The 288358-nt window shown below is 44.6% G+C and overlaps 2 protein-coding genes and 1 pseudogene across 2 annotated transcripts; all 3 read right to left on the minus strand.

Annotated features, from left to right (window-relative positions):
* Positions 1-22894: 22894 nt before the first annotated feature.
* SPTLC3 (serine palmitoyltransferase long chain base subunit 3) lies at positions 22895-141096 on the minus strand. The gene is made up of 12 exons (XM_075925654.2): positions 140700-141096; positions 99254-99445; positions 95683-95837; positions 91397-91545; positions 79283-79407; positions 77134-77227; positions 63511-63616; positions 49612-49831; positions 48596-48722; positions 29763-29898; positions 27813-27942; positions 22895-24706 (listed from the first exon to the last, which is right to left on the minus strand). The coding sequence occupies exons 1-12, from the start codon at positions 140808-140810 to the stop codon at positions 24593-24595; spliced, it is 1659 nt and encodes a 552-aa protein (XP_075781769.1). The 5' UTR covers positions 140811-141096; the 3' UTR covers positions 22895-24592.
* Positions 141097-149963: 8867 nt separating this feature from the next.
* Positions 149964-150595, minus strand: LOC149525200 (uncharacterized; annotated as a pseudogene).
* A 25496-nt stretch (positions 150596-176091) lies between these two features.
* LOC149525201 (uncharacterized) lies at positions 176092-203874 on the minus strand. Its single transcript, XM_089777183.1, has 3 exons — positions 202950-203874; positions 201518-201930; positions 176092-176238 (listed from the first exon to the last, which is right to left on the minus strand). The coding sequence occupies exons 1-3, from the start codon at positions 203470-203472 to the stop codon at positions 176092-176094; spliced, it is 1083 nt and encodes a 360-aa protein (XP_089633309.1). The 5' UTR covers positions 203473-203874.
* Between the last annotated feature and the right edge of the window lie 84484 nt (positions 203875-288358).

The following is a 288358-nucleotide window of genomic DNA, read 5'->3' on the forward strand; positions in this document are numbered from 1 at the left end:
GCGGAAAAGTGCATCTAGATTGGCACGGACACTTTTCCGCAAAAAGTGCTTTTGCAGAAAAGCGTTGCCAATCTAGACGCTCTGTTCCGAAAATGCTTTTAATGGAAAACTTTTCCGTTAAAAGCATTTCCGGAAAATCATGCCAATCTAGACGCAGCCTTGGTGTTTTCAGCTTTCAAGACTATTATCCTATCCCCTCTGAATCCTGGCTTAGCTGCTTCTTTAGACTTCAAGGTAGCCTGCTTACACCTTGACTGAATGCTGGCATGTGCAATTCAGTATTCTTCAGCAGCTGCTGCTTCCTCTTGGCTTTGTCTGTTGGTGGAAAATAACTCTGCTTAAAGCCGACATCTGAAGAGGGGTAATGACAGTTGTCCTCACATAGTAAGGCTATGTCTACACAGCAGCGTTATTTTGGAATAACTAATGTTATTCCGAAATTACATAGTTCACATCTAGACTACAAGCAGTTATTTTGAAATGTCGAAATAATGTTGAGCTGGAGGACTTCTTCCTCCGACTCTGACAAGTAAGGGAAGTTGGAGGAAGAATGCTTTACCTCAGACTTCCTGCTCTGTAGACAGCGCCAAAAGCCAAAAAAAGCAATTTCGACTTTAGCAACACTTATTTTGGCTTTGGCTCTGCTGTGTAGATGTGTCTTAAGTGTCCCTCTGGAAAGGGAATGTCAAAACTGATAGTCAAAGCGGAAAGCATCAGTTCTGGGTCCAAAACTCGGACTGGGCAAGCAACTCTCATCTGTGCCTAATTCCACAGCTCCTGGTGTTTCTAGTCAACATGGATTCCCCTCCTCTAGTACCAGCCACAGTCAGAGATTGGAATGTATGGGTATGGTGGGGTGGCTGCTTGGTGTCTGTGGAACAAAGGAGAGTTCCCAGTGTGGCTCTGATGGAAGAATTCAGAGAGCATGAGATGATAAGAAAACACAACACAGGAAAAGGAAGAAGGGAAATGAAGAGCGTTGAAAGGGAAAAGAAGAGAAGATGGGGCAACAGACATTGAATGTGACGGAGGAAAAGGGGAACCCATGTACAGCAGCAAAGGAATGAAACAGTAAAGAAATTAGAAAAGCCTAACAAAAAAGACAGAAGATGCCTTAAAACTGATTACCCTGAAATTTGTCAAGATGTTACTATTAAGTATTTAAGAATCTCTGTGATTGGATTCCCCTTCATGGGTATGTCTACACTACCCTCCTAGTTCGAACTAGCGGGGTAATGTATGCATACCGCACTTGCAAATGAAGCCCGGGATTTGAATTTCCCGGGCTTCATTTGCATAAGCGGGGAGCCGCCATTTTTAAAACCCCGCTGGTTCGAACCCCGTGCAGCGCGGCTACATGGGGCTCGAACCAGCGGGGTTTTAAAAATGGCGGCTCCCCGCTTATGCAAATGAAGCCCGGGACTAGGTAGGAATCCTAGTCCGAACTACCTAGTTCGAGCCCCGTGTAGCCGCGCTGCACGGGGTTCGAACCAGCGGGGTTTTAAAAATGGCGGCTCCCCGCTTATGCAAATGAAGCCCGGGAAATTCAAATCCCGGGCTTCATTTGCAAGTGCGGTATGCCTACATTACCCTGCTAGTTCGAACTAGCGGGGTAGTGTAGACATACCCATGAAGAATAACAAATTTGCCCCTTTGGAATACATCAGGGCTGTGTCTACACTGGGCCACTTATTCCGGAAAATCAGCCGCTTTTCCGGAATAAGCTGCGAGCTGTCTACACTGGCCCTTGAATTTCCGGAAAAGCAACGACGCTCTACTGTACAAAATCAGCTGCTATTCCGGAAAAGCTACGCTGCTCCCGCTCAGGCATAAGTCCTTATTCCGGAACACTGTTCTGGAAAAGGGCCGGTGTAGACAGCCCAGTAGTCTTTTCCGGAAAAAAGCTCCGATCACGAAAATGACGATTGGGGCTTTTTTCCAGAAAAGCGCGTCTACATTGGCCACAGACGCTTTTCCGAAAAAAGGGCTTTTCCGGAAAAGCATCTGTGGCCAATGTAGACGCTCTTTTCCAGAAATTCTTATAACGAAAACTATTCTGTTTTAAGCATTTCCGGAAATTCATGCCAGTGTAGACACAGCCCAGATGTCCCTAAATAGCAGGCATGTGATGTTTGCTTTGTTTGGTGCCTCAACCCAACGGGATTCCTTCACTTCTGTCCATTCATTAAATGTTTTGTCACCTGCTCAGAGATATGAACTGGGTTGTTTGGATCAGCCCTGTTAGACAACAGACTGAATGCGTAGGTGAGGGAAGATGGGGAGGGAATGCTAAAAGATCAGGTGAACTGCTGTAACATTTTTCATAGGGGAGATAGTAACAGTAACATTATTTAGACACAAAATACGTTGTTTTTACTAAGCAAAGTGGTGGAACAACTGAAAGGGATAGGCCTAATTTCATGCAGTGGACAACTTTTGAAATATTTAGGCTGTTGCGGTTTTCTTTAAAACCAAGTTTATGGCTGGAAAAAGTGAAATTTCCCCTTCAGGCAAGAGCAAAACTCTGCTTCATCAAAGGCTTTTTGGATAGCTATAAACTACTAAAAGCTGGGGGGCTAGAAAGGAAACTGGTACACAACCATATAACTAGAGTGATGGTTGCCAAGGCTGCCACAATAAGCAGCAAACTGGGATAAGATTATAAAAGCACATAAATGATTGGGAAGCCTATATTCATTCCCAAAAGTGAGTTAGGCATGTAGCGCCAGATCCACAAATGTACTTTAGGTGCCTCTCTAATCCAGAAGACTCCTGCTTTCATTTGTAGGCACCTACACTTTCTCATGCAGTAAAAGTTCCCTAGGGGTACGTCTAGACTACAGGCTTCTGTCGACAGAAGTTTTGTCAACAGATACTGTCGACAAAACTTCTGTCGACAAAGAGCGTCTAGACTACATTGAGTTCTGTCGACAAAGCAAGCTGCTTTGTCGACATGGTAGTGTAGACGCAAAGGACAGTTTACATGCAATAACACCTTCTGTCGACAGAAACTCTGTCGACAGAAGGCGTTATGCCTCGTAAAATGAGGTTTACCAGCGTCGACAAAACTGCTGAGTTCTGTCGATGTTATGTCGACAGAACTCAGCGGTAGTGTGGACGCAGGTATAGTTTTGTTGACAAAAGTCCACTTTTGTCGACAAAACCCTGTAGTCTAGACACACCCTAGGTGCTATGTTCTTGCCTCTGGGCATGCACACTACAGTCTCCCTCTAGGCATCTGGACAACTCTCTCTTCCCTGAGCCTCTAAGTGCGATTCCTAAACTAGGGGAAGATAGGTGCTGATCTGCTTCTGTTGTGTGCGTGGCCTGATCAGATGGGTGTGCTCAGAGCCACCTAATTCCACACAAAATAGCCCGGAAGGAGTGGGGGTGAGGAGGAGCCCCTCGTAATCATCAGCCTAGCTGTTAACAGCACTCCCCAAGGAGGTAGAAAACCACTTGGTCAAGTCCCACTCCCACAACCTGCCTCAGGAGAAGGGATTTGAACAGGACTCTGTGCCACCTCGGAGGTGATGGCCCTAACTAATGGGCTATAGATTCTTTCTCTGTCCCAACTAATATGTAGTTCATGCTAGCTTTGTGGATCCCATCCATTGTACAGAGAGCTGAAATGCCTAACTCAAGTTTTGTGGGTCACAATGAAGTTCCAGTTACCTTTTCAGGTACCTAAAAGTTAGACACTGCAGCATTCAGCATTGCCATGCCTCAATTCCTTTGTGGCTCTGGCTCTTAGAGTGGGACTCGAGGTCTCTCGTCCTCTAATGGAATTCCTTACTGTGAGTCTCCTAATACGATGCCTTGGTAGGTTTAGGCCACTGGTGCCTAAGGCTTACATCTACACTATTGCAGGGATCCACACTCTGAGATCGATCCACTGGCGGTCAATTTAGTAGGTCTAGTGAAGACCTGCCGAATCGACTGTAGAGCGATCTGCAGTTGACCCCTGTACTTCACCCCTGATGAAAAGAGTAAGGTAAGCTAATGGAAGAGCTTCTCCCTTCGACCCCCCGTGGTGTAGATCCCACAGTAACCTGACCTAAGGTACTTTGACTCCAGTTACATTATTCATGTAGCTGAGGTTGCATGCCTTAGGTCAGTGGTCTCCAACCTTTTTAAGCACAAGATGAGTTTTTAAATTTAAGTCCATCTAGGATCTATCTCAAACCCATATACCTCTGCCTCACCCTTTCACCAAGGCCCCGCCCTCCTCACTCTGTGAAGATAGGTTACAGGGGAACGGAACAGAGTGACATCAGTGCCCCCCTGCCTCTGTCTCCCCCACCCTACACAGCAAGCGGGAGGTTCCCAGGGGGCAGCTCTGAGCAGGAGAAGCAGGGCAGTAGGGGGAGGGGCAGATGAAGTGACTCCCAGCCAAATCTGTCAGAGGATCCAGGATCTACCCCGACTGGTTGGTGACCACTGCCTTAGGTCGACTTTCTGTAGTAGCGTAGACAAACAAAATTCTTGATTTAGGAACCTAACTGCCATGCTAGGCGCCCGGGATACAGTTCACAAGGAGCTGTTAGGTGGTTAAGTCCTGCTGACACCTTGAGACTTATGCTCCGAAGTACCTAAGATTTTGAAAAATGGAACTTAGGCTCCTAAGTCACTTAGGCACTTCTGCAGATTACACCTCTGGTTTCTTACTTCCTGGGTCAGAGAGGAATGAGTACTTTGCCCTCCAGCAGGGCTCAGTACTGATGGGTTCCAGAGGTCATTCCATCCAGCCCTACTTAGCCAGGAGAATGTGGATTCCTGCATGGGCGACCTGGGGGCCAGTTTGCAGAGGAGTTGTGCCACAGAAGGACTCTCCACAAACACATAGGCCCCAAACTAGGTGCTTGTCAGCTGTTGAGTCACTGGCTTATCCACTGAAGATAAATTGTAGCAGTTAGTAACCTGACCACCTGCGAGCAGAAAGCATGCATCTATAAGCTCCACCTAGGGGAACTTCATAGCAAGGTAAAGCAGTGGGGTACTAAAAACAGGAGGCCTGATTTCTCTTGACTTGGACTAGATTCACACTGCTGACCCTGAGATATGAGACTCCATCTTTTAACATTATGAACTACCCCGTTCTCTTAGCTGCTCTTTCAAAAAGTGAAAGCCCACTAGAGACTTTGCTCGTATCCCCACTTGTAGCATGAGACCAGCTGGATGTACATGATGATGTAAATAAATGAAACCATGAAGTGCTTTTCATAAGGACTTACACCTGAGAGCATAAAAAGCCATGAATATTCATGTTTCATATGGGCAACTGGAGTAGTGCTAATATTTCAAATCTTGATTGCTTCACTTTCTCCCGCACCTAGAATGTGTCTCTGTTTCTGTCCATACATATATGTTCAATGCAGCAGTGAGTGGCAATGCCATTTATATGGGGTATTGGAAAATAAGGATCTTTTCTTAACTGTTATGCTCCAGGAAGGAATAATAATAATAAAGAAAACCAGATGAACATCTGAGAATCCACTTTCTATTAAAAAAAAAAAATCACCATTAACATTAGGCTAATGGTACCAAAATCACCATTGGAGTAACTCTGCTAACATTAAAGGGGTTGCTCTGGGAACTAATTTGTCAAAGGGATGTAAATGAAGGTATCACAATAACCTTCTTATACAGTGCAGAGAAACTAAACATACTGTGGTCTGTGCATTAACTATGCAACACACATGTACAATGAGTAAATGTATTGGCCAAAACATTAGCTGGTGTAAAGTGGTGTAACTCCATTGATATCAAGAAAGCAACTGCAATTAGATCACCTGAATATTTGGCCAGCTACCTGTTCCACGCCAAATGGGAGATCACAGAGTAAACTGTATTTAGCATCAGCCTGATGCTCTACCACACCCCAGTGGTGTGAGTCCTTTGCTAATAAAGACAGAGAGAAAGCAGAAAGCCAGGACCATCCCTCCAAGCCTCACCCCCATCCCCTGGTCAAGCTGCAGGCCTGAGCCAGCCCAAGCAACTCTGGTCTCCCAGGAGGAGCTGCCACGCAGAGATTGCAGCTCCAGGCCAGCAGGAGGAGCTGCCAGCTGGAGAGCACATCCCTGCACCCCTTTCTCTCTCAGGATGAGCTGCAGCCACAGCAGTGCCCCCCTAACTGGCCCTGGGAGGCTCCCCCTGAAGCCTCCTGGCTCTCTGCCCTGAGTCCTGCAACTCCCACTCCCGAACCCCCACCCCGGCTGCGTCTAGACTGGCAAGTTTTTCCGCAAAAGGAGCTGCTTTTGCAGAAAAACTTGCCAGCTGTCTACACTGGCTGCTTGAATTTCTGCAAGAACGCTGATGATCTCATGTAAGATTGTCAGTGTTCTTGCGGAAATGCTATGCTGCTCCCGTTCAGGCAAAAGCCCTCTTGCGCAAATGTTTTAGCCTTAGTTATGTTCATTTTGAAGACTATAGTGATTTGGTGATTGTCTTTTTTCGGTTTGGTTTTATGAAAAGCAATTCCATTCCAGGCATATCCCATTTTCCTGGCACAACCAAACCCTTAGGTTGCTTAAAATTATGATAAGAAGAAGCTTTATACCTAATGTGTTGATCCTAGCTCTTACCGTTTAGGGGGAGTCCTTGATCAAAAAGACAAATAGACAAACTCTCTAAAATATATAGCAGATTATTGTTTTTCCCTCAAATTTAGATTTTTCTGTGTTTTCCCTCCCCCGCACTGGCAATACCTTTGTCTTTGGATATTATGCAAACATTTGAGGAGTAATAGTTTATTTTCCACTTTTGCCACCAACATTATTTTGTTTTACATTGTAACTGCTAGTCCATAGCTTGGCTCTCTTGCTCTGTCCTTCACAATGTTTCCTATCATCTCTACCTCCTTGAATAGGCTTCTGTGATCCTCATTACTTTGTGTTTTATGTCTTAGAACTCATCCTGCTGTCCTTACTCTGTGATTTCAATGGGAATTTAGTCAGAAAAGGGATAAGATTTGCCTCTTAATTTTATGTAATGACTCTTGTGGATTTACCTTTGATTTTTAATGTAGACTCAACTGGCTTGGTGCTAGACAGACAAGATCTCTGGAAATATTCTGTCCCTTTTTAATAACACTGTAATGAAGGAAAGAATTTTTATTTCCCGAGCAAATAGGGCAATTGTGAAAGATCTTTGGTTGGTGTGACCCATTTTAGTTCTATTGCTAATACACCAATTTATACTGCCTCAGAATTAGCTTCATGAACTCAAGTACTTTGATTATTTGAAAGCCAAAGTTCTTCCTGCCCTAAAATGAGTTACTTGGAACTGTATGTACTCATGTCAGCTCATTTGTGGCATTAAAGCTTGGGGGACTTGATGAATTTCTGAGTATTCTCTACTCCGACCGAAGCATTAGCTTTCTTTCCTTTAGAAAGCTGAGAAGAATATAAAGATGATAGACTGTCTATATATGACAATATACTCCATGTCGATCTATGTTGCACAGAGGAGTGCATTGTAGAGAACATAAATAAAAATGTCACAGAGCAATACAAATATTTCTCCTTCAAGGACTTGAGGGCTGGAGGGAATTTAAGTCAATTTGCATCCACTTGGGGTATTTAGAAGGATATTTGTAATTCACCGTATGGCCAGCCATACTGGTAACCTTTGAGATCATTTGTGGCAATGTACATGACATTAGATAGATGGTTGCTGAAGTGAGAAGAAAACTCAACCTTCCTTTTAAATGCTAATGGTTCCATATGGATGGGAACTAAACTTCTTTTCTGTTGCTGACAGTAACTGATAGTGTTGATAGAAGGAAAAGAAATTGTGAAGGAAAGAAATTGTGTACCTTGTTGTCAACTCAGACTCTATTTCAGTAATGCCTGCTTGTTGAAAGAGGCTTAATTTTGTAAGTAACAAATCTGACAGAAAAGATTTTCAAGATCAAAAAGCTTTGATTGGGTTACAAACACCAGGAAAATGGTGAGGGATTATTCTAGCCTGGCATGCCAGATAATGATTTATCATTTAAAATGAAATTGTCATAAAAGGGTAAGAGAAATCTACTTATTCATACGATCAGCTGTGGAAAAACACGAAGAGCTTGTATATGTGTGGACACTTGAGAAAATCTATGACAATTTAAGTAATCAACTTTGAATTCAGATCTTTAATAATTCAGATTAATTTCTGTGTAGACACATCCTGATAGTAAACAACTGTTTTATGATTTGACTGCCAAGCTTCTTCGGAGAAAGGAGTAGTACTGCAGAAAGGGATCTAAGGGCCATAGTGGACCAAAAGCTAAATATGAGTCACAGTGTAACACTGTTGCTAAAAGAACAAACATGATTCTGGGATGCATTAACAGGAGTGTTGTGAGCAAGACACAAGAAGTTATTCTACCTCTATACTCTGCACTGATTAGGCCTCAGCTGGAGTATTGTGTCCTGTTCTGGGCACCACATTTCAAGAAAGATGTGGAGAAATTGGAGAGGGTCCAGAGAAGAGCAACAAAAATGATTAAAGGTCTAGAAAACATAACTTATGAAGGAAAACTGGGAGAACTGGGCTTCGTTAGTTTGGGAAAGAGAAGATTGAGAGGGGACATGATAGCTGTTTTCAAGTATCTAAAAGGTGGAGGGAGAAAAATTGTTCTCGTTGGCATTTGATGCTAGGACAAGAAGCAATGGGCTTAAACTGCAGCAAGGGAAGTTTAGGTTGGACATTAGGAAAAACTTCCTAACTGTCAGGGTGCTTAAACACTGGAATAAATTGCCTAGGGAGGTTGTGGAATCTCCATCACTGGAGATATTTAAGAGCAGGTTAGATAGACATCTATCAGGTATTATCTAGACTGTGCTTTGTCCTGCCGTGAGGGCAGGGGACTGGACTTCATGATCTCTCAAGGTCCCTAAAAAAATTAAAAAAAAATGTTCTGAGCTCTTGTCTACACCAGGAAATTAGGTCAGTATAATATGTTGCTCAGGAATGTGAAAAAATCTACACCCCTTAAACCAACCTAACCCCTGGTGTGGACATCCTCCCATCAATTGAGCTACTGCCTCCAGGAGAAGTGAATTATCTGTGTAGATGGGAGAAGACCTCCTGTTGACCAAAGTAGTGTCTTCACAGAAGTGCTACAGCATTTTAAGTGTAGAAAAGCCCTGGGATTGTGATGTAGGGTTCCAAACTAATACATGTCAGGCTTATATGCACATATTGTTTTCCTCCAGTAAGTTTTCTGCACAAATGGACACCCCTATTGGCTGCATAGCATTTACCTGAAGGTTATTGGAAACATGATGCTCATGCAGCAGAAAAGAAGAACTTTGAGTCAAAATACATTCCAATTCGCATCATATTCATTTGAACAGCCCCACTGGGCTGCTGTGGGTAGCCTATGAGACATTTTTACAGTTGCCTGTGTGCAGGGTTCCCAGATTCTGCTGGTTTCATCTGGTTTCTGTCGGCAGAAGGATGCAGATTAGGCAGGTCGACATTGCAAACGAGGCAGGGATTTAAATATCCCGTGCCTAATTTGCATAAAAATGGGCACCACGTTTTGCCGACTCAGTACGTTATCGGCAAAAAGCGGTAGTCTAGAGGGGGAATCTGTTGAGAAAGAAAACCTTTTTCGACAGATCTTGTAAACCTCCTTGCAGGAGGCATCGTAATTCAAGCACAAAATTACGGACCTAGGAAATTGAGCTCTTTCATCTGGTTCATTCCTTTCTTTTTCAGACATTAGGCACGTCCTCCAGCACACATACACAGGGGTGACCGAAGCTCCCTAAAAGTACGTGTGGACCACTGGCACCTGAATCATGACACCACACTCATCCTGCCCCTTCTCGCTCCTCTCTGCAAAGGCATAGCCCTCCCTATTTTAAAATGGTCCAATCTGTTCCAGTGTCTCTGCATATACACAAAGGCTACGTCTAGACTGGCATGATTTTCCGGAAATGCTTTTAACGGAAAAGCATCTAGATTGGCACGGATGCTTTTCCACAAAAGCACTTTTTTGCGGAAAAGCGTCCGGGGCCAATCTAGATGCGCTTTTCCGCAAAAAAGCCCCGATTGCCATTTTTGCGATCGGGGCTTTTTTGCAGAAAACAAATCTCAGCTGTCTACACTGGCCCTTTTGCGCAAAAGCTTTGCGCAAAAGGGACTTTTGCCTGAAAGGGAGCAGAATAGTATTTCCGCAAGAAGCACTGATTTCTTACAGTAGGAAGTCAGTGCTTTTGCGGAAACTCAAGCAGCCAGTGTAGACAGCTGGCAAGTTTTTCCAGAAAAGCGGCTAATTTTCTGGAAAAACTGGCCAGTCTAGACACAGCCAAAGGTTCTTTACCATTGGTTCTCTGTCAGTTCTAGGAGAGAGAACACAGACTCCACATACGTCAAGACTGGGGTTTGTAAAGAAGTCTAATAGAGTTGGCTATTGAAATTCCATGGGAGTTGGTTACCTAGATTTACAGTATGGAATCCATCTTGGTCAGGAACAAAATTAGGCATCTGGGCTGATGCATAGGCTATTGTCACATGCTGTTAAGCAATGACATGATAAGCACAGTTGTAGGTGGGTATTTTATTGATTTTTATGTTAAATTCTAGGTGGCAATGTGCAAAAAAGCTGACCTGTCAGGTTCAGATTTAATTTGCCTATTTCTACTTAAACAGTGATATTATTTGAATACCACTGTTTCAGAATCCTGGCTAAAGAGTAAAAGCATCTGACCTGCTCCACTCTGGTTTGAATTAACTTTGAAGACTGTGCGCTATTAAAATCTTGAACACCACATTAATAAACAGACATTTAACAAATTGGAAAAAAGGTTGGTTCCAAAATTTTTAAAAGTTAAATTTACGTTGAAAAAAATTGAATCTGACTAGCATTAAGTAGTAAGAAACATACAAAGATTAACTTTTAGCCAATGTAGAAGAAAGAGAACTTTTAAAGTCAGTAAGCCAACAATTTTTACACAATGTTTATAATTAATTCCAGTTATTGTACTAGTTTTTGGGTTTGGTTTGCAGAAACAAAGCTCTCTTCTTTAACAGGAATAATGCACCAGTTCTGGGATCTATAAACACAAAGTCCAATTTAGATAATACAGGCAGTCCCCGAGTTACGCGGATCCGACTTATGTCGGATCCGTAGTTACGAACGGGGATTTCTCGCCCCGGAGAACTAGAGCAGCGGGACGCCTGGTCCCGCTGCCCGCCTTCTCCGGGGCGAGAAAAGCTGCTCCCCGTCTCCCTGGTCTGCTGGCGGAGCCAGCAGACCAGGGAGACGGGAGCAAAGCGGCGGAGTACCGGGGGCCGGATCCGCAGCCGCTTCCAGATCAGCTGGAAGCGGCGCGGGTCCTGCCGGGTGCTCCGCCGCTCTGTGCAGCGTCTCCCTGGTCTGCAGACCAGGGAGTCGCTGAACAAAGCGGCGGAGCACCCGGGGCCGGACCCGCGCCGCTTCTAGCTGATCTGGAAGTGGCGCGGGTCCAGCCGCTCTGTTCAGCGTCTCCCTGGTCTGCAGACCAGGGAGATGCTGCACAGAGCCCCGGAGGACCCGGGCCGGACCGCGGCGCTGATCTGGAAGCGCCACGGTTCGGCCCGGATCCTCCGCAGCTTTGCTCCACGTCTCCCTGGTCTGCTGGGGGGGACGCAGCTAGTGCCCCCCCAGCAGACCAGGGAGCCATGGAGCAAAGCCGGGGGCCTGTGGTAGAGCAGGTGGGGCATTGCCGGTTGGTCCCGCAGCACCGCTTGTTGGCGCTACTGGACCAACCCGGCAGCACCCCAGCTGCTCTGCCCCAGGCGTCCTGATTCAGCTGCTGATCAGTTTCAGCAGTGGCTGAATCAGGATGCCTGGGGCAGAGCAGCTGGGGTGCTGCTGGGTTGGTCCAGTAGCTCCGAGGAGCAGCCGCGCTACTGGACCAGCCAGCAGCACCCGAGCTGCTCTGCCCCAGGCGTGCCAAAGTCAGCCGCTGCTGAAACTGATCAGCAGCTGACTACAGGAAGCCCAAGGCAGAGTTGCTCTGCCCTGGGCTTCCTGGAATCAGCTGCTGATCAGTTTCAGCAGCAGCTCACTTGGGGACGCCTGGTGTTCTTATCTTGAATCTGTATGTAAGTGGAACTGGTGTCCAGATTCAGCGGCTGTTGAAACTGATCAGTTTCAGCAGCGGCTGATGCCAGTTCCGACTTACATACAGATTCAACTTAAGAACAAACCTACAGTCCCTATCTTGTACGTAACCCGGGGACTGCCTGTAATACCAAACTCTAACTAAGGATATGTCTACACTACCACCCTAGTTCGAACTAGGGTGGTAATGTAGGCAACCGGAGTTGCAAATGAAGCCCGGGATTTGAATTTCCTGGGCTTCATTTGCATATTGCCGGGCGCCACCATTTTTAAATGTCCGCTAGTGCGGACTCCGTGCCGCACGGCCACACGCGGCACGGACTAGGTAGTTCGTACTAGGCTTCCTATTCTACAAGGAGTAACGGTAGTTCGGAATAGGAAGCCTAATCTGAACTACCTAGTCCGTGCCGCATGTAGCCGCGTGGCACGGACTAGGTAGTACAGATTAGGCTTCCTATTCCGAACTACCGTTACTCCTCGTAGAATAGGAAGCCTAGTCCGAACGACCTAGTCCGTGCCGCGTGTGGCCGCGCGGCATGGTGTCCGCACTAGCGGACATTTAAAAACGGCGGCGCCCGGCAATATGCAAATGAAGCCCAGGAAATTCAAATCCCGGGCTTCATTTACAACTCCGGTTGCCTACATTACCACCCTAGTTCGAACTAGGGTGGTAGTGTAGACATACCCATAGTGCTTTTCACACATAGACCTCAGAGCACTTTACAAGGAGGTCAGTAGCATAGTCCCCAGTTTATAGATGGGGAACAAGACCACAGCAAGGCACAGTGACTTTCCAGCAGTGCCAGGAAAAGAACCTACTAATACTGAATCCTCGGGTATATCTACATGTAACATGCTTCAGTTGCCAAGTGACAACATTGCACTGATTGCTAACGCATCAATGTAGAATCACCTATGCTAACAGGCAGAAAGGGTTATTTATCAGGCACATATTTCTTTTTTAATTAAGATTTTATGAAAAGATTTATCACTGGTCCAAGTATATATTTCACATTCTATTCTGCTTCGGATCCAAACTCATCCTCAGGGGCTGTGTGTCTAGTTGGGACCCAGAACCAAAAGAAGGGATTTTTCTGAGAGATGTAGCAGTGCCAGAGGAAGTTCCCAGTGTAAACCACCAGCCCCTCATCTGGTGCTCTAACCACTACACAACATCACTGTGAAGAGATTACAGAAGATTTTCAGGAGTGGCTGCTGGAGTGTGCAATAGGAATTTGAGTGCTGTGAATGTTGGGAATTTTCAGCACTGAGTGAGTTTGCCTCTGTTTGATTTGCCCCAGCTCTAATGAGCTGCACCCTCAGGTATGTCTACACTGCAATGCTATTTATCCCGAAATAGCTATTCTGCGTCTTTTGAGCATGCCCATTATTTTGAAATATAACAGGCTTGCTATTCCAATGTCCCTGTAAACCTCATTCCACAAGGAGTATGGGACGATTTGGAACAGCAGGTTATTTTAAAATAAGTGCTGTGTAGACAGCGCCAAATTTTGAAGTCAGCTATTTCGAAATACCAAAATAAGATACACAATTTGCGTAGCTCAAATTGCGTAACTTATTTTGACCTACAGTGCAGTGTAGACGCACTCTCAGTCTTAGAGAGTATCAAAAGTCAGCTTCCCCATGAGATTAGAGCATCCAACTACTATGGTACTCACCGACATGCAAAAGAGTGCTTGCACAGCTCTTGGCTACTGGTAGCCAGGAGGCCTATTTGGTGACCAGGAGGTAATGGTAAAATGGATATTGATCAAGGATGTTGCCTTCAGAATGTATGTACTCGTCTCAGTGGTCAGATGCCAGCTCAGCATAGCTGCTGGAGAGGGATTGTAGAGAAGGAATTTGTGTCAGACTAGGGGCTATCATAGCATACCTCAACTGTCACGCGACATCAGGCACCAGCCTATTTTCATGGACAAGTTCAGTCAGAGGGCCTATTTCTGTGGGAGTCGATGAGAAAGCAGGCCCACTGCCCAGATATGACACCACTACACATCCTAATCCCTCAACCCTAAGCTTGCACATGCCAGAGCTCAATGGCCAAGATTTTCACAGTTATTGCTTGCGGCTGAGTTACCTGTGAACCTTCATCACCAGAGAGCAGCTGCTGCAATAGGGTGGAATTGGAGAAATAGGGGCAGAACCCCTCCCCCCAAGCCTCCTGCCCTCCTCTTCATGAACACACAGGGTTAGGGTTAGGGTTAGGGTTAGGGTTGTTACATCTGGTGCCTCTGACTAGGACATGAAGGGATCTTCATACCCCCCAACACATAGAAACCTCCAAGGCTAGGTCTACACTCACGGCGTCTTGCGTGAGAAATATGCAAATGAGGCGAAGCATGAAATATCGCCGAGCCTCATTTGCATACCTAATGAGACACCATTTTTGCAGAAGAGGCTCTTGTGCCCGAAGGAGCTGTCTACACTGCCCCTTCTTGCGCAAGAAAAAGCCCTCTTGCACAATGCAGTTATGCCGATTATTTTCAGGAACAATGGCATTGCGCAAGAGGGTTTTTCTTGCGCAAGAAGGGGCAGTGTAGACAGCTCCTTCAGGCGCAAGAGCCTCTTCTGCAAAAATGGTGGCTCATTAGGTATGCAAATGAGGCTCGGTGATATTTCATGCTTCACCTCATTTGCATATTTCTCGCGTAAGACGCTGCGAATGTAGACATAGCCCAAATCAGCTCTTTGGATGATCCATAGACTGGCACCATCGTGGTACCTCAGGGAACAGTCTGCATCCATAGAATTACACAGTTCAGTCGCTTTGGCACAGCTCACCAAGAAAACTGTGGGCACTTTGTCCCTGACTGGTCACACCTGGATACTGGCTGGGGTTCCTAGCTCCGCCACTTCTGTCTTAGTCCTTCAGTCAGGGCATTCCAGGCCCCCTGGTACCAATGCAACGAGCGCAACAGGAATAATGTTCACCTTCCGGGGGAGCCGATTGCACCACCAAAGCGGATGCAGACACCAGGCTCTGGCAGGTGAAAGAGAAAGGAGCCCTTCTTGACAGGGCAGCAAGGTAAAAATCCAGGCTGCGTGAAAGGGAACGGATTGACTGATGCTAGCAGTGTCCCTCATGACTCTAGGTGACAGGGCTCAGTACCAGCCTGCCTGAGGAGATAGTGAACCTGAGAGGAACTGAAGGGCTGTGTCCATAGCTCGTGTTTCAGTTTATTACATCCTGCAGGTGCCTGGAAGCTTTCAGGTTAATCCCGGCCCTATCACTGCATTACCTGCATGCTGGAGAGGTCCTTGCATGGCTTACAGACTCTCCCTGCAGGGGACAGACCCCTCCTGTGCATGATGCTGAGGCAGGGCAAATCTTGCCTGGCTCCTCCTCTATTTCTCTCATCTCAGGCCCGGGTGTTGTGCTTCTATGGCCCCTTCCCCTGAAATGCCAAACAATATTGAACCTCCCTCAGATCCTACTCCAGCCACCAACTCGCTGTCCTGTCTCTTGCCTTGTGCTGTTCCTCTTGCCTACCTCCAGGCCCAAATGACTCCGAACAACTGCTGTTACTCACTCCCCCTCATTTGCACGTACATGAAGGAAACAGTACTTTATATGCCAATGCAGTTTGTGTTCGCAAATACAGTCCTGCACACCCAATATTTGAGATGTGGCATTTGGAATGGCATCTACAATTTTTTGAATCGGTATATTGGAAAATATGGACCTTGATTTCTACTTTCACTAGCAGAAAAATAAAATGTAATGAATGAATAAAATCAACATGTTTTAAATAATGTTTGCATTTAGGCAGTTAGAGGTTTGTTTGTGACAGCACACTATCAGATGAAAGAAAATAATTTGCCACCATTAAATTAACAAACATTTTGGCCCTTTCTCTACAATTTAGCAATGCTTTGTGTGAAATGTTTTAAATAATGTTTGCATTCCTTTCACCAAAGGACAGACTGGAAAAAAAAATAAAGAAAGTGATGGTACTGTATCTAAATGCTTCACAGAACTTCTAAATTCCAACCAGAATACCTAGGGGTACGTCTACACTACAGCGCTAATTTGAACTAACTTAGTTCGAATTAGTTAATTCGAACTAAGCTAATTCGAACTAACGCATCTAGAACTAAAAACTAGTTTGAATTAGCGTTTTGCTAATTCGAACTAGCACGTCCACACTGATTGGATGCAGGGGCGCATTTAAGGGCGGCTGAAACCGGTTTTGGCAGGGCATCAGGTCAGTAGTTGCTTTGTGTGGCTGCTGTCTGAGGCTATCTGAGGCTCGTGCTTAAAGGGACCCCCCCCGGACAGCCGGTTCTCAGCTTTTCCTGCGTGCTTGCCAACCTCGCCGAGGGACAGCAAAGCATTGGTCTCTGCGCCCGTCTGTGTCGGTGCTTCCCTTCGGGGCCGCCGCCGCAGGTGGCAACATGGAGCCAGAGCTCGCCCTGCACCTTCTGGTGCACTTTCTGGACTTGCTGCTGAAAGCCTGCCAGCAATGGCTCGAGGCTGCCTGGCACCACCTGGTGCACGTCAGCCCCCTGCCTCTCCGCCTGGCAGCCCTGGGGGCCGTGGAGGAGCCACGGTGGCGCCCCGGCACCGGCGTGCCCCACCGCATCTGGCATCTGGACACCAGCAGCGACTGGTGGGACCGCATCATCCTGGAGCGCTGGGAAGACCGACAGTGGACCCAGAACTTCAGGATGAGGAGGGACACCTTCCTGGAGCTCTGCGAGTGGCTCGCCCCTGCTCTGCGCAGAAGGGACACTCGCATAAGGCCCGCCATCCCCCTCCAGAAGCGGGTGGCCATCGCCCTCTGGAAGCTCTCCACGCTGGACAGCTACCGATCTGTCGGGAACCAGTTCGGCGCGGGGAGATCCACCCTCGGAGCAGTGCTCATGCAGGTATGGCACTCGTCGGCCACTGCGCCGGGGGGAATGGGGGCTGCAAGGAGGGGATGGGCAGCCTCAGGGACAAAGGGGGGGGGAGGGAGGAGGCGAAAGCGCCCCTTACCGGAGGGGTCGGTCTGTCCCGGGCGTACTACACGCCGCCAGGGGGGTTGCTTCTGGGAGTGGGGCGCGGGGCACTGCCAGGACACGCACGCTCCCAGCCACCCAGGCGCCCCACTGATTGGCACTTTGCTGTGTCTCTTTCCGCAGGTGGTCAAGGCCATCAACCGGGTGCTGCTCCGCAGGGTGGTCCGCCTCGCCGACCCGGACGCCGTCATCCAGGGATTCGGCGCCCTTGGCTTTGCCAACTGCGGGGGGAGGAGGGGCATCGACGGGACGCACATCCCCATCCGTGCCCCGGAACACCAGGCGTCCCGGTACGTCAACCGCAAGGGGTACTTCTCCATCCTCCTGCAGGCCTTGTGTGACCACCGGGGACAGTTCACGGACATTAATGTGGGCTGGTCCGGCAAAGCACATGACGCCCGGGTGTACTGCAACTCCTCTGTGTGCCAGCGGCTGCAGGACGGGACCTTCTTCCCCGACTGCCACATCAGGGTCGGGGACGTGGACATGCCCATGTGCCTGGTGGGGGATGCCGCCTACCCACTGCAGCCGTGGCTGATGAAGCCCCACACGGGGCACCTCAATCCCTCCCGCCAGGCCTTCAATGCCAGGCTGACCAGGGCCCGCATCGTGGTGGAGGGGGCTTTTGGGCGACTGAAAGCCCGCTTCCGATGCTTCCTCACCCGTCTGGACCTGGCCGAGTACAACATCCCTCCCGTGGTGGCAGCATGTTGTGTGCTCCACAATTTATGTGAGAGAAAGGGGGAGGCTTTCCTGCCAGCCTGGATGGCTGAGGCTGACTGCATGGCTGGCCACTACGGTCAGCCCCGCACCGCCGCCATCCGGGAAGCCCAGCGGGGGGCCGTCCGGATCCGGGAAGCCCTGCGGGAGAGCTTCCTGGTGGAGGAGGAGGACTGACCTCTCCCTGCATGCCCCACTGGGGCCTTCTTCCACCCTACCCCCTTCCCCTCCCTACCTACTGTCAAATAAAGACACCTGTTTTTCAAACAAAAACATCTTTTTATTTTACATAACTGGGGTGGGTGGAGGGAGGGAGGTAGGAGGGCGCGAGAGGGGAGGGGGAAACCTGGGACGAGGGAGCTGGAAGGGGAGGGAAGGGAGGAAGGGAAAGGAAAGCTCAGGGGTGGGGGTCCGGCTGCCTCTCCCGTCTCGCAACACTGCGGGTCCGGGGGCGTTGGTGGGGAATGGTTGTGGAGGGTGGGGCAGGAGGGACGGGGGGTGTGGAGGAAGCAGGAGCAGGAGCTGGAGGGGGAGCAGGGGTAGCAGGGGGAGGAGCAGGGGGAGCAGGAGGGGGAGCAGGGGGAGCAGGAGGAATTGGGAAGCGGTCGAGCAGGCTCTGGAGGTGGCCTCGCAGAGCACGGCCCTGCTCCTCCAGTGCCTCCAAGCTCCTCCGGCGCAGCCTCAGGTCCTCCTGGACCCAGTGGTCCTGGATACGGATCTGTTGCTCCAGGAACCGGAGGTGCCGCCTCTAGTACTCCTCCTGGTTCCTGGCTCTCCTGCTTGCCTGGGCGCGGGCGGCTGCTGCAGGCGGGGTGGTGCGCCCTGCAGGCCCAGGTGCTGCGGCTGTGGTGAAACAAGAACAGCGGTCAATTACCCCAGGGCCCCAGGTGTGTGAAACCCAGCTCCCCTCTGCAAGGCCAGGGCCCCTGCAGGATCCCCAGCTGCTGCTCCGTGGTGGGCAAGGCCCAGGCGCACGGTCCCGGGGCTCCCTCTCGCCCCAGCCCCCCGTACACATAAGGGGAGCATGATGGTACTCACAGGTGGACACCTCCCCGGCCTCGGACGACACAGGTGAGCGGCTCTGTGGGGTGCCTCGGGGGTCCCGGGTCCTGGGCAGGCTGGCAGCAGGCTCCTGGCTCTCGGAGCCCTCCTCCTCCTCCTCCGTCTCCTGGAGCGGTCCCTCTGCCCGGGGTCTATCACGTCCCGGGGGGCAGGGACGGCATGAGCCCCCAGGAGGCGGTCCAGAGCCTGGAAGTGGGGGCAGGCCTCCGGGTCGGCCCCTGGCAGGCAGGCCTGGGAGTAGGACTGCTGCAGGTCCTTTATTTTGCAGCGCACCTGCTCCCGGCTGCGCTGGTGGCCCCTGGCGGCCAGGCTGGCAGCCATGCGGCCGTAGACTGCCGCGTTCCTGTGGCTAGTGCGGAGATCATGGACATTGGAGGCTTCCCCCCAAATCTCGATGAGGTCCACGATCTCCGCACTAGACCACGCGGGCGCACGCCTCTTGCGGCCCCGGGCAGGGTCCTGGGAGCCGCCAGGCTGGTCCTGGGAATAGGGGGAGGGCTGGGTGTCATCGGGTGGCTGGCTCATGGGTGTCAGCTGCTGGGTGTGCTGGCACGGGTGCTGGCAGCCTTGCAACTGGCACAAACTGTGTAGCCAGCCCATGGCCCTTTAAGGGCTCCGGGGCCGGGAGGGGGGCAGTAGAGTTTGCCTGGTGTTGGCCAGAGTGGCCACCAGGGCAAGCTGGGAAGGGCTAGCCTCCCACTAGTTCGAATTAAGGGTCTACACAGCCCTTAATTCGAACTAGTAAATTCGAACTAGGCTTAATCCTCGTGGAATGAGGATTACCAAGTTCGAACTAAGCGCTCCGTTAGTTCGATTTAAATTCGAACTAACGGAGTGCTAGTGTAGCGCCTATGAAAGTTAGTTCGAACTAACGAACGTTAGGTCGAACTAACTTTGTAGTGTAGACATACCCTAGATGTTTCTGGTACTGATCAGGTGTTGCATAGTCCAGATACAAAACTCCCATCATTAGGCTTCAGAGTTAACAGTGCAGTGACATAAATGTGGGAAGTTCATGCCACACTTAGATCCTCTGGGCACAATTCTGTACTCATTTACATCCACTGCAGCTCTGTTGACTTCAGGGTAGAAGTCAGTCCTGTTGTACACTAGCATGGGTGACCAGTGAGCCAGGCTCACTGGCTGAAAGCTCAGACAACCCTGCATTGGTTCCAATGTGTAAGGTTAGTATTGTAACAAGGAACTTCGGAAAAATGAAAGGTTAGAATGAGCAGAAACTAATGGGGCCACAAAAAAGCATTGGCACAGCCTGTTGGTACCTGTGCTGACAATTCACCCTCCTCCCCAGATTTTAAACCCGGATGTTCTGATGCTACATAGGTTCTCTTGGTTATAGCAAACCAACAGCACAGGAACAAAAACACACACAGGAGTGGATGTAAACATGATAGGAGGGGAAAGGAGGAAAAACATCTTGTCAAGCAAGACAGGAAAAGGAAAATCATAAAATATAGGTGGAGCACGAAGGAAGAAGAAAGAGAACAGTTAGTTCTACAGCTTTGTCACAGAGACCTCTTACATCAGAGGTGGGGATCTACCAGCCCGGGGGTCAGATCCAGTACACCACATTGCTGTATTTACCTGCGCCTGGGTAACCCTGGTGAACCATTGCCATTCATTGCCCACCCCATCTTAGGTCTTACCAAAAGGGAAATCAGCATTTTAGCTCACACGGCTGGTAGAACCAGCTGTTTTTACACAGGGTTATTTAGCTCACTAACATGAAGACTTGTGTTAGGATGGGTCATAGGACATCATGAACACTCTTTAGTGATTATCCAAAAATCTTAGGAAGAGCTATTAACAGCATAAAATAAACCCACTAGAAATCTCCAGTTCTGCAGCCAGAGAAATGAATCTCCCACAAATACACACTCCTTAAAATGGGATATATGTTATCAATCATTCACCAAAAATCTGTTATCACTATACTGGATATGTTAATTCCCCCATAAATAATCTATCACGGGATGATTTTTTTTAAAACGAAGTGAAGTGCCTTCATTACCAACGGCTGGCCAAGTTCAGAGCTGATGTAAGGCATTAATAATTCCACCGAGGTCACATTGGTAGAAAACTAGCGTGAGAAATTAGGATCCTATGGGAAATTCTGACTCTGGTGAAGTTAATGGTAATGTTGCTGTTGATAGCCATGGGGCTAGGATTTCACCCCAAATGTTCAAAGCTGAATATGCTTCCTTCGTACTTTTTTCTGATATGCAAGAGAGGAAGGAATCAAAGGAAAGTATATAATATTTATATATAAACTGACAACTCTGAAAAATTGAGGTCCTGTCTCCTTAATAGGAGAGTGAGAGGGAGCAGAGAGTAATTTTTGAGGGCAGGAGGAATTCTGTTTTAGACAGACCCCTGTCCGCAATCGGATGAAAAGTGATCAGTCTCTAGCTTAATGAAACTCAGGCCTTGCTGAGAGAAATATAGCACGAGTTGTTCCCGCACGTGTAATGCTGTTTTCTGAAGTATCGACTGTGACCACATATGCTGAGCTGAGAGGTCAGAAGTCAGCTATGCCGATTTACACTAGCGGTGGAATTGGCCACAGATGTGCAGGAGTGGAGAGCAAAACTCAATATATCAGCTCAGTACTTTTTCACTGAAGGACAGCACTCCAAGGCTATGTCTAGACTGGCATGATTTTCCGCAAATGCTTTTAACGGAAAAGTTTTTCCGTTAAAAGCATTTGCGGAAAAGAGCATCTAGATTGGCACGGACGCTTTTCCGCAAAAGCACTTTTTGCAGAAAAGCGTCCGTGGCCAATCTAGACGCGGTTTTGCACAAGAACGCCCCGATCGCCATTTTTGCGATTGGGGCTTTTTGGCGCAAAACAATACCACGTTGTTTACACTGGCCCTCTTGTGCAAAAGCATTTACGCAAGAGGGCTTTTGCCCGAACGGGAGCAGCATAGCATTTCCGCAAGAACACTGACAATCTTACATGAGATCGTCAATGTTCTTGTGGAAATTCAAGCGGCCAGTGTAGACAGCTGGCAAATTTTTCCTCAAAAGCAGCTGCTTTTGTGGAAAAACTTGCCAGTCTAGATGGAGCCCAAGGCTGCAGAGCTTCCCCACCCTCACAGAGTAACAACCACCAGGCTCGCCAATGGGAGGAGGGGCCAAGGGAGTCACTGCCCCAGGGCCCGGCAATTCTAAAGAGCCAGGGCTTTGGCTGCCACCACTGCTAATATCACATTAGTGATGCCCAGAGCTCCGGGTGGCTCTCAGGGATGGAGGAGGGTGGCACATGATGGCCTAGGTCAGGGGCGGGGAAGATGCGGCCAGGGGGGTGGATCAGGCCCGCCTAACACTTTAATTCAGCTCAGACTGCATCTGGCCACCTCCTATGTCTATCCTGCTGCTCATGCCACCCGATTTCTAGGCAGTGGCTCAGGCAGCAGGATCCTATTTAAATGGCTCCCAGTCGGCACTACCCCAGCAGGAACTGGAGCCGTGAGCCCTTTACATAGCCACGCCAATCCCAGGAGGCTGCCGAGCAATGTGGTAATGGCGGGGCCAGGAGCCATGAGCCCTTTGCTGTGTTTTTAATTTAAAGCCTCCAGCCCCAGACAACTCTGAGAGGAGACGAGTCCCTGGCCCTGCCCCTTCCACCTCAGACTCCGACTGGGGCATGGTGAGCTGACCCATGATCATGTACCAACATCCATTAGGTGGCCCCCTAAAAAATTATTGCCTACCACTGGTCTAGGTGGTGCTGAGGGTAGCTGCCCCCAGCCCTGCCTCTTCTGCGAGCATGGAACCTCCACCCTCCACCTAGACCAGGGGCCCCACATAGCTGTTGGCTCCTCTGTTAACAAGGAGTCCAGTGGCACCTTAAAGATAGGACTCCTTGTTGTTTTTGCTGAAACAGACTAACCTGGCTGCCTCTCTGAAACCTGTCACAAAGCAGGGTTAAGCTTATACTCGTCCGACATGCAATTCTTAAAGTTATAGCACCATTGGATTTTATTAACTTGCACAACAACAGCAGCAGCAACAACAAAAACTCTAACAAAACCCAGGACCTCATAACTGATCAGCTTTGTTTTATCCTCAAAGCTGTTTTAACAAGCAGGGAGTAATATACTGCCATTGGTATGCCACAATTTAATTGTTCTGTTCCTAAATCTAATATTGCAGCTGTGGGTTAAGTTTACAGCAGAGCTTTCAAGAATTTGAAAGTGTGGTACATCTGTGCAACAGAAAGCTAAACATCTCTTGATCTGATGTGTTTACAATGACATTTGATATTGTGGAATGGTTGGGATTTTGTTAAAGCGACAGAACAATTTTTAACTGGTATCATACAAAAATTATGGTCTCCAGAAATCTTCTTGTAAACTACTCAGCCTGAACAAGTTCATTGATGTCAGCTAAGAAAAGCTGAAGATGATAATGTTTTTTTCCCTCTGTAGATTAGTTTGATACAATGAAAACGGAACTCTGACCATATCTTCTTTTTCCAACTATGAGCCATATTCTGTACTATTTCAGTCAACCACTGGAAAAATGAACACTATTTAAATAAAAAGACCGGAATAAACCATAATAACATAAGGAGAGAACACAATATTTCAATGAGTGATACTTAAATCAACTGGGGGAATTTAGTACATTCAGAAACCATAGAGAGTCTTCAAGTTAACAGGTGGCAGAGTTGTGAATGGTACTCTGGACTTTATATTCTGCGTAACAAGCAGCGTCACTGTTATTTACTTGTAAGTGCATTTATTAAGCTCATGAGTAGTTCAAAAAAAACTTGGAAATGGGCTCATAAATGTCAACTGCAGTTTGTGAACTGCAAGTATCTGAGTGTTTTGATCAGTGCTTTATAGGAAATATAAAGGGTTATTAAAATTGTTTACTACTGCTACATGAAAAGGGAACAAGCCAGCCAAGTAACTTCAGTGGCAATAAGATGCATATAAGGCTGTAGATTGAGTATTAGAGCAGAAAAGAGTTTCCACCATTAACAAAAAGATTCAATTCGCATGCAACATTGGTGTCCGCACACTACGAAGCCTTTCGTGTATTCTTTCTTCACAAACTATACAATCTTAGAGTGAGTTGGCTTTGTTTGCAACATCAAGTGGCCAAGAACACAGGTTTCTGTCAGAAATATTTAATATGAGTAGATTTCTGTTATGAACGCTTGCTCATATGCTAGTCTGTCCTCCTAACAGCTGCTGTCCTTTGAGAACGCAAAATGTGGAGATTAGGTAAGAAGATCCTTATCTGCCATTTCCTCGGGGGCAGTCCACATTGATGCATTAGGTACTATCCAGCCTGATGGTTGAAATTCATGCAAGCTAACATACTACACTGGAATCCATTCAGGTTTCAAATTTATTGTTTCAACCAGACCTAAGAACTACCCAAAGCCTCTTCATAAAGAGGCACCAAGGGTGCACAGTAGAAACTTGACCAATGGGACAGTCTGCTTGCATAAAAAATACATTAAAAAAGCATGTAACTCCATAGGGGTAGTTCTGTAGCAACAGTCTCTTGCACATGGAAATTTGATACAGTAAAATGCAACAACAGTGCCTCCCCTCGGTTCAATTAATTGAGAAATGCATTCACATTTCTTAGGCGTTTTCCCTCTTTTTTTTTGGTAACATCTTAATGTTCTCTTCACGGGTGGGAAACTTAATCTTCAAGTTCAAAGCTTGTTTCATCGTATAGTTCAGGACGAGATGACCTGGAATGCCGTGAATATTTCAGTTGTAGAAAATCTCCCAATTCATCAAGGGCATTCAGGACCTGCAAGATCATTACATGGTATCAGTTATCTTAAAAGGATTTAAAGCTGTTCGCACTTCTGCTTTACATCTGAACAGCAAGTGACACAAAAACATATGTGGTTTTCACAGTTTAAAATCAAGGAAAAAGGAATAAAGCCGAAGGAGTGAATTTTGTTTTCAGCTACACTGGTGAATGTCAGCGAAATCAAGTGACTGACACTGTATTTACACTAACATCACTGAGAACAGAATCTGTTTCTATGGTAGGCTATGTTGTATTAGCCAATTGCAATATTTATTAGCTAGCTGATGGTAAAGTGTGTGTATTTCTCAGACAGGTAGGGGGCATGTACATAACAAAGCAACATTGCTGTACGTGCATACATATTCCAAAGGCCAGTTTCACTGCTGTGTAACTCCAGTGGTGGACCTGGCCCAGATGTGTATTATTATGAATATCTTGAATAGGATTATGCGGTTTGATAGCACACTTTCCACTTTGCCTTGGACTGCGATCACAGCTGGCCTGATCCTATAATGTAAGTAGCTGCTGCGCATCCACCTCTCCTGCTGGATTCAGTAGCAAGCAAGGACAACCAGAATTCCTGGAGAAGACTGAAACCCTCCAATATCAAATCCATGCTGAAGAGCAGCCAGGAGATTGAGATCAACTAAAAGTATAGCGTCTGTGTGTCCAGTGCTGTTTCTGGTTATGCCGTGATATATGCTCAAGAACGGAAACGAGATTTTTCTCCCTGATTTCAGAATGTGTTAAAATGAGCTATATAAAGGAGGACCTGCAAGGTGGTTCAAAAAATGACCATCCTTGGAAAATTTCCCGTTTTATGGGTCTTTCTCCTTCTATATTTCTGCCAGCAGTTTAAGCCCAGGCTTGCAGAGGTGAGAAATGGCACAAGGGCTGTGCGTATTTGTATCTTACACTGGATTGATAGCGCATTCATGCAGTGGTTATGCTTGAAAACGTTTCATTTGCCTTCAGAGGTGAGAGTGAGGTGGTGTGCCAGCAAGAGCTGGCAGGGGCGCCCTGCTGAGAGCTGGCTGGAATGCTCTACTGCCTCCTAGCTGGGCTCCCGGAACTCCTGCTGCAGTGGCGGCTGTGCACACGTAGCCAGGTGAGGCAGGCAGGAGTGTCAGGGGACGGCTAGGGGTGCCCTGGAAGAGGTGTGCACACTCCCAGCCGGTCTCCTGAGTGTCCGCACTTGTGCTGCTCTCCCCCTCTGGCTGGATGCCAGGCAGCGCACGTGCACCCCTGGAGGAAGCTGGGGGAGGGAGTGGCAGGCCAGGGGGTCTCACACCGCCCAGCAGCAGGGCCCCCACACAGTCTGCCCACAGCTCCGTTGTGGCAGCACAACGAGCAGAAGCAGCAAGGCTGGGAGCCATCCACTAGCCAGGTAAGATAGCTCAGCAGTGATTAGGACTGCCCTAGCCCCAGTTCCCCCCCTCCCCGTTACACACAAACCCAAGCCTCTGTCCTGAGCCTCTCCCCCATACTTCTAGCTCCCTGGCCTGACTCCTGCACCCCTCACACATACACCCAGCCCCCTGCTCTGAGCCTTCCCCAAGGGAGGTTGCGATAGGGCATTACCTATAAGAAATGTAAGTTACTTCCCCCCCCCCCCCCCCGGCTTGCTGCCTGAGGTAACTAAACACTACCCAGAGTGTTTCCCATCCCCCACATAAGATACAGGGAAATTTAGATAGTGTTGCAAATACTATGGCAATGCTACCTATCTGCAAAGGCAAAACTGGAAATTGTAAAGGTGACTGCCGGAGGGCAGCATTCAAAGCCCCAGTTTGCATACTGCTGTGAAGTTCGGTACTTGAAAACTGTACCTTTAATGTGTTTAATGCTGCTGTCAGAAGGAAAGAAAACCTAAGCAAAATAAAAAGATTAAGCTCCTAATTGCCAAGCTGATTTCACTGTGCATTACTGCAGTTGTATAATCAAAAGCTTATGCAGCTCTGGGAAAACATAGTGAAATAACAGCCTACCTAACTAGACCTCAGTAACTAAGCATACACACACACCACATTTAATTTTAAGTTCATGTTGAGTATTCCATTGTTCCATAGTGTAGCCTTAAGATTAGCTGGAATTTCCTACCGCAAACTAGATTTTTCAGTTTTGTTTCTAAAATGGTCTAAATTGGCCTGGAAGCCAGTCTTGAGTTTATGGAAAGAGCCCTGATCCTGCTTATTGCTCCCATCCACACTTTCCTAACTCAAAAATGGGTGAACACATTTCATCCAAACTTGTTCCTGCCTTTGGAGGACCATGGGGGGTGTGAAATCACTTTGGATGGAGAAGAAGATGGAAAATGTCAGTCTTAAACATACTATTGTTAGAAAGTTATGAATAGATGGGAACGGAAGTTTATAATGGAAGTCTTCATCAATATTCGCTCTAATCTTTTCCATCCATGTGTGGAATAATTGTATATGTACTGAGGCATGTATGAATGTGCACCGCCTGTAGAACCAAAAACCCAACTGTGGGCACTCAGTTAATCAGCTGGGTGGCATTAGTAGCTGCACAAGCTCACAGCTTACAAGGAACACTGGTCAACATAAGTTACTGTACTACACTTCTGGAAGCAGGTAAAGATACAGGGATGAAACTGGTCATATTGCACCTTTTAGTCCTTTCGTTAGATAAAAACAATTCCAGACACTGGCTTGAAAGTTCCATGTGTATCATGACAAACTGAAGATAGTGCCATATTTTGCGGTGGCAAAGTAACTAGCGTACATGTGAAATGAAAATAAGGGTATAGAAACCCTCATATGCAATTATTTCCACATCATTTAGGGTTTCCTGCTCTAGCAGTTTTGCCCTAGCAGTTAACATTAGTTTTGGTGTAGGTCTTTATTAGTTATGACAGATTTAGTCACAATTGGAAACAGAGAAAGAGTGTAGTTAAGTGTTATGTAATTTAATGTTTTAAATAAAATATGTAATCAGAAATGCTTTCAAGATCAAGTGACAAATATCAAGAAAAACAAAGGCAAAAAGAATTACTGAGATTCAAAGTAACAAACTTGTAACTTCTCCCAGCCACTCTAGCATATGATGTTAATTTCACCAGGACATCTGCTGTGCTTACCGTGTCTAACATCTCCCGTGTATGTGAAGCCGACACACAAAACCGAGCCCTCGATTCTGTGATAGGAGTAGCTGGAAATCCAACTACAACCACCCCAATATTTTTGTCTAACATGTGCCTGGAAAATGCCCTGAGAGGAGGGAAAGAAGAAAGCAAAAGAGAGTTATCACCAATAAACTGACCACAAAGAGAAAACACTCAAGTGTGAAAAACAATGATTAAAAAATCCTGGCCCTATTGAAGCCAAAAGGGAGTTTTATCATCAGCTCTGCATCGCCTTGCAGCTTGTGTAATCATTTTAATCTCTGCAAAGTGACTGTAAAATATTCTCATTAGGAGCAATTTACTACCATTAAGCACAGGTGAAAATGTCTGCGTAAACTGCAAGACAGCAAGAAGCAGACCCTATATCAGGCAAAGACTTAGATTAATAAATGGTGATGAATAAAAATTAATGCAATTTATATACAATTTCATTGACTGAGATGCTGAACATAAGGTAGGATGGTCTTGTGGGTGCAGAGACAGGGATTGGGACTTGGGAGGTTTGGATTTAATTCCTGGCTCTGTCCTTGAATGGGCAGGTCATTGAACCTCTGTGTCTCATTTCCCCACCTGTAAATTAGGGAGAACAGCTATCTGCTCAGTGACCTGAGGACAAAATTGCTCATATTTGTGAGGTAAGCAATGCAGAGGGATGCGGATAGATTCATACTTCTATGGACTAAGGGCCTCAACGGCAGCCCATTCTCCCAATCTGTGCAAATTGGTCGAGGAGACGATCATCACAAATACACCGATCCAAAGAAGAAGCAGATGTGAGCTGAGGGGACAGTTATGGAGGGACTCTGACAAACAACTGCATGAGGGAGTTCTAGAGATGGGGTTCCCAGACTGAGAAATCTGTGTTCCTTGGCCTGTCCACATTGAATCTCAGGATGGTAAGTGGAAATATCATGGTTGATTGGAAATGACTTATGAGGGGAAACAAGATGATTCTGCAACTAAGAATCTCTCCCTTTTTCCCTACCACCAAGTCCAGCTATTTTAGCTATGTTTTGGGCTGAGTATTTTCGTCAGCTCCTGATTATAAGACCTGCTTTCTGCCTGTCAGACCATCCTAGCCAGAGGGTTTGAGACATAGTTAAACTTCAGACTCAAAGGATCCTGGTGTAACTGGGGGACAGGGGAGGCAGGCTGCTTGCCTGTCCTGGTATCACAGACAGCACTGTGCCCTAGAAACGGCTGGCAGCAGGCCTGGATCCTAAGCAGGGAGTATGGAGGAAAGCACACAGGATTCCATGCACTGCTGCTGCCCTGACCATTAGCTCTGCACTCCCACTGGCTGGGAACCTGATGCCGGCTGCTTCTGGGGTGCAGCAGGGGCTACAGTGCCAGGAGAGGCAAGAAGCTGCCATAGCACCCCTGCTCAGGAGCCGCTCAAAGTAAGCCCCTCCTGTCAACCCCCAAAGCTAGAGCCCCCTCCTATACCCGAAAGCTCTCATCTTCGGCCCCATTCTGGAGCCCACACCCTAGTCAAATTATATAAGGTCACGGGCATCACCAATTTTCTTCAACTGGGTCATGAGAAAAAGAAATTGAAAATCATTGGTCTAGACATGTCGTATCTTAGCTGGAGAACAACAAAATACTTTTAAAATAATTAGACAATGCCAGGTTTTAAAATGATCACAGCTTTTGCAAGCAGAAAGAGAAGGAAGCATTTTGACATATATTTTAATTCTGTGCTCTCACTTGGTGTATGGAAAAGCTGGCTCAAAATTAAAGTCAAGATTCAATGTAAAGCTACCCATGGCAAGTTCACTGAAAGGAAGAAATTTCTCCCTTGCAACATTTACAAGTGGCCAGATTTCATAGTTTAAAACATACCCCCCCCCCCATATAATAGAATGTGCTTTGTTAGCCTAGGAGGCACATTTCAGTACTTACCCTATTTTACCAGGCATATAAAGGAGCAAGGGAACAACAGGGGAATCATCATTTCCATAAATAATGAAACCCATTTCGTGCAGTCTCCGCCTGAAGTATCTTGTATTTTCTCCTAGCTGGCGCACTCTCTGAAGCCCTGAAATGAGACAGTCGTGAAATCAGCCAGCACACAGATCCCAATGGAGCTCCTCTCCAGAAAAAAAAGAAACCAAAACAGGGACAGATCAGTTTCAGAAACGCTAAGCTAGCCATGAGATCTTTATGTAGCTATTTGATCTATAAGAAAAATATTTAGTGACTGACACTGTACAAGCCACATGAATGCAGAGCCACATATGGAACCTATGTAACTATAGTGTAACTCCACTGACTTCTGCTGAATTATGCCTGACCTATAATAGCATGAAGGGAGATTCAAGTCTATTGTATTTAGACATGCAGGCCTACAGACGGGAATATTCTCTGTGTCCTGCTGGACACAGATTAGGGAACAGTTGTCTATAGAGCATATAGTTAAAAAGGACATGCTGGAGGAAATATATTTATTGGTAGCAGTGGTGGTTTGGTTCAACAGAGCTGTAACACTGACAGGTGGAATTGAACCTGGGATCTCTGGAGCTTAGTGCATGAACCTCTGCCAAATGAGCTAAAAGCCAGCTGGCTATAAGGCTATAAGTAGACTCATTCTCTCTGTAAGTGGTCTTGGGGCCACTATATGGTACAGTTACATCTTTCCAGTTCTGTTATTGTTCTTCCCTGATTAATAAACTCCTACTAGATATCGGTGCTGGCAAGATGTGCATATTGCATTCAAAAGAGACGCAGAGATTTTTCTATCATCATAACCTATTTTCACAGGCTCTCGTTCAAGAAAATCTGTTTCCACATGTCCGAGTGGCACCGCAGACACGGAATTCTGGTTCTCATGGGTTGGTACACATACACATGGGTTGGCCAAGAACAGAAGCGTAACTAGTAGCCATGGAAAAATGAAAGAGTTTATCTTACTGCATTTGAGCACTATCCCTCCTGGAAGATGTGTCCAAAGGTAGATGCTGCCCACTGCCTACTTCTATATCACCTTCCCTTACTAGTCCAGAGCTAGTGAACAGTTTCTGGCTAGAGCAAGCAAAGACCAATGAAAGAGAGGCTTGAAAGTCAGCTTTGTATTTTTTTCAACTTTAAAAGAATGGGGAACAGTACTTTTTAAAAATAATACTGAAGTAACCATCCCCCCCACATGAATCTTGATGTTTTCATCCTCCCAGCTCACAATTAAGTGTAGATATTTGTATGACTAGACAAATAAAAATGGTTTCCAACAGAAAAGATAGAGATTGGTAAAGGGAAAGTGTTTTTTAAAAAGGGCTTCCACATCTTTACTTTGGAATACAGCAAATAAGTCCCACATGGATGCAGTCCCACATGCTTTGTAAGCAAAAAGACTAAAGGAATGCCTGATAGGAAACTGCCGACAAAAGAGCTTAACATGAAACCATTCCAAAAATGTCCCTGTCAGTGGCTAATAGGAATGCAGGAACTGCCAGCCTGGATCAGTTCTTTAAGGTCCATCTAGTTCAGTGTCCTGTCTCCGACAGTGGCCAGCACTATATGCGTTAGAGCCATGTTTCCCATCCAGTGTGCTCCAAGGCCCAAAGAGGAGTTCTGCAGATTTTTTTTTGAACTACAAGTGAGAACAAGGGGTGGGAAAGAGCCACTTTCTGATTAGCCATCTGACTTGTTGCCCCGCCTCCTCCAAGAGTGGAACAACCAATCAGAGCTCAATCTCTCTCCCTTCCCCCCCCGTATGAGCTACAAATCAGCTACTCTGTGCCCCTCTTCTTCCCTCCTGCAGCAACTGCTGACTAGGGAAGTGCCCCTGGAGCTGGAGGAGTGTCTTGGCACGGGAAGAGAAAAGGTTGGGAGCCACTGCTTTAGACAAAGTTGTATGAACTGTGCAGTAGGCAGATGTGGGTTAATCTGTCTCCCATGTAAGATAGGAGTCTAGTTTCTAATAGTTAGAGATTGGCTTTTGCACCAGTTTTACTATCCCTTCCACAATTTGCTGCTAGTAATTCTGATCACTCTGGATATTTTGAGACCCACATAAATGTCTAATCCCTTTTTGGATCAACTTCTTGGCCTCTGCAATGTTTGCTTCTGTGAAATGATCCAGGCAGGCTCCAAAGAGAAAGAGCCAGTTCCCTGGCACACTTCCTCCTTTCTCTCCACCCTATGAGAGCACCACAGTGAGTGGATCACTAGCCTGGAAGGGGTAGGCAGGCTTGGAAGCCAGCTGTGCTCAACAGCAATCTCCCCCATTCACAAAGCCACAGGGGAAAGCAACACAAGCTATAGCCGACAGAGACTGTCTTCTGTGCCGCCACTGGGAGAGAAGAGAATTACAGGGCGAGAGGCTGCTTGCCCAAGACAGTTACATAGGCTTACGAGATACGGTCAGAATTCAAGGATGATTTTTGATCACTGTAGATAATATGAAATGATTAAAGGCCCTAAACAATATTTAAGCTATGTTAACTTTCCTCAGTGACATCCAGGGATGTTTGTATTAAAAGAAATTGCATTCATATAAAGCACTTTTACTTGTATCAGTGCGTTGCACAGAAAGCAGCAATACAGATCAAACAAGAGTTTTGTAAGTAATCCATATATTTGAAACATTACTGTGTTGCTTTTATTTAATCTCATGTAGTATAGTCTATTGAAAATGATTTTCTCCTCCTACTGTTTTGATGGCAGCTTGATGCTGAGTGGATTTATAAATAAACCTTGTGAGTAGGTCAAACACAATGGCTACGTCTAGACTGGCATGATTTTCTGCAAATGCTTTTGCGGAAAAGTGTCCGTGCCAATCTAGACGCGGTTTTGCGCAAGAAAGCCCAGATCTCCATTTTCGCCATCGGGGCTTTTTTGCGCAAAACAGTACCATGTTGTCTACACTGGCCCTCTTGCGCAAAAGTATTTGTGCAAGAGGGCTTTTGCCCAAACGGGAGCAGCATAGCATTTCCGCAAGAACACTGACAATCTTACATTAGATCGTCAGTGTTCTTCCAGAAATTCAAGTGGCCAGTGTAGACAGCTGGCAAGTTTTTCCGCAAAAGCAGCTGCTTTTCCGGAAAAACTTGCCAGTCTAGACGCAGCCAACATGTAATGCAAGTGTAAGTTACACTAAAGATGTAAGCAATTCCATCCAATTCTAGAATGGCAATACAAGTCACAGAATTATGCATATTGTCCATATCAATTTGGAAAGTAGAATCAGTTCACACCCTGAAGCAAGGGAATTGATAGACCTTGACATTTTTTTAAGCTTAGGCAATGTAACAGATGCTCTTCCAATTTATATAATTGTGTGATCCTCTGCATGCTTCTAAACTACCTTTTTTGTCCCAATCATATCCTGTGGCACTGATTATTCTGAGATAATTATATGCTGAATCAGAAAGTATGTTCTAGTATCTGTTCTAAATCGGTTGCCTTTCAACTAGGAATGTCCATTTGATTTTGTGGAAAGGGGTAAATAGTGTTTAACTTGCCTTTACTATACTATGCTATGCTGTCCATAATTTTACAAATCTCCACCTCATGCTCTCATTTTTATTCTTTCCAAACTAAATAATCCCCCCCCTTTTTTTTACACTCACCTTTATGCATCTCTGAGAAATATCCAATCTTTCTGGCTGCTACTTACAAGACCATGGAGCTGACTGGGAGGAGTAGTCTGTACCATTAAATAAATGGTATAGCTGTGTGCTCAGGTACAGTCCTTCCAGAGCTCCCCATGGAACAGTGCATTACCATATCACCCTCAACAGAGACCAGTGGCTTAATGACACATCCCAGCCCCTAATCCTTTCCCACTGTAAATTGTTCATGTTTTAATTCCTACATCTTAACCAGTTTGTAGTGCACAATGTCATTTTTCTTCTTTCCAAACTAAATACAGTAAAACCTGTGTTATCCGGTACGCTCGGAGATTAGGGCGTTCTGGTTATCTAAAAATTCCGGTTATCTGAGGGTCCCATCAACCTAGGAAAAACCAATGGACAATAATAGTAAAACTCAAGTTTTTAATACTGGTACTTTTGTAGTGTGAGGCAGTTGGTCTCATTCCTATTTTGAGTTAAAGATGATTAGTACTTCTTAAATAAAAAATTGTTAAGCCGATCATGGTAAACCAAGCCAGGCCTGTGTGCCTGAAGTTGTGACAGTATTGTGGCTGGGAGCAATGACAGTTAACTAAGTTGCTGGTTAACAGAGTTCCGGATAACAAAGGTTTCACTGTAATCCCAGTCTTTTTACACTCTTCTTTAAGCATCTCCTGGTAATACCTCTGATCTGAACCTCATCTCGGAACCAATGTTTCCTCAATTGTACTGCATAAAAGACTTTCAATAACAACTTCTGGAATGTGTAAACAAGTTATGTCCACGAGTTCCTTTGCTGTTTGCAATGTGGTTGTAGCCATGTCGGTCCCAGGATGTGAGAGCAAAGACAAGGTGGGGGTGGATGAGGTTTTGTTTTTTTTTAAAGGTAGAGATTACCTCATCCACTTTGTCTCTCTGTGAATGCCTTTCTTGATATTTTGTGGGTGTTTTTAGAGAATATATTTACCAAAACAATGCTGATTTCTCCCCATCAATTTATGCTCTGCTAAATTCTATATTTACCATTTTCTCATCAAGAAATCCCAGAATGCCTGGGTTCATCCTTTCTATTTAAATTAAAAATAGGTACCATAATTGGCCATCCTCTATCCCTTTGCTTTTATAGTAGGCTAGCTGTTCTACCTTTCAGTTATTTTAGGACTTTGATGAGTCCTGGAGATTTATTGCCATCTAATCAGCTTTTTCATTTTGTATACCTTTATCTCCAACAGTGTGAGGATAATCACAAATACACATTTCCCACCTTCCCCCATTCCTGTCATCCTAGTGGGGTTGCAAAAAAATGCAAAAAAATCCCACTGGCTAACTTCTTGTTTCCTCCTTTATATCTAGCTACCCCTAGCTTCTCAATTCTGAGGTATTTCATAGTTGTGTTTGGGTCAACAGCTTTAACCATTTGTTACTTCTAATTTCTTCAGAGTCACAATTTTGTATTTCCTTTAGTAGCATCACTTGATTTGAATTTGCATTATGAAGAGGATTCTTTTTTTGCCTGAATGAACTTTTAAAAACCTGTAGCTGAACTAGGGCATCCCATTCACAGGAAGGTACAATTTATTGTAAACACAGGGCCTAAACAAAGTTTAGGCACCACTGCAGTTCATGTACTCCTATAACCAATCTGAGTGACTTCACTGGGACTAATTGCATAGGCAAATGCTCACCAACGTAAGTAGAATTTCCATAGTTGGGCTCTTTTCATTCAACTGTTGCTCCACGCTTCCCTTCTTTTTGTTCTAAGGAATGCAGACTTTGTGATTCTAATCAGATAATTCCTTAGCAATCTCCATTCGGATTCTATGGATTTTCATTTCCTAATTTTCCCCCTTCAGGCTGTATCTAAACTTCCTCTTTAAAAAGAAAATAAGAATCCTCTTTTTCTTTCAAAAGTACCATCACAAAACTATCTCCTGGCATAGTCCCCTGCTGAGAAAGAATAAACTCCATCTCTCTCTCACACTTATTCTTTATGTGGCCCTGTTACCATTTTATTATTCCATGTTGATAAAATTTAGTGACATAGAACCTAGACGAGTATAATCAGATTGAGACAAAAGAGCTTTAAACAGTTTGAATAAAAATCTCTTCCCCCATCGGTCAGCTTGTAGTCTCTACTAATGTGATATCCTCTCTTTCTCCAAAGAGTCCTCCAGCAAAAGCCAGGAAGTAGAAAAAAAAATCAATATTTCTAATGCTAAAAAAGAAACAGTGAAAAATCACGTACATATGTTTGAAAAACTTTTCAGTCCGTCTTTCTGCATTGCAAGGAAGCAGATTTCTAGCAGATTTTGTTGTTTCCCATCTCTTTAACAGCTTGATCGCAAAGCCATGTTTCCAATAAGAAGCCCATATCACACTCTTCATTCTTTCATTTCTTTCTATGTAGCATAGATTATAAAGTAAACCCAGCTCTTCCCCATCTCAAATTTTTATTCAGATAGTCTAGGAATTCCTTGTGGTTAGTATTATTGCTCCATTGCTGCAAGTGAACCTGTTTTGAATTTCCCCCCAGTAAATACCAGAACCCAGAGATTATTCTTACATCACTAATACTTCAGAAATTCTTACATCTCCCAATACAAAGTATTTCAACTTCTCTCTTTTGTTTGTGAAGTGTACAGTATTGGTACTTGCTCTGTACAAATATTTACAGCTTTTACTCTGCATACCTATTTTTATTTACTTCTTTCTGCTGACATCATCCAGTTACTGGATTGTAGCTCCATGGTCCCCCATTCTCCTCCCTGGTCCAGCTGTGATGATTGTGCCAGCTTCCTAATACTAGGTAGGCATTGATTAGATCAGCGGTTTTCAAACTTGTTTACTCTAAAGTTCTGCAGCCATGGAGCCTTGCAGCTCCCATTGGCTGTGGTTTGCCATTTCCAGCCAATGGGAACTGCGAGAAGCGGCGCAGACAGGGAGCTGCTTTCTGCAGCTCCCCTTGGCTGGAAACGGCAAACTACAACCACTGGGAGCGTGTGGCTCCGTGGCTGTAGAGCATTAGAGTAAACAAGTGGGCACACCAGGGGTTTTCCTTGGTGAGTCCGCAACCCAAGTTTGAAAATCCCTGGATTAAATTGCATTCTCAAACTACACTGCTCCCCAGCACCTGTTATCTTCCACTCTAGCCCCATTTGGTTAATGTGGGGATCACCACATCTATATAACCTCTCTTCCTCTAATCACTTCCTAGTGCTTAATAAATTTTAGGTTCAACTAGGGCAGTGGTGAGCAAGAAAATGGTGGCAATTTGCCAGAGTTAGGCCCTGGCAGGCTGCCACCTCTATATTTACCCGAGCCTTCACTGATACCAGTTATTGCAGCTCCCATTGGCTGTGGATTATTGTTCTCGGTCTATGGGAGCTGCGGGAAGCGGCGCGGATCGGGATATCACTTCCTGCAGCTCTAATTGGCCAGGAATGGCAATCCACAGCCAAGAGGAGCTGAAATCGCCCATACCTGCAGATGCACAGGTAAATATAGTGGTAGTGACCCACCAGAGATTAACCCTGGTGGACTGGATCCGGTACAAGTGCTGGTATTGGCCCACAACTGAACAAGGGTCTTATCTATGCTTATTTGGAGATCAGAATTCTGGAGATCGATCTTTTGGGATTCAATTTAGTGGGTCTAGTGAGGACCCAATAAATCGACCTCTGATGGCCCCTCCCCTCCTGCATCGAGCCTGATATTCCACAGGGTTGTGAGAAAGATCTGCTGCTTCATCCCTTTTGTATTTCATCTAGTGAAGGAACACTTCAGACGAGCTTCTGGCTGGGAAATTTATGGGGAAACTGGGACTTGCTCTATAGTCATCAGTGTTTTGCTGAACATATTAAAAGATCCCATAAAAACCACTGCATTAGTAACTTCATGTACAAAACTGCCCATGCAGACAAGTTGTTAGTTACAGTTTCTGCCATTCAATTTAAAACTTTCTGCATAAGAAATCTTCTGGGTTAGTAGAGGCCACAAATAGTTTAACCATCTCTCTAGTGCTGCTAAAACAAAAACAGCTGTGCCAGAGCAAGGAAAACAAATGAAACACACAAGCATCCTACTACAAAGTTTTCCAGTCTCTAATAAAAACAATAGTCTGTGGTATTTCCAAAAATATTTTTTGGTGTAGTAGCTTTCAAAAGAGCCAGGAGGAACTATGGGGAGAGGGGGAACACCCCAGAACAGCTTGACCAAAATTTACAGAATTAAAGTTTTCTCTCCATTTGATTATTAAATGTGTTGTTAGCGCCTCATAATGCATGGATTAGAAAAAACTGTTTGTGTTTGTGTCTTAAAAAATAATTGTAATATTTTAACGCTACTGAACTTAGTTGCTTAAATGCTCAGTCTGCAGCATTTGAAACTATTGGCTTTTCTATTAGGGAAAGTTTTAATAGATGCAGATGCTGTTGGTGGATATAATTTAATATTTCTCCTTTCTAGTCAGCTATTTACCACAATGCTGGAAAGAGATTCTCCGCCATTCAAAATTCCAGGCTTTTCAATATTCATCAAACCATCTGATTGTTGCACAGAACTGACAAATAAGAAATATGTAACAATTTAACATGCAAGTAATAGTTGTTCCCTAATAGGGGGAAATTCCTATTCTTCATACAGACAAATTGCTAGTGTAGACCAATCTCAGACAAGCTAATCAAAACAGAACTCTCTGTCCCTCTCTCTTTGTTTTTGGTGCATGCCCCACAGGGCTCAATTCAGGACATTCAAATGTTGATGTAGGAATGCCTTTTAAAACGAGGATCCCATACAATGTGACATCCCAGAACATTAAACTCTAGATATTAACACCATTTTGCTGGGGGGTGGAAAAAGATCAGAAAACATGTGAATTCTGAATGGTAAAGTGATAACTGAGGGAGAGAATACTTTAAGAGGAGAGTGACCATTTGTTTACCATGCCTCAGCACTTTCCTTTCTGATGTGAATGAAGTTTTTTGGTTGAAGACCACCTACTTGTCTCATATATTGGCATACGAGGTAGTACTGCTCCAGTACTTCCATATACAATTATTTATCTTGTATGCTCCAGTGGGTAGGTTCAGGAGAAAAACCTCAAGTTTGCAATTACACCTTTTATTTTTAGCTTCATGCATCTCTTCAAAACTAGATTTAAGGACAATTCTGGATAAAACACAGGCTTCCATCTGCAGGGCCTAATTCACTTCCCACATACGCCAGGTTATATCAGTGTAATCATTATGTAGTTTTTGGTTAAGAATCAGATGTTCAAAATCCTACTATGGCACATTTAACATGTTTTTTCTGTGATGCTGTAGAGCCAAATCCTGTAAACCTTTCCTCCTGTTAACTCTTTAAGAGCCTGAGCCCATAAACCTTTCTTCCTGTTACAAATTCTTCTTCATGTGATGAAGGGCTTAAGATCAGGCCCTTGGGCCAAAGTTTGACAACTGTTTTCTGGCTGACTCAAGAGTCTGATTTCAAGATCACAGCTTGAGGGTTAGTCTTCACTAGAAGCTACACCAATGTAACCACACTGCTGTAACATGTCTGGTGAAGATGCCAAATGCCAGGAGTGGGCAATAAAATGGCGGCAGTTCAGTAGGGTTAGCCACTGGTTGGCTGCTGCCACTATATTTACCTGTACCTCCGCAGGTATGGGCAAGTGCAGCTCCCACTGGCCAGGAATGGTGATCTGCAGCCAATGAGAGCTGTGATTTCTGTACCCATGGAGGCCCAGCAGGTGCTAACTTTGTCTGACCGGATCCAGCCTTTACGCCAGTATTTGCACACTCCTGTTCTATGCTGACTGGAGAGAGATCCTGCCTGTTGCCATAAAACCACCTTTGCAAGAAGCAGCCACTAAGCCAAGTAGGGTTGGCAGATGGTTTCAACAAAAATACCAGACACACTTGACATTACATCACAATCTATATTACATCTTATTTAGAAAATACCGGACATTTATATTTTCTCAATTTGTTTCCCAAATAGAAAGCTCAAATACTAGACTGAAAACTGGATACCTGGCAACTCTAATGCCAAGACAGTGCTGGTCACATTGGCCTTTAGGTCAGTGAAACTTAAATCGCTCGGGCTGTGTGTGACTTATTCGCAACCCCGAATGACATAAATTATAGCAACATAACCTGCAGATGAGACAAGCCCTTATATTGTAAATATATGAGTTTAAATATTCTTAGAGTTATAAAACTCTGAGTATTAGCAGCCTCTTCAAACTATGCAAGTGCCATATGAAAGAGTATGCATAAAGGGCTGGATAGCTCAACTTTTTACTAAGTAGTTAAACAAGAATAGTTAAAATCCCAGAGTTGAAAGCTGAAGCTGAGTATAAATTCTCCATGCTTTGATTAACTAAATGATGCTGAAAGGAGAGAGAAAGAGAGTGCTGAGGGGTAAAGAAAATATTTTTAACATTTCATAAATATTCTTTACAGTGTAAAATATAAAATTATTTTTGATAATCTGTTAATTAGGGTCTTATTATATAAAAGATAACACCCGGATTTTATAACACAATATGGACTGACTGCATTTGCAAATTACCTACTACTGCCAACTTTAGTATTTACATGTCCTATGCTTTTTTAAAAAGAACTGATTTTCATTGCAGAGTTTTGAGATCCTGGCACTTCTGGTAAAATGAGGATTATGTTTTTATTTGATGTACAGTATTGTATATTGCAAGTTTTTGCTTATTGATTAAAAAAAAATCTTTCCCACAATGAATATTTTAGTTTAAGGACAAAATTAAGGAAATATAATGACAAGAAAGAAAAGAGAAGAGGATGATAAAAGAGAGATGGGTTTCCTTTTAATCTCTTAGGAATAAAATAACTACTAATGATGGGTCTTGTTAGAGAAAAGAAACTGCCCCCCCCCAGTAAAAAAGTTTGGCCAGGCCGCTCTTGTTCTGCAGTACTCCTTGAGAGAAACCGGCCGCACCCTTCCTGCATACCATTGCCTTTAGAAAAAGGAAAGGTGTGAAAAGGGGAAAATAGCCTCAGACTCTCCCACCCGTCACCTTGGGGTGAAAACCGCGGGGCTTACCTGGTCGCATGAAACCTGCACAGTTTCAGCCCAACCCCTGGGACACAGACCCCACCACTTGGTGACCATTGGGCCATATATGGTAATATGCAAGCACGGGAAAGCGATGTGCAGATTTGGGCATAAATACCCATGGCACAGTTTGCTCTAGGAGGTCTTTGCAACACACGTACCACCGTGCGTGTGCCTTCTCGTATACTTCAAAGCACTGCCGGCCTGATCAACCGACCAGCCACCTCCCCCGACTCTCGGGCGTAACCAAGGCCTTCGCAACCGAACCGATATCTGTGAAATGTTCCGTGTGCTGTGTAAGTTGGTATGTATGATTTGATTTTTTTTTGTTGTATAAGCTTAGTGTTGTAGTTGTTTGTGGGTAGTACATAAGAGTTTGTAGTTATCACTGTTATTTTATTACTGAAGCTGGATATTTTAAGATTAGAGACTATTCCCCTTGCCATTCCCATCCCTATATCTCTGACATGTTTTACTAGAAACCATAGAATAAATATAATAAATACTGTAAATTCATTATTAACACGGTCTATTAAAATCTTAGAATAAATACTATAAATTCACCACTGTCATAAATAAATATTTTTTATTTGATAAAACTGTCCACCTGGTGCTGTCCTTCCCCCCTTGGGTATTCATTATTGGACCTGTGATTCTCGCGACAGGCCTAACTACAGTTTGACTGTAAGCCCTAAGTCAGGAGCAGCAACCTGTTCTAGGAGCAAACTAGGAAACACAATCATTCCTGGTCCTTTTCTTGCTGTGAGGATTTGTCTCCGCTTATTGGAAGATCAACACTATGGAGATAGATCTCCCTGGGTTTGATTTAGCGGGTCTAGTAAGGACTCATTAAATCAACTGCTGATCATGCCCCCATCGACTTTGGTACTCCACTGGGTTGAGAGGAGTAAAGGAAATCAAAGGGAGAGTTTCTCCGTTTGACCTCCCACGGTGGGGACATCAAAGAAATTCAACCTAAGGCTCCGTTGACTCCAGTTACGCGATTCACGTAGCTGGAGTTGTATACCTTAAGTCAACTTTCTCTCCAAGTGTAGACCTGACCTGAGAGGGGAGTAGTTTTCATCAGCTGCTGGCTATACCTGAACCCAATTACTTCCCCAGACTTGCTGGCTGACCAAATTATGGCACAAAGCCTACACTTTGCCCATATCTATTGATTCCCCTCATGTGGCAGGGGCTGTGGAGGCTGCCACCCAACCTGCATTGTCCCCTAGAATGGGAGTAGTCAGTGCAAAGTGGCAGGGAGTGCCTTACCCTCTCACTGGCTTGAGTGAGCATGTAAGGCAGCTCACAGGTAAGCATGATGGATACAAATCAGTTTTCGTGGGAGTCTCTCTCTCAATGTTTGTGTTGAATTCAAGTCTGAGGCTCAGATTCTTAGTTGGTGTAAATCAGTGACTTCAGTGGAGGTAGGCTGATTCACATAAATAACGGATGTTACCCTGACTGCAAAACCATCATCCCTCTCAAACTAAGTTTCTTTTATACTTCCAAAGACATTTGCTTTTCTCTTCTGAAAGCTTTTAACCAGCAAAGAATGTAGATGCATCCAGCTTCTGCACATTTTCCTTTTGAACACCACCTGAAGCTTTTCAACTTTGGATTTTTCTTTACCTCAACATATTGAAAACAGGAAAAGCAACCTGTAGCTTAATGTCTATATCTCAGGTACATATTCACTGAAGGAGGGTTATTTTTCCTGAACCTGTTCTAGAAAGGATAATCCCACACTTTGTACTTTTCCTTGGCATACAGGCAAGACACAAATCCACCTGTTTTAATCTTTTCCAGATGCTTTTTTCATGGGGACTTTTTAGATCATTAGTTATCCAATCAAACTTCTACATACCAGTGTTAGAATGACTCTTCAATCTATGTTCCTGGGATACAGCACTTTACTTCCCTGCCTTCCTCGAGTAACAAGTAGATAGTAAAAAAGAAAACTTTAATAGGCTGCAAAATTGTTCTGGAAAACAATAGCTGTTCTTCTCCCCTAAACAGTTACAGATGGACTGATTTTCTTTCCTTCTCTGGTTCCACTATAGAAGTAACACATATGTACCTCCATGTGCACTAAATCACAAATAGAACACTGTAAAACCAGGGTGCCTAAAGGGAAATGAACTCCAAGATAATGGTTCGGTATGAAAACAACTTTGTCAGTATAGATGTGACTGAACTGCTGTAAAACACTTCCCAGAGAAAAAGCAATGCTCATTTCAGATAAAGGAGAGAGTAGCGGCAGAACTGTACAAAATGCTGTGGATTTTGTATGGGCTAGGTATGTGCAGGCACTTGCTGCATTATCGATATTTGTGTATATCATGTAAACTAAGAGCACCTTGCATGAAAACAGGGAGAGAGCCACAAGCCCTTGCTGTGCATATTTACTACCAAACACAGGTGATTAATCACAAAGCATGTCAGTCCCTCAGCTGAAAGCCGGCCAGCACACATTGCACTACATCTGTAACCTATTAGGCATTACTGAAATGCCAAGGATGTAAATGCATTTAGGAAAGGCAAGTCTCTCTCTTGTGTTTCTTAGACTCATTGCCCACTGCCAGTTGGATGACATGATAGCAGCAAACTTACTCTGGAACTGCCTCAGCCTCAAATGCTCTGCTGGCTCTAGAATGAAGAAGGTGCCATTTGTGGCCATGCCATGGAACTGGTTGTTATTGCCTATTGTAAAAATGTGATTTTGCTGCCTGAAAGCCACGTTGTGAACCCCTTGCTCACACTGACTTCTTTGACTTCAGTCTCACTACCTGAGGGAACAATTGCACACCAGTGTGTGCAAAAGAGTCAAGGATCTAGCTTCAGAATAACGGTATGATTTCTTTGTCAGTCTGTGACTCTCTTCTGTCCCCTCGTCCCCCTTTTCCTCTAATGCTTAGCTTGAGCATAAGGGGAGATCATTATTATGTATCAAAAGCACCCAGCACCGCCTCTATCAAGAGGTGGAGTGAAGGAGGGGCGGGGAAGAGGGGAGGGAGGGGAAGGAAGCAGGTAGCCATTAGGTGGCGCCCTTTCAGGCATGGAGCATGAGCTCCCACGACGCACACAGCGGTGGTGCATGTCCCATGGAGCTAGGCCCAACCATCCAACATGATGCAAGAGGTGGCGCAGTGCCCAAACCTAAGCAGTGCCATGACTCTGTCATGTTGTCAGCCGCTGAGAAAACGGCAGCCACTAAGGCCCTGATCCAGCCAAGCACTTAAGCACATCACAGAGAGATATTTAATGAGAATACTCCCAGGCTTTAAATGAAGCATGTCCTTAAGTGTTCTGCTGGATCAAGACCTAAGAGAAGTTATTGTAGTTCATTAAAAAAACAAAAAAACAAAAGACAGGAAGAAAATTTGAGGGAGCAAAAAAGGAAAGTTCCACAATCATTAGAAACAAGTACAGGCAGTCCCCGGGTTACGTACAAGATAGGGACTGTAGGTTTGTTCTTAAGTTGAATTTGTATGTAAGTCGGAACTGGTACATATTGTAGGGGAAACTCTAGCGAAACATTTCTCCAGAGCTCAGTTTTATTCTCCCACACCTCACTTCCCTCAGTCCTTTATTCTCAAGCTGAGGAGTCTGCTGAGAAAAGCCGCTCTGCGTCTCCCTGGTCTGCTGGGGGGGGGGGGAGGCTAGGGTGCTAGCTTTACGTCTCTCTTGTCTGCTGGGGGGAGCAGCTAGTGCGGGGTTGCCTCACCCCATTTGTAAGTAGGGATCTGATGTAAGTCGGATCCATGTAACCCGGGGACTGCCTGTATAGCTCATTATGGCTCCAATCCTGAAAGCTACTGTGAGAGGGTGTTGGGGCCTGCCCACACAAAGCAGATTGCTGTATTAAGGCCTTAGATTTTGACCAGCAATGCTGACAACCATATTTAATTTTTACAAAACGTGAAAAGCCAGATTTTTCAAAAGAGTGCTCGGTTCCCATTTAGTCCTGGAAGCTCAGTTGTCAGGTGCTGAGCTATTTTGAAAATCCGGTGCCAACTGTGGGAGCATTTTTGAAGACATGGTCCTAAATATTTACAAAATCTAAGACAAAGGTAAATGCTTCCAGGAATTCACCTTCAATTTCAGTGGAAAGCAATTTTATAAAAAACTTTAAAAACAAAACATATTCCCCTGCAGGTTTTGTAATCCAAACATGCCAGTATCGACCTAGTATATGAGAACGCAATTCTGACTTCAAACTAGGAGACCATTTTCATTTTCTAAGCAGCGAGAGAAATTGTGATTCAAAATTAAATAGCATAAATAGCAAAAATCATTTGCATTTTAAAAACATCTTATCGGTTTTAATAATCTCAGTTATTGTTTTGTAATATGCATGAGGACAGCAGCTCCTTAATATATTTTAAAATTTGACAGAGTCCCATAAAAGCATACAAAAAGGAATGCTATTTTGTTGTTAATGATTTACCAGCTATTAAAAAATATGGCTTTTAAAATGCTTTAATTTGCAAGTTACATCACTACAATTTATTCTTTGTCGGTATGAATGTAGCTTTTGTTTGTTAGTGGTGGTTAGTGTTTTTTTTTTAAACTCAAACCTATCAGATTTAAGTGTAAAAGTATGCTTGTGGTATTCTTAATAAAAAAAAAAGGTGTCCAAGGTCACAGCTGGAAGGGGCTAGCATGGCTCTCAGACCTAATCGTAGTCAAGAAGCGCTTTCAGTACCTTACAGGCAGGTACGTATAGTATATGCAATTATTCAAAATCAGAGTCCAAGTTTTCTGAGCCAAGTGCAGGCTCATTGCAGGGATAAAACTGCTAAGGCTGCTGTTGCGTTTCCTCCTGTGGTGGAAGGAGAAGCCATGAAGAGGAGGTACAAAGAATATATATTGCAAACTATAAAGTGAATGCCATGGGCATTTCTGCTTACCATAGCTCATGTGAATGAAGAAGGGTATAGTTGAGATTAAAAGGCAATGTAAGTTTAAAAAGGAGAAAATGACTTAAAATAATCCTGCCAACTAACTTATAGAACTCCTTGCTGCATGGCATTGGTGAGGAAATTATAGCTGTGTGGAAGGTTCACATAGGGATTACATACTTCTGTTTTATTAACAGCTATCTTATATGAACTATATTTGCAGCCAGTTACTCTACCTAGGATAAAAATTGCAAGTGCTGTTAGTTCTCAAACTTTAGTACCTGAACTGGACATATGGGCTCAGAGAGAGATTTCATACTCTTTTAACTAAGAATGCTACTACTGCACAAACAGGGCTGTAACAAAATTGACAAGCCTGTGGACAAGCTGGAGGGGGGCAGCTCTTGGCCCCAGAAGTGGTGGAGCCTTGGGTTGGAGGGGTTGGTCTGGGTGGCTAGCCTCTCATAGCAAGCCTTTCATCACTTCCCCGCTTGGGCTGCCTGGGGTTTATGCTGCTGCTGCAGTAGTAGCAGCAGCTGGGAGACCCAAGTGTTTTTATATCAGCAGGTCCTGTGGCACCTGCCCCATTTGCTGCCCTCCTTCCTCCCGGTGTCAGCGGCCCTATGCAGAAACAGCCACATGCCTCAGGGAATTTTTCACCATTTTCAGAATGCTCTGGCATAAGCCATTGTGGAGGCAGAATATAGAACTAGATGGACCAACTCAGTGCGTCACTAAACTACATTGCTGCTGACAGGATTTGTTCTGAACCCCTAATCCTCCAAAGCACCTAGGGTGGACAGCTTTAAAGGCTCTCCCTTAAACCCAGCTCTGCCACCAAAGTGTCCTACACAACCCTGTATACAGAATCATGCTAGCCCAAAGTCATTTCTAAGCAGCTCTGAAAGGCTGCGATTGCAAGAGCTTACAGAAAGACTGCTTTACATGCCAGATTTCTTAGGCACTAAAGACATGACTTTTGAAAAGGGTTAGTACAATATTGCCCTCTGTTGGTAAGCATTTTTATAAAACTGATGCAGAGAATTCTACTGTATCAGGAGCACTTGAATGTACAGTAGGGAAGATGCAAAGTGTACACCAGAGCTAGTCTCTTCTATCAGATGCTACACAGATGTTACTATCCCCAACCCTTCACCTTTCAAACAGGAGAGTATAACAGCAACTTCCTTAATCCAATTTGGATGATTTGCCTAAATGACTAAAATGTCATTTCCCCAGCCTACAGGCATCACAATGGAGTGTTTCTAGATTCCAAATAACCCTAATTTTCACTAGTGCACTAAAATGAATTTTGGTATTTTGGGACAGATTCTCCCATTCCTCCTTTTCTGCATTAGCACTTTGCAAATGCTGGCCTAGGCCAGCGGACACATTAGTCCCTGGTGCAAACCTAAGTAGCACCAGGACTGCTATAATTGTACTGGTTTGCAATAGCATTGCATCAGTATGAAAGAGTTGGAGAGCAGTCTGATGTGGCCAGGCCTACTCTGGTACTTCATCTTTCTCCATCCCCATTCATGCCTCCCACCCCAGGACTATCAGAGATGGCCAGCACAAAGTCATTGAGTAGCTCTCACTAGGCAAGGGACCCCTAGAAGATTCTACCTCCTGAGGGTTGCTGAATCAGCATAGATGAGTTGCAGCTGAGGACACAGTCTGGCTCTGCCAGTATTATGTTATACTAAAATTGCAATATCCACATCATTCTCCCTTGGGAAAATTAAAATGCACTGGTATGGCACATCAACTATTAACCCAGGGTTAGGACAAATTTAAGTCCCAAGAGCTTGGATAGAACATCCTTAACATACTACAGTATTAGCAGAGCATTGCATAACACAGCTGTTGTACCCTTTATATAGTGTACATTATATAGAGACTCTGATCCTTGGCTACATTGAAGTAGATCACCGATCACAGGAGAAATACAAATAGAAGTTCGCCTCCATAAATGACATGGTTATGTCTTTATTGCAGTTTCGCCAGAGCTTGGGGGAGGGACAAAGCATGTTTGGAAACAAAATAACTTCAGGACCAAGCAATCTTGTCACAAACTGAAGTGCGACATTAATTTTAATAGTACCATCATGTACAATAACACACGTTGGGAGACAGCCTACAGCATGCTTTCAACTGAGTTTCAAACTGCAGGAGTGGTCTTCAAGTAGTATTTGTATTGCAATAACACAGCAAGGTTAATGAGCGATCTCTTGCTTTAATTCTGAACTCATGATGTGAAGACAGTCATAAGATTTAAAGAGTTTATATATTTTTCTTTTATGTTTTTGGGAAGCTATGTGGGCTAGTGGCTAGAAGAGACAATTGAGAGCAAGGACTCCAGAGGGGCACTTCCATTTCTGCCACTGTGACCTTTAACAAGTCACCCTCCCACACCCACCAAAAAAAAAAAAAAGCAATGTATGCCTCAGTTTACCAAACAGCAAAATAGACATCTCGCAGGCGTTTTGTGAAGCTTAGTTTGATAATGGAATATACAAACATACCATAAGAACGGCCATACTGGGTCAGACCAAAGTTCTGTCTAGCCCAGTATCCTGTCTTTTGACAGTGGCCAACTTCATGTGCCCCAGATGGAGTGAATGGAAGAGGTAATCATCAAGCGATCCCACCCCTGTCATCCATTCCCATCCTCTGAAAAACAGAGGCTAGGGACACCATTGCTATTCCATCCTGGCTAATAGCCATTGATGGACCTATCCTCCATGAATTTATATAGCACTTTTTTGAACTCTGTTCAAGTCCTGGTCTTCACAACATCTTCTGGCAAGGAGTTCCACAGGTTGGCTGTGCATCAGGTGAAGAAGTACTTCCTTTCGTTTTGTTTTAAACCTGCCACCTATTCATTTCATTTGGTGACCCCCTAGTTCTTGCGTTATGGGAACAAGTAAATAATTAACAATGTGGTCTGATATTATGGATGAAACTGTGGATAAATGTGTAGAATCAGGATTAAAAACACCGAAGGCATGCAAGGGTGACTATGATAGTACATTGTGAATTACTGAATACTGCAGTTTCCCCTATACTTTTGTATTGCCTTAGGGGCCCCTTTTTTTGGAGGTATTTTTTTGCTTTTTCCATACATGCTATTATAAAATAAAACAAGCACATTTAACAAAAGGTGATTTACCTTGTGTTGTTCCATCCAGTCCCATGACACATTTCATTGCCCTAATGATTTGCTCTGCTACAGGTGGACACATAGATGTGGCATACACTGCACTGTGGGAGTGAGTGCGTAAGAAATCCACAAGTTCCTTAAAAAAGTGAAACAAAATTTGAATGTACATCGAATGGTTGGGAGAGCAAAACTTCTTCATGGCTACTGACATAGGCGAGAACAGAGACCAAGGCAATTTGACCAAGACATTTCATGACTGATTTATTTTCTTAATTGTTATTAAAAATCCATGGTCTGAAAAAAACCCTCAGGTGATACTTGGCAAATGTAAATTCTTTAAATTGAAAGGTGGACACCCAAGGCTGAAAGAAAGCTACAAACTAGGATGCTGCTTTGCTTACATAATGAGAATCTTTACAAACCGGAGGGGACGGGGGACAGCAGGAGTTTGGATCCTGGCCTCACTGAGGGACCAATCGACAGCTACATTTAAAATTTGGAGTTGTCCCACCTTCAGCCTTCTGAAAGGTGATGTGTGAATGGCAAACAATAGTGCATTCTCTCCCATTGGCTTTAGCAGAAGAAAAGAAAACTTACTGTATTCAACTTCACTATTGTCCAAGAGTGGGCAAGATATAGTCCCCGGGCCATTTCATCTGGCCCCCCTTGCCATCCTCCCAGCCCCTAGGCCAATGGGACCTGGGGGTGGGGGAGTGCGCGAAGTCTCCTCCCTCCACCATGAGCGTGCGGCTCCAGAGGGAACCATCCGTTGTTCAAAACAATTGGCAGTTCCCTCTAGATGTCGCGCTGTGGCAGGGCGGGGGGTAGAGAAGGGATCTCTCATGCTCTACCCCACGGGGGAGTATGCACGAAGTCTCCTCTCCTCCTTCTGGCTGAGGCCCCAGCCCTTCCGCCTATAACAACACCATATAGCAGATTATATAGAACAGCAGCCATATATGCCATATACAGACAGGCTGCCATGTGGCTTAGTGTCAAACAGACATAAGAAGTTTTCTATTTACCTTCTTGCCAGCAATGTATCCTCCAGCTGCTCCAAAGCTTTTGGTGAATGTACCCATCAATACATCAACATCTTCAGGGTTCATCCCAAAATATTCCACGATGCCCCGGCCGGTCGGTCCCACAGCGCCAATGCTGTGGGCTTCATCCAAATAGAGGTATGCTTTGTATCTCTTCTTCAAGGCAACTATCTCTGGCAGGCGGACAATGGAACCTTCCATGCTAGAGAACAAGAATTGCGAATGAATCTTTTAATCCTCTGCTGTGCCCTTTAACTCTTAGCACTGTGGTACACAATATGGCAGACAGGGTTACCCTGACACCACAAAAAGGCCTTTGTAAGGGGTGTCTTTATGCCCATTGCTGAGCAGGTAGGCAGTCTCATGAGCCGTCCCTGGGACTTCCTTGGTCTTTTGCAAATTCTCAGCCCTATTTCTGCATGCAGAAGAGAGAAGGGAAGGATTGAAACGAAATGTTTATTCAGATTAGTGTATATAATTCACTACAGCCCTCTTCCCCGCAGTCTAGCAGGTCTTTGCAACTCTGGATCACATTCTGGCCCCAGTGGTGAAAGTAAGTAAAATTTCTTACAGGTACTGTCCTACTGCAACCTGGGTCCCTGCCAGTTCTTTCAATAGCTCCCTGCTGGCTTTTGCTGCAACTCAGTCAGCTCTTGCCGGGGCTGTGCACCAGGGTGCACCCGCTTCCTTTCACCTTTGTCTGGCTCCCGCTTATGTTCCATGTGCCACTCTGACAACATTTACATGTTGTAAAGGCAAGAGATGCAGGCAGAATTCCCCCAGTGCAGGAGAAGTCTGATGAGGTTCAACAAGGACAAATGCAGAGTCCTGTACTTGGGATGGAAGAATCCCAAGCATTGTTACAGGCTGGGGACTGACTGGCTAAGTAGCAGTTTGGCAGAAAAGGACCTGGGGATTATGATGGATGAGAAGCTGGATATAAAGTCAACAGGGTGCCCTTGTAGCCAAGAAGGCTAATGGCATATTAGGGTGCAATAAGAGGAACATTGCCAGCAGATCTAGAGAAGTGACTATTCTCCTTTATTTGGCACTGGTGATGCCACATCTGGAGTATTGCATCCAATTCTGCCCTCCCCCACCCCCATTACAGAAAGGATGTGGATGCATTGGAGAGGATCCAGCAGAGGGCAACAAAATGATTAGGGGGCTGAAGCACATGACCTATGAGGAGAGGATGAGGGATTTGGGCTTGTTTAGTCTGCAGAAGAGAAGAGTGAGGGGGGATTTGATAGCAGCTTTTAACTACCTGAAGGGAGGTTCCAAAGAGGATGGAGAAAGGCTGTTCTCAGTTGTGACAGATGCAGAACAAGGAGCAATGGCCTCAAGTTGCAGTGGGGGAGGTCTTGGTTGGATATTAGGAAACATTATTTCCCTAGGAGGGTGAAGCACTGGAATGGGTTCCTAGGGAGGTGGTGGAATCTCCATCCATAGTGGTTTTTTAGTCCCAGCTTGAAAAGCCCTGGCTGGGATGATTTAGTTGGGGTTGGTCCTGCTTTGGGCAGGGACCTGGAGTCAATGACCTCTTGAGATCTCTTCCAGCTCTAGAATTCTATGATTCTAAGTCTAAGGTAGGTTAGGTGGGAGCTAGGGACAGAAAAATGTCTATAGATGAACTTCAGAGCAGCCTTCAGGCAGGTGTGGGGACGCCCACTAGGCTTAGCTATTAGAGTAGGACCAACCTGGGAGGCACAAAGGTGGCTTAAAGTCATTTTTGACCTTTGTGCCCCTGGTTTGTGTCTTTCAGGGCACGCCACACACAATCTTTCACTGCACGGGAAAAGATCCTTAATGTTTTATGTTTTTCCCCCCTGTGCACAAGAGCAGGATTCAATAGGTTGGATTAACAGCATCTTGACACTCCCATGGAAAAAAGGATAAGAAACCCAGCACACTGTGGGTGGTTACCTCAATAGGGTAGGTGAACAGCAAGGAACTAACCTGTGAGAGGAACTCCCCAGAAAGCAAATTAGAAATGCACTTGAATGCGAGGCAGTTTAATTCTTTGTACCTTTGATGCAGACACTATTATGCCTTGAAAACCTGGGTGAGATTACTAAGGAAGCCTGCCACCCGATACCGTCAGATGTATTCAATAGTTTATTTTTACAGCGAGCTAAACTTGTTCTCTTGCACTAACTGTGGTGAGGGAAAAAACATCTGAACACGCTCCCATATTTCATACCAAAAGCAAGGTGCTGGGTGCCAAGCAAAACCTACATTCTGTGGGGAGGCCCCAGCTCAGGTGGGTCAAATTGGAAATCTCAAGCCAGCGCCAGCTAAAATTGAAAAATGGAGCCTGTTCCTGAATTAAATGTGCAAATGAGTAATACAGTCAGTACAGCCTCCTGGCGTTATTTTTCTTTGCATCAGTTTCAAACATTATATGGTGCCCTCACAGATTATAGTATTTGCACCATATAGCTAGCTGCACTGTACAAGTGGAGGTTTGGCAGTCAGACAGGGGACAACAGGCTTTTGGCACAGGGAAAGGTTTTTTTTTTTTTAAATTTATTTTGGCCTCTTTTCTTTCCTTCACTCTCATGGGCAGAGTTGTAGGCAATTTGAATGTTTTGGGAAGGCTTGAACCTCTGCTTCCTAAATCTCATTAATTCTTGCCTACAAGAAGCCTTCACACTGTCCCCCTCCCAATACCGGACACTACAGTGAATACAAAATAATACAATGGACTTTAGAGTCTGTATCTTTTTAAAATGAAAGATGTTGTAATCTCTCTTCCAATTCTGTGGAGTTATATTCAGTAGCACGTAGGAGAAAAAAATATAATCCAGGCTCTGTAAACCAAGGACCATCAAGACGAAAATCTTAACTGCAGCATTTTGGCCTAAATGACCATGCGGCACATTCCACTTTGTAAAGCTTACGAAAATTACACAGCTAGAATCTGAACAGCAGACAAAAGAAAGAGGCAGAAAGATGGGGAATATTTAGACGTTTCTTATCACGTTATTTGTTCTCATTTTCAGGAGACTCCTAGCAAGTCAAAGTCTTTAGTCCAAAAAGAATGCAGCTAAAACAATCAGCAATCTAAGAGCATTTTCACAGAGCCCTTGTTGATCAATGGAGGCAAATTGTACCCCCATCTGAGCTATTGTTTCAGGGTGTCTGCAGAACCAGGCAAACACTCTGCATTTGTTTACATTTGGATGTCCATTTTCACAGCTACAAGGACTAAAGGCTTAATTTAGAGGTAGAAAAATGTAGCTTTCACTGCATAATTCTCCAGCACCTTATGTGATTACCGCAAAGTGGTTAAATTCCCTCTCCTGATATATGATTGCCAGGAGGTTTTAAATGTGAAGAGAATTTGATGGAATTGCTTTCATACAGTATGACCTCATGATGTAAGTAGGAGTTAATTTTTTTAGTCTACACAGGTTAGTAAAACAAAGAACAGGTTAGCGTTCTTGGAAGAAGCGGTCTTATTTTAATCCTAGGACAGTGGCCAGAGCCCACCAGAACAACAAAAAAGCCCACAATAGCCAGAACGCAGGCATCTTTACTGAAGGCTTTCCTGAATGCTGCTCTGCTAGTGTGCTTGAACCCTCCCTTGGGGTGATCATCTCTAGAGACACAGGACCAATTTGTTTTCTGTGCCCATTCAGTCTTTGGTTACTCTGATGACCTTTGGTGACTGCGGAAGAATCACCTCTTGTGATGTGAACTCCCCTCTACTTAGTACTAGACTGAGTCTGAATTCCTTTGACGTAGGCCACTGAGCAACACAAGTGGAAGGTAAAACATTGCATTGAATGTTAGTTACCCTGTGCTGGAGTTCAACCAGGGACCTAGAGTTGAAACTCAATGGGTCTGTTTGTCTCATTTTGGTAGTGTCCCTCTTGCAAAATGCTCAGGGGATTTCATAGCGCTGGAAGTTCAAAAGGAGGGAGTTTACTGAAGTGTTAGCTTCTTTTTGGACGGTGGAGAGCTAAATTGGGTCATTGTGGCCTGACTGAGGGGTAGCATAAAGCTGTGGCATCGACTGAGGACGTCAGGGAGGGATTATGTCCCCTAAAGAGCCCAGTGTGCATGAGGCCTGTGGAGAGGACAACATTCGTTTAGGATGGTGAAGGCTGAACCTCTTCACTTGGTTAGTCTTGTCCTCTGTGAGGTGATGCAGAGGGAGTGGGCAAGGCCTTGGTTGTGCTTCCTTCCTGTTCCTTTGGGGACACCGTGAGCCTCAGGACAGCCCAGGGACTGCAACAGTGACAGGCCCTCACTTAAGCTGTGCAATGTAGCTGGGGAAGCAATTTGGGAACCCTAGTTTCCTGCATCTCTCTCAGGGGGTATGTCTACACTACAGCACTAATTCGAACTACTTAATTCGAACTAGGCGTTAGTCCTCGTAGAATGAGGTTTACCTAGTTCAAATTAAGCGCTCCACTAGTTCAAATTAAGTTCGAACTAGTGGTTTGCCTGTGTAGCGCCTATTAAAGTGAATTTGAACTAACAGCTGACAGTTCGAATTAACTTTGTAGTGTAGACATACCCAGGGAGTACCCAGCAGAACTGAGCCCCAAATTAATCCGCTGATCTGAGCCACGTGTGTATGCTGTCAATGTCAGGTAAACCGGACGGGATAGAGAAGCCCGACATTGCGTATTAGTGCCACAAATCCAGCCTAACTGGAATTTGTCAGAGTTCAGACCTGTCATGGTGGTGTTTCAGCCTACAACTTCTGATGGCATTTTCCCCTCACACAGTGCTCAGTTCAGAAGCCCTCCACTGTGCACTGTAGGGCCAGTCTTCAGCCTCAAAACAACCCTGACCTGTTCACAACACTGATGTCCCCTGACCCAGTTACAACTGTTCGGCTCTGTGCTACAGACAGGATCTTAACTGTGTTCTACCAGGCTAGGTCTACACTAGAGGATAAGCTTGAATTAAGACACAGAACTCCAGCTACGTTCACAATCTTCTCTGTAGTGGAGACATGGCCCTAAAAGGATAAAGCTTCAGTTACATACAAGGAATTAGCACAGCTATACAACTTGGTCACAGCATGATTACGTCTCAGTTGCTTTACAATTCTAATGAAGTTTTAACCAGGCCACGAGACAAACGTGTTGGAAGAGGTCCCCTAGCAAGGTCTGTACAGGAAGGCACAATGTAGTTTCTGAATCAGTGAGTGTAGGTCCAGATTCAAATTCCATCATAGCTAATGGGATTCTTTCCATTGGCTTTCATGAGCTTTGGAACCAGGCCTTGGAGATGGAAGACACATATTACTATAGATTAACTAATCCTCTCTCTCTGCAAATGCAGGTTTACTCTATTCAGCACACTGACAGCATTTTATCCAATTTCATTTTAGAAGTCTCTGACAACTGGGCTTCTATCATTTTTCTTGGTAGAACGAGGCATTTTCCATAGCCTCATTCATTCACCAGTGAAGAAGATTGATATTACTGATATTCAGACAACCATTTCCCCTTATTAATTTCATCACACAACCCCTAAATATGCCAGCATGTAATACTCTTCCAATCTCTGCAGACTTCTAACCCATGCAATATTTGAAGACTTATCATATCCTTTTCCACAGCCACTGCTCAGATTACATATAAATCTTTCCTTAAAAGTTAATCTTTTTGGTCCCTTCATCATGTCTGTCATGGGTCTTTAAACTCCTTCCCTCTGATCTGACATACAACTAGATACATACAGTGTATTCATGTTGATCTTGTTCTTCCAAAATACACACATTCTATCTTAATCTTTGCTTTGAGCATTATTTTCTTTGGTAAGCTTTGTCACAGTGTAGCATTTAGGCTACTTGACACAGGTTTCTCTATTTTGTGGTTTATAGCAAGAGTTTAAAAAGTCAAATGAATTACCGGATTTTGAAATGCTAGGAAGCAGCCATTCACTGATTAACCCCTTTGTGTTGGTCTCTGGCCAGTGACTCAAAATGTTAGCTCTTTGTACTACGGGGCTGGCAATCACCTAATAGCAGGATATAAAAAATTGGCCCAATAAGCAGCCTAGAGTACTGGCACTGAACTGCAAAAAAACCTCAAGTATACATGAAAATGTGTCCAACCAATCAGAGAAACATGGCTAAATCAAATTAAAGGGAAAATGAAAAAAATGATGAAAAACCATTGGTTTTAAGCACTGTATGTTGCCCCTCAATTGTTGCCTTGGGCCTTAGCCCATCTGACTCGTATGTAAATATGTTTCTAGGTAGCACAAATCTACCAGAAACTGAGCAAGAATGCAGTAATTGACTGATCCTGAATCGAAGACAGTAGAAGCCAAAGAAAACACTGACTAGAATTTAAATAATAGAGACATGATTTAGCAAGTCAGTTTAATTTCTGCCATGGACTCTGCCAAAACTTGTTCATGCTTTTGTACTGAGATTGATGGCCATGTGGTCTCTCTCAGCTTGGACTGAATATGGAATACATTTACTCTCAAACTAGTCCAAGTTAAAAGCCAGCTTTTTTTAATAGTTACATTTACCTGTCCTGAGCTTTCTTTCCTTGGATGTTAAATAAATTTTAAAAACTGAAATGTTTTCTCCCTGTTTTATTTGACAACCAGCGTGGGTCCCTTATAAGCTGTGGGCCAAATTCTGCCTTCACTTATCCCCATGCAAACTCAGCGGGCTATGATTTCGAAACACCAGTCTGGTTTTTCAATACTATGTTGGCTCACAATAGTTCTTTTCAACTTTTGCCAGTTTGGTAAATCAAGGTTCACATGCAGTGCTGCTGAATAGGATACCTCTTTTTACATACCCTTAACATACCAGTGAGTTTGCAGGACTGAAAATGAAGGCAGAATTTTTCCCTTAATGTCATATATTGCCATCATAAATAAATAAATAAATGGAAAGTTCCATCCATGGAAAAAGATGCCCACTCAAACTTGTAGATCAAGATAACTTGTAGATCAAGATACTTTAACTTGCATTTTAGATCTGGCCAAATTTTTTAATTCTATACAATAGTTTTTACCAAATGTCAAAACTAAAAAGAACTAACTCTAGCTAACCCAGGTAGTGGAAAATCTTACTGATACTTCAAAATCAGCGTCCAAGAAAGGAAGAGATCAGGAGGAGAGAAAACAGTTGCTCTAGTACATATAAAATGAAGGAATTCCAGTATGCCTTTTCTCACTATTCCTTTTATGTTTAAAATGTTATTACCAAAATACTGGATTGGTTTTGCTCTTCTATGCTGTGCCTAGCAATGCTGAACAGATGCAGGTTATTTACCTGTTACTGTAGGTTCTTTGAGATGTGTGATCTCTTTCTGTATTCCATGTGTGGGTACACATGCACACAAGTGTGAATCCGAAGGTTTTTAAGTAAGCGGTATGTGTTGGTCAGCACAAGCAAAATTGTTCTCCTCACGCTCTAAATTGATGCCACAAAGGGCTGTGGAGGCCAATACCTATCCAATTGCTATATTACCATTAATCTGTTCAAGATCTGCAGCAGAGAAAACGGAAGGCAGAGGGAGAAAGAGAGATAGGGACCATATCTCTCAAACAACCTCCAGTTACAGGTAAGAAACTTCTGTTTTTTCTTTGAGTAATGGTCCCTATGTGTAATGATGCCACTTGATATCTAGCACCGACTTGTCTATTATCATCATCCTCCATTGTGAGTAAGTGGGTAAGGCAGCTAATGGCTTTTTGGAGGACAATAAGGAATGGCATCAACATTGGCATGCATTCCTTCCACCTACCATCCAAAGAACCCCTTGGATGGTGTGGGAGGCTGAGCAGCTGTTGTGGAGGCAGAAGAAGCTGCGTAACTGGGTCTTTGCATACTGCCTTGCGTGTGAGGGTTCATAAGCGCACTGTTGTTAGAATACTTGGGATGTAGGTCTGGTCTGGTAGGTTTGCTTCTGATGTTTCCTCTTCAAGGCTGGAGTGTAAATGGTAAGTGAGTGGAGGGTTTTGTCCTGGAGTACTTAAGAGAGTGTAGAAATGGTGTTTTAATTGAAGAGGTTAGACTAAGATCCTTAATGGTTTTGTGGTCTCCCCTGGAGAACCTCAAACATTGCAGCCAGGATTCATACCCCATGACTATTACTGTGGCAATGGATCGAGAAAGGCAGTGTCTCTTGCATGGAATGATGTCTTGGCCATCATCAATGAGATCTTGGAATCGGGCCCTGTCTTCCCAAGGAAATTTGCCCTTTAAGATTAGAAATTTTGAATAATTCAAGAAATCATATTTTGTTAACAGCACCTAGTTGTTAACAAATCTGAATTGGAGACTAGACAATGCAAATATTTTCCTCACCAAAAGGTGCAAGCATTAGGTGTCCTTGACAATTGGGGTAGTCATAGGGTTCTGTGTCCTGGACCTTTCTGTAGCCACTTATGCCATGAAAGATTTGGGTGCTAGATGAATGAATAAAAACTCTGCCCCTTTAGATGGCAGAACATACAATGTATCTACCCTCTTGAAGGAAGGGATCTGGCAGGGTTCAGAATGACCTGATTGATTGGCCTTTCTTGGGGGACCCATCCAGAGGGCTGGACGACGCTCAATAGACCATGTGGGGGGGTCTCTTGAACCTACTTAACAGGTAACTGGAGCTCGTCAGCTACCCTCTGTAACAGCTTTTGTTCATCGGGCCAGGCAGGGGATGTTGGAGCCACTGCCTCCTCAGGTGAAAAGAACGACACACCCATCTGAACTGGTATAACCAGTGGATCCAGCTCAGATTCTTCCTCCACAGACTCACATGGAGCTGGTTGTTACTGGCTGGGAAAGGAGGGTTGATGTGATTCTTCCACAGACCCCTTAAGTCTGTTATACGGATCCCATAGGGCCCCATTAGGCCAGTAAGAAGGATCAAATGAAGGGAAAGCTCAAGACATAGGAGACTGTTGGTTCTCTGAGCGGCCATATCCTGAAGGAACAAAATGGCTCCAATACCTCCTGTGGATTATGTCTGGGATTATTTTCTTTGGCGATAGTGGAGCAAGGGGAGACTCATCTGGAGTCTTAGATTTTCATGACAAAATATAGATTCCTGCTCTACTGGCAGTGCCATCTGTACTGATCATAGGATGCTCCAACTTGTGGACTCACTAGGAAGGGGTCCTGTTCTCCTCAAAGTGATGTTTTTGGGCACAGGGATGTCTCTATGGAAGACTGGGCCAGACACCAGAGAAGGAAGCGACTAGGAACATTCTCCTGTCAGGTAAAGATTTTGGTTCTGTTTAGCATTTGGGGAGCTCCTGAGGAGAGGTCTGTCCGAATTGGGGCATGCAATGGAGTGTTTGGAACCACTGACTGGCATCCAAGTGCAAAGTCAGAGCCTTCTTCCTTTGTGCTCTGCCTTCTTGAATGGCAGGTTTAGGTGAGGACTCACACGACTTGGACCAAGATAGGTAGAGAATCTAAGATCCTTTTTCTTACAGGCGGAGCTGAATGGGATCTGTCCTTATGCCCATGGCCATGTCCCTAACTCTCATGACAGGGTTTCCTTATGCTTAATAGTGTTAGCTCCTGCTCCAGAGTTCATGCTTGGATAAGTGTTGCTCGCAGTCTGCGGGGGTCTCCCCAGACTGGATACAAATGAGTCCTCATGGCCTAGTCTTTCACTAGTTTGGAGGGGTGATAATGCCTTTGGTGAGGCAATAAAGACAGTTCTGGTGTTTTTTGCTGATGGAGAAGGAACACGGGCAGGAGACAGAGTTCTTGTACCATGGGACTCTTGGTATAATCCCTCTGTACAGGGAAAAGCTTCTTGGGGCATGCAGAACTAAGCTCCTAATTATAAAACAACACTACACTATTAAGTCTAAACCAAAACAATTATTAAAATTGCTGTTACAGATATTAAAATAGAAAAATTGAAGCAAACACTTGTTGCTTAGGCGATGAGGCAGCAAGAAGAAACTCAAGAGATGTTGGTTTGCCCTGTCCTTTATACCTTCAGTTCGGAGCACGAGGACAACTCCTCTGCATGTGCAGACCAATGGACCCAGCCTATTAAAAATCTCCAGATGCAGGCACATTGTACACATGTGTATAATGTACATAGGGACCATCACTTGAGAAGAACCTGTGCTTTATGGACAGGTCAGCACTCTTCCAATATTGCATCTAGCCACATTGTGGTGGCAATGCAGTAGGTCTTCCTTCTTAACCCAGTACAGAACTACATGAACTAGCATGAGCTTCGATATCTTATTTGCCTACCTTGCAGGTATATAATAAAGATTTTAAAACTAACTAATATTTGGAGTGGTCTCGAATGAGGTGCTATAAGAACTTGTCTATAATTATGAGAAGATTGAAGCTCCAGAGATCGATCTTTTGGGGTTTGATTTAGCAGGTCTAGTAAGGACCTGTTAAATCAAGCTCTGGTGGCGTCCCTGTCGACCCCGGTACTCCATGGGGTTGCGAGGAGTAAGGGAAGTTGATGGGGGAGTTTCTCCCGTTGACCTCCCACAGCAAGATACACCAGAGAAATTCCATTTAAGGTAGTTGACTCCAGCTACACAATTCTCGTAGCTGCTGTTGCTTATCTTAAATTGAATTTATTGCATAGTGTAGACCTGGCCTTTGTGTCTAAGCATTTTGCTTGCACAGACACAAAGGCTACTAATGGAAATAAAATGGTCCCCAGCTTAAACAAAACAAAACACTACAGGCAGTCCCCGACTTACGCGGATCCGACTTATGTCGGATCCGCACTTACGAACGGGGCTTTCTCGCCCCGGAGGTCGAGGTGGCGGATTGCTACCTGCGAGCTCCGGGGCGAGAAAGTCCCGTTCGTAAGCTGCTCCGGTGCCCCTGGTCTGCTGGAGACCGGCTCCAGCAGACCAGGGGCACCGGGCGGGTTCCTGCGCTTCTGAGGCTTTGCCAGAGCAAAGCCTCAGAAGCGCGGGAATCCGCCGCGGCTGCGGCTTCAGTCCCGGTGCCTGTGGTCTGCTGGGGATGGTCCCCAGCAGACCACAGGCACCGGGACTGAAGCCGCAGCCGCGGCGGGGTCCCGCACCTCTGAGACTTTGCCAGAGCAAAGCCTCAGAGGCGCGGCACCCCGCTGCCGCTGCGGCTCTGCTCCCCGTGTCCCTGGTCTGCTGGGGGGGGGGGGGCGCAGCTAGTGTGCCCCCCCCCAGCAGACCAAGCTTTCGTTTTGGACCCTGGGGCAGAGCAGCTGGGGCGCTGCCGATTGGTCCTGCAGCGCTGCTCTGGGCACTACTGGACCAACCCGGCAGCACCCCAGCTGCTCTGCCCCAGGTCCTGATTCCGCCGCTGCTGGTCAGTTTCAGCAGTGGCTGAATCAGGACGCCTGGGGCAGAGCAGCTGGGGTGCTGCTGGGTTGGTCCAGTAGCGCTGAGGAGCGATGCTACTGGAGCAACCCAGCAGCACCCCAGCTGTTCTGCCCCAGGCGTCCCCAAGTCAACCGCTGCTGAAACTGACCAGCGCTGAGTACAGGAAGCCCGAGGCAGAGTTGCTCTGCCCCAGGCCTCTTGGAATCAGCCGCTGATCAGTTTCAGCAGCAGCTGACTTGGGGAACCTTGGGGTTCTTAAGTTGAATCTGTATGTAAGTCAGAACTGGCGGTCAGTTTCAGCAGCGGCTCAATCTGGACGCCAGTTCCGACTTACATACAGATTCAACTTAAGAACAAACCTACAGTCCCTATCTTGTACGTAACCCGGGGACTGCCTGTATAAGAAATCCCAGATACTGGGACCTCCTACGCTGACGTTGACAATCACCTAGCAGGTGGCACACTGTGGTTGGGATTTTTAATGGAGACTAAGGCAGGTAAGTGCTCAAATCCCACTGAAAGTCAATGGCTGTTGGGTGTCTAACTCTTATAGGTGCCTTTGAAAATCCACCCCTGCAAAAAATCATTGGAGCCTTTGAATCAAACTCTCTGAAGTTTTACATGCTGTTATTTTGCAAAACAAGAGAAAGACACGTGGCTCTTCTGCTTTCTTCAAAAAGAAAATCCTCTTTGAGTATTAGCTGGAGATCTAAGGAAAACTAATGCTCAGTGTCCTATAAAACTGGAGATTGATGAAGTGACAAATGCCAGAGCAAACTGACACTGTGGGTCTATGCAACTGCTCACTGTAACCAATGCATCCATGTCACAAATCTATCTTTACCCTTGCTGATACACATCCAAGGCAAGGGATTTAAAAACTGAACAAAGTGCAGCCGCTGCAGGATTTTCTTTAGACCATGTGACTGGCAGGAGAATTTGTCATTAAAATGTTGGTGGTCCACTTAATTTCTGTGTGATCAAAGTCCTTAAAACTTAACTTTCTTGTAAGGACTTTGATCACGCAGAATCATGTGCTGAGCTATGTTTATTTGCAGCTTTGTGCTGTTTATTCTGGCGAAAGGGAGATATTCAGCCTGCTTTGGATCAGCTGGTCTGCTAGTAAACTGTTCTAGTCCTGTGTGACTGGTGTTTAGATGAGGGCTGACTTGTTCTCTGTGGCAGCTGGTGCACGTTATGCAAAAGGAAAGTGCTGATGACTATGAAATTATGACGACATGAAAAAAAAGGCACCATTATTAGAACTGGGCAAGCTGTGGACCAGTTGTGCTTAGTTTTAGTTTGTTTTGGTTTTAGTTTTGTTTTGTTTGCTTATGACAACAAAAATCATTTTGGGTCAACTTGAAACTGAATTTTTTCAGAAGTTCTGGCAAACGGAAAAGTAAAGAAAAAAATTAGTTCTATAGTGTTTTGGCATTCTAACTCTTTTTCTAATTTTTCCCACCCAAAATAAAAGCAAATGTAAGTCCCTTGTAAACGTAGCTGGAAAAATCAAAACTTCTCATTTCAGAAATGGCATAATAACCATTTTAATATTTTAAATGTTTTCTTTTTACCTCTTAAACAATTTGCCAAAAATGACTCAAACCCTCCCCCTCCCGCATCTGCATTTTTCGGTGAAAAGTTTTTGGTCAAAAAACTGTGCCCTATCTTTTACCCTGATTAAAAGAATCATGCTCAGGATGACTAGCATTAATTATTCAAATGATATAAACTGCTGCCACCCAATGTGCCCGTATTTCAGTGATGGACAATGTGATCCTCGTGTGCAGCTTTCAATATTGGATTGTACATAACTTGGCATCCTTTGGGCCAAAAGGACGCTATAGAATATACACTGCTATACAGTCGCAAGGGATTGTTACTATGCATCAGACTAGACAAACTCCCAAAGCTGCCTCTATTATACATTGCCCTCTTATACTGGAGTATGGATACCACTACTGTATAATTCTTTACATCCCAATTTTGTACCCACAATGTGCAACAATTACGAGATGACTGGAGATGTATTAGTTTCACTAAGGCTGAATTTGATCCTAAATGTTTATACTCTACTATTGGGGTATAAAATGGGCATGCACAGTGCATACAGTAGCAGTACTTGTACTTTATTCAATTTATCCACGCAGAGTACACAGTTCCAGAAAGCTGTCCTGTATAATCCCCTGAGAGCAGATTCTCAGCTGCTGGAAACAGTCACAGCTCCACTGTCCTAAGTGAAGTTACAATTACACCAGCTGAAGATCTTTTCCATTTATAGCGCATGTCCCACCTCAAAGAAAAGTGCTTTGCAAACCAATATTCAAAATTACACACAAGGATCATACTGGAATAGTTTCTATTTACACTAGAGCTCAGATTGACCTTGAGGATTTAAAACACTTTACTACCTCATTACTGTTAATATTACAGACCAACCATTTTTAATAAGACCATGGAAGATTCTACTTGAGCTGTGAAGCAATTAAAAGCATATATTGGATTACTCAGGCGATTCTGTGTTATGCCTATTAAATGCCCTTATAATACAAAGTACTCACACATTTGTAAATGCCTGCTTACCTGTAAATGCCCTCTACTAGGATGAGAATTTTTTTCCATGCTCTGTGACTTCGAGGCTGCCCACATGCTATTGCATCCCTCAGTAATTTCTCTAGACTCTGCATGTCTTTATTTAAAAATAATAAAAAAGGAAGAAAACAAAGTATTAAGATCAGGGGCTTTAAAAAGAAGCTTTAATATTTTTTTTCCTGGACACTATTTTTTATACAAAATTGACAGCTAAGGGAAACGTCTCCTGAACACAAACATCTGTTGTATGAATGCTACAAGTATAATAATTGACTTACTTTGCCTGAATTTAATCTTGTGACAATGCAACCAGAAGAGCTTTCTGCAACTGTGCACCTTAACTGGGGAAAACTTTACCTTTAACTATTAAAAACGCTCAGCTTCTTTTTTTTAAAAAAAAGTAAACCTGGAACACTTGTTATCTCCTGATGACAGTTGTCTGTAACTCTTTATTTGGATTGAAGAAATTCACAGCATCCTGAAGCTTTTGTATAGTGAGTTTTCTAGGGGAAGATTTTCCAACGAGTCTAAGGGATTTAAAGCATTAGTCCCACTGACAGTCTAGGGCACTGGTGCTCCTACATCTCTTGGGAATTTGAAAAATGCCCCCTCCACGTGCAAGCTTGTTATAATAAAATCTATGAGCCAGATCCTTAATTAGCATAAATAGTCTTAACTTCCTTGACTTCTGTGGAGGACACCAAGGTTAGGTCCACACAGCAGTGTTATTTCAGACATAGTGCGCATCTACACGACAAGCCTTTATTTCAAAATAATGATGAGCTGGAGGACTACTTACTCCGACTCCTGTAACCCTCATTTCATAAGGACTAAGGAAGTCAAAGGAAGAGTGCTCTTCCTTCGACTTCCTGCTGTGCACACAGCACTAAAAGCTGAAATAGTTCAACTTCAGCTATGCAATTGACGTTGCTGTAGTTGTGTAGCTTAATTCGACTTTAGCCCTGTTGTGTAGATGTACCCTCAGTGACACAAACTGGGGATCTAGCCCAACATTTTAATGTTTATTACAACTATGTGACAAAAGAAGAAATTAGGTAGACAAACAGATTATAGTTTGTATGTATTTTGCTTCCCTCCACCACCACCTTCCCCTTTCATTAAGGGTATATGGTGAAAATGCCCTATGCCAATGGAAGAAATCTCTTTGTTGGCATAAAAAACACCCACATGAATAAATAGCAGAAGCTATGTCGGCAGTAGTTTTCCAGCCAACACAGCACTGTGCACATTAGCACTTATGCCAGTGTTATTTATGTCATGGGGGGGGGGGGGGGGGGGGAAGGGGAGAGTTAAATATTCACATCCCTGTGTAACTTAAATTTTGCTGTCATAAGTGTTAGTGTAGATATAGCCTTAGGCTCCAAATGCAAGGAGTTGAATTAATTACATAATTTTAAGACATAAAAGTCATCACAATGGCAAATACTTGTAACAAAAAAAAAAGTTAAGAGCATTATATACAATAATTCAACCTAAAAGATTGTGACGATAAATAAGTTTGAGTAAAAGTAAGATTGTGCTCGTATATCTGCCACATTTAAAACAGTCACTAAAAACAGACATTTAATTGCTAAAGAAACAGAATAGCTGAGAAGATCTTTATGATCAAAACAGGCAAATGCCTTAGAACATTGTTTATTTCATTTGAAATTAATTTAGTAGAATTGAGACTTGTTAAGCTGGCTTCAGTCAAGTAGTTTTGGGTTGGATCCATGCGTAATACCAGCAGATGTTTGGATCTTGATGCATTAAGCATAGCAAGAAGAGGAATCTTGTTCTTTACAGGAAAGACGGGGAGTGGAAAAAGATAAATGAGAGAGAGAGAGAGAGAGAGAGAGAGAGAGAGAGAATGTGTAAATTGGTACAAGAGCACTGAAGAGACTCTCTGCTTCTTAGCCAAAAAGACAACGTTTGGCATCAATGTGGCTTTCCTTTGAAAGAAACCTGTCGTCGTGTTAGAAACCTTGCTGCTGGTTATGGACAATACAATGCCAATCAGATATGTTTTTTAAAAGAGGAATGACAGATGCCCACGCACAAAAGAAAAAGAAATTTTTTTTACAAAGATTAGGTCAGTACTAACATTTGGCTCCTAATAGATAGCTGACTGAAAACTGACCAGTATTTGGGTTTGGTTGAAGCCTCTTTGAAGTTGATTACTTCCTGCAGCTTGAAGGAATCTGGAAGAACACATTCCAAAATGTCTCAAGATAGCACCCTGTATGACAGGCGGGGATGGGCAGTAAATTTCCAGACTGCGGCCAGAACTAGGATCGAATTGGTGGTAGAGACAACATGAAGGTGGTAGAGACAACATGAAGGATGGTGGAACCCTTTCCTCTACCACTCTACTGCAGTTACAAGAGGGCCCATATTTCCGGATCAGATTAGCTCTAAGTTTGGGTGGGAGATTCAATTTCGAATTGTGAACGGGGATCTGATCTGAATTTCAGTGTTCGATCTGAGTGAGAATTAACGGAGGCAATAGACCATGAGGGCCTTGCACTTTCCATTAAAGTGATTTGATAATCATTCAGCCTGTGCCTCTTTGTTTGCATGAAGGTGCCTGGCTGAGAGGAGACAATGACACCTTACAAAGACTGCCAGCATGTTTTATATTAACTAACTCCACACTTTCAGCCATACATCTTGAATGCAGCAATTCTTTTAGCATTATGGCATCCAATGTTCCTCTTTCTATTTCTAAGAAAATACAACCCTTTTACTTTGTGAAGACTCACCTCAGGCGATATTAATACCACTACGTTTGTGCACTTTTGTCCATACACAGGGTTAGACTGTGACTACTCAGTAGTAACTTGTTCCACAAGTAGTCCTATTGACTTAATAGTGTAAGGTATTATCCAGCATCATTAAACATGTCCCTCTGGAGCCCTTAGCAATAAGGGCAATAAATGGCCCATGGGTCAGCTGCGGTTTACTAGGGTTAGCCCCTAGTGGGCCGCTGAGACTTTATTTACCCACACATCCATGGGTATAGCTGTTTGTAGTTCCTGTTGGCTATGGATTGCCATTTCCTGCCAATGGAAGCAGTGGGAAGTGGTGTCCTGGTCTGCATCTCTTCCCACAGCTCCCACTGGCTGGGAATGGTGAGCATTGGCCAATAGAAGCTATGAGCAGCAGTACCTGCTGACACAGAGGTTTAAAAAAAGCACCAGCGGCCCACCAGGCGCTAACCCTGGTGAACTGCATCTGGCCCACAGGCCGCTTACTACCTACCCCTACCTTAGCAATACATAGGAGCTTCATCATGAACTCTTCTGTAAGGTACCGAGCTGAGCGTGGTTTGTCAATGTATAAGGCATGAGATATTTATTAGAAGCAGCAACTTTTTATTTGGCACTTCAGGAGAAGTGGGAGAAAACCAAACTGCATTCTGAATGCAGCTGTATCATTAGTAGCCTCTTTGGCTACTGGAAGAGATCTCTGCGCATCCCCTCAATGTAGCCTATCACTGGCTATATTTGCTGCCCTGTTTGTGGAGGTTAGTAGATAAATAACACAAGGTTTCTCGAGAGACAGAGCAAGACACAGGAGGAGAAGGCGTTGGAGGGACCTCAGAGAAGATTATTCATGCTACTCTTTTTCTAGCCTCAAAGACAGGGGAGCTAACAGCTTTGCCGGGCCCCTGGACAAGGTGTGGGGGCCCCAGCTCTGTGCTACTGGAAGGGGCGGGGCCCCAGGCAGAAGGGGTGAGGCCAGATGCAGCCAGTTCTCAGAGCCACTCAGAACGCAACCCTACCCTCCAAGACCTTAAAGCTGCCTAGAGTGTACTTCCCTGAGCTCCAGCAGTGACTTAAAGGCCCGGAGTATCTGTTCCTAAGGACCATTCCTGTCCTTCCACTTTGAACCACTACCTGGTCCCACCAGGGCCTCTCTTTGGACAGAGCCCACCTGCTACTGCAAATATTAAAGGAAGAAATGAGCCTGTTTCCCTTCATAGATTTGTGGCCCACTGCTCTGCTCCGGGCACTGGTAATTCCACTCCCATGTCTCCCATAGGACCAGTCCCTCCCTCCCTACTTTCTAGCATGATCACAATACAGCACTGCTCCACCAAGATGGATGGCAGAGTCTCTCTGGATGGAATAGATTTTCATAGAATCACAAGACTGGGAGGGACCTCGAGAGGTCATCTAGCCTAGTCCTCTGCACTCAGAGCAAGATTAAGTCTTATCTAGACCCTCCCTGGCAGGTGTTTGTCTAACCCATTCTTAAAAATATTCCCTGGCTTGCATTCTAAAACAGCAAAACCGTATTATCTTGAGGCTTGCCTTAAAGCCAATACATGGGGGTAATTGCTCACTCTCTCGGCTGAGTTCTGAAATTGTGACAGTAATTCCTCATTTAACACGTGCCTGCTTAACATGTTTTCGTGATAGCACGGTTTTTTTTAAGGGAACATTTTTTGAATTACACGACCGTCCCGAGAATAACAGGATTTCCACAGCCGGCCTGTTGCCGACGGCTGCGCAGGGCTTCCCTGCCTCCCTGCAAAGCGGTGGAGGGTTCGCCGTTCCCCACTGACTCCCCCTCACCGGACGTCTTGCCCCCTCTCCTTCACCCCTGCTTGCAGGCTGGCGGCTGGGTTTCCCCAGCTGGCCCATCGCCGGTGGCTGCACGGGGCTTCCTTCGCCTCCCTGCAAAGCGGTGGAGGGTTCGTTGCTTGCTGTGTCATTCCCTGCTGACTCCTTCTCGCCGGACACAGTGCGGGTCCCAGCAGACCCGTCACAGGAGCATACTCCCAACCCAATCCTCCTCCCTTCTCCTTCCACAGAGCCAAACACCTCCTCTACCTGCTGTAACACAGTCCTCTTTCTCCCCAAGCCTTCTGTCCCGGTCCCAACAGACATCACCGCTTGAAATGCAACTCCCACTTTTTCCAATATTTTCAATGGGAAAATTGACCCCGCATAACACGTTTTCACTTAACACGATCATTTTTCTGAAAGATAGCTATAGTGTTAAATGAGGAATTCCTGTAATGCACTGTGGACAGTACAGTTGTCCACTAGATGGCAGTCAAGTAAATAAATTCTCCAGGTGCTTTGGAACTGAATAATTGAGCAGCTGTTTAGAGCACTTATTTGTAGCCCCACTAGGAGTCAGTCCCATATTTAGTAAGCGGCAGTTCTTCTTTCAATCCGCCTTATCCTATAACTATTCAAACCAAACCATTCAAAACATTGAGCTGCAGGAAAGCAGAGCCTCTCTCAAGGCTGGTGTTCTGTACTACAGGGGTGGACAAATACCAGCTCACAGGCTAGATCCGGTTCCCCAGGGTTAGCCCCTGGGGGGGGGGGGGGCACTGTTGCTATATTTACCTGCACCTCCCATTGGTCACGGATCACTGTTCCCAACCAATGGGAACTGTGGAAAGCAGCATACACTTGGACACCACTTCCTGCAGCTCCCATTGGCCAGGAATGGCAATCTGTGGCCAATGGGAGCTGCAAATGCTGGTACCTGCACAGGTACAGGTAAATATAGTGCCAGCTGCCTGCTGGGATAACCCTGGTGAATTGCCACTGTTTTATTGCCCACCCCTGTGCTGCTACCATTAGCATTTGTGAGGAACAAGGACATCAAGAGGGACTACAGAATATATTACAGGCTGCTTGGCCTCATTCTAACAAGGGGAGAGTTTTAAGATACTAAAGGAAATAGACACCTAGTTCTCAAAGTAAACCTGCCGGGGTTTGCTTGATGCCTTTTTTGTGCCTTTGGAGATCTCTCCCAGAGTACACAGGTTCTTTTGGCTTAGGAGCCCTGGCTGTTCAACCAGATTAGTGATGGAATCTGTCTTGGGAAAAGGCTGTTTGCCCAACCTCCTGAGTGGGGAGTTAAGATTGGAAAGTCTGGTGTCTTTACACATGGAGGGGAGGGGGAGGGTAGAAAAGATGTCTAGCAATCCCTTGGGTGTGTTAGCTCCTCTGCTAAAACTAGGGAAGAGGTCGATCGCAGAGTTAGGGGAGACTCTTTCTAAAGCCTTAATCCTCCCAACATTCACATCTGGGTGGCATTCACTCCCCTTTACACACATAAGAAATCCTGCTGAAGTGCTAGCATAATTGCTTGCAGAACCAGGGTTTAATCTATGTATCCCACCCCTGGCAGGGAGGCTGTAAGACTATTTCATAGCATGGGAAACAGTGTGGCAGGGAGCGGGGTGTATTATTAATTGCCCTGTATTTTAGAATGTTTATTTATTGCATTAGAGCAGGGCCACATGATGACTTTCGTGGGCCCTAGGCACTTTTGCCTTTGTGGGCCCCTCCCACCATAATAATATCAATATTAAAAATTAGTTTTGATATAACTTTAAATACTTCAACATTTTATTTTTTTCTGTTTTAGGCAAAATTTAATAGATTTTCGTGGGCCCTAAAAGTTTCATTTTTTTCTGATGTGAGAAAAAAATTAAAACATTTTCTTTGACCCTAAAAGTTCATTTTTTTTCTTCTGCTTTTAAAAGAAATTAAAACATTTTCGTGGGCCCCTAAAAGTATCATGGGCCCTAAGCACTATGCCTACTGTGCCTAATGGGTAAGTTGGCCCTGCATTAGCGAACTAAAGGAATTTGTGGTTTAATCTTCTTACACCTGCAAGTCTTTAGCCCCTCAAGGTGTTAAGTGTGCAAATGAACTTAATTTCCCCCTTTCCCTCCTTCTCCTGCATCTGTTTATGACACGGTGATCCAGAAGGGGGAGAAGTCTGATACTGCCACCTTCAAAACCAGAACAGTTGCCACACTGACTGTAGTTCCCCACCTCGATCCATGCTAAAGTTGGTAGGTCTTTGGGTGCATGAGACTGGAACTTTCTAGAGAGCGCCAGGGCCCTTTGGGGGCACATTTCCCCCCCCATATCCTCACCTATGGCTGTATAAAATGATGCAGTCCCAACTGCCATTTGGTTCCTGCTGTTAAGGCTAACCGAGGGTTAGAATGTGAGACGGTGGGGAAAGGAGGAGGTGAGTCAGGTGGGTCCGTGCAGGCAATCAGAACCCACAGTTACCGTGGCAAATAACCGTTTTCTCTTATCTGAGTACAGTTTGCGAGAATCCCCCCAGCAGCAGTTAACAAGCAGTCCCCAAGCTTTGAGGAGGTGATTGGATGAGCCTTCTGGCTTGTCTACACATGGTGATAGTCCAGAAAAGATAAGGGGGAATTAAACTAAATACTTTTATTGCAGCTTTACACATAGCCATGTTGGAGACTTTTCAGGGTTAAAATATTGTCAGTTCCTATCTAGCTGGGCTGAAACTTGGAATTCAATGTCAGTCAAATCCAGGTACATTTTATAAATAACCCCAACGCCTTCCAACCACAAAGACAGAGGCAGTTTTGCTTTGTGTTCTCTACCTCCTCCACAATAATTTCTCCTATTTTCCTTCCCTCCAAGTTCTCCCTCTCTGCCTCATGCACACTTTGTGACCTTCAAATTTATTCTCTTGAAATTTTCCTCTCTCTCTCTCTTCCTTCTGCTTTCCTCTATCCCACGCACATCTGTACACATAAAGCTTGGAAATTTTACCAGTCACCTACTAGCCAACAGTCTCCAGAAGCTTTTGAGAAAAGGAGGTGCTCTATTTTTTTGGACCAGGCTCTAACTAATAGGTGTGTGATAAATACAAAATCTCCCCCAGACTATATCTGGCTCCTGCAAGGAGAAATAGTATCTCATTTCTCATGTTCGCCTGTGGAGAAGTTGTACATTTTCTGCAGCTTTCTTCACCTTGCCGGCCTCGAAGGAGTGTCTCTTCTGCCTATACTGTCCTGTTCCAGACTATTCATGAATCAATAAGTCTAGTGCCTATCTTTGCTTCTGCTTGTAGCTCCCCAAAGCAGAATCAAGGAGAAAACTAGCTGCCAGATGTGTGTCAATTTAACTACTGCTTGTAGGTTCTGAATAGCAGTTTTCACTCTGCCGAAAGCTGCGAACTCTGGGACTGCTTTAAGTTGCAAAGTCCTTGATGACTATCTGCAGTCAGCACTGCATTACTTACCTTTGATTGGAACTTGGAATGTTCATTTGCAACTAATATTCTCTCTAATCTTTTCCATACACGTGCAGATTTTTTTCCATCAGTGTGCGGGATAATTTTTTTATGTGCACCAAGGCATGTACCAATGTGCACCACTAATAGAAACACAAAACCTAGGTGTGGGCACCTTGCTAATCAGCTGGGTAGCATTGGATTTTCTCCTGAGTGGCTGCAGTTTACAGGGAATACTGCTTACAACCTTTAGGGCTAGCAACCCCCCCCCATAAAATCATGGATTCTGTGAAAGTTTAAGGGTGCTCACCCACGAACACTTCCCGCTCACACTTGGCAAGTCACATATGGATTTTTCAAGCGGGTGACTGCAGACACAGCATAGCAGAAAGAAGATACATGAGATCATCACCACAATCCTCTCTCTGTGACAATGTTTGCATGTGTCATAAGTTAATTGGAATTACCAAACTGGACCAGATCCATGGTCCGCTTAGCCCAGTATCCTGTCTCTCTTACAGTGGACAGTACCAGATGCTCCAAAGAAGGTTCAAGAAACACACAATAGGTTGATATGGGAGTAACATGCCGTGACATGACACAGTCATCCTGATCTCTAACAGTTATGAGACTGGCTTATACCCAGAAGCATCAAGTTTAATATCCCTTCCAAAACTTCTGTTATTATCAACTATTATAACTTTGGATGTTCTTATTATCCACTGTAATAGAATCACGTCCCTCTCAACTTTTCATTGCCTTATTGCTGCTACGTAGGGGGCTACTACTGGTGGGCTAGAAGATCTGGTAAGAACCCAGATAAAGACAAGACTCCATCCAACAGTTTCTGGTGTTTTTAACAATATATTACTTGAACTTGCTGTGAGGCAGAGGGACCAGAGGAAATTTCCCAATTGCCTAGGATAGACACAAGTTTTTACCTAGGGAGGTGGTGGAATCTCCATCCCTAGAGGTTTTTAAGTCTCTGCTTGACAAAGCCCTGGCTGGGTTGGTTTAGTTGGGATTGGTCCTGCCTTGAGCAGGGGTCTGGACTTGATGACCTCCTGAGGTCTCTTCCAGCTCTATGATACTATGTGCATATATCAGTCAATAAATCTGTAAATGAAAATGTAATATAATATTGAATATTAAATAAAATGTAATATAATATTGAAGCAGAAGTTAGAATTAGCCAAAAGTTTGCAAGTTGTCCACTTGTGTCCTGTAAAGCATTTAAATCCAGTTACATTGGGGCTGTGTCTAGACTGCATCCCTTTACCGTAAAAGGGATGCAAATTAGACACATTGCAAATGAAGCGGGATTTAAATCCCCCCCACTTCATTTGCATAAACATGGCTGCCATTTTTTTCCGGCTCGACGCTTTGCCAGTCTAGACGGGGATCTTTCGGGAAAAAAAGCCTTTTCCGAAAGATCCCTTATTCCTCTTAAAATAAGGAATAAGGGATCTTTCGGAAAAGGCTTTATTTTCTGAAAGATCCCCGTCTAGTCTGGCGCTTTTTTCCGGCAAAGCTCCGAGCCGGAAAAAAGCGACAGCCATGTTTATGCAAATGAAGCAGGCGGGGATTTAAATCCCCACTTCATTTGCAATTGCGATGTGTCTAATTTGCATCCCTTTTACGGAAAAGGGATGCAGTCTAGACACAGCCTAGGAGTCTCTCTTCCCCTCCACTCTAGGAGTATTTAGATTTCTCTTTCCCAGAATGACTCCATCTCAATTTTGAAAGCAGTTTCTACTTCTTTAATTGTGGAATTAGAGGGGAAACATGGATTTGTCAAGATACAGGATCTTTTGGTGGCCTCCCACTATTTTATTTGGGGGGGGGAGAAGGATGTATGTCCTCGCTTGCTGCACTGTGTGTACAATGCTAATCTTAATGGATGGGGCGAGTACTGAACACACCTTGCACATGTTTTCCTTATAGTAATTCAGGAAGTATGTGGACTAGAAAACTTTCCGTGGATTCATGACAGTATTCCCCCACATATCGATAGCCATTTTCAGCAGGCAACAAAACCATAAAAGCAACAGCCTCTTCACACCTTACTCTTCCGTTCAATGACTCTTCTTTACACATGCAACCAGAGAAGCCAGAGGGAAAGTAAACGTGATCTGAACAGTTTAATTCAGGATCTTACGCTCCCTGTAAAAGGGAGCTAGGCAGTGAAAAGCAGTGACTTCCCCCACCCATTAACACTACCTTCCTCTTTGACAGGGATGCATGCTTTGAAAATGTCATTGACAAGCCTGCCAACCAGTCTCGATTTGTGCTGGCAATCAACGGAATAGAAAGGATGTTTTCGTCTGTAGTTGAGTATTATGTAGCACAAAGGTCTTTGACTTTTCATGCTATGTTTACAATGCTATAATACCGGGTGAAACTCGATGCTGGTATACACTGGCACAGCTCCAGTGGAATGGTGACAATGTACATTAGCTGATAATTTGACTCCATTTACGTGTTTAATAAGTGACTTTTTTAGAGAGCCCTAGATACCCGTTGCTGTTTGTCTTCCTGGCGGACCTTATCTTTAGGGCTCTCGCAGCTTCATAGCTGGCTCCAATTCTCTCCTTTGCAGCATGGTTTCCAGGGATGGAGAAGAAGGTCTTTGACGTGGGCCCTGGGGATTTTGACATCCTCCAACAGAGGGCAACTCACAAACCCCTTTCAGAAGGGTGTTTGCTCCCTTCATCAGCCAAGACAGAAACCAGTCCCCATTCTTTGCAGCAACATCTGCCCCAGGTGAGGTTGTGATAGAGTGATTTTTTTTTTTTACAAAGACAAAAGCACTTTACAATTTTAGTCAGGTTAATGTTCATTAGAGGCTCTGAACAGGCTATATGGGATGCAGAGTTTTCTATTTATGCACAGAGCTGATACAGCACAGAGAAGCTTCCCCCCTACAGCCAGCAATGTGACTTGGACGGGTTGGCCTATTTCCACCAAATGTGCGAATGAAAGCAAAAGGTCTAACATTTAGCTTGCATGTGGCCAATTACCTTAGCAGTTCAAACATCAAGGCTCTGTCCCAGCAAAGCCCTTAAGCCTGTGCATAACTGTAAATAAATGAATAGTCTTATTAAAGTCAATTGTACTTTCCATATACTTAAAGCCATGCACAGGCTTAACTGCATTGCAGTTTTGGAGCTGATACAGCTAGTCAAACTGGGACAATAGGTTCAAATACCTGCAGAAGACTAAGTTTCTGAGGCAGTTAAATGAAGAACCATTTATATAACTAAAAGCTTGTCTATGCTAAAAATATTATTTACCACTGTCTACGCAGTGTGGATTTTTTACACTCCTGAGAGACGCAACTAAACTTATGTAAATTCTTAGTGTAGAATAATATAGCATGATTTTTTTGGGCAAGGCATTCTCTGTATACATATTATGAATGTAACGATGCGGGAGTAGCTGCTACAATGCTACTGTTCTCTGACTCAATTGATTTTGCAAAGTCGACAGCACATATTTTTAAATTGATGCCAAATCCCTGGACATACTGTTTTAAAAAAAATCACTTAAGTTCCGTTTACAAAGCAAACCATACTTTTGCTTTGTGCTGCAAGACAACTACAGATTGGACCTCCCTGGTCTGGCACTTTTGGGACCTGACGGGTCCCGGATGAGGGATTTTGCCAGATCAGGGGAGGTCATTTTTGGCCCCCCTTCTGCCAAGCCACCCTCTAATCCTTCTGCCCCACTGGGTGTCCTGGCTCCTTTGGGTTGGGATAAAGTAGTAACTGTTTACACCAAGAGTGGGCAAATACTGGCCCACAAGCTAGATCCGGTCCACCAGGGATAGCCCTCGATGCCCCCCCACTGCCATATTTACCTGTGCCTCCACAGGTATGGGGGAATCACAGCTCCCATTGTCTGCAGATTGCTGTTCCTGGTCAATGGGAGCTGCGATCACCCATTCCTGAAGAGGTGCAGATAAATATAGTAGCTGCAGCCCACTAGGGGCTAGCCCAGGTGAACAACCACCACTGTTTTATTGCCTACACGGTACATGACACAATACAGAACAGAATTTAGGTAAACATTATGCAGTGACTATGCTATACTCTTTATACTAGTAGTTTGCAGGTAGAGGGAGCACTGCAAATGCCACAGCAGCATTAAGTAAAAGGCGATGTTGTAAACATTTTAAAAGACCAAGTAACAGAATAACGGGCCCTTTAAGGGGAGATGGGTCCAGCCCCATGTGTGGTGCAGAAAACACACCTCCCCAGGTGGAGAAAATGAGCAAAGACACCTGACAGGCAGGTGAGGTAGCGACCTCAGGCTTTCTGAGGGCAGAAGTAAAACAGAAGACTATGGACAGAGAGAGAGACAGACAGACAGACAGACACGCAGGCAGAAAACTTTGGGAGTTGACGCTCAACGAAAATCAGGGAGAGGTTCAAATGAGCAGAAAGGCTACATGAACTGCTCCACAGAGCAAGACTCTCCTTAGCTCTCACAGAAAAGGCCTGGGGTGCAGACCAACAGCGAGCTGAAGCTAGCTAGGGAAGCTGGGGTGTGGAGGGAGGTCAAGTCTGCTAGAACAAAATCTCAGCAGAGCCAGGACTAAGAACCCTACACCCAGGGCTGTGAGCCAGCATGGGCGTTCTTATGTCTCTTTGTGAACTTTATTAATAAACCTATTTTTAGGCACAAGTGGGGGTGTTACTTGACACTTGAAAAACTATGTTGAAGTTAATGGGGAGCGGCTCGCCTGAAGCCACACTGGTAGGTGGTGCTGCTACAGACCACTACGCAACAACAGAATCAGAGTGCAGCATTAGTATCCGTCTTGCCCCAAGAGCCTATTCTGGTGAAGTCAGTATGAGGTCAGATGCTTAAATCTCAGTTCTCTGGATACTTGAAAAAACACGCCAGAAATTTAGGTTGCTAACAGAGTTAGACTAGCGCTGGGCATGTTTGAAACACCCTAGTCATTTGTACAGATTTTCTTTTGTAATTATAAATCTATGTCTCCAGCACAATATGGAATCTCAGCCATGTGCCAAACCAGAAGAACGGTTAGGGTGAGCACCAGTGCTTTTTTTGTGATGGTATGCCCCAGGACAACGTACTGGCACCTATTTTCCCATCATACTGTAATTGAATGGGATTCCCCTGTGGTGTACCGGCACCTATTTCCTAGGGCAGCTTGGCTTTTGCCGGAAGTCCACTTGGGACACGCAGCTCTTAAAGGGACCGTGACTGCATTTCGACCCCAGCACGTTTTTTTCCCGCCCCCCAACAACTTTGAGACTGGAGTACCGACACCTTTTTTCTTACAAAAAAAGCACTGGTGAGAACTATTTTTGAAAATTAAGCTCCAACATGGATAAACAGGTCATGGTCTTTTGTTAATGGCAAACTGTTATCATATGCATTTCATTTTCCTCCATCCAAAACCAGAAATCCTTTATAACATGGAGGGGCTGATCTCCTGCCCTTTATAAAATATTTTCAGATTAAGTGATGGCAAAATGTGTATAAGCAGTTCTGTCTGGTTGGAATATCTCTCAACCAAACATCTCCAGCATCAATACTCACTGTTGTGTTTGAAGACTCGAATGGTAGCACCAGAAAGCCTTGCGCCAAGAACAAGAGAAGTGTGGTTCAGCTCATCACTTAAAATGAGGCAACCCTGTGGAGAAGAATCACAATAAGTATCCACATAAACCTTTATAACATTGACAAGTTCATGCACGTGTATAGATGACCAACCACATTGCAAAGTTTAAATGTGAATTGGAAACGTTCTTAGTCTGGGGATATTTGGACCCAATATTCTGTTTCAGGGACAGATATAAACGTTGGAGACAGATTCTTCTCAGCTCTAACAAATTACCTCACTTGAACAGAGATCAGAGCACAGCTATCCCAGATTTCATATCAGAGCTGATATTCAAGTCCATCAAGATCTGATCTAGCAGCCTAGTGAATGGGTATGTAGCAGTCAGGACAACATTGGCCAGTAGGGGCTAAAATGATGAGACTCATCTGGTCTCATCTTTCTTTGGTGATCACTCTGGGATTGTTGGGAAGGTGTAAAAGAAACCTTGGATTCATTGTAGAAAGGAGACATCTGGTAAGGATCCTGGATTCATGTTTCCCTTGGAATAAAAGTTTGGGCACTGAGCAATGCTTTGGGTTGTGAATAAATCTCTCAGGGTATGTCTACACTGCCACCCTAGTTCGAACTAAGGTGGCTAATGTAAGCATTTGAAGTTGCAAATGAAGCCCGGGATTTAAATATCCCGGGCTTCATTTGCATCTTGCCGGGCACCGCCATTTTTAAATCCCTGTTAGTGCGGACTCCGTGCCCACGACTACACGCGGCACGGAGTAGGTAGTTCGAATTAGGCTCTCTAATTCAAACTACCGGTACACCTCGTTCCACGAGGAGTAACGGTAGTTCGAATTAGAGAGCCTAATTCGAACTACCTACTCCGTGCCGCGTGTAGCCGTGGGCACGGAGTCCGCACTAACGGGGATTTAAAAATGGCGGTGCCCGGCAAGATGCAAATGAAGCCCGGGATATTTAAATCCCGGACTTCATTTGCAACTTCGAATGCCTACATTAGCCACCCTAGTTCGAACTAGGGTGGCAGTGTAGACATACCCTCAGTGATGTGCTACATTGGAGAAATACTGATTTGATGGTGGGTCTCATTTCTTTCCAGTTCATGCCAGATTCCAGTTCATAACAATTGGTCTGGCAGAAGATTCCAAGCTCATGCATGGAGCGCATACATACCTATGGTGGGATCCATACAGTTGTACACTTGAACAAGAATACTAGAGATTCTGCTCCTTCTTTCCCTATAGTACCTCTAAGTATCCCAAGACTGACCCATAAAGCTCAGATTCTACAAATGAGGAATATCATTATCCCATCAGTGTGTCCCTCCACTGTCACTCATATTTCCCTCCATTAGACTATCGGAGAAAGTTTTTTTTAACGTAATAGCAATTTCAATGACATATGTATTTTTCACAAATATGACTTTGTAGTTCTCTCTCTTCTCAAGCCTCCAGGCACTTTGCTTTCAACCTCAGGCTTCACAAGGTCCTGAACATAAAAGTTTGAGCAGTCACTACTCTGGGATATCAGCAATCAGCTCGAAGAATGACTCAATGTTGTTCCATAATCATCTCTAACTCAAGTGAGGTTACAAATTCCCCTTACTAGCAGCCTGAACATGTTGTGGGTCATAAGGCCGTTACCAGATCAGCCTTCTGTAAGATAGCCTAGATTTTGTGCTTGTACTTATGGACAGCTTTTCTTTACAACAACAAATAGTCTGGTAGCACTTGAAAGACTTACAAAACATGTAGACGGTATCATGAGCTTTTGTGGATGCCCACTTCTTCAGATGACCGGAGCTTTCAAAAGTGAAAGTAATCAAGACACGTTTTTTCTGGCAAGCCCTCCCTTTTTCGAAAAGCCACATAAACCTCATTTTTTGAGGAATAGTGGCTTTCTGAAAAAGGGGGGTTTTGCCAGAAAAAACCTGCATCTTGATGACTTTCACTTTCGAAAGCTCTGTTTTCAAAAGTGAGATCGGAAGAAGATATGCAAATTCCCGCGGAATTTGCATATCCTCTTTCGACTCTTCCGCATAGTCTAAATAAACCCCAAGTGCACAAAGTAGAATAACTGTAGGCAAAACAATTAGCAGGTAATAGTCATACTCACCTTCCCAACCAGTGCTGGAATATTCATAGAGTTAGTAGCAAAGCCCATGCCAAACACCATAGCAGCTTCTACATCAAGAAACCGGGCCACCAGGTTTTCTAGTTCTACGTGTTTGTCAAGATTACCTGAATTAAGAGTTACAAGGCATTTTAGCATCTCATTACAATATAAAAGTGTAGGTAATAGAAAAAAGAAAAAAAAGGAAGTCTGGAAATATGCTTCAGATGGACAAAGATTTTCCTTGCACACCTGAGACATCTGCAAGTCTGACAAAGATTTTTATCTTGTACATCTGAGACAAAATGCAAAACAGGAATCAGATGAATTATAATTAGGCCAAGGAAGAGACCTATATCCATTGTTAAAGTAGCATAACATTTTCCTCAACAGCCTCCTATTTTCATATACTAATATTTTTCTGAAATGTTCACCTCTTAGCCTTTATAGTTTACATGCTTTTTTGAAAATCACCTTCAGAAATAAAGTTATTTTGGTAAAATGAGAAACAAATGAATAACCTCTTTTCCCACTATGAAAAAATGTGTATGGGGTGAAATCATAACAATACTTTGACACAGAGGGATAAAGAAGAATGATTATCCTGTGCTTTTTCCATTTTGAAAACTAAACGATCAAGAAATACTGCCACCCCTAATATGTGACTGAAGAGCAGAGAACTCACACCTTCACAATGAGGTGCGAAAGATCTGGTGCAAGATAAGAGTCTTTGTTATTATTTCATAATGGGAGCATCTCACAATCAAATATTAGGGCCTGACTGTGCTAGGTCATGTACAAGCTACCATTTTTATTTGTTCCTGCTCCAGACAAATCATGTTCTTAGGATGACATCAAAAGCAATAGGGAACAGACAAAAAAGTGTGGAAGTGGGGACTGGTAAGATGGGATAGGAAGCAATTTTTCATAAAAAAAATAGCAGTCTCAGCTTGCTATCTGCTTAGCCATGAGTGTGGTAGTGTTCTGTAGTCGTCATGGGAAAGAGAAGTCTTAAGGAGCAATTTCAGGGAGGAAAAAAGGTATTTTATGGGTTTGACAGTGTTTGCCCATGAATATGGTTATGGAGCATAGGATCAAGTGCAACAATTCTCAGGGAACAAGTGTGTGCTAATGGCTTGTGCCACTTTGCAGAGCAGAGGTGGGGCTGATGTCCTGACAGACTGCATGAGTGGTAGGTGAGACAAAGCTAAATGGTGAAAGGAACGGAAAACAAGAAGCTTGTGTTTGGTCTGGTGGAGACAGGAAAACAAATGGAGGAACAATAAGGGTGTGTCTTCACAGCAAAGTTATTTCGAAATAACAGCCGAAATAACTATGTGAGCGTCTACACAGCAATTCTGTTATTTTGAAGCAATTTTGAAATAATAGACGGCTTAATCCAACTTCTGTAAACCTCATTCTATAAAGAATAATGCCTATTCTGAAATAGCTATTTCGAAATAAGGCATATGTAGATACTCCACTTCTGCTATTTTGAAATAGTCCCTGACCAGGGCCATTCTAAATTATTCCTTCTGGGGCTTTAAATCAAGATAGCATCTCTACATTAGGGAAGCCAGCCTTGGACTCATTTTAAGGCTTTCCTGCAGTGTAGATGTGCAATTTCAAAATAAGCTGTTTTGGAATAACTATTCCAGAATAGCTTATTCCAAAATAACTGTGCAATGTAGACGTAACCGGAGAGCAGTGAGCCGGAAAGGTGGTTGTAGTGGTCACAATTAAAAACCAACCATAAAATGCCCTCACTATGGGTCCAGCAGCAACTGCAACTCAGCTGGTTGTACTAAGGTAGAGTATTCTATTGCTGTTTTTCTGTTCACCTATATACAGTATCTTAAAGAATTATCAACGTAAAACACGAACATATTCTGCTGAAAATAAATGGCATGTCCATCTTTCTCATTCTTGTCCTACCAGTAGTTCTTAAATGGTATGTTTTTGTCACTCTCAGATGGGATAGAAAAGAGCAGAATCACCTGCCTTTCTTGACATTGCAAGGATGGTCAACTGAACAATTTGAGATCTACCCTCCGCTCTCTGTGAATTACAAATCCCAGCAGTGGAAACAAGAGGCCAGTAAAATGTAGTCACTCGGTATTACCACAGGATATTAATCCCACACTGCAAACTAGAACCACTCCTGGATTTGGTGGGTGATGCTTTGCAAAACCCAAACCTGATTGACAAGGATTTGCAATACCAGCCCTGGCTTTGCACATCTCTAATTATGTTGGAGCTACCGTAGGTGGTGGGAGAGGTGTTACAGAAGACGTATGATGCATAGGCCAGATCTTATCAATGAAAGGCTAGTGACAAAATCATACAGGGTGGGACGAACAGAGCTGATTCAGCCTACACATGTACATTTCTCAGGTTTTAAAGGGAGAGGATATTAAATGTATTAAAACACAGTCATTTTAGTATGAGTCATACAAGAGGATTCCCCCGGCATTGGAAGGACCCCAGCTATGTACAGCTACCTGAGTTATACCTACCCTCTCCCGCTCAGCAATTGTGTCCAATAGAATGGAGTTTGGCCAAATCACTAGTGTCCTGGCAATCCCCAGCTAGTGGAACTGCTCCTTCAGAACCGCTACCAGTAGGTGCAAATTAGAGCAACCCTATGACTGTTCTGTTTTGCTGGGTGTGACGGGGACGCCTGGGCACCCCACACGCCAGCTGCACCATCCCTGGCATTCTGGGGAGAAGTGGCGGTGCCGGCACAGACCCGGCTCTGCTGTGCATACTCCGCAGTGGCCAGCAACCATTGGGAGGATGTTCCGCCATCCTGCACGCCAAGCACACCATCCCCAGTGGGCGAGGGAGAAGTGACGGTGGCGCTCTTAGCTGGCGCTGGACGTGCGAGCGCCCTGGTGGCTGGGGATGCCAGCTGGCACCAGCACGCCAAGGAGCTGGAAGGGGGAGGAGCCAAGCGCGACGGTACGGCCCTCCCAATGTCGGACACATCATCGGCAGGATGCTTAAAAGAAGCGCTCCTGCCACTGGAATGAGGTCGCGAGACGGAGCAGTGGGAGGCGACCGTGAGAGGAGGAGGAAGGTAGGAAGCGGCCCAGGGCACGGCTTTGGAAGCCCGTGGGTTGGTGCATTATGGGTCTCAACCCCACCAACCGGACCCGTGAACCGAATCCTGGTCCTTAGGACCCCTGGGCTGGGGCTCAGAGAGAGAGTGGGCCCAAGCCCCACTACATTCCACAGCCGCCAGCTGGCCTAGAAGGCCTTCGACACACTGGACCGTTGCGAGAGACTGCCGCCGGGTTAGATTCGTCCAATGGATCGGTCTCCTCACAGTCAGTGAGGACACTGAGGCATGCTGGGGAGGGCGTTGGGACAGTGGGTAGAGAAAGGATCTCCCCACAGGGGCCACGCCCGCTTGGTTGCACTGTGGTTAGACTGATTCCATGATCACAGCAGCACCAAGTCATCTTGGTATTCCACTTCCCTCACCTCCTACCAGACTGCAGCTCAGTCTGACCTGAGAACTATGGCCAGAGTAGCATAAATAAGGCAGGTGGCTGAAGCTTATTATTTCTTCAATAATAAAAGAAGAAAAATAGCTGTCAGGAAATTTGAAAGGAAAACCCAAACAATTCCCTCACCTCCCTGTTCCCAGCTGTGAAGCAGTTCCAGGTCAGGGTGGGCACGCCCTGTTGGTGTTTGAAAAAGGCAAAAGCTTTATAGAAAATTCTGATAAGATTGTTATAGCAATTGTGACTTTCAAATTTTTAGCCTCCCACACTCTCCCAAACTAGGTCACCTTTAGAGAATCTGTCATTTCTCAGCACACCTGCGTGTAGGGAATGTGAGGTGTACTCTCTTACTGCAGGTTGCCAGGCTGACAAAATCCAGGCCTGGGGATTAAGTCATTGACAGCTTATTAAATATTTAAGTAACACAGTTAAAAGTCTGATTCACTTTCCATTATGGGCGCTAACCCAATGTTGTAATGTCTGAGTTGAAAATATGGGTAGGCAATATTTAATCTATTTTTTAAAATAAAATTCTTTCCGCTGGATTTTTTTAAAAAAAAGGATGGAAAATATTGTTACCCTTGGATTTAATAAAAGCTGATTATGAAAACAAACAAATCACTTAAATCTTGGGCCAAAATTGAACTGACAGAGAATCCCAATTATTCTGATATCCCAGTGCAAGTCACAGGCCTCAATGTTCAAAAGACAATGGGAACTGAGAGTCACAGGAAATGGTCTTGCTTTTAAGAGTTACCCACTCTCTGAAAATCAGTCCCTTTTTAAAGGTGGACACCTAAAAATGGGGATACCCTAAATCAGCAGTCACATCTGAAACTTCAGGTCAGAAATACTGCAGTCGATTCTAAGGGTACAACTAAGTTCACATTTGCTTTTGTTTCTTATCACTGTCACCCTCAAGGCAGAGATTGTTTCTTCTTGTGTGTCTGGATACCTGGGGCAATAGGATTGTATTCTGCTGAGGATGTTGGGACACCATTTTAATATAAACATAAAGTAAAATAATGTAAAATAGTAACACAAGCACCACTTCCCGCCAGAACATGCTGCTAAAATGTCACATGCAGCCTTAAAGCCTGAAAAAAGAAAAGGGCTATTGTAATGTAAATCTGGACATGGAAATATAGAATTTCCCCTGATTAAAAGACCAATCAAATTATTATTAATTATTATTATGAATAACCATCACCACAACTGATTTTGGGATGAGCACCAAAATATATACTCTCCCCCTAGCACCTTCTGATACAACGCACACCCAAATTATTCTGTTTGGGCTAAATCTAGTTTTTCGCTCCTAGACTGACAGCATTTCCAGGCCCCAGGGCAGAATTTCAAAAGGGTCTAGGGAAGAAATCGTGCATGGCTGCTACAGAGTCCTAACAACATTGCAGACCCTGCTGCTTCTGGGTGCCTGCTCCATTGGGGACAATGGCCCATAGATCCATACAGCTTTAGAACCTGCCAAGAGTGTAACAGTAGCCTCCCCACAGAGCTAAGCTTTGTAAAGTGCAGATTCACATTTCCAAAATAAAAGGAGAGTTCGCTTTCAGATTGGAAACCCCAAAGCTCTCCCACAGATCCCAAGGTTGGAAGAGATCATTCAGATGGTCTAGTCTTACATCCTAGGTAACACAGGCTAGAGAACTTCTCCAAGATAATTTTAAGAGCAGGTCTCTTAGAAAAACATCCAATCTTGATCTAAAGGTTGTCAGTGATGGAGAATTCACCACAACCCTTGGTAAAGTAGTCCAATGGCTAGTTATGCTTACTGTTAAAATGTAGGCCTCATTTCCAGTCTGAATGTGTAGCTTCAACTCCTACCCATTAGATATCATTCTGCCTTTCTCTGCTAGATTGAAGAGTCTATTTTGAAATATTTGTTTCCATATTGGTACTTATGGACTGAAATCAATCACCCCCTTAATCTTTCCATTGTTAAGATAAACGGATTTTGCCCCTTGAGTCCCAATTGTTTAGACATTCTCATGGGCTCTTCTCTAAACCCTCCCCGATTTATCAATATTCTTCTTCAACTGTGGGCACCCGCACTGGAGGCAGCAGTGCAGGAATGGTTGCATCTGTGCAAAATACAGAGGTAAAATCATCTTTACTTCTACTTGAGAGCCCTCTGAGGGTCCAGTCCAGGATTGCATCCACCCGTTTGGCCTCAGTGTCAAACAGGAAACTTGTGTTCAGCTGAGGGCCTCACATCTTTTCAGAGGTAAAGTTTCCCATCCTGTGAGCCTGGCTTCTGTTCTTTGTTCCTAGAGACCGTGATCCAGTGCTTTTTTGGTGCGGAACTGCCTGGTACACAGTACCAGCACCTCCAGACACAGTACCGGCACTTCCAGTCAGAGTTCAACAACTTTTACCCTGGAGTACCAGCACCATTTCTTTTTTAAATAAAAAAAAGCAATACTACATCTATGTATTGGTACCAAATACTGTTTCTAAGATACAGTGAAAGAGTATCTTGGGGGAAGGAGGGAAAGAAGATTAAAAAACCCTCACGTGATTGGCTTGTCTCACTTACTGACGAGACTCTGCATACACCATTCTCTCTTTTTATTAGGTCACTATGCTTCTGTATCATGTCAGTCTGGATCTGCAAAAGCGACAGGGAGTCCTGTGGCACCTTACAGACTAACAGATTTATTGGAGCATAAGCTTTTGTGGGCAAAGATCCACTTCATCAGATGCACGTAGTGGAAAAACTACATGCATCTGATGAAGTGGGTCTTTGCCCACGAAAGCTTATGCTCCAATAAATCTGTTAGTCTGTAAGGTGCCACAGGACTCCTCGTATGCTTCTGTAGTGACAAGTTGCATATTAAAGTGACATGCAAATGACTGGCTACGTGAAAGACAGCATGGGCAGGCTTTTGCTTTTCTCATTGTCATTGTCATGTTTTTTAATCATGTTCACTCAGACTGCAATCATTCCTCCTAAAATACTGAATAATTAAGGACTCATCTACACAATCAGGCCAGGAGCTCTCACCCTTCACTGCACTGCAAGTGGGGATGTAAGAGGTTAACCCGTTAGCCCAGTGGCTCCCAAACTTTTTGGCATCACGCCCCCCTTTTGATTTTTGAGAAACCCCCACGCCAAAAAATAGCAGCAAAACTTGGGGTGGGATTGACAGATGTGTGTATGGCTGGGTCGCCTCACCCCCCCCCCCAGAATTTCTTCATGCCCTCCTAGGGGAGCACACCCCCCAGTTTGGGAACCCATGCGTTAACCAGTTACCAGGTAACCAGGTGGCTTATTGGCCTGCTTACAAAGTAACTCGTTAACCAGCCCTGACAGCTAGACCCTGCCCGTGGCACAGCAGGCTGGAACAGCCCACATGCACAGTGGGGCCAGGGCTGGAGCAGCCCCTGCTGCCCGTGGGCTGGTAGTTAACCTGTTAAACAAATTGTTTAACTGGCTAACTATTATAGGCCATTTTTACATCCCTAACTGCAACCCTTTTCTGCCAACAGAAGTTAGTACACAACCCCAGGAGCCTCCAACCCCTTCACCCCAAGTAAAGGGCCAAAGTCGTGGGCCAGACCCACTTCCTCAGATCAATTTGTGGAAGAAAATTGGCATGACCACATAGACCAAAGAATGCAATCAAAAAAATGAACACATATGAAAAGGACAAATCAAATTTCAGAACAGAAGGGAGATGGGGGGGGGGGGGGGGAGGAGGAAGGTAAATGTCTGTAAGCTAATGATATTAGAGGTGATAATTGGGGAAGCTATCTTTGTAAGGTAATTAGAGTCTTTGTTAAGACCTAGGTGTAAAGTGTCAAATTTAAGCATGAATGACAGTTCAGAGGATTCTCTTTCAAGTCTGGTGTTAAAAGGTCTTTGAAGCAGGATGCGTTTAACACCAGACTTGAAACACCAGATATTTACCTCCCTACCTCATCCTCCTTCTGTTCTAAAATTTGATTTGTCCTTTTCATATGTGTTCATTTTTTTGATTGAGGGTATATATGGTCGTGCCAATTTTCTTCCACAAATTGATCTGAGGAAGTGGGTCTGGCCCACGAAAGCTCATCACCTAATAAACCATCTTGTTAGTCTTTAAAGTGCTACATAGTCCTGTTTTTTTGTTTCAGCTAGACCAGACTAACATGGCTACATAACTATTACTATTCATTAAGAGTTTGTGAGAGTGCTTTGATCTCCTCCTCTGACACCCCACTCACTCAGAGCTCATTAACAAACTGTTAACGCCTGTCAACAGGGTGCACAGAGACAGTCACACTGCAGTAGGCTAGTGTAGGACAGATTCACCCCCTAGCTTGCCAGCTGTGCCCAGAAAAGCTCATGATACCATCTACATGTTTTGTTAGTCTATAACATGCTACCAGACCATTTGTTGTTTTTTTCTGTAACAGACTAACTTGGCTACCCCCTGAAGCACTAATTGTGGAGATGGCTATGGTCTTCGGCAATATTCTGCCTTGATTACAATCTATTTTGTAAAATGCAGACCAATCTTCCGTATATACAGGCAGTCCCCGGGTTACATGGATCCGACTTACATCGGATCCCTACTTACAAACGGGGTGAGGCAACCCCGCACTAGCTGCTTCCCTCCAGCAGACCAGGGAGACGCGAAGCTAGCACCCCCCCCCCCCCAGCAGACCAGGGAGACGCGGAGCGGCTTTTCTCAACAGACACCTCAGCTTGAGAATAAAGGACTGAGGGAAGTGAGGTGTGGGAGAATAAAACTGAGCTCTGGAGAAATGTTTGGCTAGAGTTCCCCTACAATATGTACCAGTTCCGACTTACATACAAATTCAACTTAAGAACAAACCTACAGTCCCTATCTTGTACGTAACCCGGGGACTGCCTGTACACAGAAAAATTAAAATGCCCATGTTAATCTATTTCCAAAGACAAGCGCCTGAAAAATACTCCCATTCTGATTCAGTAGCATCTTTCATCAGCCATGCACTCTTCCTCATGCAAGGCCACACAGGGTCAGGCCCAAGTTTTTATTATATTATAGATCTTTATTTGGCTTTTTTTGTTTTTAAAGTAACTACTGTCATTGCTGGTGGGGTATCAGAGGCAGGAAAAGGCAATGGCTTCCCAAACTGCCTGGCTGCACCCCCCCCCCCACACACACACTCTGTTCCAGAGGGGCCAGGCAGTCCAAGTGCGCCAGAGGAGCCTCGCTGACCTGGGGAGGCTGGGGAAGGTTATGGGGCGGAGGCACAGGTTTCCTGAGCTCGGAGGGGAGTCTGCCTCTACAGTGGGATGCTTGGCTCTCATGGGGGCCATGGGTGGCAGGGGCAGGGTCTTGAATAGAAGGGATCATGCCAGGGGCTTGTCTCACCCAGCCTTAGGCTCACCAGCCACCCATGATTGCAGTAACTGATTTACTTCTTCAGTCTCCTCTCTCTCCATTACACTTCTCCAAGAAATGAAATATTCTTTTCATACATAGGCCTATCATTGCTTAGAAAGTGAAGGGTTTTGGAGAAAAACACCATTTTGAGGCAACTGAATGAGAAATTTTCATCTTGGAAGCTGCTATTCCGGAAAGACCTTGTCAAATCCAATTTTTCACCTGCAGGAAGAAAGTGAAGTTGACAAGATCCATCTAGGTGGGCAGCCATCAACTTTTATTTTCCCAGTGAAAAATTGAAATTTGTCAGAAAAAAATTGATATTTTCTCCTCAACATTTTTTTTTCAGGAAGGGCGTTTCTACTGGAAAATTACCCTGATGGAAAATTCCTGACTATTTCAACATCAGCCGGGACACTGAGCAGATCAGGATATTTCAGGCTTCACCAACACACAGTACTAGTCAGATTTCATGAAGTTCTGTCTAAACTTTTTAGTACAGTATAACAACCAGTGGCGGATTTAGGGCAGGGCAAGTGGGGCGGCTGCCCCGGGCCCCGTGCTTCCCGAGGCCCCGCGCATGCGCCTTGGCACCATAGCGCATGCGCTGTGTCAAAGAGGGGACCCACAAAATTTTGCTGCCCGGGGACCCGCGGCGCTGCCCTGGGCCCCGCGGCACTCTCATCCACCCCTGATAACAACTATGACAATTAACAAAGATCTCCAGAGGGAAACAACAGCAGCAAATAACCAACAACTCTGAAGATTCACAGCAGCTTTGAAAAGCGCTACAAACTCTCTTTGCAATCAGCAGGAGCTGACAGCAGAAATGGGAAAGGCTAGCATCTCTTAAGGCATGTCTGCACAGCAGGGCAAAAGTTGAATTAAGGTATGCAACTTGATCTACATCATTTGTGTAGCTGAAGTCGAAATAGCTTAACTCGGCTTTTGGCGCTGTCTACACAACAGGAAGTTGAACGAAGAGCACTCTTCCTTTGACTTTCCTTACTCATAAAATGAGGGTTACAGGAGTCAGAGTAAGAAGTCCTTCAGCTCATCATTATTTCGAAATAATGGCTTGCAGTGTAAACATGCTCTTTGTTATTTTGGAATAACGGGAGTTATTCTAAAATAACACTGCTGTGTAGACGTACCCTTAGTTCTATATTTGTGCATTACCAGATTTATATTTAAGGTTCCAGCAGACTATTCCTCCACAGCAGGCAGGGAAAGAGCAAAACAACTGAAGTTGCTTGCTTTCAGAGAGGAAAGATGGATGAGCCTTTCTTGGAAGGCAAGCTAGTACAAGGGACAAAAATTTACTCAAGAAAAAAAAAAAAAAAAGACCTCGTGGGCTGCTGCAAGGCATATGGATCTGCACTGTTCATCATAAATGGAGAGCAATGGGCTGCAGAACAAGAATCTATAACATAAATATAATATTAAATCTAATGGGTCGTTATTACCATTAATCAGTATCCTGAAGTTTATTTTGTTAAAATCTTTAAAGCGGTTGTGTACATTGTAGCGCCCTGTATAGATTATCTGCATAAGCACACTGGAAAATGTGAAAAAGAACAAGTGGTAACTACATTTTCCATTTTACTTATGTATTCATTATTTCTAAAGGGATTCTTTATTTCAAAGAATTTATAGATGTGTGCAAGAACAATGCATTGACTTTGGCAGGAAGATGAATGTATTTAAGCAGAACGGGGTTTTTTTTCTGAATAGTGCTGTTTCTGCATGAAGGCATGGTGATGGAGTTGCCCTTATAGTAAAGAAAAATCACCTTACATTTGGATTTTGGGGAAAGCTGTGGGACTGGGAATATATATGCCATTAGCAGACAGACAAAAAATAATGAGACGAAACCTTGATAGGCCAGTCTGACACACTTCCACTGAAATGTTTTCCTGTATAAAATAATTTTCCACTCTAAAAAATTGCCTGTTTTGTCCAAGCGAAGATGTACAAAGCAAAAGCCTCTAGAAAGAAAACTGCATTTCCATGGCTGAGAGATGCTTCCTTTCAACTTTTCACATGGTTTGAAAGGCAGCCTGACTGGATTATTATAAGGCGTAATTTGTAATACTTTATTCCCCAGTGAAATGCTTCGTACAAATACAAATAGCACCGACAGTGCATCATCCATAATAGAAACATAATCTGTTCTGAAAGAACATTTTGATCAAAAAGTTAAAGTTTTCACAGGTCCGTATTATACCAGACTGACAGACATGCTCTGTCGATACCCAGAAACCTCTCAGATTCTTGAGTGGCGTCTCCATGTTATTTATTTATATTCCCATCACCAACATTCATATGTTCTGAGCAGCTAAATGTTTACAGTGACTCTGCCCTTTCTCTCAGGGCCAGAGAGGAATAAAGATCTCTCACCCTTGGAACGTAAGTACATACTGGGCCCAATCCTTACTCTCTCTCTCTCTTTCTCTCTCTTTCTTTCTTTCTTTCCTGGCCTTCTTTTATAGCCCTCAGATGATAACTATTTAGGTCATAACCCCTCCATCCCAACTAATCAGCTAATTTTCCAATCAGTCTTTTCCAAGGGAGCTATCTGGTGCCTCCCTGATCAGAGCATCAATCAAATTAATCTCCAGCACTATGTATCACAGATAGTCTGGTGATTTCCAGACTGAGTCCCAACATTACGAGTACAGGTTGAAACTTTCTAGTCCGGCACCCTTGACACTTGACCAGTGCAACTGGCCCCTGGGAGGTCAATACTGTCTTGCAGCATTACCAACACTTCCACTGCTTACTAGGTTCTTAGAAGACATTTATGGGTAAATTAGAGCCAAATAACAGCACAGAACACTGAGAGCCAGGACTGGTGGCTGTAAACAAACTTTATGGGACCATGGGAAACTTATCTGTGGTATAATTTGCTTTTACACTAGAATAATTCCTCTTAAAATCCTGCTGGCCAGTTCATTATCTGGATTTTTTTTCTCTTTTAAAAAAATCTAACACACACACAAAGCTGTGTGATGGAGCCTTTTGTGTTATTGCACTTTTCCAGCATACTTCCAGATAATCCCCCAACCTTTACAGTACTGAAAAGAAATGAACATTCCTTTCAATAACCAAGCAAGTAATAGTTAGCAAGCATAGAATCTTGTAAGTATTCAGTTTCATCATGGCATCTGTAAAACAAAACACCTAGCAACAGAAACCATAGCTGCAATTTAGCAGTTCAGTCCACTTACCCATTTCCTGCCTGCTGCTGCATACCCCTGTCCCATAATGCTGTAATTCGTCTGCCACTGTTTTCAAAACATTAGCACCTGTTTCTGCAAAGCCGAGGTAGTTATAAGAGCCCATGTTGATTACATCCTTAATAGTCCTTCCAGTAAACCTACAATTAAAGCGGATTTATAAGAAGGGGGCAACAAACTAATAAATACATAAATAAAGCACATCACGGTTTTTTTTCCTATTGAAATATTACAACCTGGGAAATTACGTTCTGTATACTGATATTCCCATGTATAGTTTCCAATTGTTTTCTACATCCCTGGCTAAAAAGAGGTTACACTTACTGTAACAAACAAAAAACAGGACTATGTAGCACTTTAAAGACTAACAAGATGGTTTATTAGGTAATAGTCTTTACCTAATAGTCTTTAAAGTGCTACATAGTCCTGTTTTTTGTTTCAGCTAGACCAGACTAACACGGCTACATTTCTATTACTATTTTACTATAACTGGAGGCTCTTTGAAATGTGTGGCCTCGATTCACATGTGGGTGTGCACCTGCCTGAATATGGACATTTTTTTCCAAGCAGTATCTGTTGGCCTGCACATGCTTGGTTAGAGTCCTATGCAGATACAAACTACAGCCACAAAAATAATCCGCAGACCTGCAGATATAAAGTGGCTATCTGCAAATTTGCAAAATTCTAGATGCAAAATTTATACCTGCATTTGCATCTGTATCTACAAAAACGAGTTGCAGAAATCCGCATTCACATCCATGGTTGTGGATACCCACGGATATAAAGATGGTATCTGCATGGCTCTATGCATGGTACATCTCCTCATGCACCTGACCAAGGGGCAGTACAGGTTGATACCACTCCAGTTCCTCTTCTTACCTCACAGTGTGGTCAAGTGCCAAGCAGTGGAATGAAGCCAACATGGTCATGCAGAATTTTAGCTTCCTGATGGATGTATTTAGCTGGCAAAGCTGCAGGATGGGTCTCTGCCCTATGGCTTTTTTGAGAAGAGAAAACATGGTGAATAGACTCTTTTCCCTTGGTATTGCAGCAAGTCAGGGAGTTGGTTTCCTGCCAGCTAAAGAATCAATTGGTGGGGGAGATCCCCTGAAGGAGGTCAGGTGGGAAGAAGACAAACTCTGTGGCATATCTGTGATGCATGATCTCCACTGCCCAGCTGTCCATGGTGATCTTGTCCCAATTGCAGGCAAAATGGGCAAGGTGGTCCCCAAAAGTGACTGACCAGTAATTAACATTGATAACAGCTGTGTATCTTGACCTGCACACCAAAAATTATCTTTGGCTTGTGGCTGAGGTAAGGTCAAGGAGGTGGCCAGTGGGGGAATATGGGCCACTGGGACATTGGCTGTTCACAAGGGAGTTTTAGTGGCAGCTGGTAATAGGGCAGATAGGCAGCCAGTGGATGGTAGATGTAACAAGTCTGTTACCAAAGTCACTGGCATTTCTCATGGATTCTGATTCTTCTTTGCCTTACTCTCCAGCAGAGACAGAGAAAGAGAGAGAGTATGTGTGTGTATTTGGCACTGGTTCAACAGAATACATGCATGACATCCAACCTGACCAGCAGCAGCTTGGGGAAGGAGCGGATCTCTTAAGAGCAGTGTGCTGCTGAGCTCTGCACTTATACCCATGAGTGTTTTCTGTTTGCATGGTGGGACTTGTCCTTACTTTTTGGTACTGACAGTTCCTCTCCAAGTCTCTTGCTTGCCGATTGTGGAGGGGGGCGGGAGGGAGGGCAGAAGGGAGCATCTCCCTGATTAGAATCTGAGTGTATTTGGGGCCTCATTGCCTTTTCCATCAGGGAGCTCACAGGCCTTCTTTCTGGTTCTGGGCAGGAAGGACTTAAAGAGATGGTACACACTGCCAAGATGTGTGCGCCTCCTAGGCACTGGTGATGCTTGTATGAGAGAATGAGAACAGTAGACACAGTTCTTAAAGATGGGATTCAAAGCATTAACCATTGGTGCAGGAAGGTTGAGTCACCTGAATGGGGAACTGTTCTACTAAACTACAAACTATCCTACAACTATAGTAACTATAATAGCTACACAGTAAAACTGAGTCCAAAGTATTTTCATTAGAGAAAGACAACTCCCTTATCTGAGTATGCGTGAAAAAGGAATGGGGGAACTGGACTGGCACTGACCCTTATACTTTCCATGCGGGGGTATGAGAGGATGTAATGCACACATGTGGGTCAGCAGATGCAGCTTGGAAAAAAGTTCCAGACTCAGGCGCCTGGTGTGCTTGTGCACCAACATGCGGAATACACATGGAGCCCATTACTCAAAGAAGAACTGTTGCTTGCACAGAACTGCACGTGAGTGTCGAGTGATACAATGGTTGTGTGTATTGTTTGAAAATTCCCATAGGATCACCGAGGAGGAACAATGCACATATTGTTCATATCTGCTTCCCATCTGTCTTAACATAAGAACAGCCACGCTGGGTGAGACCAAAGGTGCATCTAGCCCAGTATCCTGTCTGACAACAGTGGTCAATGCCAGATGCCCCAGAGGGAGTGAACAGAAACAGGTAATCATCACGCGATCCCTCTCCTGTCATCCATTTCCAGCCTCTGACAAACAGAGGCTAGGGACACCATTCCTTCCATTCTGGCTAACAGTCATTGATGGACCTAACCTCCATGAATTTATCTAGTTCTTTTTTAAACCCTGTTAAAGTCCTGCCCTTCACAACATCCTCTGGCAATGTCTTAGGCCATCAAAAGCATGGCTTCCATCCAGTTGTGTTCAGACAGCCAATATGAGAGGAACTACTATGCAGCATTCATTGGAAAAAAGAATAAGCAGCCATGTCAATGTACTTTTAGTAGTTTGAAAAATAATCCATACATCCCATAGGATTAGTAACTTACTTTTCAAAATATTTCAGGAACCACATTATCCACAAAACAATTAAGTTGTCCTATGGCACCTTAAAGACTAACAGATTCATTTGGGCATAAACTTTCATGGACAAAAACCCACTTCATTTTTGCCCTCAAAAGCTTATGCTCAAATAAATCTGTTAGTCTTTTAAGGTGACATAGGAGTTTGTGGATACAGACTAACATAGCTACCCCTCTGATAGAAATTCATTGTAGTGAAAATGTATATAGGCTTTCTGTATATACCAGTGTTTCTTAAACTGTGTTCCGTGGCATTGCTGCGAGAAAGTTGCAGGTGTGCCGTGGAGAACAACAGAGTTCAAAATGGCTGCCCTTAAATGGCCACCCTTAAAGGGGTAGGCAAATTTTTTTTTTTTTGCTCAATAACTTTCCCCCCAACTCTTTTTTTTGTTTTTTGGGGGTTTTTTTTGGCTCAACAAAAAATAACCTTGGTGTTCCTCATAAAAAAATGTTTTTGTTTGGTGTTCCTTGGTCTTAAAAAGTTTAAGAAACACCGGTATATACTAACTCAATTTCAATAAAATGAAGTTGAGTGTATATAAAACTTTACCTTCTAAGCCTGAAACTCAATATCAAAGAAGTGGCAGAGATCTTTGCCTGCCAATGAGAAGTCTCGGCTACACAACACAAGCAATCAGTTTACAACTGTGCTTAAGAAAGATTTAAGTCAAAATGGGTTATAAGAGAGTTTGGCTGAGCAGTGTGGATGAGTCCAAACGGAGTCTAAATGCTTTCAAACCTCTATCTTTTAGGTTTTTACTTGGGTTAAAGCAATTAAAAAAAAAAAAGCCTATTTGCAACATAATTTGACCTTCTTCCCAACTGCCTGGCAAGACAGCGTTTAGAAAAAGGGCAAATACCAGCCCAAATGGGCCGGATCTGGTCTGCCAGGGTTAGCCTTTAGTGGGCCTCCACACTGTTGCATTTACTTGCACCTCCAAAGGGACAGGGGATCACTACTCCCATTGGCTGTGGATTGCCGTTCCCAACCAATGAGAGCTGCGATCACCTATACCTGTAGAGGCCCATGTAAATATAACAGCAAAGGCCCACCAGGGCTAGCTCCAGTGAACCTAGCTTCCATTTTGTTGCCCACAACTGTTTTAGAAGCACAGTGCTCTATCCTTCAACCAGATGGATCAAAAGATATTTTTGTAAAACCAGTAAACCTACAATGAAAGCAGACTTTTTAGAGAAGGGAGTAGTGCAAAAATGAACAAATAAATATTTACCCATCAAGTTTTGTTCTATTGCCATATTTCAACGTGGGGAAATTACCTTCTCCGTACTTTCCCCATTATAGTATTTTACTTCCCTGTTAAAAACTGTTGCTTGCCTGACCCACCTAAATGTCCAGTTGAAATCATCTGTAATACGTTCCATGAGGTCAAACTGTGGCCCTGGGACACTGCAAATTGGGCGGTTCCAATTATCTCGTATTCTCATGTAGAGGTTTCTTGTATAAAAGTTCTCAAAATCTTGATAAAGTGGCACAAAATCCTGGTTTAAAAACACGGACAGGGTTACATTTGTAGGAAAGTTACCATCTCAGTACCGTATTTAACTTAAAAAGACAGACAAATTCATTCGGAAACTTGTGGTACTGCAAGCCTAGTGCTCTGTTGCCATATAAACGCCCACATTTGCAGATTTGCTTAGTTACCCACATTCCAACATATGGCCCATTTTTATCTGCCTGGCAAGTAGCAGAGGACTCATGAAAGGGTCCAATATTCTGAAAGTTCATAAAAGGAGGAGCCATCATGTGAGATGCACACTGTGAAAGTTATTTTGAAAACAGTTTCATTATAAATGCAGAGCTGCTAGTAAAGGTGTGGTTATCCTCCCCATAGTAACCCATAAGAAAATGGATTGATTAGATTAAACTGGAACACCTACAGTTGGATATTTTAGCACAGAATAGAAGTTCTCACCTCAGTTTATACATGCCTTCTTCTTGTAGGGCATTTACTTTGGTGGACAAATAATTAACCACGGATTATATACATACTGCACCACTGTTAGACTAATCAGCAAATAAATATGCATATGGCATATGGGAATTAACAGAATACATAATGGTGTAGTAAAAAGTTTTTATTGGAATGTTTTGAATCCTCAGTATTTACAAATGGCCAAATCACAGAGACTATATCAAAAGTGTGATACTAAAGCCTTTCTATCATGCTACTTCATTACGTAGCTTATGCTGCTTTAACCCCCCCTCATAAAACAACCTCTCCATTTTCAAATAACCCACCCCCCATTTTAAGAACAGAAACCATCTTCCAGATTTTTTTTTAAACAGAGTTTTACTTTTTTGTGTCTCTCCCCTTGTAGCTCCTAGTCATTTGAATCATACTACAGAGGGCTCAGAAGGAGAAGGAAATGATCAACAACTCAAATTTTAGAATCCATTCAAACAATATACAGTGGTCTTTTTGTGTATCACAATGCCATGACGTGAGGAGTCCGTAACCTAAGCAGTTCTTTCATGTCTCATTGGAACATATGGATCTCTCACTTATTTCTCGCTCTGACCATTCACAAGGCTTTGAGTAGTAAACCTGTTACCAATCCAAAAATGAATATGGTCAGCCAAAGCCCTCAGGCCAATGTGATTTTGGGGTGTGGACAGGTGAAGAGGGAAAGTATTTGTGCTATATATGCCATGAGTTTGAAAGTCTCAAAAGGGAAGCTGGGTTAGTCTGTAACTTTAAAAATGAGTAGTCCTGTGGCACCTTAGGGTATGTCTACACTGCGGCGCTATTTCGGGACACATCTGGTATCACAAAATAGCTATTTCACGTCTTGACAACAAGCCCATTATGTTGAAATAGCTTTCAAAATAATGGTCTTACTATTCCAATGTCCCTGTAAACCGCATTCCACGAGGATTAAGGGACATTTCAGAATAGCATTTATTTCAAAATTAAATTATGAAATAAGCTATTTTGAAATGAACTCAAAATAAGATACACAATTTGCATAGCACAAATTGTATAGCTTATTTCGAGCTAAGAGTGCAGTTTGGTTGCACCCTTAGGGTATGTCTACACTACCCCGCTAGTTCGAACTAGGGTGGTAATGTAGGCATACCGCACTTGCAAATGAAGCCCGGGATTTGAATTTCCCGGGCTTCATTTGCATAAGCCGGCCGGCGCCATTTTTAAATGCCGGCTTGTTCGAACCCCGTGCCGCGCGGCTACACACGGCACGGGCTAGATAGTTCGAACTAGCAAGCCATTCCGAACTATCTGTACGCCTTGCTAGTTCGAACTATCTAGCCCGTGCCGCATGTAGCCGCGCGGCACGGGGTTCGAACAAGCCGGCATTTAAAAATGGCGCCGGCCGGCTTATGCAAATGAAGCCCGGGAAATTCAAATCCCGGGCTTCATTTGCAAGTGCGGTATGCCTACATTACCACCCTAGTTCGAACTAGGGTGGTAGTGTAGACATACCCTTAGAGACTAACACTTCATCAGGTGATAAGCATGTTTGAAATCTGCACAGATTGTTAGAAGTAATGACCTCGGGGATCAAGCATGGATTGATTATCTGTGGTTGCTTGGGATCATTCATGCTTCCGCTTCCTTTGACAGGTCTGGTTTAAAGTGTCCGGATCTGTGTCAAGCCGACTGATGATAATCAATACTAGTAGAGTCAGTTTAAAGCAGTCCTGCCAGAGGAGATGGAAGCATGCATCTAAGGCAAGCTTTTATGGTTTCGTGGGTTTTGTAGCTGGAGCAGAAGAATTGGACTAATTTATGATCCGCTTGGCAAAAACACACCCTAGGACTGTAATCTGCCAAAATAGTACCTGTGGAGAAGGGGAGGGCAGCATGACAATTGCAACAGTTTTAAAAGAGAATAGTATAATAATATTCTCATTACTGTATGCTTTGTATTAACAGAACTCCAATGTATTCCCCAAAGTTCTTTGGGGCTACCATTTATACATGGGTTAGTATAACGGAATTAGGGTGAGAATAACTCCCACGTTATACAGGAATAGTGCTACAATTTTCAACAATTGTTATACACCCGGGTTTTATATTTTGATATCACAAATTATTTTGTGCTAGATTGCTACCTATGTATGAACTTCAGCTATATTTACCATCTCTTGTGTATATAGAAAGAAAACAGATCACTATCTGAAAATAGCTATGGATTTAAAAAAAAATACATATTCTTAAGTTAAAAATGTTTATTACTAAGGTAAATAATACAACATGTCTGAGCTTTGCTCTTTCAACACATATTTTAGCATCGAAGCAAATATAAAGCTTTTGATTCTGATATTTGCCATATCTGTCTCCTTTTACTATTAGAGGTTGTTACTAATGAAGTTTTCTTTTTGGACAGATAGAAGAGGAAACCCCCCCTCCTGGAGACAGCATCTCCAATACACAGATCAGCTAGCACAGGCATAAAAGAGGAATTCTTACTACAGAATCTGCTTGAGTTAACTTTCCTCCCCATTCCAATAACTTCATTGTAGCAGCTTGACTATCCTCTAGCACAGTGTTTCTTAAACTTTTTAAGACTGAGGAACACCAAACAATACAATTTTATGAGGAACACCAAGGATTTTTTTGGGGGGGAAAAAAAAGTTTGGGGGAAAAGTTATTGAGAAAAAAAATGTCACCTGCCCCTTTAAGAGCAGCCATTTTGAGTTCTGCTTTTCTCCGCAAAACACCTCTGACTGCCACGGAACACAGTTTAAGAAACATTGCTCTAGCAGCTTAGGAAGCCAGATTCCCACTACAATCTCCTTTAATATGGAGCTGACTTCCCAAGAGCCTCCAAGGAGAGGATGTAAATTCCCTTCACCACCATATGAAGCAGCTCGTGCAATGACAGTTCAGTAGCGAAAAAGGATTCCATGCCACTAACGTTTTTTTTATACATACTTTTTGTTCTTCTCTTTCTGCAGCAAGGTTACATTTTTCTAGCCCGCAGGCTCGCATAAAATCTCGCAGGTAGCCAAATAGTGTTCCAACTCCAAAACCCATGTAAGTCAAAACGGCGACATACATTGGAGCTTGTTCAAAGTGTTCATGAAACGGCCTTTTGTAGAAACCTCCATTTGAGATGCCGTTTTTCTGAAAATACAAAATCAGAAGGTGTGATTAAAACATTTCTATTGGCCTTAAAACCCAAATAATTTATTTCAAGACCTCGGGTTTTTAGATGTAACCTCTTCCTAGATAGTGTGGATTAGCACAGGTGTCTCATCACAGTATTTAGCCAACACGTCCTAAATGTAAGGAGGAATATTGTAGTCATTGTTATAGGTTTTAAGAGTAAGACAAGCAGTAATAGCAATGGGGGCAACTGGGGCTTATACCTCAAGTTATCTTACAAAACTGAGATTGTAGAATCTGTCAATGTCAAACTCCAGTGTGGTTATTTGTGTTCGTGTAGTAAAATTCATACCAAAACATTTTGTTCTTTTATATAAAAAAGATACTTCCATTGGACACAGCTTAATAGCTTTGTAGGCACCAAGTAAATGCAGAGATTTGCTTTAAAAAAAATTAGCTGAAAAAAAATCATCATCTGATACTAGATTTTATTTATTTAAATTTTGTAATTTTTACTTCTAAGAGAGAAAATGAATTCTAGCTAGATCCATATCCATATATACTTAATATACACACTCGAGCACTGAGGAATTTGTCTCTACCTCACATTTTGCGTCACAGGTCACTTAGGGTATGTCTACACTACCCTCCTAGTTCGAACTAGGAGGGTAATGTAGGCATACCGCACTTGCAAATGAAGCCCGGGATTTGAATTTCCCGGGCTTCATTTGCATAAGCAGGGAGCCGCCATTTTTAAAACCCCGCTGGTTCGAACCCCGTGCAGCGCGGCTACACGGGGCATGAACCAGGTAGTTCGAACTAGGCTTCCTAGTTCGAACTACCGTTACTCCTCATTACACGGGGTTCGAACCAGCGGGGTTTTAAAAATGGCGGCTCCCCGCTAATGCAAATGAAGCCCGGGAAATTCAAATCCCGGGCTTCATTTGCAAGTGCGGTATGCCTACATTACCCCGCTAGTTCGAACTAGCGGGGTAGTGTAGACATACCCTGAATTACTAAGTGTCCAAAATGAAAGTTTGACAGACTCAATCAATACTAATCAGCACTGATATGGCAGCACGGTCTGAAGTATGGATCTTATCAATATCTGTCTAATCTATCTGTGCTGCTTAAAGTACGGAAATTAAGAAAAATTATCGAGCTTCAAAAATGTGTACTGAACTGAAGATAAATAAAACATTCTCTCTCTGTCAGGTTTAAATGTTGCAAAGTGTTCTGTATTTTTCAGTGTATATAACGTATTTATTGTATAAGACTTCGAGATGGGTTTCTTTGTTCCTCATCCTAGTATTGTCTAATCCAGAACTGGTTCATTAACTGCATTGTAATTCTCAACCGTAATCAAACAGAATAATTTTTGTAGCTTTCTTATGATGATCAAAGCTATTGTTCCATGGTACCATCCATTCCACCTTGGTCACATAAGTGAGTCAGCTGCACATTGTGATTACCTGTGTGAAAATTAAAGGATGGAATTTGACCTCCCACCATGAAGGTCAGGCTTTTTTTTTTTTTTTTTTTTTTTTATAATGGAGATTGCCTATCTCCTAGAACTGGAAGGGACCTTGAAAGGTCATCGAGTCCAGTCCTCTGCCTTCACAGCAAGACCAAGTACCATCCCTGATGAATTTTTGCCCCAAATCCCTAAATGGCCTCCACAAGCATTGAACTCACAACCCTGGGTTTAGCAGGCCAATGCTCAAACCACTGAGCTATCCTTCCCCCAACACCAACTGAGAACTCTGTGCCATGTCCCGACTTTGATAAAGCCTGCCACTAACTAAGGCTAGGCATCTTGTGAGCTACACAATGTGCACAGCGAATCTAAGAGAAAACATACTTCTATTATTATCATCACCTTATATCCCAGAGCAGGGATACAAGGCTAGCAACTTGAAAGAGCCATCCTCTCTCTCACCCATGGCTGTGGGATTATATTTAAGGCTTGTGTAGGGGTGGTAGTTCAGCTCCAATGTCATGCAGCTTTTCACATCTCCAGTTCTCTTCCTCAGTGCTGCAACCCTTCTGCCTCATACTAGCCTGGGTCCCTCAAAGGGTGACCCATCTCCAAGTTGGCCTGACCACAAACTGCAAGAATCGGAAAGAGAAAAAACCTTGGAGAAATGATTTAGCAGGAAACAGGAACATTCAGCCATTGGTAAAGAACGCATTGGCTAAAGCTCCAAGCTAGAGGACAAATTACCAAGGACACGCTTTCCTCAGTGGGATGGGGTCTTAGTGGCAACTTGTTTCTCATTTGCCTCCCTCACAACATCCTTCGCTAGCATAATAAAGAATTGGGCCCTCCAACAAGTCCACCATTGCTTCAACGAGAGTAGACACCTGAAGAAATGAAAGGGACCCCATCTCGTCTACCTATCTTACACATTTTGAGTGAGAGATTGTTTTATAGATAGATACACCTGAGAGAGCCCAAGTAGTCACCCAACTAGAGAGCTCCTACCCAGAGAGATCACATACTCTGTGGTGGAGAAGAAAATCTGGCAATCCACTGGGCAGCCTTATACTTTAAATGCCTTGGAATCCCATTCAAGCTGGTCAAACAAGCTCTCTTCAAACAACTACATGCCACGAAGGGCTCTTAGCCAAACATTACTTGAAATCAATAGAGTTGTGATGCCAAGTAATTAAGTTGGACATTAACCAGGAATAGAATCTTCCCCATTCTTTTATGCCTTTTTGTTCCAAGGGTCACAATGGGAGCTGGGATAAGGGAGGAATGTAAAACACACAAAAGGCAGGCAAGTATCTTGAAAGACATCTCTGGCCACTTGGGCAGTGACAGGAGATTCTGATGGGGGTGGGGGGCAAAGATTTTGCAGCATTACCTAAAACTGCAGGTCCCCTGCTCTCTCTCATCCAGAATCCTCTATATTCTTGGATACTGTTCCCAACCCAAATGCCAGATGCAGATGTCCCCAATTCAACTACATATGCAGAGGGCAAAGAGCAACCCTTGTAGTCTTAATTTTTTTCTCCCAATACAACAGTAGTGGCTTCTATAAAGCAGTTGAATTTACCCCCAGTTTATATCACGTACTTACAAACATGACACACAAAAGCTTAAAAACTGGGACCAGGTCCTCAGCTGGTGTAAATCAACCTACTTCCTCTGAAGTCATGGAGTTATGCTGATTTCCATTAGCTGAGAATCTGGCCCTCCTTCAATAATGTCACACTATTCTTTGCCATGACTATAGTCTCCAACAAACATTACACTGCAGGCATTAGACAAGTATGGACCTATGAAACCCCCTTTAAAACATATGAACACAGTGAGGCTTGCAGACCTAGAAAGCTGCCAATAAATGCTTGTCAACAGGGTGCGACAAATCATGCCGGAGGAGAGTGATTTGTGAAGTGCACTAACAGGCTATGCCCCTTTGTAGTCCCTGTTGGCATACTCTAAAGGGTACCTATTTCATGTTAATGTAGTCCTGTTGGAAACTGGGCATCTTTTAGATGGATCTACCCAGGGTAGTTAGAGCAGAGCATGTTAGTTGCACTTTACAAATCACATCTCTCTGCTGACCCATGTACACAAACCTTAATTCCTTTCTGTCTGCTTGCATTTCGCCTTCCTCACTTTATTTACCCATGCCTCACATAGCAGAGCAAAGTTCACTTGATTCCCTTTCAGATTAAGAATGGCTGGACTCTAATACATTACTTCTCACCCTACCAAGTACCCTGTTTTGCAGGTTTCTGTGCCATCACTTAATGCTACGCCTGCCCCTGATACGTTTTGAAATCTCTGATGCTTATGAAAGACAGAAAACATACGGTTGTGTAACTTGAAAAAAAATCTCACTGGTAATTATGTGGGAATCAGAAAACTCTTGGTGTTTCCAAGCCATTTCAGAAGGACAGAGGTAAAAGAGCTGTATTCAGAACTCACCTACAATCAATCTGAATTTGCCCCCACAAATCTGGGGTAATCCATGGGAGCAGCTAACCCATAGATTTAAAAAATATCTTTCTAAAGTGATATACTTCTACTACACAGCACTTCAGAGCCAGCCAAGTATCTACAATAGATGCAATCTCCCTCTTTCCATTTCCACAGCATTTTTCCAAATATTTGTAGTGGATAGGAATTCATTTTTAGTGGCATGTGCCCTTCCAATAAGACCACTTTAAAAAAGGAGATACGTTCTACTTTGTCAGTATTTTGGTCTTTCACAGACAGCGTGTTGTCTTATTACTAGCAGGTCTCGTCAACCAGGGTTATCATTTTATTTTCAATTAAAAATAATGCCCAAGAACTACCATTGTGCTTGAGACCAGAGAAGTGAATTCTCACACTATTGCAAGCTTTGCCTGCTGAAACGCCTCTATTGGCTAAGGATTTGCCATCCTTGGAAGACTAGAAATCTTCAATTAATCAGAGCAAGGGATCTCTGTCGTCTCTACCAGGGCATTTAAGTGCCACCCGGAGATGTTACCATTAGTACCAGCCTACTAGTCAAATAACAAAGGGATAGATCCACGAAGGAATGTAGGTGTGACAATACTGAACTTTGCCATGTCTCACTTTCAGCCATCTATAAAATCACTGGCAAAGTTCAGTACTTTGGCTCCCGATATAATAAATGGGGCAAGAAAAGCCCGAGATTCACAAAAGCCAGCATGTTAGGGAGTTCCCCACCCAAGCTAGCCAATAGGAGATGCAAACTTGAAGCATGTGTCCTAAGCCCTACCCCCTGCAGGCATTCATTACCTGTTTCCAGGATGGAGGGAGACACCTGATGTGACACACTGAACAATGGACATGCAATACCACTCTTATAGGGCTTCATCAACTATTATCTGGAAGCAGATAATAGACGCAGATTACTTCAATATAGTGTCACTACTTAATGGAACTCTTTTGTAGCCTCTGCACAACAAGATCTGTAATTCACAAGGAAAGAGTAAAGCTAATGCACTGATGTAGGAACACAAAGCAAAATAAGGTAATGGAGGCTAATTTTTTAATCACAAAGGGGTTTATGGCCTAGACTTTCTGCTGCAAATAATTTTTTCTGAATTTATGCTAGACCTTCTACAAGGCTTTTGGCAGGGAGCTGTAGATACTAATATTTCTCCATATTTTAACTTTGTTTTTTTCTTTTTTATCATGGATTATTGGCTGTTAATACCTCTATATCCATCGCTACATTTTCACCTGTCCTTTTTATATATAAAGGTTTTAACTTATTTAATAAATACGTAACAATTTGGATTATTATTATTGTATTTTAATTTTTTTTTACTGGACATGACTGTGGACTGGCTGCAAAGAGTAACCAGGAAAGGGCAGGTAGTCACACCTGTGCATGTAATACTGTATTTAGCTTATGAGCAGAGCTTTATCATTTCAAAGTTATGCTTTCGGACTTGGAAATGTTCCCAGAACCTTTCATAATCTAATGAACATTGTATTGGCATACCTGATTTAAAAATCCTCTCTCATTTGCCTACCTGCTTATAGTTTATACAATGTTAGGTCAGCATTTGCAGAAATCATGGGACCTAATCATACTGAAGGAAACAGAACTGGATATCACACCTCCACAGTAATTTTTGTAGATGAGAAAAAGAGCTCTCTGCAAACCACGTCTTGTTTAGAAGAGATAAAATCTGATAAAAAAAAATGAAAACTCTAATTTCCCCCACCTGACAAATGCAATATGGATCTGCCAACAGCAGGAATTTACTGGTTATTACAGGAAATTGATCAAAGGCTCTGGGAACCTCCTTGATCCATTTCCAACGTTCAGTAGGGAGAAGACAAAATTCTAGAGGAATGTGCAAGGTCAAGAAATATTGGACGAAAACAATAAATCACATGATTTTTAGCCCTGTTCAAAATTTGACAGATTCAAGAAGCCATTCACAATGTACCCAGACACCTATGACTGTGCATTCCTGATGAGAGGGCAGTGTTTAATGACATTTCCTCCTTAGCACTGAAGGAAAACAGGTATTGCTCAACACTGTCTGAAGTGGCTGATGATAGTTCTGTTCTGTAAGGAAAACCATCAAAATGCAGACTGAGTCTCAAGGAATTTGATGTGGATCTATTTAAGATTGCGGGACAAACACTATACCTAGTGCCCATCTCGGCAACCCATTCCTTGACATCCGTAAGAAACAGTTTAATTCGGGGAAGGCCAAACTTACCGATCCTTTGAACGAGGCACACCTGCTGGGACTCGGGGCTTCAGGCTTCTGCCTTACAGTGGGGTGGTGGGACTTGCAGTTTCTGAGTCATGGGAGGCACCTGCTGAGGCTTGGGGCCCCAGCAGGTGTGCCCACAGTGCTGAAGTAATGAACATTACCAGAAGGCAAAAACCCTGTGCTCCACTCCCTGCCAGTCTGTTAGGCAGAGAAGAGGAGGGGGCATAGAGGGTGTCTAAAAGAGTCACAATTTGACCACACCTGAATTAGTTCCTTATGAAGTAGGGATTTGTAAGTCTGAATCTTACATGAGCAGGTATTAATCTGCTTGAAAACAAAAGAAAAAGCCTGAAATAACTTCAGTCAGAAGATCCAATGCTTAGAAGTATTATTGACCGAGATGCTTCCATTGATTTCCACAATGACTGCTTAAAAGATCCTTTAGTGTCAGGGACCAGAATCAGTTCTGTCACAATCACCGAGGAGGTCAGCTCACATCATATATGCCAGTGTCTTTCACAGGTCTACTGTTACTAAATTCGGGATGATCATAGAACCGGGTCATCTATAGTCAATGAAAAATTTCATATATAGCCACAGTATGCCTAGCATCTGTGACTGTTTGTCAGAGAACGATCCCTTCTGAAGGCTCAGAGGAAACATATACCTAATAGAGAAAGAGAGTCTATATCGACTGAGGGTAACATTTTCAGAAGTGCCCAAATGACTTAGGAGTCTAAAAATACATCATGATAGCAAAAAAAGACCCACGTGACTTGGGCTCACAATGCGAGGTTAAAAATAAGAGTGTATATGTTCAGACTTGGGCTGGAGTCCAGGGTTTCAAACCCCTTGAGGAAGAGGGTATTGGAATCCGGGCTTTAGCTGGAACACGTGGACTGCTAATTTAATCCTGAGCATGAGCTCCGTGACTCAGCTTCTGCGACTCCTTGCAGAGAGGTCATTTGTTTGTTTGTGCAGAGGTAGTGTGCAGAGGTAGTCTCAGTCCAACTGACTTTTAATGTGATTTAGGAGCCTCTTTCCTTTAAGTCATTTTGAAAAACGTGTCCCTCAGAGAACAGTATGAATAGTTTGCTCTGGCATAGCAAGTCTGTGTAAGCAACCCTTCCTCTGCATTTCCCACAAGCACTGGTTTTATAGGGGAATACTCTTTGCTAGTGAACTTTAATCACAACAGCTAAACTTCTAGGCACACACAGTACAAACTCATGACAACATAAGCCTTCTAGGAATCAGATACACAGTACTTACTAGGGGGAACTGTCATATTAATAGGAACCTGTCATTTCCACAAATTACTTTAGATAGCAACACTTTTCCATAATCAAACACAAGTGATAATGCAGAATATATATCTACTATATGGAAGTATTATTCCAAATCCACATCACCCAGTCCTGAGAAGGGCCCTATGCATGAACCATTCCTCTTAATACAGTATTATGAGCCTAGAGATGAATGACTATCATGTTAGAAACATTTTAGACCAGTGCCTAATGCAAAAGCACCGTTAGAATGTATATCCAGGAAGAGAGAAGCTGTATTGAGTGAAAATGACTTAGTTGGAGCCATAACCCATTTCAACTCCAACACAGCTCTGGAAGAGCATCCTCCTTCTCTCTTACAACAGTTTGCAATCTCTGCAGTGAGAGATTGGAAATTATTTGTCCAGGAATAAGATAGCTGTGTGTATCAGACTAAGTGCCCTCACCCTGTTAAAATGCACAGCCGAATTTAGACATGGAGACCTTAAAACAAATTCACTTAAGTAACAGAGGAAGTTGATTCTGTAGCCTATCCCTGGAGATGTGGCTTGAGCTTCCTACCTAGTGCTTGCTCCTTTCAGTGGTTTCTTCTCTCCACTTGCATGGGTTAGGGCATGGATTCTTTTTTGTGACACCTGGTACCTCCACCCAAAGTAGTGCCAGCACTTGATAGGCCAAACCTGTCAGGATCATCTGTCAAAGGCTCCAAGATCTACCAGTAGATCCCGATCCTCTGGTTGGTGATCACTATACTACATCATCAAGAAATCAATCAGTTTGCCACCTCCCCACATTCACAATTCTTCATTGTGAATGATGACTGGCTTAATTGTGATGTCACACAGCTCCCCTTTCCCCCCACCATTATATTTCCCCTTGCGTGGGACAGAGTCCTTAGCTGGCTTCCTAGTCTGGAACCCTATGGAGGTCTTGGTTGTTTCTTGGCAGCCAGCTCCATGTCAGATCTTTGTCAGCCTGGACACTTAACTCTATTGGCCTGGAAGTACCTGACTCATGCCCTTGATATCCCAGCACTTCAAAGACTCCCTGACAGGGGTGTGCTTAGGATTTCAGGGGCCCTCTGTAGTACTATTAAACTGAGGTCCCTGTGTCCAATGGCAGCTGGGGGGGGGGAGATGATGTTTTTTAGAGATGTGATTTTATAATCTTCAGCAACACACACACGCGACATATTTTAAAAGCCAATTTTAAACTAAAGTTGACTAATGCAGTAAATTCAGAAACTGACAATATATACCTGGGGTTGGCAAATACCTGTTCAATGGTTTCATTACCACGTGAATGGCTCTTTCACAGGTTCAACCTTCTGCTAATAGGTCTGGCAGGCTTTTGTCACTTTTATCTAGATCCTCTCTGGAGGAGGCAGAGCCACAGGAAGAGGCAGGTGGGTGGACATTAAGACCAAACGGTGCCCTAAATTTTCAGGTGCTGTACGCAGCTGTCTATCATGCCTATGGGTAAACGGCAGGTCTGCTCCCTGATAAAAACCTCCCTGCTCTGCTTCTTTCAGCTCCTAAGCCTAAAAGTGAAACTAAAACTAGTCTCTTTGTATCTGAGCAGAGGTCAGTTAAGATATATTGGGGCTCTGGGCCCAAAGAATATTTGGGATCTCCATATTCCCTCCTGGACATGAGCCCCCTCCCCCTACTTCTCCCCTCTCCTCAGGCTTGGCTGGAAGCTGGGCTGTGGTAAAAGTGTGAGCCTGGACCACTGTCAATTCACCTGGACTGGGACACATGCCTGGAGGGTGGGCAAGGACACACCCTGGGGGCTACTCTCAGTCATCCTGCCCCTTGCTCAGGGTCTGGGGCTCCCCACATCTGCCCAGGCTTCCTGGGCAGTTCTTCCCACAGTCTAGGGCAGTGGTTCCTAAACTGTTGGGGATGGCCCCTAGGGGGGCACAGAAGAACATTTAGGGACATGTGGGAGGGTCCAGGCCTGCCCTGCCCCCACCCTCAGCTGTGGCTCTGTTCCTGGCTGCACCCCCACTCACCATCTCCAACAGCAGGTCCCTGCCCCACTCTTGGCCCCTGCTCCTAGAGAGGGAGTCATAGATCAGCTGGGGCGGGAGGGAGGTCACTGAAAAAGTTTGGGGACCCTAGCCTAGGACAGCTATAAATACCATTTTGGCCTCCGATGTCCTGTCTTTTGACAGGAGAAAATGGCTTCTGTCAGGTCTGAAGGCCTCAGGGGGAAGAGGAGGAGCAGGAGGGTGGGAGAGGAGAAGCAAGGGGTCGGGCTTGCGTTCTGGCCACTCCTGCCTGGATGCCGGGCATGGACCCAGTCAACTTGTGTGGTAATCCACCATTGTCTCTGAGTTAGGCTGAAGGGCTGATCAGCTGTGGCACATCATTGCTCCAGCAAACTGTTTGTCCATGTCATCCTATGCAGAACCCTCCCTTTTGGCCTTAGTAGGAATTTCTAGTCCTCTCTTTCCCCATCCCTGACTCAAAGCATGCAGGGAAATGGCATCAGAGGGTTCTGGTACCCATTATTATTGTGATCCACAGAGTAGGATCCTCGGCCTAGAGGCTCAAGACAGTATTCTTGAAGCTGGCAAACTCCAAGCAGTGGTGACCCTGACTTTATGTCACGTGAACATTTCTTTGATGAATCTCCAGTTTTAGAAACAGAAAAGATAAAGATTTCGGTATCAATCTTCATTTGTGACATAATGGCCTTATCGTCGTGGAATTACAAAGGATGAGTAGTCTGCTACAAAATCTGCTACAAACTGAAAATTCCAGGGCATGTCAAAACAAATACAACACAAAACAAAGAAATACTGTATATTGATATCCTCTACCTTTGTGGGAGAAGTGTGGCACTATAGATTCGTAACCCTCTCACCAGCTAAACCAAAGTCCTATATTCCATCCTGAAGAAACCCAAATGCAAGGAGATTTTTTTATAAACTTCTATCTCTACTCACAAAGACACAGTAGGAAAACTGCTAGGAATTAAAGTTATGCAATGCACTTTATTGGCTAAAAAAGAGATAACTGAAACAAGAAAAAAATTAAGAAGTTTAAGAGAATTTATAGAATCTGTTTCATCTTCTAAATAACATTATCTTACAGAATCATTTGCCTGCCAGAACCTGCCTGTGAAAGATATTGGGCTAATCTTTATGAACCTGATTATTGTTCTCTGTATTGTTTAGAGCAACAAAAGGAGGAATCAATCCTGTCATTTTAAGTAGCATGTCTCTTTGCACTCAATCATTTATAATCTTCATTTAAGTCTTCATCCTGAGTAGCGTTCTGTCCTGGGAGCACTGTACCACACAAACAGCATCACTGGGCTGGGTTCATTAATCTTATTTCCGCAAGGAAGTCTGTTGTGTTACTACCAAAAGATCAAAAAGTTAGTGCTGTGAAATAAGTGTCTGCAGGCCAGCATTGCAAATGACACTTCTTTTTAAGTCATCGTAGTTTAAGAAGCACTTTGAAGAAAGGATTTACGTGCAAAAGTTCTATGGATTGTACCAGTAGCAGTTATCTGGAGCACCTGCTTACATAGCCACCTCCATCAGACGAGATGAGAAATATTGTTTTCTACCAAACAGGGCTATCTTAGAATAGGTTTCATTCCACAACATGATGAAAGTTTGCCTTCTAGCAACAGAAGAAATAATATTTTTGAATGCAGAAGGCTCGAAGAGTAGAAGATATACTCACACACAGTAGTAAGGAAGAAGAGAAGTGTATAGGCCAAAAGCACACAAGAAAAGACATAATATAGAATATAGATTAAATAAGGAGAATGTTATACAGGTTAAACCTCTCTAATCCAGCACCCTCAGGACCTGACTGGTACTGAACCAGAGAATTTGCAGAACTATATTAGGTTAATAATGTCTAGCAGCATTACCAACACTTCCACTGCTTACAGGGCTCTTAGAAAACATTTTGGGGTAAATTAGAGCTAAATAACAGCACAGAACATTGAGAACTAGGACTGGTGGCTGTAAACAAAATATGGAACTGTGGGAAACTTGTCCACACTCATGATAATTAGAAAACTGGCTAACTAAAATCATGCCAGACCAGAGAATGCCAGACTAGAGAGATTCAACCTGTACCATAACATTAACTTTGGGAGGTTATATGTAGATGCTCATCACATACGTATTCAGGATTCCTCTCAGCCCTATGTTTCTACTCCTGCATACTACCCATAATTCCAGCAGCAATACCTGTAATAGTTCAGGGGATACCATAAGAAACAATGTCCTTGCTCCAAAATAAATGAGAATGAAAACTTTTGGGGCACATAGAACTCATCCCTAATGATTCATCCCTACTTGCAGCTAACTTGGCACTCCAGAGTTTTTGTAACTTCACTGACACCCACACATGGCTTTAAAGAGTTCCCTTTGGAAAGCGTTTAGAGTCAGTCAAGAATATATCATGTGGGAGGTTTGGGAAAGACCACAAACCTGGAGAAACATCAACTGCTTGGTAAATTAGGAGACAATTTCTGAAACTCCTACAATATCTATTGTCTCATGTAGTCTATATCAAACAGTACACAGAAGAAAAAAAGTCAACTGCTACCTCTGGCCTCCTATTGGTTGGCAATTTATATGTCAAAAAATAATCTGAAAGTGAGATGAACATTCAGATGTGTCACCACAATACAAATGCTGCTCCATCTGCCACTACCTGTAGTGAATTTAGTACCCACACAAATTAAGGTAAGTGAGGAGCAAGAAAGCAGTACATGAATCATGCATAACTACTAACTCAGAATCAGTGAAGACAAAGAGGTTGTGGGCACTACGCAGAGAGAGACTTATAAAGAAGGAAGATATTTCCAAATCTTTCAACTGTTCTTCAGGTGAAAACCCAATAGGCTAAATCAACAAACCTTGAGTGCCAATGAGATGCCTAAGTAAAAGTAACTTTGGCATGGATCACATCATTTAATTGCAGCATGTATTCATTGATTATTTCCAATGAACATAGGGACTTTTGGATTCATATGGTCTCATTGTTCCCTTGTATTCCCCTCACCCTTTAACCATTGTTGTCTCTTAACAGGTAAGGCTTACCGGTTCCGGTTAACCGGTAGGGGTTGGAGCAGCTCCCTGTCTGCCACAGGTAGGGGTCTGCTCCAGCTGTGTGAGGCCCTCCACAGACGGGCTGCTACAGCCAGCCAGCCAGAGCAACCTCTGCCTGTGGTGGGCCCAGCCTAGCCCTCTGCAATGGGCAAGGACTGCTCCAGGCAGGCAGCCAAAGCAGGTCCTGTCTGTGGCGGGCTTGGCCCAGGTGGGGCTGTTAAACGGTTAACCAATTAAATGGGATTTTACATCCCTAGTCTCTTGTCTTATACTTAGATTGTAATCTCTTTGGGGCAGGGCATGTCTTTTATTTACGTGTTTGCATGGCACCTAGCACCATGAACAGGCATACTATGTGCCACCACAATACAAATAATAATAATTTGGATACTGCAGCATCTGTATTAGTCAAAACACTGGGATGAATGATCATGTATAATTTTATGCATGTGGGGAATAGAGAGGAATAAATTAAGCCCTATTATTGAAAAGGATCCTAGTATGGTCAGATTCATAATGTGTAACATTGACATTTTTATTCCCAGTTCAGAAAGCGTCTCACATAAATTCTGTCATTCTGGAACTCATTATGCCGATTTTATAGGCCATGAAACTTCTTATAAGTTGACTTGGCAGGCTTCAGAATATGACTGAATGGGCAGGCATTTTATGATGAGCTAACTCAGTGGGACAGTTTGAATTCCCAACAAAGATCTACGTGGCATTGTGCACTAATTACATGCAAGTCATTCAGACTCAGCAAAATGCTCCGTTTTGCCAGCAAAGGCATTAATATAAAAAAGCAGCCCCTGACATGACTTCTTCCTCGAGGAGAAACATTACCAGATTTAGAAACTGATTCTATATATCAGGTTGGAATGGTTGAGTCATCAATGGATCCCAGGGCTTCACCCATGGTATTAGGCAAAGCCTTGAAACAAAGCCAAGATTCTGCATTAATGACAGGTGAAAGAGAAGTTGAATAGTAACAAATGCATACGCTTTGCCAGAATAGATATCTCTCTGGAATTCATGATGCATCACAGTCCTCAATCTGGATGATTTAAAATTACTGAAGCTCTCTCTCAAGGCAATGCTTATCCCCAACAGTGGAAAATAACGATGTGTGTGTGTGAGGACAACGTGAATGGCAGTAAAAAAAAGAAAAGACTGCTGTAGGGAGCTAGGGCAAATTAAATTCTTGGGGATGAGGTAGCTTAGAAGGGCAAAGAATTTTTGAGGGTGATCAAAGAGAAAACTAACCAAACCAGCAATTATGTGTGAGAAGCTGAGGTACACATGTACTGGTCATACAGTATGTCACAATGGCACGCAGTTTAGAGAGGCATTTTGCTCAACAGCTTCCAGGATTGCTAGTTGGAACAGCTAGTTCAGGAACATACAATTCAACCAAGGCAAGAACAACCCCTCCTAAGTAAGAGACAGGGATTTATTGAAATAGTATTGCTAGTTGGGCAATTTAGTAACAACGCCTACAGCTCTGTTATAAGTCCACCATCCATGGAGACAGATTATACAAAACACTATTATAGGAAAAACCACACTGGAAAAGTAGCAGTGGCCCGTTCATTATCCTTTCACCAACAGCAGCCACTATCAGCTGCTACAGACAGAGGTGCAAGAAACCTTTCTGTAGGTGGTTACAGTATTACTTGCTGCCAGGGAATAGTAAGAGCTTGCTGAAAGCTGAGAATTCTTTGATTTTTTTAAAAAATTATAACATTGGATATTCTTGTTCTTGTTTTCCATATAAATATGTAATAATCAATGCTATCCTTTGACAATGAATTCTACAGGGTAATTTTACATTTGTTAAACAAAAAGCTTTGGTTTTTTAAAAACTTTTTATTAAGGTAAAGTTACAATAAAACATTAACATACTCCATCATATATGATGGATTCAGGAACAGGTTAATATTAAAATAACCTGCCTAAAGTTCTGGCTTTTTGAATTTTTCACTTTTCAATGTCAGTGAATAGCCTCCTGGTTTTATACCATGAGAAATTAAATTCCCTGTACTGTTAATTACTTTGTATGCATCTATTAGGGCCGCTCTCCAATTTAAACAATTCCAAACTTTTCAAGTGCTCTTTATCTAAGAGTTCCCCCCCCATAATTGTAGACATTATCACCTGAGCCCCCCATGACGAGGATTAATTGCTTTACCTCCGGTAATAATAAAATTCCTTATCCTCTCTAACATCGTATTTGCTTCTTTGATCACTGCTATACATTGAGCAGAGAACTTCACTGAACTATCCATAGTGTAAAATTTGGAGAGGATACAAAATTACTTAGGCTAGCTGAGAGTACAGTAGAGAACTCTAATGGGACGTAATATAGGTATGGAAGGAGAATGAGCATGGCAAACAAAATTCTTTGTTGACAAAAGGGTGTTAAAAGGAGGAGGGAGAAAAATTGTTCTCCTTGGCCTCTGATTATAGACAAGAAGCAATGGGCTTAAGCTGCAGCAAGGGAGGTTTAGGGTGGACATTAGGAAAAACTCCCTGACTGTCAGGGTGGTTAAACACTGGAGTAAATTGCCTAGGGAGGTTGTGGAATCTCCATCACTGGAGATATTTAAGTGTAGGTTAAATAGACATCTATCAGGGATGATCCAGATGGTGCTTTGTCCTGCCCTCAGGGCAGGGGCCTTGATTTAATGACCTTGAGAGGTCCCTTCCAGTTCTAGTGTTCTATTATTCTAAAAACACATACTTTGGAAGACATAATTTGAACTACATACGGTGCACAGACTTTGAGGCCAGAAGGGGACCATCCTGATCATCTAGTCTGACCTCTTGCACATTGCAGACCACAGAACCTCACTCATCCACTCCTGCAATGAGTGAAGTCCTTGAAACTTGATTTAAAGAACCAAGTAATAGAAAACCCACAATTTACTTTAGTTCAAACCAGCAGGTGATGCATGTCCCCTTCTCCAGAGGAAGGCAAAAAAATTCTTAGGGTGACAATACATACTGCTGGGTCCTAAATGTACTGTAATCACTAAGGACATTTTTTTAAAGGCCTGGGTATTATTGTAACCAGCTCAAAAACATCTGCTCAATGCACAGTGGTAGTCAGAGAAGCAAACAAAATCTTAAGATATTTTATATAGAGAGAATGAGATAGAAAACATAAGCAAATTCCTATGAATGAGGAGATTAAGCTTGTGGGATGTCTCGGAACTTTGAATGACTGTCAAAAATTAGGTAATTCCCAAGTAATTATTTTATGCAATCAGTTAAGTAAAAATTGCTACATGGCTATTTTGAGTACAATGCCAAATGAACGTGCTTTTAATAAGCTTTTTCAGTAATTATGCAGGTTTCTACAACTATAGGAGTAACACTGTTCTTCTCTTGCCCATACACTCAGCAATTACTACATTTGAGGAAGCTAAACTTGAGTAACTATTCTGGGCAAAGCTGCTAGACCCCGGACATAGGAAAAAATTGAGCCTCCACCCCTACATCTGTCCTGATTCATCTGCAGACCCCCTCCTAATCTATGGCCATGTATCTGCACATAGCCCATGAGCTGAGGGTGGAGGACAAGGTAGAGAGCTCTGTAAAAGCAGCAGAACAGCTGAAAATGGAGAGGCGGGTGCATGCACAGAGGAGGAAAAAAAAAAAAAAAAAGGAAGCGTAAGGAGGGGCTGACTCAAACATGTTTGGCTTGGCCTATCCAAAACACTCTTTTAAATATCCAGCAGTGAACAGTCTCCTGCACCTCCTATTGAACGCCTTACCAATTTTAGGGCTTTACAATCACATTTCTCCTCTCCTTCCACCCTAAAATATTTTACTTACTGTACAGAGAAAAAACAGCAACACTAATGCCACACTACAAGCTATTAAGTCATAAATAGAATTAAGCTTTTAAAAACAAATCCATTTGAACTAAAAAATAGTTACAAGTCATAGCTTTAGTGCAAAGAGTTCTTACTTTTCGTATACCCAGGGTGTTAAAAAAAATTCTTCATTTTTCAAATATACCTAAGTAGCTGGCTGGCTGCCTTTCTGTGATTGTGTTTGAAATGAAATCTTCATACCCATAAAATGAAAGCTTCCTAATTCTACTTGCTACTATCACTCAGGCTTTTCTGAATGTCTCATCTCAGGAACAGCCAATTGGAAAGCACTCCAGACCAGATCACACTATGCAAAACCTGCGAAGTTCTACACTCACAGGGTCTGCTCCATTTTTCAGGACAATTATAAGCATGCAGTGTGGTCTGAATCTGTGCCAATCTAGATGTGCTTTTGCGGAAATACTTTTAACGGAAAAACTTTTCCATTAAAAATATTTCCGCAAAATCATGCCAGTCTAGACGCAGCTGTTCAGTATATACTACTCCCCCAATTTGTGTGTCACCTGCAAATTATATCAATGGTGATTTTGTTATCCCCAAGGCCATTGATAAAAATATTAAGTAGTATAGGGCCAAGAATCTCTCTCTGTGGGACCCCACTAGAAACAGACCCAATTGAAAACAATTTCCCATTTTCAGTTATGTTCAGAGACTTATTAGTGAGACAGTTTCTAATCCATTTAACTTTTCACCCCAGTTCCATTGTAAGCTGTTCTTCCCCAACTATTTGTGACTATTTCTCAAATAACAGGACATCCAAATAAGAATAGAATTCAAAACCTGGTGGTGTTTCCCCATTATGATGAGTAACAGAAAACCAGCTAAGCAAAACCAAATGAACAATAATCACTTAAGACTTGATGTGGTGCAAATTCTCAGTGGGGACAGATATTTTTTGACATTTGAGAAAATTCATCTTTAAAAACTGGACAAAATGAGCATACGTTCCTACTGAGCATACATAATTCTTTAAAAATCACACCATCAAGTCTTTAGAAAGGGGCTGATTTCCTGCAGTTCATGTTTACTTCAGTCGGAAGGGCTGGAATTGTGCTTCTTTGAAAAATCAAGCCTTTGGGAATCTAAGGACGCCTCACCTAGTATATAATAATTATATACAAGGTAGGAAGTCCCTGCAAGCATTCATGAGGAAGGAGAACAGGGATGATTGCTATGGTTCGGATTGGCTCAGGACGGCACAGACAGCCCCTTCTGCACTAAGATCAGACAGGAAACAGGTTGTCAGACAATAAATAGCCCACATGGATCTGGTAAAGGAAAGAGAGGCGGGGAACCTTTTTGAGTCAGGGGTCACCCCCCCCCCCCAAAAAATCTTTCAGGGGTTGCACAAAAGCCTTGTTTCTTAAACTGAGTTCCGCGGAGAACTCACAGGTGTGCCGCGACCGTTTGAGGAAAAGTAACGGTTGCTAGAGCCGCTGAGATGCAGCGGCTGGTGCGAAGGGTGGAAGAGGTGAGCGAGTGGTGACGCAGCAGTGACACGGCTGGAAATGAGGCAGCGATATCTGCATTCCTCTTCAAGTGCTTCCGCTGTCTTTAGCCCTTGCTTGCTACTCAGGACAGCTGAGGGGAGCCAGATACAATGTTCCTTCTTTGTTGGACAACTTTTTTTTATTTAAGGGATAGTGATTGACAGGTTATGTTTGGAATACTTAGATTAAAAAAGATGTTCCACTTTTCAAAAGATAATTAAAAAGATACTTAAATTATCATTGGGCAGTGAGCGAATATTGTAATTTTCAATAAAAGTGTCGTCTGGTGCTCAAGGGGCAAGGTGTATGTGGTGTTGTGGTTCCCCCCCCACCAACCCAAAACTCTTTGTGTTCTTCATAAAAAAAATTATTGTTTGGTGTTCCTCAGTCTTAAAAAGTTTAAGAAACACTGTACAAAAGTGAGGAGAAAAAAACCCACCACCCCCAAATCACTCACATGGCCCCAAAATGAGAAGCAGAAAGACATTTTCCACATTCCCCTCACACACCAGAGCCTATGCGGGCCCAGGTTAGTAGAAGTTGTGGGTCCCCCTAGGGTTTGGGATGGGGCAAAAAATGAGGAGTTCAGTGTATGGGAAGGGGTTGTAGGAGTGGATTGGGGGGTCTGGGAGGTTGGTAGGGTGCAGGAGTGGGCAGGGGGTGAGGGCTCTGGGCTGAAGAGAGTTGCAGGAGCAGGGTGGGGGTGCAGAGTCTGGGTGATGGGGGGCACTTATCTGGCACAGCTCCCTGGGGAAGTATCCCGCCACTCCTAAGCACCACCCTCTGCTGCTCCTATTGGCTATGATTATGGCCAATCAGAGTGGCAGGGGAAAAGCCTCCAGGCAACTCTTAACTGAGTTGCCTTTTCATAGAGCCACTTCCTCTCCCGCACCGGTCAGATCCAGTCCTGGCTTTCCTAGATCCAGCCCCCATGGCTCCGGGCTCCCCCTGTCACAGTAGGGAGCCAGTGCTGGCACTCCAGCCCTACGGGGCAAGATGCGGGGGCAGGCGGTGCTGGAATGCCAGCATGGGCTTCCTCATGCTGGGAGAGGGGAGTCCCGAGCCTTGAGGGCTGGATCTAGATATGCTGGAGGCCGGACCTGGCCTCCGGGTCGTAGGTTCCCCACCCTTGCTCAATAAGGAATCTCGAGTTTGTTTCCTCTGGTGAGTGTATCTCAAGGCCTCATACCAGCTCATTTATTTGAGGCACTGGTGCAGGTACAAAAACCTAATTGCACAGTCCAGGATGTGCACAATTAGCCAGGTGAACTGATCGATAGCTATTTAAACTATGCTTGCACCTAGGGACCCCAAACATGACCAGGGGTGCCAGTGTGGTAGGTGCTGTAGAAATAGATGAGAGACAGCCCCTGACATGTAAACATTACACTCTAAATAAACAAAACAGACAAAAAGGACCAAGGAAGATTTGGGGCTCTAAAGTAGAGAAAGGTGTCGTGATTTCATGGCATGTACATTGAAACAAGGCTCTTGACTGGTTCTTGCAAAAAATCAGATGGGGGGGCCTCAAGGAAGAATATATATATATATATATATATATATGTATGAATTGCTTTTAAGAATGGCACTAGTGCTGTTATAAACTCTCCAAGCCACTTATATTCATTTTTAAATGTGACTTTTTTTGAATTAGGAATTCTAACATTGCATCAAGGATTGTTTTGCTTTGAACTAAAACAGACATTACATTTGAATACATTGCATTTGACTGTCTTGTTTCATTCTAGAACTTCAATGGGATCCTGATCATCCAAAACCTTGGGCAACATCAAAATATTATCTGATAATCAGCAGTCAGTAGAATAGGTCACAAGCTTATTAGAAAGAGAAAGGAAAACAGTAGCGATTCAGATAGTTGGTATTCAATTAGAACACACTCGGTCCAGAAAACCATTCTAGAGCTGATATGCTTAAGGAAAAAACGAAACAAAAAAACAACGCCCCCCCCCAAGGAAGCATGCCAAACTGTACTGTAATTTATTTCATGATGATTCGCAATGATCAGGCCTTACAGCCCAGCTGGAAAGCCAAATCATGTTTGCCAAACACTATGGCTATGTCTAGACTGGCATGATTTTCCGCAAATGCTTTTAATGGAAAAGTTTTCTGTTAAAAGCATTTGCAGAAAAGAGCGTCTAGATTGGCACGGATGCTTTTCCGCAAAAGCACGTTTTGCGGAAAAGCGTCTGTGCCAATCTAGACGCGCTTTTCCACAAAAAAGCCCCGATCGCCATTTTCGCAATCGGGGCTTTTTTGCACAAAACAAATCTGAGCTGACTACACTGGCCCTTTTGCGCAAAAGCTTTGTGCAAAGGACTTTTGCCCGAATGGGAACAGCATAGTATTTCCGCAAGAAGTACTGATTTCAGACATGAGATCGTCAGTGTTCTTGCAGAAATTCAAGTGGCCAGTGTAGACAGCTGGCAAGTTTTTCCGCAAAAGCAATTGCTTTTGCGGAAAAACTTGCCAGTCTAGATGCAGCCAAAGGTGATGAGTGCAGTGTTAGAACCTACACAGAACAGAAACCGTATAATCATAGAAATGTAGAATTGGAAGGGGCCTCAAGAGATCAAGTTCATCCCACTGTGCTCAGGAAGGGCCAAGCAAATATAGACCATCCCTGACAGGTATTGGATCAATCTTTTCTTGAAGACCTCCAATGAGGGGGATTCCATAACCATCCTTGGGAGCCTACTTCTGAGCTTAACTATACTTACAGGATTTCCTAATGTCTAACCTAAATCCCCCTTGCTTCAAATTAAGTCCATTACGTCTTGTCCTTCCTTCAGTGGACATGGAGAACAATTGATCACAGCCATCTTCACTGATAACTACTCATTGAGTACAATCTTTCGACCAGTTGTGCACCCACCTTACAATGCAGGCCTGGGCAAAATATGGTCCATGGGCTCAGGGCCGGCCTGAGACATTTTGGTGCCCCAGGCGTGCGGCAGCGCTGCTCTTGGGGCACATGGCCCCACCTCTGGGAGCACAGCGCATGCGTGGGACTGCCCCCAGGATGCACGGCCCCGCCTCTGGGCACACGACGTATGCACGGGCCCGCCCCTGGGGTGCGTGGGCGGACGCACATCGCATGCGCTGTCCAGTCAGCCCACCCACCGCCGATGGCACGCAGCCCAGGGCCGCCCGGGGTGGGCTGCGCCTGACCGTGCAGGGCCCTGCGGCCATGGAGGGAATGGTGCTGCTGGCCAGTGCTGCGGGGGTTAATACGGCCCCTGCCCCGGGCAGCCGCTGCAGCCCACTGGGAGCCGGGAGCCCCCCGTAGGTTGGTGCCCTGGGCAGCTGCCCGGCTAGCTCACCCCTTAGTCTGGCCAGGCGTGGGGTGGATCTGGCCTGCCAAGCCACTGGATCCAGCCCATGGAAACAGCGGGCCGTAGGCAGGCTGGCTCCCCTGCTTGCCTTGCAGGCCGCTCAGAAACGTGGCTGCCAGGCCCTGTTTCTGTTTCAAAACTGAAGGGAAGAGGGGGAAAACTTCAGGAGCTGCCCTACCACCAGCACAATCCCACTGGCCGGTTTCTGGCTAGAAACTGGCCAATGGGAGCTGCCTGTTTGAACAACAGGTAGCCAAGAAAAACCACACCTCTTCTCCTCGGCTCAGTTATTCACTGAAGCACATGGCCAGGCAAGCAGGTTAGCTGGCTGGGAAACTTCTGAAGCTCTTCAAACCTTTAGCTCTGCAGGCAGGCAGGCAGGTTTGACTGCTGGCTGGTAAGTCTCCTGGCCAGAACCTGCCTCTAGCACCCCAGCTCCTCTCTTCCCCAACCCTCTGCTACCCCAATCAACATACCCAAACCCTCTGCCCCCCTCTTACACGCATAGTCCCTCCCAGATCTAGCACCCCAATGCCCTGCCCCAGATCACAATCTCCTCCTACCCTAGGTCACATCTCAAACCTCTGCATTCCAGTCCCCTAGGTCACAATCACCTCCTTCATCCAAACTCCCTCCCAGACTCCATTCTCCCTCCTGCACCCCAATCCCTTACCCCAAGCTCCCTTCTGTACCCAACCTCCATCCCGGACTCCGCATCTCCTCCATTAAGATCATGGAAGAGTGCGACCCTCGACCACTTTCCAAAATCTTGGAGTGGCCCCCTATCAAAAATTATTGCCCACCCCATTACAGTGATTTCAGCTGGATCACATTTCCCTGGTTTGTTTCTGAAAATAGCAGTAGAACATGACAATACATTCAATTTAAGAAATCCTGGCAAGTGCACATCACCATATCATTTGGTGTGGAGAAGTCAGCATCTTTAAAGGATTCTTACCATGTTGCCTCACATTATGTAAGACATGAGGTGAGTGTATATTGCAATCTGTGAGGGCATATTTATACTTTGAATGGAATATACTTACTGCCGTGGTCCCCAACACGGTGCCCGCGGGCGCCATGGCACCCGCGGGGGCATTTCCATGCGCCCGCCAGGTGCTTGGGGCTGGCCTGGCACCAGGCGCATGGCAGGGAGAGCGCCGGCCCCGAGCGCGCGGTGCTGGTGGGGGGAGCGCCGGCCCCGGGCGCGCGGCGCATGGCAGGGGGAGCGCCGGCCCCGGGCACGCGGCGCTGGCGGGGGGAGCGCCGCCCCCGGGCATGCAGCTATGGGGGGGCGCCCCCGGGCATGCGGCTGGGGGGGCCGCCCCCGGGGCGCAAACGGCCCCGCCCCCTGGCGCCCGGTGGGCAAACGGACCTGCCCCCTGGCGCCCGGCAACCTTGAAAGGTTGGGGACCACTGACTTACTGCAATATGAAAAGTACAGAAGAGACAAAGTTCATGAGGCCAGTTCATTATGCTTCCCTGAATAAGACGGATATTTTTGTATTCACGGATGCATAATGATCTGGCCTCATGACTAAGGCTAAGGTCAGATTTCCAAAAGAGTTTCCATCTATTTATGTGCCTAAATGAAGAGGCCTTTACCACTCCCACCGTTTTCATGGAAGCAGTGTTGAAACTCTGGCTACTTCCATCAATGCCTAAGTGAAAATCTGGTTCAAATGCAGGACACTGAACTCTGCCCCTGTCCATGAGTCTGAGATGTGAACAGGAGTGACCTCTCTTTGCTGATGGTGGGGGAAAAGAAACCAAAACAAAAAACCACATAACTGAGCAGCTCGCTGGACTGGTTCCAGCTGCCCATACAAAGAAATCATGAATTCCACCCTCACTTCTTAAGTTCTATCCTGGACATTGTGACCATTCCAACAGTACATTCCACCTGTTATTTTAAAGTGACAGTTACCTGATAAATAGACGGTCAGTTTTAGGAAATCCCTTTTTGTCCCCTCCCCCCGCAATGTGCAAAGGCCCTCTGTTGGATTTGAAAAGAAATCATACACTTGACATAATATAATTCCTTAATGCTCAAGGGTGAAGAGCAATCACAGTACTTCTATCAGCACTGACACAGGTTGAATCTCTCTAAACAGAGACTCTCTGGTCTGCAACATCCGTAGTCCATCAGGATCATGGATATTTCAGGACCAGAGAGCCCCAGTGGCTGGGGAGGTCAGGCTGGGAACCCTGCTGTGGTGGTGGTAGGCCAGCAGCCCAGCTGGACTGGTGGCAGGGGGGCCAGAAGGCTTGAAGCCCTGACTAGCAGGTGGCAGCTGCCCAGCAGGACTGGGGGAGGAGGGCAGGGAGCCAGCTTTAACCACCCCTAGTATGGTAAACTCCATTATTTAGGACTAGTCAAGTCTCGAGGGTGCAGGACCAGGTAGGTCCAACCTGTAGTAAACAGATATCAGTCTAATAAAGTCTATTCCCAGAATTCTTAGAATGGGAGCATGGTAACAAAACAGCAGCAACAGCCATAGAAAGGTAAGGATTTTTTTTCCTATTTCACTGACTATATTTATTAAAACAATGATGAACAATTTCCTTTTTGAGTACTGCAGTTTTACTTTTATTCATATTTTGGAAGATAATCTGTCCATGTGTTTGCTTTTTTGTGTGTTAGTTTGGACCAGATGCTAACCTTTATATAAATTATATCACTCATTGTTCATTCATCTAGCCGTAGTTTGGTAACTTAATTCTTTTTGAAGAATCAAGTGGGATCCGGACTGTTATGGTTAGAATTTGAACACTTGAAGGATATCCCCTAATGGAGCCACTTTGCTGGCTTCCCTTTGTGCTAGGCACTGTGATTAAGCTTCTTGTCCTTGCTTTTAAGGCTCAGAATCAAGCATTTTGCTTGTCTCTCTGCCTGGTCTTCTTCCATCCCATACCACCTCCCCTTATTACATCACTTGTCTTTTTACAAAACCATCTCTCTCTCTTCTCTGCTGCCCTTTATAGATATAAAATCTCTCTGTCAAGCTTCCACCCTTGATTAATTCAACTCACTCCTGAAATCTCACGTTGGCAACACAGCATACAAAAAAGAGAGAGAGAAATAAAAGATTGCGTAACTTTACCGAAATGACCAAGTTATATGAATACCTGTTCTGATCAGTCACATTGTCATACATCCTTAACCTCTGTCCTTCACCTTTTGCCCTTCCTGGTGAAGGCTATAATCTCATTTGCCTGTCAAGTCCATAATTTAGGGCCTAGTCCTGAAAATACATATGCAAATTGCTTTACTCACATGAGAAGTCACCTTGACTTTCTCCTTCCCTTATAGTCTATTGATCTCTCACTGCTTCTGATCCTCACCCGTTATCACAGGTCTTCTCACCTCTACCACCTTCTTTTCTTCCTCTTTCAGGAGCATCATTTCAGAAAAATTCAGAGGAGAATGTGTGTGAGGAGGAATTTGTGTCAGCGTCCCTGCTTCTGCCACCTGCTGAAGCAAGAGCTGCTTTTCGGGGGTTAGCAGGCCACTCCATCGCAGAGGACGATGGGGCGAGGGCAAGCTGGTCCTATCTCAGGGTGTAAGGTGGGGAATGTTGTCTCACCAGTGGTCAGACTAAGACAGGGACTGGGGCTGGCTCACGCAGATCCAAGCCCGGATGCTCCCAGTGCTTCGTGTTCAGCCAGTGGAGTAAGAAGGGTGGCCCTGACAACAATTAGTGACTCTAGCCCAGCCTAACCCCACAGTGGCCCTGAATATCTGAGCGGGACACCAAAGGACTAACTGGTAAGGAGCAATGAAAATCTGGAGGGAAAGTTGAAGGCGGTGGGATGGGGGTAACAGTTTCATCTCCCCTCTAGCAAATGATGTCCTACCCTCTTTTCTGCTGGCCTCTGTATCAATTTTTGCTCTCCCTAAAAGCCATTATCTCGTCTCTTCCCCACTAGCTGTATTCATACCCAATTCTCCATCTCTGCAGTCTACCAGCTTTTCTGGACCCTGGCCCTCTCCTAGATTTGACTATCTCACACCAATTCTGGCTTCTCTCGTCTTATGGACTTCTCCTGCGCTCCTACATCTGAAGGCCATGGCATTGCATGATTCCTCTCTTCCTCTTTTTTGCTTTCAGCTTCTTCCTCAATCCCTTCATTCAAAGCTCTGTCTTGGCTCTTCTCTCCCCCTTCAGGTCGCATTCACACAGTGGCCTATGCCTTTCCTCAGCTAGAGCTCATACTCCCCTCAGTTCTTCACTCTCTGCTGTAAGCTTCCACACTGGCAATACAGGTGACTCTCACTTCCTCTCTCCTTACTCGCCTCCTTTGGCCTCTAGTTTTACAGACACCCACTATTATCTTAATCACTCCCTTGACCTAGTTCTCACTAAGCATTTTGTTTTCTTCAGCAGTCCCACTTGATCGCTACTTTGCCTTTCAAGACTGCTCCCTGGTCATGACAATCAAACCAAACTCTCCAAATTAGCAGCTGCTCTAAACCTTTCTTTCTCTCCCCAATGAGTAAGCCACCACCTAAGGCAACATCTTCCGTTGCTGCGCTGGAGATCGATCTTCTGGTGTTCAATTTAGTGGGTCTAGAGAAGACCTACTAAATCAAACACTGACTCATAGACTCATAGACTTTAAGGTCAGAAGGGACCATTATGATGATCTAGTCTGACTCCCTGCACAGTGCAGGCCACAAAATCTCTCCCACCCCTCCTAGAATAATCCTCTCACCTATATCTCAGATATTGAAGCCTTCAAATACTTTGAAGACCCCAAGATGCAGAGAATCCTCTAGCTGTGATCTGTACCCCATGCTACAGAGGAAGGCGAAAAACCTCCAGGGCCTCTGCCAATCTACCCTGGAGGAAAATTCCTTCCCGACCCCAAATATGGCGATCAGCTGCACCCTGAGCATGTGGGCAAGACTCATCAGCCAGACACCCAGAAAGTTCTCTATAGTAACTCCTATCATCCCTCCATTGACTTATTTCCCACTAATAATGAATGGTCAATTAGTTACCAAGATCATGTTATCTCATCAAACCATCCCCTTCATAAACCCATCTAGTTTAATCTTGAAACCAGATAGATCTTTTGCCCCCACTACTTCCCTTGGAAGGCCGTTCCAGAACTTCACTCCTCTAATGGTTAGAAACCTTCGTCTAATCTCAGGTCTAAACTTCCCACTAGCCAGCTTATATCCATTTGTTCTTGTGTCCACATTGGTATTAAACTTAAATAATTCCTCTCTCTCCCTGGTATTTATCCCTCTAATATATTTAAAAAGTGCAATCATGTCCCCCCTCAGCCTTCTTTTGGTTAAAGTAAACAAGCCAAGCTCCTTGAGTCTCCTTTCATAAGACAGGTTTTCCATTCCTCGGATCATCCTAGTGGCCCTTCTTTGTACCTGTTCCAGTTTGAATTCATCCTTCTTAAACATGGGAGACCAGAACTGCAGACAGTATTCCAAAAGGGGTCTCACCAATGCCTTGTATAATGGCACTAACACCTCCTTATCCCTACTGGAAATACCTCGCCTAATACATCACAAGATCGTATTAGCCTTTTTCACGGCTATGTCACAATGGCGGCTCATAGTCATTCTATAATCAACCAGGACTCCGAGGTCCTTCTCCTCCTCCGTTACTTCCAACTGATGTGTCCCCAGCTTATAACTAAAATTCTTGTTATTAATCCCTAAATGCATAACCTTACACTTCTCACTATTAAATTTCATCCTATTGCTATCACTCCAGTTTACAAGATCATCCAGATCTTCCTGTATGATATCCCGATCCTTTTCTGAATTGGCAATAGCTCCCAACTTTGTGTCATCCGCAAATTTTATTAGGACACTTCCACTTTTGGTGCCAAGATCAGCAATAAAAAGATTAAATAAAATTGGCCCCAAAACTGATTCCTGAGGAACTCCGCTAGTAACCTTCCTCCAACCTGACAGTTCATCTTTCAGTATGACCCGCTGTAGTCTCCCCTTTAACCAGTTGCTTATCCACCTCTCAACTTTCATATTAATCCCTATCTTTTCCAATTTAACCAATAATTCCCCATGTGGTACTGTATCAAAGATCACCTGAGCCTAAATATAGGGGAGCCATGAACTTGATGAATCTCTCTCTCTCTCTCTCTAAGTATATGGACATTCCCACATAAAAGGAAACTCATCAGAATGCTACATTCGCTAAGGGCCATGTCACTAAAGAGTGGCAGGAAAGATCTGAGTGGCAGCCCCTCACAGACCACATAAGCGAGGAGCTGTCGGAGTAACAACAAACTGGCTTCCTGCTTCTGCTTCCAAACCTGCTACTGCCAGCCCCTTAACACCAGCTTCCAATGTTGGTTCACCCTGCACCTTGCTCTGATTATTGTCTGTAACCTAAAGGCTTCACCCCAATGTCCTGATAACTTGACCTGGCTTGACACCTGAACTTTGGTTTGCCCTCTGGCCTGTCTTGGAATCTGACCTCCTGGCATCTGACCCGGCCTGACACCTGCTCTGACACTAGGTCAGATTGCCCTGGCCCTGGTCATGACAGTTTGTTCAGACATCCTTTAATTCATTCCCCCCAAATCTATCCAACCTCTCCACTGACTCTTGAGGCCCCGAGACCTGCAGGCAGAGAACCTGGCACTGTGGACTCACACCACACACAGGTCTGCTGATGGGGGAGAGGGTGAAGGGGGTAGTTGGCCTGGTGATTCAAAGGGGTCTGGGGCTCCTGGCTACTTCTGCTGTTATTGGTGGCGAGACCCCTGGGCCCTTTAAATCCCTGCCGGAGCACCAGGCTGCGTGCGCTGCGCGGCTCTGAGAGCCAGGGTGAGGATACAGTTCCTCAGTCCAGGCGGTGCTGAGGGCTGGCTCCCCTGGCCCTGCCTCTCCTGCCCAAGGCCCCCTCCTTCCGGGGGTACAGAGCAGCCCCTCAACATCGTGCTTGGGGGCCCTTGGGAGCGGTTGGCCCTCTTGGCTACACAATGTGTATGCAAAGTACTGACCCTGCATGAGCAATTGGCCCAGTCGCAGGCTCAGGTGGCGCAGAGGCGCAGCCCCTCCAAGAGCAGCTAGCATGCTCACAGGGAGAAGGAGCGACATTATGTGCCTGAACAGACCGTGCATTACCTGCATCCGCTCCCCTGGTGGCACCGTCACACGATTCACTGGGGATCACTGGAAGCTTTGGGGATTCCTGAACCAGACAGGCTTCTCTTCTGGCTCCACCCCCAAGTGTACCCCACAGACCAGATTAAGATGGGGCCAGTGATCAGCTGGCTTTCTGGTAAAGCACTCAATTCCCCTCCCGCCCCTACTGGGGCAGGCCAGCTTGGTGCTCTGCGACCGGGATGCCTTCCTAACCATTTGGGATGACCTGCTTCTCATCTGCTCTGCAGAAGCGTCCCCAAGGGCAAGGCATGGTTGTCTCCTACACCACTCGTTTCTGTTGGCTGGTCATGATGTCAACTGGCACAAAGCAGCCTGAGTTTATCAGTTCTGGTGGGGACTCAATGATGAGGTAAAAGAGGAGCTAGCCATTCAGAGGAGAAGCTAATGCTCCTTTGCCACCAGGAAATACAAAGGTCCTGCCCCTCCAACCAAGGAATGTCAAGTATTATTAGAAAAAATGGAGAGAGGGTCACATCAAAATATGTCGTTTCTTGATGTTCTCCCATGATGGCCTCAATGGGGATGGTCTGGCCTCAACGATTTACTAGCTGCAATGACTGGGGGGACCTATCAATTGTCTCCATAGGGTCTAGTGTGGGTTTCAGCCTGAGAGGGATCTGGAGGGTTTTGGCTGCCTCCGCATCGATAAGGTTGGTGGAATACTGAGAATCTGTCACTTGCTAGTTTGGGGGTGCACTGAAAATCTCATCCACCTAGGTACTTTGTTGACCTTCCTTGCACTTTGATTCATGGCTGCAAGAACAAGAGGAAAGGAGAGGTGGCCCAACACCCCGAGTCTGTCCTTCTCACCAACGCCTATAGAACCAAGTCCTGAATCCCCTGCAGGCCAATATGGGTCTCTGGGGAGAGATCTGAACCTCTGTTTTTACTCTGGGAGATGCCCTTGTCTCCTGCCCAGCTTGGAAGAACTCATGAAATTGATCCATCCAGGCTCAGTAGGGGGATACAGGTTGGGCACCACTCAAGCTTCAGAACCACCCTATCTGCCCTCAAGTAGAACCCGACTTGGGAACCATGGAGTATCCCTGCATTTCCAGTTACTACTGAGATTGCAGGTCTGGGAGCAGGTGCAGGAGAGTGCCCCCAAACTAGCAAGTGACAGATTCTGAGTATTCCACCAACCTTATCGATGCTGAGGCAGCCACTCTAACTGGCGCATCAGAGGAAGAGTCAATATCAGCACACCCTGTAAGCTGGGTGCTTGGGTGGCTGATCAGGAGGGATTCAAATAATGCTCAGTCGATTAACTGAGTACCCACAGCTAGGTTTTGTTTGGTGCACATTCACACATGCCTCAGTACACATAAAAATGTTTTCTGCACATGGATGGAAAAGATTAGCAGGAACACTGGTCAATATGCCTCCAAGTAGATTATCATGCATTGAGCTAAGTGACTATTCATAACTAGTACTCCTTGACCCTCATTCCAGAACTTCTGAACTCCCCAGTATCTTTATAAGGCATACAATCTGGTGTGCAGAAGGCCTGGAGTTGAATAGAAGATCATTTCTGTACCTGATATGGCCACTTTGGCAATGCCATTTGGCCTAACACCCTTGAAACATTTCCAACATTTTGTGTTCAGAGACATCCTGGGCCAGTACGTGATTATCAACCTCATGGACATATTGGTCTTTTCTGAGAACTCCGAGCAACTCTACCACTATGTCTGGTCTGTTCTGGGGAGGTTATGGATGCATGGTTTGCATACTAAACTGAACACATTCCCTTTTGATCAGGCTACAATTGAATTTTTAGGGTACATAATCATCCAAGAGGGAATTCAGATGGACCTGGAGAAGTTGGAAGCTATCTGCAATAGGACAGCATGCCTGACCCTCTGGGAATGCCAGTGCTTCCTTGTGATTTGCAAATTTCCATAGACTCATCACCAGTGTTGCTGAATTACTCCACTGATTTCCCTCCTTTGAAAAGCCATGCAATTTACTTGGGTCACCTGCATTCCAGCTTGCCACTGACTAGGTCCGCCTTATTCAAGATCCATCTTATTCAAGAAGCATTCAGGAGCTGCCTAAAAGAGGCAAAGGAGGCCTATAAGGGAGACATGGACTATCAGTGACAAGTTTTAATGTTCATAGAAGGTACGGCTCACTGTTCTACCCCCTCCTGATTTGTTGATCCTCCCAGACATGGAACCACCAATTCCTGGGACCTTTCCCAATCTGTCAGCAAATAAATGCAGTTACCTCCCAACTCTACCTCTGATAATACACTCAGTTTTCCATGTTTCCCTTCTGATGCCCCACACAGAGACCCTCTTCCCTGACAGAACCACACCACTGCCTCTGCCGGTCAAAATCTACAGTCATGAGGAATACAAAGCACATGCTACTCTCTGTTCCTGACATACAGACAGTGATGTGGACAATCCGGTTCACTGGGAAATCTGTGCCCCTGAAGAGTCCATTTGGGAGCCTGCCTCTCACATCCACACTCCTGACCTGGTGGGGAAATTCCAGAAAGGTCATCTGGACAGGTGTTCCCCTCCCACCCAGATGGGGGCCATGCTCTAAGAAAATGAGACTATGGGGGTTCTGGGCCTCTGCCACATCCACATCGCCACTAGAAACTTAGGCTGGGTGATCCTGGGAGGACCTGGCAAAGCTAGGCTTGGCAGGAAGTACCACCCTACAGGGCTTGAGTGACAACCTCTCCTAGACCACTGATTGGCTGATACTAGTATATAAACCAGAAAGTCCATAATGAGGAACTGTCTGAGCAACAACACAGATTACCTGCCTGGCTCTGCTCCACACCCTGCTAATGCTAGGAGCTAGACTCTGGCTTCTAACTCTGGCTCATCGTACATCTCACTCTCTGATTGCTGTCTATAACCTGTCAACCAATCTTGAATTCCTGGTAACCCCAACTTGCCTGCCTTCTGATGCCTGACTCTCACGTTGCCTCCTGGTCTCTCTTAGATTCTGACCTCCTGGCATCTGACCTTCCCTGACTGCCAGTTCCTACTCCAACCACTAAGCCAGACTGCCCACATCCTAGTTGTGACATTCATGTTGGATAGGTCAGATAGTATGGAGATGGGGGACAACTACTCCTATATATTTACCTCTCTGACCCAGGTTATATTTTACATTGTTCATTCATCAAGAAATCTTATTACCTCACCTTCATTTTCCTAACCATGACTCACTTGTTGGAGCTTCAGCATGTGCTTGTAAGTGCATGAGTGTAATTCATAAGTCTCTTAAATTACTCCTGTTTATAGAATGCTTTAGAGGAAATAATAAATAGTCTTACTATAGCTACATCCTCTTTATTGCAATTTTCCTACCTCTTCCTAAGTTTTGTTTTACATATTGCAGGTATTTCCTAAGATTAAGTCCACAATCACTTAAAAAGGTTTCTTGGATCTTTATTATTAAAGAAATTTGACAAGATGTGACAGCTGCCCACTAAACTCTACAAGAAATGAAAGTATTACAGCTCACACGAGTCTCTAAAAATTGAGTTCATTAAGATCCCATCCTTCATATCAACTCAGCTGTACGTCTCTCAAACTTTTAATGTGATAATTTCACTATTTCTCTAGTTACCACAGAGTCTTCCATAGTAGACAAGAACTGAAGTTATAATGCAAAAGCCAAGCTATTTTTTTTGGAGGGGGGCAGGAGAAGGGGGTAGGGAAAAGCCTTTCCCCACTTTCTTTTAATACAATATAAAGCAGCAAAGAAAATAAAAATCCTCCCGCTGATACCCCCTTTTCTGCTCGTAATCCATCTTCAAGCAAGGAACTCTATGAATTAAAAAAGAAATATATTAAATGCATTGGGAGGCCTGTTGAAAATAGATAAATGAACCAATCTGCTTGTAACGTAATATAGCATACAAAAAGAGAGAGAGAGGAAAAGGACCCATATAATAGTAAGCATCTGATTACACTCAAAGTTGCCACTACCATAAAAAAAATTTCACTGGTCAGTTTCTTTCCAGAGCAAATTCTCAACAGGTTAAGTATCTTTTGCCCATCTTTGACACCAAGATAAAGCATATTTCAGACATGTATGGGCCCAGCAACCATGTTGACTCTTTAAAATCTTTTTCCCCTGGAAAGATTTAGGTTACAAATAATCTTCTTCGGCTTAGTCTTTCCTTAACTTTTATATGAGGCAGTGGCACGGGAACATTTTTAATCATTCCCGCGCCTATGATTTGAGGACACGAGGACTGGGGAAGGCAATATGCTAGTTAGTAAACATGATCAGTTGAGTTTTCAGAGGTGCTAAGGATCTGCAACTGCTGTTGAACTGAATGGGAGCTGCAGGGTCTCAGCACCCTGGAAAAAAATATCAGGCTCCACACGGATGATTTTTTTTCCATAAGGGACGCTCTGTTTATTTGGTTCAGCCAAAACAACAAGGAGTCCTGTACTACCGTAAATTTATGAGGGGGGGCATCGGCTTTTGTGGGCTGGAACACACTTTGGCACATGGATGAAGATGAAATGGATGGAAGGTGACTAACGCTGACGTGACCTTAGAGGGAAAGGAGATAAGTATCCCCTTCCTTTATGTGGCTCTATTAAGCTTAACCAGATCTTGGGTCTAAGGCAGGGCAACTCAACTTTGGAAGTACAATGATACTCACAGTACATGCCGAGGGCTGCAACTTAAGTGTGGTTGCATATACATGCAAATATATATGCAAATATATGCAAATAGCTTCTTTCACATTGACAGGCATGAATAAAAAGCACTTCTCAGAACGCCCTGGTGCTCCCGGCACCTCCTCTCTGGGGGCTAGAAATGCCAAAACCCTGTACCCATCTGTTCCAACCAGCCTGTCCGCTTGCATCTTTCAATGCTCACCCTGCCTGGGAGATGCCTTGCCATTGTGGAATGTGTTCCCAGTGGCGGCCATGTTCAAAGGAGCCCCACGTAATCCCAAACTGCACCGCGGGCCACAAACAAACGGGCTGTGGGCCGCATGCAGCCCACAGGTCGCGTGTTGAATTGCCCTGGTCTAGGTCTTATGGACACTCTTAAAAAATGAATTAAAATGACTCACACACAGGGAATTTTGTATTGTAACTTTTCAGGCTACCCCCATTTTATACGGCAAGTTTACATTTCTCAGGTTGGGCTAAAACTAGACTTTAACACTCCCATAACACATTCACTCAAAGATGCATCTACTCAGAGAGCTATAAAACCTAAGTATATGCTTTACATCTATAAGCAGATACAAATAATAATGCCAAGAATGATTGCTGAGCAAGATAGTTGAGGTATGAGTAAAACTGTGGGTTGTAAAGAAGGTGTGTAAGATGAATTAGGACATAGCCTGAAAGGAGCTTGTCTCATCTTTGATTATATAAAAAAAAAAAAACAGTTTTTCCTTTGGGGCTCACACTCATTGGGAACTGGTTGGCACCACCCTATGTGTCCATAAAACCCACACAAGTAAACATAAGGGCTGTTGTATAAGGATGCAAATTTATTTTTGACAGTGACAGTATTGACAGTGTATGAATGGAGAGCCATACCTTTTGTAATGTGGATATGGTAGTTGTGTGTGTCTGTGTGTGTGTGTGTAATTACAGAAAGTAAAAAGCTCCCACCTTAAGCGAATCTCTAACAACTCTAGCTTGTTGTAAGTTCAGAAGCTTAAACTGGATAGTTCAACCTGTCCTTAAAGAATTGGGAAAATTATATTCACTGAAAATACTTGTTTCCTAATCATGAAACGTCCAGAAGCTACTTTTTTTATGATGAAAGCTCAATGTGACATTTTAGCCTACTGATTGCTTGCAGAGTTTGTTGCGGGTATTGCTACACGCATGAAAAATTTTAGCCACGTGACTGATCACCTATTTGGTTGAACAGCTGGAGTTCTTGCCTGAATCATTGGGTTTAAGCTTCTTTCAGGGAGAAGGTGGGAGACACCAAAGTGAGGATGAGCAGACCGATAAAGAAATTTCATCAGTCTATATTCTTATAATGCCTTGTGCTTACTGGTCTCTAATTTCTCATCCACATGGCTATGGTCAGCGACCCATAGTAACTGTGTGTTTGTGACTGTATATGGTCCAAACAGTGATGGATGGGGACAGATCACAAAAAATAGTCTGTATTGGGGTGCTTTTCCCACTGGTATAATAGCAAATTTCCCCCCTGGCCATGTTAGTTTAAGCAAGTTCCAGTTTGGGGTGGTCTTTAGAGGCCTTCAACACAAGAAGCTAACAAGAGAAGTAGGCACAGCAGTAGTATAAGGAAAACTACAGAACGGAAATGTCAGGCCCTCTGTAGCGGCAAAGAAACCACTATAAAGAACACCAGCAGGGTTTCATTGCCCTACTATGGTACCTCTGCTGGGGGCAGGTGCAGCTATCTGCAGCACAGAAATCCATCTGTTTTGCAGCAGGCCTTTGAGGAAGGGAGGGAGAAGGCAGGTCCTTTAGGTACAGAAGACGCGATAGTTGATTGTGCGTTCACAGGGATGATGCAGAGGAAGACGGTGCAGCTTGGCATGGGGTGTGCATCTGCAGATGACGCCCTTGAGCGTTATTCGCCTGAGATAGTGGAGGACGGTTATCCAGGGGCTTGTTACAAAAGGGAAGGAAGAGCCTGAAGGATGTTCCAGGGAGACGCTGATTTACTCAGTTTCTGAGACATCAAGTATGTGGTGTGTTGGGGGAAGGGAGGCGGGGGGGGGAGGGGGGGAGAAATGTTGGCTTGTGTGTCACCACAAGCTATCTGGGTCAGAAAGTGGGAGTCAATGGAAAAAAATACTCCCACCACACCTATTATTACTGGATCTGCAATTTAACAGATGCTGCACTCTGCTGCTATTGGTTGACTGCCTACCTGGAGCACCACGAGATTTAGCATGGACCCCTCTTGATCTTTGTGTCATCCCTTGTGCTACTACTCATTTTGTGCCTGGGATCATGCTTTTAAAACTGGGTTCTGCTGGCAGCCTGCCCTAGTGAGCTCATTTCTGCACCCCAGCACCACATACCCATGACAGCATCAGCTTCTAAGATCATACAACACTGAGAAGGGCCATTTTGCTGGTGCCCAGTGCAGGCTGTTGACTTTCTGGCCTTGAGGGGGGCAGTTCAGGAAGAAATTCTATATGGCTACTTGTGATGATAGGGATGGGCGGATGAGTGGCCACAGGGGTGCTGAATGCCACTGAACACAACCACGAGGCCTGAACATGGCGGAGGCCATTCATTCCGTTCCCATGCTTACGCCAAGCCTGGGAGTGTTCCTGCACTCCCAGCTCCTCTCAATCCACTGGCACTGTGCGTGGGCAGAACTCTGCATTCCATACGTCACCACCCTCTGGCTTCACCCAGAAAGCTGATCTCTAACCAGAACCTCCTGGAGGAAATCTAGGGCAGCTTGAGGCTGGCGGAAGGGGCTGCAGAGCTTTCAAAGTCGGTGAGGGGAACATGATCAGAGATCTCATCACTGAGGAAAGATGTGCTCCTCCCTGGGCTGAGGGGAAAGAATGGAAGGGTTTGTGAGGAGATAAGGAGGAAGCTAAGAGCCAAGCCAAAGTTTACTGTTGGGAAGGCCTACGCAGCAAAGGAGAGGATCTGGTTAAAGAGGGTGGGAGTCTCAATGAAATATGCCCTCATGGTGCTCTGCAGGAATTCATAGTTACACCGAGTCACACGGCAGCAGCAAGACTCTCCTCTCCCTCTGGCTTCCTGCTAACATTCAGATCTTACCTGATGCTGTTGTCTGTGCACTCTTGGTGCAAACAATGGTAGGAGGGAGTTGTTTGGGCACAGGGTGTCGTGCTGGGTGCAGGCGTACACATACCACTTTTTTCCTCAGGGTGAAAACTCTCCGGTATATAATCTGGCTACTCTGAAGGATCTCATGGGAAGCTCTGTCCTTTTGACAGGCTTGAAGTACCGCGAGGCAAGGAATTCTACTCCTTTTGTTGCCTCTGGTACTCTGCTCCTCTCATTCCTGCTACCCCCTCTAATAAAATTACTAAAATCTCTCACCCACACTTTTCCTCCAAGCGTCTTACAAACCGCCAGGATTCCTGGTGTGGACTCTTTCTCCAAATCATTTGTGCAAACACACCTTCTCTGCAAAGAATTCCAGGAGACCCCTGCTAGACCAGTGAAGGGAAATGAGGCTTTCCCCCTATTACCCAGTATTCCTTCTTCCACTTTCAGTTCTACTTCTGTTTTGATGCCTTGTACCACTTCAGTAGTAAAGTAGCAGCAGAGTCAAAGTGATTTTTTAAAAATCTAGGATGTGCTCCTGTACAGTTTTTCAGATCACAGCTGCCTCCAACAAAGAAACAATCGTCCGTTCTTCTGCAGCTCATCAGAGCAAGCAGACACACATAACACGATAAGAGAAAGGTTGTTTGGCAGCTGCCTACATCCCGATAAAACTAGCCTTTTATCTTCACCTGTAATCATGTTTACAGCTAGCATCCTGTTAAAGGCAGTGATTTCAATGATGATTCTGATTAAGTGATGGCAAAGCCTAGTTTTATAGGGACCTAGATAGCCCCCAGAGAACCATTATCCTAAAATTTTCTTGTTGCTGATATCAACTAAGAGCTATGCTATATTTCTGGCTATCACAGCCAGTAAAGAATGCTGACAGAAGTCACTCTATTCCTAATAAAAGGCAAACTGGCTTGTGGGGCTAAAAATTGCTGTGTAGATGGTCAGGCTGTGGCTGGAGCCTGGACCCTCCACTATCACAAAGGCCCAAAGTGTGGGCTTCATCTTCAACACAACTGACAACACAGCAGGTTTTCAGCCAGGAGCCTGAGTCAGCTGACCCAGGCAACCATGGGCGATCTATCCCTGTGCCCTCATATGCAACTGTTGCTTCATCCTCCATTTCCTGTAGGGCCTCTTTGACTGTATCACAGACCCACGGTAACCTCTGCATCAAGCTACTGCTGACCCTGAGACACAGGAGGCCTTAGTCGGAGGTGCGTCCACACTTTGAGCTGGGGGTGAGATTCCGAGCTGGGGGAGACGTAAGCACATTAGCTCTGGCCATGGGGGCAATCTCTAAGGAGACCGTGGTCATGGCAGCACAGGCACTAGGAGGGGCTGGCTTCCCTAAGCATGTGCCTGTCGTCTTGGAGGAGTCTTGTTTTCAATGCAAATTAGGAGCATAAAGACCTTTGTTGGTCTGGGCCTAACGTCAGTGATGGAACTAGCTTCATCCACTCCCAGGGGGCTACTCCCCATGCAAATCACTTCATGGCTGGTCACAGAGGGGCAGAAAAGTGGGGTGGGGGTGAGGAGAAAGGATGACTGGCTGGGGAGTGGGGAGGGTCAGTGATTAGGACTCCAGCCTGAAATGTTGGCTGACCTGGGTTTAGATTCTGCTCTGTCACAGGCTTCTGGGTGGGCCACTTAGTTTTCCTTAGTTTCCCCATCTGCAACATGGGGCAAATGGAGTCTCCCTACCTCACAAGAGAGCTGCAAGATAGATACACGAAGGACTGTGATGGCGGGACAGACCTGTACCAGAGACAGAGCAGCAGTAGCATCCATGACATGCCTGGATGGCAAAGAACTGGAAAACAGGATAGAATGGGGCAGGTTTATCTGGGGTACAGGGAGGGAGGAAAGAGACAGATCAGACAGGAAAAGGTAGATTCCTATCAGGCGCAAGATCCCTGTTATATACAACAACTGTCCAGTCTGTTCTTGTCCCCTCCTCTCGTCATCTGTGCTTGTAGTAGGCAATGTAGTCCAGGGAGGGAGGCATCAGGGTTTTCTGAATAGGGCAAAGAGATGATGATAGGACATAGGACTGGCATTTAGGAGACCTATGGTTTGTCTACATTGCTCTGCTGTTTTGGCTATGGGAGCATAAATCGCAGTGTGCGCCGGAGTGCAGTGCTGTAAACCCTCCTCCCTCATGTGGATGCTGCAGACCTGAACTAAAAGGTTCCTGGTTTGTGTTCTTGGTTGGTATTCATTTAAAGCTTTCCCAGGAGGATTTGCAATAATGCAAACTAGGAACCTTTTTGTTCATGCCGGTGGCATCCTTTTGGCGGGAGGGGGAATGTCATGATGTAGAGCAGCTACTTGCACATTGCCTTGGATTTGCATACCAGATCTGCGCTGACTCACGGTGACCTTGGCTGACCCACTTCATCTCTCTGTGCATCCATCTCTCCAGCTTTAGATTGGGGATAATGATTCCGTCCCACCCATGACCCATTTAAAACTGATAGTATTAGAACGCCGTCTCTTCACAGCAGCAGTGGCAGCCCCAGTGGTGCTGAGATGGGCACTTTGAATGGCTGCAGCCCTCAGAAACATTCACCAGTTGGTGGAGGAGCAACGGAAAATCCAGCCAGGACCTGACCCCAGGTTGGTTGGCTACAAGTGCAACAGGGATCTACCTCACTGGTGGTTTCTTGCTGGAGTGGAGCATCCGTCAAGGAAGGGTCAAATTTATCATCAGCAGAGGAAGCATTCCAGTGCTGGGTGGCTGTGGTGTCCCAGGACATGGTCCGAGAACTACAGCAACTGTGAGGTCCAACAGAACAAGAAACAGGAGACCCAGGAAACCAAGAGGCAGAACCAGTGGCAGCCCTCTGTCAACTCAATCCCCCCCCCAACAAAAAACACCCCGCACTCTCAAGCCTCCTCAACAGCAAAATGACTGACTAACCTCGCCATTTGGTATTTAAGGGTAATAATCCCCAACTTTTACAGATACATCAGATAACCAGACCGCCATGGCCCAGTGATTGTTTTGTTACTGTCACCCCAAGGACGTGCTTTTCCAGTTTTCTGGCTATATTCCTATTACATGTTGGACCTCCCTTGTCCAGCACCTTCGGGTCCTAACCGGTCCTGAATGAGGGGATTTGACGGGCCAGGGAGGATCCTCCCAACATGGCCTGGGCTGTCCTGCTGCCCCTGGCTAGGGCTCCAGCCTAGCCGCACTGCTGCCTGGCCAGCTGTGGCTGCCTCTGGAATCAGAGCTCAACGGCTGGGGCCAGAGCTCTGGCATGGTTGGAGCCGCTGCTGTCCCCGAGCTCCACAACCAGGGCCAGAGTTCCGTGGCTGCCACTGCCCAGCCCCCATGACACCAGGCAGCAGGGGATAGAGCTCCCCACTGTGCCACCTGCCCTTCCTCACCCTGCCCCATAGCTCCTGGCTAAGTGTTTGGGCCCTCCCCCCGCTGCTCCTGCCCCACAGCCTGACCTCCCTATACCTGGGCTCTGTGGTCCAGCAGGACCATGGCTGTTGCCAGTCGAGAGAGTCCCGGTTAAGGGAGGTAAACCTGTATTAATAGGTGTCAACTCTTTTTACGCCTCTGAATTTGCTTCTGTCACATTTTCTCATTCTTTGTCCAGCCACTTAACTACTTCTGGGGAGTGAGTCGCACCGCTCAGAATTTGCTCTCAATGCAAATAACACATTACATTAGAAATTGAAACAGGATTAGTTTTTAAAACAATATAATTGAAATTCACATTTGATTCACAGGAGCAAATTCCAAGAAATGGCTTTCCCTGTCATTGCACAAGTTTTTTTTCCTCTTTCACACTTGGGTTGGGCCAGCAACCAAGAGCCACTCATAGTGGGGCCAGCACCCACTCACTTTTACATTGGGTGTGTGACTTAATGAGGATGATAAATGCATGAGCGTCTCATTGTGAAAAGACTTCTGTCTTAAGTTTCTTGATTTTCATGCATCTGAGACTGGCAATTTGGGTACTGTCATTGCCTAAAGCATTAGGCACAGGCCAAATTAGGAAAAAAAAATACACCAGATACGCAATCAGACACAAGATTGTGTTGCTTACTGCTCCACTTCCCAAAGCACAACATTTAGCTCTTAAACTTTTTTCTATTCCCAACTGAAACTGGAGCTCAAATATGATATAGCCATCAATAGAGTCTCAAACCCAGCACAGTGTTGGTTTGAAGACCCAGTACATGTAGGATAACGATAGGCTCCACCCACAGACATCTTTTAAAGCTTAGTTCATGCAACCTGTTTAACAAGAGAACACCTGTGATTTTGACGTACCATCTGGGGGAAACCATGCACCTCTCATTAGGTGCCGGGAGGCACTCATGCAAATGAAAGGCTGTGGTTTCAAAGAGGCAAGTCACACATCAACATGTTGAAAGAATGGTCTGTGGACTAATTTGATTCTTAAGAACTACTAGCACTGTAAAATCAGTGTAAATAAAAAAAGATCAATTGTTAAGCCAGCTAAGCATACCTTGGTAAGATACACAGAATGCTAGGCATACACCAGTATAATCCCCAGGAAAATCAAGCTACAGACAACTACAAAAGCCACCTCTCTCCTTCCTCATTTTTCCTTCCTTATTTCTAAGTCACATGTGTGCAGTGTCAAATCATCATAAAAACACTCTACAAAAACTTTCTAAGAGGCTAAGCCAAGTTGTCAAACCAATACCAGCAAAATGATCAGGAAAGCTTTAGGGAACCTCAGCTGGAAGGTGTGTGTGGGATTTCTCTATTTCTAATATGAAATACCAACGTCTAGTTACATACAAGGCTTTCCTTGATAGTGCTTCTGCACCCATAACACTTCAGCCAACGATGCAGAGAATACAGGATTAGATCCTACGTGGGTAAAACTTAACAGAAAAACCAATACTATGCCACCCATTTGATGAAAAACGAAGACAGATTTTTACAAAGCTAGCTTATTACATACATTTGTAACTGCTCGTCTCAATGATTTCAGAGCTCAGGCAATGAAGGAAGAGGTTAGTTAAATCTTACCTTGACTTCTTTAGCAATCCCGTTTTTCTTATAGATTCCACTTATTAAGAGTTTATTCCGTTTCTGGTGAGAATGGAGATGTCCATTGCCGACTGCATTGGGGTTAGCCATTTGTTTAAATGATTAAGGATTCTCAGGTCTTAAAAATGTCTCAGGTGTTTCTACTTTTAAAAGGCAGAGGGATGAGATGATAAAGTTCTGAGTTGAGGCTTGAAAGGTATCCAACTGGTCTGTCTGGCTTTTCCAGGAAAGGAGGGACTATCTTTGTGCAAGATCAAAAACCAAACTGTTACCTTTATACTGTGTGAGCCCGAGTGAGGTAGAATGGCAGGTACATGTTAACAGGTCTGCTTTTAAAAAACTATGAAGTGTGCAGCTCACGCTGGTTACTGTATGAACACGGCACCTGAGTCAACAAGATTACTGCTGCTAGAAAGAAAGTGGGCGGATTCCAAGGTGGAGACGGTTAAAGATACACTGCCTCCTAAATAACTCCCCAGTACCAAACTTTTGTCCCTTGACACCACTTGGACGAGAGATAGATTATTATTCTGTTTGTGTGGATTACTAAAAGGCTGAAAGTTTAAAAAGTTTAAAAAAACCCCACACAATTTTAAGGTTGCACTAAGACTTTTTACACTGGAACGAGCATGCTACCTTTTTCTTAAAACAAATACGATAGAAAATTTAAGAATATTAAGAAGGCAGTAATAGTTTCTAATGGAAAGCTATATATTTTGAATTTATACAAATCTTGATATCAGCCACCATTCGTATTGAAATAGGCCCAGTAACCAAAATCAGCAGAGATTTCTTTGGCCTTGATCCTGCAAACACTTATGCTATTTATCTACTACTGTTGAGTTGTCCTTTTGAAATCAAGGGAACTACTTACAGTAGTAAAGATAAGCAAATGCAGAGTGTTAGCATATGTGGGCCTCTATTAGAGGTTAGCACTTCCTTTTTTATATCTTCATGACCTAGATATTCTGATTCAAGTCCCTAGTCTTTATTCAGGAAAAATTTTGATGTAGTGAGACCTTTCTGGTATGGACTATTGTTATGTAGCACTGTGAGCCTAGGTCTCAGGTGCATTATTTTAGCCAACAATGGAATTAAACGGACTGCTATGCAATCAAATGACAAATAAATATTAAACAGTTTGTTACAGGTGGGCTTGAGCGGGTCTTATTTTTAAATGTAAGCCCTAAAACATTTATGCCTGTAAGCAGTAAATGGAATTCCTTATGTGCAGGCTTTCAGGATTGGGGCCTTTTGACTTTAAAGGGCACACTTGTGCTTAATGTCAAGCATGTGTCTTTGCAGAATCCGGGTCCTGTAGATTTTACTTACCCAGGTTTTCAAGATGCTTTTTTCCTATTAAGGGTTGCTTATCAGTTTGATTTTAGGAAGAGATCTTTATTGTATCTATGTCCTAACAACTAAAACTGCAACTTGGAGGATCTTAATTTTTCTGACTAAAGGAAAACTGCTTTATAATCTACATTTTGAAGTAAAGTTGGGTGAGGCTTTAATCTGCAAAAATGAGTGAAGTGTTTAAATAAAAAGTATAAAAGAAAATTGCTCTCTTGCCAGCAAATTATAGGTTGCAATATAGAAAATGAAACTCAGTATTTGACTCAAACACACAAAGGAAACTTTTCAAATTACCAGCATTTAAATGTTGAATTAACCAGATTTTAAATCTGGATTAGAAATTGTTTTTGCCAAATCTGAAATCTCTTGCCATGGTAATGTACTGAAATAAAACTGTATTTCTTCTCTGTCTGTCTGTCTCTTTTTAGAGAAGACTTGCAAAACAAAATAATTTAAAGGGGCTGAAACTGATTTTCTTCCAAATATATATATATATATATATATATATATATATATATATATATAATAAAGGTCTGAAAATGTGTTTTTTTCTTTTAGAAGTATCAGAAATGTCAAATCATCTCTTCCCTTATTTATTTAGTGTTGGAGGACTCAGAAGTGTGTATTTAGAGTTTTTCTAGCTTTGAGTTGATTGATAGAAAGTGTTGTTGAATAATTTACAAAGATAATTTTTTTTTCAAGGGTATTGTTGTTTTTTGTAAATTCCTAAATTTGCCCCCTAAAATTCGCTTCTCCCTTCAATGAAACAACTTGTACTTCTTGGTATGTCAGTATCCTCCAACTTCTCTAATTGTCCATAAAGTCTTCCAAGGTATTCAAAAGCTGTACAAAGATAAAAACCTTTTCAGGCCCTTTTAATTTATCAGAAAGGCAGCATAACAAACCACACTGCCAATTCAACCAATCCGCTTCTACACAAGTCTGAGGCCTGATTTTATCTTTTTTTAGTCCTTTGTGAGTAACCTTTGACCTACCTTCTCAGTATCAGTAAGATGTTAGCAGCCTTTTGTTGATGAAGATGACAGATTCACTCATTGTTATGGAGATACCAAAACAATGACAAGAGTTATTAAAAACTATATTGAAAATGTAATCACACAGTGAGTTGGTGTTAGGGTTAGAATTCAGGAGTTCCTGGCCTTTGACTCTTGCTCAGCCTACTAGACAACACTGCCTCATTTGTATATTAATCACAGTCTTTGCTAGACTCCATTAAGCCATTCAGTGACTGTGTGATGGGTTAGTTATTACGAGTGGGAAGTAATAGGCAAATAATGAAGGTTAGTTACAGTAAGGGATCGGGAGATGATAGTTGGGAAATAGATCTAGGTAAGGACAGACAGAAAGTAGGTGGGGTGAATGCCTAGTAATAGTGGTATCCTGTGGTTTGTTGGCATCACTAATGGAACGCTTATAAAATTAGGGACGACAAGAATGAATTCTATCTGGTCTCTCTGCACCTAACACACCTACCCAAAAAAGGCATGATGACCATTTCTTCATATTGGACTTATTCTTATGGTTTCTCAGTCTCCCAGTAAAGATGCTCTGTGAAAATGACTGACCACCTTCCGGTAAGAAACTATGCTATTTTTGGACACATCTTAGTAGCAGAAAGAAAGTGATTCAAGTATTCCTGAGCTTGCATATGCTGTTCTACTTTATGCTGGATCTAATACTCCTTATTTCTGTAGTTTTTGGGATGTAGGGCAGTAAGTGCCATGATTAGTTCATTCTCTCTCTTATCTCTGCCCCATGGGAGGGATGGATTTCCCCTTGAGATCTAAACTCCACTTTTAATCCTGAGTTGTAGGGTCTGTCCCTCAAAGATTTTTAGACTCCTAACTTCTATTGAAATCAACCTCTGAGGACCTGGGCCTAGTCCATGTTACCCATATGAGGGGCCTCAAAATGAGCCCAATATATCCCGTGAATTCTCAAGTAAAAATAAATAAGATCCCTATATTAACTCCAGTGAATAATTCTGAGAAAAGGCAGAATGTTCAATTCATATTTCTGTACTATGTTTAGGAAAAAACAGATGACCTGGCTTCATCATATGGTGATGCTAATCTTTCTATTCCATTCTATAGTGTCCCTGGAAGTTGTTAAACAGAATCTACTAAATTTAGACATTTTTAAATTAGAAGGTCCACATAACTTGCATCCAAGAGTTTTAAAAGAGCTGGCTAAGGCACTTGATGAACTCTGAACCTTGATTTTTCAATAAGCTTATGCTGTGCCAATTTTTAAAAAGAGAAAATGGGATGGTATGAGTAATTATAGGTCTATCAGCTTGACATTGATCATGAGCAAGATATTGGAGCATCTGGGACTTGACTAATGCAGAATTAAAAAGAGGGTAAGGTAATTAATGCACATCACTAAGGGCTTATGGAAAATAGATCCTATAAAACTAACTGGATCTCTTTCTGAAGAAATTACAGATTTGGCCGATAAAGGTAATCGTGTTAATGTAAGGCTTTTGACTTGGTACCATGGAACATTCTGATTAAAAAACTAGAATGCTATAAAATGAACATGGCACACATTAAATGGATTAAAAACTGGCTAACTAGTAGCTCTCAAAATGTACCTGTAAATGTAGAGCAATAGGCAGTAATCTACATTAACAACGATCTGGTTACCATCTAGGGACCCAGTCCTGCAACAAACACTAAGGTTGTGTCTATGCAGAAAAGAAAAAAAGAAGACCCAGAGTATTGAGGAGAAGAGTCCCAGTCAGTTGTGACTTGGTCTTGCAGGGCTCAAAATAGCAATGCAGACTCATACTGGAACCCAGGCCCATTAGAATTGATGCTGGAGAGCGCTCCAACTGGTTCTGAAGGCCAGCAGGGGCAAGAGGTGGTGTGTCATCTGGGCAGTGCTGGGGACTGGCTGCCCAGCTCTGCCCTTTCCGGATGAGGCCCCACCCCTTCTAGGAGTTTGGAGCCGCTCCCTCCCTAAATTATCCAAGGACTCAGCAATCCTGTCGGCTCCCTTGGATGAAATACATTACTAAGGAGCCCTCTTGATCACTCAAATTCCCTAGAGGTGTGGCCCGATATTGAACCATGTGGTTATTGTTTATTGTTGGTAGTGCAGGACTGCCTTGAGGCCTCAGTCAGGGGTCTGGTCCCCATTGTAGTAGTTGAAGGCGCACACATAATAAAAACCAGTTCCTGACCCGGAATTCTGACTGTCTCAGAGGCAATGGGTAGATGCAATGCCGTAAGTATACAGGGGACAGACAAGATAATAATCACAATTAGCTGAAGAAGCAGTAATTGCAGCATGCCAGCTGCTTAGCCACAGTCACGAGGGGACCTTTTCAAGTCATTTGCCTTCCTTGTGACAGAAATTAGAACCGATTCCACCACCACTATAGTGGTAAACAGCTGCAAACTGTAACCAAATCTACAAGACATGCCTGGCCTAGTAACTTATCAGCAGTCCAGCGGCCAGCTTGTGACTTTTGAGCATTGTAGGTGTAACCCAGAGGCACTCAGACCATTGAGAGGGAATGGGAAGTCTGCTCCACATCCTCAGCTAAGGGCCAGCTGGCTTTTCATTGATGTGCTAGAAGCGCATGGCTTTAGTCCCTGAAGCTTCAGGTTCAATTCTTCCTGCTGACCACCCAGATCCGTTAGCATTACATAGGGATACTCTCTTAAATTAGAGTCTGCTTACCTATGGTAGTCATACTACAGTCCCACAGGCCTTGCAGGATGACATCCCTAGGAGGGCCTGAGGCGAGCCCCCCTGATACAGGCCCCATCACCATTCCAACCCTTCCCCCAAACCTCACTCCTGCTCCATCCCCATCAGCCCCCCCCTTGCTGAAGCCCCCTTTCCTAAGCAACACAAGCCGAGGGATTGCCAGGGACCTGGAATGGGGCAACAGCAGCAGGGGTCACCCTCCCCCACACACTTACCACAACAATGAAGCCTGCTCTGCTTTGCCCTGCCACCTTCTCCCAGCCTGTGGTACTCCACTTCACTGCATCAATACTGCCTGCTTCTACAACTGCCTCTCAGTGAACCCTCTTACAACCCACAGGGGGAGGGGGATGCTGGAGCAGCAGAGGGGGAGGCCATTTTGGGTACGTGTGACAGGTAGGGAGCTTCTCCCCAGCCACCCAGCCAGCCATATACTAACCCCCCCCCCATTCTACCATATCCAGTTCCTATCCCCATCTGCCCTGCCCTGCCCTGCTCTGCTGACAGAGAGCTATGACTAAGGGGGTGGGTAGTTTCTGCCCCCTTCCCTCTCCTCTGGTCTATGCTGTGACCCAGCAGGAGGAGCAATGGGCAGATGAGTGGAAAGAGAGGCAGGCAGAAGGAAAGCTTTTTTCTTACCCAGAACCACAGCAAATACTAATGATTGGGTGGAGCAAGTGAAGAAAAATGCACACTCAGTCCCTGCTGAATGCATGACCAGGAGGGCCCTCAAAACATATCTTTCTTGCCCAATGAGTGCTACTTGGCAGAGATGATATTTTGGGCATGCACTCTCCTCCTATAAACATCCAGTTCAGGTAAGATTACAGTTGCAGACACCTCAGAAACCCAACAGTGTTTTCCAGCGGCTTTGCACCGGGGTAAAGGACTATGCAAAGTGCACGGTGGAAGAAGAGGCTGCTAGATGCTATGCAGGTGGAAATGTGATTGTAGGCTGTGGAATTGCAATGTATTTCCTTTGAGAGCCACATTTAGCTAATTAATTCCAGCCAATCTGCTGGGAAAATCTCGGTCAATACAATTATCTGCTCAACCAGATCCAGGTGGGGCAGAGCAAGAATTTAACTTCTTTTCCAGCGAGGCCCTAGCACTTCCTACTACTTCAAACAGCAGTAGCTAAGGCAGATTTGTTGATTTTTATCAGAGGAGTGGGACACTATTGACCTATTCCCAGGTACATTCAGTAAGGAGCTGGCATGATGTCATTTTTTTATGGCAGGCAGTGGTGCATAGGGGAAGGATTCCTTAGAGAGGGGGAAAAAAAGGAGCATTTGCGTATTCAACTGGAACAGAATAAAAACCTCTCCATGTCTTCAAGTAATTCTACCTTACTTAACCTGGAAGCGGTATTGGCTCTGATATTTAATACTCCTCATAACTTTGCCCTGTTTTTTTTTTTCCCTTCAGTAGGTGGCCTAGGGGCAGCTCATTGGGAAACATTGCAAAGCAGGCAGGGACTTGAATTTTCATGCTCTCTGCCTGAGTTTCACCAGTATTGCTTTATTAACTCTCCTCTTTCTGTCTGACTTTCCTCATTCACCTGCCAACAGGACAGGCCTAGATTTTGTAGGCTAGCACCAAAGTGGTTCTCAACTTTTTAGACTACTGTGCTCCTTTCAGGAATCTGATTTGGCTTGCGTACTCCAAATTTTACCTCATATAAAATCTACATGCTTACAAAATCAAACCACAAAATTCAGAGGAGTCACTGCACACCTTTACTGATAAGTGGCTTATGTTCAGGGCTGGCCCACAACATTTTGGCACCTGAGGCAGGGAGCTCAAATGATGCCCCCTCTCTTGGGCCAAAACTTTGAAAGGTCTTAATTCTCTGGGTCCTAGTGGCACCCCTTCTCTTCCCCCCCCACAGTCTGGCACCTGAGGCAGCTGCCTTAGTTCGCCTCATGGTAAGGCCAGCCCTACTTATGTTCTCATTTTGTCTGAATGAAATTTTACTTTGCACTGACTTCATTAGTGTTTTCTATGCAGCCTGTTGTAAAACTAGGCAAATATCTAGATGAATTGATGCACCCCTGGAAGAGCTCTGTGTAGCCTCAGGGCTATACAAACCCCTGGTCTCAAGTCAAAGTAAGCAGGTGTGCCCTGGTTCATGGGTATGCAGGATATATGTGGCTCAAATCTAAAACTGTATATCCCTTTGCAGAGGGTTCTCAGCTGAGGGCCGGGGTGAAAGTAACTTAAGTTTCTTGCAGGTACTTGTCCTGTCACATTCCCAGGGGGAGAGGCTAAATGAGGGGAGTTGGGGGTGGGGTGTAACAGGACAGTACTTATAAGAAATGCATGTGTGGGGTGGAGTGTGTGAGGGCTCAGGGAAGAGGGTTGGAATGTGGTGGGCAGGGCAAGGGGACTTAGGGGCTATGTCTATGCTAGTGGGTTCTTGCGCAAGAACACATCCACACTGCCATGTGCTTTTGAACAAGAGCATTCATGGCAGTGTCGATGCTCTCTTGCGCAAGAAAGCTCTGATGGATGGCCATTTTAGTCATAGGGCTTTCTTGCATAAGACACCCTTGCTGTGTGTCCACACAGCCCTCTTGCGCAAAAGGACTTATGTAACCACCACCAAGGCGGATTTGAACTTGGGACCTGACTATAGGAGCCTCTATCCTCTGAGTTAAAAGCCAGCTGGCTCCCAGCCCATGCTGCAGAGGTCTCTTGATCATAACTGTTGCAGTGGTCTAGGTGCCACTTGCATTACTCAGTAACCACACTAGGTGTGTGGGTTACACTTACACTTGTTAGAAAAGAGTGTAGCTCTTGCACAAGAAGCCCTCTCTTACCACGCCATACTGTAAATCTTATTGCACAAGAATGGGTGGGCGGTGTGGACGCTCTGCGGAAGAATGGTCGTTCTTGAGCAAGAACTCGCCAGTGTAGACATAGCCAGGGGGTGTGGGAATCAGGGCAGGGGGCTGTGGGTGAGGGGGTCAGGGCAAGGAGCTGAGGGCGTGGGGGGGGGGGTCTCAGGACAAAGGGCAGGGAGTTGGAGAAGGGGGCCCAGGGAAGGGGGCATGTGGAGGTGCAGGAATCAGGGAAAGGGCTAGTGGTGGGGGTCAAGCAGGGTGTGAGGGGCTCGGGGCAGTGGGGCTTGGGGGGATTCAGGACTAAGGGCAGGGGGCTGGGGCATGTTCAGGCCAGGGAGATGTGGGAGGTGCAGGAATCATGGCAGGAGGCTGAGGGTGTGGGCGGTTCAGTGCAAAAGTGTTGGGAGGGAGGGTTTCTGGAATAAAGGCAGGAGGCTGGAGTGAGGATTAAGGCAGGGAGGATGTGGGGGGTGCAGGAATTGGGATAGGGAGGGGGCAGGGAATGGGGGATCTAGGGTGAATGTGGGAGAAGAAGGGTGCCATTTTGGGAGGGCAGAGGGGACTGCAGCTGCACATATTGGGTCGCTGATGGTTAGGGTCACCAGGTGGCTTAAAAAAAAAATACCGGACACACTTGATCTCAAATGGTGGGAGGGGACTGGCCAGGAGGGGAGTGGGACTGGCCAGGAGGGATATTGGAGGGGGGGACCGGCCGGTGGGAAACAGGGCAGGTTGGGGGCGGGTTGGGGGCAGCAGGGCTGGGCAGGGGAGATCGGGAGGAGGGTGGGGGGGAGAACTGGCCGGCAGGAATCAGAGCTGGCCGGGGGGAGTGGGGCTGGCCCGGGGGGCGGGGGGGGAGAGGAGCAGAGGGAGAGAATCGGCCGGCGGGGAGTGGCACTGACCCGGGTGCACCGCAGATCCCCGGGTGCTGCCTGTCCTACGCACAGTCCCAGCGAAGAATGAATGAGTCCGGCCCCGGGGATTCCCTCCCGCCCCAGTCCCACCCCCCTCACACAGCATGTGCATGTCTACCAGCCAGGCAATACGCAACTACGTACTGATACTCCTAATAATAATTAAACTTATCTAATTAGAAAATACCCGACAGAACCCTCAAATACCGGACTGTCCAGTTCAAAACCGGACACCTGGCAACCCTACTGATGGTCTCCCTCTTCCCCCGGTGATCAGGGAGAGAAGGGAAATGTGTTGCCTCTGTGAAGTCTCTTCTACCCCTGCCCTGGGCGGCCAGGAGTGAGAAGAAGACTCACACCCTGCACACTTTCCCCTCGCTCCCTGATCACCAGGGGAAGAGGAAGAGCAGCAGAGTTCCGGGTATGCGTGGCTGCAGCCCCTCCTGCTGAAGGGCGTGGGGAGAGGAGAGAGAATATTTGTGTGGTGAGGACACACCCAGCCAGCCTGCTTGGCTGGGGCACCATGTTTCACAGCTGTATAACAGTCTGGGCAGGATACAGCTCGAATAAATCCTGAGCTGGGTAGTCATAATAAAATGACATTGACTCCATATCCACTGCAAACAATCCCGGGCAGATGCCAATCTGATGGAGAATTTCCCTGCAAGAACTGGAGGAGCAGGAAGTATAGACCCCAGATAGCAAAGGCAGGAAACTGATTCTACAGGTTGGAGATTGGAGGTGGACCTCAGATGTTGCAATTCTGTCTTTGACCATGAAACACGGAGACCAGTCTTAGCTGACTCCTCCTTCATATGCTGGAGCACCGGTCGGGACGCTGTAGTAAAAGAAAAATATCAGCATTGTGGTGAAGGTCTGTGTGTGAGGGATCACCAACATCAGTGCCCATGGACCCAATGGAACGCTACATTATGAAATCCATTGCTTGACACACAAGAGCAGGGGCCAGAATGCAACCCTGCCCAACACCGGAAACCGATGTAAAAGGTACTGACATCTGGTTCCCCAGATAAACATGGAAGGTGGATCCCTTATGCAACTCTCGTATCAAGTCTAGCAGAGTGTTAGGGACACCTATACCCTTTAAGGCCTTCCATACTGCAACATGGTGTATTGAATCAAATGCAGCCTTACGACCAACATATGATACATGCTTCTGTAACCCACTCTGTGGGGGTCAGAGTCCTATGTAGTGACACTTAGATCACTTACAGCAAGAGATAAAAAGAAGGGAGCTCCACAGCTTAAGCTGAGTGCTAGCTGGCTTTATAGCTCAAAATGCAGTGCCTTCTACACTGAGGTCCTAGGCTCAAATCTGCCCTGTGGTGTTTATACTTTCTCAACTCATGCTATATCTCTGATAACATGCAAAAGGTCAACATGATATCTAATGGGGACCTGTTCCTTGTAAAGCTTGGCTTTTGGGGAGGACACTTCTGATGTGGCAAAAGCTTTAAAGCTGTGTCTAAACTCCATCCCCTTTTCGATAAAGGGATGTAGATTAGGCACGTCGATAATGCAAATGAAGCCGGAATTTAAATATCCCGCACTTCATTTGCATAATGGCAGCTGCCGCTTTTTTTCTAAATGGGGCTTTTTCGAAACCCCCCAGGCAGTTTTGACAGGGCATTTTTTGACAGAAATGCTCCATTTTGAAAGATCCTGTACTCCTGAGGCATTCTGTCAAAAATGTCCCGTTTAAACTGCTGGGTTTTTTTCGAAAAAGCCCCATTTAGGAAAAAAGCGGCAACCGCCATTACGCAAATGAAGAGTGGGATATTTAAATCCGGCTTCATTTGCAATATCGAAGTGCCTAATCTACATCCCTTTATCGAAAAAGGGATGTAGTTTAGACACAGCCTAGGTGTGCCAACAAAATACACAAATACCTTTCCTGGGACAGAGAGCAGGCAATCAGCCTGTATCCCTTACCTGCACTGAATGCTCCCTGGCCCTTACAGAGTGACAGAACAATACCATCCTTCCAGCTGGTTGGCAGGGTTCTAGTTCTCCATGAAAGATGGACAGAAGTGATTCTGCTACAGGATCAATACCACATTTTGGCAGCTTTGAGGGGATGCTGTCAGCACCGGCTGCCTGGCCGTGTTTCAGTTTAGAGATGGCACCCTTCACTTCGTCCAAGGTTGGTGCTTCAGTACAAATTAGAGAACCACAGTGGCTGCCAGATCTGAACAAGCAGCAGCTGGAGGATGGTTCAGGACACTGTGATCGTGTTCCACCCAGCATGATAGAATGTTATGGTTCAATTCACATGGCCGGCCTTGGGTATCATTCAGGATGCTGTTTGTGGTCTGCTGAGGTTCTGAATGGCATGGAATTATGGCTTCAAGCCACCTTCGGTTAAGCCAAGGTCAACATCCCCTGCCACTTATTTATAATATGCCTTGCGATCGTGGAGTGATGGGGGTACATTTTCACTCCAGATGATTACGAGTGTGCTTATCACTGTGCTGGCAAGCTCATAGACTCATAGACTTTAAGGTCAGAAGGGACCATTATGATCATCCAGTCTGACCCCCTGCACAGTGCAGGCCACAGAATCTCACCCACCCCTCCTAGAATAATCCTCTCACCTATATCTCAGATATTGAAGCCTTCAAATACTTTGAAGACCCCAAGATGCAGAGAATCCTCCAGCTGTGATCTGTACCCCATGCTACAGAGGAAGGCGAAAAACCTCCAGGGCCTCTGCCAATCTACCCTGGAAGAAAATTCCTTCCTGACCCCAAATATGGCGATCAGCTAAACCCTGAGCATGTGGGCAAGACTCATCAGCCAGACACCCAAAAAGTTCTCTATAGTAACTCCTATCATCCCTCCATTGACCTATTTCCCACTAATAATGAAAGCTGTGGCCTTCAGTTTAATTATCTAAAGGTCCTCCTCCGATGGCCATGGTTGGAGTGCTAGATGCTTGTAACCAATCGTCTGCTCAGTAGATTAGTTGGGGCTGGAAGTGAACAGGGACGAGGCAATCTCCACATCATCTGGCAAATTAATGAGAGCTGAGAATCTGTTGCTGATGTCAATGCAAAACCCACTAGCTAACCCTGGCACATGGAATGCACTGATGTCAAACTTCTTCTTCCAAGGAGAAGAGTTCTTGCCAGTTAACTCATTTGTGAGATTGGACTTTCCTTAATACCTCTTTGCCCTGACCACAGACGTTGAAATCCTTAATGCCCCCCATGCATCAGAATAATGCATCTTAATAGGCAGCAGGTGCAACCTTTATACAATATAATCACTATCCCCCTTGTCTCCCTAAGAGATCATGTAACCACCATCAGGTAGGTTTGAACCTGGGACCTCTGGAGCTTAATGTAGGAGTCTCTACAACTTGAGCTATAAAAAGCCAGCTCCCTTGTTCTTATCTCCTGATGTAAGTGGTCTAAGTGTCACTACATGGGACAGTGAATCACATTAGGTGTGCAGGTTACATACTTCCCCTAGCTGAGGAAGCACATCATGAGATCCCAAACAAACCCTGACTTGTAACAACTATCAGGCAGCTTTGTAGTTAGGACTTCTGGAACTTAGTGTAGGAGCTGCTACAGCTTGAGCTATAAAGCCAACTGCAGCTCAGTTTAGGCTGTAGAGCTACCTTGTTCTTATCTCTCTCTGTAAATAGTTTAAGGGCCACTACGTGGGACAGTGAAGCATACTACTTGTGTGGGTTACAATCACCGCTTGGGTCCTCTCTGTCCAGCCCTGCCTTCATCAAGACTTAACTGTTGGCACATTAAGAATCTTTAGGGGGAGATTGGAAGTGTGTGACTCCTTCTGCTATCACACATATCAGGTTAGGAGGCCGCATACATTTATGTCAACTGGTCCTTTAAATCCCTTGCAAGGACTAAAATCCCCTAGAAATTGTGTTGCCACGGTTACAGAAAGGAAAAACCCTCCTGGAATCTCACAGATGGGGGAGGGAGGACCTAACCAAGTGCAAAGGCCTAGAAAACAAAACAGAGAAACACAGCAAACCACACAACTCCTAGCCCCTACCGCTGTCATGCAACATCCCCCCCCCAGCCACACTGGGGACCGACAATACCCAATGATGAAGGAGAGGCCAGTTAGGTAAAAGCTTTGCAAGTGCAGCACAGGGGAATGAGGCCTGGACCTTCTCTTATGGTTGCCAGAATCAGGGTAGCTTTACTATGTGGTTACCATAGTGCCCTTCCAATCAGCCAGTGGCCTCACTCTTAAGGCAGATTTAGGGTTCCCAGTCGGAAAAGTTGGCAGTCCTAGGCAGATTCTAGGCTTCTGCACTGGGACTCCCAGCCATTTTTTGTTGGTCTGCATGCTGGTCTCTATAGATAGGACGAGCCAGGAGGACATTAACTCTTCATCTACTTTTCAATGCCATTAGTGAGGTGGGGGTATGTTTTCTTTTCCTTCTCTGTGTCCTCCTCACATTGTCCCAGGCAAGTAACGTTCAACTGTGTTTGTCTGGGACACTCAAGCAGTCACTACTTTGCCTGGGAAAATAAAACGGATCAACATTAATGTTAAAATTGAACCAAAAGACGATCAAGACTTTTAAAATGACAGCGTGCATCATGATGATGTAACTTTAGCTTGTGTATAGGAAGATTGCCTCAGGAAATCAGTATTATATTTTAAACATAATTTAAGTGCTCTTGCACACATGTAATTTTGTGCCACAGGAAGGATGGCAGCCATACCTCATCCTCCGGAGGAGGACTGTGGTGAAGATTGTTGTGAAATGGCAGCCAAAAAATATACTAAAAAATTACAAAGTGCTCAATTCTGCAATGCTCACTCATACTGAGTAGCATATACTCAGTCAAATAGACCTCACTGAAGTCAATGAAACTACTGTCTAAAAGTATTAGTATTTAGCACCCCTTTCACTAGTGTGTTAGTAAATATAGAGATGGGACAATCATGGATGGTGCTCATTCTTCACACCCTCTGCAAACAGATGACCCGCATGTCATAGGCGGTGACACAGAATTAGTCAATTAAGTTGCAAGGTGACTCCATATATGGCATACCTTTAATTGTGTTTCCTGGTTCCCTTGATTTTATTTCCTTGTTGTCACTCATTATTCCAGCCTTGCAAATGTTCCTGCCTTGCAAAATTCTACTCATGCCCTCTGTTAGGACAAAAATGGGAGACAGGGTTGTGTTTGGCTACTTGTGGTAAAGTGCTGGAGAGTAGCTTGTTTTGTGAGGGCTGTTATATTTTCCTGGCAATTTTCCATAGCTGTATTACTCAGCAGGCTCACGATCAGTCTAACTTGACTATACTGCGGTGTGTGCTGCTTATTTTTAACTTACTACCATCACAAAATAAAATGAAAAAGCTATCGTTCATTTTATTTACACATTGTAATATTTCTGTAATTATAGTTTGAAAGTTGTCTCTGTCCCAGATCTTTCAGTTCTTACTCAAGCAAAATTCCTATGGACTTCTGGGCAAGTTTTGCCTGTATAAGGGCTAAATTAGTTAGGCTCTGACAGGCAAGCTGATCTGCACAGCTGAAGTCCTTTCCCTGCATGCAGTCCCATTAAATTCATGTATTCAGCCTCTCCCACTTGGTCTCAAAAGTAGATTGGCCCGAGCCACTGCATTTTAATCTTGTGGTTTTTCAAAATCCAGGTTTTGGGATGGTTGGATCTAGAGATTTGATTTCACAGCTTTCCTCTTTAATTCACAGCATGCTTGTTAGACTTCAATGCTGTCATTCTCTGTTCATGGGTATTTGTGAAACATTACTGGATGAATCAAAATATATGTTAGAACAGCCTAAAGATCTGATGCAATAGCTTCCTTTGGGTCTTGGAAACAGTCCAGATTGGCCAGGGCTCAGAACATTTTGACCAAATCTCAACCCTCCCTTCCTAAGCACGTCTTCCTTTCCCCAGCTGATATCTGGGGCTGTGAGGAGAGAGTGTCACAGGATTATTCTGTACCTCCCTACATCGGATGGATTATCTAAGTAGCTATTTCTTCACTAGAGCTGCCTGTAACTGAGAATCAGGGGCCTTGTTTGGGGTTTTATTTTATGCTTGTAAAGTTGTAACCTGTTAATCAGCCACATTAGCCCAATATCTGACATCTGAGTAACAAAATGGTATAGAGATCATTATTTTAGTTAAGTGCAGTGGGCCAGACAGCTTCACCAGGCCCCTGGGGAAAGTGAGAAGGGAGGGCTTCTCTGTCTCCCCAGAGGGGGGTGGGGCCTCAAGCAAAAGGGGCGGGGCAGGGGCTTGGCAGCCCTCAGCACCGCCCTGAGAGTGCCACACCTCCCTCAGGCAGCCCTTTAAAGGACCTGGGATTCCAACTGCTTTTGCAATAGTGGAGGGGGCAGCTGGGAGCACCAGACCCTTTTGTATCACTGAGACCTGTCCCCATAACTCCCCTCCAGTAGGCAGACCTGGCTAAGTGATGGGTTCCTGGCTTGTAATCAGACTTGATTGGGTAACTAGTTGCATACATGCAAAAGTGGGTTAAAGTGCAGCTCAATTCTGAAATCCTTACTCAGATATTACTCCACAAAAATCCCTCTGACTTTAGCAGGAGTTTCCCTGATTGAAATCTGACTAAGGACTTCCAGAATGTAACTATGGCTTCTCTCCAGTTCCTTTGCCTTCCATAATGGCCTGTTAGGCTGTGTCTAGACTGGCAAGTTTTTCTGGAAAATCAAACGCTTTTCCGGAAAAACTTGCCAGCTGTCTATACTGGCTGCTTGAATTTCCGCAAAAGCACTGACGATCTCATGTAAGATTGTCAGTGCTTTTCCAGAAATACTATGCTGCTCCTGTTTGTGAAAAAGTCTTTTTCCGAAAGACTTTTGTGCAAAAGGGCCAGTGTAGACAGCACAGTACTGTTTTCCGCTAAAAAGCCCCGATTGCGAAAATGGCGATCGGGGCTTTTTTGCGGAAAAGCATCTGTGGCCAATCTAGACGCGCTTTTCCGAAAATGCTTTTACCAGAAAACTTTTCCGTTAAAAGCATTTTCGGAAAATCATGCCAGTGTAGACGTAGCCATCTGGTCTAGCTAAATGGCGGAACAAAACAAAAACCCTGTAGCAGCAAGTCTCAGAGCCCAGGGCAACTTAATCAGGCTTGCAGAGCTCACCCTGTGGGACTAAAAATAGCAGCATAGGTTTTCCTGCTGAGGGTGGGTGGGTCTCAGAGGGTGAACCCAAGTTAGTTCACACACATGACTCACTGCCATGGGTACCTCATTTGCTGAGGACCACAATTTTCTTGTTTCATTTTGAGGGGAGGTCTTTGTAATAGGGAGCTGTGTGACGATATCACGCCAGTGAAATGTTCACCAGGGAAGTGGGGCTGAAAAGAGAGAATATGCCTACGGGTGCTAAGAAAATAAAACAAACTAATCATCAAACACCGTCACAAGCACTAGCCCATGTATAGGCCTTTGCTTTCTTCAGTGAGACCTGGGTGGCAGTCTCTCTCAATCTCCACTCCCACACCCAAACAAGCTGATGCCTGGGCTTTTGTGAGGGATAGCTCAGTGGTTTGAGCATTGGCCTACTAAACCCAGGGTTGTGAGTTCAGTCCTGGAGGGGACCATTTCAGGACCTGGGGAAAATCTGTCAGGGATGGTACTTGGTCCTGCCATGAGGGTAGGGGACTGGACTTGACTTGACTTGATGACCTCTCAATGTCCTACCAGTTCTATAAGATAGGTATTTCTCCATATATTATTATCCAAGGAAGCCCCTTGTCTCACCAGCTGTCTGTCAATTCCAAGTCTAGACCATGTGCTCTGGAAATTAAGATTGCCTTCAGGAAGTATTTCTTAAACTTTTTAAGGCCAAGGAACACCCAACAATAATTTTTGTGATGGGGAACACCAAGGATTTCTTGTTGAGAAGAAGAAAAAAAGCCCCAGAGAAAAGTTGTTGAGCAAAATAAAATAAACTAAAATAAAAATAATAATAAAAAAGGAGGCTTGTCCCTTTAAGGGTGGCCATTTTGAATTAAGTTCTCTCCGCAGCACATCTCCGACTGCCTTGCTGTACACCAGTGTGCCACTGAACACACTTTAAGAAACGCTGCTTTAGGGCAGCCTCAGAAGCTTGTCTCCTTTCTTTTATATCAAAATGCAGGACAATGTAGCACTTTAAAGACTAACAAGATGGTTTATTAGATGATGAGCTTTCGTGGGCCAGACCCACTTCCTCAGATCAAATAGTGGAAGAAAGTAGTCACAACCATATATACCAAAGGATACAATTAAAAAAAATGAACAAATATGAAAAGGACAAATCACATTGCAGAACAGAAGGGGGATGCGGGGGGGGGGGGGAAGGGGGAGGAAGGAAGGTAAGTGTCTGTGAATTGCTGATATTAAAGGTAGGGAGAGTGGGATGTTTGTGAGTTAATGGTATTACAGGTGATAATTGGGGAAACTGTCTTGGTAATGGGTGAGAAAGTTCAAAGTTTTGTTAAGTCCTTGTTGGCAAGTGTCGAATTTTAACATGAATGACAGTTCAGAGGATTCCCTTTCAAGTGCAGATGTAAAAGGTCTTTGTAGCAGAATGCAGGTGGCTAAGTCATTTAGAGAGTGTCCTTTCCGGTTAAAGTGGCAAGAAACTGTTTTCTCTTTGTGATCTTGTCTGATATCTGTTTTGTGGGCATTAATCCTTTGGCGAAGTGTCTGAGATGTTTGTCCAATGTACATAGCAGACGGACACTTTCGGCACATGATAGCATAGATTATATTTCTGGATGCGCAGGAATATGTGTTCTTGATCTTATAACTCACTTGGTTAGGTCCAATAATGGTATCAGCAGAATGAATATGTGGACAAAGCTGGCAACGGGGTTTGTTGCAAGGGAAGGTACCAGGGTTGGTATTAGTGTGGTATGTCCTGTGGTGGTTGGTAAGAATCATCTTGAGGTTAGGTGGTTGTCTATAGGAGACTATGGGTCTGTCTCCCAGAGCCTCTTTGAGTATGGTATCCTGTTCCAATATAGGCTGTAGTTTATTGATAATGTGTTGGACAGGTTTAAGTTGGGGGTTGTAGGTGATGACAAGTGGTGTTCTATTGTTGGTTTTCTTGGGTCTGTCTTGAAGTAAATGGTTTCTAGGTATTCGTCTGGCTCTTTCAATTTGCTTTTTTCTTTTATATCCTGTTTCTTTCTGATTATTTATGACATATGGAATAACTTCCCACCAAGCTGGACAATTCAGCCAGGTGTGTTGGGTGGAACACTATCTCCAGGACAGACCTAGCATACGGGGTTGATATATTCCAACACTGGTGTTTATGGCTTTTTCTGGAGAATGGTTGGTTATCTTATAGGGCTGCATCACTTTTTTACTTAGGACCTGCAGTAAGTTGTGTGTGGGCATAGCTTTATGCAGGCAAATCCCTCATGGAACGATCAGGGCCTTATCTTTAAAGGAAAAGACAACTGTTTCAAGATGACTCAGAGATAATTTCTCCATTTTTTTTATTCCCTTCCCCCTTAAATGAGTGGGAAATAAAGATGCCCTTCTATTAATACTTGGATGCAAAGTATATGCACATTGGTAAACATAATCTCAACTATAAACACAAAATGTTCATAGAATCATAGAATCATAGAATAATAGGACTGGAAGGGACCTCAAGAGGTCATCGAGTCCAGCCCCCCGCCCTCAAGGCAGGACCAAGCTCCACCTACACCATCCCTGACAGATGTCTATCTAACCTGTTCTTAAATATCTCCAGAGAGGGAGATTCCACCACCTCCCTTGGTGGAATATTCCAATATTTGACCACCCTGACAGTTAGGAATTTTTTCCTAATGTCCAATCTAAACCTCCCTTGCTGCACCTTAAGCCCATTACTCCTTGTCCTGTCCTCAGAAACCAAGAGGAACAAATTTTCTCCTTCCTCCTTGTGACACCCTTTTAGATATTTGAAAACCGCTATCATGTCCCCCCTTAATCTTCTTTTTTCCAAACTAAACAAGCCCAGTTCATGAAGCCTGGCTTCATAGGTCATGTTCTCTAGACCTTTAATCATTCTTGTCGCTCTTCTCTGTACCCTTTCCAATTTCTCCACATCTTTCTTGAAATGTGGCGCCCAGAACTGGACACAGTACTCCAACTGAGGCCTAACTAGTGCAGAGTAGAGCGGCAGAATGACTTCACGAGTTTTGCTTACAACACACCTGTTGATACAACCTAGAATCATATTTGCTTTTTTTGCAACAGCATCACACTGTTGACTCATATTCAACTTGTGGTCCACTATGACCCCTAGATCCCTTTCTGCCATGCTCCTTCCTAGACAGTCGCTTCCCATCTTGTATGTATGGAACTGATTGTTCCTTCCTAAGTGGAGCACTTTGCATTTCTCTTTATTAAACCTCATCCTGTTTACCTCTGACCATTTCTCTAACTTGCTAAGGTCATTTTGAATTATGTCCCTATCCTCCAAAGAAGTCGCAACCCCACCCAGTTTAGTATCATCTGCAAACTTAATAAGCGTACTCTCTATCCCAATATCTACATCATTGATGAAGATATTGAACAGTACGGGTCCCAAAACAGACCCTTGAGGAACTCCACTTGTTATCCCTTTCCAGCAGGATTTAGAACCGTTAACATCAACTCTCTGACTACGGTTATCCAGCCAATTATGCACCCACCTTATCGTGGCCCTATCTAAGTTATATTTGCCTAGTTTATCAATAAGAATATCATGCGAGACCGTATCAAATGCCTTACTAAAGTCTAGGTATATGACATCCACCGCTTCTCCCTTATCCACAAGGCTCGTTATCTTATCAAAGAAAGCTATCAGATTAGTTTGGCATGACTTGTTCTTCACAAACCCATGCTGTCTGCCATGATTTTTCAAAGATCATAGCTAAAGGCTCAGATACCTCCTCTATCAGCTCCTTGAGTATCCTGGGATGCATTTCATCAGGACCTGGTGACTTGCTGACATCTAACTTTCCTAAGTGACTTTTAACTTGTTCTTTGTGTATCCTGTCTTCTAAACTTACCCTCTCTCTGCTTGTATTCACTACGTTAGGCACACCTCCAGACTTCTCGGTGAAGACCGAAACAAAGAAGTCATTGAGCATCTCCGCCATTTCCAAGTTTCCTGTTACTGCTTCTCCCTCCTCACTAAGCAGTGGGCCTACCCTGTCCTTGGTCTTCCTCTTGCTTTTAATGTATTTATAAAAAGTCTTCTTGTTTCCCTTTATGCCTGTAGCTAGTTTGATCTCATTTTGTGCCTTTGCCTTTCTAATCTTGCCCCTGCATTCCCGTGTTGCTTGCCTATATTCATCCTTTGTTAGTTGTCCTAGTTTCCATTTTTTATATGACTCCTTTTTTATTTTGAGATCGTGCAAGATCTTCTTGTTAAGCCAAGCTGGTCTTTTGCCATATTTTCTATCTTTCCTACACAGCGGAATTGTTTGCTTTTGGGCCCTTAACAACGTCCCTTTGAAATACTTCCAACTCTCCTCAGTTGTTTTTCCCTTCAGTCTTGCTTCCCATGGGACCTTACCTACAAGTTCTCTGAGCTTATCAAAATCTGCCTTCCTGAAATCCATTACCTCAATTGTGCTGGTCTCCCTTCTACCTTTCCTTAAGATCATGAATTCTATTATTTCGTGATCACTGTCCCCTATACTGTCTTCCACTTTCAAGTTCTCAACTAGTTCCTCCCTATTTGTTAAAACCAAATCCAGAACAGCTTCTCCTCTGGTAGCTTTTTCAACCTTCTGAAACAGAAAGTTGTCTCCAATGCAGTCCAGAAACTTATTGGATAGCCTGTGCCTCGCTGTGTTAGTTTCCCAACATATGTCTGGATAGTTGAAGTCCCCCATCACCACCATAGGGGTCTAATTAGCTGTTGGGGGTCTAATTAGCTGTTACCACTCAAGAAAGAGATCTTAGAGTCACTGAAAACATCCATTTAATGTGCAGTCAAAAAAGAAATAGAATGTTGGGAGCCATTAAGAAAGGGATAGATAATAAGACAGAAAATACCATATTGCCTCTATAGATATCCATGGCATACATACATCTTGAATACGGTGTAGATGTGGTTGCTCCATATAAAAATATATATATTGGAATTGGAAAAGGTTGCGAAAAGGGCAACAGAAATGATTAGGGGTATGGAACCATTGCCATATGAAGAGAGATTAATAAGATTGGGACTTTTCATCTTGGAAAAGAGACAGCTAAAGGGAGATATGATTGAGGTCTATAAAATCATGACTGGTGTGGAGAAAATAAATAAGGAAGTGTTCTGTACTCCTCATAACACAAGAAACAGGGATCACCCAATGAAATTAATAGGCAGCGGGTTCAAAACAAACAAAAGGAAGTGTTTCTTCATAGAACTCATAATCAGCCTGTGGAATTCTTTTCCCAGAAGATGTTGTGAAGGCCAAGTCTATAACAGGCTTCAGTAAAACACTAGATACATTCATGGAGAATAGGTCCATCATTGCCAATTAGCCAGGATGGGCAGGGATGGTGTCACGAGCCTCAATTTGCCAGGAGCTAGGAATGAACGACAGGAGATATATCACCTGATGATTACCTGTTTTGTTCATTCCCTCTGGGACATCTGGATTGGCCACTGTTGGACAAAAGGACATTAGACTAGATGGACTTTTGGTCTGCCCCAGTACGTTCTTATAAATTAGTTAACTAGAGAAGAGTTTTCTTTATTTGTCGCTTCTTAGATATAAGTGCAATAACAGGTACAGAAATAGCTTCAGGATAGTTGTATTTTATGGCATATATGATGATCTTATTTTATTTTTCTTAGAAACATTATTTGGTGGCTGAGTTATACTGATATATGTGACCTCATCTAGGAAATAATCTTTCTCATTAATTATAAAATTGCTCCTGTTTCTTTTGAGTCTTCGTAGGGGTTGAAACAGGCTTGAGTCTGAGATACTAAATTTGCACTTGGATCTAAATTGTTGAGATTATACAATTGTGCATTTTGATTTAAGTGTATCTTGAGTTGGATTGGAAGACAAAATGCAGGTTAGATGTTTGGAGAAAAGTCAGAGATGGCTCAGGAATATAGACAGAAAAAAAATCTTGTGAAGCTAAAATCTAATGATTAGCTTTGCATAGCCCATTTCTGAAGTAAAAAAGCAAAGGAGACAGATTTATTAATGCTATATGGAGCCAGATGATTTAGGTTAAAACTGTATGAAGTATTTTAAAGTGGTATTTTGTATTCTTTCTCCCTGTTTGTTTAGTTTATTCAACAATATTGTTGTCTACCAATCCAGCAAAGTTTTAAGCACGTGAACAACAGTATATTAATTTTGCAGACATGACTTCATACATGTGCTTAACACTTTGCAGGATAAGAGCCTAAGGCTGGAAAATCTTGCACAGGATGTTCTGGAATCTCTGCTGGGACTTCCCTTCCACGTCAGGGAAACTGCGGCAGCAACTTTGGATTTTTGCATGCAAGGATTGGATGCGACTTTATCCCCTTATCTCCACAACATTGTAGGAACTCTAAAAAGGTGGCCACCTCTGTAGATACAATTGTAACAACTGCCATTTTAAAAATAATAATAGCATGTTTTGGTGAGGGAGAATATTAATATCATTGCATTGAGTTTGCGTACAGAGCTCTTGGAGTTTTGAAGTCCCAAGTGCTGAACCTATATATACCCTTAACTTTGCCACTGTGAGAAACCCCAGTGATTTTAATGGGAGAACTCATAGTATTAAAGCAAAGCAAGTGCATTATTGTGTCCCTTGTTTCTTCTAGAACAGCCATTTTCAATCTATAGCTCACAGAGGCCTGGGGGTCTGCTACCTGTGTCTGAAGTTTCCAAAGTGGTCGGCACTTCCATTTGAAAATTGTATCATATGATAGGTCTGTCAATGGCTACTAGCCAGGACGGGCAGTAATGGTGTCCCTAGCCGCTGTTTGTTATAAGCTGAGAATGGGCAACAGAGGGGATGGATCACCTGGTGCATCACAGTAGGATCACCACCTGAGACTTTTTTTTCTCTTCCAGATTTTGTTGGTGCATGGAAGTAGCTTAAAAAAATTTATTATTGTTAAATATCCTGGCCTGTGCCTAGGCCTTGAACAAACTGCCAGGGAAGTGGTGGAGTCTCCATTTCTTGAGGTCTTCAGATCAAGACTAGTCTTTCTAGATGATATGCTTTTGCCCAACTCGTAACTGGACTCATTGTAGAGGTAACTGGGTGAAATTTTATGGCCTGTGTTATACATAGGGCTTCTGAGCTTAAGCTTTAGCCAACAGATACGCTTAAAAAAAATCAATCTACATACACCACTCTAAACCCAGGTGTTTTTTCAATAAACACCAGAAATAGTTACTTATATTTAAAGTCTGTCTACAGGGAGCAGTAACGTGGATTATAGGGATGTGATTTCTAGACCTTGCTAATGTGCACTTAGGGTCCCCTAGTGCATTTTAACACAGTGTTGTTTGAAACTGTAGCACATTAAAGTGCAGTAGGGAACATTAGCAAAATATTACTCACTATAGTATATACAAAGAGAAAACCCTGGGGACCCTTAATTTTTGGACGTCTACATAAAACTCAAACATTGCTAAAAACAACAGCCAAAAATGAAATTAATAAACCCCCCAAAACAGCAGCCCACATTATACAAGATTAAATGATCTAGTGATCCCTTCGGGCCCTAACAAAATATATTCAAGTGGATTGGCATCTTTGTCATATTTTAAAAAGGTGCAGACAGGAGGAGTTCTTTTGCAAACAGCTCCCCAAATGAGGTTAGCTACATCAATAGATGCACTCCTCTGTCACCACAGCTATGTTGACACCGGGGGTTTTGCTGGCAAAAGTATGTCACTAGGGGGTATGGTTTCTTGCATACCACTTACCAACATAGGTATGCTGGCAAAGCTTTGTAGAGTTGACCTTGCATTAGGTCAGGCAACACTGGAAACTTTTGCCAGCATAATTAGCGCAGTTAGGGGTGTTATTCTACTTTTATTATTGACAAAAACTCTACTGTACCACTATAAAGTGCATTTGTTGGTATAATTATTATGTCTGTTGAACCACATAGGCAAAAGCACCTTTCGGTTGCTATGAGCTGTGTCAAAAGCAGAAGGGTTTGCTGCTCTAACTCTACCAGTAACCAGGCCTGTCGATGGATGGGTGGGACAAAGCAGCTCCCACCTGCTGCTCCACATTGCACATTCTGGGCGGCTCTGAGAGCTGAGGGGGAGGACGGTTGTCACAATCTGGGTAGTGCTCAGGGCTGGTTGTTCCAGCCCCATCCCTTCTGCCTAAGGCCCCCCCCTTCCTGAAGCGCAGAACCTCATGTCCCCACGCCTTGCCTGGCATGGCTGTCAGCCCCTGCCAGTAACCTGTTCCTAGTGTAGACCTGGCCTCAAGTTTTCAGTGGGCAACGCCTCGTTCCTCTATGCACCTTGTAAAATTTTAGCCATTAGGGAATTAATGAGTTTGGACCCATCTTGTACCCTGTGTAAATCAGCAGACAGTCAAACGACATCAATGTGTGAGTTTAGAGGTCATCTCTGAGCAGTAAACCGGAGGCACAATCCCTTTCCTAAGGTCCCTAAGAAGCGTTGTGTCTGCTGAGGACCATACTTCTTCTTCCATTGCCCCATGTGGAGTAGGCAGGTCAGAAGAGGCCTGTTGCCTCTAAAGTGGCTTGCATTTCTGGGGCCATGTGGAGGGAGAAGATTTTCTTCTTCTTGCTGTAACTGTGCCTGACCCTTCCATATGCAGTCCAAAGGAGCAAGATGCTCTCCCTCAGCCCTGGCCAATACTCACACTGCTCACTAGCACAAGCCTGGTCTAGCCCAGAAATAACATATGTGGAAGCATTGTTATGCATATAGATAATAGGGGTGAGGCTAGGAATGAGGATTATTAATATAAATTAGGCAATGTTTATGAGTGGCTGGGAGTGAGATAAGGGGAAGTGAACTAGAGATAAAAAATACATTGTACGTGTTTATATGGATCATATCCATTCCTCTTTGTCTCTGTTATCTAAGGTTTTCAAGGCAGGGACCTCTCTTCACGTGTTTGTAAAGTGCCCAACTCACCTTTAGGTGTTGTATAATTAATTAAAGGATGATAGATCTCCCAGGATTTTGGGAAGGTGTAGGAACAGGATTAACCCCTTTTACCAGGTGATGTAACCGATGCACAGAAAGCAAAGGCCCTTTCCAGTATATGTCAGCTGAATCATGCCAGGAATTAATATAGCACAGTTTCAGTAATTTTTCTGTGTGGGGTGCCAGGGTTCAATAGATAAATATGGGGCTAGTGCAGGGGTTAATTATTTTGTAATGCAATCCACCTCTTAACAGACACAACCTCCCCTGCTCCATTTGCAACCACACAACATTCCTCTGGCAAGGACACTAACAGCAGACCATCTACATACTCTGTGAAACCCGGGGCCTGACTCTCCTCTCCACCTTAGAAACTGCACAGAGGTGTGCTGCTTAAAAATTCTGCAAGACCATCAATGCTGCACTGACTGGTTCATGAGGATCACAATGGCTGCCCTGCGTGAACCGGGACATCTGAAAGAGCTGACTGAGCTCCTGACTGAAGTTTGAGAACTGCTGGCTCTAACCAGGACTGCCAATGGGGGTATATGGGGTCGGGGGAGATACAAAGGGGACAAGTTGACACAATTTAAAGGAGCTCGGAGCCACCACCACCAGTCCACTACTATCACAGCAGTGGCCAGAGCTATGAGCCATCGAAATCACTGCTAAAGTCCTGCGTGGCATGGTCTGAGCAACACTATGGGCTAGCTTCTAGCCCTGCCCATTCTTCACTTAAGTACTCCACAAAAGTACTCCACTTAGGAAGGAACAATCAGTTTCACACATACAGAATGAGAAGTGACTGTCTAGGAAGGAGTATGGCAGAAAGGGATCGAGGGGTCATAATGGACCACAAGCTCAATATGAGTCAACAGGGTGACGCTGTTGCAAAAAAAGCAAACATGATTCGGGGATGCATTAACAGGAGAGTTGTGAGCAAGACAAGAAAGAGTACTTTTGAAAAAAGGCGTTATTCCTCGTAAGATGAGGTTTACCGCTGTCGACAAAACTGCCGCATTCTGTCGACTTCCTGTTGACAGAACGCGGCGGTAGTGTAGATGCAGGTATAGTTTTGTTGACAAAAGCCAACTTTTGTCGACAAAACTCTGTGGTCTAGACACACCCTAGGAAAAACTTCCTAACTCTCAGGGTCGTTAAACACTGGAATACATTGTCTAGGGAGCTTGTGGAATCTCCATGTCTGGAGATATTTAAGAGCTGGTTGGATAGACATCTATCAGGGATGGTCTAGACCAGGCATGTCAAACTCGAAGCCTACTGAGGGCCGCACAAACGAAAACTGATAGCTTTCAGAGCCAACGAAGAAAATGTACTTCTATTGGAAAGTCATAATTATTTATTATTATAGATTATGTTTTAGGTATATCTTATAATTTTTCAGGTTTTGTTTTAATATAATACAATAATTTGATGTGTAAAATTATTTGCCCATATAAAATATTTTTTTAATTTAAATATAAATTTAAGGTAGTTTTAATTTTTTATATTGTTGTACCAAATAAAAGCAAGCAGGATCTTTTGAGGGGGATAAGGCAAAAAGCCACATTTATTGTAAAGATAATAAAAAAATAAAGAAAAGATAGAAGCAAACAACGTTGTTTAACTACTTATTCCTAACACTACTTAACCCTTATACACTTTATATATATAACCATTCATTCATACATCTATTCATTCAAGTTCTGTGTATAGTTACCAGCCTGGAAGTTGCTTGTGACAGAATACTGGCCAGGTACTCTGTACACAAGTGATGGTAGTGGGGAGCGAAGTCCTGATCAGATGTGCATCTGAAGCTCCTGGTAGGCTGGCAGCAGAACCTTGGACTCTGGTTCCATAGTTTTTTAGTCCAGTTCTTATAGGAATTTCTTCCTATGCCAGTCTATGGAAATTGCTGCATCATGCTGATGTCTCCAGGGTGGCTGCCAGGTGCTCGTTAGTGATCTCATCGGGTGGACCTCCAGTACTTGGTTTTCTCCACTTGACACCTTTTGGTTGCACTGGCACCTGACGCCTTCTTCAGCCCTTTGTTGCTGTATTCTCAGGCTGGCACCTCTCAGAACCATTCACTCATCATCCAAGCACTCTCTCATACATTCATACAGTATTTTGTATAATAATAAAAGTTGTAGTTACAGAAAGTTTCTGGGTGGTATTGCTTAAAACATTCTCTGAGTGCTGAATAAAGTTACAATGTTTTAAAGAGAACAAGCCTCAATTAAGTAACAATGCCCTTAGTCAATTACAGGGCTTGGCTCCCATAGCAGAGTTAGTGGCTTGACAATGCATTGTTACAATGTATCTCTGCAATGTCAATTTCAAGCAGCCCCTTGCACAAGCTTGAACATGCCCTGGAGCACAGAGGGGGTGGGGGGTGGGGGCTGTTTCTGGTTACATAGGATTATATTCTTAACAGTTCTAAGTTACATGACCTAATACATTATATTCTAAAGGGGCAATAATAATAATAAATCTAAACATTTAACAATCTTAACTAATAATAATAATAAGAAGAAGAAGAATTAATAATAAATCTAAACACTTTAAGTTGTGGGGAACAAATTATGGGGAGTCACTTCCATTTGGAGGAATCATTTTCAATACATTAATATGTTATCCCTACAATATGATACATAATTTGTTTTGTTGAAATAAAATCAAGTATAGACCGTGGTTAATCAAATAGAACAGGCTTCTGAGACAATTTCAGATAGTTTATATGTTTGAGATTTTACATAAACATATAATATTCATGCAATTACACAAAATTGACATATTTATTGATATCAAATTAATATACATTTTGTGATTTTATTTGGAAATAAATAAAGACATGCAAACCAAAATATTAACAAAATATCCTCCTCCTCTTGCCCAGAGCCAGGCAGTTCCATACCCCTGTTCTAACCCAATCCCCCTTCACTCGCCCAGAGCCCCATCTCTGCTTAAACCTAATGTCTCCTCTCTCCTCCAGAGCCAGGCACTCCCAGCCCCCCCAACCTAATGCCTGGGTCCTGGAGCTGCGGCCGCCACCACACATTTCTTCCTCAGGCTTTGGGGTAGCATGAGCACAGTGGCCAGCTGTGAGCAGGTGCTTGATGCCTGTGGAGAGCAGCCCAACCAGCTGTGAGCATGTGTTGGAGTGCCCAGTGCAGAGCTGCCCGACCGGCCATTAGCATGTGCTGGAGCGCTGAGTGGCCCGGCCGGCCGTGAGCAGTCACTGCAGTGCTGTGAGCAGAGTGGCGGGTCGGCTGGCTGTGATCTGCACTCGGCCATGTACTCCGAGTGGCCAGTGGGCCACACTTTATTCTTTTATAAATATGTAGTGGCGTCCCGCAAAAAATTTTGATTGGACTGCATGTGGCCCTCCAGAGGCCTGTTTGACATGCCTGGTCTAGACCGTGCTTGGTCCTGCGGTGAGAACGGGGGGCAGGACTCGACCTCTCGAGGTCCCTTCCAGTTCTCATGTTCTATAAGTCTTCCCAAGGCCACTCACCTTTTGTGATCTCCAGAGCAGAGTTCCCTCCCACAATGACCAGGGCCTGGCAAAGTCTGTTGCCTCCCCTGACCATGACACTGAAATTTCTAATACCAGCTTTGTCAGAGACTTCATAGGGCCTTAGAGCTGTTTGTTTCCTCTATGCCTCAGTTCCTCCATCTGCAAAAATGAGGGTAACACTATTTTTTTCTATGACACACAAAAGGCGTGAGGCCTAGCTAATGTGTATAAAGAGCGAAGCCTTTTGAAGCTTCCCACCAACTGGTATCTTAGAACCCAGGATGTTGAGTCTCCTCCTGCCAGTGTGCTCAGAGCCTCAGAGCAGGCTAACAGTGATTGGCCCTGATGGATGATCTATTTGATCAGCATCTGGTATTTCCTAAGACGCTCGCCAGGGTTGTGATTATTTCTCTTCAGAGTGATTTGGTGCCACTGAGCATTCTGTAGCAATCCTGATCAGCCACACAGGGCTTCTCCTCCCCCTCCTCAGCATTTCCAGCTCTCACAATTTTGACTAGTTGGTGTTTTTCTTAAATACCCAGCTCCTGAAGTCATAGGGTTCTTTGAGATTCTCTTGGTCCCCTTTTCAAGCTTTCTTCCACAACCATAAGGGCCAGAAACCTCTTTAAAAACAAAAACTGAGATGTCACAAACATATGACAGCAAGAGCTGTGGCTTTAAGGTAAACAAGAATGGAGGAAGTTACCATAAATGTGGGGAGTTGGCAACATTGCTTAAGTAGCCTTTTATACTAATGGGTAGGGCCTGAAGCTGAATTTTAATATTGTTCCCTCAGAGATGGTGAATATATTGAATTGTTTATTTCCAAATTTAACTTTTTCTACAGCTTTCATTGCAGATAGTTGGTATGTTGCATAGTCAGATGAGTTGTCCAAAGAACGACAATTCTATTTTGCAACTTTTTGAGTTTTCAGATTTTGCTTTGATTTCTCATTGAAATAACCATGTTTTGACCTGTTTTGCAAAAAACTGAATTGTGTATAAGGTTGGTCTACACTATGTGATGAATTTGATTTAAGATGCGCAACTCCAGCTATGAGAATTTCAGATCGAATTTCTCCAGTGTCCCCACATTGGGAGGTCGACAGAGCTTGGTCCTGCCAACTCTCCCAGCAACTTCCCTTACTTCTCATGACCCTGTGGAGTACTGGGGTCAATAGGGATGCTATCAGAGTTTGATTTAGTGGGTCCTTACTAGACCCACTAAATTGAACCCTGGAAGATCAACCTCAACCTTCCCGTAAGTATAGACAAGTCAAAAGTATCTGTTTCAGAGTAAGAGCTAAGATGTAAGGTTCAGGGCTCCGGCTGCACTACAAGAGAGAGCATGCTCATATTTGATAGCTGAGTTGCTAGGACACTGACCTGTGGGACACTCAGGAAGAAGAGGGTCTTGATCCTGGGTCAGAGAAGAAGTGTTTGTTTTTTTAAATTACAAATCACTCTGAATCAAGCAGAGGAGGGCTACATACTTTTGTCTTCTGAATTCCTGATCACTGCCCTAACCACCAATCTAAAGAGAGTTTTTAAGCCAGAAAATGTTGTCAGAAGTTTTACAATCATCTCTAATGACTATATATGTATTTTGTGACCCTGGGTAAGGAAGTAGAATTAAACAAACTTTGAACTTGATTTGTGTGCCCTGAAAGATTCTGTTGTATTATTTCATCAACAGCTTTTAGTATTAAGTTAGACATTTCCGTGTTAAGGCACCTGGGATTAAGACAATCAAATAAAATCAATTACAGATCAGCAGATTGTAACAGAAGCTGCTGCTTGCTAGCAAACTGTATTTTCTCTTATTATGATCTATCAAACACTGGCCAAAGAGTTCTCATGTCAGCTCACCAGGCGTGGGTTCAAACAGGCCCCTGAAATAACCTATCCTAGAGACATAAGCTCATCATTGAGAGAGACTCCTGCTGCCTACCCCTGAGAGTTTAAACCTCAGACTCAAAAACAGGAATGGGAGAGCAAAGCTTAATGGGGCCTAGAGATCTAACCCCTTAAGCTGGGCTTGTCAGCCAGTGTAAATCCTGTGGCACTTGCAGATGTATGTTCCAAGGGCAAACATTAAATAGAATTTTGTATTGATTGAAGCTAAGTGACATCATTATTTCTACAAGCCCAAGGCCTGTCTTCATTTAACTTACATTTTTCATGGACATGCAGGGTTGTGTTGGTTTATCTATATGCTATAAAAATTGAGAAACAAGGTGGGTGAGATGATATCTTCCCTTGCTGAATTACAAGCTTTCAAACTGCATTTTCACTGTAAAACATGAAGATTATTGGGTGTATGCTGACCTCTGATGGCCATAAACATGTATGATATATTCCTGTAGGGCAGCTATGTGTGTTGGGAGAAATACAAAGCCTTGATGGAAAAAATGCTAGCATGAAAACACACACAGGCAAACCCCCTTTTGGTAAGAACTCTAATTAAGTAAAGACTTTTTTTTCCCTGTGATCTTTTAAAATACAATTGCCTTTTTAGGGATAACGGGAAAATGTGTGAAGATTAAACAAAGCTTGCAGAAAAGAGAACTCTAGAGGGAAATTTTATTTCTCTTCCTTTCAGTCAATCGAGAATCTTTCCCCAGGGCATTGCCAGAAAATTAATCATCTTTCCATCTCAGGACTTTTTACTTTGTGATAACTCATACGCATGAGCTATGCAACTGCATAAACATAGTGAGATAAAGCTGTATTGAGTAGTTATACAAGGTGAGCTAGGAGAGGTCAGGTGTGGGTATAATACAGACCTTGTCCAGCTACCTCAAGATAAACTTTGCATGTGCTTTGCATCCATTTAGGTTTAAACACACCTTTCTAAGCAGTGAAGGCAAAGTCTTCCTCTACGTGGTAGTCTTAGTTATTCTGGGAGTTATTATTTCCAAATAACCTCGTAGTGTAGACTTTTCAAAAACACCATAACAGAGGCCCAACTTAAATGTATACACCAAATTAAAAAACAGAGGAAGAGAACCAAAAAAGTGCCACCATGGCTTAACAACCAAGGAAAAGAAGCAGAGAGAGATAAAAAGGCAGTGTTTAAAAAATGGAAGTTAAATCCTAGTGAGGAAAATAGAAATTAGCATAAACTCGGTCAAATTAAGTGTAAAAATATAAGAAAATTCAAAAAGGAGTTTGAAGAACAGCTAGCCAAAAAATAAAAAAGTAACAGCAAAATGTTTTTCTAGTACATTAGAAGCAGGAAGCCTGATAAACAACCATGAGGGGCCCCGGACGATCAAGATGCCAAAGAAACACTCAAAGATCATAAGGTCATTGTGGAGAAACTAAATAAATTCTTTGCTTTGGTCTTCACAGCTGAGGATGTTAGGGAGATTCCCACACCCGAGCTATTCTTTTTAAGGTGAGAATCTTAGGAATTGTCCCAGACTGAGGTGTCATTAGTAGAGGTTTTGGAACAAATTGATAAACTTATCAGTGACAAGTCACTGGGTCCAGATGGCATTCACCACCTAAGTTCTGAAAGAACTCAAATGTGAAATTGAGGAACTATTAACTGTGGTTTGTAACTTATCTTTTAAATCAGCTTCTGTATCTAATGACTGGAAGATAGCTAACCTGACACCAATATTTAAAAAGGGCTTTAGAAGTGATCCTGGTTATTAAAGACCAGTAAGTCTAATGTCAGTACTGGGCAAATTAGTTGAAACTATAGTAAAGAATAACATTGTCAGACACACAGATGAACATAATTTGATGGGGGAAAGTCACCATGGTTTCTGTAAATGGAAATCATGCCTTACTAATCTACTAGAGTTCTTTGAAGGGGTCAACAAACATGTGGACAAGTGGATATAGTGTACTTAGATTTCCAGAAAGCCTTTGACAAAGTCCCTCACCAAAGGCTCTTCAGTAAAGTAAGTTGTCATGGGATAAGGAGGAAGGTCCTTTTATGGATTGATAACTTGTTAAAAGATGGGAAACAAAGGGTAGGAATAAATAGTAAGTTTTCAGAATGGAGACAGGTAATTAGTTGTGTCCCCCAAGGGTCTGTACTTGGACCAATCCTATTCAGCCTATTTATAAATGATCTGGAGAAAGGAGTAAACAGTGAGGTGGAAACATTTGCAGATGATACCAAACTGCTCAAGATAGTTAAGACCAAAGCAGACTATAAAGAGCTTCAAGACTATAAAGAGCTTAGTCACCAAACTAAGTGACTGGGCAATAAAATTGCAAATGAAATTTAATGCTGATAAATGGAAAGTAATGCACGTTGGAAAAAATTATCCCAACTATACATACCATAGGATGGGGACTAATTTAGCTATAACTTCTCAAGATTTTGGAGTCATTGTGGATAGTTCTCCGAAAACATTCACTTAATGTGCAGCGGCAGTCAAAAAAACAAACAGAATGTTAGGAATTGTTAAAAAAGGGATAGTAAATAAGACAGAGACTATCTTATTCCCTCTCTATAAAACCATGGTATGCCCACATCTTAAATACTGCATACAGATGTTGTCGCCTCATCTCAAAAAAGATACATGGGCATTGGAAAAGGTTCAGAAAAGGGCAACAAAAATGATTAGGGATTTGGAGCAGGTCCCATATGAAGAGAGATTAAAAAGACTGGGACTTTTCATCTGAGAAAAGAGGAGACGATGGGGGGATATCGTAGAGGTATATAAAATCATAACTGGTGTGGAAAAAGTGAATAAGGAAAAGTTATTTACTTGTTCCCATAACATAAGAACTAGGAGTCACCACTGAAATTAATAGGTAGCATGTTTAAAACAAACAAAGGGAAGTTTTTCTTTACATAATGCACGGTTGGCCTGTGGAACTCCTTGCCAGAGGATGTGATGAAAACCGGGACTTTAACAGGGTTCAAGAGAGAGCTAGATAGATTCGTGGAGGTTAGGTCCATCAATGGCTATTAGCCAGGATGGGTAGGAATGGTGTCATTAACTTCTGTCAGAGGATGGGAATGGATGACAGGAGGGGGATCATGTGATGATTCCCTGTTCTATTCACTCCCTCTGGGGCATCTGGCATTGGCCAATGTTGGAAGAGAGGATATTGGGCTAGATGGACCTTTGGCCACAGTATGACTGTCCTTATGTTCTTATGACATAACCTTAGAGAGATTTATGGTGTGACTTCCAAAAACTCTCAACATTGGTCTAATTCTTCTCCCACTGAAGTACATTGAATTCAACTCAGTGAGAGCAGAGATAGGGCAGCATGGAATTTTTCTGAAAATAACACTCTCTGGACCAGATCCAAAATAATTGCAGCCATGGGAGGCTTTCCATTGATTGGGTCCTTAAAGCACAGATTGGAAGTTGTAATAACTCAACATAGGAGGAGGAGTCACATTTTATCAGCAGAGGTCACACACAACTCCCTGTCAACACACATCAACACCCATCCACCATGGTACAACAGTCATCCCACTCCCTTGCATCATTCGGCAACTGGGAGGGAAAGGGAGGAGTTATGTGCTCAGTCACTGAGTGTTGTAGGATGGACAATATCTCCATTCTTTTGTCTCCATCTCTTCTGGCTGATAAGTTGGATGGGCATATGGTGGGTGGAAAAGATGAAGACGATTAAGGTGTTGGGAGGTGTTGTTGTATCTATCTCCCCCTTTTCCATGCCATCTCTCTGTGGCTGCAGTAAATTATGCTGGGGTCCCACCCAGCCACAAGTAGGCCCCAGGATACAAGGGAGGTGGAAGCACAGGGCTGTAGTCCTGCAGTGTAGGTGCTCATTAAAGTGGCAGGCAAGCTCTCTCATCACCGTAGCATCTGCAGCTTCCCGAGAGGCTGTAAAACTTCACCGTGAAATCAGATTTCTTTAGGGTCTTCTCGTTGTCATCTCCACTGAGGTGTTCCGACACGTCTCTGTATTAGAGTGTGACAAGTGTTCTAACATGCTTGGACAAGACTGCTTTTGGTCTACAGTGACCAAAACACCCATCCCCAACACCACCACTTTTTTCTTATCTAATGATTATCCTTATTTATTACCTCAGATGGAAGCTGGCCAGATATTTATACAATAGGGAGTTGCTGGCTACACACAAGAACACGCAAACACTTTAAACACAATGTTATAGATGCGCCCACACCCACACCAGCCATCTATAAACTAAGCTGAGATAGAAGTAAATCAGAATCCTCATTTTTTTCTGGTCTATGGAATGCACTCAGTGACTCAGAAGATAAGCATCTTGCTGCACAATCCAATAGATGGCTGTATTGCATTTCTTTCTATTAACAAATGATCACATTTGCTAGAGAGAAACACAGCTGTCACACCACTATGGAATTTATTTCCAGTCGTATTTCTTTAAACTATAGCAAAAAGTAGCATGGTGTTTTCCTGAAATAAAGTTATAGTGCCTCATTTGAACAATGGTATTATATTACTTATTAACTATGATGTGACTGTTACACTGTTTAGTGCACAGCGCTTGCTCTTATTTTCTTGGTGGGCTCCAGCTTGTTGGTTATGCTGGTTTCTTACCCTTCAGTTTAATCTTCTTTTGGTTGTGTTGAACAGAGAATTAAAAACAAACAAACAAACAAAAGCATTAGATAGGTAATCTCAACAATGGGCATAACTGGGTCAAATTCCCTGGCCTATGTTACACAGGTCAGATAAAATGGTCTAATGACCCCTCCTGGCCTTAACATCTCCCCTGAAACAGTTATATAGTCCCTAAGGGCATGTCTACACTCCCCTTATTTCAAAACAATTAAGGATTATTAATTATTTAATTCAAAGTATTAAAGATGCAAATCACCCAAAGAGCAGTGGAAAGGTGCATGGTGGGTGTAAGTAGGCTACAGCATGTTACTATCAATGATCTGCACACAAGAAGTGGTATCAATGATATCATCCAAGTTATGTATGATCAGAAAAGGAGATGGGCTGGTCAGGTAGCAAGAGTGAGAGACAACAGATGGACGGAGCGTATACTTCATTGGTATCTACAAGACATAAAAAGAACAAGAGGAAGGCCTCCAGTACATTGGGTGGATCTTTTATGGAAGAGTGATGGAAGAACATGGATGAGAACTGCACAAAACAGAATGGTGTGGAAAAGTTGTGATCTGCATTGGTGGCGAGACTATTCACATCGATGAAAGTACAGATCTTCCAAGTATTCCAAGTAAGTATTTCAAAATAACAAGTAAAGCATCCACAATACCAAGCCCATTATTTTAAAATAAGGGACTGGTTATTTCAAAATAATAACTCCTTTCTCCTTGGGGTATGTCTACACTACAGTGTTATTTTGAAATACAGCCGGTCCCCGAGTTGTGAACGGTCGACTTACGACTGTTTTCAGTTATGACCAAAGCTGTTGTAAATGGCGGACCCCAAGTTACGAATGCGATCCGGGCTTACGAACAGCACGGTCGCATGTAACTCTATGGGATCCGACTTACGAACCAACCAAGTTACAACCAATTGCTTGGTCCGTAACCAGTTCGTAAGTCGGGAAGAGGCTGTAACTAACATTATTTCAAAATAACATGGTGAGTATCCACACAGAAAGCTCATTATTTTGAAATTATTTTGAAATAACGGGCTTCTTATTTTGAAATAATAAGTCTTCTTTTCATGAGTGTGACGGGGCAGGCAAGCCCCGCACTCCAGCGGACAGCCGCGCCAGCTGGTACGCACAGGCACGGGCATCCAGGATTGCCTGGGTGACGGGGCAGGTAAGCCCCGTGCTCTGGTGGACAGCCGGAAAGAGCTGCACCAGCTGGGATGCGCAGGCATCCCGGGTTGCTCGGGCAAGGGGGCGAAGTACCATACTCTGGCAGACACCGGGGGGGTGGGGTGGGGAGCTGGGTTGATAGGAGAGCGCAGGCGTGGACTTTCCAGGCAGCCTGGGAAGCCTGCGAGGGGAAGAATGGTGGAAGTGGGAGGAGTCAGGCACAGTACGGGGTGCCCGATGGCCACGTCAGCGGTGCACTGTGGTCTTTAAAAATGGCGGCCCCCGTACCCAGGAGAAGGCAATGAGTCTTGGCGGCAATGGCTCCCAGGAGTGTGAGGGAGCCGACGGTGAAGGCTCAGGGGTAGGACTGGAGCAACAGAGCTTCGGAACCTGTGGCTAGAACGACACACCAGCAGACCGTGACTCCCGACGACCCCGAGCCAGGATCAGGAAGACTCGCAGGGAAGTGGGGCGAGTGGACCAAGGACTCATCATGGGGGTAAGAGGAACCACTGATGGGGTAAGAAGTGGCCTGGATCAGGGCGTAAGGCCCGCGGGTTGGCGTGTTATGGGTGGTCACTCTGCCAACCAATAGGGAGAGGAGAACGTCATAATCCTTCCCCAGGGCTCCGGGCTGGGTCCTGGTGGAGAGGGCGGGCCCAGGTTCCCCTACCCGCAACTTAATCCCCGAGAGGCGAAAGGCCCTCTCTTCAGGTGTGGCTGTGTGCGAGGGGAGGGGAATTGTATAACGGGTATAATTGATAACGCGAGAACCCCAAACAAAAGGGGTAGGAGCCCTTCCCACTGTGGGGAGGGCTACAGAAAAGAGGGGCGCCCCCTGGACTCAAAGGGGGAGGTCCCCTACGATGAGGAATAATGCTTATTACAAAACTGCTATTTCGAAATAGCGATAGTGTGGATGCTCCACTGCTACTATTTCAAAATAGGTCCTTTCCAAGGTCATTCAAAGTAATTACTCCCCTGTGCTTCCTGGGGCTCCAAATCAAGCTAGAATGTCCATATTAGGGGAACCTGCCTTGGACTAATTTCGAGGCTTCCTTGTAGTGTGGATGTGCTATTTCAAAATTTTGGGAGTTATTATTTCAAAATAACTTATTTTGAAATAATCTCATAGTGTAGACATAGCCAAACAGAGCAAAAGAGATTAGTGAATATTTTGTGTCTAAACATTGTGGCTATGTCTAGACTGGCATGATTTTCCGCAAATGCTTTTAACGGAAACGTTTTCCATTAAAAGCATTTGCGGAAAAGAGCGTCTAGATTGGCATGGATGCTTTTCCGCAAAAGCACTTTTGCGCAAAAGCATCCATAGTCAATCTAGACGTGCTTTTGAGCAAAAGAGCCCCGATCGCCATTTTCGCAATTTGGGATTTTTTGCGCAAAACAAATCTGAGTTGTCTACACTGGTCCTTTTGCGCAAAAGCTTTTGCGCAAAAGGCCTTTTGACCGAACGGGAGCAGCATAGTATTTCCGCAAGAAGTACTGATTTCTTACATGAGATCGTCAGCATTCTTGCGGAAATTCAAGCGGCCAGTGTAGACAGCTGGCAAGTTTTTCCGCAAAAGCAGCTGCTTTTGAGGAAAATCTTGCCAGTCTAGACACAGCTTGTAAGTGCACTCAGCTGCTATTTGTGGCTCATACTATTCATTGTATATCAATGTATGCTTTACCAATATTTGCATTTGTGAAAATGTTCATGATCCCTAAATGTTCAACCGATAACAATGTGAATGATTATTTACCTTGATAATTTGTACTTGAAGTCATTATTGATTAGACTATTGATTGTTCTCCTGTTTAAAGTTAAACATTATCTAATCATGATGCAGAAATACTATTATGTGACTTAGATGGCTAACCAATCATTGCTAAAGATCAGCATATATTCAATGCAACAGCAGCAGCGAATACATCCTCCTTCCCCCAAAAAATCCTCATAAAATGCTAGAGGAATTTTTGAACATTGAATACATTCACAATAAATGAAGATTGGTTTGTGAACAGAAAAGGCGCAAGATTCATCAGACCATTTGTTCATTGAAAGTAATAGGGATGTTAGCTATCAGGTAATTGAATAATTGTGTAATCACATGAATTCGTATTGATTACATGACTATTTGAAAGTCCCCAGCAGCCAGTGCACTCTGGCCCTCTCCCGGGGAACCCCCTGACATCCTGCTTTGCTGCCTCTGTATCCAGGTTAGTTACTGCAGCTAGTTGCTGCACCACCTTTTAGTTATTTATGAATTATTATTATTATTTATTATTATTAAAAGAATACAGCATTGGATCCCTTCTGTGCCAGGCCAGCTCTATGGACAATAAGAGGGGGAGCAAATCTATTGCTCAGCCTTTCTGCCCAAGGTACTATCCAGAACAACACGAGTCTTGCAGTGTTCTTGTGCCCCCTATGGCCATGTGTAACCGAGTCTCTCTTCGGGGGCCACCGGGCACGCCCCTCCCCGAGTCCGAGGGTCCCCGCCTTCGTGTGCCTGGCACCTCCCGATCCCGGTCTCTATCCTGTCGTCCCCCTGGACGCGGGCCCCCCCTGTCGGTCCTCCCGGGGCCGACAGCCTCACTGCCTCTGCCTCGGCTCCGGTGCTGGATCCTCTCCGGTCCGCTCCCCGGCCGTTCCTTCCCTGGTGGGGCTTGGCTCCGTCCGGCTCCTCTCCGCTCCGGGCGTCCCCGCTGTGCAGTCAGCTCCTGCTGCTGGGCTCCACGCCGCTCCCGGTGGGGTCCTGCTCGGGTCCTGCGGAGGAGGCTGAGAGCAGAATCCTCCCTGCTCTCCCCAAGCCTCCCCTGCTGCTCCTTCCTCCCCCCTTTTGAATTCCCCGCTCGGCGTCTGGCCGGCCCCCGCCCTTCCGAGCGCCGGCCCTGCGCTCCTGGGTCCTAGTGCTGGCCGGGTTCCAGCCGCGCCGTCTTGCGCATGCGCGCCAGTCACGCCGGGTTCCCCTTGCCCCGCCGGCTCCGGCACGCGGGGCTGGGTTCCTGTCCCCCGCTGACCTTCCCCGTGGGGCGCGGGGCCGCGGTCCCCGTGGCTGGGAGTGCGGGGGTAAGTTCCCCCGTCACACCATGTCTACACTACGTGGAAGATCGATATTGTCACAGTCGATCTCCTGGAGTTCGAATTAGCAGATTTAGTGAAGACCCGCTAATTCAAGCTGAGAGGGCAGCCCTGTAGGCGCTGATAGTCCTGCTCCTCATGAGAAGTAAGGAAAGCCAATGGGAGTGTTGGCTCCCATCGATCTCCCGCTGTGTGGATGGTGCAAAAATACAATGTAAGATACGTCAGCTCCAGCTACATAATTAATGGAGCTGAAGTTGTGTATCTTAAGTCACCTTTCCCCTTTAGTGTAGACCTGACCTAGGAGAGGCTATCCTTTGTATCTAGGGGTGTGTCTAAACTACATGGCTCCATCAATGGAGCCATGTAGATTAGGCTGATCGGCAAAGGGAAATGAAGCCGCGATTTAAATAATTGCGGCTTCATTTAAATTTAATTGGCTGCCATGCTGAGCCGACAAACAGCTGATGAGCTGTTTGTCGGCTCAGCGCGCTAGTCTGGACGCTCCCGCGCCGACCTGAAAGCCCTTTATCGACCTCCCCGTTCTGCCTCGTAGGATGAAGTTTACCGGGGAGGTCAATAAAGGGCTTTCATGTCGGCATGGGAGCATCCAGACTGCCCCGATCTGCTGACAAACAGCTGATCGGCAGAGCGGGGCAGCCATTTAAATTGAAATGAAGCCGCGATTATTTAAATCACAGCTTCATTTCCCTTTGCCAAACAAACAAATCTACATGGCTCCGTCGAGGGAGCCATGTAGTTTAGACGTACCCTAGGAGTGAAGGAGGGAGAGGGCTTTGAAGTCTTTCAAAACTTTGATCTCTCTCACTCTCTCATTCAGGGTTAGCCTCAGATGGAAGGAGAGTGACAAAAAATCTTTAAAGGAAAATATTTACAAAATCTCTCTCTTTATGAACACATAACAGCATGTTTATAATCCTTGAAACAATTGCCAATACTGCCAGTAACAACTCTTTTTGAGAGAACACTTCTGCTGCCTCTGAGCTGTAATGCTTGTTACTATCACAAGGTCAAATGCAAAATCTAGTTATGAGCACACGCATACATAAACTCCCCGAGGGCTCTTCTCTGGCAGGATTTACTCAGTCACTGAAAAGTAGTGTCCAAAACCTCTGGAGGGCAAGCAAGCTCCTGAAAGGTAAGAAACAAGTGACAGATTCACAGTCTCCTTCAAAGTCCCTTTGAATTTCTGCAACAATGGTCTGAATTAATATGCACAGCCTGCAACACATTCTAGCTGTCACTGTTCTCAAACAGGGCAAGGGTGCCTGCAGTCCATCCAAACCAAACTGGCTAAATTCCTGGAACACAACTTACAACAGATCCTTCAGGTCTTTGAATTGCTCCATCACAGAGTTTTTTTCAGCCTGGCTTTCATTCCTGTTTATAAACTCCTCCCCGCCCCCTTAAGTTCCCTGGGGTTCAGCTTTCAATGAATCCTGGTATATCCTTCCAGGATGTTTGCCCACAATGGAAATAACCCAGGCAGCTTCAAACTGCTAATGAGAATCCCAAGTGCCTGTCACATCTGATTTCTGAATGATCCTGGCCCATCTTGTAGTTACCCCACTTGGCTCTGGCAAATCTGCAGGCACAGAAAGTTCCCTCAGAGCCATATGTCTTCCTTGCTGCTCCTTCCTTTGTTTACACAAGTAAATGCTGTGGTGCAAGCATGTGTGTTATACTTTCTGGGCATGAAGAATGGGGAATATCTAACTCTTCCTGTACTATCCGTATAAATACTAGTTGGAAAGTCACAATTTTTCAGCTGTAATATCAGCGTTACCAATAAAAAAGTATTTGGGCAAAAACCGAGACAAATCATTGACAAAGTGTCATTAAAAAAATCGAATTTCTCTTTTAACTTGTATGGGAGCAAAAAGAACACCTGAAGCCAGCCAACTTTTTATAGTTGTGAAATTGAAACAACCATGATAAATAGGCAAGAGGAAACAGTTCCCGGGGCCAAGAATATGCATGGCAACTCTGAGCCTAAGGTATATTTTTATGCTTGAAATCTGAACTCCTGAATAATGGGATTCATGATGGAAGTGCTGACACAACTTTAGCTGAGAATAAGCCTCTTTTTGAAGCTTTTAACATCTCAGTCTCAGAGTCTCGAATGCTAGAGGCTCCCTTGATCATGGGATAGATTTTTATTTTTAAGATCATTTTTAATGCCACCCAGCTAATAGGATGGAAATGGTCCATCTGCTTCCCCCTTACTTAAGGAAGAAAGGCAACAGGGTTTACATTTCTTGGGCCTTGACTTGCTGGGCCAGTCTCCTGGGTGTATAGATTATAGATGTCGCTCCTGTTTCTTCCTAATCAAGTTTCTTCCTAATCAAAGCACTCCACACAGCCTAAATCTCCTTTATTTGCAACTGAATTGACTGGACCTGCTTGACCTATTTCAGCTCTCTCAGCCCCGGAGTAGGGCTTATTTCCCATCACAAGTATTTTATATAGACACTGATAATGCAGACCCGTATGCAGAGGAGGGGAGGAAACACACCTCCCATGGTTCCCCATGTAGCCGATTCCAGCCAGGGTAAAGGCAAGAGAGGAGCGCTGCCCGAACCTCCTCCCTGCATGCTCTGGCCAGCTGGGGGAAGGTAGAAGCGGTGCGCTGCCCCAGCCTCTCTCCTTCCCACATGCTCCAGCCGGCGGGGGACGGTAGAAGGGTCGCACTGCTGGTATTGATTTCCCTCCCCACTTCGCCCCCCCCCTTCCCTCCAGGGGTGAGTTTCCTGCTAGGAGCTGGAATCGGTGAGTGTATGAAACATGCCTGGCCCAGCAGGCTGTGGATATTGTCATCTGGATCAAGCCCAGAAGTTTTTATTTTCAAAAATGTCCCCTGGCCCTACCACATGTGCAAACCTACATGAAGCTATCAAGAAAGCTTCCTCCCTCAAATGTCTTGTTTAGCAGAAATTCAGCTGCCCAGGAAAATCATTTCTTACCCAATTCCTTAGAGACTGGAGAGGAGAGGAGAGATTTATTATAATCTCTCTCTTTCTCTCTCTCCACAGCCATAGAACATTAATTCTTTTCAACAGCTAAGCCAAAACCTTGTTTTATATGCTGCAAAAGTTGTTGTTGCTGGTGTTATTTTAATTTCCAGCTTTACCCAGTGCTGAATTGCAGTAGCAGCATATCCCCATCTGCTTCAGGATTCCTGGTAGAAAGCCATGCTCTCAGTGAAACACACTTGAGTCTGCTTTTTTGGTTTGTCGTCCAGATGACTTTTGTTATAAGGCTTCTGTGCCCACTGACTAGGTGGCTTGCCAATTTCAAAACAGGCCCAGATTTAGGAGGCCATACTTCAAAACTGAGGTGGTCTTTTTAGTTCTTGCAAGAATCCAGCTGTTTGGATATTTATCTGAACGATAGGCAAACTTTGAGTCCACCAGCAGCAGTCTGATGACCATCCACGGTCCCTCTTGGGTGTGAATATATAAATATGGTTGGCTTCAGGCATTACATTTATTGGCTTTAATGGGATGTACGTGGATGTGAAAAGGTCAGAATATTTTGCCCGTATTCTGTATAGTGCATTGAGCTGTCTTGGGAAGAAAAGTTCTGTACAAATAGAAGATATTAATTTATTTCATTGTTGTTGTCTTACACTGTGCAATGATGGCCATCATGCACAAAAGCCTGGAATTTAGTTCCAGAAACTCCCTACAGGCCCACCCGCAGGAGGGTACAAAGGGTGCGAATGCAACCACCCCCATGGTCCCTCAAGTAAGCATGCTCCGTCCAGTTTGGGGAAGCAGGAGCGGCACGCTGCCTGAGCCTCACTCCCTCATGCTCTGGCCCTCTGGGGGAAGGGTGGGGCTGATTCACCTTCTCCCCCGAATGGAGGCCTGGGTCCACATTTACATAAAAAGCACCTCCCCTACAGAAATTCCTATTTACGGATCTGTAATGTGCTGGTCCCATAAATCATTGTGTGCTGTATGTACAAGGAGTTAAGTGCATGCTAGCATTACATTGTCATGCTGTGTTGATCATCAGCGCTAAGTCCAGTTTGCCCTGGAAGACCAAGGAGTGAGTGTTTGTGTTAGTCTGAGCAGCCTGGTCAATATCAGAGACAGTGAAGGCACATTTACATGCTTGGTAAACAGAACCATCAGGAGAGCAAGTGGGGCAAGATGTTCCCTGGGGCGGTGTACTACAGGCCCAGAAAACTGTCCTGCCTCCTCAAGCAGAGTCAAGGAACTTAGGCAATAATGAGCCATACGGAGACAGAAAAAGCCATTTTGGCCCCCTTCATCACAAAGGAACTGAGCACTTTGAGATCTGCGAAGGGTCCTGGCCAGAGTGTTTGGTCAGCCTTGCAGGCAAAGAATTTTGGTGGGAAATGCTTTCTCAGAACAGGAGACTCTAACCTGTGAAATCAGGCTGCAGATGTAAGAAGCATGTTTTTACTTTTGTTTGCTTATAATCCTCACTTTATCCTTACACTTGCTATCACTTTGTCTTACATCCTTTTGTTAAATAAACTTGTTTTTCTTTTATTCTTAAATAATTCAGTGCACTGATTGAAAGGAAGGGTGTATAAATCTAACAGGCTGCAGTATATTGTCTCTTTAGAGGAGTAACACACTTAATAACATTTGTGAGTGCTCATAAGGTGCTTGGGCAGTGCAGGGAGAGCTCGCTAAGGAAATTGTGAGTTGTGGTTCACTGTTTATTTCCTACATGGCAAGCTTTGGACTGGCGGATTCTGAAGAATTTGCTGGCAAGACCGACATGTTGGTGTGCCAGGGAGCTGTCACATAGTTTAGCAGTAGCACATCTCTCACTGGCTGGGGCTGAGAGGGATAACACAGGAACTCACAATTCTGGGAAACCGTAGCAGATTGTGACAATCTCTGTCATCCTCACAGGCCATTTTTGTATTCAGCTGACCTGTGGCAGAGGAAGCATGAAGGGAGGGAACCAGAGCGCTGGTAACAGAAGTCCAATTCTGGATTGGCTGTTGGTGATGAAGAGCTTCTGAAAGTGTCTTCTCCTCCCCCAGTCACAAAATTACCATCTAGCAGAACCCTTTCCTGATGGGAATCTAGGTCCCCTCTGTTCAGAAAACAACGCTGAATGTTTCTCTGTGAGCAGTTTGTCTGCCCATTTCACAGATCAGTCACATAGCTCTGGGCTGCGCTGGTTATCTGTGTGGTAACAGATACCTGACCAGAGGTCCGATCATATATTTCTGATTGAATTTTGACAACATAAGAATGGCCAGACTGGGTCAGACCAAAGGTCCATCCAGCCCAGTATCCTGTCTGCTGACAGTGGCCAATGCCAGGTGTGCTAGAGGGAGTGAATTGAACAGGCAATGATCAAGCGATCTCCCTCCTGCCATCCATCTCCACCTCTGACAAACAGAGGCTCAGGACACCATTTTTACCCATACTGGCTAATAGCCATTAATGGACTTAACCTCCATGAATCTATCTAGTTCTCTTCTAAACCCTGTTATAGTCCTAGCCTTCACAACCTCCTCAGGCAAGGAGTTCCACAGATTGATTATGTGCTGTGTGAAGAAGAACTTCCTTTTATTTGTTTTAAACCTGCTGCTCATTAGTTCAATTTGGTGGCCCCTAGTTCATATATTAGAGGAACAAGTAAATAACTTTTCCTTATTCACTTTCTCCACACCACTCATGATTTTATAGACCTCTATCATATCCTCCCTTAGGCTATGTCTAGACTGCAAGCCTCTTTCGAAAGAGAGCGTCTAGACTGCACGCGGAATTTCGAAAAAGCAAGCCGCTTTTTCGAAAGAAAGCACCCAGTGAGTCTGGATGCTCTCTTTCTAAAAATCCTGTTTGCTTTCAAGAACGCCTTCTTTCGACAGAGCACTTTCGAAAGAAGGCGTTCTTCCTCGTGGAATTAGGTTTACCACCGTCGAAAGAAAAGCCGCATTCTTTCGATTTAATTTCAAAAGAACGCGGCTGCAGTCTAGACGCAGGTGAAGTTTTTTCGAAAAAAGGCTACTTTTTTCGAAAAAACCCCTGAGTCTGGACACAGCCCTAGTCTCCTCTTTTCCAAGTTGAAAAGTCCCAAGTCTCTTTAATTTCTTCTCATATGGGACCCGTTCCAAACCCCTAATCATTTTAGTTGCCCTTCTCTGAACCTTTTCAAATGCTAGTATATCTTTTTTGAGATGAAGAGACCACATCTGTATGCAGTATTCCAGATGTGGGTGTACCAGGAATTTATATAAGGGCAATAAGATATTCTCCGTCTTATTCTCTATCCCTTTTTTAATGATTCCTAACATCCTGTTTGCTTTTTTGACTGCCGCTGCACACTGTGTGGATGTCTTCAAAGAACTATCCACGATGACTCCAAGATCTCTTTCCTGATTAGTTGTAGCTAAATTAGCCCCCATCATATTATATGTATAGCTGGGGCTATTTTTCCCACAAATCTCACAGTATTGAGGTTCTGGAGGAGCTAAGAGAAATTTGGGTTGTGACTTGGATCTAACAGTATTCAGAACAGAAATGTCCAAAAATTACCCCCTTCCTGCGCTTGTCTGTTTCTAAGGGTTGGTGAGCAAGGCCATTGTGTTGGGTGTCAGTTTCCAGGGGAAACCATATTTCTGTGTTACTGACTGGTGAAAAAAGTAGAGCTGCTCCAGTTCATAGGATTTGCTGTATCATTAGTTTCCTTAAGCAAACATAAACCTATTCCTGAGCTTCCATCTTGACTGGGCTTTCTCCCTCTGCTTGTTTACCTAGTTCCTTCTTGCCACAAACTGACTCAGCTTGCCACATGCATGGGTTGGTGTCTCAACAGATCTGTTAAGGTGAGTCAGCAGAATGGTTCTGTGACTGTGCAGAGGTATAGAACCTGACACCTAGCTCTATTCCACATGAGATGGTGATGTACCATGATGCCGCTAATAGTTGGTTTTTATAACCACCCTTGATGCTAACACTCACGCCCTCTCTCTACATTTTCTTTCTGTAGAAAAATGAAATGGTGCATCGCTGGTTTTATCTAGCATCCTCTGAAATCTGTAAGCTTGGGCATGGTATGTAGACTGCACTGGTCTCGTTACTGATTGCCAGGAGGAGATCACTGACCCGTGGACAAGTGTCCATGAAGCCTAAGAACACACTCACTGGACAGGGCACCTCCCTTTTGCCCTGTGGCACATCAGATGGAGCACTGATCCACATTGTGGGGAGAGCTGGGTTCAAATCCCTACTCTGCTTGACTTAGAGCATGGACTTGAACCCAGGTTTTCTACATCTCACGTGGGTGTCCTTCTCAGAGTACATCTCCACTGCATGCATATTTCAGAATAAGCTATTCTGGAAGATATATTCTGAAATAGCTTATTTCGAAATAGAGTATCCACACTACAGGGAAGCCTCAAAATTAGTCCGAGGCAGGTTCCCCTAATATGAACACGCTACCTCGATTTAGAGCCCCAGGAAGCACTGGGGAGAATTACTTAAAATAGCCCTGGGGAGGAGCTATTTCGAAACAGCAGCCGTGGAGCATCCACATTGCAGTTATTTCAAAATAGCTATGTCGGAAGAGGAGTTATTCCTTGTGGAATGAGATTTACAGAAGTTGGAATAAGCCGCCCATTATTTCAATCTTATTTTGAAATAGTGGAATTGCTGTGTAGACGCTCGCATTGTTATTTCAGAATAATGCTAATTATTCTGAAATAACAGTGACATGTAGATGCACTTCTCAGTTTTTCCCATTGAAGCTATTCCATTTTGTATACAAATATTTAAATATTCATTGGCATAGGGAATGGAACCTGAGGAGGCCAGCTGTGTGAGGTAGCCACAAGATCACGGAGTCACCTTCACTGTCTCTCTCCCAAGGAATATTTAATCATTTTATACGAAGTGGAACTGCTGAGAGAAATTGCATGAGGGTTTACGAGGGCCATCACCACCTCCCTGTTCTTCTGTGGGAAAGAACTAACCTCTCAAAGGCACCTTTCTCCAGTAGATGGATTGTGACTGTGAATCCCTCTGGCCTGGGCTTAGGATCTAGGTCTCTGAGGGGCAGTCAAACTCTTCGCTCCTGAGCATTTCCTTCTGGCTAGCTTAGGTGGCTTCCTGCTCAGCATGCTGCTGGCTTCCGTGAATTCCTTTTTCAGAAACCCAGCTCTCTCCTGGCACTGTATGAGTCTAGGCACCTCTCTTGGGGTTGTTAATGCCACTAAAAGACGGGGCGACTGAGTTCCCATAGTGAATCTAGCCTTTAGTCTTTCAATTCCCTGTCTGGAAGATGGATATCATCCCTCCTTTCCCCCATCATTTGTCTATTTGGCTTGGAAGCTCTGTGTGGCAGAAACTTTCCCTTAAAACGTACGGGTATGCAGCGTCTAGCCCAATGGGATTGTGATCTCAATAGGCATCTGCATTACAAACACATACCACCAATAATAAGTAGAGTGGCTACTTTTGCCTTGCATAGCAAGGGAAGTCATACGAAATTTTGCTGTGGCAGCATTCACAGCAAATGAGAGGACATCGCAAGTATGCTAGGAATTGATTTTTGAGGTAAAAGCAGGCTGACAAAAGATGGTTTATTTGCTGTGCAACAATAATACCCCTTGCCAGTCATTCAAAGGGAAGATATTTCAAGGGAAGCCTGAGGGCTTACAGCAGCAAGGTAGTTTTGAGTTTAAGGGTGTTTTTTTAAAACTTCAGTCCTTTAGCTGGAGTGATAGCTTCAGTCTTAATTGTGGCACATCTGAACCTTAATCAGTTTCCTTGCTGACATTGGGCTGGGATAATTTAAACACAAACATACTACAGGTTCAACCTCTCTTGTCCAGAACTCTCTAATCTAGAAACATCCATCATCTGGAATGATTTTAGTTAGCTGGATGTCCACTTTTCATGAGTGTGGCTATAAGTCACAAAGTTTGTTTATAGCCACTAGTCCTGACTCTCATTGTTCTGTGCAATTATTTAGCTCTAATTTACCCCTAAATGTACTCTAACAGCTCAGGTATCAGTGGAAGTATTGATAATGCTGCTAGACAATATTGACCTTCTGTGGTCCGGCAAATTCTCTTGGTCAGATCCCGAAGGTGCCAGACTAGAGAGGTTCAATCTGTATTTGGAAACAATGTTCCCTCTAATTTTTTCCATCCATGAGCAGAATAAATTTTGTTGTGTGTGCTGAGGCATGTGTGGACATGCACCACTATTAGAAACCCATGCTGCTGGCTGTGGGTGCTCTGCCACCTAATCAGTTGGGTGCATCTGAATCTCTCCTGGGTGGTTCCCCAAGAGCTCACCTTACAGGGAACCCTGCTTGGAAACTAGTGTACCTGGAGGAAATAGAAAGAGGCCGGCTGGCCTGGAAAGAGTTGTATCCTGCTAATGTTTTTGCAAAGAAGTGATCAAGAAATAGATAAAAGGGAATTAGAGATCAATTAAAATATATTAGCAGTGTTCACAATTCAGAGTACATACAAGATAATTAATCTAATTCCAAGGCCTCTGGTGAGCATTAATGCTTCACTTTTTTGGAGCTTGATGAAGGACTCTGTTAATTACAAATATTTATATAATGTAGAGTCTTGACATGAGTACTTGTTCCTAAAGGGAACTACTTCTATTAATCAGCCAGTCTAACAGAAGATGCCCTTACATTTTACAATGAAATCAAGACCTTGCTTCATAAATCCTATTTACAGCCCACACATCCTAAATATCCTTCAGGGCCGGTGCAGGATGGCATATAGTAAATTTCATACTATAATATAATGCCTCATTCTTTCCCCACTGGTTAATTAGTTTGTTTTGGGAACACACCTCCTATCCCTTTTCTTCTGTTATGAACCTTTTATTGACATTCCAAGCCTAGAAGGCAGCAATCCTCTAAATAGCAAAGTGATGTACAAGGAGGAGCTGAAAGCCATCCACATCCAGTAGTGGACATGTAAATATGATCTGACTCAGAGGCAGAAGGCCGATCAAGACCTTATGTCATTGAGATTAATGATAGAAATTTTGATGATGTTATGAGTGCATTGTACTTCAGCACTTGAATGGAAATGCACAGGTTTTGAATCAAGAATTGTTTATTATTGTATACCTCTATGGGACACTAATTCTGTCCCCCCCCCAATCCACACAGCTTTATGAATAAAGAAAGGATTAAAATATAGTCCAATGTAGGGCAGTTTTCCTATTTTTGCATTCATTGCTTTGAATTAAGCACAGAGCATCTGTTTAAATCAACAGGAAGGTCTCAAAGAGTTTTGTCACCGACACCCGTCTTTTTGTCCTGATAGGAGCTCACTGTTTTACCATACAGGAATCAATGTTGAAAAGAAGGCCGGCCCATGTTGTTAAGCAGCATTTTGTTGTGTTGGGTGGTCGTTTTATGCAAACTGCGTAACCGCCCAGAGCAAAAGTTAATCTTAGAATCCCACTTCTAATATTGCCAGAATCTAACTCAGGGGTGGGCAATAATTTTTGATGGGGGGTCACTCCAAGAATTTGGTAAATGGTCGAGAGCTGCACTCCTCTAGGATATTAATGGAGGAGGTGCGGGGGTCTGGGATGGAGGTTGGGTGCAGATTGGAGTTTGGGGTAAGGGATTGGGGTATGGGATCTGGGAGGGAGTTTGGGTGAAGGAAGGGATCGTGTCTGTGATCCAGTCCAGGACATGAGCCAGCTGGCCAGGGAGGGGATTTCCCAGCTCTGCAAACTGCGACTAACTACACCAGAGGTAAGGAAACCCAGCTGGGAAATGGGACCCAATAGGCAAGTGAGAGTGACAGAAGCCAGGTAATGGGACCCCTGAAGAAACGACCCACCTTCCATCTGAGACTTTCCCCACTGGGAGCCCTGCTGAAACTTGCCACATCCTCTGAGACTGGCCTTAGCTGCAGGATGAGTCTGTCTCCTCCCCTCCTATTCAGTTTAGGGTCCAGCCCTCTCCCCACTCCCCATAGGTCGCCCTGCTATTCTCTTGGCCCAAGGATGCAACTCAATGGGAATGGAAGAACAGAGCCACCAACACCAGACAGAAACCTGACCACAAGAAGCTGCTAAGGAGCAGCTGGCATAAGGAGATGGAGGGAAGGGAGGTAGCAGCTCCTCCTGCAATTGGGTGAGAGGGTGTCAGACATGCAGGTCACTAGAGAGGAAGACGAATCCATCCCAGCTGCCCAGTGCCATTAATCCTCCCTGATTCCTGGGGCACCCAAGTCTTTTATAGGTCCTTCTACAGGAGGACATCATGGCCAAGGGGATATGCCAGCTCCACTCCATCCCATCCTCTCACCAGGTGCCCAAGGCTCTGTGAGGACTGCGCCTTTTCAGGTGCTTCTGATGGGGCTTTAGAGCCCCCCCCCCCGGGCCTGGGCCACTGGGATCCTGCCCCACTGCCAGTGTTCCCTGTAAGCTGGGCACTTGTGCACCTACTCAGGGGCGATTCCAATGCCGCCCCGCTGATTAGCAGAGCGCCCACAGCTTGGTTTTGTTTCTACTGGTGGTGCACATTCCACATGGCTCGGTGCACATAACATTATTTCACACATGAATATAAAATCTCAGCACCTGGATGGACAAGATTAGAGGGAACATTACCCCCCCCCCCCCCCCGCAGAACCGGTTCCAGCTGGAAGAGGTTTCAAAGGGAGCCTGTCACGAGATGTATGTTCCCACACGCTAGCTCAGAAATCAAGGGGTTAATCCAGGCGCTGACAGCCACTACTGATTAGCAGGTAACAGCAGCTGGGCAGGTCAAAGGGCTGGGAAGCAGACCGGCAGGGTGGCTACAGAGGAGTGAGCAGCCGAAGGGGAGTCCTGTCAGCAGACTGCTAGAGCCATCCAAGGACACCCCCCAGCAAGGATGAAGAGCCAAGAGACCAAAACCCGATGGGCTCAGCACCGAGTGAATTGCCAGATTCCGGGGCTTGAGGAGGGGACCAAGCCCCTCGGAGCCGAGCGAGCCGGCCCCACATTCTCCTCCAGGGGACGCACCTTTGCACTGACACACCCATCTCACCAAACCAGCCAGCTCGATAGGGGAGTGGCCCCAGAGAGTGAGAGATTGGCCTGGGGAGGTGCTGAAGATGGTGCAACAGGAGTCCGGGCTGCAGGACAGATTCTTCCACCAGCAACTGCCCCAGGCCTCAGAGCAGGGCCAGACTTTGCCTACGACTTCAGGCCCCTTTTCTGGAACATCTGGGGATCATAGGAAAGGCAGGTGGCCCTATTCCCAGGGGAAAGGGAGGGCCCAGGCTTCTACACTCCCCACCCATTTCATGGGAGGCTCACAGGCCCCTTTTCCCTCTATTGAGGAGGAGGAGAAAGGAGAGACATGATCAGCACTGGGCCCTGATCCCTTCACAGGAACCAGAGAGGGGCTGCAGACCTTTTCCTTTGTGGGAACATAAGACTGCACATTGTGTTGCACTTTGTGAATCTGGAATTCAATTGGTGAACCAGCTGGAGGGCCAAGGCCTGATTGTGTACATTGTGTACATTGTGTTGGACTGCACATTGTGTCGCACTTTGTGAATGTGGAATTCAGTTGGTGAACCAGCCGGAGGGCCAAGGCCTGATTGTGTCCATCGTATCGGACTGCACACTGTGCTTATTGATAAGAAAGACATGCGAGACCGTATCAGATGCCTTACTAAAGTCTAGGTACACCACGTCCACCACTTCTCCCTTATCCACAAGACTCGTTATCCTACCAAAGAAAGCTATCAGATTGGTTCTGTACAAATCCATGCTGGCTGTTGCCCATCACCTTATTTTCTTCCAGATGTTTGCAGCTGAATTCCTTAATTACCTGCTCCATTAAACTAACCAGTCTGTACATCATCCCAGCCAGGACATTGTCAAGCTGGGACTTAAAAACCTCTAGGGATGGAGATTCCACCCCCTCCCTAGGGAACCCATTCCAGTGCTTCACCACCCTTCCAGTGAAATAGTTTTTCCTAACATGCAACCTACACCTCCCCCACTGCAACTTGAGACCATTGAGCCTCATTCTGCCATGCGTCACTACTGAGAACAGCCTCTCTCCACCCTCTTTGGAACCAGCATTCAGGAAGTTGAAGGCTGCCAACGCCCTCCCCCCAATCTTCTCTTCTGCAGACTAAACAAGCCCAAATCCCTTAGTCTCTCCTTGTAGGTCACGTGCTCCAGCCCATGATCATTTTGGTTGCCCTCTGAGGGACCCTTTCCGATGTGTCCATATCTTTTTTGAAGTGGGGGGCCCAGAACTGGATGTAATACTCCAGATGTGACCTCAACAGTGCTGAACAAAGGGGAATAATCACTTCTCCAGTTCTGCTGGAAATGCTCTTCCTAATGCTTCCTAATATGCCATTCGCCTTCTTGGCTACCAGGGCACACTATTGGCTCATATCCAGCTTTTATTGAACCTTATCAGATTTCTTTTGGCCCAATCCTCCAATCTGTCTAGATCACTCTGGACCCTATCCCTGCCCTCCAATGTATCTGCCTCTCCCCCTAGCTTAGTGTCATCCGCAAACTTGCTGAGGGTGCAACCCGTCCCCTCATCTGGGTCATTAATAAGATGTTGAACAAAATCAGCCCTAGAACCGATCCTCGGGGTACCCTGCTTGAAACTGACCGCCAACCAGACATGGAGCCGTTGATCACTGCCCCTTGAGCCCGAGGTTGTGGGTACCAAGGGGAAATCCTTCATTCAGCACAACTGAGCAATAACTGGGAGGCATGGCTGGGGCTGAGGCTGGCTTGTTTGTGGTGGGAACCAGCTCCCCTCAGCCTAGTTTATGACCTGCTGGGCCTCCTCAGGCAATCCCTGTGCTGCCGACATAGAGCGGCATGACCCTCCTCTCACCCTAATGAGCGTGTGGCAGCAGATCTACGGCAGCCAACATCCCTGGGGCTAAGCTCTCTGTCCTTCTTCAGCATGGGTGGCCAGTATGCCTGGCGGGGGAAGGCATTGCCCTCCCAAACTGGCAGCCTGGCCCCACCCATACCCTGCCCCCAGAACGCCAACTGCAGGTGCACAGTGGGGGAGTGTTGCTGCCTCTGAGCACCTGCTACCCTATGCTCTGGGGCCAGGAAGGCTGGGGCCACGTGCCGCCCACCCTTCCCGTGGTGTGGGTGGGAGGGAGGTGGGTTAGCTTCTGTGCGGGGGTGGGGGCTAGGCAGAGAGGGTGGGATTGGGGTTGGGGTAGGGCTAGGGCAGAGGTGGGCAATAATTTTTGGTGAGGGGGGGCCACTCCAAGATTTTGGAAAGTGGTCAAGGGCCGCACTCTTCCAGAATATTAATGGAGGAATTCTAGGGTCTGGGATTGAGGTTAGATGCAGAAGGGAGCTTGGGAGTAAGGGATTGGGGTGCAAGAGAGAGAATGGGGCCTAGGAGGGAGTAAGGGATTGGGGTGCAAGAGAGAGAATGGGGTCCAGGAGGGAGTTTGGGTGAAGGAGGCAGTTGTGACCTAGGGCAGGGGACTGGGGTTCAGGGTTTTGGGATGTGAACTAGGGTAGGGGAGGATTGTGATCTGGGGCAGGGGATTGGGGTGCCAGTTCTGGGAGGGGGCATGGGTGCAGGAGGGGGCAGAGGGTTTGGGTATGTGGAGGATCGGTAGAGGGTTGGGGAAGGAAGGGGGCTGGGGTGCCAGAGGCAGGCTCTGCCTGGAAGGCACTTACCAGCAGAAAACTGCGGCAGACTGTCTGCTGCAGGCTGCTCCACATGGCTCTGCTCTGGGAATGAAAGGGAGAAGAAGGGGGAGGGAGAGGGAATCAGGGAGCAAGGGAGAAGGCTTCCTACACTGCCCCTGCTCCCAGCAAAAATTCTCAGCTCCTATAGGCTGGAAACTGAGAGATTGGCCAATGGGAGCTAAGAGATTTTGGTGGGGGGGCAGGAACAGCATGAGAATTCTCCTCCCTCCCCAGCTGTCCAGAACAGAGAACAGCTGGCTTTTTAAAGTGTGAGCTGTTCTCTGCCTAAGGGTTCCAGTGAGGCAGCTGCAGGCCAGATCCAGCCCACTGTCAGCCGCTTGCCCACCTCTGATCTAACTCATGTTAATAATGAGAACAGCCTCCATTGAGGAGAACAATAAAGTAAGCCACTGTTGTGCTTTTCACCCATAGATATTGCTATTTATATTTTACACAGAAGGAAAATTGCATTGTCAGAGAACACTTACAGGAAATTACAGGGATGATGATATATGGCCTCAGCTTTTCCAAAGCTCTGATAAAATGGCATATACTGCGTAGTCCACCATGATTGATAGTGAGATGTAAAGGAAGAGTGATGAAGGCATTAAGTATAGAACAAAGAGCAAACCAGAGTAAATGATTTTGACTTCATGATTTCTTCCAGCTACTTTCACTGCTGAAACATAGAACTGTGGCCTGGCCACATAGTAACAACAGAGTAAATAAACACTGAGGGTATGTCTACACTACAGCGCTAATTCGAACTAACTTAGTTTGAATTAGTTAATTCGAACTAAGCTAATTCGAACTAACGCGTCTAGAACTAAAAACTAGTTCGAATTAGCATTTTGCTAATTCGAACTAGCATGTCCACATTAAGTGGACCCTGAACCGGGCTTAAGGATGGCCGGAAGTAGTGCCGGCAGGGCATCAGAGGAGGACTTAGAGCGTGGAGCTGCTGCATCAGGCTAGCCGAGGGCTGCGCTTAAAGGGTCCCGACCCCCACCCCGGACAGACAGTTCTCAGGGGTGCCCTGCTTGCAAACCAGTCCTGGCTTGGAGTGCCCTGAGTGCCCACACTGGGCACATCACAGCACTCGGCCATCAGACCGGCTGCACTTGCCGCAGGCTGCCATCTGGGGAGAGGAGGCAACTGGGGGGCTGCAGGAGAGCTTCCACCCCCAGAAGCCCACAGAGCCAGCCCAGTCCTCCCCATCAGGGGCTCGTAACCCAATTTTCCCTCACCTCCTTCCACTTACCCTTCCCTAGCCCCTTTTCTTGATGTACAAAATAAAGGACAATTGTGTTCAAAAATGGAATCTGTCTTTATTGAACAAAACTGGGGGAGACTGGGAAAAGGAGGTGGGAGAGGGGAAGAGAGAGGCTGGGAGAGGGGAGGGCAACTACAATGATCAGGGGTTGGGAACAGGTCCCATATGAAGAGAGGCTAAAGAGACTGGGACTTTTCAGCTTAGAAAAGAGGAGACGGAGGGGGGACAGGATAGAGGTCTCTAAAAGCAGGAGTTGGGTGGAGAGGGTGCATACAGAAAAGTTCTTCATTAGTTCCCATAAAGAAGGACTAGAGGACACCAAAGGAAAGGAATGGGTAGCAGGCTTCAAACTAATAACAGAAAGTTGTTCTTCACAAAGCAAAGAGTCAACCTGTGGAACTCCTTGCTGCAGGAGGCTGTGAAGGCTAGAACTAGAACAGAGTTTAAAGGGACGTGAGATCAAGTCATGGAGGTTGGGTCCATGGAGTGCTATTAGCCAGGGGGTAGGAGTGGTGTCCCTGCCCAAAGTTTGTGGAAGGCTGGAGAGGGATGGCACGAGACAAATGGCTTGGTCACTGTCTTCGGTCCATTCCCTCCAGGGTACCTAGGGTTGGCCGCTGTCGGCAGACAGGCTACTGGGCTAGATGGACCTTTGGTCTGACCCAGGACGGCCATTGTAAGCTCAGGGCTCAGGGTTGGGGGTCTCAGTGGACCCCCTTGATTTTCATGCACACCTGCTCCTGGGTGGCCAGGCTGGCAGCTCTCCTGCCCTAGACGGCCACTTTCCTGTGCCTAGTGCGGAGATCGTGGACGAGGTCCACGATGTCCGCTTTAGACCAGGCGGGTGCCTGCCTCTTGCGGTCCCGGGCAAGCTCCCGGGAGCCGCTAGCCTGGTCCCGGGAAGAGGGGGAGGGCTGGGGGGTATCGGGTGGGTGGCTCGATCCGTGCCAGGTGCAGGGTCTGCAGGCTGGGTGCTGGCAGGCTTGCACCTGGCACGGGCACCGTAGCCAGCCCGTGCCCCTTTAAGGGGTCCGGGGCCGGGAGGGGGGCAGACGAGTTTCCCTGGTGTTGGCCAGAGTGGCCACCAGGGAAAGCTGGGGAGGGCTAGCCTCCCACTAGTTTGAATTAAGGGGCTACACAGCTCTTAATTCGAACTAGCTAGTTCGAACTAGGCTTAATCCTCGTAAAATGAGGTTTTCCTAGTTCGAACTAAGCGCTCCGCTAGTTTGAATTAAGTTCGAACTAGTGGAGCGCTAGTGTAGCGCCTATGAAAGTTAGTTCGAACTAACGTCCGTTAGTTCGAACTAACTCTGTAGTGTAGACATACCCTGAGATACCTCCATTGTTATCCTCTTGCAATACAGCTGAAGGAAAAGAATATGTGGAATTTAGAAAAATGATAGAACAGAAAATAGTTTGAAGCAATTCTTTGAAAAGACTAAGTTAGTGATATTAAATGATGGAGCAGCTACCAGGTTCAATACAATTGACCGGAGCCTCTCTTGCCTGGATCTGGGAATAGCTTCTGGTACTTTAGGTGCAGCTGGGAAATTTACAGGAGGGAGGGGATGGGTCGCAATTACTTTCTAACAAATTATGTCTCAAGCAAAAGGAAATACAAAGTCAAAGATAATATTCTTGCTTAAATGGGGTATGTGTATGGGACGTATACTGGACACTACTTAAATAATTGGGAAGATGTACCATGTTGCAGCAAGGAATGTGCAATGGCAATTGGGAAATGGAATAAAGAATATAAGACAGCAAAAAATTCCTTAAATAGCGAGGACTTGATGAAAAATAACAAAGGAAAAAAGAAAAACTGGAGAACATGCTGCAGGAAAGCATATACCAGCACATAATGGCTACGTCTACACTGGCATGAATTTCCGGAAATGCTTAAAACGGAATACATTCCGTTTTCAGCTTTTCCGGAAAAGGAGCGTCTACATTGGCCACGGAGTTTCCGCGATAACGATGCGCTTTTCCAGAAAAGCGCGTCTACATTGGCGGCGCGCTTTTCCGGAAAAGCAAAAAGCCCGGAACCATTTTGAAAAGGGCAAAGGCCACCAGACCTTTCCGGGGGCGGGGCCGGAGCTCCGTCCAGACGCGTGGTTAAAGGGGTCTCGCCGGGCAGCCGTTTGTCTCGTGCTCCCGTGCCTTGTGACCTCTGCCAGAGACTGGCACCCTTCACAGGGTCGGTGGTTGCCCTGTGAGTTTTGGGGACACCACCCTTTGGCCCCCCACCAGCTTTTCCTGGCATTTTATTTTTTCTGCTCTGCACTGTCTGCTATGGAGCCGTGGATGGCCATGTACCTGCTCGGGCCCCTGTTAGACCTGTACAGGTGCCTGGAGCTCGTGCTGCAGGCTGGTGCCCTGCTGTACACATACCAGGAGGCAGAGATTGCCTTGGACTCCCTCACCAGGGAGGTCCTGGCAACCGCGTGGCATCAGCACCCAACGATAGACCGGCCCATTTGGATTTTGGAAACGAGCACAGACTGGTGGGACCGTGTGGTCCTCGGACGATGGGACGACTACCAGTGGGTCCGGAATTTCCGAATGAGAAAGCGGACCTTTTTGATGCTGTGCACCTGGCTGACCCCCGCGCTGCAGAGAACCGCCACCCGGCTGCGGGCACCCATCCCCGTCAACAAGAGGGTTGCCATCGCGCTGTGGAAGCTGGCCACACCGGACAGCTACCGCTCGGTGGCACACCAGTTCGGGGTGGGAAGATCCACCGTTGGTGTTATCGTCATCCAGGTAAGTCCCAGGGGGAGTGAGATGGGGGGAGGGTGCTCCACTCCAGGCCCAGGGACACCCAAGACTCCAGGCTGGGTCGCTCAGGGGTTTCGACCGTCCCTCCCTTGCACCGGCCCACTGGTGGGGGGGGGGCGTGGGGCGAGGGGGGCCCTGGGTGTGTGTGTGTGTGTGTGTGTGTGTGTGTGTGTGTGTGTACAGAGGGAATCAAGGGGGGGACCCAAGGGAGCGCACACTCACCCCTGGCTGTATGTAATGTGTTCCCTTGTGTTTCTCTGCACCCTTCTGCAGGTCGTCCACGCCATCAACGACGTCCTGCTGCCAAGAATCATCCGCCTGCGCGACGTCGATGAGACCATGGCCGGCTTCGCTGCCCTCGGGTTCCCCAACTGCGGGGAGCCCTGGACGCCACCCACATCGCCATCCGGGCCCCGGAGCATCGAGCGGGCCATTTCATGAACCGCAAGGGGTACTGCTCCATCGTCCTGCAAGCCCTCGTGGATCACCGGGGTCGCTTCCTGGACATCTACGGCGGCTGGTCCGGCCGGGCACACGACGCCCGCATCCTCCGGAACTCAGGACTGTTTCAGAGGTTGGAGGCGGGCACCTACTTCCCCCGGCGGGACTTGACTGTCGGGAATGTGCCGATGCCCATCTGCATCGTCGGGGATGCGGCCTACCCCCTGATGCCCTGGCTCATGCGGCCCTACACGGGGCAGCCGGACCAGAACCGGGCCCGGTTCAACGACCGCCTCAACCGGGCCCGAAACCCAGTGGAGCTGGCGTTTGGACGGTTAAAAGCCCGCTTCCGTTGTTTGCTCACCCGTCTCGACATGGGTGAGCAGAATGCAACAGAAGTGCTGGCCGCGTGCTGCGTGCTCCACAATATTGTGGAGCGCAGTGGGGAGGCCTTCCTCCCTGCATGGGTGGCAGCTGAGGCACAGACCTTGGACCAGCCCGACACAGCTGCCATCCGCCAGGCGCGCCAGGAGGCGGTGCGCATTAGAGAGGCCCTGGTGGACATGTTTGCCCAAGCCCCGTAGCAGGGTCGCTTGGGTCACCCCAGAGTACTCCGTCCCAGCTCCTACCCTTCCCCACCTCCTCCCCTTACCTCCCCCCTCCCCATAGTATAGTAAAGCGTCGGGTCACAGCACATCGCGGCCGTCATCGAGTCTGTTCGTCGGGTGCGTCGGGTGTAGTTAGGGTTTTTCTTTTAAGTTAGGCTAGGGTTTAGGCCACCATCGCCGTCCTGAGGAACAGCCAACAGGATTTGGGACTTGTGTCGAAGGCTTACATCAGTGCCATCTTCAATGGATCTCCTGGCTGTTCCTCTCCTGAGGCCCGGAAGGCCCAAAGGACTGACATGGCCAGGAACACCACAGTCACCCGTCGAGGGATCTCCTGGCTGTTCCTCTCCTGAGGCCCGGAAGGACCAAAGGATCGAGGTGGCCAGCAACACCACAGTCATCCGTCGAGGGATCTCCTGGCTGTTCCTCTCCTGAGGCCCGGAAGGACCAAAGGATCGAGGTGGCCAGCAACACCACAGTCATCCGTCGAGGGATCTCCTGGCTGTTCCTCTCCTGAGGCCCGGAAGGACCAAAGGATCGAGGTGGCCAGCAACACCACAGTCATCCGTCGAGGGATCTCCTGGCTGTTCCTCTCCTGAGGCCCGGAAGGACCAAAGGATCGAGGTGGCCAGCAACACCACAGTCATCCGTCGAGGGATCTCCTGGCTGTTCCTCTCCTGAGGCCCGGAAGGACCAAAGGATCGAGGTGGCCAGCAACACCACAATCGTCCTCCCTGCGCCTAACTTATGTTTTTGAATGTGTACTGTACTGCATATTGTAACCATTTTTTTCTGCTTGTTTGTTGCTATGTAAATATAGTTTCTGGTTTACATCTTTACTGAAAAGTCTCAAGTATTTCTTTATGCGCCGCGAACCAATGACCACTGAAAAAGCCCCCCCCCCCGGTGATAGAGTCATGAATTTGTTGTCCACAGTTGTAACCCTCTTTAAATTGAAGTGGCTAATTGGCATCTCACATAATTTCTGTACAGTTACTAGAGGAACACAATAACCACACAAGATTGAAATGAAAACAGAACTTTTTATTTACAAAGGAGGGGGGGGGAGCTTTAACTGCAAGAAGGAGGGGGGGACCTTTAACTGCGAGAAGGAGGGGGGGGAGCTTTAACTGCAAGAAGGAGGGGGGGACCTTTAACTGCGAGAAGGAGGGGGGGAGCTTTAACTGCAAGAAGGAGGGGGGGACCTTTAACTGCGAGAAGGAGGGGGGGAGCTTTAACTGCGAGAAGGAGGGGGGGACCTTTAACTGCGAGAAGGAGGGGGGGGAGCTTTAACTGCGAGAAGGAGGGGGGGACCTTTAACTGCGAGAAGGAGGGGGGGGCAGTTACTGGGACGGGTGGCCCCTGCGAGCGCCCCTCTGGGGGCGGACCTGCCCACGCTGGGCAGACCGCGTTGGGGCAGCCTGCACGCTGAGGTGCCCACGAGTAGGAGCACGAGTAGGAGCACGAGTAGAAGCACGAGTAGGAGCACGAGTAGGAGCACGGTCTTCAGGGTCAGGAGCAGGACCATGAGCAGGGTCAGGAGCATGAGCAGGGTCAGGGTCAGGAGCAGGAGCATGAGCATGAGCAGGAGCAGGAGCAGGAGCAGGAGCAGGAGCAGGAGCAGGAGCAGGAGCAGGAGCAGGGAGAGGAGCAGGAGCATGAGCATGAGCAGGAGCAGGAGCAGGAGCAGGAGCAGGAGCAGGAGCAGGGAGAGGAGCAGGAGCTGGGAGAGGAGCAGGGATAGGAGGGGGCATGGGCTGTGCTCCCGGAGGGATGGCGGGGGCATGCGGTCCGGCCATGCCATAGTGGATGGCATGTATTAAATGTGCCGTCAGGGTGCCCATTGTGGCACGCATCTCGCGGCATTCCTCCAGGAACGCAGCCCATCCCTCCTGCCGCCACTCCTGGTCCCCCTGCACACGCTCTGCAATGGAGGTCTGGATCCCCTCCACCGCGGTGACATGACGCCGAAGCAGCTGGTCCCGGTGTCGGAGCCTGGTCCTCCGGGCTTGGGCAGCTGGGGGTGCCGCTGCTGCTGGAGTCGCTGGTCTGGTGCTGGGTCCCGCTGCAGGGAAGAGAAGAAAGGACGGGTCAGTCAGGCAGGCCATCCACTGTCCCCACACTTCCATGCCCTCCACCCCAGAGCCCCAGGTGACCGCACAGTTGTGGCTTGGGCCCACTCAGTTCCCCTCCTGCTCCCGGGGGGTGTTGTATGTTGGCAAGAAGGACCACCCCTGGGAGTAGGGTCCTCCCTGCAGTATTGTAAGCACCGGTCTGTATCCTGGCTCCGTGCAGGGCAGGAGGGTGCTTGTGCTGCGTTCACCTGTGGAACTCCCTGCCGGTGGACACTGTGAAAAGCTTAGGGCTAATCACTGGTGTTTGACAGGGAGCGAGATGCATCCCCACGCAGTGCCTGGGAGCACACCTGTCAGTGGCGGTCTGGGCTCTCAGATCCCATTGCGTGCGATATCTCCTGGTCAGAACCAGAAAGGGTGACTGGGTGGGGGGATGTCCCATCCTTGCAGCAAAACTCAGGGGCCCATCTCCCTCCCACTATCCCTCCCGCAAGCCTGGTAGCCCAGGGACAGGTGTGGCCGCAGTGGGGACTTCCCTCGGGGAACCTGCCAAGGCACTGGGAGCAGGTGAGCGGCTCGGTGGCGGTCCACGGTCACAGGACTGTGACGCTGCACTTATCCCAGGAGCAGCTGGCTGTGCCTCACAGCCAGGCCTGGGACAGTGTGCCATTCCCTGTGCTGCACCCCTTGGTGGAGCAGCAGGCTCTGGGCTGAGTCCCTCGGGCCCTGGCCGGTTCCAGCCGGCATCCACCCTTCCCCCTGATCCCGCTGAAATGTGTGTGAGAAGCACGGTCCCAGCCGTGCCCGCAGCTGCCTGCCACGGCCACCTGCCGCTCAGTCACCAGGCTGCACGTGGTTGCATGTGCTGCTAACTGCCGCATGCTATGCAGCGTGCAGCTCACGTGGCCTGAGTGACATGCTCTCCCCTTCCCCCCTCCGGACACTTGGGTCTCGCTCCCCCCCGCCCTCCGCCCCCCGCCCTTTGGGAGTGTAACCTTCAAAGACTCACCAGTGGGTTCCTCCCCGGCCACAGAGGAGCTGCTGGAGGGGGCCTGCTGGGTGGCAACGCTGGCCTCCTCTCCCGAAGCGCCGCCGCTGTCGTCTTCCTCCTCCGGTTCGGTGGGACGAATGATCGGGGGGTGCTGGCAGGTGTCAACGGGGACAGCTGGGCCTTGCGGGGCTGGCTCGCCCAAAAATGAGTTCAGCCGCTCAAAATAGGGGCAGGCATCAGGCCCTGCTCCCCTCCCCTCCGTGGCCCGCACGTACCCCAGCCGCAACTCCTTAACCTTCGAGCGGACCTGCTCGCAGTTGCGGCTGGGGTGCCCTTGCTGGGCGAGGTTCCGGGCCATCCGGGTGTACAGCTCAGCATTCCGGCGGCGGGACTGGAGGTCATGGAGACCCTCCTCCTCCTCCCACAGGTCCAGGAGGGCCTCCAGCTCCCTGGGGGTCCAGGATGGGGCCCTGCGCTTCCGGCCCCTGGGGGCTTCCTCCTCTGCCCCGGGTGACGGTGGCTGACCACCTCGAGCTGCCATGCCTCCGCTGAGGTGGCTGGGCAGCACACTTGCCACGTCGCAGAGCTGGGAAGGGAGGTCTCTGAGGGCCTCCTGCCACGTGCGGCCAGTAGCGTGCTGGCTCTTTAAGCCTTCGGGTAATGCGGAAGTCCGTGGCTTCTACGGGGTCTCCCGCCGTCCAAACCGCTTTTTTACGTTTCTTCTGCTTTTCCGGAAAAGCTGTCTACACTGGCCCTTTTCCGGAAAAGCTTTTCCGGAAAAAGGACTTATGCCCGAGCGGGAGCATCGTACGGTTTCCGGAATAGCGGCTGATTTTGTACAGTACAGCATCGTTGCTTTTCCGGAAATTCAAGGGCCAGTGTAGACAGCTCGCGGCTTATTCCGGAAAAGCGGCTGATTCTCCGGAATAAGTGGCCCAGTGTAGACACACCCAATAAGTTTAGAAATAAATTAGGAAAATGAATGGAATATAAAGAGTAAGAGCCATATAATGCCTGGTTGCAGGGCATTTCTGACACATAAGGTGGCTTGAATGTCCTGCAAGGAATAAGTGCCCAGGATCCAGGACACTTCTGCTGGGGATATTTTACCTAGGAATAAAACAAGAACAACATGGTGGTAAAAATGTCTTTATTCAAGGGCTGCATTCCAGGGATAGGGAAAGTTCCCTGACAGGTTATGGGACCAAGAACCCAAAAGAGTATATGGTTCTTATCAATGTTCCTGCTAATATTTTCCATCCTTGTGCAGAATACATTTTATTATAGGCTCCGAGACAAGCATCTAATCTTCAACAAAGAAAAAGTGGAAATTCTAGCCACCATGTATCAAAAAGTCAGTAATGAAGCGGAACAGAGGATAGAAATTAGGGAGAGGAAAAGAACATTAATTAAAGATAATTAGGAGGTGATGAAGTGGTGGGAGGAGGATGTGGATATTATCTGAAAAGAAAACTTAAGTTTGAAAGAACTGAAAAGCACTACCCACGCAAAGCTCTGAAATGAGGGAAGATTGAAAGTGATACTAAACTGATATAATAACATATGGAGAAAATATGAAATACCTACGGACTGGAAATATGTGATTATTTTCCCAGTGAGGAAACTGGGTAACTTAGGCTCAAGACCTGAAGCATACAGACCAGTTGCCTTCACAGCATGTTTAGGTACAACCATGGAAAGAATGGTAACAGAGAGATTAGGAAAAGGAAAGACGTTCATAGATGGCAAGCAAAGTGAGCTCAGAAGTGGTAGGAATGCCCTTGAGGTGTGATGAGAGAGAGAAGCAAAAACAAAACATAACAATCCCCCCTCCCCAAAAAAACCAACAAAAAAACCCAAAAAACCCAGGAGAACCAAATAAGGGACTGCTTAAGCAAAAGACCTATAAATGTCTGAATGAAGAAAGTTTTTTTTTCAGCATATATTCAGAAAGCAGAAACTCTGAAAGCACTTCCAAAAGAATCAATGGTACACCTAAGAAATGTGCACAATGAGGCGATGAATGAGGGTTCAAATTCGCCATAGGCAAAATGAAGGAATGATCTTCCTAACAAGGAAAATCCAAAAAAGATGTCACATTGTATCTACACAAGCACAGATAAATATAGTGGAAATTTACATTTTTTTTCTGTGTGCTCTTTAATAACAAGCTCACTTGGCCGGATCCTAATGAAGATATTAAAAGGTATGTGCAAAGGCAGAATTTCCTTACTTAAAAGGTATCTCCAGACCACTCTTGAGAGTGGGTAGGAAACCAGTGGTGAGCCATTAATGAGTATGGATGCCAAGCCTGTCAGTCAGCAGAAGAACACCAGTCGGACAAAAGTAGCCTGTACCAAGGCACAGACATTGTGTCTCACATGGGGTACCTTCATTACTACACCAGTGTTACTACAGCTAGCAGGCAGTGAAGTGGCTATTGCTCTTTGAATGAAGCTGTTGGGACCAAAGCACTAGATTAATAATCAAGATGACAATGCACAGCTAATACATAATGATGGCTTGGAGTTAAGTGGTGGCTGGGTTGGGCAAAAACTAAAATTCCCCATGTAAGTGGGATATAGAAGAAGATGAATGAACCCAACGAAAGAAAAAGCTTTAGAGACCATAATCTAGAGCTATGGCAAAATACTCCATCACTGGGAAACCATTCTCCCAAAGATAGCCATGGACTAATACAATGAAATAAGACGATAAGTATGATAAATATACAAGATATAACGACCCAATATACTATGATAATTGTGGATACTATTGCTGTATGTGTACATACAGATGTCTCCAAAATAGAACAGGAAAACTGGGAGCAGCTTTCTCCATGCCCTCAGTAGGACGCAAACCATAAGTCTCAATAACGTTGTATCCACCATTACAGCCAAGATAACAGGGTGTATGCTAGCACTAAATTGGGCTTTAGATGTGAATCCAGCTGCCGTGGTCACCCTGTCTGATCTCTGATCAGAGCTGAAGGGAACGTACAACCTTCAGTCTGACAACAGAAAAGATCCTGTTAATGAACTAACATTTGAACTGGTGCATTGTGGGGCACGTAGGGAAAGCAGGCCACAAACTGGCAGACACACTGGCAAAAAGTTCTATTATCATGCACAAGAAGATCTAGGGAGCTCCCTAAAAAAGTGGGATTTAAACAAGCTAATAAAAATGAGCTACAGAAGGAATAGTTGGAACTCTGGCAAACAAAGCCAAGGGGGAAGTTCCAAGAAGTGTGCCCAGGCACAGGAAATGTTGAGATAATCCAGTGCTCTGAGAGGAAGAGCAAAGTGGATCTATTTAGAATTCTATGAGGGCATAGTGGATTAAATAGCAATTTATTTCTAATTAGCATGCACAAAGATGGATTATGTGCAATATGTGAGTTCCGGGAAATGACAGAACATATCCTTTGGGATTGTAAGGACTGTATCAGTGAGAGGAGGTGTTTATATAGAATACCAAGATGTCTTAACGGACAGGCCCTATACTGAAATTAAAAACCCTCAGCTGGCTCGTGGCGCACATACTGAAGGGCTGTTTAATTGCAGTATAGATGTTTGGACTTGTGCTCTAGGGCCCTCTCCCCCCATAATTTGGGCACAAGCCTGAGCTTGAAAGTCTGCACCATAACTGAACATCACGTAGCCCCTTTGCTCAAGACAGTTGGCATGTGTCAGCTGCAGGCATCTAATTGCAACGTGAACATACCCAAAATAGCAACGTTTTCCTTGCCTCATCTGTATTGAATGAAAGGAAAATGGGCTCCAATTAAAAAGAGCTTTTCTACAATTCTTTAAGAACAACAGGAAAGGGGCAAGACTGTAAGTCAAGAATAGGATACCTCCGGGACATAACCAGTTCTCCCTGTAAGCTGTGCACTTGGGCGGCCACCCAGGAGAAATTCAAATGCTGCCCATCTGATTAGCAGAGTACCCGTGGCCACCTACAGCATGTAATTCTACTGGTGGTGCATGTCCATGCATGTCTCGGTGCCTATAATAAAATGTATTCTGCACGTGGATGGAAAATATTAGCAGGAACATTGATAAGAACCATTTACTCTTCTGGGTTCTTGGTCCCATAACCTGTCAGGGAACTTTCCTTATCCCTGGAATGCAGCCCTTGAATAAAGACATTTTTACCACCATGTTGTTCTTGTTTTATTCCTAGGTAAAATATCCCCAGCAGAAGTGTCCTGGATCCTGGGCACTTATTCCTTGCAGGACATTCAAGCCACCTTATGTGTGAGAAAGAATTTTTTGTGAAATGTTTATGAATCCTGTGTGTGCCTCAGTAGTTTGCATGGCTACCCAGCATGAGGAAAGGGCTATATCTGCTCTCCTGGCAAGCTGGCAGAGGCATGTGTCACCTTGCTGTCTCATGCTGACCAGTACATGAAACAGGATGAGCTGAAGCCAACTCCATATCCATGGACAATGCAAGAAGACAAAAGAAATTCCATTCACTAGGATATAGTCACCAGGCAATCATTGATGCAGAGGGAGACAGATTTATCCATCTCTCAGCAGGGAAGCTGAGCAAAGATTGCGGCTTGACAACAAAGCAGTGAGGTGTGCGGCAGAGGATAAGTGTTGGCTTCTAAAGGAAGTTTTTCTTCATGCAGCACACAGTCAATCTGTGGAACTCCTTGCCAGAGGATGTTGTGAAGACCAGGACTATAATAGGGTTAAAAAAAGAGCTAGATAAATTCATGGAGGTTAGATTAATCAATGGCTATTAGCCAGGAATGGTGTCCTTAGCCTCTGTTTGTGAGAGGCTGGAAATGGATGACAGGAGATGGATCATGTGAGGATTACAAGTTCTGTTCACTCTCTCTAGGTACCTGGCAATGGCCACTGTCGGCAGACAGGATACTGGGTTGGATGGACCTTTGGTCTGACCAATTATGGCCGTTCTTATATTCTTCCCCAGGACTGTGAGTTTTGTACTGCCTAGCCTTTGTCTGGACTGTATCAGTATACTGGTTGAACCGCTCTACTCCAGCACTCTGGTCAGGCAATATCTGTTGTCTGGCACGATTTTGGTTAACCAAATGGCCACTTATGGTGTGGCCAAGTTTTCTGTGGTTCCATAAAGTTTTACAGTCATCGGTTCTGGCTCTCAGTGTTCTGTGCTGTTATTTTGCTCTAATTTACCCCTAAATGTCTTCTAAGAACCCAGGAAACAGTAGAAGTGTTGGTAATGCTGCTAGACAATATTAACCACGTGTGGTTCATCAAATTCTCTGGTTTGGCATCAGTCAGGTCCCGAGGGTGCCAAACTAGAGAGGTTCAACCTGTATTGGGTCTTTTATTCCTTGAAGTGAATAAGTGAATACTATGCACATAACTTGTATTATATATATATATATATACACACACACACAAGGCACCCGCATCTTTGTCTTTTTCTATCTATCTATCTATCTATCTATCTGAGAGAAAGAAAGATGCAGGTACCTTGCAGTGTTTTCCCCTTCTTTTATAGTTTCAGTTCCCTGTTAGAAAACATTTCCAGCTGAAACCCAGAAGTCTGCGGGAGGATGTTCCCCCCTTGTCTTAGGCTATGTCTGTACTGCAGTTAGACATCCAAGGCTGGTCTGTGTCAGCTGACTCAGTCTCATGGGACTTGGAATAAGGAGCTGTTTTACTTCCTTTGTTTTCTCTCCTTGCTTGATGAGTCTGTTTATTACATACATGCAAATTAAGGCAAGCACACATTTCTTTGTTTACGACAGAGCTGTTCACCAATTTCAGTATGGGTAGGACTGTAAAGTTTGGAACATGTGCTAGTAACATACAGGGGATTATAACTTCACGTGCAATGTAGGCACATTTTACCAGACCAATATAGACCAACAAAGTATGGTTTTAAAAATGATGCCTCACAAATGATGCCTTTTACAAACGTTGGGGTATAAAGGTATATTCTGTCCCACACACCAACCTGGCCAGGTTCAGAGAGGGTAAAGTCCATCTGCCTATACAGCAGTGGATAGGGTCTTTGAGATTAAACCATCTTGCTAAGAACAGAATAAATGTTAGTTCCTTTTTAAAAATAACCAAGTGTTGGTATAGCTAACCAAGGGATTCTGACAGTTTTGCCTTGTATTCACTCACGTTCATAGTTACAGCAAATGAGAAGTAATGACATATTGGTAACTAACTTAGAAAAGAACAGGAAACTTAAAACATTTACAAGAAAAACCATAATTTTGAACTGTGATCGTAGACATGCTTTTGCTGAATGAATTCAAGTCTCATTTATGTTGATCACATCTAGATGTGTTTTTCTACTGCAGATAAAACTCTTGTATTGACCCATGCAATCAAAGTTTGCTAACAATCCAACACTTTGAAATACTATTGCCACGGATCTCTTTGCAGCTTATTGGGGAAGCATGTTTTGTATTTCCAAATACTATTTCTACACAGGGAATGACAACAACCTTTATTAATATGCACTTTACACTTGAATCCTTGCTGAGTGATTTGCTTGCTGGGGAAAAAAAGAAGTTTCGATCAGACATTAATCAAAAAGAATCTGCCATGTACTGCACTTTTTCCTTCGGTTTTATTTATGGAATTTAGAAATAGCCCAATTCACTGTACAATATCCTTTTGTTAGAGAAAAGGTTCAAGCAATTTCTGCTAGTGCTATGTTCTGCTCTCTTGTAAGAGGGGAGCATCCCAGATCATGACATGTGGCGGAGCAGCATGGTTATGGAGGCACCATTTCTTTGGGATTTGGAAATGAACTACAGACCTGCAGGATCTTTAACCAATATTCCCTTTCTCTTGGGGTCTACTATAGTTTAATCAGCTACAACCTCCCTTTCAAGTACAGGAGTCTTCCCAACCTTCTTTTTGGAACAGGAAAGATTTTGGGCCTCGCTTCCTTGGCTCGTAGAGTCTCCCTCAGGTTCAGGGGATCTTCCCAGACCTCCTTCTTGGAGATTGGTTATAATTCAAAATCTCACTTTCCTTGAATCAGGAGTCCACAGACCTTCTCTCCACTGGGTTATTTCACTGTGTTATTGTGCAAATAAACTTCTGCACTTCAGATAAGAAGCTCTCCATCTGGGGTATGTTTTGAATCTGTGTTAGATCCCAGTCAGCTTCTGTCCCCTTTCTGCTTAGTTCTTTGACCTGGCAGCTTCAGGGCTGGCCTTACTATGAGGTGAACTGAGGCGGCCGCCTCAGGTGCCAGACTGGGGTGGAGGAGTGCCACTAGGACCCAGAGAGTAGAAAATTGTGTCTGCTGCTGGTGCATATGCATTCTTTCTGCTCTAGAGGCACAGAGATGGGGGAGTGCTGTGCTGGAGGAAGGAGGGGACAAGAGACATAACAGGCAGGCAGGAGAAAAGGTAGCATGGGGGTGTCATTTGAGCTCCCCGCCTCAGATGCCAAAATGTTGTGGGTCAGCTCTGGGCAGCTTTGAGAGTTTAACAGGCTGGAGTCCTCCTTTACCTGCAGTAACAGAAAGCTCCTGTCTCTGGAGTGCCATCTTGCAACTGAGCCCTGCTGGCCTATTATCAGGACCAGGGCTTGATAGCCACTTGGCTGCCTACATGGGCTCTTTCCCTTTAAATTAGCTCCTCATATGTAGCTTTGGCCCAGACTCCCCTTAACGAGAGCAGCAACCTCATGACACCTCTGCCTTGACGTTTGACATGGGGAGGGCCCTATCAAATCTACAGTCCATTTTGGTCAATTTCACAGTCTTAAGATTTTAAAACTGGTAAAGTTCATTATTTTAGTTATTTACACCTGAAATGTCATGGTGTTGTAATGTAGGGGTCCTGACTCAAAAAGGAGTTGTGTGTGTGTGTGTGTGTGTGTGTGTGTGTGTGACAAAGTTATTATATGGGGGTTGCAGCTCTGCTACCCTTACTTCTGTGCTGCTGTTGGCAGCGTGGCTCTCAGCGCTGGGCAAGCGGCAGGTTGGCCAGAATCAAGCTTTGGTGGCAAAGCAATCCCCAGCAGTAGCACAGAAGAAAGGGTGTTGCCACTTTTATTTCTGCACTGCTGCCTGCAGAGCTGGGCCCTTTGTCCGCAGCCGTCACACTCTGGCCCCCCAGCTCTGAAAGCAACAGCATAGCTGCTGGTGGGGTGGTGCCTTCGGAGCTGGGCACCCTGACATTACAACCATTGCTCTCCAGTCACCCAGCAGGTCTTAAGCAGGGACTACGTGAGATGAAGTATTTCATCAGGATTTCATCAGCCAAATGGGTTTCAGGTTCTTTGCTGGCCATTTTACAATTCTCTCACTTGACTTGTTTACTGATGGGAATGTTTGCCAAGGAACTTTGGAAAAATAGTAACATATGAACAATCTGTCGCGGCATATTGTAGCAGGGTTGTTTGTGCTGCTATAGTTACGAAGCTTTTAGCATGTTCATCATTTAGCTTTAAAAAGCTGGAAATTGGCTTCAGAAGTTTTGAGGCCCATAGCTCCAAGTCAGATGTTCTGCATTTTGTTTTTTGGTGAGTCTGATTTTTTTGATGTTTTAAATGTCTGTTCGGTTGAAGGGAAAAAGCCCACGCTGGTAGTGGTGCCAAATAGATGCGAAGCACAGATAAAATAGCTTATTTATTCCCTTCCAGAGTGAGTCCAGAGACAGAAATATATTTACAGGCCAGGCTGCAACTACTGTCAGTGATTTAACAGCAGAGTTTAACAGGCTCATCGGTCTAGAGAATTTTACTCCACGTTGGCCCCAGAAATTTTCTGTCAGATATCCTTATGATTTCCTTAAACTTGTAGACATTTCCTTCAGCTTTTCCTTAAACTTTTAGCTGTTATCCCCAGATGTGATCCCCCCAAACTTGTGCTAAGAAGATTAGATACATTACATAAAGTGTTGCTGGCAATTGTCTCTACTAGGGCTCCCAACACTGATAACACGAATGGAGCTGAAACGATTTTTTTAACAGTAGGAAGTGTTTGAAAAGTTTCTTCAGTAGACAGATCCATAGTGTGATGCACTCAAGGAAGATACTTCAGAGGTACTTAGTGCACCCCAAACAAGAAGAGCGCGGAAGTACTGAGCGCAAAGAGGCTGAAGAATGTGTGTGACCTTGATAACAGAATGATGCAACATCTCGAATACATCAGGGAGTATTGAACTCAGAAACTTAAAGCAAGAGCCTCTACCACTGCCTAAACTAGAAGGTCTCCCTCTGTTGGCTCAGAATAGACCCATACATTCATATGTGGCCAGCAAAAGTGGGCCAAAGAGCCACCTTAACCTAGGCTATGTCTACCCTGCAGAGTTTTTGTGCAAAAACATTCATTTTTGCGCAAAACCTAGAGTAGAGTCCACACTTCAAGCATGTTTTTGCGCAAGAAAATTTACAGTGAATCGACAGAACGAAGGAGTTTTTGTGGTGTAGGTATTCCTTTTTCTACAAGGAATAACTCCTTTTAACGCAAGAGTTCTTGAGCAAAAAGGTGTGTGTGGGCGGAAAACGGATTTTTTGCACAAAAACAGCCTATCGAAAGACGCACAGGTGCCCTGGTGGCCATTCTGTTAATGGCAAACAGAACTTTCTTGCAAGAGAGCATACGTGCAGCCTGGAGGCTCTCCTGCGCACAAGCACATCGCTTTTCTGATGCACTTTTGCTGTGTAGACACGCTCTTGTGCAAGAAGTTCCTTGTGCAAGAAACCTGCAGTATAGATGTAGCCTAATTGTGGCTAACACAAGCAAGCTAGATGTCTCTGGAAAAGAAGTCCAGGGAGAAGGGAGAGCAATGAAGTGAAAAATAGAAAGGGAGAGAAAAGGGGATTAGCAGATGGAAAAGAAACAAGACTCGAGGTAACAAAATACCAGCTACAAGGAGGAAGAGCACCAGAAACATGGAGAGCTGGGAAGAGTTCTCAGGCATTTTCCTATGGCCGAAGCATAAACAACAGCTGGCATCTGTTATTTGATATGGGGCTGTCTCCCTGCACAGCCAGCATGAGCTCCTCTTCACATTACAGAGGGGTATCAAGTAACGCCGGACACGACACTAGAACTCCACCCTACATAAAACTGCGTCCTCTGCTCTTGCCAGGCACTGTTCTAAACACAAGGAACTCTGGTGCATGTCCGATAAAGTGATGTTTGGCAAGTGTTATGGAAGCCCTGACTGATCAGAATGCCATGCCTCACCACAAGGCTGATGTCATTTTCTTGACCCCTTGGACTTTTCATGCTTCTTAGGGTATGTCTGCACTGCAGTTAGACATCCAAGGCTGATCCGTGCCCAGGGCTGACTTGGACTCATGGGACTTGGGGTTAGGAGCGATTTAATTGCATTGCAGATTTCCTGGAGCCTGGGCTACAGGACCTTGAAAGTGGGGACACCCATTCAGATTTTTATTGGGGAGGGAGTAACTTTAACCATGAATCCAGGGGCTGCTTACGCACTTGAAAAATCATATTTCTGTGAGATAATTTAGCAGTTAGCTAACAAGAGGCCTAGATTTAATTCCTATGTAAAAGACAGGCCAATATTAAACTCACTCAGCTCTAACAACATAAAAAAAAAAAAATTATTGTAGTTGCCTATCTCCTAGAGCTGAAAGGGACCTTGAAAAGTCATTGAGTCCAGTCCCCTGCCTTCATAGCAGGACCAAGTACCATCCCTGACAATTTTTGCCCCAAATGGCCTCCACAAGGATTGAACTCACAATCCTGGGTTTAGCAGGCCAATGCTCAAACCACTGAGCTATCCCTCCCCCCAAAACAGAAGGGACATGTTCTGACCTCTCATGGCACATCACTTAGGGGGCACCATTAGGTTAAGAATTTTATTTGTTTGGAGAGAAACTCCATTAAAACTCTGGGGTCTCTCACAGCTACAGGTCTCTGGGGTCAAGTGTGTTATAGCAGGGGGCAGATGCATCTGGATTTTATGTAAAAACATCAGAATGGCCATACTAGATCAGAGCAAAGGTCCATCTAGGTAGTGTCCTATCTTCTACCAGTAGCAAATGCCAAGTGCTTCAGAGGTAGGTCTAGACAGCAGGCTTCCTTCGAAAGAATTTTTTTTGGACGATCTCTTCCAAAAAACTTCTTCCAAAAGAGATTGTCCACACTTCAAAAGTGCATCAAAAAAGTGAACTACTTTTTTGAAAGAGCGTCATTGGACACTCTCGCATGTAAGCTGTGATTACTATGGACTGAGTGGCCACCAGGGCACCTGTGCTTTTTCCTGGAGGCCTCTTCTTTCGAAAAAACTCCCTCTTCTGCATCCACACACGCCTTTTTCCAAAAGAGCTCTTTCAGAAAAGGCGTTCTTTCTCACAGAATGAGGTTTACCAACGTCGGAAAAACCCCTGCGTTCTTTCGATTTTCTTTCAAAAGAACGCAATAGCAGTGTGGACGTCAATGAAGTTTTTTCGGAACAGCTGGCAGTTCTCTCTGGGATGGGTGGAGGCAGAGACTTCACACACTGCCCCATCCCTAGACCAATCAGGGTCTGTGGGTGGGGAAACATGGATGCATCCTGCCTCTGTCCCTTCTGTCTGAGGCCCTGCCCTTTCAGGGTAGCCTGGGACCAAAAAATTTCTGGAGTGCCCCCCCCCATCAAAAATTTTTGCCCACCCCTGATTTTAAGGACAAGCCTTTTGTTATCTTAATTACCCTGTCTCCATTTATAAACAAATTCTCTGTCCAAGAGACTGTGCTGCTCCTGGCTTTTGAGATTGCCATATATCACACTCAGGCTACAGCTAGACTGCATTCCTCTGTTGACAGAGGGATGCAAATCAAGCACATTGAAATTGCTATTGAAGCAGGGATTTAAATATTGCACACCTCATTAGCATAAACATGGCCTCCGCTTTTTTTTAAATGGAGTTTTTTTTACCCCCCCCCTGCAGTCTAGACACGGATCTGTTGAAAATAAAGCCTTTTTCGACAGATCTTGTATTCCTCCAAAAATGAGGTTTACAGGATCTATCGAAAAAGGCTTTATTTTCAACAGATCCGCGTCTAGACTACCGTTTTTTTGAAAAAACTCAATTTCGAAAAAAAGCAGCAGCCATGTTTATGCTAATGAGGTGCGGGATATTTAAATGCCTGCTTCATTAGCAATTTTGATGTGCCTAATCTACATCTCTCTGTCAACAGAGAGGTGTCGTCTAGACACACCCTCAAACTGTATAGCTGTTTAGTGCTTTGTCTTGAGGTAGGGTGTGAAGGCCCCTGGTTAAAACATTGTGCATGAGGGGCAGAGCCTCTTGTACCATCTACTTGGCAACCCTACCTGCAATGTGGGAAAGTCTCAGAGCTTGGCCTGTAGCCTGGGCCCAAAAGTCTACACTGCAAAGAAATAGTCCCTAGGAAGCTGAGTCAGCCTCAGATTTGTATTTGCAGTGCAGCCACATCCATAGAGGAAAGGGAAGTTGAAAGAGAGGGACATCTTAGTACTACTGGGCTTACGTGAGAACTAACATCTAACTGTCGAAGCAAGACAAATTCTTTGGTTGTCTGGGCTTTCCTTTGGTATCTTCATAATTCGTTCAGGAGCAAAGGCACAGTAAACACATTTTTAAAATCCCACGCGACATAAAAGGGAACAGTTTTACACCACTAGCTTATGGAACTCATTAGCAGAAAATATCACGGTGGTCTACATTTTGGGGAGCATTTGCAAAGGAGGAGGCATTTATACAGACATCACTACCATCTATTAACATTAAACAACAAGAGCCTTAAAAAGCCTTCCCAAAGCATGCTGGGAAGACACCTTTCCAAAGTGGGGCATACTCCGAATTTAGCCATGTCAGGGTTTCTCCCCTGAAGCAGCTGGTATTGGCTACTCATGGAAGCAGGCACTGATGGGGAGATGGAATATTGTTGCTACCCGATAATACCACGTTCCATTTTTCCTCTATCAGCCCTTATCCTTCCATCTCCCACTATAAACCACAAATTGCCTGTAAAAATGGTAATTTTCCTATCAATTTTTAAGGTCAAATCAAATTGTGTGGGGAATATGCAGTGGTGTGATAATTTACATAATTACCATAAAAGACTCTCTATGCTAGAGATGAATGAAGGAGCATAATGTGATGGACCAGACCCCTGCTAGCATAATGAGGATCGTTCCCCTGAACTATTACTGTCAATAACTCCCAGCCTCCTTGCTTTACTGGGGCTAGTCTCAATTTTGAGCTCATCCCTATGCCCAAAAAGAAAAATAGCAGGTTTACCGTGGTCGAAAAAACTGCCGCATTCTTTCGATTTAATTTCAAAAGAGCGTGGCAGCAGTCTAGACACAGGGGAAGTTTTTTTCGAAAAAAGGCCACTTTTTTTTTTAAAAAACCCTGAGGTCTAGACATACCCTAGGTGGTTTCTGGGAGCTCTTGGATGAACTACATCAATTCAGAGAAGCTGCCTGCGAGCTTTGCTCTCTGCTCTTGCTGCTGGGGGACACTGTGTTGTGGGAGTAGGAGTCTGTACTCTAGCTTTTGATTCACTGGCTTCACGTACCCTGTGACACAGATTCTTTGATTAAAATGATTACAGGACATGATTGTCTTTACATTGTTGCTGAGTCAGGCTCAGCTGCTGCTCGTGGCATTCTTGTGCAGAGAAAAGCGAAACCGCTTGCTGTGGCTTCAGTTTTATTTCTTCGTGGGCCTTCTGGAGAAAGGCTCTTGTTAAGGAGAAGTTGCACTCAGAAAAAGCCAGCCCCCTAGCCATTTAGAGGAAGCTTAGACTGCCCTATTACCGAGGCACCCACTACCAAAACCATGGAGCCTCAGCAGGTCTTCAGCGGGAGCCTACACATTCCTGGGTGTCAGCTGCTTGCTCCTCACAGATCAGACTGCACCACCACAAGAGAACATGAGGTGCTAGGACATCATTGTTGGAGGCAATGGACAGCCAGACAGCTGTTCTGGTGCTGACCATTTTACAGTTGCTGTGGCGTAGGGAATGGCAGAAGTTAGAGCACTAGTACGGAGTCTGGCCTGACACTTACCTACCTTTCCGTAAGATCATGGCACATCCCTTCTGTCTATGTACTCAGGTACATTGATCACCAGGCTAGCTTGCGTGCTGGTCATACCTCATGTCTCAGGTGAATGTAACTTATTTCTGAGGCACGGCTATGAATTAACCTCAAAAGGAGAAGCTCAGCAACAATGTAAAGACAATCATGTCCTGTTAATCATTTTAATAGAAGAATCCGTGTCACAGGGTACGTGACTCACTGGCACACCGCCTCCTGCTGGCCACACTGGGAATTAGTTCAATCCTCAGCAAGGTGCCCCCCTCTGGCTGGTATTTCACCCCCCTTGGCCTGCACTGAACTCTTGCTACACTTTTGCTCTGGACCCATGTCACTTCTAGGATCATGACTCCCTCTTCAGGACACTGCCCTCTGGCAGTGCCCACTTCTCCAGTTTCTCACCTCCTTCTCAGGGGTATGAGCAATCCTCAGCCTCACCCTCTGTCAGTGTGGCCAGCTGCAGCCCCTGTCTCGCCCCTCACCTTAGGGGCAAGCCACAGTGTATGAAGGCTACTCTGCAGTTTGGCTAGGCACAATGTAAGGGAGAAAGGAAGGACCCAGACCTACTTACTACTCTAGGTCCTGAGCCAGGGACATGTAGGTAGCAGTCTTGGCCTGCCCTTCCTACTGCCTCTCACTCCCTGGGTCTCTTCCCCATGATACTTTTACACCTTTTTGGCCCTTGTGTCCTGGTCTGTAGCCCGGCAGGTATCAGGCTGGAGCCTCTCTTCTGCTCCCTGGAGACTGCCCATCACTATTCTCTCTAAGGCACTTCGTCTCAGAAGCCAGCCCTGCACCCTTCCTAGCCAGGACCCCACTGCTCTCTGCTCTCCTGAGCAGCTCCTTATAAACAGGGCTGCCCTAGCAAGCTACCTTTTGATTGGCTCCTTCTAAGCCCCTCTCTGATTAGCCAGGGCTCTGTGAAGGCTCCTCATTGGAATCAGAGGGTAGATTCACTAGAACTGATAAATAAGATGGCACATAAAAATAAGATGGTATGTATAAAGATGAAAATAATTGAATGTAGATAATTTAATAATACTTGAAAAGGTGCACAATTGGACTCATCTTCTCCTTATAAATACAAATGTTACCATCTGCTAGAACAATTAAATGGCCTAGGCTCTCTCCAGTTGCCTGAAGATTTAAAAAGTGGGGTAAAGAGAGGAAAAGAGGGTATTTTTCTTGTCATTCCTCTATTTTCCATTTATTTTCCAGGACAGATTACATTTTATCTGGATCTTTAAAAAAACATTTTAATCAGTGTGAATGAGAGGAATCTGTTTATTTAACATCAACCGATTAATAGTGCAATAAATTAACGAGTCAAAATGGTCCTTTAGAAACTCTGCCTTCTTTCTGAAATGGAAACTACATTATGTAACAGAGGAGCTAGACATTTTCTCAGCCATCAACAGGGAATCAGTTAATTCACTGCCTATACTATAGGATTCCCCTACGGCATATGTTCAAGGTCAAGTTATTCTGCATTTCCATAACACACACACACACACAGAAAGATAAGAAATACAACTGCCACATTGAAAAGGGCATCCGGCAATTAAAAGAGTATCATTCATGATCCAGGGACTCAGAAGATTTAAAATTAATTTAAAAATGAGTGAGGCTATATGATCATCGAATTAACAACAAAGCGTCCAATAACGCAATACTGCCAAAATGTATTAAAGGCACGATAAAAGTGATTCTATGTAAGGCTATCAGAGAAATAAAAGAGATTTCAAATAATAGTGACCAATTATAGAAAACCCTTTTAATTCTCAAATACAGGTTGGACCTCTGTGGTCCGGCACCATTGGGACCTGACTGGTCCCGAATGAGAGAATTTGCCGGACTAGAGGAAGTCTCCTGCTGCCGGCCCCCTAGCCCATAGGTGCTGCTGGCACACTGCCTCAGCAGGCACCCTGTCTCTCCCTCACCCACCCCCAACCTGACTGGGCTGCTTGTCTTCCTGCTGCTGTCTCCCTTGGCTGCCCAGGCTTTGGGCTCTGGCCCCGTGCTCCGGCCCCTCCCAGCACTGTGCTCCAGGGTGTGTGTGTGTGTGCGTGCGCACGCGCGCCACGGGACTCTGGCCCTGCATTGATGCAGGACTCCAGCCTCAGCCCCACAATGACCCACGCTGCTAGGTGTCTCCGGCCTAATCCGATGCTGCTGCAGGCTGCCGTGGGGCTCCTGCCCCAGTCTTGCATTGCCCCCAGCCAAGCTCCTGACCTTCTTGCCTAGCCCACCTACCCATAGGCTCCCGGCTCTCTGGAGCATCTGTGGTCCTGTTGGATGATGTACGTTGCTGGGCCATAGAATGCTGGTCTTTGGAGGTACAACCTGTGCTGCCAAAAAAATGTTAAACATATACGAAGCCTGGATTTTCTTTCCTTCAATTCACATAGTGTGGCAAGTTGTGGTTACTGCTACTGATTGGCTACGTCTAGACTGGCATGATTTTCCGGAAATGCTTTTAACGGAAAAGTTTTCCGTTAAAAGCATTTTTGGAACAGAGCATCTAGATTGGCACGGATACTTTTCCGCAAAAGCACTTTTTGTGGAAAAGCGTCCGTGCCAATCTAGACGCGCTTTTCCACAAAAAAGCCCCGATTGCCATTTTCGTGATCGGGGCTTTTTTGTACAAAACAAATCTCAGCTGTCTACACTAGCCCTTTTGCGCAAAGGGGACTTTTGCCCAAACGGGAGCAGAATAGTATTTCCGCAAAAAGCACTGATTTCTTACAGTAGGAAGTCAGTGCTTTTGCGGAAATTCAAGCGGCCAGTTTAGACAGCTGGCAAGTTTTTCTGGAAAAGCGGCTGATTTTCCGGAAGAACTGGCCAGTCTAGACACAGAGCGTGTACAAACTGAGCACTTAGCTAGTCTATGCTTCTACATCCTGTTATTTATATTACCCCCAGACCTAACACCAGTCGTTTTGTTTGTTTCATATCCTTGTTTCGTCTTATCTTTTAGACTGTGTGTAAGCTCTCTGGGGCAGGCATTGTCACTGACAATGTTTGTACAATGCCCATTGCAAGGAGACCTCTAGGTCAGTGGAGGGCAACCTGGCTAGGGAGTGGGCCACATGAGTGACCCTCCTTCATCTCAGTGGGCTGCAAGATTGTCATAGTCAAGACGGTCTCCCAGGCTAGGGTAGTTTTGTTAACTGCCCTGGCCTACCTAGAATTTGCAGGATGGGCTGATTGAACGGCAGCAGCACTTTGATTGGATGCAGAGGGCGCACACGGCTCTCACAGTCACTGTTGTGTGTAATCGGCACGCACCTCCCTTCATGCACTCTTCCTTTTCGGAAAGTAGTCCTGTAGCTCTGAGAGCCTAACATAAATAATATGTAGAGCCATTTGTGTCATGGTAAAAACTGAAGAACTATTTCCAACTTGTGAAGGTGTCCAAGGTCCTCAAATGCAGAGGAAAGAATACCCTTCCTTTATAGCCAATAGGCCTGATTCTGAACCTCACACACTCTCTGGTTTGGCAACATCCATGGTCCAGCGGAAGCCCTTCTGTGGGAGCCCGGCAGAGCCAGCAGCAAGGCAGCTGGAGTGCTAGTGGGTCCAGTGAGGCAGTGGGCTGCCGGTGGGGTTGGGAGCCTGGTGGGGCCAATCTACAAGAGGATCTTCTCTCTTATCCCATGACAGCTTACTATGCTTAAAAGCCTTTGCTTAAGAGCCAACCGGTATTTGCCAGGATCATCTATGGATCATGGTCATGTTAACTATCCTCTAGTCATTTGGTATAGAAGCCGATAGGTTACACACGGCAGGTAGTAATTCTGCAGTTGCACATAGGAGTTCTTTCAGAACTCTTGTGTGAATATTGTCTGGTCCTGGTGACTTATTACTGTTTATCAATTTGTTCCAAAACCTCCTCTAATGACTCTTCAATCTGGGTCCCTTACCTACTCAGTTGTCACACAGAGAATCAGTGGCAATGTAAAATTCATACTTATGAGGGCTTTCTTTCTTCTGCTATGCAGATAAGAAAGCAGTTTACTCTAAAATAGACTCGAGAGAAGTCCAAAAGAAACTACGAGTACCGAGTTTCAAGATCAGGCAGGTTTTTTCATTTGTGACTTGTTCAATATGCGTGAAGATGAGCACTATATTTTGTCTGTCTATAGCGTAATAGCTCTGGATTCGAGTTAGACACATGAAAGAGACATTTCTAAAAAATGCCAGATGTGAACAGACTGAAAGAGGTAGACAGACCTATGTTACCAAACATGAAGATTATGTACGCACCAGTACATTTACCATTACTGTCATAAGATGAGAACAAGATTTTACCCTTGAGGCTGGTGTTGATCAAAGCAAAGAAAATTATGTCTCATGCACTTTCCAGAACAATTTATTGAAAGCCTGGGGATTAAGGTTCACAAAGGAAGTAAATGCCATTTGTTGACAAGAATTAGTATTTGCGCTTTATCTAGGGCAATTGCCCATCATAGAGGAAATCCAGGATATTATTATAACCCTGCTAGCTATGAGCTATACAAAAAAACAACAATTAAGAAAGATGCATAACTTGCTTTTTATGTAACATTTTTGCTCCCAGTATTTGCTTTGTTTTATACAGTCAGTCCTGGAATTATGGTGGCAGATGAGACCAAAGGAGAAATCAGTTATCTTAAATTAAAGACTCAGCTGCCTGGAGTTCTGCCTGGCTTCATTTGAGGCACCAGACAGTAACTGGGACAAATTCTGATCTCACACTAATAACCACCTTCTGTCCTTCCCCTATCATGGTGACAATAGGAGAGCAGAATGGCTCTAATTGGTACCTTCTACTCATGTCCTTGGAACACTACCTACTTTGGAACAGCTGGTCTGGCATTCTGGAATTCCTTTGCAGAAGGGAATCTTCAGCTGCCCCTTTGTGCCATTGCAGGGGTACAAAGTAGCTTTAGGACAGGACCAGGATCTTGCTCTATGAAGTGATTTACACCACTGCCCAAATGTATCATAGAATCATAGAATAATAGGGCTGGAAGGGACCTCAAGAGGTCATCGAGTCCAGCCCCCCGCCCTCAAGGCAGGACCAAGCTCCATCTACACCATCCCTGACAGATGTCTATCTAACCTGTTCTTAAATATCTCCAGAGAGGGAGATTCCACCACCTCCCTTAGCAATTTATTCCAATATTTGACCACCCTGACAGTTAGGAATTTTTTCCTAATGTCCAATCTAAACCTCCCCTGCTGCACTTTAAGCCCATTACTCCTTGTCCTGTCCTCAGAAACCAAGAGGAACAAATTTTCTCCTTCCTCTTTGTGACACCCTTTTAGATATTTACACCCTTTTAGATATTTACACCCTTTTAGATATTTGAAATGTAAAATGCTTCCAAATCAAATTCTCTCACCATCAGCAGCACAAGAGAGTCAGGACTCAAGCCCTGACCTGGATGAACATAGGCCCAATTCCATAACTCCTTGCACCAGTTTTACAGTGGTGTGACTACACTGATGTCAGTAAAGTCAGCCCTGATTTATACTAGCAAAAGTAAGATCAGAAACAGGCCCAATTACTATGCAATTGTAATTAGGCCTGATTCTGATCTTAATTGGAAGTGTTGTCTAGAAGGTAGGGAGGGCTTTCCACACAGCATAACAGAGCCAATTCCACTACAAAAGGAGAACTCTCTAAAACTCTGTTTCCAACTATTTGTAGAGAGCACTCCACCGCCCTGTGGACTACACAGCATTGCTCTGTGAGAGCTCTCTTTGTGGTAAAGCAAATGTGTGTAGGGAGTGGGGACCATTAGAAAGAAGCACAGGCCTAAATCACCTGCTTGGAAGCCCATAATTGACCATTTGCTAACCTATCCCTCGGATTGCAAAGGCAGTGAAATCCTTGTGCAGCTGCTCCAAGCCAAGTTGCACAGCTGTGTAGGGGATTCCTTCATAGTGGTCCTTAGTTCCCCCTGAGACCGCATGTTCCCCACGGAGACCCTGAACAGGTAAATGTGGGTGTGTTGACCACACAGGCCTTCAATGGATTAATGTAGGCCTGAGAGACCAATTAACTTACTAGGCTGCACCTGGAGTGGAAGACAGGCTTACCTGATTATGAAGCCCAGCTGGGCTGGTTAGTATAAAGAGTGGTGGTTGGGGGGCAAAAAGTAACTGGGTATGCTTACTTAGTAGGTTTGGCTGGCTGGAGACTGGGTGGTTAGGAGTCAAAGAGAAGGAAGCAGGTAGGGCTGGAAATGGAAGGTTTTCTGGTTCCAAGTGAGGTCACTGTGGAAGCTGAACAAGAATCTAGTAGCGAGGGAGAAAGAAAAAACATAGTAAGGAGAAAAAGAATAGAGTAAATGCAGAACACACACAAGCTTAGGAAGGCAATAAACCACAATCTTAACTGTAATATTATTTGCCAAAGAAATGAGAGTAGGTGATATTAACCCTGGATTAAAAACCCCACAGAGAATATAGTGACAGCCAAGAATAATATATTGCTAAAAATAAATAAGCTGCCAACTACCAAAGTATTTGACTGAAATAAAGGGGTAGCATAGCTGGTGCCATTAGAACTGATTGATGAGCTAATCAAGTTAAGGAGAAAATCAAGTATTAGTGACTAAACAGTATAAGAGGAAGAGAAAGCAAGCTATCATCAGCAAAGTGGATGGTATTAAGGGAAAGACTTTACCTGAGAAAGTAGCACTAGGGTTTCAGATGTTCAAGCCACATCACTTGATAGAGGAGGGTTATAAGTGCTAATGACACAAGGATGTCTCATATGCTTGCAGAGGGAAAATATAGTGCAATAAATGTGGGTGAGAATATACAAGTTGCATAGGAACAGAAGAGGTAGAGATCCAATGTAGTAACTGGTCTTCCCCAGAGACTGGCATGTTGAAGGGTGATATGTGACAAAACAAGTTAAGGAGGAACAAAAGATAAAAATTAATGCAACTTCTAAGGAAACTGTAAGGAGACTCTCAGAAAATCTGGTGGGGGGAGGGAAATGAAAACTTATAGTGAGAGTGTAGAAAAATACTTGTATTAGCAGTCTGTTAAGGGACTCTAGTCATGTGACTTGATCGAGGTTAAAGGTGAAACATGACTAGTATGGGGGATTCTCAATCCTTTGCTGGAATGTGCACAGTCTGATGATGCATGGTCAAGAACTAAAAAGAAAATATCCTGGATCTGAAAAATAAAACTAGATTCATATGTATCAAGTAGTCATGGTTGGTTGAAAAGGTTAAAATTCCAGGACATATTGCCTTTAGGCGAGACCCAAAACTAGGGAGAGAAGAAGTCTTTGTATTTTCATAAGGGAAAGATCAAACTATGTAGCACTACAACAGTGTTTCTCAAAGTGGTCTGTGAAAAAACCATTGAGAAATCTGTTAACTGGCCACACTGGTTTGTTTATTTCCAGCACCATAACCATGGAGCCTTCTGGCTCCTATTGGCTCTGGTTCGCCATTTGCAGCCAAGGGGAGTGTGGGAAGCAGTGGCCTGGATCGCGCTGCTTCCCACTGTTCCCCTTGGCTGCCAACAGCAAACGGGAACCAATAGGAACTGCAAGGTTCTGTGGTCACAGCTCCGGTAAGTAAACAAACTAGCATTGCCAGTTTACACGTTCCTCAAAGTGGATTTGTGGACCACTCGGAGAAACAATGCTCTAAAGAATGAAGAGACAAGTCTAGAATATAAAGCTGCTGAGATTTCTTTAAGGATTTATAATATCTGTACCCCATGTGGGAAATTAGAAAGCCCAGTTACAAAAATGGCAAAGAATGTTTTAAAAAAAAAAGTTATATCCAGTGACCTAAATAGTCGTCATAAATTGTGGGGAAGTCAGACAACTGATAAAAATGGGACATGCTTAGAAAAGTTTATTTGATTGAAAATTAGTGGTTTTAAATCAGGAGTGGGGAACCTTTTTTTTGGATTGGGGGCTGCACACACATGAGAAGCAAAAATCTGCCAGCCAACCAAAAGCAAGCCCCCCCCTCCACCACTGATGTGGGCCCCTGACTGAGAAGGAGAAAACCACTCCATACATTCCCCTCACACACCAAAGCTTGAGGGCAGCGGGGTTCAGCTTACTAGATTTTGTGTGATTCAGCCCCATAGTGAGGTGGGGGGGAAGGGTGGAGGGGGAACTGGAGTGCCAGCACAGGTTCCCCAATGCTGGGGGGAGGAACCTGTGTCTTGGGGGCCAGATCTAGGCAAGCCGGGGGCCAGATGCCAGAGGTTCCCCACCCCTGTTTTAAATGATGACACTGCATCTAGATGTGATGCTGCAGAAAGTAGTTTTTATCACTTAGTCCTCAGGAATTATAACAGCAGATTTTGCAGGAAGATGGGCAGTGGTCGTTTCCCTATTCATGACTTTTCAAGAATAAAATAAGGTGGAATAAAAAATTACCCACCTGGAATTTTAAGAAAGGTAAATGGGAGCTATTTACAGGTAAATGTACCACATTTGTGAGTGATCATTGTGTGATTTGAGAATTTCAAGGACAGCGCAATAAAGGAATAAATAACAGCAGCTGTTATAGCCATATTTATGGTGCTGAAGGAACACACAACTAGAAACGTCTATGGTGGAACGAGGAGTGCAAAATGGCAGAGAAAGGAACAAAGCTTATAAAAAGTGAAAAATACAATGAATAGTGAAGATCTAGGGAAGTAGTAAAGTAATGGCAAAAATCATTCTAGACCTAATAATCAGAGTTGGAGGAACTACTGTGGGCTGGTAAGTAAAACAGCTGATATAGATAAGGAAATGAGAAGAATTAATGAAATTCAGATCGTAAATAGCCATATTCCACATGGTTTTGGAATTGACCAAATAGCTCTGATAATGAGAGAACAGAAGTTCTAGTAGAAACTTTCCGAGGGTTGAATAATGATCAAAATGAATTTTACCCAACAGAATAAAGTAAAATTAATTGAAGAAAATGATGTACTATTATGTACTTTATGTAAACATGAAGATACTATATTGAAGGGATGTGGATTGTATATGGAAACTTGAGAAAGCTATTGCTATGGACAAGAATACATCTTCCAATAAATATATAGTTGTTTGGAATTTTATAACACTACGTAAAAAGTTATACCAGTATGGTAGAAACAGGCAGTAATAATTCAAATATGAAAAGGAGGTAAATTATCCATAGAAGTAGATGCTTGTAGACCAGTTACCCAGACATTAGATAAGGACATAATTATGAAAGGACTGGGGAATGAGAGATTGGTTATCTACTTGGGAAATGATGGTATTACAGATCAAGTACAAGCTTTTAGAAAAGTGCAGAATTTTAGGAAAGGAAGATGCAGAATTGGTCACATTCTTAGGGTATGTCTACACTGCAGAGTTTTTCCAGAAAAAATTACACTTACGTCCACACTGCAATTGCGTTTTCGACAAAGTCAAAAGAACGCAGGGTTTTTTTTTTTGACAGCAGTAAACCTCTTTCTATGAGGAAGAAGCCTTTTTCCAAAACAGCACTTTTGGAAAAAGGCGTGTGTGGATGGGGAAGAGTGTTTTTCTTTCGAAAGAAGAGGCCTCCAGGAAAAAGCACAGGTTCCCTGGTGGCCACTCCATCCACAGCAGTCAGAACTTAAATGCAAGATAGCATTCATTGGATGCTATCAAAAAGCTCATCACTTTTTTGTTGTGCTTTTGCTGTGTAGACGCTCTCTTTTGAAAGATGTTTTTCCAGAACATCTGTTCTGGAAAAGCTTCTTCTGAAAGAAGCCTGCAGTCTGGACATAGCCCCTGGTTTTAAATTAAAAGAGGGGAAAAAAGTGTCTAGGAAAGGCACGTGACATGCTACAGAGGAAACTTGTACCAAATAGGTCCACTGGAGATAAGCAGAAGAATGTATGGGTGGATTGGAGAATTTTTGAGTAAAGGGAGCATACAGGCTACTATTGGGAAAGCTCAGATAGAAGATTAAAAATGGTACATCACAGGGATGTGTTATCAGCCTGACCTTACTCAATGTTATGATGATCTTCCAAAACAAGTAAGTGCAGAGACAGATGTTGCTGTATGCAGATAATGGTGCTCCAGGGGTTAGGAGTAGGAATACAGAAGTAGAAGAAAGAAGATACCACTGTTGTTCTCTGGGATCTCAACTTTCATATAAAAACATAGCTGCGAATGGTTGTGAATAACTCTCCTAAAATATGAGCTAGCAAAAAGAATGCAGCCTAGTGAGCCTGTAACAATAGCTCTGTGAGTTGTGAACTGTCCCATTCATCATCAAAGCTCATTGATAATGTCAACATTAACTATTCCTTTCCTCATGTAAGAAAGGATGGGGGTGGAGGATCACAGATTTGGACTATTTATTGTGGGTGATGTCTGACTGTGCTGCCACAAATGTGTGCCATTTTAAGAGACCTTATTTTCTTCCCCTTCAAGAAGGAGCAAAATCCAAGGAACCCATTGGTGAAAGCTAGCTCCACCGAGGGGGAGCCAAGCTCTAGGACCTCAGTGGTACTCTGAGAACACTCTCAAATCTATTTTAAACAATGGTGTCTCATTTTGACAAGTCATGCAGATTGAGCTTGATAGATGGACGGGCCTTGGAATTGTACTACCCATCGGATCCTTGTTTGCAGTAGTGCAAAACTGATTATAAAATACCACCATTCAGATTGGGAAGCATTTAATACCTGTGATATATTCAAGTTGTGCAAATGATGTATAGTAGATGTTGGGAGATTCCTGCTCAATACAGATACCACACACAAACTTTAGCATAACTCCTGAAATTAAATCTATAAATTGGGGACAGTTTATCATCTGTAGTAGAGCTGCGTGAAAAAGACGATTTGTTCCACAAAGATTTTCTATCGCAAACTTTTCCATCATTCATCTGAATTATTTTTTACTAGAATTTTCCAACTAGCTTTAGAGTTGTTTGACATTTTTCTTAGCTAGCTCCAGTCCACACATAATATATTGCCTTTTAAACTCTCTGTAATCTTGCATCGTAATAATTGTACAGATTACTGCTGTAAGATGTCTGCCACAGCTTATAAAATATGTTGCTCAAGAAGACTAAATATAATTTATTGGCAGTCATATTAGAAAAATGCTTATTGTATAAACTTATTGCCCTTTAGCATTCATGGAGGCACTCTCACGTTCACAGCAAATAGATCATATTCATGTGTGGAGCCATTCCCAGGGAAATCTGAAGTCAGATCAGTAAAGAACAAAATTGACTCCAAGTCAATGTTGTAGTGTGGTTAAGCTTTCCTAGTGCTCTACTTTCCTTGTAAAAATGAGGCACCCTAAAATTACTGAGAGGTACAGTGAATGAACAAGTCATATCCTACTTTAAAAATGCAAATACAAACACATCTGCCATGCAACTGTGATGGAGTGTACAAGCCCACCACAGGGAGGAAAGGGTTAAGGAGCAGTTCTGGACCTAGAAAGCCCTGCTGAGGGACCGTGCTCTCAATAGAGGCAGAGCTCCAGAGGGAGCATCTCAACTCAGGCAGGGCAGATGGAAAAAAATGAGGAGTAACGTTAGTTCAAACCAAGGGGTTTGATTCGAACTAACGCGTCCCGGAACGTACTTCCTAGTTTGAATCAGCTGTTGAGCGAATTTCATTTGTCAGATGCAATGAGCAGAAACTTGATTTTGTTTTTTGACTGGTGGTCCGGGTTCTATAGTTTTTGGCATTCGTGTTCAGGTCCAGCCTTAGGGAGATCAAGGTGGTTGCTTTGGGTCCTGCACTTTCAGGGCCCCGCACTGTGCTGAGCCCAAGTATAAAGGGGCTGTGGCTGGAGCTAGTGCTGGACAAACTGGTCACCTGCATCACCATGGGGCTACTGCTGCTGATCTTGTTGGCCTTTGCGCAGGAGATCTCCATAAGTGCCTGGCATCCTGCCACTGTCCTGGCTGGGGTTCCACTGCCTCGTCCTGTGGGCATCTGGGCTCCAGCCCAGCTGTGTTGGCAAGGCTGCGGGAGCTGGCTTGGCTCACATGTGTATTGATAGTTCCAGGCTGTGTTTGGTTCTCAGGAGCCAGGATGCAGCCTTGAGCTGCTCAACTTTCTCCCCGTCTGCCGCAGATTGTGTTTTGTCTGTACGGAGGGGAGAGTCACACAGGCCTGTGGAGAATCTGACCTGGCCAGTGTGTTGTGGAAAATATCCAGTGAGCGACTCGTGTTGCCCGGGCTGGACTCTGTAACCCCTCAACTGGGTGTGACTTAAACTAGAACATTCACCGGCTGGGCCCCGCTGTGAGCATGCCTTGGGAACCACAAACTCATTGGCTGGGCATGTTAGTGTTGCTCTTTTAAAACTTCAGAAAGTATCCTCCACATCTTGTCCCCCTCGGATTTTGGGAGGCACTTCAGATTCTTAAGTGGCTGGAGATGTTGTAGCTATCTTTAGAAATGTCACGTTGGTACCTTTCTTTGCATTTTGTCAAATCTGCTGTGAAAGCAATCTTAAAACGAACACCTGCTAGGTCATTGTAAGAGACTGCTATAACAGGAAATATGTGGCAGAATGTTGATAAAATAGAGCAGGAGACATACAGTTCCCCTCCAAGGAGATCAGTCACAAATATAATTAACCCTTTCTTTTAAAAACCATGAGCATCGTCTGCATGGAAGCATGTCTTCTGGAATGGTGGCTGAAGCGCAAAGAGCACATCAATGTTTTGTGCATGTGGCACATAAATATCTTTCAGTGCTAGCTACATAGGTGCCATGTTCTCACTTTCAGGTGATGTTGTAAATAACAAGCAGACAACAATATCTCCTATCAGTACAAACCAGTGGCTCCCAACCTTTTCGAGCAGACGGACCCCTTTTCAATATATTTGCATTTTACAACCCCCACCCCCAACAATATAACTGTGCCTGCAGCCTGCACATCCCTCAGCCCATTCTGCTTCCCTTGCCACGTCCCTCAGTCTGCTTGGGAAGCAGCGCGGGCTGAGAGACTTGCTGTCTACTGGCACAGAGCACCTCAGCTGAGGCTCTATGCTGGAAGCCAGCACATCCTTCAGCCTGTGCTGCTTCCTGAGTGGGCTGAGGGATGCGGCTTGGGAAGCAGCATGGGCTGAGGGACACGCAGGCACAGCAGGTTGAAGGAGGTGCTGGCTGTGAGAGGCTTCAGATATTTATTTTAATTTCTATTTTAAAATTTCCACAGACCTCCTACAGTACCATTGTGGACCACATGTTGGGAACCAGTGGGACAAACAAACTTGTTTTGCCTTAATGATTGGCAGAACAAGAAGTAGGACTGAGTGAACTTGTAGGCTCTGAAGTTTTACAGTGTTTGTTTTGTTTTTTTGTGTGTGTGGTTATGCAACTAAAAAATATGACATTTGTAAGTTGCACTCTCATGATAGAGATGTTACAGATGGTGTATTATGTGAGCTGAAAAATGATTTCTTATAATTTTACAGTGCATATACTTATGATGATAATCCAATTGAGCACTGTATACTTTGAATTTTGTGTAATTGAAATCAGTATTGAAAATGTAGAAAAACATCAAAAATATTTACTGAATTTCAGTTGGCATTGTTTAACAATGCGATTAATCACAATTCATTTTTTGAGTTAAATCTTAGAGTTAACTGAGATTGACTGCCCTACTAGTTTGAAACAAGACTTACTGAACTGACAAAATTATACTGAGAACTGATCAGGCTAGGTGTTGCCTATACCCTGGAAGAAAGCTCTGGCATAATAAAAAGATGCTAACGTGTATAATAGTAGATCTGCTCATCTACTTCCCTTCATTGTAAAACTCTCTTTACTGTTATCTAGTATTGCTGTTGTGCCTGCCTTAATCAAAGCCCAATAAAAAGTAAATTATAAAATAGGAACATGGGCAGATATAATGGATATTTAAAAATAAATGGCAACATTCAGATGTTTTGTTTTTCTTTACCCAGCCTTCAAACAGCACTTCTATCAAGGACAGAACATTGACATAGCTTCTTTATTAATGGGGAAACTCTTGCTGCAGTGCATACTCCATTCTTGTTACTCTCCTTTTTTAGGTTATGAAATCAATGACATCTGTAAAACAGATGCACCCTTCGATACATTATTATAGTTACAGAGATGAAAATTCTAGCTACTGTACAGTCTGGATGATGAGGACAGAAGGAGTGAGTGAAGCTTGGACGGGAGAGTGAACTGCTAGTGGTACAACATATCAGTAAAGCCTCAAATTACCAGTTCTGTGATGATGACCTTTAGAATGTATGTTCTGATTTGTCTGTCTAAAGCTGCTTAGCTGTAGGTGGGCATTAACCTCACATAGTAAAATACCTGAAAGGAGCAATTTGGGGGATTGATGTATACAGATCAAAAGCATGTGATGCAGTTCATTAATTCTGTGGATTTTTTTTTTTAACCCGGCCCCTGCTGGTAATTTCAAGAAGCTTTATCTTTTCCCTCCCTCCTACTTAGTTAGGCAGCATAACAATCTCTATTGGTTTTTATGTCACTGCTGGGGACAGACTGTCAATGAATGAGCTGCAGCTAACTAAATGAATAAATAACCACAGACAAATCATGCTGAAAAGATGGTTGCTGGTCAATGGCTCATTGCGAACTAGCCAGGACGCATGTGGATTAGAAGAGTTATCTTTGTACATGCTCATGTCTTCCAGCAATGTCATTAAGTCGGCATTTATTCTGGCTGAAGTTTTTATTTCAGAGAGGCAAGCAGGAATAATTTGTAAAGGAAAGTGCAACATTAAGTCTGAGACTGCCTAATGGCAACCGTGATCTTTCCTTAACTCTTTGCTACATCTCAGTCTCTGGAAAACCAAGTGGGTTTTTTTTGGTCTGTTTTTGCAGCATTCTGCAAGGAATAGCAGGACTTCTAGAAATGAACTATCCTCAAACCACCCACCACACAAACAGCAAGTTTCCTTCAGGATATCACAGATTTCTTCCAGAAACTCCACAATATCAACACTCTCCCTCAGAGCAGCACCCTTGTCACCATGGATGTCATCACCCTTTACACCACCTTCCCTCACCATGACAATCTTGCTGGCTTCCTCAATATTTACAAGACCATGGGCAGTGGGTAAAGGTAGGACTGGGGGAGGCAAGCTTCCCAGCTCCACCCCCAATCCAGCCTCTTCTGCCCAGGACCCACCCCCCAGACCACAGGGAGTGAGGAGGTCACGTAGCCCCAGCCTCCCTGGCCCTGGAGCACCAGGGAAGTCGGGGACTGGGGGCAGCCACACTTCATCCCCCCCAGAGAGCCTATAGTAGGCATTCTGGCGGTGGTGTGTGGTTAGGGCCATGCCTGGAGGTTTGGGAAGGCAATGCCTTCCCCCGCCTATGATACCCACCAGCGCTGTATAAGACAATGAACAGCACTAAGGGAGTGTCTAGACTACATGGATCCATCAACGGAGCCATGTAGATTAGGGTTGTAGGCAAAGGGAAATGAAGTGGCGATTTAAATAATCGCTGTTTCATTTAAATTAAAATGGCTGCCGTGTTGTGCTGATCAGCTGTTTGGTGGCACAGCACTGTAGTCTGGACACTCTGCAGTCGACATCAAAGGAATTTGTTGACCTCCCCGGTATGCCTCGTGGGATGAGGTTTACCGGGGAGGTTGACAAATGCCTTTGTCGACCGTGGAGCGTCCAGACTACAGCGCTGTGCCGCCAAACAGCTGATTGGCACAACGCGGCAGCCATTTTAATTTAAATGAAGCGGCGATTATTTAAATTGCCACTTCATTTCCCTTTGAGTAAACAAATCTACATGGCTCCGTTGACGGAGCCATGTAATCTTGACGTGCCCTAAGCTATCCACTCTAAATGCAATTGCCAACCTCATCCCTTTCATCCTGACCCATAAACACTTTATATCCAGCCACAAACAGTTTTTCCAAACCATGGGAGCAGCCATGGGTACTAGGATGGCTTCCCAATATGCCAGCTCTTTCATGGACTAACCCAAAGAAGATTTTTCTGGAAAAGTGAAACATGAAATCCTGAGACATCAATAATATACGAGCGCTCTAGACAGATGACCTAACCTCCCTCATATTTCCACCACAAACTCAGCAGCTGTCAAATACCATCCAACTCTCTCTCTAGAATAGACCCACACAAGCATCCACTTCGTGGACACTGTGATCAGCTTTATCAATAGAACCCGCTGGACAATTATGTACAAGAATCCCAGGAATCTCCACACTTACCTCCTTAGATCTAGCAGCCACTACAGACACAGCCAAGAAATCTATTAACTACAGCCCAAGTTGGATACCATAGACTATGCTCCAGAGAGAATCCAGGATATACACCTTAACTTGCTTTAAAATGCTTTCACCAAACCAGTGCACCCTCCCATAGAAGACTGGATGATAGAACAGGCTGTCCTATTCCATGAGAGAACCTGCTTCAATATGGAACCCCCCCATCTGATGGCCCACCCCCAGTTGTCAGCTGCTGCCTCATACTAGAACCTGTACAAGGAGGTGTTAAACAATTACAACCCATGCTCAGGGGGTAACACATCCTGAAAGAGAGGTTTCCTTAACCCCATTTTCTGGCATTCATACAACCCCACCCACGCAACCTCACCAAACTAATCAGAAGCACACTCCTCATAGATAGGACATGCCAACTCAAAACAACACCAGACCATGTCAGAACAGATGCAAAACCTGCAGCCATATCTACACTCTTACAATGATCAATGGCCCCCACAACATACCTTTGAAGATCAACTGGCCCTACACATGGCTTCACAACATGTTGTGTACCTCATCCTGTGTATTGATTGTCCTCACCATTACGAAATGAACTCACACTATCTTTCATCTCTGGGAGAACACGTTCTATAAAGTGATCTCTTCTGTCCTCGTCTTCAAAGGACACCTGCACAACACCCCCAAAAGGTATGTTTGAGAGCTTAAATTCATAATGCTGCTAGACACCAAAATCACAGACTCTGTTGAGACACAGGTTTTATGTCTCATTCCAACAATCGCTGTAATCCACTGACTCTCCTTTGTGCTATAACTCATGAGGTGTTAATTGCTTACTACCTTTTGAATGTTAAGTGTAAAGAGTCAACACAAGTTGCAATGCTCTGATCTGTTCCATCTCCTGGTTAGCGGGGCCACTCAGAGTACTTTCCCCCAGACCTGAAGAAGAGCGCTGTACTGCTTAGAAGCTCGTGTCTCTCACCAAACAGATGTTGGTCCAATAAAATACTAACTTCACCCAGCTTGTCTCCCAAATATTTATATAGTCCTGAGCAGACCACACAGAAAAACCAAAGCCATTGGATTGTGAGCTGGAGCACACGAGCAAATATAAGTGAGAGACGGACAAAATAGAGCCATACTGTAAGGGCATGTCTATATTACGCGGAAGATCAATGCTGCCCTGGTCGATCTTCCTGCTACATTGAACTCAGAGGGCACCCCCATTGGCACCAGTACTCCTGCTCCTCACGAGGAGTAAGAAAAACTGACGAGAGTGTTTGTTCCCATCAGCCTTCTGCTGTGTGGATGATGTGGAAATGTAGTGTAAGATACATTGATGCAGCTGGAGTTGCATATCTTACTTTGACCTTCAGCGAATAGTGTAGACCAGGCCTAAGAGGCAAAAAGTAAGAACGCCAAGCAGCAGACTTTTGGCTCCGTATATGACCCTGGAAAAAGGTTAAAAAAGATTAAACGGACTAAAGAGTCTTGGGGCTAATCTAAAAATCCACCTTTTGTTGGGCTTTCTCCTGCCTTTGGAGAAGCAGGACTTCGTAAATTGCTTGTAAATAAACAAGATCACACCAAGGAAAATACCAGATGCCTTTATTTCCCTCCCAAACTGGAACATTCCCAAGGCATTGAACCTCAATTGGCTGCTTGAGTAGAAAGAGAGACAACAACAGGTTGAAATTGCACCGCATTGGAGGTGTCAGGATGGGGATACTGTTTCAGCAAGAGGCAAATTAAATCTTTCCCAGAGCTATCAAAACAGGCAGATTTTAGAGGTTTTTTTCTTTTTCACAGGCCACTGCAGCCATATCTGGAGCTGGTATAGCACGTGCGATGTCCCTTAGCGATAACTTGGAATGAGACTGATTTAATAGTATGCGACTTTATTATCACTTCTAAATATGTCAAGGGACCACGCACTTTGGTATATGAGCCCTTTGGAATATTAGTATGCCCTTTCCATCGCATACTAGCGCGAAAGCTAATTAAAAAGATTTCTCTCACTCAAAGAAACATTACAGTACTACTTAATTGGCATGTACACTTCTCAGAACAGTGTGCCTGAAACAATACAGCTTCTGAGAGCAAAAGAGTTAGTAATTGGTCTAGTGTTTGGAGCATTACTTTCCACTCTCTTTTCAGGGTATTTATTTTATGTTGCCAAACTTAACTTTAGAAGAAAGACTAGAAGTGCAATTAACTAAGCCTGCCAATCAGTGACTGGATATTCTGAGCAGATTTAGCCAATTAGCAGGAGTGCCCCTCCTATGGTTGGATTCCTTTATCTAAAACAAACACAGCATGGTGCTCATAGCTTGTCGCTATGGGAGGTGAACTAAAGAGAATAAACTGCATGGGTGAAGTAGTAAGAGATCTGCTAAGGATTCCCCCCCTCCCTAAGATGGAAATTATACTTCCACAAATCATATTTTTTATAATTTGCAGATGCAAATTAGTTATAATTGGAGGTTTTATAGTAACGAAACTACAAAAGGATAATTGTTGATTAAATGAGTGGTTTCATATCTAAAGAACTATTTAAAGCATAGCAAACAGTAAGATTTGTAAGATTACATTAATGTAATGTAGTGTTGGTCATCTTTTTACAGTATCTTCTCTAAATCTCAGAGGGTTAGTTGTGTTAGGCTGCAACTTAAAAAAACAACAACAAAAAAACAAGTAGCCCGGTAGTCTCTATCTGTAAGATGCTAACAAATATATATTACAGTATCATGAGCTTTTATGGGCAAAAACCCACTTCATTCATTCATTCAAGAAAATTTTAGCCATGAAAGTTCATGATACTGTGTATATACGTATGTGTTTTTGATAGTTAGGGCACGTCTACACAACAGGGCAAAACTCGAATTAAGCTAGGCAACTTCAGCTATGTCAATTGAGTAGCTAAAGTCAAAATATCTTTATTTGACTTTTGGTGCTGTCTGCACTGCAGGAAGTTGAAGGAAGAACACTCTTTCTTCAACTTCCCTTACTCCTTATGGAATGAGCTTTACAGGGATGTCAGAATAGTGAGCCTGTTATATTTCAAAATAATGGTCTTTTATTTTGAAAGTGGGATAGCTATTTCAGGATACCTCCAATATTCTGAAATAGTGCTGCAGTGTAGACATAGCCTAAGGGAGCCTGCCTCGGACTAATTTCTGTACTTCTGTAATTCCTGTAGTTTGGACACCCTATTTCAAAATAGGTGTTTTGGGAGTTATTTTGAAATAAGTTCCTAATGTAGACATGCCCTCAGTTTGGAATAGCGGGTTATTTCAAAATTTGGTTCTGTGTAGACAGCAGCAAATTATGAAATAAGCGATTTTGAAATTGACTCGAAATAAGCTACACAATTAGTGTAGCTGAAATTGTGTACCTTATTTTGAACTATAAGGTGCAATATAGATGCACCCTGAATGTGGACATGCTATTTCAACTGAGAGCCTCAGGAAGCACCGGGAAGTAATTACTCTGAATGACTGTGGTGAGTCGTTGTTTCAAAATAGCAGCAGTGGAACGCCCACGCTACAGCTATTTCAAAATAAGCATTATTCTTTGTGGAAAGCAGGAATTATTATTTCAAAATAACCAGCCCCTTATTTCAAAATAACAGGCTTGATAGTGTGGACGCACTGCTTGTTATTTTGAAATAAGGGGAGTTATTTGTAGCGTAGTGTAGACCAGGACTAAGGAAATTTGACCTGGATTTAACCAGTTGTGCACTCACCTTATAGCAATTTAAAGACTGTTGTTGGAGTAGTTAGCCATGGTTCTGTCCGAGCGGGAGGGTGTTTCTAAAGCGGTCCTGCAGATGTCTGCCTTGGATTCAATACTTGTCATTAATGGAAACATTGACTTGGCTAATGGAGTGGAGAGGAGGCTTATAAAATGTGTGGCTGTCACCATGCTGAGAGAGGTTACAGTCACTTTCAAGGACAGGAATAGAATTCAAAATGACATCAATAAACTGGAGAATTGGTCTAGTAGAATCAATAAGGTGAAACTCAGTAAACACAAGCGCAAAGTCCTACATTTAGGATTACAGGATTACGAAATGTGGAGTAACAGGTTAGGGAGCACAAACGGATCTGGTGGTCACAGGGGATCACAAATTGAATGAGCCAATTATGTGATGCAACTGCACTAAGCCAATATCATTCTGGGGTGTAGAAATAGAAGTGTCCTATGTAAAACCCTGGAGGTAAGTGTTCTGTTTCACATGGCGTGAGTGAGGCCTCTGCTGGAGTATTGTGTCCAAGAAAGATGTGGAGACACTGGAGGCTTTCTAGAGGAGAGCAACAAAAATGAGAAGTTTAGAAAACCTGACCTATGAGAAAAAAGTTGGGCATGTTTAATCTTAAAGACACCTAAAAGGGAATCTGATAAGTCTTAAAATATGTTAAGGGCTTTTATAAAGAGGATGGTGATCAATTGTTCTCCATGTTCTTCAAGTGTAAGGCCAGGATTCATTGGCTTACTTTGCAGCAAGGTAGATTTAGGTTAGATATTAGAAAAAACTTTCTGATTATAAGGATGGTTAAAGACTGGAATAAAAGTTTCCAAGGAAGATTGTGGAATTCCTGGTCAGTGGAGGTTCCTAAGAATAGGTTAGACCGCACTATCAGGGATGGGTTGAGTTGGATGTGGTCTTGCTGAAGGACAAGCTGATGGACAAGATGTTCTTCCAGCCCCATATTTATATAACTTGTTCATTTCATGCTTGGAAACCGTTTTTATTCTTGCTCCATGCATTTTGCTAAAGCAATAAACCAGCATAAAAATAATCCATTTTGATCCTCCCAAGAAAAATAGCCAAAATGCTTACAGATGTAGTGGCTGACTGAACCTGACTTTGGAAGCCAACGATAGGAAGAAGAGCAATTAAATCGGACCATTTTCCCCCTTGGTTTGCTTGCTGCTCTCAAGCTGGTTTCTCCTTTCTTCCTAAAAAAGCAAATGATTTGGTAGAAGAAGTGTCAGAAATAACAAGCACTACTGCAGGATAAGTAGTAAACCCCTCCAGAATAAAATAATCCTTTCATGAAGCATTCCCACCAGGCCTCTTGATAATACTGTAAAATCCCCTTATATATCTGGGACAGATCATATGCTTCTTATCAGTGAGAAACAGTAGAGACAGGTTTTAATTTTTTTTCTGGGTCTCCCAGAAAGATTTACCCTTCATTTAAGGTGTTCACAGTATACATTTTCCTAATAAGCATGAACATTAATATCATTCCCCACCACTCAGTTGATCATGCATGCACATAAACACTCTGCAAGGGCTTAGCTTAGGGAGTCCTTTTAGCCAATTCATTCGGTAATGAAGAGAACCTTAAATTAAGAAAAGCCCCAAACACATCATTTCAGACTTAATCCATTCACCTCTATGAATCTCCAGTGAGCATCAAGACGTATGTCTATAGCTAAGCAGCAGAGATTAAGGAATAAAATCAATACGCCAAATCTAACTCTCATTTTTTCCCCCTCTTCTCAAATGAAAGCTAATAAGACCCAGAGTGATTTAAGTCTTTGTCTGCAAGGAGCAAATAGAGATGCAATCTGCAGGAGTGGGAGGCAGGTTAAAATGTGCTAACGTTAAGTAGAAGGCACTGGAACCTTTCCAGCTTGCTACTGTCTGACTGCCACGAAGCATTAAAATAATAAAGCTGATATCGGTGGGATTTATGTGTGCTACAAGAAAACAGTTTGGATCTGATCCAGAATGGAAGAGTTCCCGTTGATTTTCCTATAGGCTTTGGATCAGGTTCTGCACTATGTGACGGGGGCCTTAAAGATCCTGGGCAGAGTTGTCACTTACGGAATTCTGGTTCCTTAACACTAAAAATATTCATACTGACTACTGCTTTGGGCACTTAGACTGATTCTTTCCATGACCATTTGGGAAAATCATTTACTTCCTGCCTGGAAAGTGGGGCTGGCTGCTCCAATGGCAGGGCAGGCGGCACGAGGTTATTTGCAAGGAAGCATTCATTTGCCTTGTTTCTGTGTTGTGCCGGGTGGATTCGATGAGGTCACTGAGGCCTCAGGGGAGGTCCTTCCCTAAGCTGCAGTGGGTCCCCCCCCCTTTCACATTGTGTGTCTCAGGATGCTGGCTGGAGCGCTGAATCCGGAGTGGTGTTAGTGGATAGAGTTGGAGGTAAGGGTTTTGTGTGTGGTTTGGTGAAACTCACATTTCTTAAAGAGCAGGTTGCAGTGGCTACAGCGGAAGGCGATCTGGTTATTGCATGTCTTCTGAACGTGCTGGCTGAGCACCCTGAGGGGCCAGATTCCATTGGAGAGGTTCCTCTAGGATCACCCGTCTCTGGAGGACCAGGGTGATGGGCAGCATCTGGGCTGCAGGCAGGGCTTTCCTGGGAGCAGCCATCTCTGGAGCAGTAAGGCAACGAGTAGAATCTGGTCCCAAGCTCTCCTCGGCTTGTCCTCTTCCTGAAGAGTAGGTGAGACATTGCTGCTCCTGGTGGTGAGGTCCCAAAGAGCTGTCTTCGTGGCACAGGGTCTCCCTATAGCAGCATCCTTGATGGCTTTCTTCAGCCAAGCACTCATTCCATCCTTGCTGCTGGTCTGCATTGTCCTGGAGGCTGGTTCCCACTGGGCTTTCTGATGGGCAGCAGGTGAAGATTTCAGTGGCAAGGGAGTGACCATCTTCTCCGTCTGTCTTGGCGTCTCTGTAGCAGCATGGCAGGCTCCCTTCCTAGCAGTGGTATCCATCTTGCAGAGTCTCCAGTCCAGTGATCTGAAAGACAAACAGAGAAACAAAGCAAAGGAATAAATTTAAAAAAAGCCTCAGGCAGAGACTTGAAACAAAGAAGAAAAAAAAAGAAAGGAGGGGGGGGGGAGTGTGATATTAGTCAAAAGGCTGAGAAGCAGCGATGATAGCCATATTTTTATACAGGACTCTTGACTTTACAGAAAAGCAGCATGTTAATTGTGACTGTTCTATTCTTCATCCTCGGAGTATGCTGGATTTTCTATAGTGTAGAATTATAGCACTGGATTGTCACAGCCCTCACTGGACTGCACAGATGAAGAAGCAAGTCTCTTACCTCCCTTTCTCGCATGGTGACTCCATCCATGAGGGACGGAGATGACACTGCTTATCTGATACTCTGCCCCCTCCCTATGATGGGCACGGAGGGGCAAAGATTGGGATGACCCATGGTACTGGACCCCTCTATTTTTCAGCCAGCAGTATAGGGAGTAAGCTGCTTCATAGGAAGGCATTTCAATGCCAGATTTTCAAAGTGATAGAAATGTAGCCGTGTTAGTCTGGGGTAGCTGAAGCAAAATGCAGGACAATGTAGCACTTTAAAGACTAACAAGATGGTTTATTAGATGATGAGCTTTCGTGGGCCAGGCCCACTTCCTCAGATCAAATAGTGGAAGAAAATAGTCACAGCCATATATACCAAAGGATACAATTAAAAAAAATGAACACATATGAAAAGGACAAATCACATTTCAGAACAGGAGGGGGATGCATGCGGGGGGGGGGGGGGAAGGAAGGAAGGAAGGTAAGTGTCTGTGAATTGATGATATTAGAGGTGGGGAGAGTGGGACGTCTGTGAGCTAATGGTATAGAGGTTACAGACGTCCCATTAGCTCACAGACGTCCCACTCTCCCCACCTCTAATATCATCAATTCACAGACACTTACCTTCCTTCCTTCCTTCCCCCCCCCGCATGCATCCCCCTCCTGTTCTGAAATGTGATTTGTCCTTTTCATATGTGTTCATTTTTTTAAATTGTATCCTTTGGTATATATGGTTGTGACTATTTTCTTCCACTATTTGATCTGAGGAAGTGGATCTGGCCCACGAAAGCTCATCATCTAATAAACCATCTTGTTAGTCTTTAAAGTGCTACATTGTCCTGCATTTTGCTTCAGATTTTCAAAGGCACATCTATATTGCATGCTTATTTCGAAATAAGCTATTCCAGACTAGTTATTCCAAAATAGCTTATTCCGAAATAACATGCGTACGCTGCAGGGAAGCCTCAAAATGAGTCCGAGGCAGGCTTCCCTAATGTAGATGTGCTATCTCAATTTAGAGCTCCAGGAGGCACTGGGGAGGAATAACTTAGCCCCTCACCAGGGCCATTTTATTTCAAAATAGCAGCAGTGGAGCATCTACACAGGCCTTATTTTGTAATAGCTATTTCAGAATAGGTGTTATTCCTCGCAGAATGAGGTTTACAAATTTTGGAATAAACCGTTATTTTGAAATTATTTTGAAACTAGCCAATTAGCCCATCATAAAACGGGATTTTCAGGTCTCTCCTCCATGTCGGTCTTCTCTCCTGAGCCTTCGGTCTCTCGTTCCATGTTTCTTTCTCTCTCCTCCTCCTACTTCCTCCCTCTCTCTCTCTCTCTCTCTCTCTCTCTCTCAGCTCTCCTCCGCCTTCTGCCTCTCTCTCCGTCTCTCTCTTTCTCTTCTCCCCCTCCTGCCTCTCACTCTCTCTCCACTCTCCTCTGTCTCCGTCAGGGATGCATGCTCATCCAGGCTCCATCCCCTGGCTGTGTACGTCACTGCTTCACCCCCCCTTCAGCTCCCACCATGGCGCTTGGCTGACTTCTGTGCCGCTCAGCAGGGCTGCTGCGTTGGAGCAAGCAGAGCAAGCGGCCGTTGGGGCTCCCCTGCGGTGGCCCGGCTGGAGGCGAAGGATGTGACTCAGACAACAGCACCGCCCAGAGGGAACAGCCAGGGAGGCAGCAGCACCGCCCAGAGGAAACAGCCAGCATTTCAGTGTTAGTCACAGACATTGGGCTGCTATATATATATGATAACAGAATGGCTGTGTAGACACTCACATTATTTTGAAATAACACTAGTTATCTTGAAATAACAGTGCAGCGTAGATGCACCCAAAGGTATTTAGGCACATGAAGATGCCGACTGGATGCTTTTGAAACCCCCGCTAGGCACCTAGCAAGTTGGGTGTCTGAGTACCAATGGCCCTTGCTTCTAGCAGGGAGTAAGATGGGAACAGGGGTGGAAGTGACAGTCACAGTTCATGCTTTGGTTTATTCTTGAGGCGATTCCACTCTCAGGGCTGTCCTTTGGATTTACGGGGCCCTACGTGGTACTATTAAACTGGTACCCCTGTGCCCAATGGCAGCCAAGGGGGAGGGCAGTTTTTTAGCGATGTGATTTAATAATCTCCAGCAACACACGAATGAAATATTTGTAAAGAAAATTTTAAACTTGAGTAACACAGTAAATTCAGAAACTGACAGTATAATCCTGGGGCTAGCAACTGTCTGTTAAATGGCTTCATCGCCACTGGGGTGACTCATTCAGAGGTTCAATGTTCTGGTGACGGCTCTGGCAGGTTTTTTCACTTTTAAGTTGACTTGATCCTCTTTAGAGGAAGCAGAACTGCAGAATAGGGTTAGGAAGAGTTAGGTGTCTGGCTGGACATTAAGACCCAGTGGTTCCCCAAATTTTAAGGTGCCCTACACAGCTGCATATTCTGTGTATGGGTAAGAATGGCCTTTGCAATGCTATACCACCTCTTACTCGGACCAAGCTAAGGTGGTATAATGCCATCCATAGTGAATATCAGTAGGGCTATTCATTGCTTACACTAGACAGCTGAAAGCAAGTATCTACTACCAACAATCTCTTCCCTTTCTCCTCCCCTCCTGTTGAAAATACAGCCTCTACTGTATGCCTCTTGCCTTTGGTGCTTTCATTTTCTGCTCAGAATTGCTATTGTCCCAAATCCAACATGGTTAATAGGCTGCTAAGCACTGTACTGTCAAAGGTAACGCTGGAGCCTTCTCTCATACCTGGAGACCTTTAGAATCCCACCTCAATCTTTAGAATAAATTAAAGTCGTCTATACAAGAGGCTTGCTATGTTGACCTTGAATGATACTTTCCAGTGCTGCAGTTCAGTATAAAGGTAGATGGCAAGATTTTGTATTTTTTTTTTTTTTATGGAGGGGAAAAAAAAGTGACACAGAGCCTTAGTTCTGAATTTACTATCTCACCCCATAAAAAGGTGGATGGAAGCAGAGAGCTCGCACTGTGGCAGCAATTAAATTGTGAGCTTGTGTGATATTATACGGAGCGGGTGAGAGTTAGCAGACTAACAGCCACATTATCCTCCTAGTGCAATGCCCTGGCTGGAAGTTTCTAATGACTTTTTTTCTTTTTCTGACAGCACAGCATTCTGCTTCTAATGGTACTCGGGCTAGGAATAGTGCTGACAGAACCTGCCTCGCAGCTAGAGCCTGACACATTTGGCACAGCCACAAGCAAGGGTGCAAAGTGTGTATTTGTTTGAAAATGGGAAGACCCCCTACAAGACCTACAATAAACCAGGGGGTGTAGGAATGCATGGGCTAAACAGTTCCACCTTTCCATCCCCAAACTGTGCTTTAAAAAATGCAGGCATATAGTTGACGATGATGAAGATAATATGCATAGTTTTTTAAATGTGGAGCAAGAAATGATATGGGGGGCTGTGGAAGGCTGCGCGAGAGGATTATACCATTTTTTTTACTGCTCTATAAGTTCAAGATTTGGTGTTAGAAGAAAGTGACTTTCTATGATTATTCTGCACTAATACAGAACATACTTGGGGGGAGGGCAGGGCAGAAGTCAAACAACCAAGGTCTGCTAGGTCTTTCACCTACTTTTATCAGTGGTGCTATTACTATTCCAGGATTTAGGATCAGAGAAATGAGACTGAAGGTTGATAAAGAAAAGCTCTTTGGTCCTTGAGCAATCCCCTGTTTTGATGGATTTCCCCTCTCCAAACCTTCCTTGGTCATGTTGCACATTTATCTAATAGGTACACAAACAGTGAATTCTATTTAGAACCTAGATGCACCACTGGAAAGCTGAGTCTTGTGCCACAAGAACTGTAAGTAGACCGGATAAAAAACCTGGGACATAATCTCACCATCCACAATTGAGGAAGCTTGAATTTACATCGGCTTTCCATAGTTGCCTATGGCCTGTGCATGACCCTGAAACATTTCAATGACCACATCCTACTATCTCCATAACATTCTTGGTGTGCCCTCATACTGGCCAATGTGATCCCTACATGGCCTGGGTATCTTCTGTGGGCGGGAAAAACCTAGTTAACAAGAGAAACTGGAGTTCCCCTTTCTTTTTATCAAAGGGAAAGTGAAAAGGGACTGGAGTACACATCAGAATCAAGGCCAATACCTCCCTGCAAATGACTGACTGCTGAGACAGCTTATCATCTTAGACTGGGAATCACATCCACTAGCTAATGATTTTTCTAAACATTATTTTAAAACTCAACAGTATACTTACCCTTTGACATCAAATGAAGGAAATACCATTTTTGTGTAGCTCGTGAAAGCAATGCCCCATGCATCTGGTTTAATAGATGCACAGAAATTTCCTCCTGCATAACAGTGGTCACCGACTTTCTGTCGGTTACAGCAGCACTGCTTTGTTGCAGTTAACTTAACTTTTAGCTCCTTGACTACTTCATAATATGCCAGGTAGACAGGATAATACTGGAAGTGTGAGAACTGTTCATACTAAAATGGAATGGGAATCAATTTTATCTTGGTTTTTCATTATGAGATCCAAAATGGAATGACAGCTAGAACATTTAGACTGTCTACACTGGCGGGTTTTTGCACCAGAAATATGCAAATGAGCTAAGTGTGGAATATTGCGGAGCCTCATTTGCATAGCTAATGAGCTGCCATTTGTGCGGAAGAGGCTCTTGTGCCAGAAGGAGCTGTCTACACTGCCCCTTCTTGCGCAAGAAAAATCCTCTTGCGCAATGCCGCTGATTATTTTCAGGAACAATGGCATTGCGCAAGAGGGTTTTTCTTGCGTAAGAAGGGACAGTGTAGACAGCTCCTTCTGGCACAAGAGCCTCTTCTGCAAAAATGGCAGCTCATTAGCTATGCAAATGAGGCTCAGCAATATTCCATGCTTAGCCTCATTTGCATATTTCTGGCGCAAGAACCCGCCAGTGTAGACATAGCCTTAGATGGAATACACAGCTTACTCAAGCAAAGCTTGGGAATACTTTAAAATAGTCAGGTTTTGCAAACAAATATTTTGTCAAAGCTGTGAAAAAGAAGCCCATGGAAGGATAAAAGTGGGCTGCTGAATTCATGCACAATATGAACCACAGAGGACAGCTGAAAATGAAATTACCTGGGAGAAAAAAGATTGTCAATTTTGCACAGTGCTCTGCAAACGTGTTGCTGATGTTTCTCCATTGGACGTAGCTTTGCAGAGCTTTTTTTCATTGCTCCTTTCCATAGGAATGTGTACAACAGACGAGCAATTTGTTTTCAATTTGCATTGGAAATAAGTGGCTTCTTTGCTGCTGGTACGGCCTTTGATTTGGTATGGAAGGTTAGTCTGTTCTCAGAGTTGTTGGCAGCAGTACCACCAGACATTCTTTTCACTGAAAACAATGACTTGCAAGCCCTTGTGACCACTCTGAATGTGGATAGCATAGCATCAAGGGTATGGGAATGAACACTGAGAGACCACATGTTCTGCAAATCATTTAAAGCAGAAAGAGCTCTCCTGTAGAAATGTCTCTGCTGGTTCAGTAGGCTACACACAAGCACTTCCCAGTCCCCTTTCTCTCCCAGGGATTGGGGTGTAGGCGGGCTGTTCTAGTAGCCACAGCTGGTCCACATGTAAACGATGGTGGTTGGTGAGCAGGGATATAGAGCTGGGTTCAGTAAGCAAAAGTCAGGGTGAAAGTCAGGATTGGAGATCAGAGGGTAGTACCAGGCTAGAGACAAAAGGCTGGAATTAAGCTGTGGACAGAGATGGCAGTTTAGAAGACCAGGTGAGGCCTGAAGACACAGCAGACCAGAAGTCTGTATGGTTCCTCAGGCCTCCCTCTAGGGTTAAATAGTGCACTTGGCCAATTAGAGGGTGGCAGGCAACTACCACTCTAGGTGCTTTGAGTAGTACTTCCTGCAGCACTTACTCCTATACAGTACTCCCTGGCTGAGGCACTATATGTCCTTCTGATGGCATTGTGGGAACATCAGCTGTTGCAGGTTCTGCACATCCATGTTCTAGTCCACTGGTATTTTTGTGCTCTAACTCCACCCACAACCACACAGTTAGGGTACGTCTATACTGCAGGGCTTAACTCCAAATAAGCTACACAAATCAAGCTACATCAATTGCATATCTTATTTCAGATTAGCTTATTTTGAAATAGAAAGCGTCCACACAGCCCTTATTTTGAAATCGAGCACTCTTCTATCAACTTCCCTTATTCCTCATACAATTAGGTTTACAGGAGTCAGAGTAAGAAGTTCTCCAGCTCGACAGTATTTTGACACTATTTTGAAATAACTGCCTGCTGTGTAGACGCAAACTAATTATTTTGGAATAGTGCTAGTTATTTTGAAATAGTGTTGCAGGGTAGACATACCCTTAGTAAAAGGTAATAGTAAAGGTACGTCTATACTGCAATGCTATTCCAAAATAACTTACTCTGTGCCTACACAGAAGGCAGTTATTTCAAAATCGTGTCAAAATTCTGTCAAGCTGGAGGACTTCTTATTACAACTCCTGTAACCCTCATTGTATGAGGAATAAGGGAAGTCAGAGGAAAAGTGCTCTATTTCAAAATAAGGGCTGTAGATGCTCCCTATTTTGAAATAAGATACTCAATTGATGTAGCTCAATTTGCAGAGCTTACTTCGAGTTAAGCCCTGCTGTGTAGACATACCCTAAGAGAGCTCATGGGAAATAGAGATTAAGTTAAAACTATCCCCAAAGGTCTAATTTACATTAGGATGCTGCGCAGCCACAGAAAGTGCAAAGATGGCTAAAAAACCTACCTTCTTCCCCTTACTCCCTGTCAATTCCTGCCCCAAATGCCCCAGAATGATACATCAGGCCCCTTAAGTGCAGTTTCAGTCTCCACTGACCATTATGCCCTTTTACCTAGTGTAGAGCCACCAGACAAGGTGAGCTTTGTGATCGTGTCAAATACATAGTATGGGATAAATCTCTTCACTGTGTATAGAACAGATCTGTCGTCTTGATCCAGCATTAGAATGTTATGCTACGGTGTAGTCTACGTTCAAAGCTTGTTGGTATAACTAGTGAGCCCTTCGAGCAGAGAGACCACTTCGAACAGCAAGGAAGAGCATTAATGGGGATGGCTCATACTGGTTCTGCAAATAAAATAAAAAAGCACTTCTTTGCCCACATACATTGCATTGGGCTTTCGCTAATATCGAAATCCCGTACAAATATCACACCCCTGTGTGGATTACCTCAATCACTTTTTTAAAAAAATATCTGTTCTTGTGTAAGAGAGATTTTTAAGGTGGCATGGCTGCTTTATGAAACCATTAATTTTTCACAGATGAATTTCCTTGGTTCAAGTTTCTCTAGAGTAAATGTTATTCTTCTGAGAGGTGTGTTCCATTCTCAGGTATTCATCTGAAAGCACTCAATCGCATTATCATATACGTAGCGGTTGGGTAGGGGGGAATATATTATTTTCCAGGTTTATTCAACTCCCGTTGTTCTAATTGGCCTCCCACGTAACTGTCTTTCAGAGGGAGGCTGGATGACTCAAGGGAATCGGCAATAACTTTCTCTGCCTTTCCGGGTCAGTGGCTCAAACAGTCACTGGTGACTGAAAGTTACCACGTAAGGACTGTTTGATAGCCTGTGTGAAATGAATTGATTTCAGTCCAGTTGCTGTTTGACAGGCTATCACTAAAACCAATTAGCACTCTAGTTGGCAGTCTCAGAAGAGAGCCCCGGGAATGAAGTTCCTTCTCTGCTCAAGAAGTAGTGTTTTTATGGCAGGGTTGAAGCACGTTGGCTGGTCAGTGTGGGGGAGGTTTTACTGCCTCTGCCCTTGACTGACCTATTCCTTTGATCCGTGGGTGGATTTCATTTTTCCCCCAATTCAGCCAGCCAGACACTAAATGCACTTTTAAAAAATGGGGCCATATTCTGCTCTTATTTATGCCTCGTGCCATCCCACGGACACATGGGTTTGAAATAGGGCTCTGTCTCATCAGGTTATGAATTCCATTAAGCTCCCTTGGACCTGGTGGTCAATCTGGAAATCTGCTTAGTAGTCCTGTAGAAAAATAAAAGCTTTTTCACCTCCCTGTTGAGGGAGGGATTTCAGGACACAACCTTTTCTTTGCTTAGGCATAACTGCCTAGGTAAACCCTTGTGCATCAAGCTGATAATTTGCTTTTACTGGTGGGCTTGTAAAACAGCAACAATGTTAAAGAAAAAGACCATGCTTTGCGTCTCAGTCCTCTTTGCTTTACTGAAGAGAGAGTGATGCATTGCAAAATAAATTAACATTGGGAGCAAAAAAGGGTTTGCATATTAGCCAGATCTCAGACTGCAAAGTCATGGTGTCTTCCAGAAACCACCCCAGTGAATCAGTTCATATTTAGATAGACAGTTAGGACAGGGGAAGTACATGTTTCTTACATTCCCACGTGGTCTTTTCCCAACTCCCCACTAATTCCTACTGTGAAGCGTAAACCATGGTGGAATTGCTTAACTTTCCTCATTGTTAGTTTGCTTAGTTCTCAGTGGTATAATAGCAGAGGAAAAATTCACGTCAGTTTTTTTTTGTTTGTTTGTAAAGTACTGCTGCTGGGAAAAATTTTAATGAGATTGTCAAAAGCTGCAGTGAAAAAGAACCACAGCAACTGTATGCAAATAATAGGGTCTATTTAAAAGAATAAGAACACCTAAAAATTTGCTGCCCTATAAACACTGAAACTGTTCATAATGCAATGTATAGCATTCGAAGGAGGTTGGGATGGGGGATAAAATTGAATGGATAGGAATAGCCCAAGGGAGGGAGGGTTCAGGAAAGAAAGGTCTCATAAGTCTCTAACAGCATAACAAAATCTGAGTTTCCCTTTTGTCTCCAGCAGTGGAAGTAGGTGAATAGAAAGCAGCTAATGTTTCTGGTTTCAGGACTGTTACTTTTTTCTTGTGCTACATTAATGCAATAGTGTTGTGTGTCAGGAAAGACAAAAACATGAAGAACCTACAACAATTCTTCTCTGCTTCATGTACTTTGGAGAACTGGGGCAAGGAAGTTCAAATTCATTTATGGTGTATGATACCCAGGAGAAGTCTAGCAGTTCAGACCCACTGAAGGGGAAAATTACATTCACTTAAGGGAAAAAATAATTAATGTATGACACTGACAATGATGAGACACAAGGATTTTCTGCCTTTTTAAAATTCAAGACCTGTAGAACACACCATGTTCACACATAATTGTACCAGTTCCCAGAATCCAACCAGTTGGAATTTTGAATGTTTAATTTCCAAACCAGCCATCTTGGATCCTGAAAGTGAATATAATTCACTGGTTAGTGTGGGTTACATGTCCCCTCTTATACCCAATCCACAGAGGAGGTAGGTCTGTTCATCTAGGGCATGTTTACACTAGGAAATTATTTCATAATAACTATTTTGAAATAACATGTCCACACTACAGGGAAGCCTTGAAATTAGTCTGAGGCAGGCTCCCTTAATGTGGACGTGCTACCTCGACTTACAGTCCCATGAAGCACCGGGGAGTAATTACTTTGAATGACTCTTGGGAGCAGTTATTTAGAAATAGCAGCAGTGGAGCATCCACACTACTGCTATTTCGAAATTGTTTTGCGACAGGCATTATTCCTTGTGGAAAGCAGGAGTTATTATTTTGAAATATCGGGCTGGTTATTTAGAAATAACAGGCTTGGTAGTGTGGGCGCTCCATTTGTTTCAGAATAAGAGCGTCCAGACTGCGGGACACTCTGTTGACAGAAAAAGGTGCCCGGAAGTTCTTCTGAAAGGTCACAGGGGCAGCCATAAAGCCCAGGCATTGTTGCATGCTCTCTGCAGAGATGCTTGCTTAAAGAATCCTCCTGGATAGCCGTTCCTCTGCTTCTTCTAGCTTGCCAACCTTTACAGGGAAAGCAAAGCTGCTGCAGTTTTCCTGGCTCTGGTTGCCTTGTTTTGTCGGACACCACAGCTGTGTATTATCTGGTTTGTGTGTGTGTGTGTTTGTGTGTTTGCTTCTGTGTGTGTTTGTTTGCTTGCTTGCTTGTTTGGGTTTTGACTCTTTTGTTTTTTGTTTGTTTGTTTGTCTTTTTGTTCTTGTGTTTGGTTTCTTTTGTTCTTTTCTTTGTGTTATTTTGCCTTTTTTGGGCATGGAGCCTGAGCTTCCCCTGGGCAGGCGATGGCCCCACACCATGCTGCTGGAAGCTCTGCTTCATGCTCAGGAGAGCATGCTGACCTTGGCGGCGGAGCTGGATCCTGAGCCCAGCTTTGAGCCCCTCACACAGGCTGCAGCCTTGCTGCCTTTGCCCCCCAACTTTTTCCTGGAAAGGCGGGTTTGGAGGTTGGATTACCAGTTCTGACTGGTGGGACCAGCTAGTGCTGCAGCAGTGGGACGATGACCAGTGGCTCCGGAACTTCTGGATGCGGAAGGCCACCTTCCGGGAGCTCTGTACCTGGCTCGCCCCTGCCCTGCAACACCAGGACACCCACTTGCGGCCTGCCACCCCCCTGGAGAAGCGTGTCACCATTGCGCTGTGGAAGCTGGCCACCCCCGACAGCTACCACTCCGTGGGGCATCGATTTGGATGGGGAAGTCTACCATTGGGACCATCTTGATGGAGGTAAGTCACTCTCAGGGGACAGTCCAGAGGGGCAGTCAGGACCAGGCACAGTGAATTGGGGATGGGGTAGCAGAGGTAGAAGTCCTCTCAGCCTCACTCTGCCATGGTGTGGGGGGTGAGGAGTGGGGGGGGGGGAGGCGTTGAAGTCTGGGGGGAAAGGGGAGAGCATGTCTCATCAGGTGTCCTGTTCTGTGTGTTTCTATTTGTCCCGTTCTGCAGGTGGTGACAGCCATCAATGTGGAGCTGCTCCATAGGACCATCCACCTCGGAGACCTGTAGACCATCCTGGCCGGATTTGTGGGGAGAAGGATTATTAATCTCCTTCAACATGACTGGATGGGGAAAAGTCTTCCCCTCTTGCTTTTCTGTAAACGTCTGTAAAGTGTTCTCTAGTAAGATTTTTACTATTGGGCAGCATCTCCTTCCCCCATGCATAAATTCCAACTTCAATCTCTTCCCAGGTAAAATCCAGGGGATTTCATAAGGTCCCTGTGGATGAGCAAATGAGGTAGTTGAGTCTATTAACCCCTCCCCCCCTTTTTTTTTGTTTTCCACCATTCTTGACTGTCAGGTTAGAGTTAATTTCCATGGAGTATCCTAATCTAGTTCTGCCAACCCATAATCCATATACAGACAGTCTCTCCTTATATATCCTGACAACCTATGCTAGAAACAAACATACCCCTGCTTACAGAAGAGGAGGACTCCTTTGCCTCTTTCTGTCTGTCTTAGTCCCTTTTCTTGCCTAGGCCACCAATCCTCACATGAGCTCCCTTTTTGGCTTCCTGATTCTAGGGAAGAGGAACCCTGATTCTAGACAAACCCCCACATTGTCACAGGGTGGTCTCCTGAGAGTCTATTTAGGCCTTAATGACAGAGGACAGAATAAAATGACTTATTCAAGCCCATAGGAGTTATTTGGGTAGCACAAAGATGGTGGCTATTCTGGGACCAAGAAACATGAATGAGAATTTCAGTTTTTACTTACAAAATGTAAGTTTCCAGACATTTCTCTCTCTTTCAAAGATAGCCGTAAAAATGGAATTTGATGCAAGTCAGCTCAAGCCAATCATAAGTCAAAAATTAATTACTAAGCATTCCTGAAAATTACAATCTAAGATTTGTTTCCAAAAGTGGATGCCTAAAATTAAGCCCCTGATCCATATTTAACCACCTAAACAAATGCCTAATGTTTAAAAATGTAACATACCCAGTGACTCCAGACAGAGTTTATTTGCAGTACTCTCAAAGAAACCTAGGTCTGGCCTTTGGGATCCAGAAAAAACATGTCCACAGGTCATTTGACTAGGTGAGAGGACATACAATCAAATTCACAGCTGTAGAAGACCATTCCACACTGGGTTGCCTATAGCTGAGACAACTTCTTTGTCAAGCAGTCTGTATGCTAAAATAATCCACTAGATATCAATGAATGGTTGCATGGGGTACATCTACACTGCCAAACCTCAGAGCCCAGGTCTCCGACCCTGGGTAATGTCTACATTGCTATTTTTAACTCTGGACCATGAACCCAAGCCAGTTGACCTGGGCTGTAAGGCTTACTGCTACCGGTTTTTTGTTTTGCAGTGGAGACCTTCTCCTAGTCTACTAAACCAGGCAAGGGCTTGAGAGAAATGGTCTAGTCCTAGGCTTAATAATGACTCCCTCTGTAGCCACAGGTAGTCGGTTCGAACTACGGGGCATTTAAAAATGGCGGCACCCGGGAACATGCAAATGAAGCCCGGGATATTTAATTCCTGTGCTTCATTTGCAAGTTCGAATGCCTGTATTAACCACCCTAGTTCGAACTAGGAGGGCAGTGTAGACATAACCTGAGAGAAACCAAGAAAGTGGGAATGGTCACCCACATAAGGGCTCAGCAGGCTTCTACACCTAACCCCATTCCTGAGCTTTCTACCAGATCCCAGTCTGTATCCCACTGCTACCACCATGTCAAGGTTGATCCCCACACTGATACTTCAAGTGTAGAAGGCGAGAGCCCACAACAGACCTTAAAAATACCCTGCCTCTAGAGTCTTCTGTTTTTAAAAACTCCCCAAGGTCACAGATTCTCTGACCTCAGGAGGTATGCTGCCACCACCCTCGTGGAAAAAAACCCTTTCTTCTTGAACTTCTTTCAGAGGGGTATGCCAAGCTCTTTTGCCAAAAGAGAGCTTGGGGAAAAGGAAACAAACAAACAAACTGTAATCTCTGATAGCTGACCTCTCAGACTTAGGCATGCATGTACAAAACTTCGATTACCTTCCAGGACACAAGAATCAGATAATTGTCTTAAAGATGACTTTATTAACACCACAAAAAAGATATACTTGGTGAAGCACACTTGGTTGCTAGGTGTTATAGAGCAACTGAGAAAAACAGATCATAGCACAGAGAATTGCTTCCCTGGGATTCAACTTTAGTTACTGTGTGTGTGTGTGTGTGTGTGTGTGTGTGTGTGTGTGTGTGTGTGTGTGTGTAGGAGGGTGGGGGGAAAGGTGAGGGGGCATATCGACTCAGCACAGAGGAGTTTAACCAAACCAAAACAACAACAACAAAAATCTGATTGTCTAATTAAACATTCCCTATCTACTCACATATCCATACTTCCAAGGTCCAGTCCAAACCTAGGCACAGGTATTCCTTTTCTCAGGATGGTATCACTGCCTGATTCAATTAATCTTTTTCTGCCAGCTCCTGGTTTAAAAAGCCCCCCAAAAGAAAGAAAGCAGGCAGATTCCCTTTCAATTCAAATCTCAACACTGGTGGTTCTGGCTCCCTGCCAATACTTTCTGGTTTTTTTCAGGGATTCTCCGAGTTTAACCCTTTATAGGTAGTACTCCTCCCATCCATAACAAAGCTGAACAGGTCCAATTGTTCAGACTTATTCTAGAGGTGTAGAATCAGGCACCAGTTCAGTACGGTGCTAAGGCCTGAAAAAAACCAGAAAGTATTGGCAGGGAGCCAGAACCACCAGTGTTGAGATTTGAATTGAAAGGGAATCTGCCTGCTTTCTTTCTTTTGGGGGGCTTTTTAAACCAGGAGCTGACAGAAAAAGATTAATTGAATCAGGCAGTGATACCATTCTCTTGAATCATTTAGTCCAACAGGTCAGTAGGTTGCTTTTGACCATTGTTCATAACCATCTATCCCTCTGACTGATGCACTTAGCTATAGCCATCTATAAAGCACCTTCATCCTCTTTGCACAATGTTTATAACATCTATTAGTCATTTAACAACCCTTTATAACCTATTTATAAATATAGCCTTAATATAAAATGTGATCAGAATCCCAGCCTTTTAGTGGGATAGTTTTTCCTTCTTCCTTTTTCTCAGATTGTTTCATATCCTTGAACTTGGAAGCAAGAACATTTTCATAACAATTGAAACTACTTGGAAAATATCTCTGTTATTGTGTAAGGGAATTAAAGTACATAGTTTACAATAACTTCCCTAGGAAAAGATATGGTTACCTTGGCCTATGGCACATTTCAAATATGGACCTTTCTGGATAGATGTCCCTCTAATAAAAACAGCCTCCTAAAATTGTTGGCTAGGATAAGAAAGTTCAATTTTTGCTATTTTAGGAGAAAGCAATGAAAGCTGTACATGGACATGCCTTGGATGTGTGCCTGAGTGACACATGGGAAAGCTGTCTGAAGTCCCAGCAGACAGAGAAATTAAACGTGAACAGATGGAATAATTCAGTGTAATCCAAATGTGAAGGAAACCTGGCTGACTAAAGATGACAGGGTTTGCCTGAATTTAGCACTGGAGTTATAAAAGGCGAGCATTTTTTAAAACACGTCAAATAAATCTTCAGGCAATGAGTGTTGCAGTGGTTTTGAAGCACTGACCTTCCATCTCCACGGCCACAGGGTCAAATTGGAGCTCAGAGCAGTAGCTCAATATATTTTCAGGTTTCAGTCTAATTCATGGTAGAAATTTACCCCCCCTTCTCAAACTGCTCTCTAGTTCATTGTTAGTCATGTGCATTGACACTATTGGCTGGAAATGAGTCAGGACTAAACTGCCAAGCTGCTATAGGTCAGTTCTCGGAGCGGTGGTAGTTGTGAATGTTCAAAGTGACCAGTAGCAGGCATAGATCGTAGAGGGTTAGGAGTCTATGGCATTAACGTCAGTCTCACATTCCCCCAGTCATGATGTGCTGGGTCTTTGCCATCTCTACATGGGATCCAAGTGGGACTGAATCAAGGAAGACAAGCAAGCTATCCAGCCCCAGGCAGAACGGATGAAGCACTGCAAGGTTAGCTGCAGAAGAGACAGATGGGAGGTCTGAAAACACAAAGGGCCTAGAAAGGATACCTGTGAGCTCAGGCTGCAGTAGGCATGGAGGGTTCACCAAGGCATGACAGAATGCATGAAGAGTGCTAAAAAATCTATTTGGGGGCCTAAGCAAATGGCTACAATAGAAAGTTGAGAAATGTGATCGTTGTGCTCACATGAGAACCAACCAACTCAAGATGCTAAAACCATCTGCTGTACCAGAAAGACCATGGGAGAAAGTGAGAGGTGCTCCCTCCCAAAAGAGCTATTAGCCTGAAGAGGCAAGACGGACAAAGGGTGGGGAAAAGGAGACAAGGAGACTTTGTGGCATAGCTGCTAACTGACCTTAGCCTTCCTGAGTTCCACATTGGTGCCTAAGCTGTAAAACCCAACCTTTATGGCCTATAAAAAATAATACAAATGAATATAAAAGGCATCTATGTTTACAGTGAGGGCCAGATTTGCAGATTTTGATCCCCGTTTTTTGGAAGGTGCCAATATACTCAGACTCTAAACTGTGCCTGCTTTTATTTCTAATAATAATTTGCTCACCTGACACACTGGCTTTAAGGCTTATCTTAAAATTTGGCCATGAACATTGTGCCACAGTGCTGTAATAATGATCTGTGTTAATATGCTCTCTCTCATAAAGCACCTCTGGCATGAAACTCTGATCCATCAGGTATTTAAAGGCCTGTTATCCCTTCAGTGGACCAAATCAATTCCTGGTATTAATGCCTTGAAATTCAATGGGCTAATCGAAAGGAGGATTTAACCCAGTGTGTTCATGTAATTCCAACTGATCTAGCGGGGAGTTCAGAATGTGCTAGAAAAGAAAAAGGAGCTGTATTTGTTCTGCTTCAAGTTGTTCTGAGAGAATATTTAGTGTAAACCTTTTTTTTTTTAAACAAGAGATGTGATTCTGTAGTTTGCTTGTGGTTTTGACTTTTGTGTGGAGCTACTGCTGTGTCTCTTCCAGGCACCTTTCCCCCAACGGCAAATGAAATGTTAAATCCATGTGGTAACATGATTTAGAAATCAATAGAGTCTCAGCAGGCAGGCAGGCAGGAATACGTCAAAAAGCCCACTCATCACACAAAGCCTCCAGGAGCAAAACTGTGAAAGGAAACATCTTCCCTGTACCAGAGCACATAGAGACCAGTAACAATAGCAGTACCCTGCATCACCAAGAATTAAATGGAATGTTTTCCCTCAAAGAGGTTCCATTCGCTCACCTCTGGCCCTATCACTGTCATCTCCTTGTATATAATGTTAATGAAAGGGGATTTACTATTACACCAGAGAGCCTCTTGTCCTGTTCAGGAAAGTGGTCCAGTATTTAAGCATGTGCTTAAGTCCTTTGCCACTGAGCAATGCACAAACACTGAAGTCAAGGGAGATTTAGCAAGTGCCTATGTGCTTTGCAGAATAAGGGCTTAAATCAGAACTTTTGTTTTCCCAGCTACCCCACAGACTGAGTAAAGACAGAGGAAGGCTAATGTCACTTAATGCTAACTCCTTCTGGCACACTGAGGAGCAGCAGTGATGCTGAGTCCCTCCTAAGGAAAAAAGGCTTAAGCTAAAAAGAGGAAAAATCCCAGAAATATTTGGAATAGTACAGAGACATGGCTTGAGTACTAGATATAGGCCACAAACATGAAAACAGAAGGTGTGATGGCCAGAGATAAGAAACCAGCAGTCACTGGTATCAGAAGAGATTAATGCATGGTGCAGAGAGACCATGACAAACTGACCACTTCACACCCCATATATGGGCTGTGAAGAGGGGCAACAGAACTAAAGCCCTGCTCAGATGGGCTATCCACATAGGGTGGCTACAGAGGTCAAGCACTAAGCCTTAAGAAATGGCTTGCATTGACCTAGATCCAGTGGCCATATAGGGCATGTCTACATGGCAGGGCAAAAGTCGAATTAAGATATGTAACTCCAGCAATGTTAATTGCGTAGCTGAAGTAGAAATAGCTTAATTTGGCTTCTAGCGCTGGCCATGCAGCAGGAAATCGAAGGAAGAACACTCTTCCTCCAACTTCCCTTACCCTCATTTCATGAGGAATAACAGGAGTTGAGCAAGAAGTCCTCCAGATCAACATTGTTTTGAAAGAACAGCTTGCTGTGTAGATGCGAACAATGTTATTTTGAAATAACGCTGCATGCCCATAGGCTTTGGGTCCCTGTATAGGTGGATTTAATGACAAATAAATGTAAATGGAGCCAAAAGTCATTTGCCTGCAGGTAAAGGAAGAAGAAACTCTGTCAGGTATAAAAAAAAAAAAAACGAATTGAAGGAAAATACAGCTAAGTATAGTTTCTAAAAGGCTGAATTAAATATATGGGATGGTCTCCCTTTGATTTTTCTGAGGCAAAAGGGAAACACTCAAAATGAGCGTTTCTCTAGAAATACTGTCTTTGTGCTAAAGCCAAGCCCACAAAACAGAATTGCTTGATAAGCATCTCTGGGATCGTACTGAGCAGAAACACACAGAATATACTGTGAACTGTTCAGAAAAATAGATGGCAGCTGTGCACCTCAAGAATACACTTCCTAATAGAGGGACACAATGTAGCTACCTAAAAATCCGGTGTAATTACCTGCAAGAGCAGCTGGAAAGTAATTGAAAGAGACAACAGGCAGAGCTCAGACTGGCAGGATTATGTAGTAAATTCATCAAAGGTATAATTTTGAAGTAGTTACAATATGAATAGCAGGTTAAGTGCCCAAATGCTAAAAGATATGTATTAAGTATGAGAGATTAGGCATTACCAAGGTCTGGGCTATACACACATTTTACCTACATAGCTACTTGGGTTAAAACAGTGATATAAGAACAGCCCTTAATATAAGCACAATTACACCAGAAAGAAGGTGATTTCTATCAGTCTAGTGCATTACTATTCCCATACTGGAATAAGTTACAGCAGTATAAACACATTTATGCTAATGTAACTATATCCATGGTGGTGGTATCACTTATTGATATAGTTAAGATAGTGCAACAGTTGTGTTTCAACTAGGAGATTCGTTCATTAGGTAGAGCTTTCAGTTATATGAATGGCTGGTAATAAAAATTAGAACTGCGCTTTAAGATCTACTGATGACAAGTGCTATAAAAGAGCTGGGTACCTTTTAATTATGCGTTATAAAAGTTTGTAGCTATACTAAAGCAATCTGCAACCCAATTACAATTGATACTGGATTGGATCAAAGATGGCGAACACCAATGGTTATGGACTGAAATACGAAATAGTACAGATGGCAAACATTTGATACTCTGTTAATATCATTAAGGACCTCTTCCAGCAACGAGGTCTGCTGGACTGGGGCCTTACCAGTGCAGTCTTACACAACTGGAATCAACAAGAAGTTTGCCATTGACTTCAGTGGGGGTAGGATCAGTCCTACAAAGTAGCCATTTTTAGGTCAAGCAAATTGTAGCAATAAAGAAAACCACTCCCATATTAGGAGATAATCTGGAGATTTCCAACACACTGAAAACATGGGAAGAAAAAGGAAAGCCAAGATCTAGAGATATATTTCATAACTGACCAATGTGTAAAATCCTCAAGATTGATCATTCAAAAGATATAAAGGAAATAGGGTCCCCAAAAAAACCTGAAAATATGGGAAGATAGGAGAAAGCCAGGGGGGTTGATAGCCTTGCGGGGCCCCTGGGCAAGGTGGGGAACATCTCCATGCTCCCAGAAGGGGCAGGGTTGGGAATGGCCAGCCCTCAGCTCCACCTGGAGCACATCACGCTGTGCCCCCTCCCCTCCCCTCCACAGCCAGCCCTTAGTGCTGCCTGGAGCATGTGATGTGGAACTCTGGCGGCAATTTAAAGGGCCCAGAGCTCTGGTTGCCATAGTAGCAGTGGTAGCTGGGATCCCTAGGCCCTTTTGAATCACCGGATCCTGGAGCAGTTGCCTCCTTTGCTCCTGCTGTTGGCAGGCCTGGAGAAAGCAACTAGTTCTCTAGAAATGTATTTCATAACTGACCAATGTGTTAAATCCTCTAGATATTATTCTGACAAAAGACTTAAAGGAAATAGGAGTCCATGCCCTATATATAATTGTTTGACTAAACTGAGTCATACAATTGCACTAGATGTGTAAACAAGAAACAGGAGTTGATATCACTTCATATGTGACATAAAATATGTGACAAAGCTCCTATTTAAACTCAATGGCTGTGTCTAGACTGGCCAGTTTTTCCGGAAAATCAGCCGCTTTTCTGGAAAAACTTGCCAGCTGTCTACACTAGCCACTTGAATTTCGGCAAAAGCACTGACTTCCTACTGTAAGAAATCAGTGCTTTTTGCGGAAATACTATGCTGCTCCCGTTCGGGAAAAAGTATTTTTCTGAAAAACTTTTGCGCAAAAGGGCCAGTGTAGACAGTAGAGATTTCTGCAAAAAAGCCCCGATCGCGAAAATGGCAATCAGGGCTTTTTTGTGGAAAAGCACGTCTAGATTGGCCACGGACACTTTTCCGCAAAAAGTGCTTTTGCAGAAAAGCGTCCTGCCAATCTAGAGTCTCTTTTCCGAAAATGCTTTTAACGGAAAACTTTTCCGTTAAAAGCATTTCCAGAAAATCATGCCAGTGTAGACATAGCCAATGAGTCCTGTGCTTCGAGGCAGATTTGCTTGCCTCAGAGGCTCACAGCAGATCAATATTGACAATATGGGTTTAACTTGAAATAAAGAAGTGACTCTGCAAATCTTTGGAGAGGTCTGGATGGGTATAATGCTAGCCACTCTTTACAGTACAAGTGCCTGCTCATAGAAACAGTCCTAGTGAAAACATATGCTTAGGTGTTATCTTTCTTCCCTCTTACAAACCAAAAAAAAATGCATGTTTATACCCAGGTCATTAGTCACGGCCCTGTCAATGTAAAGAAATCGTCCCTTAAATACGAATCGAACCCCAGATTCACAGTGAAGTGCTGGGTGGAATGCCACAGTTGGAGGAAACCATCTTCAATTATTTTGGGTCTATCCTAAACTGAAAGGTTTATGGTTTTGTAGTAGGAAATTGATGCAAGAGTTTTTTCAGGAATATAGCCCCAGAAATCCCACGTTTGGTAGTGTTTGGGAAAAGTCCTGGTTTACTGAACACAAACCAAGACAGATGTCCATTTGGACTCCTTGGAGAAGCGGCCGTTACAGTAAAGTACTTTATCACTCTAGGGTCCAATGCCAAACTCAGTCTACTGGGCAGAGACACAGAGCAAGATTTTTCACACCATAATTGCAGAGCAGCTGTGGCATTGCTCCAATGAGGCTTCTGAAGCCTAGTGATGAAATTAGCCTTTGTGAGCTCTTGCTTATAACTGCTCTTAGGGGAGGAGGAGAGGCTGGAGGGAGCTGGAAATCATTTGACCTTCCCCACTTTGGAAAACTTGCCAGGATGCACACGCCTTCTGCCCAGTGCCCTATATTCTGCCCCATTGTGGACGTGGAGCTACCCCAGTTCTGCTGCCAAGAGTCCTTCCACTCATCCCTATAGAAATGAAATGCCTTAGCCTGTAATTCCTGAGGAAAGATGAACCGAGGGAGATGAAATGGTTAAAATAAATCTTTGACATAATTTTATAATCGCAATAGGTGTACTCGCTGGAGCCCATCACTTACACAGTCCTGCTTATCTCTACACCCTCTTTCATTGTGTATGGAAGAAAATAACCAGGACCATTGTCAACAGCAGTTATCTTTAATGAAACATTAGTGATTCAAAAAGGAAAAGTGAACAGATGAAGTCCTGTCTTTGCTAGAGCCCTGCAGTAATTATATTTGCTTATGCTAAATTTGCTTATAGAGCAATGACTATTGTCACAGGACAAATTTGCTTTGCAGACAAGTTAGTACATAAAATTGTTTAGTTGTTCAGTAAGAGGAGAGACACATCTGCCTGCAGGTTGGATGATCTCCGATGTGCTGGTAGGACAGATGTGTTTCACTCCTTAGTTGTTCTCCTTCTTGGTCTAATTTCCATAAGAAGTGTGTGGATTGCTATTCAGTAAATCTAATTAGGCTACGTCTAGACTACAAATATAAGTCAGAAAAAGATATGCAAACAGCGAACTGAAATTTGCATATCTTTTTCTGCTTTTCTATCAAAAGAGGTTTTTCCGAAATTTGGTGCATCTACACAGTGCCAAATTTTGGAAAAACCTGCTCTTTCGATACATCCCTTATGCCTCAAAGAACGAGGTGTATGGGGATGGCAAAAGAGCACGTCTGCTTTTCCAAACTTTTTTTGGAAAAGTGGACAGGTTCTTGGACATGGCATGGCTTTTCCGGGATACCAGAGGTATCACAGAAAAGTGCTGCAGTCTAGACTTAGCCTCACTCATGAAAGGCTTTTGTTGTGTGGTGCAGAAAACATTTCACTGCAGCATAGAATGTGATGTTCATTTAAACACGGATTCTCTTTCAAGAGGGACAGCTACTACAAGGGACATTTTATACATGTTTTTACCCACATGGCTAGTGAAGCAGGTAAAGTCAGATACTTACAGCCTAAAGCTGCTTAAGTGGAACAAGACTCAAACAAATTCATCTGAATTCAGGCGTATGGTTTGATTTGACCATGTTTTTACCCCTTGTTCAGCATTAATGTGAAGAATATGTACTGTTCATTATTTACCATGCCTCATTTGTGAGTCTTCGGTTTAAAATGTTTCAGGCAGCAAAATCCTTACATTGGACTTATGGGATTCCTTCCACATTGCCAATAATGAAGACCAAAGAGGCAAGAAGATTAAGTTCACTATTTTTATGTGAATTATTACCTCAAACCATTCAGGAAAGATAATCCGAGAACTCAGATGGAGTCTAGAATGATCTGTTAACAAGAGATTTTGGCAAATCTGGTGGATAATTTATTCTGATGTCATGTCTACACACCATAGAAGATTGCTGCTCCTGCGATTTGATTTTCTGGACTTCGATTTAGCGAGTATAGTTAAAACTTGCTAAATTGAACTCAGAGGGTGTCTCAGCCAGTACTCCTGCTTGTGCAAGAAGTAAGGGAAGCTGATGGGAACATTTGCTTCCATCAACCTCCCGCTACGGGGACAGCAGGGAAACGTGAAACAAGGTATATCAACTCCAGCTGTGTTGTTATGTTTGATTAACGTAGCTAGAACTGCATCTCTTGCTTCAATGTCCCCGTCTAGTATAGACCTCTCCTGAATGAGTAACTGCATTATGTCTGTTATGGATGGAAATGAGGCAGACGAAGAACAGAAACAATGTAAGATAGAAAAGACTATCGGTTCACTAAGACCATGCCTTCCTAGTAGGAATTGCCTTTACCTCTCATTAGCTGTCTCCTGTGAGGATAAAATATTTTATTAGAATTGTTTCCTTTAGCACCTGCAAAAGTGCTTGGCACTGTACAAATATAAAAGTGGACATGGTGCTGACTCCTAGCCCCCAAATGCTTACTGTCTAAAAATGCTTTTAGGGACCTGTTCCAAAGTTCACTAAAGTCAATGAGAGTGTTTCTATTGACTTCACTGGACTTTGGATTAGGCCCTAAGGCCATATCTACACTACACTGCTGCGGTCAATCTTCCAGAGTTCAATTTAGTGAGTCTAGTGAAGACCTGCTAAATCAATCTCAGAGTGTGTCCCCATCGGTGCTGGTACTCCTGGTCCTCATGAGGAGAAAGGGAAGCTGCTTGGAGTGTTTGCTCCCATTGACTTCCTGTTGTACGGATGGTGATTTAAAATATGTCGACTCCAGCTATGTAATTAACTTAGCTAGAGTTGCGTGTCTTAAGATGATCTTCCCCTATAGTGTAGATCAGGCCAAAATGTTTATCTGTTGTTGATTTAATTTTGTAGAGACTTAGCCTGCCTCTTAGAGTAGGAACTAATCCATATACCAATAAACCCCTGAATTACAAAAGAAAGTGCCTTAAAAAGACAGTGAAAAGTGTCTCAGAAACTTCTGCAAGAGCAAATACACACACACTTGCACACATTGCCTGTGACACAAGCATATTGTCTGTCACACTCAGTCTTTCACACTCATTTACCAACAAATACTTATTTTAGTGGTAATGTTATTGTTTCTTCTTGGTACTTCCTGCAATGTTCATATGTTCTCTAATTTTATTCCTTCAAAGTGCTGTTATTTTAGTTTTTGACTGGTTAATGAAGTTCCTAATTTTTATTTCTCTCTTACACTTGACATGTAAGTCTTTGAGTTCTAAAATGCATAACCTGTACTGGCTGGAGTGTAATTATCCCTATGGTAACGTGTTAAAATATATGCTATATCTGGGATTTTTTGTTTCTATTGGTGACATCTGTCCACACATACTTTGGTGTATGTAGCAAAATGTATTCTGCACATGGAGAGAAGTTTGGAGTGAATATTGCTCTACTCCCCATTTTAAATTGTTCTTGTCAGTGGTATCGACTATTGTAAAGACATTGCCTTTCCTTTGTCTCCCCTATAAATAATCTAATCAACGTTAGGTCAGCTTTTCTTAGTGCTGGTTTTTTTTTTTGGTAGAACTTATTATTATATTAGAAGTTATTCTCCCCCCACCCCCCACCATTGTGTCTTCAGGAAAATCAACATAGAATATGAGTTGTTTCTTCTGAGATGCATAATTTATGACTCATTGCTTCCTCTAGCTGTGGGTAACACTGTGAGACAGTGGAAGGCAAACAACTTCACATGTATTTAATGTCTCACTCAAATTTAGGTTCCCATGCTGCATGACGTGAATGTTCAAAAGTGTAATTTCTTGTTCATTTCAAACAAAGATTTTATCCTCTTTAATAAACTTTTCATCTTGCCTTAGAATTCAATGGCTCATCATGTAGAAGCCAGAATTGTTTGACTTTGAAAAGCTGTTGAGAAATGACCCTTTGAGCCAATGTAAGAATAGCCACAGAAATGAAAGGTGGGGTATACGCATCACGGCACAGAAGAAGTAGTGATTAGGAGATATATTTTCCAACACAATTGCCTTTTAAAAATTGTATTGAGGATTACAACTCGAGTTCTTAACGTGGCACACAATACATTTTCCAGGATTTTAATATATATTTATAGTTATCTATAAGCCACAGCTCTGATCGTTAATTCTTATTTGCAACACTTACAGAATGGAACTCCAGTGCACATACCTTTTAGGTGAATCTTATCAGAGGATAATATTTATCTCGATGGGGACTCATTGAATAATCCGTCTGGCATTTGATGTGGTCATAAAGATTCATCTGACTGCCTTTTCCTTTTTACCTTGCAGTTGCACATAGCTCTGCTATTTCCCATTCCTGCCTTACAACCCAATATGGGATTGAAATGACCATAAATACTGTGTTAAACTGATGGATTGTGGCTATTATTGATGCTCTTAAGGAGGGGGGATTGCTTTACTCATCTTCATTATGAAAAATGAACTGGATTCTTAGGAGAAGAAGCAAAGACTGAATAAGCATACTGTTGCCAATCAGAGATAAAAACCAGCACCAGAAATGCTTCTCTGCTGGTGAGCATTGTTCATTAGCAGTATTTTCCCAGAAAGTGTGCATTGATTGATGAAACATCACTGCGATTGGAAACTGACCACCTTCTAGCAGCTCAGCTTTTGAAGGTCTCTTCCCTGGGGCTGTGTCTAGACTTCACCTTTCTGTCGACAGAGAGATTTAAATATCCGGTGCTTCATTAGCATAAACATCACTGCCACTTTTTTTTGAAACGGCGCTCTTTCGAAAAAAGCGGCAGTCTACACACAGATCTGTCCAAAAATAAACCCTTTTTTGAAAGATCCTGTATTCCTCAAAAAATGAAAAAAAAACCCGGAAAAAAGCGGCGGCCATGTTTATGCTAATGAAGTGTGGCATATTTAAATCCTGGCTTCATTAATAATTTTGACATGCCTAATCTACGTCTCTCTGTCGACAGAGAGGTGTAGTCTAGACGTACCCTAGGAGGAGTATTTATCAGGGAAGAAACAGTTTTGTGGATGTGCCCCTGGCATATAGGAAATTGTCACCTGGTGGGGTGGCAGGGGGGTAGCTATTAATTTTGTTGGGATATATAAAGGTTAAACACCCTGGGCACAGTTGTGCCCATGAACGCTCATGATATTATATAGTTTTGTCAGTCTCTAAGGTGCCACAGGACTCTTAGGGTATGTCTACACTACCACCCTAGTTCAAACTAGGTGGTACGAGGCGTACAGATAGTTTGGACTAGGCTTCCTATTCCGAACTATCTAGTTCGTGCCGCGTGTAGCTGCGGGCACGGAGTCCGCACTAACAGACATTTAAAAATGGCGGCGCCCGGCAACATGCAAATGAAGCCCAGGAAATGCAAATCCTGGGCTTCATCTGCAAGTTCGGATGACTACATTAACCACCCTAGTTCGAACTAGGGTGGTAGTGTAGACATACCCTTAGTTAATTACAGACTAACACGGCTATCCCTCTGAGACTTTTTAACCTGGGTAACTGTTACCATGGTTAGGGATGTTACATTTAGATGTAATTGGCTAATCAAATAGTCAATGCAATTTGCATTGACTATTCGATTAGTCGACAAGGGCACCTCCGCCTTTGAAGTGTAGCAACAGCCCCAGGGGTGTTGTTACACTTCAAAGGCGAAAGGGCTGCGGGGCAGCCCCGCATTGGCCCCATGCTCCCCATGGAGTTTCAAAGCAGTAGCTCTGCATGGAGCCCGGAGTCAGCGAAGGTCTCCCCAGCTGGCCCCGGGCTGCACTCAGTGTTTCAAAGCAGCAGTGCCACGTGAAACCCAGGATCTGGCCTCAGGGTCTGCACAGCGCTGCCTCTTTGAAGCACCCCCTCGTCATCTCCCCCACTTGCTGCCTACTTTCTGATAGAGGCAGGAACGGGGGGAAGCAACTAGTCGACTAGTGTGTCGACTATCCGATAAGTATTCGCTTATCAGATAGTCGACTAGTTGTTCACCTCCCCAGTAGGGACAGCACAATTTCTTCTGCTTGATTGATAAGTGCACCAAGACTGGAACTTCTAATGAACATAAGAATGGCCATACTGGGTCAGACCAAAGATCCATCCAGCCCAATATCCTGTCTGCCGACAGTGGCCAATGCCAGATGCCCCAGAGGGAGGGAACACAACAGGCAATCCTCACATGATCCCTCTCCTGTCACCCATTTCTAGACAAACAGAGGCTAGGGACACCATTCCTACCCATCCTGGCTAATAGTCATTGATGAACCTAACCTCCATGAATCTATCTAGCCCTTTTTTGAACCTTGTTAAAGTCCTACTGTTCACCATATCCTCTGGCAAGGAGTTCCACAGGTTCACTGTGTGCTGAGTGAAGAAAAACTTCCTTTTTTTTGTTTTAAACCTGCTGCCTATTAATTTCATTTGGTGACCGCTAATTCTTATATTGTGGGAATAAGTAAATAACTTTTCCTTATTCACTTTTTCCACACGAGTCATGATTTTATAGACCTCTAACATATCCCCCTGTACTCTCCTCTTTTCTAAGATGAAAAGTCCAAGTCTTTTTAATCTCTCTTTGTATGGGACCCATTCCAAACCCCTAATCATTTTTGTTGCAAAATTCTGACCCTTTCCAATGCCAATATATCTTTTTTGAGATGAGGAGACCGCATCTATAAGCAGTATTCAAGATGTGTAGCTCCAAAACTCAGTAATAGCCATGAAAAATTACAGAATCTGTGACCTCCATGGCCAACTCTTAGCCTTATCTAAGCTAAGGCTATGTGCTCAAGTACCTTCCTGAATCAGGACCAGACAGATGAAGTTTCTTGCTCAGCATCACCTAGGAAATCAATGGTCTAGCCAGACACCAGATCTTCTCAATCAAATTCCAGGGCCATAAGCAGAAGATCATTCTTCCTCCCTCTTTGTCACCTAGCCCATGGCACTTCTGATTGAACATGTTTCATACTGAGTACTGTATCAAAAAGGAACATTACAATGGTGGTGAAGGGAGGCAAAGGTTGGGAGGGAGAGGAATTAGGGCTGACATTTTATATCTTTTAAAACTCTGACCTTTTCGAAATATCACTGTATACATTTTAAATATTAATAGAGGCACGAGCTGGTAGAAGGTGGAGGGAGCTGTTGGAGGGAGGGGGGTGACCTTTCATTGAAGGAAAAGAAAATTGACAGTTTTATTAGCTGTAGAGCACTGAAAAGGAATTTTTTTTTAAAAAGCTGCCACTGTAATTAGCTAAACTAGCTACATTCTGTAAGTGAGTCGGAATGCAACGTTAAGTGGCAATGTTGCTGCCGGCTCTCATCATACCTCAGCCCAGAATCAATTCCTCACTAACCTCAGATTTGGGACGAGTGTTTCTGTTTTCCTAGTCTTTATGACAAAGGCATTGTTTCCCTGAAATTAGTGTAGGGGAAGAGGGACCCTAGGTGCTATGTCAGCTCTGTCACTAAGTCGTTCGTAACTCACTTCACTCTTTGTGCCACGATGGATAGAATACTCCCTCCATCTGTCACCGTAGCGCTGTGAGTAGAGATGGCCTGAACAGCATCTTCAAACACCCCTAATACTGGGGTGTTCCGCCTCCGGACCCAGCTTTAAGCTTTTTTATCTCCCGCCCCTCTTTAGTTTTTAGTCCTAATGGGTGTAAAGATCCTTGGCAGAAATGATTTGGTTCTGGTTTCTGGCTTTCCTATTGACTTGTTCTCTGACTTTAAGCCAGAGGTGGGAAATCTTTTTTTTGGGTTGGGGGCCGCTGACAGATGAGTAGCACAAAACTCCTCAAAACCACAAGCCCTCACTGATGTGGCTCCCAACTGAGAAGCAGAAAGATACTCCCCACATTCCCCTCACACACTATGTCTACACTGGCGGATTCTTGCACAAGAACATCTTGTGCAAGGGTTCTTGTGCAAGAACACGTCCACACTGCCATGTGCTTTTGCGTAAGAGCATCCATGGCAGTGTGGACGCTCTCTTGTGCAAGAAAGCTCTGATGGCCATTTTAGCCATAGGGCATTCTTGCGCAAGAGACTCCTGCCCCGTGTCCACACTGCCCTCTTGCTCAAGAGAGCTTACGCTTGTTAGAAAAGAGCATAGCTCTTGGGCAAGCAGCCCTGTCTTCCAATGCTGTACTGTAAATCTTCTTGCACAAGAGCAGGAGGGCAGTGTGGACGCTCTGCGGAAGAACGGCCATTCTTGCGCAAGAACCCACCAGTGTAGACATAGCCTAGGGGCCTAGGCTAGTAGATTTTGTGGCTCCAGCCTTGTGGGAGAAATGGCAGCGGAGGGGCTATAGTGTCAGCATGGGCTCCCCAATGCTGGGGGGGAGTCCCCAGCTTTGGGGGCCGGATCCAGGCAAGCCAGGGGCCACATCTGGCCCCCAGGTGGTAGTTCGCCACCCCTGCTTTAGACTCTTATTTTGTGCCTCTATTTCCTCTCCTATTTAATCTGTTTTTGTCTGTAAGCTCTTCAGGGCAGAGTGTTTCTCTCTTACAACGCCTCACACAATGTAGGCTGTATGTCAACTAGACTGTTTAGGCACCAACATAATACAAATTGAAGTAACTGGTGTAAAGCTGCACTCTTCCAGTGTCCAAAAGATAACTGTGTCCCCCTTTCTCTCACTGTGTCCCCCATAGTTAGGCCATGGCAGGTGGAGTGAAGCAGAAGCAGAACCAAGGAAACGCTGCCTTTGAAGAAGGCTTGCAGGGTGACTGAAATAATCAGAAAGATCCTGCTATATCTTTGCTAAAAATAATTGACTGATCTACACCTACCAGGTCTACATTGTGATGTTAATCATGCTGGCATACAGTGTGTTGCTTTGTTTTGTTTTGTTTTTAATTTCAAAATCAATTTGATTAAATCTCAGAGCAGGAAGACAGCTGGCACTTTGAGATAGTTTAGCTGCAATTCACTACACTGTTCGATTTAACGTTTCAAAATGTTACTAATAAAATAATTACTCGATTTTGAGTGCCTGATATTTCCTGTGGAATTATAGTCACAGACCATTTTAGAGCATGAAAGCACATGGCCTCAGATCCTCAGTAGTATTTAGGCTTTGAATGGAAATGTCTATTGATTTCACATGTTGGTTTACATAAGACATCAATATGGATCAAGAAGAAGGGGAAAACATAGGCATAAGAATATGATTACATAAGCAGCATTTAAAGTGAAACATTTCTCAGGAGGCTTAAATCCTCACTGGGAAAAGAATTTGGGTGCACTTTAGTATTTTGTGTACAGCCATGAACTCCAGACATGGATAAAAAGGTATAGGAATTAAAAAAGAATATTTAAAACTTAGAGGGAGAAGCCTACTCATTTTTATAGAAAACTCAGGCAGTAACTCACAAGGAAAGCACTGGCCCTCTTGCTCCTTGGCTCTCTCTACTGTTTAGGGGTGCACAAGTTTTTTGGCTAAATTTATTAAGGTGTGACTATTTGCCCTTTCTTCGTTAGTATGAGTGGCCATTCTCCATCCAAGTCCAGAAAAAATAATTTAAAATAGGATACTAATCCTAATAAGTATGTGTTAATAAATTAAAAACCCCATATAGAAAGGACAGGTGGATAATTAGTCAATGGATACAAAGATCCAACAATCCACTGAGGTTAAAATATGGGGAAATATTTGAAAAATAAATAAGACAAATGGAATGGAACTCTGTGATGGCTACATGTCATGGAACACATCCATTGTGTTAGCAGTGGCATAAAGCACCAGCCTGCAAAGATCTTCTGTAAACTTCTTACCTCTCTCAATTTCCAAGAGGTTTAGAAGATTATCTTTACCTTCACTCCATTTGCCATGAGCCCCAATTACAGATCTGGAGTATAAATGTCCAGATATCTCTTTGATCTCTTCTTCCGACTTGGAATAATAGGCAACCTCCTCGTGGGGCCTTTCAAACTGTTAGAATTATCCTCCCAAATGCACAGTAACCTCAATGTTATCCTTCACAAAAACCATATCTAGCATACTCCAATTTCCTCACTATTTCTAAGCTGTGGTTCCACTATTGTCTTCCACCCATATTTACTAACTTCAGCACATCGACGCTCGTGAGGTTGATCTTCCAGCATTCAATTTAGCGGGTCTTTTGAGGCATAACCTGGCCCTGATTTGCTGCTTCTAAGCCTTCCTTTGGTTGGCTTACAATAAACCATTTTCTCATTGGCTGGGCTCTGTGCAGCCTCTCTAAAGCTGCTATAGTCCCTCCCCTTCCAGAGTAGGACGCTGTACTACGACTGTTCATCATACAGAATGGAAACACTGGAAACACCAATGAAATACTGCAGCTGTTTATCAGTGAATAGCAACTCTATACAACGATTTGGGAGAAAATGGTAGAAGATTCAAAACTGCAAGTGAATTTAGGAATCGCATGTCCATTGAAGTCAAGATTAAGACTCTCTTCATGGACCTCTATGGGCTCTGAGTCAGGCTTACAGTCACATGGACTATAATTATCTATTCTTGATAATAGCTGTTACCACTAATGAAAGAGATCTTTGAATCATTGTGGATGTTTCATGGGATATAAAAGGGATCGGTAACTGGTTAAAAGATAAGAAACAAAAGGTAGGAATAAATGGTCAGTTTTCGGAATGGAGAGAGGTAACTAATTGTGTCCCATTGAGACCAATCCTGATCAATATATTCATTAATGATCTGGAGAAAGGGGTAAACAGTGAGGTGGCAAAATTTGCAGATGATACTAAACTGCTCAAGATAGTTAAGTCCAAAGCAGACTGTGAAGAGCTTCAAAACGATCTCACAAAAGTAGGTAACTGGGCAATAAAATGGCAAATGATTTTTAATGTTGATTAATGCAAAGTAATGCATAGTGGAAAAACATTCCAACCACATGTACAAAATGATGGGGACTAAATTATCTATAACCTTTCTGAGGGGGAGGCTATTTTTTACCAGGGGACTTCACCCATTACCACTCGAGAGAGATCCTGGCATCATTGTGAATAGTTCTTTGAAAACACCCACTCAATGTGCAGCAGAAGTCAAAAAATAAAGAAAAAACTTAAAAAACCAACAAATAGTCTGGTAGCACTTTAAAGACTAACAAAATATATAGATGGTATCATGAGCTTTCGTGGGCACAGCTTGGTTCTGGACATCCAACACTCCAGTCATCTGAAGAAGTGGGCTGTGCCCACAAAAGCTTATGATACCATCTACATGTTTTGTTAGTCTTTAAAGTGCTACCAGATTATTTGATGTTTTTTAAGTTTTTCCTGTAACAGACTAACTCGGCTACCCCTCTGAAGCTTCTAAAAAATAAAGAGAATGTTAGGAATTGTTAAAAAAGGAATAGAGAACAAGACAGAGACTATCTTATTTCCTCTATATAAATTGTATGCCCACATCTTGAATACTGAGTGCAGATGTGGTCACCTCATCTCAAAAAAAGATCTCTTTGCACTGGAAAATGTTCAGAAAAAGGCAACAAAAATACTAGGGGTTTGAAACAGGTGCCATATGAAGAGAGATTAATAAGACTGGGACTTTCATCTTAGAAAAGAGGAGATTGGGGTTGGGGATAAGATAGAGTTCTGTAAAATCATGACTGGCATGGAGAAAGTAAGTAAGGAAAAGTTAACTTATGTTTGTCAAAGGCTGGGAATGGGTGACGGGATGGATCACTTGTTGGTTACCTGTTCTGTTTATTGTCTCTGGGGCATCTAGCATTGGTTACTGTCAGAAGACAGGATACTGGGCTAGACGAACTTTGATCTAACCCACGATGGCCATTCTTAAGTTCTAAGGTTAAACTATGCGGAATATGTGCACAGCTCTATCTGCAAAATAAATGCCCTCTTACCATCTAACCTAAAGGGTGTCGATAGAACTTACCATTTTGACTATAAGTTAAAACGATCCATCTTTAACAAGAGAGTTTTAAAACTTAGCAGAAGTTTATAATCAAATTTCACATCTCATCTAAACACAGAATATAGTGTGTGTCAGAGGAAAAGAATCTCAAGGGGAAGGTTATTAGATTGCTAAATAGGTCTGCCAGTCACACTAAAATTAACTACTATGGTATATCTCCCAATCACAGGAATGAACATTTCTGCAAGAATAAGTTAAAAGAACAAATGCCCTGAAAGGAAGGATTTAATATTTTATGAGCTCTTAAAAAGATTGGGAGGGCTGGCTCTGTTGTTTTTGTGTGGTGTTCTTTCACCAAAGGGACTTTCTTGGTTCTCCTTCAGTGCAAGGGGACTCAACTTGGTAATCCTGTCCAGCCCTACATCTCTATGATTCTTATCATAGCTTGTACTTATCATAGTAACCAATAATAAGAACATAAGAATGACCATATTGATCAGATGAATGGTCCAGTGGTCAGTGCCAGCTGCTTCAGAGGGATTGGACACAGTAGGGCAATTGAGTAATCTACCATCTGTCTTCTACTCCCAGCATCTGGCATTCAGAGGTTTAGGGACACCCAGAGTATGGGGTTGCATCTGTGACCATAATGGCTAATAGCTATTCATGGATCTGTCCTTTGTGAACTTATCTAATTCTCTTCTAAATCCAGTTACACTTTTGGCCTTCACAACATCCCCTGGCAAGGAGTTCCACAGGTTGACTGTGCATTGTGTAAATAAGTTCTTCCTTTAATTTGTTTTAAACCTGTTGCCTATTAGTTTCATTTGGTGACCCCTTTGTTCTTGTACTGGGCTAATGAAGTAAATGATACTTCCCTATTCATTTTCTACACACCATTCATGATTTTTATAGACCTCCATCAAATGTGGCTTTAATAATTTCTTTCCCAAGCTGACGACTCCCCATCTTTTTATTCTTTCTGTCCTGTTATCTAGTCCTTCCCTACTGGTGCCTAACATTCCATTAGACTTTTCTTCTATCTGTTACTGCACATTGATCAGATATTTTCACAGAATTATCCATAACCTTGCCAAGATCTTTCATTAGTGGTAACAGCTAATTTAGATCCCATCACTCTGTAGGTCCTTGCACTGCTGACCAGGCCATTACATCTGGTTGGCATAGGGCTGGCAGGCTCCTTACCTGGCTTTGCACTGCTCCCAGAAAGCAGAGCCAGCATGTCCTTCTATCTAGAGGGTGGCCTTAGGGGCTCTGCACACTGCCCCTCTTCATGTTGAATGCCAGCTCCACACCTCCCATTAGCTGGGAATTGCAGCCAATGGGAGCTGCAGGGACAGCACCAATTGATGGGGGAGAACATGGAGGCACCGGGCCACCTCCAAGCTGGAGAAACATATGGCTGCTTCCTGAGAGCCACCTGAGGGAAGCACTGCCTGTATGCCTTACCATCTCCCATGCCACAATGCCCTGCCTGGAGCCCCCCCTCCTGGACACAGATTCCCACACAGAGCCCAGTCCCCACCCCTGCCTCACCTGCAAGCTTCCTCCTGCACCCAAACTCCCTCCTGGAGACTGCAGTGCACACCCCCTCCCACAGAACAACCCCCTGCCCCATCTTGGGTCCCACATCTGCACCCCAAAACCCTTATTTCTGACCCCACCTGGGAACCATTGCCCCCTCCACAGTCCTGCTCCAGCCCAATAAACATGAGAGAGGATGGGAGAGAATGAGGGAGGGATGGAGTGAGCAGGGGTGGGGCAAGGATGTTTGGTTTTCTGCAATTCGAGGGTTGGCAGCCGCAGGTTGACAGCCATCCTGGACTATTAGGAGGTGAGAACCTCCAATCCTCGGTGTTCAAACAGGCACATCTCTTGCTTTTTCCCATGCTGCCCTTCGCGCCTGGAGGAGCTCCCCATAAACAGCTGTAAAACTAACTCTTGATGATTCTTAAAACTCCCCCTTTGCTCTGAGGCCTACCAAACACTTGACCGTTGTTAGGCTGCTGATGTGCCAAAGCTGACCAATATCATGCCAATCAATATTGTTTCATTCTTTCTTTCTACTTCCTCCATCTGTTGTCTTATATTTAGATTGTAAAATGAGGGGGCAGGGACTATCTTTGTGTTCAGTGTTTATACAGTGCCTATCTCCAAAGGGTCACAGTCTTTGTCTGGGTCTTCTAGGCAGTATAATTTAAATAATAGAGTAGCCTTAGATGTAGGCCTCTCCTTTCTATAAACCAGAGGCTGTTTCCTGTAACTCACACATGTATCCCTTTCTTACATCAAACTCTCAATATGCTCTCTTCCTTCCCCACACCCGCACACTCACTGCTTCCAAATTGATCGCTATCAATATTTTCCCCAAGTCATGAATTCTGGGGAATGTTCATAGCTAGCAGTGGAGAATGAATGATGCTGACCTGTGTAAACGGAATCCTTCTGAAGCGACGAGTAGTCCAGTGGCACTTTAAAGGCTAGCTAAATATATATATATATATATAAATATATATATATATATATGGTATCATGAGGTTTCATAGGCAAAATCCACTTCTTCCGATGAGCTGATCTTGAGAATCCTTCTGAGGCACTGCAGAATATGATGTGTACGAGTTCATTTTATTGCTCATTAGTCACAGCAGTCAACATGCAGTTTAAAGTATTTGCTCCACATTGTTCAGAATCTGCCGTCGCCATACACAGTTAGGAGAGCCCATATAGTGCTGACTAGCACTGGATAAAAATACAATAAATGGCTAGCTTGCAGCATGGTTTGACAAAAAACAATGAGGCCCACATTTAACGGCAAGAGGCTGTTTCTCCCTCCCTCCTCCCCGCAAAAAAGAAAAGGTAAGAATGGGAACAAAATGGCCCCTTAGTGAATTCAGATTTGTATTTACTCTTGGACCATTGTGATCAGTTCTCAACAATTACAGAGAGCACAAATTTATGGCTCAACCAGCTACTGACTCTCCTGTTAGACATCTATCCACTTAATCAAGGCCTCCACTCAGCTTTCACTGGAAAAGCAAACAAAAAGTATTTGGTTTTCATATTAATAAAGTGAGATTCTGGGTACTTCTGCTGAGCTTTGCTTCTTGTTCCTACTTTATAGTGATTCCTGAGCAATTTTCCCTTCTTCGCCAGGAAATGTAAGAAAGTAGCTTTGACAAGCCTAATAGCACCATTTATTCTATTAAAAGGTTGGCTGGCTCTTTCCCCCTGGGGTTCTTTATCCTTGATCTTCACAGTATCGTGCTACCAGCCGCAGAACCAGCTGCTAGAAAAAGAGGGGAGAGGAAGTAAATGTATGGGTTGAAGCAGAGTGTATTTGGGACTGAGTTGTGCAGAGGATTTCATCTACAGACAGGAGTGTTTAGAATCTTTCAGTGGTGTTTGTTAAAAAAAAAAAAAAGTGTGTGTCTTGCTGGATAGCGTTCTGGACTACAACTCAGGAGACCTTGGTTCCATTCCAAGCTCTGCCATAAGACTATTAGGTGACTGTGTTCAAATACTCTCCTACACTGTGCCTCAGTTTATTCATCTGTAAAATGGGGATAATTATAAAATGCCTTGAAATCCATGGGCAATAAAAATTAGTTGCTGTTAGATTATTATTAAAGCACTGGATTGGGACTCAGAAGATCTAGGTTCAATTCCTAGCTCTATCAAACTTTGACAAGTTACCTAATCTGTGTCTCGATTCTCCATCTATAAAACAACGATGATAATTCTTTCTCCTAGCTTTGTGTCTCTGATCTATGTATCCTGCACTCTCTTCAAGTGGGGGTTGTCTTTCATTATGCAATGGGTCCCTCTGATCTCAGTCTACATTTCTAGGACCTTGTCTATATTTACCTGGAGATTGATGCTCCGGAGATCATTCTTTCGGAGTTTGATTTAGTGGGTCTAGTAAGGACCCACTAACTCAAATGCTGATCATGTCCCCATTGACCCTGGTACTCCACAGGGTCGCAATGAGTAAGGGAAGTTAATGGGAGAGAGTCTCTCATCTATTTCATGCAGTGGAGCCGCTACAGAAATCTGATTTAAAATACATTGACGCCAGCTATGCTATTCTTGTATCTAGAGTCACATATCTTAAATCGAATTTCTCCCCAAGTGTAGACCTGGCCCAAAAATCAAATTTCTGGAGCCAGTTTTAAGCATCATCTTAACTCCCATTTTCTACCAAGTTTTATAGCTGGCATCTGAGGGTGGGAGTTTAAAGTAGCTCGTTATTCACCTAACTCTCCTCCCACCGCTGGCAACAATGAGAGCTGAGTTAGCCCAGACCATGTCCCTTTGAAAATTCCACCCTGTCTGTTTGCAATAAAAGATGCAGCCCTTTGAGATATCACTAGCTTGATCAGTCCCGTTGCTTACAAAACATCAGGCTCTAATAGCTAAACAGACACATGCGGGATCAAATGTTTGCCACACAAGCAATCAAACAAATTGATGAACAAGAAGAAATGATTATGGGACTATAACGGTTCTATTATTAACCAGCAATCTGCATCTCTTCCTCCAATTAATGTCTAAGAGATGGGATGTGACTTAGTTGAAACCTAATTACTGGCATAACACTTTGTTGATTAGAAACACTGTAACAGTCAGTGCTTCTGCTTCATTTGCATGAGGCCCCCTAATAATAACCCAATAGGACGTCAGTCATTATGCTGCTGCCAGAAGTTTCTGCTGTGGCAATAACTTTCAGTGCAAATGTACTTCATTCTCCTTGTCACTCAGCATAGTAATTGCCTTGCCACTCAAAAATCCTGCTCTGATCTAGAGACGGGGTTTTGCTTGAGATGTGAGGAAAATGGTAGCAGTGCGTGGCTGGATGTAAGCTGAATTACTGAGGAATTTTTTTCATGTTATGCTCTATTAAAGAAAGTAAACAGGAAGAGAGTCTCCGTGCCAGCAGATGCTGCATTGGGAGCGAATACCGAGTGCATCAGGTTAATAAATGGGCTTCAAAATGTCATAATGAGAGGCCATAACCGGATTGCTTTTCCAGCCCTTCGGAGATACTCGTACTCAGAGGTTAAGAGATGGTTGAAGAGGAGCTTGAGGAGAATGGTCGTGATTGTCATGTGAAGAGGAAAGAAACCTCTTAGAAGAGCTTGCCCGCTTCTGTGAATGTCTCAGTCCACTAGGGGCAGGCCTGACCAAAACGTTTGTGGGCCCAAGATGGCACCCTGACAGCGGCTGCACCCAGGCATCTCCCAGCCCGGGCAGCGAGTGAGCAGCTGGGCAGCGCGGGGCCCAAGGCAACCACTTAGCTCGCTTCGCCCTGAGGCCAGACCTGACTATGGGCCTCTTCCCTCAAATCATCATCAGTCTGCATCCCCTCAGGGTTCGTAGGGACCCCCTGCAGCTGCTGAATGCCCAGCTACACAGCCTAAAAAATACCTGCTTCTTGGCATAGCTGTGCAAAGACTACATGCTCTCGTCTGTGTATTCACAACTTGTCATTGTAAAGTTGGATTGTCTGGACTGCAGCCCACCCTGTATGTCTGCAGTCTGCTGGGCTCCCTGTTGACTACAAAATCAAACCCAGCATTTCTGTCTGATATCCAAAGCCCCCCACCCTCAAAGAGGCTGGTTCAAGAGACCACCTCTCCTGCCATGATCACAACTGCCTCAGGAACAACCACAAGGGTGAGAATCACAAGCATGGAAGATGGAGCCTTCCGACTTGGTCCAAAATCACTTCCACAGGCAACGAGAGCATGAACTAACCTCCCTGTTTTCCTACAAACTGCGGTGATAGAGAAAATGGGAAGGGAGGGAAAACCAAACCAAACCAAACCAGGTATTTCTTTTAACTATCAACCTTGGACAATGTGTGCGCGCGTGCGCGCATGCACACACACCTATAAATGGGCACATTACAGGACTTGTCTACATGGAGACATCCAGGAAAATTTAATCTGAATTAACTAAGTGTGGATTAATTGAAAGCCATTACATTCCTGTGTGAACACCTTCATTCAAAATTAAAGTAGCCTTCATTTAGTTTAGTTTAAATATGATTCTGAATGCAGCTGTCTGCACAGGGATTCAATACAGTCAGGGGTGGCCCATCCATAGGTGGTTGTCTAGGGTGCCAAGTTAAATGGGGCGCCAAATGGTGGCACAATATCATTGAGGGGTTTGGAGATGGGGGCGCGGATTGCATGGTTGGCCTAGGGCGCCGGTTGCTGGCAGCTAGTCTAGGGCCACCCCTGAATACAGTTTAATTAATCTGCTTCAAATTCACACATTCGGTAATTTGGATTCATTTTCCTCCGTGTCCCCAGTTAGACCAGCCCAGTGAGTTCAGCTATGGGATTCCTTTTGTCATGAGGATTTTAAAGCTTGGGTCTGAAATTTAGTTTCCTCAGCCAGAAACGACGTTTTGTTTGGGTAAAGCAAAGGCAAAAGGCTCGATTCTTCTTTACAGCCAAGCTCTTTTCCCCAATTTAAATGGGTATATCTGTAATTTCCTCCCACTTCAAGGCTCCTGTATACTGATGGAGTAGCACAGAGAGGCTTTAGCACAAATGGGAATCAGGTCCCAGGTGCACCATCAGTCAGAGGGAAATCTCACTCAAGTAACTTTGAGTGGGGGGTTGGAATTTCCTGGTTGCCCAAACAGAATTGCAGCAAGTAGCCCTTTAGGCTTGACAGGAGATTAAAAAAGGCTGAGGCTATGCGACAGATGTAGGCAGCGCAGGGTGAACGAATTTGTGAAGAATTTTTTTATTTGGCAAATTTCCTTTTCTGAGGGCAGGGTGAGGGTGGGAGAGTTGTAAACGGTGCCCAGGCAATACAAGCTGGTAACATTTATGCACTGCATTGCTAGCGAAGTGATGTCCCAATTTATAGCACTGACAGTAAAAGACAAAATTGAATGAGAAGCAGCAAAAATAGCCAGTCTAGAATGAGGGGAGACGGGATATTTGTTTCAAAGGATCTTCAAACTAATTGCCAGTATGTCTGACACAGACATGCACATTCCAATGAGGAGTTTGTTATAACATCTGCTAGGCAAAATGCAGACTTCATCCATCCATTTCAGTGGCTTCCTCTGATGACATGGACTCATTTCGGAGCCAAGCATTCAAGTGGAATATTGTCATCAGAAAATCTTGTGAGGGGAATGAAATGATTTCCTGTCTTCAATGTATTTTCTATTTCAGAACATACTAGTGAAAGGAATGAATTATGAAGGCTAGGCCTTCAATGCAGCAAGTTTCTTATCTCACCAGAGCACCGTCTATATCTTATCCATGCGCCATCAATTTGGGAAGTCAAAGTATATTAAGTTTATTGGGAAAAACCTCTTTCAGCACTACCTGAAAGGGCTCTACTCCAATTACTGTAGCATTCAGAGCTGTGCTAGACATCCTAAAAACTCCTCTTGCTTTAATAGTGCCAAGAGGCAGAAAGGTACATTTCTGCTTGGTTGACACTGAACCATGGTAACTGGTGGCCTTGCTCTGCCTCTGTGCTTTCTTTGCAAAGTCTAAGACAATTATGGCATGTCTGAGAGAATTTAGTATAGACCAGTGATAGAGATGTAGCCGTGTTAGTCTGGGGTTGTCCAATGATTCTGCAGTGGAGAGCCTGCACTTGTGCTCCAATCACCCATCCCCCACTTATATCCCCACAAAACTGGAGCACCAGTGTCAGCTTCCCACTGCAGGGAGGGATGGGGGGTGAGCCTCACTGTCCAATTCTACATGCTGCTGCTCCTCCTTCCCCGGTTAATCGGAGCAGAGGGGGCAGTGCTTGGAAACAGCAGACGGCACCGAGCCAGGTAAACACTCACCATCCTCCTCATGCCCAGACCCCGCACCCGCAGCCCGTTCCTGCATCCTCCCTCCCACCGAGACCCCCCACACCTGCAGCCTGCTCCTGCACCCTCCCTCCCACCTTCCCAACTGCCCCTTCATCCCAGTCCTGCAACCTATCTCCCGGCCTCCATACCTCCACCCCTTCCGGCACCCATCGTGGTGGGTTGGCTGGTGGTCCATGGAAAGGTTTGCATTGAGCGGGGTGGGCCGTGGACCAAACATTTGAAAACCGCTGGTATAGAACAAGCTGGACTGAACACTGTTTACAAGCCAAGATAGTTCAATTAAGGACACCTGCAAAGGGAAAAACTAACCTGTGCTTGTGAACTTATTTGCTCCCTTAAGATGTGGTGGTTTTGTTAGGATTGGTCTACGCTGGGTTTTTGTAGCAGGATAACGAGGCTGGTCAGGAGTGTGAATTTTTCCATTGCTGCAATTATATCAATATAACTGCAAACATGCATGCTGTTATTTCATTATATAGATATGGATACTGTCCTACTGGTGTTTATGTGCCTATGCCAGCATAATTTATTTTCCTTCCCACAAGGGAATAACTTGTAATGGTATCACTGCACTGACATACAGCAAAAGCAGTACCGATATTGTGTATAGACAAGGCCTCTGTGTTCTTTTCCCCTCTGCCTGTTATCCAAAGAAATTCAAAGTCCTTTCTAGCCTGAAAGGCAGCACTGACTTGAGAGCTAGCAAACCCTTTTGTGTTACAAAAGCCAAGAGGATCAAAGATGAACCCTTTAAATCAAAGCACTTAACGTTTTTTAAACCCTTATTTCGATTCTAGGAAGAATGAACATTTCAGAGAAAGGAAGTCTTTGATAAAGAGTCAAACATTCTCCCCTGTCATTAAGGTGGGACAACTCATTCTCTGTAATAGCCATGAGGTCCTGAAGCAAAACTAAGGAAGACCAGGCTTGATACTGATATTTCTTTTTGCTTTCTACATTTTCTTCTATGACATTTTATTCTTTATATATGGCTGGAAGATTTACCCCCTCCGCCCCCAGTTGTTTGGGTCCTTAACTCAATTAATTTGTTTTACTTTGAAAATCTTTGCTCTGGGGGGTTCAGTCTGCAGGTTCTCCTGGGGAGAGAGGACTATTCCAGCCCTCTCTCACTACAGCAGCTTGGGGCCTGGTGAGAAGTGCCTTTCCATGGCCGCTGCAGTGTGCACAGCCAGGGGACAGGTGCATGTCCCTTGGCTGGGACGGGTCCAGGTTTGTCTGCCCCTGTGCTTCCCAGCCAGATTGAGGAATGCAGCAAACTGTGCACTTTCCTCTCGCTCCCTGATGGAGGGGAACAACCAGCAATGTTCCCATAGGAATGGGGGGCGGAGGGGCTGGGAGGAGAAGCTGAAGCTCCCCCCCCCCCCAAAGGGCACAGGCTCCAGGCTGAGACAATCCTGGATGAGTGTGTGTGTATGGAGAAAGGGTTTGTCCTCAGACAGCCTCTTTCACCTGTGTGGTGATTGTCTCTCTTCTGTAGGGTTTTATGCTTCAGCCTCTCTCCCCTGCACAACCAGACCTGACCCAGCTTTCAGATATAAGAGGAAGCTACATCCCAAATTTGGTGGACCTAGTTCTTTTGGAGGAGTTAATGAATAAACAGATGGACAGAGAGGCTCACTTGCTTGCTCTCAAACTCTAATACAGGTTGAAACTCTCTTAACCGGGATTCTCTGGTCAGGCAACATCCATGGTCCAGCATGGATGTTGCAGGACCAGAGAGTTCTGGTGGAGGACCAGTGATAAGGATCCCTGCGGGGATGGCAGGGCAGGGGGTTGCCCACAGCGAGCTGACAGTGGGGACACCCTGTGCATGACAGCAGGGCTGCCCAGCGGGGCTGGGAGCTATGGTAGCTCAGTGGGGCAGGGAGCCATGGTGAACGGATGCCCGGAGAGTCCCGAAGTCCCAGCATGGAGCGCACGGCTGCCCGGCAGGTCCCAGAGACCCGGCGTGGGGCTGCCTGGTGGGTCCAGGAGCCACAGCAGCAATGGCTGCCCAATGGGGTCAGCAAGAGGTGGGGAGCCAACTGTGAGGCCAGCAGCTGGGCCAGGAGTACTGGTGGCAGGGGTCCAGAAATAACCTCTCTTGGTCTGGCAAACTCCCTCATCCAGGACTGGTCAGGTCCCGAGGGTTCCGGATCAGGGAGGTCCAACCTCGATATAGATAAAGGAACAATCAAGGGGTGGCAGCCTAATATTTTAAAACATATTTGGTAGGTTGTCAGTTGGCAAGCAGCAGTAATTTAACTAGACCATTTCTTACCGTTTGCACGTTGATTAAAAATAGGCTTTTTCAGGCTGGCACATCCAATAGAAACTGAAACTGAATCCTGGGGTATGCATGTCATATGTAACCATTATGGCTTGTATTTGACCCGGCTGGAAGTCCAGTGAGATCTAAGGAGTTGCAATGGCGATGGGTTTGCTCTAAGGCAATGGACATGCTTTGGAAGTGAGTCAGTGGTCCACCCCAAGCAGCAAAGCACGTAAGCACATGAGTTAGGCACATGTTTTATTTAAGCTGAAGGGGAGTGGACTGGTGATTCAGGTGCCATCTGCATCCACAGCATTAGGGCAAATTGATTCTCCTTCCCCTACTTTTTTCCTCTCTTTCTAATGTTGCCGTTCCCAGTCTTTCCATATTCTCCTCACCCTCATCTTCTCCTTTCCATATTCTCCTGTGTCCCCCCTATTAAAGAGTCACATTCATTTCATTTCCCTTTCCCCCAAAGTCACTCATATGCTTATCAGCAACATTTGGCAGGGGCACTACATAGTGAGACAAAAGTACATTAAAAACAAACGGTCCCTCTAGTCCTTTCCATCCATGTGTGAATTTTTTCCATCCATGTGCAGAATAATTTTATGTACATCAAGGGAGGTGCAAATGTGCACCACCAGTAGAAAAATACCCTAACCCTAGTGGTGGGTGCTCTGATAATCAGCTGAGCAGCATTTGAATCCCTCCTGAGGGGCTGCACAAGCGCACAGCTTACAGGCAATACTGATCTTCATCACTACGTTGTCTGGGGGCAGTGGCATAGCAAGGGGGGCTGAGAGGGGCAGTTGCCCCCAGGCGCCATGCTGGGGAGGGCAATTTAGTCCCCCTTCATTCCCCCTGTCATCCCTAGGCGTGCCTGCTCATCCCCTGCCTGCTGTTGCTGGCTGGAGCCTCCCCCCGCCTCTCCGGCTCCAGCCCGACCCTCCTACGTCTCCACTGGTGGATTATCGTGTGCAGGGACCCAAGCCCAAACTGGAGGGGTGGGGGAAGATGCAGTACAAGCTCCCCCACTCCCTCCTCCCAAGGTCGAGTTCCACTGTGCACCAGGTTCAGGGCCCTGCCACGTGGCGGTGTGTGTGTGTGTGTGTGTGTGTGCGCGCGTAAATTTTGCCTTTGCCCCTGGGCGCATAACATCCTTGCTATGCCTGTGCCTGAGGCTATGGATTTTTTACAAACTCTGAAGGATCAAATTCCAGAACTTCATCACTTATTCTCAAAATGCTCCTGAATGGGTTGGTTCTGGCTACCTTAAACCTTACCTTTCTCCTCCCGTCTTACTGTGGTAATTAAGATGCCTATGCTAACAGCCCTCTCCTGCCATAAATCGAGTGGTAAAGCAAGCAGAAGGGTATGCTTGGGAAAAGGGTCATGGCTCTGTGAGGCACTTCCCAGTCTGGATTTGGTGAAAAGTGAGTCTCAGGCAGTGCAATGCGCACATAGAAACATACTCTAGGCTAGTCCATTTACTTCCACAGATGAGACCCCAGTGACCGTCTGGCAGCACAAATGGAGTGATCCTGTAACCAAGCAAGAGCACATAGGAACCGTATATGCTGTTTATGTGCTGGGTAGAACCATTTTGTGAGAGTGATTCCCCTAGGGAAGGGGGCCAATCAGCATCTTTCAGACTATCCCATTACTAATGCAAAGTTGCACTGCGTCCTGCAATAGAATAATGGCCATGTTCATTACTCAGTCGGTGATTACATTCTAGGACTGCCTGAAGCTTTACACTGACATTGAGTAGGACATGTACTGGATTTAGTGCATTTGCTGAGTGGAAAAAATACCTTTAATGTCATTTATGTATGTTCTTTATTCTAATAGCCACCCACATGTTCACCAGAACAGTCTGAGCTACCAGGCAATTCTTTTGTGTTATTCTTACAGTCTATAGCGCTTCAAACTCCAAAATGGGGTTGGTTGGCCATTAATCGACTTGCGGCTAATGGGATTTCTGCAAAGGGCATTGCTATGAGGAGTTATTGGAAGCTTTACGTGGTTAAAAGTCTTGGAAAATGGATCAGAGTGAGTTCAGCATCATAGATAAAACAAATATTCTAAGGGACAGCTATTTTACATGCTCAGCATTCTTTTAGTGAATCACAACACTTTAAACACAAACGGGGAGCGGAGAGACATAAAGCTCCAGAATTAGTCAGTGGATTGTAGCTTAGGAAGGAACAATCAGTTTCACACATACAGAATGGGAAGCGACTGTCTAGGAAGGAGTAAGGCAGAAAGGGATCTAGGGGTTATAGTGGACCACATGCTGAATATGAGTCAGCAGTGTGATGCTGTTGCAAATAAAGCAAACGTGATTCTGGGATGCATTAACAGGCGTGTTGCGAGTAAGATATGAGAAGTCATTCTTCTGCTCTATTCTGCACTGGTTAGCCCTCCGTTGGAATATTGTGTTCAGTTCTGGGCACCACATTTCAAGAAAGATGTGGAGAAATTGGAGAGGGTCCAGAGAAGAGCTACAAGAATGATTAAAGATCTAGAGAACATGACCTATGAAGGAAGGCTGAAAGAATTGGGTTTGTTTAGTTTAGAAAAGAGAAGATTGAGGGGGGACTGATAGCAGTTTTCAGGTATCTAAAAGGGTGTCATAAGGAGGAGGGAGCTAGTGAACGATCACAGCTAGTGAAAACCTTTGAAGTCAATGGAGCAATGCTGATTTATGCCTCCTGAGGATTTGCCTCATTCTATTTATTGGAGCTTATGATTTCAGTGTGTTTAAAAATGGTGAGTGTCCATCTTCCAAGAACTTGGATGTGAATGGTCTGGAACATGCTTCAGCATCAATTGTTTGCAGATGGGTTCTCCTTTAAGATGAGTGACTTCTCAGCCTCAGAGCTCAATTCCTCTGCTATATGCCCTGTTCAAAAATGCTGATTTGGATCTTGAGCATCTCTTTATTTAAATCATTTAGTCTTTGGTAGCCTTTACTATTGGAAACCTTCTACAGGGCCCATTTAGAGCTTTTCAGTGCCATTACACAAAGTCTAACCCTGCTCATATAATGCAGTTACTCTGCTACTTAGAATGTTTTAAGGGTTGGACTAGCTTAGAAAAATTGAACTAATGTAACTAAATTGATTTAAAAGTGAACCCCATGACCTCCCTGAAAGCAAAAGCTTTTCATTGCCTGTCATTTTCTTCTTCTTATCCAATGTGGGGATGTCAGCTCTCGCTTTCAGAGAGGTCCTGGAGTTCTGAAGGTATTCACCTCTTGAAATTATTCTATTAACTGTTCCTTAATGGAAGAATCCTTTCCTCCCTGTAGAGTTTGTTACTATTCAGGGACTCTGGAGTTCGAAATGCAGTCCTCTGCTGTGGAAATTGACAATTTGTAAAGTCGTTGCATTGGAAGGGCGAGTCTTTTTTATTGGAAACCATAAACAACACCCATTTAGAGATTTCTGTACCATTACATAAAGTCAAACAAGGCTCATAGAATGCAGTTACTCTGCTACTTAAAACATCGGAAGGGTTGATCTACATTACCAAAAATGAACTAATGTAACTAAAGAGACCTAGTTACACTGATGCAAACCCCTAATGTAGACATGAGAAAGGATCAGGAGGTTTCTGTTCAAATGTTTCGTGGGTTTTTTTTTATATACAAAAGATGCAGTTTCTGCTAAATCTGAAGTTTCTCAGTTGCTCACTGGGACAGTCTAAACAAGACATCTGTTCTTAGGGAAAAACATTTCTGGCTACCTCTAGAATGCAGGCTTCTTTTGGAAGAAATTTTTTTCGGAAGAAATCTTCCGAAAATCTTCTTCCGAAAGAGAGTGTCCATACTGCAAAAGTGCATCGAAAAAGCAATCTGCTTTTTCGAAAGAGAGTGTCCAGACTGAATGGATGCTTTCTCACATGTAAGCTATGGTTCTTTGTTGAGTAGTGTCCCCGTGGGTGCTCCACTACAGGTGTCGGGCTTGTTCTGGTGCCACAGCTCGGAGAGTTTTCCTTAGCAGTAGCCCCCAGCTGGACTGTACATGTGCAGATGCCACCTCGTGCCATTGGTGCTCTTTCTGTGGAGCACAGTCTGGCCCGCCAGTCCCTCCTAGCCGTCCATGGCTGCAGACGGAATCCGGACGAACTCCTCCGCCATTCTGAGGAGAGAGACAGAAAAAAACGTTAAATAGAAAATTCTGTTTTTCGTCCCAGTTTATCCCCTTCCCAATAGTTCTAGTTCCAATTTCTTAAAAAGAAAGTTTTTCTTCTATATATAGTTAAACGCAGCTCGCCGTTGTTCACAAAAAAAAAAAAAAAAAGAAAGAAAGAAGAGAAAGAGAGAGGAAGAAGGACTTAGCCTTGTTAGTGGTGCCATCATGCCCAGTTCCCCCAGGTTTAAAAAGTGCCCGTCATGCCAGAATGCCATGCCAGCATCGAACGGCCACTCCTGCTGCATTAAGTGCCTCGGGGAGGGTCATACCCCCAAAAGTGCATGCACTGCTCCAAATTAACCACTTGCGTGAGGCAGGACAGGGAGATGTGGCTAAAGATGCTGCTGTTCGATAACTCAACGGAAGAGTCTCCTATGGTGCATAAGTCCCATGACAAGTGGACCTCTGCCCCTACCAGGAGCGTTAGTGTGGGAGATGCACTAAGCACGTCGGGGTTGCCACCCAAGCCTGCCGCAGCTAAGGCACCCAAAGGCCTCAGTACATCCGCGCCTAGCCCCACGAGTCCATCTGACCCAGCACCGACAGGGCACGCGGCAGAGTACTTGGCTTAGCAGAGCTGGGGAAAGGGTGGCTCCAGGGAGCAAGCTACTGCTGGTTCTGTGACTGCCTTGCCTTGGAATTGTGTGGGTGCCTCTCTAAACTACAGTGGCAGTCAGTCATTCCCTTAAAACTATCTGCTAGAGCACAACCATTCCCCAGTCACACCCTTCCCTGGTGCTCCCCTTCTACGCCAGTCCTCCTATGCTGCAACTCAGGAGCTGGCTAGAGTGAATCTGAATCCAATTCATCCATCACAGAGGAGATAAAAGCTGATTTCTATCCTCGTTGCAGTGATAGAGTAAAAGAGAACCCGTCTCAAAGTTTCCTTTGATGGCCAAACCACATATTTGCCCCAAAACTTGTTTAAAAATCCCTGGCTACTTAATTTGGAGCATTTGCTATGACCTTCCTTTGTCCATTTTTATTTGATTAGCTTGCCTGCTCTGTGTATTTGCACGGTAGATCACAAATATTACAAGTGACCCCAAAAGAATTCTAGCTATTCTCATTTAGTGTTTGAATTTCTGGTGGCAGTCTCTGCATCTATTTTGCACTAAAAGACAGGAAAGGTCCAGCCCCGGATAAGCTGCCTGGCTGCTCAATGTAATAACTAGTGTTGCAAGTGCAATAAAATGTTATACCATTTTTATGGGGTGCCCTCCTGGAGAATTATAGCTGTAGCAGTGGCTTGCAGAGCAGATGTACGAAGCTGCAGGCAGAATGCATCTGTTTCCTTTCTGTAGGAGTCACTCCGTTCACTACATCTGTAAACAAGGAAATTTCACTTAATGCCATCATAAATCATATCTATAATAAAACAGATTTTAAATATAGCCTCCTATGTCTTTGTAATTTTTAAACTGACCCTTTTTTCCCCCGGTCTTTCCACACACACACACACACACACACAAAAAGATTCTTCTGCTTCACAGCTTATTTGCTGGAGCTTTGCCAACTCTAAGTTTGGTGTTGGCTTTTATAGTAGCACTTTGAGAAAAAAGGGGTGTAAGGATTCAGAGACGTGTCTAAAAGAATCCACTTCTGCCTGCTGGATAGAAAAAACATTCAGCACCCTGTTTCCTGCTGTTTTATCATACAACAGTTGCCCGCCAGCAGAGGTAAAAATGGCCACGCGCCAGATAGGAAGTTAAACAGTCAAGCCTGGTTTCCTGGCTTCAGAAAGTTGCTGGCAACCTGTAAAGAGCAAGAAGGGATCATGTCCTTCCACTTCCCCAGCTGTGTAATGGTACATGAAGGAAAGAATTAGCAACTGTAGTGAATAAGAAGATGGAAGGACTGAGTGGCAGGCAACTTGATTTCCACTAGCTTTTGGGGTGGCACCCCTCGTGGAGAATTTCCACCAGTGTAATATTTGAATATGCACTGAAATTGCCTAAAGGATTTTGT

This window comes from Pelodiscus sinensis, chromosome 3, assembly GCF_052426305.1.
Source record: "Pelodiscus sinensis isolate ZL-2025 chromosome 3, ASM5242630v1, whole genome shotgun sequence".
Classification (NCBI taxonomy): Eukaryota; Metazoa; Chordata; order Testudines; family Trionychidae; genus Pelodiscus; species Pelodiscus sinensis.

Coding starts and splice junctions, on each gene's coding strand:
- SPTLC3 (XM_075925654.2), bottom strand. CDS start 140,810: ATGGCTAACCCCAATGCAGTCGGCAATGGACATCTCCATTCTCACCAG. Junction 91,546..95,682: donor GATTTCAACTGGACATTTAG/GTGGGTCAGGCA, acceptor CTTTAATTGTAG/GTTTACTGGAAGGACTATTA. Junction 63,617..77,133: donor TCGAGTCTTCAAACACAACA/GTGAGTATTGAT, acceptor TTTTAAATAAAG/ACATGCAGAGTCTAGAGAAA.
- LOC149525201 (XM_089777183.1), bottom strand. CDS start 203,472: ATGGCAGCTCGAGGTGGTCAGCCACCGTCACCCGGGGCAGAGGAGGAA. Junction 201,931..202,949: donor GGCCGGGGAGGAACCCACTG/GTGAGTCTTTGA, acceptor TCTTCCCTGCAG/CGGGACCCAGCACCAGACCA. Junction 176,239..201,517: donor CTGCTCATGCTCATGCTCCT/GCTCCTCTCCCT, acceptor TATGTCTTGTAG/ATACCAATGAAGTATACGCT.